Here is a 285734-nt window from a genome sequence, read left to right as displayed (position 1 = left end):
TTCCGTATTCCCAAATCACTGTGTTGGGATTTTTAAATGGTTATGACTCAATAGTACAAGTGCCACTAGTGGCCCGTGGGCTCCCTCTAGTGGGAGGTGAAAGAATCACTGAATGAAATGACCAAATTGTGCAAAATGTTACAGTGGCTTCAACTTGTTTGTAATCCAGTACAGTACATTTTTTTCATTATAGCAGTGTAGTTGTTATATTTAACTTTTTAGGACATTGTATTCAACTTTTTTTTTTCCATTTGAATATAATCTCTTTTATCAAACATTTCTTTAGGTACACTTTTTTTGACTTGTGAAATACATTTTTTTGAATCATGATTTGTGTTATGTTTACGCGCAATGTTAATGTTCGAAATGTGCATGATGATACAGCGGGTTGCAATTATACGCTACTACTACGCTACTGTATTTATTATTGTGTAAGCTTTTGTAACGTTACGCCGTTTGTACTTTCGCACGACCCTGGGAAAAAAGAGAAATAATGATTCAATTTGAATATATTGTACTTTAAAGTTGAATACAACTGAACTGTACTTGTACTAAGGCAATGCTTCTTTCCGAGCGCGAGCGTTGCGGCTTTTGGACGAGCGCCGTCTTCATCTTCATCTCTGGTGTCCTTAGCGACCTCCAAGCTTCTCTGATTGTTTCTCAATCAATGGCGAGCAGACGGATGGAGCGGCCATGACAGCTGCGCGTCCGCTCAATTCTTGTACGCTCGCCAATAGTATCAATGATGGGAGGCTAAGCACCAGAGGTCCTTTGAATGCACGCCAAACTTGTCAATAATGTTTATTTAAGTGCAAGCAAACCTACAGAGCGCACACGCGATCAATGTGCAAAGGGAGCTTAAAAGCTGAATGCTAACGTGATGCGAAACGCTGGAGATGGGCTGGACTAACAACCGCTACTTTAACAAACACGAAGCGGAGCAATCTGTATTTTTCTGGAGAACTTTCCAGGGGGTCCTGTTCAGCTCTGTTTTCACCAAAATTGTCAATCCTTTCCCTAAATCTTGCCCGATAGGAGGAGGCTTCTTGGCGTTGTCCGTGATGAAGCGAGACGACCGCCGGCACCATCAATCACGACGGGCCGCTGACGCGAGGAAGGTCGGTGACATTTCGGACCGGCTGCGATTGATGTGTTTCGGAAGCGGCTTTTGTTGCCACGCGGCCGACCGATCACGCGTCACGGCGGGATGACCGGCTGGGATCTGCGATATCATGCAAGCCCGTCTTTTGGTGTTTTTTTTTGGACTTATTCCTAGGATACTGCAGTGCAGTCAAATGTAAGGAGTCAATGTCGAAATGGTGGAAAGGTTTCCTTACTGCGTGGTTTGAAGTCCAACCATCATCCAGGTTTGATGGTGGCTCGCATTAGCTCTCGTGGTTGGGGTGACTGTCAAATGTCAAACCAGTTCAGTTCCCCCCAAGAGTTTTCTATTTCCCGCCATTCCTCCTGTCAAGGTGACATTTGAAAAGTGCACGCCCCCCCCCCACGCGATGTCAATCTGACCCTCGCTCCATCTGCACTGCGCACCCCTCTCCCGAGGGAGCTGTGTTGTGTGTCGGCTGACCTCTCCGAACCCGAAATCCAAACGCTTTCCTCAGGAATACGGAAGCATGCCAGGGCCGCTTTGAAATGTTTCATGGCTAAAACCAGTCCGTTGAGCAACATTTTGAGAGTTTATATGCTGCCTAAGGTGTCCCAGAAGTCTGCTAATGGAACCGCTGATGACAACATCGAACTTCTCGAGCAGGCATTCTCGCCAAGCCAGGGAAAGTCCAGCTGGAGGTCTGCAATGGAATTTAGCAGCAACAAAAGCTTGATTCAGGGGATGTTTCGGGGTGATGAAGCTTTACCCGGACTCAAAACTTGAGTCCGGGGACTTGGGACGTTGTGTTAAACATAAATAAAGACAGAGTACAATGATTTGCAAATCATGTTCAACCGATATTTAATTGAATACCCTACAAACACATTTAATGTTCAAACTGATAAACTTGACTGTTTCTTTTCGCGAATAATCATGAACTGAGAATGTTATGGCTCCAATATGTTCCCAAAAAGCTGGGACAGGATCATGTTCATCACCTTTTCTTTTACCAACAGTCAATAAACGTTTTGGGAACGGAGGACACAAATTGTTGAAGCTTTGTCGGTGGAATTCTTTCCCATTGTTGCTTGATGTGCAGCTTCAGCTGCTCAACACTCCGGGCTCGCCGTTGTTGTATTTTACGCTTCGCAATTCTCGCCGATTGGCCAGTCATTCCCGGGTCGTTTGCTGGAAAAACAGATGCGGGCACGGTGTCGAGATCATCATTTTATCATCATGTCAGACCGTAAGTGTGACAATCAGCGCTTCGGCGACGCCCCTTGTTAACGGCCAATTCATTTATCACCTTCCCCTCAATGGCGAAAATTGCGCTCTTTGTTTGAAGGTCGCCGATTCCGCGATGGCCGAGGAAATCGATGATGGCAACGGCTCCCCCCCCCTTTTTTTTTTTTTTTTTTTTTTTTTTCTTTCTCCCGTCAGGATGCTGTCAGCGAGCCAGGCTGCTCGACGACATCCATCTGGGGCACGCTGACAAACGCACCATAAACTCCATTGTCAGGTGTCGGCTGGCGCCCCAGCATACATCGGCTTCGATTACTTCAATTACTAAATAGTACAAAGAAAAAAAAAAACACTTCCTTTTATTGATATCGTGACAGGAAGTTAAAAATGATTTTGGCAATTGGGCTAATAGAGGTTAAAAAGTTGCCTGTTTTTAAAAAAATAAAAATAAAAGTTGGAATGTTATGAGTGTTTTTTTATTTTATTTTTGGAGTACTTTTGTTGTTGTCAAGATTTTCATTATATTATGAGAAAATAGACGTTTTTCAACTAGTCGTATGATATTCAAATACATTTCGGAACTCCAACTTCATTCTTCTAATATTCCTTTTATTCAGTAGAAGAGATCTTTATTTGCAAAATAAAAAGTAGACTATTCTTGAAAAATTTGCCTTTTGTTGTTGAAAAAAATCCCCCCCCCCAAAAAAAAAGATGCGTTTAATCGTGCAGGGTTGTCAGATTTTTGTGGTACTTCCCAATCATATAAGGAGCACTTGATTGTTGTTTGTTTACTGTGAGTTTACTTTATTGCAATGAAGACAAACAAGCAATTATTCATCGGTGAATGCGTATTGATTAAGGCTGCACACCATGTCTGGAACAGAGCAATTTGTCTTTATCAATTATTCAAAAGCCTGTGGCCAATGGGATGATGAGACCATATATTTTTGAAGTCATCAGTGTTGGAAAAAATGTACAATAGTGCTCAGAATTTGTTACAATTGGCTGGATGTGGTTAAATGCCGTGATTATTAAAATCGTTTGTTAAATAAAAAATATTTAAGTTTTTTTTTTTTTTTTTTTTTTTCCCCCACAAATGTATTAAAAACGTAATCTTATCATTAATGGGTTGAAAATAAAGTATGAAAATAGTTTATCTTGCAAATAATTGAAAAAAAAACATTCCCAGAGAACTGCTTCTGTTTTAGTTGTTTTATTAGTCATGTCCATTTTTCAAGGCTTTGTGAGAAATAGAACCAAAAACGATCATTTATTCAGTCGCCTTTATTGATTGTTTTTGACCTCATGGACACACGTGTGCAAGACTTCCACGCCGCACTGTTTGGCCTTTGCTCATCATTTGAGTCTGTTGACGATCATCCTCCGTCTCCACCAGACACCGAGTTGTGCACTCCCGAAGGAGACTGTTTATTCCTGTTCTATTTAATTATGTGATGATGAAATTCCCCAAGATGCCTTGAGGACAACTTCCTGAGCAAATTGCAGCGACCCAGCTTCTTGTTCAAGCACTTGTGTCAGCTTGGTATTCCTTGATTGTCATTCATTTTGTGGAAATAAAGCAAAAATAACAGAACACACTGGGATGTTCTTTTATGTGCAATGATGAAGTGAGTCACAGTAAGAAATGCAGGAGTGTGTATGGGGAAATCAAGTCATGAAAGCGCTCGATACGATACAGTACTGCCGCCGTGTGGATCAATGAAGTAACTGCACGAAGAGTGGGAAAATGGGACGATTGAGAGCTGCCTCGAAAATTCGAGATTGACCTCGTAGTGGATTGCGGACCTGACGTCCAGGTTGTGGCTCTGGGTTCCACTTTTGAGCCTTTAAATACAAATGAAAAGCGTTCTGATGACCACTGATGTCATTTCAATTTTAGAAAACAAGGCACTTGAGCGCCTCGCGTTGGCGAGTGGCCGACATCCACGAAACTACACATTGCCTCGCATCTACTTCACTGGACACGCCAGGATGGCCGAATGGCCTAAGACTTTATGTTTGGCACAGGTGACGCGGGTTCAATTCCTCACTTGCTGCTTCATTTACTTTAAACAAATATTGAAGCTTTCAAAATGGGAACAAAGAGGGATTCGAACCAGGTTCGTTCTCAGCCAAAGTCAGCGTCTTAGAGAACTCGACCACAATCGGCTTGTCGAGCTCATATTTGGAGGTTGTATTTATCGGACCAGTCCACCAGTAACGCCACCAAAAATGGTCAACAGAGCTTAAAAAAAAAGGCACTTGAGCGCCTCGCGTTGGGGGGGGCGACACTGGCCGACATTCATGACACTACACATTGGCTCATGTCTCCTTCACTGTACACGTCAGGATGGCCGAATGGTCAAAGAACTTACCTTTGCCAGAGGTGACTCTGGTTCGATTCCTCACTTGCTGCTTCATTTGTTTAAAGAAATGCAAATATTGAACCTTTTGAAATGAGGAATAAAGAGGGATTCGAACCTGGTTCGTTCGAAACCAAAGCCGACGTCGAAGACGACTCGACCAACCGAGCTGAACGACACCAGGATTTTTGTCGTATTTATCCGTCTCCTGCATATTAGCAAAAAATAAATAGGACCAAAAAAATGCTAAAAACATCAGAGAAATTGGTCAAGTGGTGTGAAACCTTGCCTCCGGTTCAGATGACCCGTGTTCGAACCCCACTAACTGCCTCACATAATCAAATACATTTTAAGAATGAATAAGTGGAAGGAAGAAAGGGGGATCGAACACGAGTCAAAGTAAACCAGAGTCAATGTCTTAGACCACTCGACCACTTTCGGCTTGTCAAATTCAAATTTGGAGGTTGTATCGGATCAGGCGACCTCAGTAACGCCACCAAAAATGGTCAACAGAGCTTAAAAAAAAAGGCACTTGAGCGCCTCGCGTTGGGGGGGGCGACACTGGCAGAAATTCACGACACTACACATTGGCTCTTATCTACTTCAACGGACACGCCAGAGTGGCCGAATGGTCTAAGACTTTACCTTTGCCGCAGGTGACCCGGGTTCGTTTCCTCCTTTGCTGATTCATTTGTTTAAAAAAATACAAATATTGAAGCTTCCGAAATGGAGAATAAAGAGGGAGTCGAACTTGGTTCGTTCGAACCCAAAGTCGGCGTCTTAGACTACTCGACCAACCGAGCTGAGCAACATCAAGGTTTTTGTTGTATTTATCCTTCGGCTGCATATCAGTGAAAAATAAATAGGACCAAAAAATTACAAAAAAATCAAATTAAATGGTCAAGCGGTGTAAAACTTTGCCTCCGGTTCAGATGACCCGTGTTCGAACCCCACTAACTGCCTCACATGTTCACATAAATTCGAAGAATGAATAAGTGGAGGGCAGAAAGAGGGATCGAACACGAGTCAAAGTAAACCAGAGTCAATGTCTTAGACCACTCGACCACTTTCGGCTTGTCAAGTTCAAATTTGGAGGTTGTATTTATCGGATCAGGCGACCTCGCGTCGGGGGGGGGGGCGACACTGGCCGACATTCACGAAAGTACACATTGGCTCTTGTCTACCTCACCGGACACGACAGAGTGGCCGAATGGTCTAAGACTTTACCTATGCCACAGGTGACCCGGGTTCGTTTCCTCCTTTGCTGATTCATTTGTTTAAACAAATACAAATATTGAAGCTTTCGAAATGGAGAATAAAGAGGGAGTCGAGCTTGGTTCGTTCGAAGGCAAAGTCGACGTCTTAGACCACTCGACCACTTTCGGCTTGTCAAATTCAAATTTGGAGGTTGTATTTATCGGATCAGACGACCTAAGTAACGCCACCAAAAATGGTCAACAGAGCTTAAAAAAAAAGGCACTTGAGCGCCTCGCGTTTGGGGGGGGGTCGACACTGACCGACAGTACACATTGGCTCTTAACTACTTCATCGGACACGCCAGAGTGGCTGAATGGTCTAAGACTTTACCTTTGGTCCAGGTGACCCGGGTTCGACTCCTCACTTGCAGCTTCATTTCTTTAAAGAAATGCAAATATTGAAGCTTTCCAAATGGATAATAGAGAGGGATTCGAACACGGGTCCTTCCAGACCAAAGTCAACTTCTTAGAGCACTCGACAAACCGAGCTGACAAACATCACGACGTTTGTTCTATTTATGCGTTCCCTGCTAGTAAATACAAAACAAATAGGACCAAAAATTGGCAAAAAAATTCAAATAAGGTAGTCGATTGGTGTAAAACTTTGCCTCCGGTTCAGGCGGTCTCGGGTTCGAGCCTCACTTCTCCAAATCGACACATAAATGCAAATATTGAAGGACAGCAAATGGAGGAGAAAGAAGGAATCGAACCCGAGTCGACCTAAACATTAGGCAACGTCGTAGACCACTCGACCACTCTCGGCTTGTCCAACTCGCATTTGGAGGTTGTATTTATCGGATCAGGCGACATTCTCAAGTTTTGACGTTTGGGCGTCGTGTGCGCATATGTAAGAAATAGGACCAAAAGTACCGGAAACACCACCTGAAGATAGCTCACACGATCACGACGAGAACTTCGGTGCTGGCGGACCGGGATCGAACCGCGCTCAGTCATACATTTAGACTTCCTGACATATTTTCGAAGATTGAACGTCAAAATGCGATTTTTTTTTCTTTCTTTTTGTTAAATAAAGCTTTTTCTTTAAAAAAAAACCCGCACGTGCGATGACGTGGCCAGCTGCAAGCTATTTAAGCTGCGACTAATTGCATGAGCGTTCTTTCTCCAGCGGCTGACAGCATCCCGTCGTCCTCACGCCGCTGCTGCTCTCCACACATTTCCACAAGGTCAGTCTTCAAACTTCTTCTTTTGCCAAATCATTTCAACTTGGTTCGCCAACTTTTCACATGAATTCATGTTATCGGCGTGCCAATCAAACTAGCTAGCATGCGTACGAACGTTTGCTTGAATGAAGTTAAATAACGTCAAGTGCCTGCTAAAATGACACAAACTCATTTATTTGACTTGTATGGCAATAAATAAATGCATGAATGCATTGCACTTGATCATGAAAGTATTGGCTCCAACCCTTTCCAACATCTGGAGAGGAGCGCCGTTTCGTGGGAGGTAGGTTGCCATATTCTCAATTAAACTGAATTATAACAACTGTACCTATAAATGTGTGTGTTCATAATTGTCTAATTTCTGTCCACAGGCTTCCGTCTTAAGCGGCCAAACTGATTCTAAAAGATTTACTTCAAAGAGACTTTCTGTATCTTTCACAGCATGACGTCTTGAGGTTTTTATTGCAGCTCGACTTTGTATACACCTGCTTACCAAATGTCACGTTGTTAATTATGTTACCGTGTCTTTCTTTCTTGTTTAGAGAGCCCTGCTCGCATCACTGGTGAGACACGCACACTCGTACACATAAAAAATATTTCAATTTGTTTCAGCAAATGATGAGCTACCATGTGGCAAAAGCGAACAGATTTATTCCTGTGATGACATCATTACGGAGGGAACATGTCACAAGACCCAAAATGCATTCATCTCCAATGGTGATGGTAAAAGATTGTGCCTTTGCCGCAAACATTCCTTACATCCTGCTTCTGTGTGCAGTTATGACAACCTCCACTTTAAGCGGCGCTGCCTGAGGACTGAGATGCTGGACTTCGAGGCTGCAGCTAGCCCTCCCTGGGTTTGAACACTCTGTAAAACAAAATGGCTGTTATAAACATTTTAGTGTAACATATTTCTTTTCTGTCATTCCCCCAAAGTTGCACAGCGCTGCAATCCGGACCCCCAACGAGGTAAGTTACCTTTCACTACTCTTCGCTCCTGTCCACTAGGTGGCGCAAAAGCATCTTGGCCCTGGAGAACCCAAACCCGGCTTGGACCGACGAGTGAAGCAGATTTCCTGCTTCAAGGTCTGACTTGCTCTGCGTCAAAGACGGACATCATTTTGACTTCATTCAGCGCTGTGTGAGTAACAAGATCGTGTACGAGGCTGACCGTCACCAAATCTGCTGGGTTTGACATGCCGCAAAACAAAATGATTGCCATGAACATTTTTAAACAGGTCTCTTCTTCAGTTCCACCAAAGCTTTAGTCAGTCACTTGCTTACTTACTCTGCATGCAGGGTGGATTCCAGGACAAGTTCCATTTGTGGCAGAGAACCACCTTGGCCACCGCGATCCTGCACCAGCTGGGGAAAAACTATGCAGGTGGTCCTCAATGCTGTTGAAACTTGAAAATAAACTCAATTAGCAGTTTGACTGGTTCAGTTTTCTGTGCCCTCAAATGTGTTCTTGTTCTTCCAAAGACTGAGAAACATGTTCAACTTCCTGTGAGTGCTCCGCGTCGCAGGAAAAACTTGTTTCATCTCAAAACATAAATTAACCACAATGTTTGGTTCACTCACCGATGTCTTTTTGGCTTCTTCAGGGAGGTCACGACACATTGGTCGACGCGCTCGTCTTGGTGGTGATGGTCATCAGCAATGAGGAAACTGTCATTGCGGCTTCAGTCGGCTCAAGTTCAATTTATTTTAATCTGCAAGAGAAATAAATGCAAATTACAACAAGTATTTGTTGATCTCACTCTTTCTTGCCTTGCATGTTGTTATCTCTTACTCAGCTGGATGACCACATCAGAAGATGCTGAAGCCAAACTGTGGAGCAGCCTGAGGAGTTGGACAAGTTTGAGATGTTTGCACTGGTGTCCACACACACTTGACAGTCCACTCTGTGAATACACTGAACAATCATCACAATGTTTTTGCTTCCTGTGAGCGCTTGGACAAAGTCTCAGAGAGAAACAAGTCGCATCCTCTTCATTGCTGGTGGGTTTCATCTCTTGTCAAATGTGCTGTATGGCAAAACTTAACAGATGTCTTTGTTTTAGAAATTCTGGCCTCAGTTTACCATTTTCCTACTGCATGCTCATCTGCGTTAAAGGCAATCTTCTGAAGGAGGATGACTTCCAGCAAGCACTCCTCAGATCCTGCTTTTTGTGTGCAGTCTTGAGTCTCTTGACGTCATGCAGAGCTTCGAGAGGAACAAGATGTACGAGGCTCGCCTGTCGCCACGTCTGCTGGGTTTGACACGCTGCAAAACAAAGATTCCCTTAAACATTTTAACATCTTTCTCTTCTGCAATAGTGAAGAGTGCTCACCTGTTTGTTTTTTTTGTACTCTGCATGCAGGGCGGCTTCCAGAACAAGAGCCATCGTGGAGGAGAAGCACCCTGCCACCCCAAGATCCTGCACCTGCTGGGCAAACAAGAGTTGTACATGAATGTGCAGAAGGTCCTAAATCCTGTTGAGACTTGAAAATAAACTTGATTAGCAGTGTGACTGGTCCATCTTGTTCAGTTTTGTCCTCAAATGTTTGGTCTTCCAGAGACTGAGGAACATGTTCAACTTCCTGTGAGTGCTCAGTGTCTCTTGTTTCATCTCAACAACATAATGACATTGGGTTAATGTTTGACTCTGATGTCTTTTTGGCTTCTTCAGGGAGCTCACGACACAATGGTCGACGCGCTCGTCACACTGACTGTGGTGACGGTCATCAGCAACGAGGAAACGGTCATTCCACCTTTTAGTGAACTCAGGTGCAACATTTTTAATGATCTGCAGGAGAAATTTATGCAAATTTACAATAAGTATTTATTGTTGTTCTTACTCTGCATGTCTTCTTCCTCAGCTGGAAGACTACATCAGAAGGTGCTGAAGCCAAACTGTGGAGCAGCCAGAGAGGTTGGGGACAAGTTTGATGGTTTGCACTGGTGTCCACACTTTACAGTCCACTCTGTGAATACAGGTCACAATGTTGATCAAATGTTTTTCCTTCCTTCATGCTCAGCTTCCTGTGAATGCAGCCATGTGAGCACTTGGACGAAGTCCCAGGCAGCAACAAGTCACATCCTCTTCATTGCTGGTGGGTTTCATCTCTTGTCAAATGTGCTGTACCACAAAACTTAATGTCTTTTAGAAATGCTGGCCTCAGTTTTCCATTTTCCTCCTGCATGTCCATCTGTATTAAAGGTAATCTGAAGGCGGGTAAGGGACACCTGAGATGACTTGCAGCAACCACTCCTTACATCACGTCTTGACAGCCATCCAGAGCAGCGAGAGGAACAAGATGCACGAGGGGTCCTCAACGAGAACAAAGTATGCATGTTCATGATAAATTTAATTCAGCTGCAATGGTATTTTAATAAAATAAGACTTGTTTTGCACAGTAAATTTCAACTGGTCAAAGAAATGTCACCCGTCTTGGAGAACCTGAGTCCAGCATTCCCACACAGCTTGGACTGACTCATTAAGGTTTGACTTGATTTGGTGGTGGGGGAAATGGCATCATGATCAACTGAGATGTAAGCTGCAAACCAACTCTGAAAGTAAGTTTTGAAGATCACTCCTGCTTTTTGGTTTTGACTCTGCATGCAGGCTGGCTTCCGGTCCAGGCCTTCCTCTCTTCCTCAGCTGAAAGACAACATCCAGAAGGTGACAACCGAAGTGGGGGATGAATTTAAGGAGCCAACTTTGGTATGCTCACAATGATCTCCACAAATGTGACTTTTCTCTGCCCAAACGTGTTGTTGTTCTTCCACAGGCTGAGGAACATGTTAAGCTTCCTGCAAGGGCTCAGTCGCAGATAAAACAAGTTGCACATCCTTTCCTTGTAAGTTTCATTGCAAACAATTTTCTACAAAAAAACATGTTGGGTATAAAGGTTTGATTCACGGATGTCTTTGTTTTCCAGGGTCACAACACACCGGTCCACGCTCTCCTCACGATGACTGGTGACGATCGACAGTGATGAGGAAACTGTTGTCTGTGACTGCCTGGTGAAGTGGACCTGTCATCCAACACTGAAGTTGAAGCTTTTAAATGTAAGCTCTTTGCTCTTGACTCCAGTCTTTACTTCTACCAAATTTGTTGTTGTTCTTCCACAGGCTGAGGAACATGTTCAGCTTCCTGCAAGGGCTCAGTCGCAGAAAAAAACAAGTTGCACATCCTTTCCTTGTAAGTTTAATTGCAAACAATTTGCTACAAAAAAATGTTGGGTATAAAGGTTTGATTCACGGATTTCTTTATTTTCCAGGGTCATGACACACCGGTCCACACTCTCATCACGATGATCAGTGACTGCCTGGTGAAGTGGACCTGTCATCCAACACTGAAGTTGATGCTTTTAACGGTAAGCTCTTTGCTCTTGACTCTAGTCTTTACTTCTACCAAATTTGTTGTTGTTGTTCCACAGGTGCTGGGGAACATGGTCAGTGTCCTGCCAATGTAGATGTGCGAGCACTTGGACAGTCCCAGAAAACAAATTTCACACCCTTTTCATCACTGGTGAGTTTCATCTCATGTCTAAAAAACATTTGCAGCACAAGTTGACATTGGACTCTCAGATGACATTTTGTTTTAGGTCCGCACGCTGGTCTACAATCTCTTCCCACTGGCCGACTACTTCACCAGGCAGCGACAAGACAACGATTGTTATCCAACATGTGAGCGTTAAAAAAAAAAAGTTTGCTTTTTACTCTGCAAAAAAAATAAAACTTGTCTGACTTCATTCTTCTAACACAACAAAAAAGTGTGTGTGGGGGGGGTCCCCCCAGGGTATGCAAATTAATTTGCATACGCTTCCTACTTTATATGCAAAAATTGGCAGCCCCTTCATTTGGTACACTTGGGGAAGAGTAAGTTCTACTCGTCCCCAAGTGTACCTAATGAAGTGGCCGCCAATGTGAACATTGGCGGCCCCTTCATTTGGTACACTGGGGAGGAGTAGAACTTACTCTTCCCAAGTGTATCTAATGAAGTGGCCGCCAATGTTCACAAAGTATGAAATGTGCATACTTTATATGCGAACATTGGCGGCCACTTCATTAGGTACACTTGGGACGAGTAGAACTTACTCTTCCCAAGTGTATCTAATGAAAGCTTAAAGCATGAGTGACACTTCGCAGGTACACTTGGGAGAACTTACGCCTCCCAAGTGTACCTAATGAAGTGGCCGACAATGTTCGCATATGAAGTATGCACACTTTATATGCGAACATTGGCGGCCACTTCATTAGGTACACTTGGGAAGAGTAAGTTCTTCTCCCAAGTGTACCTAATGAAGTGGCCGACAATGTTCGCATATGAAGTATGCACACTTTATATGCGAACATTGGCGGCCACTTCATTAGGTACACTTGGGAGAAGAACTTACTCTTCCCAAGTGTACCTAATGAAGTGGCCGACAATGTTCGCATATGAAGTATGCACACTTTATATGCGAACATTGGCGGCCACTTCATTAGGTACACTTGGGAGAAGAACTTACTCTTCCCAAGTGTACCTAATGAAGTGGCCGACAATGTTCGCATATGAAGTGTGCATACTTCATATGCGAACACTGGCGGCCACTTCATTAGGTACACTTGGAAGAACTTACTCTTCCCAAGTGTACCTAATGAAGTGGCCGCCAGTGTTCGCATATAAAGTATGAAATATGCAAATTAATTTTGCATATTTTATATGCAAACATTGCCGGCCACCGGAAGAGTAGAATGTACTCTTCCCAAGTGTACCTGCAAAGTGTCACTCATGTGCTTTCATTATGTACAGCCTGGCATCCAGTGTTTTTGTAAATTTATTTTCATTGAGCTAATGGTTTCAAATTGTGAAAAAAAAAGCTGAACATGATATTGCTCAACTGGAAAAAGTCTTTTATTGCTAAGTTGAAACACAGTGAGCAATAAAACAAACTTTTTGCAGTTCACCCTGATATTGTACAAAAAAAACATTTTTTTTCCTTTACAATCTGAAACCATTATTGCAATGAAATTATATTTGCACAAACACTAGATGGCAGGCTGTACATGAAAGCAGCTCAAGGCAGAGGACGCCATGTTGTGCTCTTGAGGTGTGTGATGTCGCTGATGTGAGCGCACGCACCAACTGCAAAAGCCAAGCTTCATGTACTGCGCACACGCACGCAACGACAACAAGAACATCATTCAATAGTTCTATTCATGTGCTTTTAACAAGTTGCAAAAAAACTCACGTTCAAATAACAGCAACCTAGTTTTTTAATAATTATATTTTTTAAAAATCTAATTTGGTGTTATTTTCCCAACTTTGTCCAAAAAAATAATTAGATGCATTTTGAAATCACTTCGTAAAACAACACCATGTTACTAAAAAAAAAAGTTATTTGGGATGCTCCAATGTAATTTAAAAGCAGATGTTCTTATTGCGTGTCCGTGTTGCGCAGTACAAGAAGCAGAGGTCAAAGCACACAGAGAAAGGGCCGAGTGACTTCAGACACCTCCTCAAGCACACAACATGGCGTCCGCTGCATGAAAACAGTAAACAGACCTGTCCAAAAGCAGGTTGTCCTCGTCATCGTAGCGCAGACCCGTCTACGTGTCCCACAACTTTGCTTCTGTCGGCTGCGTGTCCCCTCAAAACCTCCTCGATCCTGTCAGGAATTTTAAAAAAGCAGTCAGTGACTTTCTTGTGCATGTGCCACTTTACATGTAAAAAAAACTTCACTTTAGGTCAAGATGGCAATGAAAGAGAATCAAAAGCTACTTCTAACATGCAGTACAAAACCAGAAAAAAATGAATCTACAATATAAACATTCCGTTTTATTATAACACCGTGCATTGCTCGTCCAAAAAGGAGTAGGAAGTTAAATTAATTTCGGTCCTACCCCTTCACCATTACCCAAGATACATTTTTTTATCAAGAAGTGTAAATTTCAACTCTCCTGGTCAAAAGATTTAGAACACCCCAATTTAATTGAAGCACAGAAAAAACCAAAAACCTACCTATGACAGCAAGTGTTTTTCGTTGTTATTTTTACATTAGTAAAATAACACCAATTTGTTTTTTTTAAATGTAAAATTATTTTATCACCAAAACAGCGCCGCCTGTTGGATAAACGGGCACGCATTCGGGTTAGCCTCAAGACGATAACTGAAGCTCGCCTCATATAGCAGCTCGCACTTTGCAGCCTCTATAACGTTATTCTGTTATTTATTCTAAACTCAGCGCACAACAATGATAATTACCCTCATTTTAAATTTAAATACAAGACACATCATTAATAGAAATCGCCAGATTAATGCTTACAGTCAATGGAAACCTATTGACAGGGTAGCTAATATTAGCATTGGTCATATATATATATATATTTTTTTTTTTTATTTATTTTTTTTTTACTAATATGTGAAAAATTAGTTTATTCCCGTTTTAGCACGACTTTCTTCTTCTACTGTTTTTTTGAGAGTACAGTAAATGAGTCACTCCATGCATCCATCACATCACACTGCCACTCAGCGGCCACGGCGCGCACAACAGGAACAGCAGCTAAATCGTTGACTGTATAAAAAGACACTTTTTCTCGACTTTGACTTGAAATCAGACTAAACTAACTGTTTTGGGTCAATTATGGTTCGCAAAACAATTTATATTTGCCAAATGCCAGAATAATGAGAGGATATTTTTAGAGAATGATAATAGACATACAGTTATGGCAAAAAGCATTGGCAGGTTTTCAGCCATGAATATATTTATTTTTGTTTGTTTTGAATTTCTAAAATTTTAATCTTTTATTTTGTCAGTAATTATTTTTCTGCTTGTGATTTTAAGTGATATTTAAATTTGAGTTTTGGTAGCTGAATAAATGCGTTTTGAAATGAATGAATAATCGTGTTTTTGTAATCAGGATTTCACCATCAATCAAATATCAAAAAATCAAAATAATCGTGATTATTAATTTTTCCATAAACGCCCAGCCTCGTGTAGCAGGCACATATATACATGTCAGATCATATAGCCAATAGCAGTCACCATCAATAAATATAAAATTTTACAGCTAATCTATATGATCGTTTCGGCAGTGATCGGTCATGGATTATCGATACCGCAATCGGCAACATGAAACCTTGATCGGGGAGCCCAAAATTACACATAGTGTGTGCAACATCAAGACACAATATAAAGCATTGTTGGAATACTAGTGCTATGTAGATATTTTAATAATTTTGTAATTGATTTAATCTTTTCAGCATTATTATTAATTTGTCCAATTGCAGTGCCTTGATTTTAATTAGGTTAGTACAGAATCATTGTACAATTGTACTAATCATTTCTAAAATGGGCTTGAATAATACAGCATAAAGACGGTAAGTACGAAAAACAACGTTATGAATATATGAGGCCACTACTGGTTCTAACAGAGCCACAAATCAAGAAGACTTTAACATTGGCCCCTGTTAATAAAACTGTAGCATTCGTATTGCGTCTCATTAGCTTGTGCAGCAACACTTAATGACCAAATCTCGTCACCGGGGGAACATGCTAAATCGAAGACCATGGTTCGTTTCAAACAGAAATATCCATTTCGAGAAGCTTGCACTGTGCAAATGTGGGAAAAGTGGAGCATGTCTGACCTGTGCACATGTCGCTAAGTTTTCCACAGCTGTCTTGCAGGTAGACGGACATTAGCCAACGTGGAGATCAAACTCTCTCTCTCTCTGTCTGTCTTCGTGGACGCCTCTGGTCATGTAAAAAAATCCATCAAGTTTTACGTAATGCTAACGTAACTAACTTGGGTCTCGTGTTTGGAATACACGAAATAACATTTTAAACAAATAACACGCTAAGCCAAACAGTTTCCGGTTCCGGTCGGTTCAATTCCGGGTCGCGGATGAGTCGCACTAACTTTTTTTCACATCAACTTTATTTAACACTTACAATTTACAAGAAAACCAAATTATATTTACATACAAACATGAATAACATATAACGCTAATGGGGTTGAAATGCAATATGCAATCTCCGTGCATTTGTCCCAAAAGATTTGCTTCAATATAAGCATTTAGTTTTAATTACCTTTCGTTTCAAAGAACGTCTGATTGAAAATAATACAACGCTTGAACTCGTTACTGAATGCAATAAAGTCTGGCTTCCTTCCTACAAATTCAGTTTTATGTAAATGAAATTTAGCCATTATTATCAGCAGATGAATCAAATACGTCATATTCCAATTGCGCACATTGTTTTCAGCAAAACCAAAAAAGTACTCATATACATTCTTCCAAAATAACACAAAGCTTACATCAATGTAACATGCCACGAAAATGCAAAAGGTTGAGATTGAAGAAGACAGAGAACAGAAAACTCCAAGTGACGTCAGCGGCTTCCTACCCGGAAGTTGATTTTGGGGAGTGACGACGTGGAAGAAGGTTTAGCCGTCGCCCCGTCGACATCGCACGTCTGCTGCTCGTCAGCCGAATTTCCGCACGATGATCAAGAAGTTCGACAAGAAGGACGAAGAGTCCGGTGAGTGTTAAACGTCCTCCTTCTTCTCCTTCTTCTTTGGCCTCGTAATGGCGACTGCGATCGGTGAGTTTTAGAACATGGAGGCTCGCTCACACATTGCTAGCTCCAAATGAGCTATCGGGGGGAATTCAATAACACCACATTGCATTATTCGGTGCTTGTTCATGTGGAAATAACGACCATTTATACAGCTAAATGATATTAAGTCATATCATTGGACGCAACGTCGCTTGGTCCTGTCAATGACGACCATAAATTAGTGCGGCCGTTTTCTTTTAGGAAGTGGCTCGAACCCTTTCCAGCATCTGGAGAAGAGCGCAGTTTTGCAGGAGGTACATATTTGTTCATAACTAAACAGAAAGCAATCTAGATATCGATATAGACGTGTGACTGCGTCCTCATTTTTGTCCATGTAGGCTCGCATCTTCAACGAGACGCCCATCAATCCGCGAAGATGCCTGCACATTCTCACCAAGATCATTTACCTGCTCAACCAGGTAGCACAGAATAGCACACTGTCTGGAAAAATGTACAATCTTTGCACCCCGTTCCACTTTGGTGGGTCTTCATTTGTTTTAGGGTGAACATTTTGGGACCACCGAAGCCACAGAGGCGTTCTTTGCCATGACCAGGCTCTTCCAGTCCAATGACGTAAGCACAAAGAATCATTTTTAAAGTCTTAACTTGAAGTTTAAATGTCTTCTCTCTTCTTCTTTTTTTTTTTTTGTCCTATTAGCAAACCCTGAGGAGGATGTGCTACTTGACCATCAAGGAGATGGCCAACATCTCTGAGGACGTCATCATCGTCACCAGCAGGTTCGTCGAGTTGTTCTACTGCATGTGGATGTATGTTGTCTCTGTTAACAATTAACACTTGGTGTCATTGCGCAGTCTGACCAAAGACATGACTGGCAAGGACGACGTGTACAGAGGACCTGCTATCAGAGCACTCTGCAGGATCACTGATGTAAGTGGCATTCTATTCACAGTTTAGCAATCAGACAGAATCTCTAGGACAAGTAGAAATTAACCTAAAATGGCAGAGTTCCTATGTACTTGTTTACTGTTCAGGCATGGCTGCTTGAGACTTTTTTGTGTGTCCTCTCATGATTGGGCCACCAAATGTCACGTCGCTAAGTTAAACAGACCTCTGGGGCTGAATTTTTATGTTGTTTTTTTTTGTTACCGTCTCTCAGACAACCATGCTGCAGGCCATCGAGAGATACATGAAGCAGGCCATCGTCGACAAGGTGCCAAGTGTGTCCAGCTCGGCCCTGGTCTCCTCACTGGTGAGACGCGCTCGGGTTAACACGCAAATGTGCAATGATGCGATTGTGTTTTTAATAGTAATCATTTTGTCTGTTTTAGCACATGGTGAAGATGAGCTACGACGTGGTGAAACGTTGGGTGAACGAAGCCCAGGAGGCGGCTTCAAGTGATAACATCATGGTTCAGGTGAAAACATTTCTAACGTGAGGCGCCACAAGAGGGTCAAAGATTGTGCGCTTCCCCGGTCTACACACTTCCTGTCAGTACCGCTCTTTGCCACTAGACGACAGTGTTAACGTATAATGTTGTTTGTTGTAGTACCACGCTCTGGGCCTCCTGTATCACCTGAGGAAGAACGACCGCCTGGCCGTCACCAAGATGCTCAACAAGTTCACAAAGTCGGGCCTCAAGTCACCGTTTGCCTACTGCATGCTCATCCGCATCGCCAGCAAGCTTCTGGACGAGACAGAAGGAGGGTAAGGACACCTGAGAGGACTCACAAGCTATCTGCTTCCGTTCCTGAGGTACCTTTTTTGTGTGTGTGTGTGTGTGTAGTCATGACAGCCCTTTGTTTGACTTCATCGAGAGCTGCCTGAGGAACAAGAACGAGATGGTGGTGTACGAGGCCGCCTCCGCCATCGTGCACATGCCCAACTGCACGGCCAGGGAGCTGGCCCCCGCCGTCTCCGGTGGGTTTGAGCATGCGGCAAAACAAAACTGCTGACGTTGAGTGATTCGTTAACTTTTTTTATTGTTGTTTTCTCAAGTGCTGCAGCTCTTCTGTAGTTCCCCCAAAGCGGCACTTAGATACGCCGCAGTTCGGACCCTCAACAAGGTACTTGAACCTCTCTCCTTTACACTCACGTTGACATGGTCAAAGACTGAAGTTTTGTGTTGTGCTCCTGTCCACCAGGTGGCGATGAAGCATCCCTCGGCTGTGACGGCCTGCAACCTGGACCTGGAGAACCTCATCACGGACTCCAACAGGAGCATCGCCACGTTGGCCATCACCACGCTGCTAAAGACGGGCAGCGAGAGCAGCGTGGACCGACTCATGAAGCAGATCTCCTCCTTCGTCTCGGAGATCTCCGACGAGTTCAAGGTCAGACTTCTGTTGCAGGGTTCACTTGAAACATTTGAGATGGAGAACAAGACGACCGCCGCTTGACTTGAATGTTGGTTGTTCCAGGTGGTGGTGGTGCAGGCCATCAGTGCTCTGTGTCAGAAGTATCCCAGGAAACACAGCGTTATGATGAACTTCCTCTCCAACATGCTGAGAGATGACGTAAGCTGCCAACAAACCACTGGAAAAGCATCACTTTAACTTTAAAGGAGCACTCATCATCCTCCTCCCTTTTTTTGGGGGGGGGTGGGGGGCATACAGGGTGGCTTCGAGTACAAGCGCGCCATCGTGGACTGCATCATCAGCATCATCGAGGAGAACCCTGAGAGCAAAGAGACGGGCCTGGCGCACCTGTGCGAGTTCATTGAGGACTGCGAGCACACTGTGCTGGCCACCAAGATCCTGCACCTGCTGGGAAAGGAGGGCCCGCGCACCCCGCAGCCGTTCAAGTACATCCGCTTCATCTTCAACAGGGTCGTGCTGGAGAGCGAGGCCGTGCGAGCCGGTGAGCTGCAATTGGCCTTGTGAAACTACCATACTTTCATTTTTAAACCACTTTTTTTGTTTTGTTTTTTATATTTCATCAGCTGCGGTGAGCGCTTTGGCCAAATTCGGAGCTCAGAATGACGACCTCCTGCCAAGTGTCCTGGTTCTCATGCAGAGGTACGTAAAAGTTTTCATTCGAGGGTTTTAAGAGTGTTCGCTCCAGACGCAAAGTAAACCTCGCGCTCCTGCAGGTGCATGATGGACAACGACGACGAGGTGCGTGACCGAGCCACGTTCTACATTAACGTGCTGCAACAGAAGCAGAAGGCGCTCAACGCCGCCTACATCTTCAACGGTGAGATCTTTAAAAGCTATTTTAATGAAAAATTTTTACTGTTTGACATTTTAACATCAATAAATTAGAAAAAAATATTGACTTTGAGATGGATATTTAACAACAAAACTGTCACTCGAAATAATTTGAATAATCGGCTCCATGATTGTCAGTTCCAATGTTCGCTGCCATGTTTTCAGTGTAAATAGTTTGTATCACCAGGCTACGGAAAAGGGGAGGCAGTCAATTTTAAATTAGTTTTTTTTTGGGCTTGGGGGGGGTTGATGTGACACAAAAAAATAAAAAGATTTATCAATTCAATCGATGAATTGCCTAGGCCTACCATTTATCTCATGTTGTTTTGTTCAGGCTTGTCTGTGTCCATCCCCGGTCTGGAGAAGTCGCTGCACCAATACACGCTGGATCCCTCGGAGAAGCCGTTCGACATGAAGACGGTTCCTCTAGCCACCACGCCCATCACAGAACAGAAAATAGGTCAGTCAGTCAGGTCTTGAAATGTTGGATTGATCTTCAAAAGTGTTGCTTCTGTCCAGAAATCGCTCCAGTGGCCACCAGCAAGCTTCCAGAGAAGTTGGCCCCGTCGCGCCAGGACATCTATCAGGGTAAGACCTTCTTCTCCAGGAAGGGTTCGTACAGTTTGTTGACTTTTTGGGGCATCATTGGAACTTTCTTTCCCCTCAGAACAACTGGCAGCCATCCCAGAGTTCCAGGGTCTCGGCCCGCTCTTCAAGTCGGCCGAGCCGGTGCAGCTGACGGAAGCCGAGACGGAATACGTGGTGCGCTGCATCAAACACACCTTCTCCCGGCACATGGTGTTCCAGTTTGACTGCACCAACACGCTCAATGACCAGCTCCTGCAGAAGGTTCCAGACTCCACAGTTAATCACATTACAATTCCATTCCTGCTTACGAAACATGTTCCTCGTCATTCCAGGTTCTTGTGCAAATGGAGCCATCAGAGTCCTACGAGGTGATTCACTACATTCCCGCCGCCAGCCTCCCGTACAGCCAGCCCGGCTCCTGCTACACGCTCGTGCGCCTGCCCGACGACGACCCGACAGCCGGTAAGACGAGCGGCGCGTTCCTATTGGCCGCTCGTGACACTGACTCGTTGAAATAATGAGATTCGTTTGCAGTGTCGTGTACGTTCAGCTGCACAATGAAGTACCTGGTCCGAGACTGCGACCCCAACACGGGAGAGCCCGACGACGACGGTTACGACGACGAGTACGTGGTAAGTAGCAGCGCGGAGGCTACAGCTTTGTTTGTTTCTGCTTTCGTCTCATTACTCCCTTCTTCCTCAGCTGGAGGACCTTGAAGTGACCGTGGCGGACCACATCCAGAAAGTGCTGAAGCCCAACTTCGGAGCAGCCTGGGAAGAAGTGGGAGACAAGTTTGAGAAGGAGGAGACTTTCGCATTGGCGTCCGTACGCACTTTAGACGGTACGCTTGTGGAATGCTCTTCGCAATCGTTGCGGCGGCTTCTTTCATTCAACGTTTTGCTGTTCCTGCAGAGGCAGTGAAGAACATCGTCAGCTTCCTAGGAATGCAGCCGTGCGAGCGCTCGGACAAAGTACCAGAAAACAAGAACTCGCACATCCTCTTCCTCGCTGGTGGGTTTCATCGAAAAACACAATCTCATACAAAGGTTCTAGATTGGCTCAGAATTTTTATTTATTATTTTTTACCTCCCAGGTGTTTTCCGGGGAGGTCACGACACGCTGGTCCGCGCTCGCCTCGCGCTGGCCGACGGCGTCACAATGCAGGTGACGGTCCGCAGCGACGAGGAGACGGTCGTCGACGTCATCCTGGCGTCCGTGGGCTAAAGCGCAACCTTTATCTTTTACTTTTTTGTCGAAATCGAAACACCTACTCTGTAAGAGAAATAAACAGTTACTACAGCAACCTTTTTTTTTTGTACAAAACTATTTATTTGATGGTCTAAGCTCTTTGCTTACTCGGCATGTCAGTCAAGTTCAGAATGAGTGAATGAAGTTAAAGTAAGCGTTGAGGAAGCCCGTGGGGTCTTCCAGCTGCGGGTAATGACCGATATGCTCGTCTAACACACTGACGGTCGACCGCCGCACCAGCTGCCTGCGGGAACACCACAAAGCGCACACCCGTCACCCAAATGCTTAACGCCGTCAGGGAAAGTCGAAACACTCACTGGTAAAGGCGGACAAACTGGGGGTGGGGGTTGACAGGGTCAAGTGGGCCGTAGATCAGGTGCACTGAAAAGGAAGAATGTCAGGAAGGAAAGTGTGCATGGAAAGGATGTGCGTTTCTTACGTGGCACAAAGGTGGACGTGAGCGCGCCGACCCATCTTTCTCTGTGTTTTAACCTCTGGTTGATGTACTGGAGAACACTTTACACATAGACAAGAACGTGTTTAAAAGGTTCTGTACATGGGGCCAATTGACATTGGTGTTACTTTTACAAAATATAAATACAGTGGTACCTGAGCTTACGAGCGGAAAAATTAAATTACCCACGTGTATTTAACCAATGTATGAAAGTCTGCTATTTTTACAAATTAGTGACCAAATAAAAAAATTAAAACTGCTTTGCTCTTTTTGACGATTATTGGCTCAACAAGTCATTTTTGGGGGGTTTTCTGAAAAGGTAATAGTTTTGGAGATGCGAGGATTCCTCCTTAAGGGAGTGCTATAATCCTTATCCTCTGTGGAAAAATGAATTGCAGTTTAGTCAGCAGTTGTTCACTTAATGTATACCATCACACTGCCCCCTGGTGGCCAATGTGTGCACACAAGAAGGAGCTGCATAATGTCCAAGGACACTGAAGCATGAAATCATGTCGCACAAACTGTTTAGTTCTTTACATTCTATTAAGCTATGTGATTACTCTATGTTTGTGTAAACTATAATATGCTCTACAGTGCTACGTTTCATCTGAAAAGCACTTTACAAAAATGTTTTTTGTTTTTTTTTGGGAGGCTGGGACAGATAGATGCCATTTCCATTCATTTCAATGAGGAAAGATGATTGCAGAAACGATTGTTTTGAGTTGCAAGTGTGGTCGAATTTAAGTCATAAGTCAAGGCACCACTGCAGAACACACATACCTGTCCAAAACCAAGTTGCCATCATTGTAGCGCAGACCGGTCCACATGTCCCAGAACTCTGCGTCTGTTGGCTGCGTGTACGGCCCGAAAACCTCCCCGAGACTGTCACGCAAACCAAGACAATACCAGTCAGGAATTTTTTTTTTAATAAAATTGTGTGTGTGACTTTGGATGGAAATGAAAACATTTCACAAACCCTTTCTGGAAGATCATGTAGTTGGTGAGCCGCGTGAGGATGGGAGCCAGCATTGTGGAGTCCTTCAGGAGCTTTTGGGAGACAAAATGGATCTCACTGAGACATCAGAACCTCCGTGGCATCTACAAAAGCTTGTCAAAAGGTGAGGAGGGAGGCCGTGGGGGGACTGACCATCTGCAGCAGGCGAGGGTGGTGGGCCTCAGGGAACAAGCCTGTGGAAAGCATCTCCACAGTGACTCAGAAAATGGAAGAACAGACCACAAGCACACACGTACCTCCATTGGAGAGACACAGGCTGTTGATGGTCAGGTGGCCCGTGCGGTTCTGGTCACTCCTGTCCCGATGAGAAAGCACACTTGCAGTAAAGCATCTAATATTGAGACTGGTGTTGTCACAATACCAAAATTCTGATTTCAAGTCTACCTGTAGAGCAGCTCCAGCGCCACCGTGTCTCCGTAGTCATGTGACAGCAGGTCAATCCGCTGATTGGAGATACCCAAGTGTGCTACCAGCGCCTCCACCACGCTGGCCTGCTCAAAGATGGAGTACCTGTGCGGTCGCTGAGAAAATCCATTTATTAAGTCCAATTTCGACGTAACGGCACACAAATCACTCACCGGCTTGTCGCTGAAGCCAAAGCCCAGGAAGTCCAGCGCTATGACACGGTTGAAGCGCTGGGTGAGCGGCTCCCAAATCTGCGGTGGAGTGGAGAAAGAGCGCACACGCTGAATCTCACAGCAAAATAAATCAATTAATTAAAAATAAAAAAAAATATTTAATATTCCCAAATGAAATGGGCTGTTTTGTCACTGGGACCTTGCTCCAGTCGTAGCTGGAGGTGGGGAAGCCGTGGAGGAGAAGGACGACGTCGGAGCTTCCCAAGGCGCCGTGAGAGTCTGTTCGGAGTCGACACGTTACACACACACGTTACACACACACACACACACACACACACACACCCTGTAGTTCATGACAGGAAAAACAATAGTTCCAGTATAGTGCCAATACTAATTACATAATATATACTGCATAGTATATTCAATGACTATACAGTTTTCTAAAATCCAACTGAGTAGATTCTCAAATCGCAGTGGGCTGCCTCTCCTGGTATGCAAAACAATCCCTGCCGAAGTACAATTCAGTTGTATTGATTTCACTTTAAATACAATACAGATTTGAATTTAAACTTTAAGAACACTTTTTTTAAACATTTATTTGAAATGTAACATTTATGAGCAATACATTTAAATTGAATCAGTATTTAAGTATCTAAGTATCTCCCTATATCTAAGCAGTTTTTGTGCTTCAACTGTGCATAATGTTACTCCAGTCTCTTAATATTTATTGCACTTAAATTAAAAAAAAAAAAAAAATACCTCAATGTTTGAAAGTAGTGTTCAAAGATGAAATAACAATGTATTTACAAGTTAAATACAACTGAACTGTATTGGATTCAAACAAAGTTTAAGCCACTGTGACATTATGCACAGTTTGAACATTTAACACTGCGCTTAAAAATCAAAAAGTTAAAACAAATCTGTACTTAATGATTGGATAAAAATGTATAATAAAAACAAACTAAATAAATGGATGACAACAGTTCGAAAGGATTGAATGCAACTGAACTGTACTGAAATACACTGGTGCAAGTGTACCTAATAGTTTAGATTTCATCTATTCACCTGCTGAGGAACATACGAAATGTGAGAAGTTTTTATTTGCCAGAGAGACCAGCGGAAATATCTGGCACACAAGCTGAGCACCTCTGTAGAAGATCTCGCTGCCCCTGAAGGTGAAGCCTCGGCCGGCATTGTGCCACTTGAGCAGGGCAGGTGACAGCTGCGGCGGCGGGATGTGCAGGTAGACGGCCAGCAGCGGGATGCACATCAAGCCGACGTGGAGCCACCACTCTTTCATCGTGGACCGCTTAACTCATGTCTGGAGACCGAAAAAGATCTATTACTAACACCTTGTCGACTTCCATTTCACACCTGAGTTGGTTACATTGACAACGAATGCTACATTAGCATTAGCTAGCACTAGCGAGCTAGTGTAAAAGCCTTCCACTGGTACAGCTAGTGACACATAACAAAATAGAAGGCCCCCAAAAGCAATATATATGCTTCTAACTTGTGTAAATAACGGCACATATAGAGTTCAAAAGGTTTTAAATACTCACTCAAACGATAATCACGTGAAGACCTTCGGACGGTAGCGTCCATAGCAACAAAGACATGCGTGATTCCAGACGTATCACTCTGAGCGACGTCATAGTTTCACTGTTTTCTGGAAGTTTTGCCATTGAAAACACTTAAATCACATTTTTTATTTGACTAAGCTAGCCATAACGCTATTAATGTTGCCTTTTATTCTGTATTCAGATGGTTACTGTTGTCAGTATTTCTGCAACGAATATGTATCTTCCCACTACACGCGATCTGTGTTGTCCAAAGGTTTAAAGGGCACATGAAGAAGTGATGAGAAAGGCTTTACTGCTGCTTAGTGGCCAAATGGTGCCACTACATGTAAAAGAATTAAATCTACAGTACTTGATTTAAATCTTAAAAATATATTCTTAAAATGATTGAATACATTTATTTTATGCAGCATTATAATAATTATCTTCGTTCACTTTATTATATTTAATTTTATTCATAATGGTTTTTATACTTCTACTGCATATTTTTTTTTGTATGACGCCAAGGAAGAGCATTCCAATACCGTTGTGCAGTACAATGACAATAAAGGCTATTCTATTCTATTAGTATGAGAATTGGAAAAGATTCTTAGTTTTTAGAGTTAACGATGACTGAGCCAGTGTATTGTGCAACGCTCAAAGGTGAGTGACCTTTGTTTTGTTGCTAATCTAATCTTAAAATAAAATAAGTACGATCACATCTTAGACATTTTCGTGATTGTAGTGACGTAACTGAGTGCAACACTTCAAGCATTTGCCTTGAAAGTTTTGGTGGGAAAAAAAGACAAAAACTACTGCAAAATGAATAACAGGGCCGCTGCTTGTAGGCTAAATACATTATTTATTTTTAAAAACCATACACATTACTCGACAAGTTTCAAATGTAAATCCAATCACGATATTCATTTAAAATGCTCAAGATAAACAGACACGAAGTACTTTTATTTCCAAATGTTAAAAGATAAAAAAATAATAATCCATAAAACAAATGGAAAACAACAACATTCATTCCCGTGTTTTCCAGGAAGAAGCTACAGAACAAACTCCTGGTATGGATTCCACTTTTTGTGTGTTTTCAAGGGTCTTCCTAGCTATTTTGTCATATCTGTAAAACCAAACAAGGACAACAGGCCAGCTCCCTTACAATGTTTACTCCACACGTCTCTGGGTGAAGACTGCCAAAGGGGGCTGCAGGAAGAACGTGCAGCCACCAAACCAAAGCGAGAAGAAAGAAAAAAAGAAGAAAAAAAAGAGGCCTGTTCTCTCTCCCTCACACCCTGAGATGAATGTTTCAGAACACACACATTTGAGTGGCCTCTCCGCACTGTCAAATCCTCCAAACTGTCTCGTGAGCACGGTGAAAGCTCAATAAATCAGTTTATCGTCATAAAAATACAAAGGTACATTTGTTGTTTCTGTATCAAAACTCTTGCTCGGAAATAAAGTACCCTGTGCAGATAGATACCAGTGTTTGCCTTGTCTTTATTCTTAAAAAACAAAAAGGGAAAAAAAGAAAAAATATACAGATCCTTTATAGTGTTTCCAGTACGTCAGGTGTCCAAAAATGGTTCTTCTGTGTGTCTATGCGTTGGGAGGGACAGAACATTTTAGAAGTTGCATCTGTGAAGGGGGCTGAGAAACACTAAAAATGTTAAGTACACAAATATAAAGAACTAAAAACGAGGGGGGGTCTATATTTAGCAAGCATCCGCAGGGTTGATCAAGCTTGAACGGTGACTCGAGCCAAGGCACATTCACTGGCTAATTTAGTCTCAATTGAATGCAAGTTGTGTTGTTCCTTTTTGTGCAAATATAAGTGTAAAAGTGTGTCAGCTTGTTCTGAATGTGTGCTAAATATGAGCCCCGTGAACTCCCTTTTTTTTTGTTGTGGTGAGAAGCTTTCAACACGTGGAAATCTTTGAACACAAGGTAACAGATGAAAACGAGGATTTTTTTTTTTCCCCGGAAGCTTTTGTGCACGTGGAAACTATAGAGTAAATATTTATAGCGATGCCCCAAAACACATCATCGGGGGCCAGGCCAGGCGGACCTCCTCTCTATACAAGACTTAGTGTTTATTGGTTTGGCTAGACGTTTCTATGTTTATCTACAAATATATAACAAATAAAACTTGCAGGCAAAAATACGTAAGTTTCAATAGAAACACCTTTTTTTTCCTGAAAATACAGCAGTATCTGAAATAATCTTCTCAGTTGTTTTTTTTTTTTTTTTTTTAAATCTGTCCCGTTTTCTGCATCATACATCAGGAAGCTCTTTTGCCTACAAACAGAAAAAAAGTATCTACAAACTTTGTAAACAGACCTGCTTTCTATCCTCCATGAACATAAATAAGTCAAAATATTAACAGCCAAATGGAGCAGAAATAGTTTTGTTTTTTTGCGAGCGAGGGCCAAAGAGCTAAATATACAACACCATCGAGATTAAAAAGAAGCAAAAAGGTTCTGTCGTCTTCAAGTCGCGAGGACCTCCTCCTCCTCTTACTCGTTGTCGCAATTGAAATAATAATAATAATAAGAAGAATAGAATAAGAAAAACAGGTCACTTTCAATCAAGAGTTTATAATCACGGCTTTGTCCAGCCAGACAAACCAAAGGTGGGGGCGGTGGCAGGGGGTCGGGTGGAGTCTTAACGTGGTTTAAGAAGCAAAGAAGAAGAAGAAAATCAAAGCATCCACACAAGTCGTTTACATTCCTCCCAATGTTCGTCCAGCCCCGCCCAGCACAGCTCCCCAGTTCGCTTCCCCCCCCCCGGTGTAGAAAAGTGGTAAGGTGCCTTTCAGGGAGGTGGGCGTGCTTTGCGATCAAAGGGAGGTCTCCAGGCTGTGTAGGGGGCTGCCCGGCACGGGGGGCTCGCCCGCTTTGGTGGCCTCCGGGAGGAGGTGGTTGCTGCTCTCCACAGCGTTATTGTTCTGGTTCGGGGAGGCGGCGCTGAGGGCGGGGCTGGGGAAAGGCGGGGCGGTGCTGGCTGGCGATGGCGGCGCAGGGGAGGCGTTGCGAGGGCTGGCCGAGTCGCGCTTGGTGGGTGGGTCGTCCTCGGCGTCCGTATCGTCTATGAGGGGAATATGCGGCTCCGAGTCCTCTATCCGAAACTCCGGGTGGGTCATGAAGTTGTGGATGGAGCTCCGCGACTCGGGCTTCTCCAGGCCCTCATAGAGGGAGATGGAGCTGCGGAATGCGTTCACCACACGGATCTGCAGGCAGGGGGAGAAGAATGTCTTTAGACACAGGCGCACCTGGATGCCGTCGGAAGACGAGGTGAGTTTCTAGTGGCCTCAGCACACGAACGCCATCAGTGAAACACGTGCAAGTCGTTCTGACACGTCCTCTACGAGCCTCCAGCAACACTACAATTAAATCATACGCTTTCTGCTTCTTGAATCACAGCATAAACCCAAAATGGTGGCTTTGACGTTGCTGAGGCGTGCGGGTGGCCGTATGTCGGAGCGCTTTCGGACAGGTGAGTTGGTGCACAAAGTGAGCGAGTGTCAAACCCACACGAGTGTCTTGTTGAGTACGTCACCAAACGCTCTGTAGAGGCCCGCTTCTGATTATTCAACAAAATGCAAAAAAAAAAATAATAAATAAATAAATAAAAATAGGAGAACCAAGAGAGAAAGAGTCAAAAGGCCTTAAAAGGTGTTGGGCATGCTTAGAAGAGAGGAGAAAGGCCAGAAAGAGGACAGATATGAATGACAGATGAGAGAAGACGACAGACAAGGCTGAATAGAAGACAGGAGCCAGGAAAGAGAGAAGACAAAAGATAGAGAAGGTGGGGGGTAGAAATAGACAGAAGCCAGAAAAGAGCGAGGACAGGAGACAGACCAGAAGGCAGGAAATTAGAGACAGGAGCGCGAGGGGGGGTGTGCCTTGAGACAGAAGGTCAGTCGTAAGCGTTTTTTTGTGGAGACCAAACAAACGTAAGAAAAAGCTGCCACAGCCAAGCACGTCCACAAGCGGGTCGGGCATCTCAGACGAAAACGAAAACGGCACACAAGAGTCGAGAGTGAGCCCATGCAGAGCGTGTGCTACCTGGTGCTCTAACGGCGGTAAACCTTTGAGTATAGCCCATGACACATTTCACAGAATCTAAAGAAGAACACGGGGCGCGTCAGTGGGATGCGGACCGACACACAACCACTGACACGCACAGACGGAGGACCACCTTTTGACCTGGAATGAAAAGTTATTGAGGTAACATCTGACCAATGCTCTTGCACCTGTAGGAAAAACAGCAGAGAATTTAGGCTCATTTCTTCCGTGAAGGTCTTCTCACGTGGTCCGAACCAAATCCGGAAGATTTGCGAGAGAGATAAGTGCCGATCCGGAACATCCACACCACTGACAAGGAAGCCCGCTTGTCACTTTTGAGGACTTCTTTAAGAGCGTGTCCATGGGCGTATACTCAAAACATTTACCCAGCAAAGGACTACAGCGCTGCGACACAGACCCATGAGAGCGACGGGGGCACAGACTGACTGAGGCAGATGCAGACACCACCTGCTCAATCTGGAAAACATCACTGAAAAATGCACGCAATTCCACATTTCTCTCGTTATTAATCAGTCAAAAACAAACAAACCAACAAAAAACATTCCAAGCAGAAGCGGAACAGAAGACAAAGTAATGACACAGAGAAAAAAAACATCTCCACGTCAGAAGCCACCTGATCACATGGTACATAGATAAGAAGAGCATCATGTGGCATCCAAGCTTGATGGAAGATGTGGGTGCCTTTGTTGTTTGTCAGTTGGAAGAGAGTCAGCAAGAGAGAGAGAGAGAGAGAAAGAGAAAGAGAAAGAGAGAGAGAGAGAGAGAGAGAGAGAGAGAGAGAGCCGAGGAAGTTAGGAGAGGAGACGTCTCATGCATGAGAGGAGAACACGCACTCACACCCCACAGCGTCAGAAGCGGAGTTGGTGGCAGCGGTGGTGGTGGTGTTGTTGTTGGTAGTAGTAGTAGTAGTAGAAGGAGAAGTAGTAGTGGTGGTGGTGGTGGTGGAGGAGGTGGAAAACGCTACATGTGTAGGGCTAGAAACATTGGTTACATCGTGCTGCTGCTGGCTGGAGTTGGAGGCCTGCCGCCTCAGAGCCCCCTGTAAGGAAGTTCCGCTCTGGAACGCACTCACTACATCCATCTGCAAAGAACCACACAGCGTGACAGGAGAAAGCCCAGAGGAGAAAGAGAGAGAGAAAGGTGAAATAATAGCAATAACAATCTTGAGCATAGAAGGAACCACAGTGAAATATCACTTGGAAATTTGAGTTGTTAAAAGAGAGGGAAAAAAGGGGTGATAGTTCTGGGTTGAAAAAGGCACTGATCAGCTGATCATCTTCATACATTTTTGACCAATCGGCTGCTTTTCATCCTCATCCCCTCGTATGAATGCATTACAGTGAACCTCCGCATATTCACGGTTTGGCATTCGCTGAAAAACTCACCTTTTCTACTTTTGTGCTCAGGCTAACAATGTATTTACGTACAATCTTGTGGCATCTTGTTTGGTATCATTTGGACAAAAATAGTGCTTTGCCCGGATCGTGTGGAAAATATAGGTATTTATAAATCATTTGAGAGGTGTTGATTACTCCCAGCTCAGTCCTTATCCCGCGAATAGCAGGGGTCTCACTGTACATTCTTTAAGAGTGCCGCTGCAACAGCAATGGAGAGTTACAAGTTTTTATGGCTTTTGATTCCCTTGTGAGCGGTGTCAGGTGGGCACGTGCTTCGCCCCGCAGCTTTCGGTTCATTACCTGAGTCTGGATGCGGTTGAGGCCGCGGAACCAGAGGATCTGGCCGCGACGGAGCTCGCGCTCGGCGTGGTCGATCTCCTCCATGTCGTCCAGCTCCTCCAGCTCCTCGTCGGGGATCTCCTCCTTCTGCGTGCCGTGGCCCGCCGTCTTCAGGAACTTTAAGCGGCTGGTGGGTATCGAGGAGATGACCTGGAAGTAAAGTGTTAAGTGTAATCAGATTAGTTTTGATCGGAAATAAGGCAAATATTCTCGGTAAAACTGCATTTTTGCAGTGAACTGTCTGACATTGCTGTGCACTTGTAGAACGCTGAGTGCGCACTGAGAGAACTCTCTCAACTCAACTTTATTTATAAAGCACTTTTAAAAACAACCAAAGACGGAAACAAAGTGCTGTACACAGATAAAAACAGGTGCGGCGTCTTACACTGAGTTGAAAGCCAAAGAATAAAAATGGGTTTTAAGACGAGTTTCAAAACCGGACGAACAACTACATGTTAGCAATGATGTAAAACTGTGCATCTGGCAGCTAGTACATGGACAATTCAGCACACTAGTAGGATATCAAACAAATATTCACATGATAAGCACGGAAAGAAATGAGGTGCTTACTGCACTAAGCCTATCCCACCACAGGGGGGTAGCGTTGAGTTGCAAATCTCTGTCTTACCTGGCCCCACAGCAGCGAGCCAAAGCCCAGGAAAGTGCACCAGAGCCACTGGTCGATGGTGAGTGCCACGCAGCTGAACGGCTTCCCTCCAAACTGCACGATGACGATCTGGAAGGACGAGAAGGGGGCCGTTCAGAGGCGAAAATGCGTTGACGGTTCGCATGGAGGTCGAGAATCCGGCGTACCTGGATGATGAAGGTCCCGAAGACGATGCTGCAGAAGATGAGGTTGTTGAAGATGCCCTCGAAGACGTTGCGTTCGCCGTGGATCTTGCGGGCGTTGATCTCGTTGAACAGCTGCATCAGGACGAAGGTGTTGAAGACGATGGTGTAGTGTTCCGACGGCGGTGCTCGGAGGGGCGCCTTCCTCCCGTTGTCGATGTCGAACATCTTCTCTCCTGCGGCGTAGAAAGAATGTCAATGCCGGCAAGGACAAATCAAGCGGATAAACTAGAAGCTTCATCTCTTACCGGCGAAGAGCAGCGTGAAGATGATGACCAGCTGGTACACGCCCTGGCCCAGAATGTTCTTCATCATGGTGCGAGAGATGAGAGGCTTATTGCGGCCATATGGCTTCCTGAGAAGCAGGGCTTCTGTGGGCGGCTCTGTGGCCAGCGCCAGTGAGGCGAAGGTGTCCATGATCAGGTTGACCCACAACATCTGCACCGCCTTCAGTGGAGAGTCCTGCAGGAAGAGAGCCACCACATTTAGTCTCTATACATTGTTTAGATTTTCCATTTACAGTGGTACCTGGACTTAGAAATGTATTTTGTTCTGTGAGAATGCTCTTAACAACTTTCCACATTGAAATCAATTAAAATGCCATTAATCCGTTCCATCCCCCCCAAAAAAAAAACGACATTATTTTTGTGCGTTACAGAAAAAGAGTGAGATCTGGAAACATTTTGCTTATCCAGCTCAGTCAGGCCAAGCCAAACAACGCTACAAACTAAACGGTCTGCGAAGCCGCACAGACCACGGAGGGAACCAAACCACTGTATTTTGCGAGGTTAACTAACCTGTGTGATGCAGGCGCCCGTAAACGCCACGATAACGGCCACCACGTTGACGGTAAGTTGAAATTGCAGGAATTTGGAAATGCTGTCGTACACGTTGCGTCCCCACATGACGGCCTTGACGATGCTGGAGAAGTTGTCATCGGTCAGGATGATGTCCGACGCCTCCTTGGCCACGTCGGTTCCGGCGATACCCTGCAAGAGAGGAAAGGCACGATTCGTCATACACGCCGTTGAGGTTACATTTGTGTAGTGTGTGTGACTCACCATGGCAAAGCCCACGTCGGCTTTCTTCAAGGCGGGACCGTCGTTGGTGCCATCCCCTGTGACGGCGACAACTTGCCTCTGCTCGACCACGGTGCTGTCAATAATACCTAGAGCAGTACAAGATGTGAGCTGAATGCAAAGGCAACAACTTCCCACATTCGTGTTTGACAAAATAAACCTACCTTTGACTAAAGTATGCTTGTCAGTTGGGGAAGAACGAGCCAGCACTCGTAGTTTGGGCCAGATCTTGTCAATGCGCTCTTGCTCGATCTAGAAATAAAACAAGAATCAAGATGAATCACAGAAGAGTATTATTTCTGGAAGCGTCTGAGGGATAGGAGCTCTGCTGCTGCCCGCCTACCTCTCCCTTTTCGTTGCGTATCCGTCGGTTAAACTCTTTGCCCTCCAAGCAGATGAAGTCGTCTCCGGGCTGCAGGATGCCGCACTTGCTGGCGATGGCGCGCGCCGTGTTGATATTGTCGCCCGTCACCATCCGTACCGTGATGCCTGCGCGCTGGCACTTTCTGATGGCGTCCGGGACCTGAAGAAACAATGATGCTCATTCATGAAATACACACTTAGAAACACTGGTCACTAGTCACTAGGTGGGTAGTCATGTGCTGGCTACATTTACTCCATTACATTTATTTATCTGGAACATTTTGGATAAATTGGGCAATGAAAAAAAAAAAAAAACAGCCATGTCTGAGTACTCAAGTACTTATTTGGAGGACTACTTTAGTCATAATATTCCACAGTAACAGTACTCTCACTTATTAGTACAATTATTGGCTACGCTGCCTACCTCGAGCCTCACTGGGTCTTCGATGCCCACCACGCAAATGCAAGTGAGCCCGGTCAGGATGTCGTGTTCGTTGTCCCAGTCGGGCTCGCCGTCCGTCACGGTAAAATCTCGGTACGCAAGGCAGATGGTCCTCAAGCCTTCCGAGGCCATGGGCTCGATCACTTTCTTCACCATGTCGTCACGGTCTCGCGGGCGAAACACCTTTGACTCGCCAGACGCTGTCAGGATTTTATAGCACCTAGGAGCGGAAAACACAGTGATAAGACAGCTAAAAGTAGACAAAAAGCCTCTAAAAGTGAAACATAATAGTGAGGGTAGGCAGAGGAGAAAACAAAAGCGTTTGAATGAGGAGCCGCACAAGCGTGACGTCACACTAAGCCCTCTGTGGGTTAAAAAGAAGCCCGCTTGGTTAAGAGGCTTATGAAGTTGTTACCAGCTCATTTTCTCAGCGCCTGTTTATAAGTCGCAAAGTAAGGGGTTCGGGTGGGATGCACTTGAACGTCTTAGCTGCTATAAGACATTACGTATCTTTCACGGGCATCTAGAGCAAGCAAAGACCTATGGACTAAAACCACTCGAACGTTCTTACTTTTTGAGGAGGATTTCTGAGGCGCCCTTGCTGAACATCCGGAAGCTGCCGTCGGCCATCTTCAGCACCGTGCTCATGGACTTGCGCACGGAGTTGAAAGTGTACACCTTGTGCAGCTTCTCCTCGGGGATCTCGTTGCGAATGGTCTGGTAATCGCGCTTGAGGTCAGTAGAAAATCCCAGCAAGGCACATTCGGTCTTGTTCCCCACTTGCCGAGGCAGGCCCCCTTCTTTCTCTGGAGGCTTCAGGGGAGGAGAAGTGAAGACAGTTTAATTTACTCAAATGAGCACATGTAGCGGCAGTGTCAGCTCTTATGGGATTTTTTTCTGGTACTCACATTTTTTTTTTTTTTAAATCTTTGTAAAGGAGGGATATGCAAAAGTTGCTGACAGAGTGGCTGGCAAATGGGGAAATTCTTCCAAAATGAAATCACATTTAAAAGCGCACCACCCAACACTCCTCTACAAATTCAAGGTAATGTAAAAATATTACTGTAACGGTCTTGAAATGAACGTTTACAACAACCTACAATAGTTAGCGTGTTTGCATTTGATGAAATAAATATTCGAGACTCTTCATTAGCAGAGAACTAGCTGTATATATAACTAGCATGGCTAACAATTTCGTTTATGTTTGACGTTATTCACAAAGCGGAGAAGAGCAGAGAAATAGTTACTCCCTTTCTGAGATATAAAAGTACTTTAACTGTTGTACCATTTAGATTTTTCTTTATACATTTAATTACCATATTTACCTTACAAAGTGATTTACCCAAACTTTTAAAAATAATATATTTTAGAGCTGTAATTGCAATACATTGATACTGTGAAGCCGCAATATTTTTGCTCTCAGTGGTCATACCATCAGTGCTCATCATGAAAATTCAAAAATTCAGTCAAGGTACCACAGTTTAATACAAAAAACAATAACAAGCAGTTCTATTTGCCAAGTATACCATGATCTTGGTCGTGTAGGCGCAGTTGACGGCGATCCCCAGAATCAGGAAATCTAAAATGGAGGCGGGGATGTTCTCCGGGTCCGGCACCTTCTTGTAGTGTTTCTCGGCCACGTATGCCTGCACCACCGTCATGCGGTTCATGGTGAGCGTCCCGGTCTTGTCCGAGCAGATGGCCGTGGCGTTACCCATGGTCTCGCAAGCGTCCAGGTGGCGCACCAGGTTGTTGTCTTTCATCATTTTCTGTCGGAAGGACAGTCAAGAGCTATAGATAACACCTTGTAGGATCCTAGCTTGGCTTCAAGGTATCACTTAGCATGTCTTAACAGCCTGGCCCGCTACTTCTAATAGGCTAAAGCATAAGCCGGCGGCCACCCGGCATGCGGGTGACAAGGTTAAGTGACTTTACCTTGACAGAGTACGCCAGGGAAATGGTGACGGCGAGCGGGAGGCCTTCGGGGACGGCCACCACCAGCACGGTGACGCCGATGATGAAGAATTTGACAAAGAACTGAATGTAGATGGGCGTGCAGGCCTTGACCCAGGGCAGATTTTGGATCCAAAAGGTGTCGACCACAAACAGCACCACCAGGATGATCACCGTGATGGCCGACATCACCAATCCTGCGAGGAAGCAGAGACATGAGGTGAATGTGAATTTGACACAATACAGAGGAGGAGTGTTGTTAAAAACCCTGCCATATTTGAAGTGACTTTAAAGTGTACAGATGCATATATATATATATATAAAAAAACATTTTTAAATAAATAAATAAAATAAAATAAATCTGCCACTCACCTGCTTTGCCGATTTGCACGGCGAGTTTGGTCAGCTTGCCCTGGAGGACAGACTTCTCTTTCTTTGGCAGGTTGGCTTTCTTCTTCTCCTCCGTGTCCGCTCCCTCGTCGCTGTTCAGAGGTTGCATCTCCATGGCGGCGCCGTCCTGTGCTTTTGCTGAAAACAAGAAGACGTAAAATGTCATACAATATGAAGCATAAATGATTGTATTTGTAAGAACGTCATTCCATGTTCACAGTGCCATCTCCCAGCCGCCGCTCCCTTGCAGGCAGAACAGACGGGAATCCCAAAGACACGCGAGCAGATAAAATATGAGGGCTCGTCTCTGCAGAGCCATGATAAAATCATTAGACGTGCCAGACTGAGGATACATCTGCCAAAGCCCTCCAGGACAATTGTCACATCTTTCTTCCCTCAAACTTTGGATGATATAATTAAATGCCTCATGTAATGGGGACAGCCGGGACAAGGCTACGGTATTGTGTGTAGCGGGGCAGGGGTGTTAGCATTGGGATCCTGCAGCTGCCGTGGACTGTGGTTGGTTCTGGATTTACACGGACAGAATAATCTCAGTCTAAAGGATTACGGCTGATTCCTGGCAGACAGAGGGAATCTGTGCACCAGGGACCATCGCCACAGTTGTGGTTACAGACCCCGGCGTCACTGATCACCGTCCCAGCAGGACCACAAGCCTGGGCTCGCCGGTTACCGTGACAAAAACCTCATTGTCGGGCTTGTCAGCCTTCAAATTGGACACGGGACCCACTAGGAAAGGTTCCGTAAAGGACCACTGCAGTAGTGACAGGGCGCGGGCCGCAGGGAGAGGGGCTGGGTAGGAGGAGGTGGGGAGGGGTTTGGTGGAAAGCAGATGTTCTGGCCCCGGAATTGTTGCGTAGCTTTAATCTCCTCATCACTAATCGCTGTAACTGGATTCGGTAGCACCTGCTGCCCAAAGCACAATGTGCCAGGCGAGGAAAGAGGGGGAGACGGGGCAGGACAATGAGGATGCCAGCACAGCTTGTGCTGTGTCAAAGGGGGTCGCAGCGAAATGCAAAATCACTTGCAGAAAAAGAAGCACCCCAGCCAATTAACACACCGCGGTTAAATAGGAGGGAGGACGCCGGCTATTAAATGTGGGCGCTACGTTTGCGAGGCAATTATACATACTTTAATGGGACCACCTACACTTTACCCACTATTGCCACTCGCATCAGCTTTAACGCATCAGCTGCAGCGCACACGCTTCCTGACCCGTTCCACCGCATTCCAACTCCACGAAAATGAACCACACAACACGACCTTTTCCAGAGAGTTTAGCTTCCTATGCCGTCATTAGCAGGCAGGTCAAGGTCAATAATTTGTTTGATTTTGTATTTGCATTTTTGTACTTCTTTGTTTTGGAGAGCAAATTCAAGGGAGACAAATATTATTTCGGAATCTGTGAATGCTAATCAAATAAAGGTCTCCTTAATACAGTCTGAATCATCTTACGGTGCTTTCACACACCCATTCAAGGTCGAATCACACAACTAAAAAGCAGGTGGCCTGTGAGTGTGTGTGTGTGTGTGTGTGTGTGTTCACGTTGGTCAACATAGCAACTCACCTTTCTTCCGATTTTCAATGGAGCCATCCTGCTTCTTGTCTGCAAAAAATATATAATAAAAAACACCATTTAGCTGGTGAGAAAAGTGTTTCAACCTTCCTGAATTGGGATGCAAAAACACATGGCGGTGCAGGGAAATGACCCCAAAATAAAATCAAACCAGGCTAAGAGGACACTCACTTTTCCTCTGTTTCTTCTTCTCCTCTTTTTCCTTCTTTTCGTCGTCGTCGTCGTCGTCCTCGTCCTCGGCGGCACCGAGCAGCGTGAAAATAATTCCAGTTTGAGAATTGACGCCGACTGCCGTGACCACCATTTTCCCCGAGCCCTCCATCACGTGGGTGCCTATTAGCGCGAGGAGCAAAGATGTCACTTAAGTTTCCCCACATAGACAAACCAAAATATGAGATTTATTTGCCAAGTGAGCAGAACACTTCAGATGCTGGGCTAGCAGAAAACGCTAGGCGAGGAAACCAAAGAAATGCTTTTGAAAAATCAAAGCAATATTCTACAAACAGAAGATGGTAGTTATGACAGTGAATTAAAACTATCACAAGACAATCTTCTTTAAAGTACCTCATGAGCACCGGAGAGGTACATGCTGACGTCAAGTACATATACAAGCTGAAAAGTGTCGTTCACGCTGACAGATGCTTTCACCAACATACACATAGCAATCCTCCGAGACCACAGCAACATGGAAGTACAGGCTTTACATTACCTGATAACAGCATCAGATCTCTTGCTTGCGTCTTCTTGACATGGTCCGACTCCCCCGTGAGGGAGCTCTCGTCGATCTTCAAATCGTTGCCTTGGATGAGGAGACCATCGGTGGGCAAAAGGTCCCCTACAAACCACACCAAGTGTTAACACTCAAAAGGGTCACCAGAGGTCTAAGTCAGTCTCAAGTCTCAAGCAAGTTTCAAGCAAGTCCCAAGTTACTGTAGCATAAGTCAAGTGGCTCAATTCGATTTGATTTAAATAAATCTTAAGTTAGTCATAAAATAAGTATTTTTAAGTACACCTCTGGCTGTACTCACACCTTCGCAATCACATCGTTTTCAATCCCAAACCAGTTTCTGTGCTGTCTATTGCTCTATTGTCCTCTCAATTGAATGCATAACCGACATGAAGCTTAGTTAATGTTCGACCTGCCATCGGTGAGCTAAACTGTGAAGTTAAACGAAGCTTACCAGCCCCTGTAGGTTTTATAGTGATGGATGCAAGTTTTAGCCAAATAAGTCCCAAGTACTCGAATTATCGACATACATCATGTGGGGTAAATCAGACTTACCATATTTTATTTGTGCAACGTCACCGACGACTATCTCCGCCACGGGGATCTGGATGACCTGCCCGCCGCGGACCACGGTGAACTTCTGCTCCTGCTCGATGCGGCTCTGGAGGCCTCGGAACTGCTTCTCTTTGCTCCAGTCGTTGAACGCCGTCACCAGCACCACGCAGATGACCGACAGCAGGATGGCGGCGCCCTCGATCCAGCCTGCCTCCGCCTCGTTCTCGTCCTCCGCACCGCCCGCAGCCTTGCCGCAGTCTGTGGAAGAAAAAACAAATAACGGTCAGGTGACTCAACTCTATAAATACATCTGCTGTAAATAAACAATGCAATGCAAACATAAGACGTAGGTTGTCTTTTACAATGATAACAAAACGGGATATTATAATAACCAACCTACCTTCTCTTTCGGCATCTTGAGGTCTATAAAAAGAAAGGCCAAGTGAAACTATGGCTGCCACTTCCAGGATAATCAGCGTGACATCCTGCAGTGCCTCCCACACTAATTGCAAGAACGTTTTGGGCTTTTTGGGCGGTATCAAATTTTGCCCAAACACTGTTTTCCGCTTCTCGATGTCTGCCGGCTGCCCGCTAAGTCCTGGAGAGAGAGAGTGGGGGAGAGAGATGAGACACATTTTAAATAAATGTGTCATGCTTCATCTTTTTTAACACATGGGAAAACAATTATTTGAACTATTCCTTAAGTTTTAACTAGGAGCCATCTCGTCCAACAACAGATGGATGCGGCACTGTGTGGGCTAAAAGTCACGCATATTATCTGCGCGGTGCATCAGCCGCTCTGAAAGGACACACTGGGTGGGTGACAATGGCGGCACACTCAAGAGAATAGACGTCAAATGCAACAAACGTGTGACCGCATGCATTCTCCTGCGCTGCGGGGACCCCCACCGTACCCATTCAACATGCCTACACACATTCAAAAGGGCCTACACACAGTTGGTGATGCACCGCGGTTTTCCAGCTCTATTCATGCTTGCGTGTGTGTGCGTGCGTGTGGGGGTGGACTGGATGGAGCTGCGCTGTGTGAGGCGAGGAGGGGACGGAGCGGAATTCGGAGGAGTGGATGACTGTGCGAAACCGCTACTGACGGGGTGAAGCGAGGGTGCGAAGCACAGCAATGACCGGGCTGGGAAAAGTGGGGTCACTGTTTAAAGAAGTTTCAAATCGCAACATAGAATTCCATTTTTACAACGAAGGGAAGCCTTTTACGTAACCAGAAGTGTCATGGCTCACATAGTTGACTTGGGATCAATACTCTTTTCAATGCACCGGTCACCAGCATGTTATAAGACACTGAAGTTCATATAAGGGTATAAATTGAATCCTCCACAGTAACAGCATACAGTATATCGGGATATAAACTTCAGTGTAAAAATTATAATGGAAGTATTTATGAATGGATTGTATTATCGGCTATACAGATTTGATCAAATCGATCCTAAGGGCTTTCACCAGATACCAAAGAAACCTGACGCTCGTCAAATGATTAGTACAATACATTCACATTTAATCTTCAACAACTGCTTGTTTTTCGGTATTATTCACTCGTTCCCTACACCCGCATCACTGCATTCGGATTGTTACATAATGAACTGAACTGTTACTGTGGTTTAAACTTTGTTTTAATCCAGTTCAGTCCATTTAAGTACGGTTCAGTAAGATTTAACTTTAAAGTACAATGTATTAGCATTCTTTTAGAACTGTCTGTTTTCAAACATTTATTTAGGTTGCATTTTTATTCAACTTGAATGCACAATACACTTTATTCAGCTACTGTTTTCTTATTTTCCTATATTTAAGTGCCGTGTTAATGTTCAATCTGTGAATAATGTTACAGTGGCCTACAGTAATATAAAATATACTTTTTAGGAATAAAAGTAGTTTTTTTTTTTTTTAGGTGGTACTAGAAAACACAAACGGATCCTTTCCTCAAGGTCCGTTAGTGGTAGGGAGCTGCAACAGTGAGTCACCAGCAGCAGCATTGTCGACAAACTGCGGGGTTTACCCGGCAATAATTACCCGTCACTGCTTCCCTCGCCACCTCATACAATCTGGTTTGATTCTTTAAGCCGCTAATGAAAAGATGCTGACAGCTACGGCCCGGTTCAATTTTATGCTACATTTTCCCTCAGCGCTTGGGCACAATAAATAAAAGTGACAGAGCAGTCAGCACCTCATCCCCGCCAACGGAAACTGAAAATAGGCAGGCCTTGCCCGCACTGACCGCGGGGCCGAGTCAAGCGGCTAATCATTAACCGTTTCATTTGTAGCGCTTGTCCCCGGCTGACCCTGCGCCGACCGCCGCTGTCATCCTGGCCGCCGGCGAGGGGGTCAAGGTGAGCCCTGGCCTTGTTGTAATCCAATGAAAAATGGCTGCGGTTTGGCTTTTTTTTTAATGCCTCTTGATTGAAGATTGTGTCAACAGGAGAGCAAACACAGAGATGTCACCCACAAATGACAAACAACCTGCTGAAAATTTTAATTTTCCCGCACTGTTATTGAGTAACAACTTTGGAGTCCCTGAAACAACAACAAATGCTAAGATAAAGGTCTACTACAACTCAATTATTGGAGTCTTTCCTTGCTTTAGCACTGCACCCATTGATTCAGACCACACTATAGCATTTTAGCAGACGTCTTAAAATAACTCGAACAACGTCACACGCTTACGTACACCTCTTAAGGTAATAATGACACATTGTCCTTTCTTGGGACGGGTGTGACGCCATAGCGTTGTCATGAATTTGCTTGTCACGTCAAACTGTGATTTGTTTGTGTTCCACTTCTAATCAGGAACAACTCAGGAATTCTGGGAAGACTGATTGAATGCAGAGAGACAGGCTTGACCAAGTTACACACACACAAAACTGGAAATAGGAATTTAAAAGTGTGCAAAAATGAAGTTTGGGAAGGAACCCCTTTGCCTCGCCAACAGAAGGTTTGAGCATGCAGCTCAACACACTGACCCACAAGAGTCCAAATGTGCTGACCGTGGCAAAGAGCAACACCCAACACAATGAGGCCGATTTGTGAACAGCATTCCAACGACGGAAGCCTTCTCCACACTTACATGGCCTGCGGGGGCTAGGGAGCCAAAACCTCAATATTTGGCTTCACTGATGTAGAAATCAAATTGTAAAAGGGGGAAACAAATAAGTGAGTGCTGTCAATAATATCGACGTGGAGAGAGGGCTTGTGAGTTTAATGAGCCTCATTACGCTGAGGATTCAGGGGCTCCCATTCGGGACTCGTAGTATAAACACTATGCTTTGATGGACTGACTGATGGCTACTGTTCCACGCTATGGCTGCTGGTTGACATCTGAGGACATGTGAAGTGGCGTCCTCGCACTTAGGCTCGCCGTGTGTCGACCTAGAGAGGTGACATTCAAAGCGGAGAGAGGAAGTGCTGAAAGGATGGCACGGTATGTGTTAAAACACCACACAGTCCGACGGGACTAAAAATAGACAGTCGAATTGACGGTCTTAACAGCTCGGGCCGTATACCCCCCCCCACCCCCACCCCTGCGGTGACGCATCACTTCGCTCAAAAATCTGCACTATCCAAGTCTATCCAAGGATAAACCTGAGTTATATTGATGAGAGAACACACAGGAAAACAAAAACAAACATCTCTCGTCACTGTGGGTGGAAATACAGGAGCGGTACATGCTCTGCAGTGACAGGCAAAGTTGAGTAAAACTTCACTGGGTGAGGAAAATTAGCTTGGAAATGTGGAGGATTAGGGAAGGATTGGTTAAAGAGGGTTTTAGACGTAACCGTCCAACTAATTAGAAATCCCTTTTCAATTGTCAAGCCCCTGTAATCCCACGCCAATGACGAATGAGCTCTTTGCCACTGTTAAATATCAAAGCGTGCGCCTCGTCGTCATCGTAGTCAGCCGCGCTCTCCCGGATATCGCCCGCCTCGCCTGGTGTCACTGGCGTGACAAAGTGTGACAGGACTCTTTAAGGCTCCCCGCCGTGACCCGGTCACATACGTGTTAGAACAATTGGCACCTCAACAGAAGGATTCTCAGCTATTCGCCGCCATGGCTGCCACGACAGCGCACTGGCAGGAGGGCGAGAGATGGCACGGCGCAACCCGTACAATCATCACGTCGTTAAGGTAATAATTCTGGCAGCAACCGCACATGATTCGTGCTTCCATTCAGCGGGGTATTTACGGCATTCCCTCTGGTAAGATGAAGCCCATGGAATTTTTTTTCTCCCTCTCTCTCTCCTCTCTTTGAGACTCTGCGCAGAGAGGACTGTTGCTGCGACAGTGAGTATGCGGTGCCGTTTTAATCTGGGATCAAACTGAAAATCCTCTCCCATAAGAGTTCAGTCAAGGTCATACTGGCGATTAGGCAGACTGTCCATAGAGAAATGCTGAAACAGAGTAGTGACAATAAAAGAGGGGAGGAAGAAAGGTCTGTGTTGTCAACCAGGGAAGCTCCAATGTCGTCAAACAACACGGTGACGACAGACTAATTCGAGATCGCTTTGGAGATGAACTCACTCCTTCCACAACACGTTTGGGCCATTACTTGGCGGGCCTGAAAGCCTCCTGTTTTGCTGGCCCACATTTGCGACATTAACGTGGCGCACATGTGCGATATTAACCTGGCGCAGGTCGCCCGGGCGGACAGCTGCTCTGTCCACAGCAGAGACGCAGAGGTGAAACAGGAGAGAGGGGACACGGCCGGGCCCTGAAATAGAGCCGGGGTGGCCCGGGTCAGAGCTCGCCCGTCCGGCCACCTGTCTCGCATAAAGTTTTCCAAGGAAGTGATGTCAAGTTGTCCAACGACATGTGCAACACATCTTATGGCACGCCTTCGAAGGTATGCGCCCGCCACATCTTGCCTTCAACAGCAAAACAGCCAAGATAAAAGTGAGGTGAAGGGTTACATTACCGTCCACAGGCGAGGTTTTTAAGCGGTCGCAGAGGCCGTGAACGTCCCCGTAAGATTCCCCAATTTTGTTCAGGCCCTCGGCGCCTCGCAGTTCCATGAGGGAGCGCAGTTCTTTGAGCGTGCAGCCAAAGTCGGCATCGTGGTTGGCCTCCACGATGGAGTTCTTCACACCGCTGTATGAGTTGTTCGCCATTGTCTCGCTATCTCCCACTAAAGTAAACCTCGGAGTTAACCGTGGGGGTGAAAAAAAACAAATCCCCCCCCCTTCTAATAAAAAAAAAAAAAAAAAAAAAGTGTCCCAGAAAAGCTTAAATCCTCACGAGCGCTCGCACGACGGTCGCTCCCATAAAAAAGGCGACAGGGCCGTCAGAGGCAGCTGCAGTCGTGCGGCAGCAGGTCGCGAGGCAGCGCTTCTACAAAGCCAGCCATGGCCCTCGGAGAGCCGAGTCTTCCTGGCCTCTCACGGCGACGGAGGGGAACCCGCAGAGCCAGAGATCAGCATGCAGTCAGATCTGAAAAGACCAGAGCAAAACACACCGTCAAGGAGCCATTCGGTGTTACGGTTGCAAAAGCACAGACATTTTCAAGGGTGGAAATTATTAATGAACCAGGAATTCACTATTTAAGTGGGTAAATTGTATTCTACCATAATCCTCACTAAAACAACCAGATTACAAGTACAGTGGTACCCTGACTTGTGAGTGCACACACAACTTTTTTAAAAACATACTGTAATGAAATAATTAAATAGAATGTAAAGCATTAAACAGGTTTTGCTACATTTTTAAAAAAAAATTTTTTTTTACTTCAATGCAAATGGACATTGTGTTGTTCCTTCTTGTGTGCACGCCTTGGCCTTCTGGAGCAGTAAAATACAGACGTGTGTTATACATGGAGACAGTCACTCCTTCATAAGACGCAGTGACAGTCATTTTTCGCAGAGGATAAAGAATATAGTAGATTCCTAAGAGTATTGTCATATTGTCTGTCTACAAGTGTTGCTCCACTATGTGTGCCATTGCTTAAAGAGCTATAACACCACGACACCTATGCTATTCGCCGATTAGCCCGCCTACGGCATTTGACATTGTTTCTTAGCATTAGGCTAAAAAGACTTTACAAAGGCAAAGCGAATTGGTTGTTTTAAACACACTGCCAACATCCAGCACTCACATCTAAAATTTTTGCTCGCAGGGCCAAAGCAAAAAAAAAAAAGTCTGAACGACAGCTCGTATCATGAAAAAGGAAGTTGGATAACTCGTATCTCAAGACACCATTGTACTGTAATGGGCAAGGAGAGCTATTTTTTTGCACTGATGTTTGCTAATGACAAAAAAAAAATTATATTAATGCTTAAAATGATAGCTTTCCATGAAATGACCCTCAATTCCCATGGAAAGCTTCCAATTTGGAATATTGCCATGGAAAATTTACAGGAAGTGTTCCGCCCTTATAAAAACACCATTCAGTGTCGGTGCATTCGCTATTACTGTGACCGAGCGTTCAGTCCTTCATCCAGACGTCGAGTCATGTTTTGTACGTCGGCAGCCCACCGCACAGGCCGCTCTCTGTGAGCAAGATTCCCTCCTGTGCCGTGGCGCTGGCGGCGACCTGGGACGGACTGAATGATTACTCCAGGAAAAGCCTGGCGTTCAATCTAATTAAGACTATCTGCGGCATCGGGGAGCTCCGTGGTGGCGCTCCCTGGCAATATGAGTGACGCAACGAGCCGAGGTTACTCAAAGAATGTATGGATTCCGTAGCAGCTAAGACATCTACACTATGCTCATCTAATAAAAATATGCATGCAGTCGGGGCTCCTCTAATCGCTGAAATAGGTGGCGAGATAACAAAGCAACAGGTCGCGGTTTATCTCCGGCTCCAAATATGTCACATGGGACCGCGATGAAGCACAACAGATAACAGCGGCTGCGTTAGCATTAGGTTGTTCCGTCCAGATTCTTGGAAAATATTCTGTCACACATTGAGATTCTACTTGGGGCCATCTGTTGCGAAGGAGAAAAAAAAAAAAAACGGCAGGCATTTGTTTTTGTTTTTCTGACAGACTGTAAAGTATATATAGTAATATAATACATTTTAATTACATCCGTTTATATATCTATTGATTACTTCCTACTTTGTTCAATGACGTTAACTCGATAGCAGCAAAAACAAAGGCGACAGAGTGGGGGTAATTGTCATCAATGCCTCCTGGCCCACAGCCTAGGCTGACTGCCAACTGAACACAGGTTTGTCACCATCAAGAAGAACGCGGCGCACTATTAATGGTCCATGGCGGTGATGTTATGCAACACGGGATGGTTGGAGAGATACGTGTGCAGCGCAGCCCCAAGCGCCGTTCGGGATGCTGGGGGCTGGCCGCGCAGCGCAAACGAGCCAAACAGGAGCAATTTGAAGTTTTGGTATCTTGCTCAAGGACGCTTGGAAATACTCCCGCTTGACACCGATGATGTGTTAGTATCCAATTCCAGCTAAGAAATTTAGAGTTGCGCCTTCAGTGTCGTACCATGTTTTGCAGCGTAATTAAGAACAAGAAGAAGAGGCAGAGACAGTCCCCAACTAAGCTGAAGTAACAATTCGCACAGGGCGGAGAAAATATATGCCCGTGAGTATTGTTGTATGCTCTGTTTGTATGGGTTGCTGCTCCATGGGTGTTAAGTAGCAGTTTTTTAAAGGTTTACAATTACCGTAACATCCATGCTAATTTAGTTGGCCAGTCTATAGCAGATCACAATAAACTAGTGGACTTTCGTTGAAGGAAATTATATAGTTTGGTTGAACATTTTGGTGACTTAATATATAGTTTAGTCTTTTTTTTTTAATGTGTCAGTTTTTCAGTAAATTTAAATTAGGAATGAGAAATAAAAGGAAAGAACAAGATGCATATTTCTTTGCAATTATAATCCTATTCAAATCCAAGTTGTACAGTCGAAGAAAGCGGACGCAACTGTCGTTCGCGCCACCTCGGCCGTCGCGAGCGACGCAGTCATTTAGCACGAGCGACAGTTAGGGGTTGCGAAATAGGTCGCAACGGTGGAAAATCGTCAAGATTGCCCGGCAGCTGGGATGGGTTGGTTGGGTGACAGCGGCCGGGGTTAACCCTTCGCATGCCGCGGCCAAGATGTCTGCGATTACACCCATCTGGAATAAACGGAGACAATTTAGCGGGAACGGCGGCCGGCGTCTCACGACGAGGATCCCCTCTGGTAGTTCGTAAGCCAACCGCACCGCGCAAGTAAAGGACACCAATTCTAGGGATCCCTCCGCAATGGAGCCGCCAAGCACGAGGGGTGGTATTTTTAGCTTTTCCCCGGGCTGCCCCTCCCCCCTGCCGCTAGCCTGCCACCGAACTGGGTCAGGCCATGTAAATGCGGAGGGTACAAAGCAGCGATGCCAGGCTCGCCTCTCTCACGGCTGATAGCTACTTAAGCGGCCCTTCGATGCTGTCGGGATGCCGAACGTTGCACGGGGGTACCGTCAGAGATGTCGGCAAGTATACGCGCGGTCTCCATCTTCCAGCCTCGACACTGGAGACGCTGACACAAATATAGACGAGCTATCGCCTTTCCAAAGGCCATCATCACACATGAGCATTTCTTCAGTTACACTTCGAAAGCTAAGGCAAGGTTGTTCAAAGATAAAAATTATACAAAAAGGCTTTGTATTCCTTTGTATGCTGTCCTGAAAGACAATTTTGTTAGGGGTTGTACGAACCTTTCCACACTCGCTATCCCTGTCTGAATGTCTTGAAGGCATGCACACTATGTATATTAAGTGTGAAAATGTTGCACCGCTATAATGCTATGCGGCGGCAGCTGCAGACACGATGCGTCTTTCATCAACGCTGCCTTTGAAGATGAGACGCGCGCTGTGCGCTTTGTAACGCGCCGCTCTGCGGCCACCGAGGCCCTGCCCGCCCGCCCGCCTTTCCATTCGCTGCCGCGATCTGACCTCGTCTTCCGCGGCTTTTCCGCTACAGGGACGCAGGGTGGTCAACAATGTGACACGAGTGAACGCTAAAAGGCAACTGGACTCTTCTTGTTTATTGAATTTATTGTATTTTTTCTGATTTTCTGAAAAAGAAAATGACTGAGGCAATATTAGGCTAGCGATAACCACTTTGCATTCTGTGGCATATAAACAGCCTGCTGTGTCTTTCAATGTGCACGGCACACATGTAGGAAAAGGTGCTCAGAGACAACATGAAATGTTATTTTTGGAGAGCGGAGCTGCTCGGAAGTGTCATATGAGGGGGCTGCGAGTGGGGCTTCACCACCATGACCTCGCACTGAATACTATGGTACAAAGAGAACAGAGCGTCTTTCGACATCGGCGGGGAAATTACCACAAATGTGCCACGCTGCCCCCCCCATACAAAATGTGACAAGTCTAGATTACAAATGTAAGCAGGGAATGTGATTCCAACACGGCCGAGGAGCGGCGAATGACACGACGAGCGCTCTCCACAACAAGTCTAACCACGACTGAATCACGTCTATGTCGGAACGGGCCGCGCTGTCGACAGTCAGCTGATACGAAGACTACGCAGTGATGGAATATGGAAGGATATTATCCCCCCCATCCCCCTTTACTCAATCTTGGAGTGACTGTAACGGTCCAAATGCCTCAGGCAGAGTGACACAATGTGGTTACTGTTGGTTTACATAAATCATTAAACACATCAAGGATGACACTGAAAGGATCTCAAATGGAGTCAATTGTGGAGTAATGTTAGGACAATACAAAGGACCGATAGTATTACAACTTCATTCGCGTGTTTTGGCTACTTTTCTCTTGTAATATTACCACTTTCTTCACGGTATATGACGACATATTTCTGGCACAAAATTATTAACTTCTTTCTCGTACTACAATTGAATCTCGTGTCACATTTCATGTACCAACTTGTATTTTATTTACGTAAAATAACACTATTTCTTATACTATTTTGACTTTAGTCACATAATATTGGAACTTATTTGTCATACTATGAATTGATAGCATATTTCAACGTGATTGCGCAATATGTCGACTTTTCTCTTTTAGTATTACAACTTTATTCATGTAATATGATTTACTTCAAGCACAATTACTATGTTCTCGTAAAATCACAAATTATTTCCACGTCACAACTTTTTTCTCCAATGTAACGTTTGACAAACCTAATATTACAGCTTCTTTCTCATACTAAAGTTTACGTATTATTATGCATATTTTGTAAGTTTACAACTGGTCACATATTTTCAATGTATTTGTCGTACAACGAATTGATGGCATATTACTACTTTATTTTCGGACAATGACAAAATCTCATGTAATATCTTCAAATGCACGTAATATTACAACTTATTTACCATACTACGAATTGATGGCATAATATACTTTTTTTTTGCGTAAAATGGAAAATTTTCTCTTGTAATCAAATATTACTCAATAAAACAACTGACTTATTCTCATAAAATCACGATGCATTTCTTGTCATAATTACTTTTTTCTTAAAATATTGTAACTATTTTGTCGTAGTTTTCTTTCTGAAAGTTCCAGAAATATTGTAATTGTGAACAGTGATCAGTGTGAACACGCTTGTCCAGCAAAGTGCTTGGCTGTCACTACATGACGTAATGTCCAAAGATAACTGGAGCAGTGGCGCACCTTGCATCAGCGGCTCGCAGGGCCAATTAACTTTGAGGCTTATCGTGCATTTATTGCACGACGAAGAATGCAACTGCGCTGGGCTGCAGTCGCGGGAGCTGGAGCATCAGTGGCGGAGTCCTGCGTCGTTTAATTGGATAAGCAGTGATCCCTTCATCCCCACACCAAATAGGGGCTCAGTGGCTGCAGCCCACAGGAATCTGGAGGCTTGCAAGTAACGTGGAAGTAGGGGTGTTTTTTTTTTTTATTCACTCTTGAGTTTTCACTACGAACATTCATTAACACAATAACATAAAATTGGGAACAAAGACCTTTTTTTCTGACGCCCATGATTCACTAATGTGGCAGTGTAGTGCCAACTACTGGCGAGGAGGACTTACTCATGCCAAATTTTTACCCCCATTAAGTATCGCTGGGTGGTATCGGCAGCCTTAACGAGTACCCGATACCTTGAAATAAGGCCAGTATCGTACCGATACTCATCCAATTCTGGATGCAAAAAGCACCCATCAAGGTCAGTGGAAGAAGGTGTGTAATGAGGCTGCAGTATAGCTGTCGGTGGGGAGTGGGAGTTGGGTGGGGGTGGGGGGGTTGTTTTAGGAATAGGGAGGGTGGGCTTTGTAATTCCATGTTTAGTAATGCGATTCAACTGTCATATCAGGTTTGACACTGCAGGTGGTCGGTTAGGTGGTCTCCTTGGAGAGATCAGGTCTGGTTAATAAATAGGTAATAATGTCACCCGAGAAAAGCAGGAGCAATAGTTGTTTAAAATGCAGCCAACTTTTCCCACGTAGCGTCATTTGACGTGCAAATTGACGCATCCTTGCATGCGACTCCCATCACGTCACAAAGTCCCCCGATTTTTGATCTTTCAATCAATATTTTAATAGCCCACAGCGTTTCACGCAAGCGCACACTGTTAGCTTCCTAGCTCTCAGTCGTTAGCAGCCTTTTCTGAATGCAAAGAACCCACAATCGCTACTTTTCCAAACATTTGACAGCTCCTTAAACTTAACCACAGGCGGAGAAGACCCCGAGAGAAAACGACGAAAGAGCGACGGAGATTTTTGCAGCATCCCGTCAGAGAAGCCACCCGGGGCTCCTGCAGGCGAGCCGCCCCAATGTCAGTGCCTCTATCCCGGGTTAGCCGCGTTAGCTCGCCGTTGGAGCTAGCGACCGCGGCGGCTCGCGCTGCCCGCAAAGCGGGGGCACTACGCCGCTTCACTGCCACCCGAAGCGGCGCCGGAGGCCAGCCCGAGGGGGCCGTGAGCGTGCTGCATTTCATCGCGATAGGAAAAGGTAAGGACAGCCGAAAAATACTTACTCCGTTCTCCAAAGAGCACCCTGAGTCCCTGCGTCCCTCTCTCACTCCCCCTCAGTCTCAGCTACTCGGAGGCTCGCTCCCTGGACTGAGGGGCAAGCCCCGCCTCCCGTGACGTCACTGCCTTAACCAAAGAGTGTGTGCATCGTAGAGAGCCGCCAAGATGGTTCCCCGCCTTTGGCAACTAGTGAACGCCGAATTGAAAATAATGTCTTCACAGCCCAGCAGCCATTTTTGTTGTAACCAACCAATTAGAGGACACAGAAATGCTGACGTCTTCGAGGCCTGTGAGGACTTTAAAAAAAAAAAACAATTTCTGATTGATTGAGATGACAGCACATAGAGGCTGATTGGATCCCCACCCCCAAAATATATTCTAAAATCTAGGTCTACATATACCGGAAAGAGAAAAGCTACGGTACAAATTTGAGAATGTAGGTTGTAAATATAGCTCAGTGTTTTAATATAGATCCCAGCATATTATTCATATTAGGTGCACTAGGAACGAAAACAGACGTCACGCGCACATTCAGGACATGCATATCGTGTTCAGGTTTGCGTAAACCGCGTGTTGACAAAAGCAGAAGTGCTTGTGGATCCTATCTTGCTTCCCCGTGTTGCCTTTTTCCACAACTCCGCCGGGGGCATGTGATGCACGTCAAAAGGGGCGGGCCCTGCTCCGCTGGTGTGGATTCCTATTGGCTCAGCCCGGATATCAGGCGCCAATGGAAACGGTTACGTCATACCCCCCTTCCCTTTCTCGTGCTCCCTCATTACTCTCTCGTCTCTGTATAATAACGGGATTATTCAAAGAGTTCACACCAGCCTATGATGCAGCATACGCAAAGCACTCACCCTCACCTCAGTGCTGCATCGGTTTGTTTCTCTCTCTCTCGACACTCAGCACTGGGTGACTCCACCTAGGCCACTCTTATAGCTCGCCCCCCCCCCCCCCCCCAACCCGCCACTAATCTAACCTGACGTCATTGTTTCCATGACGTACAGTTTCTTTTCTCCTCTTCTTTGGCCTCAATGCCTGTCGTCTTTTTTGTGTTAAGGTGTGGATTGGAGAATGACTGCCTGGGAATGTGGCATCCCATTAGATCCATTTGCAGGGAGATGAACCCCATAATTGTCTGTGCAGTAAAGATATGTGCAAACTTTAAAGGTGAGGCGCATGCATAAAAAGGAGCAAATGAACGCTTAAAAACAGTCATTAGCGGTGGTAGATGATAAACAGAGAGGGGTCAAACCTCAGTGTGTAATACACTTGCTGCCTCAACATAATGGGACTTATCAGTAACGCCTCACAGTGCATTCAGCACACATGGCAGCTCGGCAAACAGGGTGAAAGTTCAACCGTGCACAAACGACCCGGTGTTGATGTACAAGTTTGAAACTTTATTTCTTTTTTGGGGGGGGAAGTTTTGAGTCAGGTGGAGGAGGATTTGGAGAGAAATTAAAGGAAGCTCACAAGCGGGGGTGAAGGAGTTTAGATTGTTGCAAGTTTGTATGTGAAATTGTGACATGTTAGCTACAAACATGGGCCAGTGAAAACAGAAAATCTATGTACAGTACAACTGCAATTAAAGTGAATTCAGAAATTTGGTTATAAATACATGATACATGTTTGAAGATAATTGCTGAAAACGTGCAAAGACTGACCACTATCTAGTACTTAATTGTGGAGATAAAGCCTTAGACTTGAAAGCCAGCGTGTGGACCGGGGCTTCGGGCTGACATGGCTGCTTTAGAGCGCCTCGTTGTCAGCTTGAGTGCATGGAATGCCTCTTTTTGTCGCGGCGTGAAAAAGCCCCATGATGAGCCGGTGGGATATATTCCAGCCACAGGGGCCTTTACGTGGATATATTTTCATGGCTCTAACATATTTAGGCATGAGAACGACGCTCGATGAAGTAGCAATTCTTTTTCCAGGTCATAGTAGTGGTATTTGATTGACAGTTGCGGGGCCCCAGCACCTGACAGTGGAGAGAACGGCTTGATTTTTCACCATTTGCAAGCCTCATTTTATATTCTTGGCCTTTTTTTCAATCATTCAAATTTGCCAGGGTTGTTGCTCTCTGTGGCGTGTCCAATTTACAAGACATTTATTTTTACTTTAAAGAGACTTTAAAGGCTTGTTTTGTGAGGATTCAATAGTCAGTGTGGTTTTAGTGCAGTGCATCACAGTCCAATGTTCCACTAGTTTGAATGAAACCCAACACACTCGTGTCGAAATGATGCAGATGGGCCTAAATTGCATGTGTCACACTTGTGAGGCAGCAGAACTTGCCATGAAACCACCAAGTCTCGACTTCAAATCTATTACACGCTTAACACCCGCTGCAGGCTGACCACACAAATATATCTGCGGTTTTGATTTATTTCCTGTCACTGATGTGAATGAAAATATGATTAAGATAAGAAAAAAAATCCTTGTCTTGTGTGTTAACTTAGTTATCCGGTGGAAACATGCCACATGCTCTGTAGCATCTCGTGAACTTCAGTAAATATCAAGTGTCATTAGTCGTTACCATAGTTGACTATATATGACTCACTGGAGGTGTCATGGCGCACCCAAAAAGAGAACTACTTGACATTGAACGCTTTCACAGATTAAAAAAATTAAATTGTGGTGGAAAAAAGTGGTTTTCAGGATGAACCAAATTAGCTATGGTTGTGTACGTGCGTGTGTGTGTGTGTGTGCGCTCATCCCAACATAGAACTTTAATTGCCGGGGAAGAACTTCCACGCATGAGACAAGCCAGCTTGACTAATAATTAAAGGTTGAACAGCAAGTGCCACAACGACAGCATGTCTGCTGTAGTTTATTTTTTATTTTTTTTATTGTACTATTTTGTTTTTATTTGAATGTATTTTAGTAGAATAAAAACGTTTTTCTTTCTGAAAATATACTATCAAAAATGTCACCAATATTGTACTATTTTATATTTATTTCAATTGAAATTATTTTCATACAAAATACAGTTTACTGTTGTGTTTCAAAACACTAATATAAAAGTGACTTTGCATGCTTAACACAAACAGCTTAAAATACAAAAAAGAATTTTAGAATATGTAATTGGTTTGACAAATGTGTCAGCCACACAATCTTATGATTTTTCACACACATAGTACAACAGTACTAATTATTACTCTAGGATTGTAATTATTATTTGGATTGATACATTAAAACATATGGGGGCTGAAACCTGTGTCTTGAGGGATGCCATTTTATTTATTTCCTTTATAATATAAAATTGGTAAGACAAATCTGTCTGCAACATTTTTTTATAATTTTTAATAATTCGGAAAAGACGTTAGGGGGCTTCCAGTGTATGCCGCAATAACTAGCAAAACAGCGGGTAGATGATATGATGGTTTGAACCCGAAGTTGCTCAAGAAATCATATCTTTATATAATTTTTCATTTCATGAGTTCCCAATGACTTATGACACAGTACTTTCTGGTAAGAACACACAATGACGTGAACACCTCCATCCGTCGCTGTGATCTTATCACATGTTTAAATAGCTGGCCGCATTCAAGTATTTTGTCTTTTCACACTGGGAACAATGTCTCATTCAGACAGGATGGAAAAAGTGCATGACACAGCACAGCTCATCAGGGGGGAGGAGAATTTCTTTTTTTTTTTTTTTGTAAATTGACATTTTTACATGCTGACTGAAAGACGTTGTTCCCCTTTAGGTCAAAGTGAGCGGAAAATAACGATGTTGCTGTTGTTACGCAAGTGCTGTATGAATATGGTTTCCTCGAGGTCATCTGATCTTTCTACACGACACCGTTGCTCCAACGGACGTCGCTTTTTCCACTGGCTCAGCACATTGGGCGAAGGGTGGAAGGGAGAGAGGGGAAGGCTTTTGTGGGCTTCCTCCTTTTCAAGAGGGAGGAGAGAAGTGTCACATACTTTTGAAACACACTTGATGTGTGAGTAAAGTTCAGAAAACATGTCATCTAGGGCCTTTTTTATTGATCGTATTCCGGCTACAGCTTGTTTTAAATGGCCAAAGTGTAACAGGTCACGCAGGCAAACGTCATTAAGTCTGTGAAAATTACTGGCATCACTTTTTCCCCAAACACATCTACTGATGGAGTATTCAATTAAATGATTAGCAAAAGTGTGGTTTGTAAAAACAGCTGTCAGATAATAATGAATGCATGATACAGGTGTGTGAAGGGAGCGCTTGTGAGCACGTCGCACAAAGCCGCGCTTGTGTCGTTGGTTCGATCGCGAACGGCCCATGTTTGTGTTTCCAACCGCCGCAGGAATTTACTGCAGGCACTCGCGAGGGCCGCCGCCGCTGGCCGAGCGTCCGACGGGACAAACGCCAGAGTTGTCGGGAGCGAGGGAGAAAAAATATAAATGGAGAAAGGAGCGGAAAAGGAGTGATTGTGAAAGGCGCGTGGACTGGAAATTGGCATGGCATCGCATAAAATGAAATTATTGACCAAAAGCATATTCCTCCGACACCGTAGGTGGCGCTATGCCCCCTTTCACAAGCTGTTTATTGCCACTCAGTTTAAGTTTACTGTCCAACTAAACATAAAACAAAGACAAATACACATGTATTCAAAACAACCACAAAGCAAACAAGTAATTTTAGCTTAATGCTAACAAACAATGCAAATCGTGTTGCGGTGTTGTAACCCTTCAAGTGAAGGACATTTGAACACAAATGGAGGAGTAACACACGTAGAAAGATAACAATACTCACAGCCATATATTCTTTATCCTCTGTGAAGAATGACTAATATTACTGCAGCTTACTGAGGAGTGACCGTCTCCATGTATATCCGTGTCTGTATTACACTGCCCTTAGGTTTAATTCTTTACATTCGATTTAATTATGTAATTACTGTATGTTTTTCTAAAATGCAGGATCTTAGGTGGGCTAGTTATAGAGGGCTAGTTTTCTTATTATAAAACACATAAAAAAAATGTTTGGTGTTTTTTTTTGGGGGGCGGGGGGGGGCTGGAAGGGATTTATGGCATTTCCATTAATTGCGGTTGAGAAAGCAATACGTGCCAATTATCAGTTTTAACCAATTTTGACGAAAAACGTGAGACTGTAAGTCTTAATGGTAACATGCAATATCTCAACCAATCTTTTCTGCATGTGTGTTAGCCCGACGATGTGAAATTCAATTTGATATAATTTAGTTGCAGTTTTCTAACCCACTAATTTGATTTTGTCCAGCGCCATGCAGCCTAACAGAAGCCAGTGCAACAACCTGGCCAAGTTTCCACTCACAGACAATAAGTCACCACAAATGCAAACTGTCAGGAGAAAGCGACCCACCCAGCCTAATAAGTGCATGTGTGAGTGAGAGACTATGTAGGGTGTATAAATGTCTGTGTTTGGGCGGCACAGAAGTACCATAGAAGGGTGTTGGCTCGGTTTGGTTGCGGACATGTTTTCCACCTTCTGTTTTCCGTCAATAGCCTGTGCATTTACAGCACGGCGGGCTGCAGTGAACGTTCAACAGGGTGGCAAGAATCCGGGGCACATAAATAGACTTGATACCCCAAAACACAGCTGAGAAACCACCTAAGATCCTGCATTTACACTCGAGCAGCAGTGAAAACGGAAAACGTAAAAAAACCCGCACAAGACCAAAATATCAAGTGCTGCATCAGGATAGTAAGGTGTTTGGAGCACGAACAACTGAGACCAGAAAGGAACACTTGCCTCTGGCTCATGGGATAGATGGCAAAGACGGGGCAGATCCAATGGGAACTCGGCGCCCTTTCCACCCCATTTCTTCACTTTCGCATACGGGGGGTTCCCCCTGGGAGGCGACGAGGGCACTGAAAGGAAGAGCGAGGCAGGGCATATGTTGCTTGGGTGGAAGTAGGGGTAATGGGGGGATAGAACAGAGGGCACACATTCAAACACACACCCTCCTCCTTGAGGTAATAACCTCAAGAGTGTACTCACAAATTTCAGTGAAATTAGTCTTTTGGTCACTTAGTGGACAGAAAAGTGGATTGGGAAACGTACATTTCAGGTAAAGCAATACTAATGATAATAATAGTAATAACATAATGGTTATGGTAGAGGTCAGGAATAAGTGAGCAGCAGCAGATGCAGTCCATCAAGAATCATTTGAGATTCGTTTCTAAATACATTGCTAAAAACGTGCAAAGACTGAGAACTATGTAGTACTCAATTGTGGCGATATAGCGTTAAACTGTTTTCATCATGGACCGGGGCCTCGGGCTGCCACGGCCACTTTAGAGCGCCTCGTCAGCCCTGAGTGCATGCATGTCACGCAGAGAAAAGGAGGAAGGTGGGATATTTATTTTTATTTATTACATTTTTTTTTAAATCCGACCTGGTAGCCACGAGTGAACAGGTGCGGCTCCCTGGCGTGGCTGCTTTAGAGCGCCTCGTTGTCACGCCATGGAAAAGTGGGATATATTCTAGCCACTGTAGACTTAACGCAGATATATTTATATGGCTCAAATATGTCGTTATGGGTTGTCATAAGACAGATGCTACACGGTGGTATTTGATTGACAGCTGACAGTTGAGCGGGCGGGATTTCAGCACATTCCGTGAATTTAGTGAACGTGCCCCTAGCATGTGAGAACGGCTGGATTTTTATACACGCTGCAATTTTTTAAATCATTCACATTCAGCTGGGTTGTTAACAACACTCTTCTCTGTGGAGTGTCACCTTTCAAAGACAAATATATTTTCACTTTTCAGGGACTTTAAGTCCAATAAAAGACATGTACATGTGAGCTAAAAACATCAGGAACAACCCCGTCATTACACAATGTTCCGTCACCACTACCACCGACACACCCCTAAACCGGATTTAGAGAGGAGAGGGGGGAGACGAGAGGGGGAATCCGTCATGATCCCAGCGTAGCAGATGGATATGTCAGATATGCCTGCATGGGTTTATGGAGATGCTTATGGAGACGCTTAGCGGTAATGTAATGACCTCTGCGTGTATGTGTGTGTGCGTGTGTCAATTACCCACTTGGTCTGTCGGGGGGGACGCGCTCAAGGAGCTGCAGCAAAAACTGGATGCCAGGCTTCTTCTAACGGCGTTCTAAATGAAAGAATTGGGAATCAATCATGCTAGAGGGGAAAAAAAATACACGATGTAATTAATTAGTCAGTCAGTCAGGGGTTTGGTGAAACCCACGAGGGGCCACGCTAAATCTTAATTCGTCATCTTAGACATTTTGGACAGTAGCTTCCAATGTGGTGGAAACAGTTTGAGCAAGTTTCTGTTCCCAGAACACCAAACAAGGTCCTGTTGGTGTCATGGCCAAGGGTCCCAATACTTTTGTCCATATAGTGTAAAAGAGAAAGTGGGAAGTTCCTTATAACACGCTCATAAACACATGAGCCCTTCTTGACTTTTAACATGCAAAAACAAAAAGCAGGCAATGTTCCTCCACCGTCATCTATTTTCTCCTGAGATGATTTATGGAAACTTTCCGTCCATTTACTGTGTCAAATGAAGTGCACTTTTCCGAGGTTTACGGGTCATGTGACACATCTGCCCAAGTCCTCAGAGGGCAGACCGTGTGATTCTCATCCGTAGCCCACTTTAACGGCTACCCTACTTTCGACCTAGCCCAGTTCCACAACCACCCAGCGGAGTCCAAATAAGTCATGGCAAGTGTGAGCTCGTCGCCCTAAAACTCAGCTGTGGCAGCACCTGAACTGGAGTAGAGGGTTTACAACCTATCAATCTGGCAAGTTTATCCTCGGTGACACGTGTCTCACTTGGACGGCATGATAAACATGTCGGAGGTCTTGGTCTTCAATGTCTGGTTGGCCAAGATTGGCAATGTGCTCCAGGCCGAATCTTCAGGTTTACTTCCCAGTGTCAAACAGTTGAGTGTCAAACACAAAAGGGAGGGTGCGAGCGGATGAATATACTCCCCAGAGCAGGAGCATCTTGCTAAAAAAGGGAAAAAGAACAGAGGGGAGTACTGCACATAAGTCTGCAAGTCATCATGAAGGTTGTTATCTGGATTTTCATGTTGGATGTGCTGCAAGAAGCCAAACAGCCAGTTCAAGGCTTTGTTTTGTAAGGTCGTAAATTACTATAAGATCACAAAGTTAGAATAGCAAATTTTTTTCCACCCTCCTGTTGAGTCATCCCCAATTTTCCTTGTTTATGTAGGTCACAACCTTGCGACGCTCCAGGGTGCTGGAGCCAGAGTCCAGCCGGCGCGTCGTTCGGTGGCATTGTACCGGCAACATCCATTATGGATGAAGGCCACCAATAATGGATGAGACCGATGAGTAACCTGAGGATGCGGTGCGACATGGAGACTGCTCACGGGCTCCTTTTCCTCCTCCTCCTCCTGTTGTCAAGCCTTTCTCGGAGAACACGACGCCGGCCTGGACACAAACATGGAGGCGATCTAATAAAGCTACACAGGAGTGTCAACAAGCTGGTACATTGGGGTAACGGAAGGGCAGGCTCGGGTTTTACAACCTCGTGTCAAGTCGCATCACTGTTCATGCTAATGTTGTTCTGTAGTCTCATTAGCTAGAATCAACAGTTCCCAATTGATACATCAGATTGCACTATTAATCTTATCATACAGCCATGGATACAAATCCTCAGCTCAGGATGAGTTCTTGATGTTTTTTTTACAATTTCCACAAAACAGATCAAACTCGAGATCAAGGATAGAAAAACAAGGATTTCGTTACATTGCAGCATGATCATAGCATGGACTATCCAAACCGAAAGCCCCGATGTCATCCCCTATCTCACTCACAACCATGGATACTGATCTCAATCAAAGACTTAGATCCATGGGATGAGCCACTTTGGACTTTTCCACAAAAAGAGATCAAAATCGAGATCAAAGACAGAAAAGAAAGGACGTCACGCCATCGTTGTAAGATCATAGCATGGACTCAGCATCCAATCAGATGGCTCTGATGTCATCCCCTTCTGCCAGCCATGGAAACAAAAAGTCTTGGAATTTTGGACGTCAAAGCCAGACCAAGGACAGAAAAGAAGCAGTGTCCAGTTAAATCCAGTTATATCTGGCTTCTCACAGCCCTTATGATATCTGGGGATCGCTAAACGTTGTCAAGAGTTAGTTTATTGCTTTCTGAGATCAGAAATTTACAGTCCAGTTTCAATTCAACTTTAAAGGACGAGCAACTTCTTGTTTTGATTAAAGTGTGAGCATTGACGTGCCGGCATGAATCAGGCCGATTATCCAACAAGCGGCCATTAACTGTCCGTGATGAGATTTTTAAAATCAGCTGGGTGGCCACAATGGGAGCCCTGTGTCCGGTCCAAACAGCTGCCATCGCCAAAACCCCCCGACGTGCACACACACACAACAGTTGTCTGAAATCCAATAGCGACAAGGCCCACCTTACAGTAGCAATCAATGACCAGCACTTTTGACAGGTGACACTGCGGTCTGCTGAGGAGCGGGTGACAGATGGGGAACAGGGAGGCCTCTGTGTGCGTTTGTGTGGGTGGCGGCACTATCGAGTCTCATCCTCCGTCACGCTGACAACGGCACGCTTAGTCACACACCTGATGGACTGTGAGAATATGTGTTTATCACCATACAGGCAAGTTCGGCTGGGAATCCCCACCTCCCCAGCCCACCCCAATTCACTGAATCAAAGGCCCCCTCACTTCAATGCAGTGCCACGAGTGGTCAAAGAGCTGGGGAACCTTTAGGTGTTGGAGTCGAAAGGATTTGTGGCGCACTTTGCGTGATTACGCAGACAAATCTGCCAGAAAATGGATAGTAACCACACAAAGGGGTGAATCAGTCAAGTGTGGGTACAAAATGAGGAAAATGGGTGTAAAATGAGATGGCTGCTTTTACCTTAAAACTCTTCAAGTGAAATGTGCTTCTCACAGACACATAAAGCTCTAAAAACATGCAGTTTCTCCTCGATTCTTTTACAGGTTTTTTTGTGTGTCCTCGCGACATTCAAGAAAAAAAAAAAAAACAGGCCTTTTGTCCAAGGCTGACTGTGACAGCGATAATGCTGCAACATCTCACTCTCGTCCATTTGACACCTCGCTTTTGCACATTCTGTGTCGCTTCAGGAGAACGTTGCCGAGCCTTGGAAGCACGAGCAGAGCCACTCGCCTTCGTGATGAGATTAGAGAAGAATAATGTTGCTTACTGATGACGAGATATACACACACTCCAACTTTTGTCAACATATTCCAAGGTCACGTCATATAACTATTCCATTCGATCATCACAGATTGAGAATCTTCAGGCGGGAGGATACAGTCAAGTGAAAAATGTTTCCATCAAACAGGGCAGACGGGACCACGGCAAGGTTCCGCTGATTGGATCTATGATTGCTGACAGTGATTGATGACTCATCGTTTGCGAAATGAATTGTCCGTAGGCGTGGATGGGACAACGTGGCCGGAATAACACTTATTAATGCTGGAATATCATTATTATACATTTTCAAATTTACTGTTTTACCAAAAAGAAAAAAAATAATTCTTGATTAAGATGTCAAATTCTGGTTATTTATTTCTTGAGGACAGAAAAATGTTTTAGTGGAGCAATGGTTGATTTCCGACTGAAAAATCCACGTGAAAATTGGGTATAAAAAGGTGACTTCCGTTTGAAATCTGTCAGTTCTGTTCAAAATGGCAAATCGTTGACCGTTGGCACTAAAGCAGTCCATTTGAGTCCTCTTTACGAAAGGTGGTTTCTAAGGACTTATAAAACCTAATCTCCTAGGTGGCGGTAAAAATAGGTACCCTACTGTTTGTCTGTATGTGCCTTAGTCATCGATTTCTTTCAACCCATGTATTATTCTGCGTGACGGCCTGGAACTTGTCCGACTCATTTCATCACCACCAGATTGAAAGTTTTGACAAACTAGTGCCTGTGAAACATCAAATAACCCAGAAAAACACAGTGGGGGCGGCAAACGCAATTAAACGCAACGACACGATGACACTGCTCGCACCCGCAAGAGGAGATTTTGACCAAATCCGGCAGTTAATTTTCAATATCTAATAGTACACATATCCCCACGGGCTTTGGCGACATGGTAATCCAGCCTGATGTGATTGGCGAATATCTCAAATCAGTGACCTATTTTATTTCCAGGAGGTTAACGCGGCTGACGTGCCAGCGTGTGGCTTAGCTGATCGTATCAAACCTAGAACGGGATGCTCTCTTGTGCCGCAAAAATGACATTTGTGCGCCCCGTCTTGGTATTTAGAATGTGTTGTGTACATGCCAGTTCCAAGAAGGAGACTGTCGTGCATTTGTTGTCCGCCATGGCAACAAAACAGCAAGTGTCGGGGATGATGCGAATCAAAGGCATCAGCATCATTCAGCATCATCATCATCAGCATCATTCACTATTTCTAGTTTACACAGACACACCTGGTTATACTGTATGTGTCGTCAAGAACGTGTCACATGGCAGAAAGGAGATACAGGGGAAGACTTGAACGTACCCTGGAGCACAAAAAAACACTATAAATAACTGGGAGACACATGCCCGCGCCTCATTAGCATTCCAGCACACATCGGCCCTCACTGGAGAGAGGAATTATTAGGGATCCGGCCTCCGTCCTTGTCGAGAACCTTATTGATTTTAAGCCGAGGTGTTTGTGGTCAGAGTTCAGCACGGGCAATATCGGAGAGAGTTTGTGAAAGATTGGAGTGACAAAAAAATGCAACATAATGATTTTCTGTTTGCGCAAGTAGCAACCTGGGGTGGTAATTTAATCAAGTGCAGATGGGTCGGCGTGTATTGGGTCTATTAGCGTGGCCTTTATTTTCCATATCTCCACACTAATTAATCTGAGAGACTGTTTTGGTGCTGCTGTTTTTGTTAGCAAATGGGATCAAGTTAACACATTCAGCGCCAGCCGTTTCAGGGCAGTTTGACTGATTTTTCAAGATCCACAGAATGTTGTGTTCTGTCACAAAATAAGCACTGAACCTACCAAAAGAAAGAGCAGATCTTTCGCCAGGAAAAAAAAAAGTTTATTCTAGCTTTTTTTTTTAGTACTTTTGCCTGTAAAATATAGTTGTGATTACTGGAAAATGTAAATAGACTGAAATCGCGACAAGGCAACATTACTACTACAAGCACGGTAATCATAATTCTTTATAGGTAGCACACATGATTACAGTGAGATTATGCAACCCGATCCGCTCGCAACCCATGAATTCCATCTCGCATCGCCGCTGAAGTGCGCATTCCTGTCCTATGAGGGGTGAGCGCACAGGAGGCCTGCAGGGGTCTGTCCTAAGCTGACCCGGGCGCAGTGATAACATCATTCCTGACCAGCCTGCCGTTTCCAAGGCGATGAGCAGCTAGCTCGCGTTGCCTCTCGGAAGGCTTCACATGATGCGTCTGTAAGGGGCGGCTTATTCATGTAGAACAATGAATGGTGAGCGAGTTAACATTGTGTCTTGAATACTGTATACATTTGTGTGTGTGTGTGTGTGTGTGTGTGTGTTTGTAAGTGAGCATCTAATTGGGCTGCGACGCGATCTGAAGCAACAGAAGCCAGGACATTCATAGAGCCTCGGGGGCTGGACAGAATAAGAACACACACAGCACATTAACACACTGAGCAGATAATGCCTACCCAGCCCCCGTACGACTTTTTTTCCCATACCAATTTCCACAAAAAAAAAAAAGATTTTGCATGCGTGTGTTTGCATATGAGGTATCCAGTAGGTCTACTAGTTATCCAATGGTGCATTTGCATCTTTAAGATGCATTTAATTGGACAGAGGAGGTCACAGATGTCGTTTACCGCTCTTCTAGTGGTTATTGATCGATGATTAACTTGCACTGGATGGCTAAAAATGGAGCGAGGGTGATGATAATGAAACACAAAATGCATACAGAGGGAATAAATAAGTGGCTTAATGAAGTTACACAGTCACTAATGTTATTTTCTGACGGCTGATTGGTGGAAATGAGATTATGCAAATGGAAGCATGACTTGGGACCAGGAATATCAGCATGCAGGAAGGTTACTGTTTATATTTTTGTGTTTATTTAGTGTTGTAACAGTGTGCATATTTGGCTTCATTAGAATGCAATGACCGCAAATTGTTTGCCAAAAGAAAAACACGCCAGCATGACTTCCTTGAGGCGGTATTGCGGCTAAAGAACAACAAACTAAGAGAAACAACGACCCCGTTTCAGCAACACCTGTTTTAGCAAGGTGAAATACGAAATCCTCACAATTCAGCACCGTGTAGTTTTCAGATGTTGCACGTTTTCAGCAATTATCTTCTGTCATGCATAATGTATTTAAAACAAAATTCTGAATTCACTTTCAATACATGTTGAGTAAAAGAAGAACAGAATACATCCCATTTCAAAGCAGAACTGCCTAACATCTATTTAATATGATGCATCAGAAGTTCAATATAAAATTTAGAAACTTTTTGGGGGTTAAATGGGGAAGTCTCAAAGGCACCTTATAGTGATATTGACTAAATGCTCATTTTGTGGTGTTGTATTGGTTGTGGTATGTCAATAATAAGCACCTCAAGCCGCATAATTAAATGTATGATTTAGAGCATGCTATTAGTGTCTTCCATGGCGAATGAAGGAGAAGAAAATAACTTTTTCACATGCCGTAACTACACTACATTGAAAATGACGAGGCAAACTATGTCCTCTAAAAACAAATGGGTGAACAAAAAGCAGCTATTAGTGACAGAAGGACATTTCCTCCCTATTTCTTGTGTAATTGCAATTTCAAACCTTTTGACACATTCTGCAGCTCTCTCTGCATCTCGCTGCGACAGAGATTACATTTGTCCTTGGAGAGAGGAACCCGCGCACACACACTCTGTCTGTGTGTGTGTGTGTGTGTGTATGTATGTATATATATATCTATATATATATAGATATATATATAAAAATCGGGGTGGCCGACTTTCAGTTTTATGGTGTGGCAGCAATACGTTTCCGTATATATTCATTAAATATACAAAAGCCACAATTCACCTGTGTTGTAGTGTTGTATATACTCTGGACTTCTCCGGTTGTATTTTTGCAGGTGGGCTGCTGAGTAGTTTGTGTAATCACAGCGGAAAGAGCTTGTTCATCTGCGTCAGTCTCAAAACGAGGATGTGACGACTGGACTGCAAACACACACACACTCACGCGCGCACGCACACACACATTGCACGTTGGGCGAGCGCCACGAGGCCCTGCTGGGACCGACCAGTTTCTAAGTAAACAGATGTGTTCTCAGTGCAACTGTGACGATTGAACGTGTCGCTGGCAGAGCCAAAATGTGCGAAGGAAAAGTGAGAAAAGGAGAGAGAGGATGTCATAAAAGACATACACGCTCATATACAGTAAAAACACACGCTGGACTTGCGTGATGTCAATGCACTTGCGCAACTTCGGAGATGGAAACCTTTGGGGCAACTTTGTTTATTCCATACGAGATGATTACACTGGAGCTAGAATGCTACTTAATAATGAATGTAAATGAGACTCTGTGGGAGTCATCCATGTTAATTAGTGAGATTTTAATGCTTTTGAGGTGCTGGCTGCTAAGCTTTGTAAGTTTAGTAGTTGAAAATGAACACACCACAATTAAACGGAAGAAAAATAAGTTTAAGGAGTTTTTGGCATAGAAATTGTTGGCATAAATTGATAATTTTGCAGTGGCCTCTTATTTTTTTGTGGGTCAAACTGACCCCTTTTTAAGTTTAAAACGTATATATATATATATATATATATATTAAAAAAAAAACATTTTAATGCAAAAAAGACAAATTTAGCATAAAACATATTCTGTTGACCTTACTTTCATCCTTTTTTTTAAATTTCTATAGTATTTTTCAAATTATTTTTGAATTTATAAACACCTTCCAATACATGGTATCTTAGATACGGTATATTGAACCAGCAGCAACACAAGGTGGAAATTGTCTAATTTGTACAATTTCTCTCTTTACAAATATTATCAACTAATTTCTACTATAATTGTCATACAGTTGTCATGTCATACACATATTCACCTCACATTAACACAAACACTGTTTCATAACAGTAGGGTGGCAAGACTTATCGATGGCGAGAAATGTCATCTTGTAACTGGGATTGTAGTTTATTCTCTTGCTTGGTTACATGATTGACAGCCCATTGTCTTATGATGACACGGCAACGCTTTAATTAATTCCGAACACACTGCTTGGTCTCTTGGCGAGCCCCAAACAATTAAAAGGTGCGAAATCGACATTTTCAAGACCTTTGCAACTTCATTAAGTATGTTTATTAGCATCTGAAAGGAGGGAATAGAAGTGGGAATAATCTAATTTTATCCTTGATTTTTCAAAACACAGTACATAAACACCTTAGTTTCCATTGAGGCACCGTGTTGTTGGGGGACGACAACGGCAAAGCTGATTCCGTCGTAGGGACTACTTCCTCTCCACGAGCTTTTGCGCTTCCTGTTGTGTTTCCATGGCGCTGCATACAAAAGAGGACAAGCGACTCTCCTGCAGGAAGCCATAAATAATTGATTGGCATGTGGCTTAATCTGGCCATTCAACAGCGGGCTATAAATAACTCAGGACGCTAATTATGCTATATGTCGACGCAAACGTGGTCAGGCAGGACTACTGTGCAATCCAACTTGCGATTTGTGGCTTGGTTTGTAAAGAGGAAGTCAATAACTGAAACGCTCTGACACTCACACATACTGAACTGCATTTAAGTCGTTAGTCTGAGAGCAGTTCAGTGGTGTGTGAGAGCATTTCAGTAGTGTGTGTGTTTTTGTAAAGTGTGCGTGAGAGAAGTTCAGTTGTGTGTGAGCGGCAAAACATTTCAGTAATGTGTGAGACGGTTTCAGTAGTGTGTGAGCGCAAATAAATTGGTAATGTTTGTGAGAGCATTTCAGTTGTGTATATCAGCGTATTGCAGCCATGTATGTGAGAGAGAATCCTGAAATATGTCCCTGATGGCCCCTCACAGCGAAGCTGATTGAAGAAGAACAAAGTTGACGGTCGAGTGGAAGGAGAGGCACTTAAGAGGCAAAGCAGTAACGACCTCGCTGTCTTTGCCTATAAGCTCGTTCCATCAAATGCCAACGACACGAAGTGGTGATAATGCTCAGGAAACAGTCACGTGGGTACGTGGGGGGCCAGTCAACTGGTTTCTAGGCTTTTAGAGTGCAGATGACATACAGTTCAAGGTTAGCGGCTACCTCCTGGGGCCAAAGTGGTCGTCCCTCTATTATCATGCGTCTCTTACAATTCTGCAAGGTTTTTGATACCGCTTGTGCTGTCCAACTAACCAGGGCTTGACATTAACACCTGACATTTCAGCAGTGGCGGGCGTTGACCAAAGTACAGTATTTAGATCTGAATTTATTTAGGTTGGGAATAATATTACATACAGTATAAATTTGTCGCATTTTAAAATGATGAGTGGCTAGTAACTCTGGGATACCAGTAGCCACAGTGGCTGGTGACCCAAAACGTTAATGTCAAGCCCTGCAACTAAGCCTAGCATACAACACAACTCCTAAGACCACAACCAAAACAGCAAATAAAAGCTCTTCTGGCAGAACCTTTCCAAGAGATACCCTCCCACTGAGGGCTGACAGGTTAACACGTTGCATTAAATCCTGGCATGGTTAACGGAGTCACCGAGGATCCAGAGTAGACCCGACACAAAACCACTGATCGAGTCGTACAATGACAGAATTTAAAACCACCTTCGGTCTTCTCCTTCACAGATGTGGGCAGCGGTGGGATGCGATGCCAGACAAAGCAGAGCCCACACGAGGAGGGCACCCTGCCAAGCACTCAGTGTCCACTTCGGTCCACTGGAGTGCGTTGAGATTGTGAAATCAGCACTTAGCCCATACAAGAGCCTGACTGTAGCCTATATGATGGAAACCATAACGCTACGGCGGCATACCCACAACAACAGCAACATGCTGGCATTTCCCGGAATGAGTATTTTTTACACAATAGCATACAGTATGTGGACTATTTTTAGCCCATTATGCTAAATGTGTAGCGCAACATACTTTAATCCTCATCCAATGGCTTTATCACACGGAATACGTTTCTGTACCAAACACAGCAACTTCTGCCAGTTGGGCCCATAAAAGTCATTTCTACAAGGCTTCTAAAAAGGTTTTTGATGTTTATCAAACCCACTACAAACGGGAGAAGGTAAAAAATAACCAGCGAAGATGGGAGGCGCACAGGGGGTAGAGCTATTCCCTTTTCCTAGGGTCATTGCCAAATACGGTCACGGCGCTGGCTCCCCCGCGGCTCGTTTTGCGGTGCCGGTGCCATCGGTCGCTTGGGTCGAGGTGCATTACAAAACAGTCCATAGTAGAGAAAGAGGGTTTTTTTTTTTTTTTTTTTTTTGGAAGGGCTCACAAATGCTCCTTCCCAGGATAGGCGGTAGGTTCGGAGGGCCTGAGAGGGAAGCCGAAAGATGTTTTTCTTTCCAATATGTATTTTACATATACAGAGCATTCAACCTGAGAGATTCAGCCTTGTGGGGGTGGCTGGCATACAGTTTATATAAAATTAGGGTTCACCAATTCTGCCTAGCAACAAGTGACTACAATTGCGTGACATGACCATGAAGAATCCGATCAATTCCATCCTTCCATCCGAAACCCCAGAACTGTGAGACAGACATAACCACTGTGCCGCCCGGAGCGATTCTAGAGCTGATGTTGTACATCAGTTTTAACAATAAATCTGTGTATTGCATGTACTCAATATATGCATCCTGTAATAAAAAGCACGACATGCAGTATTGTTGGTCGGTAGCCAAGTGGATGCTTCATGAAATTTACCACACAGAGGGGAGCACTCGCCCCTCGTGACAATTGCGTTCCTTCAAGACTCACGACATTAAGTGCCAGTGTGTGCGTGCGAGCATGTGTCTCTCTCTCTCTGTGTGTGTGTGTGTGTGTGTGTGTGTGTGTGAGTGACGTAACATAAGCCATGCCCTGATTCTGCACAGCTGGGCTTCTCAGTATTCCAGATTACAATAACGTCACCGCCTCACCCTCGCCCCCTCCTCATCCCGCCCAGTTGCAGAGTACGCTCCACTGAACTCACATTCACTTGCAACACACACACACGTTGTATACACACTCACACACCAAGTCCAATGATGTCACTGAACTCGCACTTGCCGTTATCGCGTTTGCCCTGGCGCATGTCGCTTCCACGCTGCATATTTACCCCTCGTTTTTATTTTATTCATTTTACAACGTTCTGCATTCCTTCCTTCACAGAGCTCGTACATGGATGCCCGGCAAAATATAGCACACACCGACGGCCAGATGCCAAGCCTTTATTTAGATCCAAACGCACTCTTACAAAAGAAACTACAGCAATTTGCAATGAGGAGTGTTTCAAAATAAGCCTTTTGTTGGCTGGGCTGTGTACCATGCCAGGGAATGAGATGACAGTGGAATGCGGGGGGGTTGTAGAGAGGCATTTGGCAAATGTGTGTGCTTGTGTGTCTGTATGAATCAAATGTGTACTTTAGTGTGAACCTGGATCAGTTTTGTACCGTAATTATTCTTCACTTCAACACATGCGCACTCAGCAAATACTATAGGTGTATTAATAAGTCAGCTTTTTGTTCCATGGTTGCAAAACGTTGCATTCTGCTGCTCCAATCATCCCCTACTTAGTTGATAGTGTTTCCACGCTACATTTTATGTTGAATTAAGAGCAAGAAGAAGAGGCAAAGAAGAACCCCATCTAAGCTCCAGTATTAGCCGTGGTTCCCGCAGAGCATCGAGAATATATACCTGAGTATTGTCGTATGCTTTGTTTGTATGTGTTGCTGCTCCATGTGTTAACGTAAAAGTTGTTTGAAGGTTTGTAATAATTGTTACATCTATGCTAATTTATGATAGCCCGTGTATAGCGTTTCGCATTATATGTAACCATTAAGCTAATGGATTTTCAGTTGACGAAATTATATGGTTTGGTTGAACAAAACGTTTCTTTTAATAAGCTTGACTGTGTTTTAAGTGTGTGGGAGTGGTAGAACCGCTTTAAAAAAATGTTTATATGATCACGCTATATAACTTATTATCTCCCATCGTAGGCGGGTCTGGAATGAATCCCCCACGATAAACGGGGGTTCACTGTATTATTCACACACTTGCCCATAAATAAAGAGCAGGCCTACGATGTGTTGGGACGTTGACATCACTACCTGTCCCTGTGTCACGGCTCGCCACGCTGACCGTGCACGTGTTAGTTTGTTGCCACCGGGACGTCTCGCTGTCGGGGTGAGGGTGACAAGCCTGTGAAGCATCTAAATTAAGCTGCGAGTGACTCGACTCGAGCAACGTGGGCCATTGACGTCAGCTATACACCAATACACAGAGTAACTACCTGGATCAAAGCTCCACTGAGGTAAGTAGAGATGAAAATGAGCTCACTGTGTTTAGGTCTCAGGCGGAGATGAAGCTCCTACGCCTCCTCCTCCTCTTCCTCCCCATGGTGTCAGGAGTCAACAGGCAACAGGAGCACGAGAGGGGGATACGACACGGCTGCTTAACTGGGTCAGCCGGGGACATACTGCAGCAGTCCACGCCGATTGAGGTTAACCTCTGGCTGCTACAAAATCGGAGGGGCTGGGGGATTTAAAAAAAAAACTTGACCGGATCGAGTTTTCCCGCAGCAGAGGGGAAAATATTTGCTTGTTGGAGATTTATTTTGTTGTATTTGGTCGTAAAAGTGGGGCTTTGACTCTGCAGCATTGGTCTGTGTTTATTCTCAGACTCATTTTGTGAGCAACCAATAAGGATGGACATTCTGCAATAAAAAGAAAAAGATTGAGAATTTTTTACTTTTTTAACATGGATATTTAGAAAGTGAGTACATCTCTCTGATGAAACAAACCAAGACAAAATGGAGAACAGCAAGTCTGAAGCTATAAGCTACAGCTATTTACGAAAAAACTAAACAAAAGTTTTAATTTTGGACGTCAGGAATCTATTTGTCTTACCTAACAATCAATCAAACAAACAAACAAAAAACGGCAAACGTGATTTTAGGTTGTGTCGACGGCAAAAAATATTTGATATGCAAGCCTCGGAGAATCTCACTCCATTCACTTTCTACTTGTCCAGGTTGTACGAATATACTGCACAACAATTATTATGACTTGTTTAGTCCCAAATTGTTTCGCCCTGTTTTGATTTCTAACTAGTCAGCCCTAAATGACTTAACCTTACCAGTACTTGCTCACATCAACAGTTTCCTGAACAACGCTCAATCGCGGTCCAACTCGATGACGCTGCGCTGCCACCTTTGGCCGTCCGAATCGTCAACATGGAGCGAGCAGGTTTCGAAATATACCGCGTTGTCGGTCTCCCTGCGTCCCGCTAAAAGACTTAATGGTGTCATTTGGCCTGCTAATGCCTGTTTATTGCAAGGAAGCAAACAATTTGCTAAGTGGAATATATGATGAGTGGAGGAGAATCGAGATAGAGGAAACCGACTACTGTACGTCGCTTGCCTGGCCCCATTCCAGGAATTATATAACAATAAAGAGGCCGTGTATTGATTGGACAGGGGAAGCCGGGAAATTCTCCTGCAGTTTTTCTGGAGCCTTAATGAAGGAACCCGAAAGAGGGCGTTTTAACACATTTCCTGTTTGAGTGCGCGACTGCAACAAATAAGCTCGAAGTGTACAGCAAAACAGGGTTTTGAGGATTAAAAACACGGTGGCCACTCGCGATTGGAAGCGTGACACATCTAAAAATACAATTCTGAATCAACTATAGGATCCTTTTAATGACTTGTAAAGCACTTCATGACCTCGCCCCTACCTATATTTCTCAGCTACTTGTCCCTCATTCCACCACACGACATCTTCGATCTAATAATCTTGGCCTTAAATCAAAAGGTGAACGTGCATTTGCATTTTTTGCGTCAACTCGATGGAACAAACTTCTACAATCTGTTAGATCTGCCGAATCCTTGGACTGTTTCAGACAATGCCTAAAAACTTAATTTATATGGTCAAGCCTTTTCTTAGACCTTCCCTTTTGTTTTCATGCCATGTCCTTATTGTTTTGATCATTTTACTCCAGTTTGATTTTCCCTTGGTGTCATGTCTGCATTCTTGTGTGCGTTGTCTCCATGCTTGCTTTTCTTTTTTCTTTTTTTACATGTCCCAACTTTGCATGTATGTATTTGTGAAGCACTTTGTAACTGCGTGTTTTAAAAAGTGCTATATAAATAAAAGCTTATTTACTTACTGACTTACTAGATTCAGGAAGAGAGCAGCATTAGCAAAACAAACTCAGAAGTCACAGTAGCACTGCTGTCAGTGTCAGTGATGCTTTTCATCACGAAAAGGATTGAAGCAATCGAAATGTTAAATTGTCATTAAATGTTATGATGTTCTTATCAATTATAATAAGAGCATTGACATGATTCACTTATTAGATGATAATCCTCAAGGAGGATTTTTAAGGACTTTATCTAGCTCAGGAAGCTCAGATAGAAAAAAAGATGCTATCATGTTTGCATTTCTTTGGAGTGGGGCCCACATTAGTGTGAATTTGGCTCTCTCACCATTCCCGCAATTACTCTTTTCCTTCCTTTGGCGTTAATTGTTTTTTTGCCCTGCCGTATCAGAGCCACTGCCAACCGAATCCCCGGTTCTTTCTCTTCCGGGGCGTTAAGTCCACTGGGATCAAGCACTGAGACATCACACAATGATAAAGGAATTTCGAGACTAAAAGCAGGTGAGAATTTTTTGGATTCGCCTTCGAAGGGTATGGTAGACACATACACACACTTTTTGTCTTTTCAGGTCAGCTCTGTGGAGAGCACTCTAGCGTAATGAGCTGCTCCACTTTCACGACAGATTTATATATAAAAAAAAAAAAAAAAAAAAAAAAAAAAGCACTACGCTACGCCGTTCCTTGTTGCAGCCATCTTAGCCGCCACCACGTCATACGCAGTCAACCGATCGGGGCGAGGCCGGCGAGGAGGGGAGGTGGGTGGGGGGGTGCAGTGGAAAAAAAAATACCATCAATATTGCAGCCGCAAAGCTGGTGAAAGGCAACACCGAGCGGCCGACTAATTCCATCATGTCATCGGGAGAGCAGATCGGATGCCTCCGCCTGACATGCCAACATTGTTACCTGAACAAACCATGATGCAAAGGCGCCTTCATTATTCATGTGCGGCTTCTTTGAAGGAAAAGTCGAACGAGCGACTTTTCCGGCATCCGGTTGTTGGCAACAAGTAGGTCAGACCCTGAAAGTAAACACGAGCACCTCCTTGGAAGGGAACAGGTGAGTTTTTAATCAATAAAGACGGATTGTAGTCATTTCTAAAATGGCCTCCAACTAGTCAACATGCATAAATAATGCTACAAAGTTTCATGACAGCGAAATGCGGGGAAAACAAGAGTAAGCAACAGGACAAGCACTCTGAGAATAAAGAGAGATGCAATTTAATAAAAACTTGCACTGTTTCTAACAAGTATCTACCTATTTCTTCTTAGGCGAGGTCATGTCTGCACACATATAAACAGGCAGTTATCTGCCTCATGTAACTAGCGCCCACCCAACCACAGACATTTTGCTTTGTCTCACACCGACGTTATAATACAATATCAGAGAGAGACAGGAACAAGGTTGACTTTTTTTATCCTCGTACTAAAACAAAGGATTTATTTAACCTTTATTTCATAAAACTTCCAGAACGGAGACTGCGGGTGGTGGTATGCAGTTTGAGCAGCACGCGAAGGGTGGGCTCTTGCCAAAGAGTGCTATATAAATAAACATGGATAGGTGATTTTGTCTGCGTGAGTGAAGAGAGGGCCAATTAACCAGGGGGTAGGTACATTATAGATATAACTAACACAGAATTCATTTTAAATGAATTAAATTTTAAAGCAATTAGCTTCCCCTGTGCTAATTCGTCCACTCCCAACAATGATGGTAATTTGAGCACAGTAGGCTCACAAACACTAACAAACACACACTGAGCTTTGGCAACTGCCTCTCATCTGATTTGTCGGTTTCAGAACGTTGTCACCGCTGCCGCATGTTTGTGTGTTTCTTTGTGCGGTCCGACCGAGGTCAGGGTCAATGCGCTTTTTAATCTGCGCTGTTTTCCAAGTCAATCCGAGGACTTTGACGTGTAACTTCTTCTATTATTCACAAGTAGGAAGACCTTCAAGTGTGTGTGTGTGTGTGTGTGTGTGTGTGTAGGCTAGAAGGCAGCGTGCCTCTGCAGCTTTGTTCATAATTCTCCTGCATGTTACTCGCTGTTATCATGTGCACCCCTGTTGCATAATCGCGTGCCGGTTGCACAACCTCCCCTGAATTTGGGGATATTCGAACGGCCCGCTTTCATAAGCAGGCAGCTAAGCCTTTACGGAGAGAACAATTTGTTTTTGGGGTATCCTCTCTGTGAAAGCAAAATGGCCGAATGTGTGTGTGTTACTATCGGGCCCGGCGCCAAGACAGGGTGAGTGGCCTTGGTGCTATCAGTGGAGCGCAGCTTGTTTACCCTAATGAACACAACACGGCCAATTGCATACTGATGCCACGGCGAGGACAATGCCAGCGCACCTCATTGGGGCGCAGTCAACAATTCGGGTGCGCAATGACTGGACCTTTTGATTTCTTTGTGTCGGGAATCGTTTAAATAGGTAAAGACTTTGGTTTATTGTCTGTATTCATGCAGCCAGAAGACTTGTGCTAATACTGCAGGGGCAAGTGCAGCGAGCGCTCAAATCCAGTAGCTAAAGCTTTAAATCCGTCCAAACGTTTTTTTTTTTACTCATTTTGGACCAATAGGAAAATAGTTAATATGAGAGAAGGGGGGGAAACAAAGTCCCCTCCATCCAATCGTAGAGCCTCTTAGTTGTTTACTCAAATCTCTGAAATCCCCCTGTGAGCGTTTATTCAGCCAATGTGAGCGTCTGCGGCGATGCGGCAGCACCATGTCGTGCCTGTGCCCATTACATCATGGCGAGTGGCAAGAAGGCAACCCCCCCCCCCGCTTAAACACACACTCTCTCAGTCAGTCACATGATCTCGCTGTGACAGCTCAGAAGCACCTCCACCTCATGAGAGATTTTATGGCGAGGAGTCGACTCCCAACCCACGTTGGCATCCCGTGACTTCCTCAGAATGTCATATTCAATAGCTCCCATTCTGACATTTTTACATGTATTTGTTTCCTGCAACAGTCCGCCCTCCATGCCAAAGCTGCTTTGAGCTCTTTGCGCTGACATCACCCTGGTTGTTGTCAGTAGGCATGGGCCAGACCATTAGGTGAGTAACTGGGGGGAGATTACATGAAAATCAAAATACTTTTGTATCCACTTACTTTAGCATAGGAGAGACACTGTCACTAACATCAGGTTTACCTGATATACTGTATACCTATTAAAAATAAATAAATAAATAAAAGTACAACAGTAGTGGAAATTACGATGAGATACTGAGTGAATCGAGAGCATTCTCTATTCCGGCTCCAGTGCTCTGGAATGCCTGACCCACAGAAATTAGGGCGGCGACCTTTGTCGAAATTGTTTAATCTCGATTTACACTCTCATATTTTGGTTAAACCACACCTAGTATGCAACTAGTTTCTCGCTCTGCCTCACCCCACTTCACTCACAACTGGATTTTGGTCTGTTTTACTGCCACAAACAAAAAAAGAGTCAATAGTAACTTTTGCCGTACCGTTACACGCCTACTGTGCATGACATGGGGCGATAAATATGGTGGGCTTAGGGTTATCCTTGAAAATTCATATGATTTCACTTACTGTAAAACAAGAATACATCAACAACTTGTTGCACAAACCATATACCCCTTATGGCTATAACAATAATCCATTATTGACTGAAAAATCTGGATCTGCACCAAAATTGAATGTGTTAGTCTATTGTTCATGTCAGATCCCTCAACAAGGAATTTTTCTAATTTCTCGGAAGGCTGTCTCTCTTTAATCTCCATTTTATGGTGGAAGAGAAATTGAAATGTCAGGCTTTATGCCATGATGAGACAATCGCCGTCACACACTCATGATGGCAGAAGTTTTCAAACATCACACCCGCGTGGTCAGGATGTCAGCGTGACCTGGCGGACCGCCGTTTGAAGCCTTGCGACGTGACATAACAGACAATGTTCACTGATGTCTCGCCCTGTCACAATATGCTATTAAATATAGTCTTTATGTCCGTGTAGATTTTCAGTCATTCAGGTGATGGTTATCCGCAAAGGTTGAATCGAAGCAACTGTTTTTTTCTTGTTTTCCGAAAATGTCCAAAAATGACATGGGGAATTATCCTATTAGGCTAATGAAACATTATGTGCTATCCAGTGCATTTTGGTGTGTTTCCATTGGCAAAAAATGTGTCTAGTCAAACCATTTACATGGAGAAAAAGCTGACATTTCTTTCAATAAAAATACTTCGTTCTCATAATATTCTGACTTGTTCTTAGAAATAATCAAATTTTTATTCTTGTAATATTATGACTTTTTCTGGAAAGAATACACTTTTTTTCTTGAAATATTCTACAATAATTCTTTTTTTTCTTGCAATATTACAACTTAAGACTTTTTTAAAACACCTGTTCACCAAATGGCACTACTTTTTTCCCATCCAAAGCATGCAGCAAAATGTAACGTTCGTTCCTGTTTTCTCCAATATCATGGATCATTATCCTGTCACTTTTTGTCATCTTGAGCAGTAAAGTATGATTCAGTTTGTTTCACAGTTTTCCATTGTTACAGGTTATGTAACCTTTTCTGGTATCCTTCCGTTAGTGAGACACGGTATCTTAAAGGTGGAACTCAACACACTGCAGTCGTGACTTGGATCGAACCATTTATACCACCGCAGTAAAAACTTCCACAACGGACGCCACAGAAGCCAGTACGGGCAGTAATGCAGAAGCATGCGTCATTGTGTGGGCCCACTCTCGACGCTAACTACTTGAAAATACTTCATAAAAATTCGCGTGCGCCGGCTACTTGACCATTCAGCCCAAGGACGAGGCCCCGGAGCGAAACAAGGTGCAAGTTTCACACAAACACTCGCACGCCTACGCAAATGTTTTCTTTCCTTCTGTGTGAAACAAAACAATGATTTTCGCATACATTACATGGAAGAAAGTATTGGGACGCCTACAGGGAGTGCAGTTAACAGCTTGCACTCCTACAGGAAGACTTTTGAGAAGGACTTTTAACCCCTCCTCCATATCTTCTTGAAGGACTTTCCAGCTTGCTGACGTAATGTTACATTAACAGATCATGTGCTTGGCATTCCTGTAAGGATGATATCGCAATAGCCGGGAAGTACCCCCACCTTTCAGGGTGGGTGGAAGTCCCCCTTTTAAGTACCCCCCCCCCACACACACACACACACAGCTGCTCAACTACTATTGGTGAAAAATACCCCCGCACATCCACACGCTGAAGATGCCACACTGATCCTGATGACAAGTGTCTCCATGGCGATAAAGGCTCACAGGTTGTCAGGGGGGTCAGAGGTGGGATCTTCAGGGAGGGGGGACGATGTGCCCTTGCACGGGGACACGGAGGGTTGGATTTGGGTGGTTTTTCCACACAGGGAGAGGTCGGAGGGGGGATAGTCCCTAGGAAATGGAGAAGGGCAGCTGCACCGTGAGAAAAAAAACCCACTCACTTTCCCCCGACACTAAAATTAAATCGGAAATTAAATAGGAACACATTAATTGTACCATTTCTGAGCCACTTATCCTCACAAGGGTCGCGGGAGTGCTGGAGTCTATCCCAGCTATCACCGGGCAGGAGGCGGGGTACACCCTGAACTGGTTGCCAGCCAATCGCAGGGCACACCTAAACAAACAACCATTCGGACTCACATTCACACCTAGGGGCAATTTAGAGACTTCAATTAACCTACCATTAGAATCTCATATTTTATAACAGGTTCAGCCCCACTTCTCCTATTTTGTGAGGAGTGTGAAGGTGAAATGGAAACATCTAAAAGGAGGAAGTGAGAAAATGTGCCCATGTGCTAGGGGGTATTTTTGTACGTGAGAGGTTGAATAGAGGGGAAATCCTCAGAGTCCAAATGCCAATCTTTTTATGTCTTCCAACCCGGTAACCCCCTCCTCCTCACGTCCCCCAGAACTGAGGCTATTTTGAGCGTGCGGCGGTGACCCCTGGCTGAGCCAAAGAGCGTGTTGGAGACTTTCATCTCCTTTTGGACGTAACTGTGGTACATTTTAATGTGAATATATCATTCATATGAATACACAAAAGTAATGGTAAAGTTGGCAGCCGGGCATTTCTGTTCAAATGTTTTAAAAGGAGATGTGGTGGCAGTCAGTGTTCAGAGGTGTGAATGACTGCCGAGGTGTAAAGGCAAAGGTTCATGTTTTAAAATGGTTGCTGGTATTTATGGGAAACCGCCTAGTAGTAAACGACAGTGTGGGACTTTGGTATGTATGTTTTTTATGTAGGTTTTTTTTTTTTTCTTTCTGTTGAGTCTCTATGCATTTAAGGTGTTTTGAGTAATCTTATTTTATTGATTGATTATTTGTTTCTTTTTTCTGTTGACTGTCTATAACATTTCAATTTGTATTTTGGATTCATGACTTATTTTCATTTAATTTATTTTAACTATTAGTATTGTTATTATTGTTTTAAATATTTATTATATTTTTTATATTGTATTTATTATTTTGTCTATTTTATTTTAATATTTTTTTGTACTTTTTTTGTTGTGTGTCTGTATGCATATTACATGTTAATTTAATGGAATTGTTGTTGATTGTTTTTTTTTAATATTGATTAAAATTTTATTTTATTTATTTCATTGTTTTATTTATATATGTATTATTTATTTTAATTATTTTAATTTAAATGTAATTTATTATTTTATTTGTATTCTTTCTAATATGTGTCAATGACAACCACAATCATAACTTTACTTTTTATAGATTTTTTTTTCTTTTTGTTGAGTGTTCATGGCTATGTTTAATGATATTACATTTTTTATTGATTTGTTTTTTCTGTTGTGGGCCATACTAATTACATTGCGTTAATGCCTAGCACGTGTTTAATTTAATTCATTTTCCCTGACTGGTGTGCGAAAGATAACCAGCGCGCTCTGAAAGCAAGCTTGGACAAATGGGCTCTCTGCGCATATTTCAATAAATATGAGACTGAATAAATGCCCACACGCTGGAGCACACTCAAATGGGTCAGGAAATTAATAAGCAGCAATGCATAAGAAGCCTTTGTGTGTTTGTGTGTGTGTGGGTGGGTGTGTGTGCAGTGGAGCTCTTCACATTCTAATTGGAAAGGGATGAATGAGGCCTGAGCGTGGTTCCACTCCACAGCAGAGTCACCAAAAGGCAATTTGGCGCTCTAATTTACAGCCTTCAATGGGCCCTTGAAGGAGGTTCTCACCTACTGTAAGATTTGACTGCTAAGGCATGCGGAACAGGAAGTGGGATCCTCCGTTTGGCCACATTGAGTGTGTGTGTGTGTGCGCGTGTGTATCGCAGTGTGTTTGCCTAATGAGTCGTGATCCCCAAAACTAATGGCTCGTCTGGTCTAGCACGGCTATTGGAGTTCAAGCAGAGGGGTTAACGTCCATCCATCACTACCCAGTCTAAAACTCCATTCGAATCTCCTTACGCCTGCGAGTAGGTTACACCTAAACAGTTGCGGCACGGCGCGGCTCCGGGGGCCCGCATGCCGGCTGCTAAGAGACTGAGTCACAACACAACACACGACGACGCGGCAGTTTTACAAAGACGGGCGGACATGTTCGGGACAAACGCATTGATGTCAGGGCCCATCTGCCCACGGTTCACTTTTAGTTTGTCTCCGCTTGATGTCACGATGATGTTCAATGAAGGAAGATTATAAAGGTCATCGGCGTAATATTATTTAAGAAATACAACTTTTCATCATGAAACCACGACTTTATTCTCTTAATATTACTGCAGTTTACCGAGTCACTTCTAGCAGTTGTGAGACTCTTCTTATTGTGTGTGTATGACTGTATTATGCTGCCCTCCAGTATCAAACTTGCACACACCAGAAAGAGCTGCAATTAATTAATCATGATGACAAACTAGTTTCATTCTTTACATTTTTTTTTCTTATTTCTCCTTTACATCTTTACATTATTGCTGTTTTTTTTAATTAAATACAATGTTATAGAGTTTTAGTTTCCTTATTAGAAAACACATTACTACAAAATATTTGTTGGATTTTTGAGCAAGGCTGTAATGTATTAATGACATTTCCATTCATTTCAATGGGGAAAGATGATTTGAGAATTAAACTTGTATCTCAAGGTGCCACTGTATTGCATGCTTATGGCCACTTGCAATTGGGTTTCATGTGAGGTCTTACAAACAAACACACACACACACACACACACACACACACACACACACGCATGCATGCACACAGACACACACACTGGATCTTTTCTTGCTCCCCGGCATCTCTCGTTCCTGCCGTCATTCAAACAAGACTGTGAGGGCTGAAATTATGGGAAGGAAACCGTTTATTTATAGCCGGCTCAGGATCAACGGCAGAACAACTAGTCGAGTACCATTGGGGGGGAGGGGTTTCCGGTTGGCGAGGGGTGGGTGTGGTTATATTTAACCGCACTGCAATGTGAACACGTGTCATGCGACGTTGCCATGGTTTCCCCTCGGAGACGGGGCGGCCGCTCGCTTATCAGCGCGGCGCACAGGCAGACGAGGTGGGGATGGACGCTTCAACTGGAAGAAAATGCAAAGATGGTCCTGGTGGTCGCAAAAAACATCCCACTCTGAACTTTAGCTGTAACTTCATTCACCCCAGACCAGGTCCTGAACGCAGCACCCTGCTTGGGCGTACTGATATTAGCATTAGCTGATTAAATTAATAAGGTCCTTGACATGTGTTGCTGGGTTGTACATGGGGCGTCATTCTTCAACTGAGTTTGGGTCCTCTCCTACTGGCTGTCTGGGCCCTGGAGTGAGGGCATTATTAATCTCATTAGCAGCATTGTGTAGACCCCGAAAGGATGTGTCAATGGGCGCGCTAAGAAAGGAGGCTAATTTGAGGACGACAAAAGGCGTGATAGTTCATTTGTAAGTAGATAGAATATTTCTGGAGATCTGTTCCATCCTCCCCTAAATCAAATTTGTGTAACGTGTCTTTTTAACATGCAAACAAACAAAAATAGCACACTATAATATTGTACTTTATAAAAACATAAAGTAAGGACATAATTAATCTAAATGTCAAGAATTCAACAATTTTTGCTTCAATTTAATGGACATTGTGCTGCTCCTATTCTGTGGGCATCTGGGGGTAGTATAATACAGATACACATGTAGACGGTGGAGAAAGTCACAACTCCGCAGTAACCTACAGTAATATTAATCATTCTTCGCAGAGGAGTCTTGTTATATATTCTGTGTAAATGTATTGAATTTGAGTGTAGATGGTTGTCTTCATGTTCTCTTGACTGTTGACCAGTCCAGTCAGTTACCCGCTCTATAGAAGAAAATGGTTGGGTTGACTCATGCTGAGGTTTTACTGTGTCAGCTTAGTTAGTTATTATTATTATAGATGGTATGGTAGTAAAGGAAAGCAACTCAAATAATTATAATGTGCGTCTCCAGTAAAATTGCACACGTCAGCAGAAGCCGCCTTGGGCTAAATTGGTCTGACGAACAGTTTAATATACCGCACCCCCACCATGTCACTCACACTCAGGTTTAATGGTCCCCCTCGGAAGGTGTCAAGGCTCCCGTCAGACGCGCGACGCGGACGCCGCCGTGACACATCCTCCAACGCTCGCTGTGTTATCTTCCGGTCCAGCCGGATTGAGTCGAAACGCGCAGTAAAGAATAAGTAGAGAGAGACGAGGGGGGGGAAATAACCTCCTCACTCCCATTCCTCAAATCGCATCGATTAGCCAAAGCACCTTAAGCTAACAGCTTTCATTAGCAAGACACCACAGAGGATGAGAAGTGGCACTGATGCTGCAGCTGCAACATGTCAAGTGGGCCATGCGCAGTATTTACACCACTATATATACTGCATATGGGGCATTATGTGCACTCATATAGTGCCTTGGCGATGTATTCAATAACACCATAAAGATATAGTAAATGCATGTAAGCAACTTATGTAACATGCAGCAGCCAAAAGCGGCTCTATTGGAAGCAAACACTGTACTGTATATAATATGAACGATAACTATAATGTGTTTCTGACTTTGGGTCAAAGAGTGATTCAGACCTATTTCCTGATGTCAAGAGGGTAAAATATGAAAACTGGGAAAATAAAAGTCATTCCAAAAATAGCCACCACTTCTTCTTATGCATGCATGTGCACCTAAACCCCCCAACCCCCTCCCCGAGAGACAAAACGTGCATCAAGGGCGCGTTATTAGCGCGCACGTGAGTACCGTGTGACGTTTGCACAAAAATAGATTACAAGTCTCCTCCGGCAGGCCGTTTGGCTCATCAAAGTGAATCTATTCTCTGTAAATGCTGATCCAGAAATACAACAGAGACGCAATAAATGAGGTGAATTTACAAAAAATAAAAAAGCTACTTAGAGTGACAGCCCCCGCTAGGAAGTTCTATTTCAGGACTGGCTTGGATTCATGGGAAGCATTCAGTTGAGTTCAGGATGCGGGAGACTGACAATACAAATGTGTGTAAAGTGAGTCCATTGGAATATGCAGCAACTGGACATAACATTAGGTACACCTGCACACACCAATATAAGAGCTGGATGCAAAAAAAAATGCCTTTACAGTGACCCTCAAAAGCAAGAAGAGATTCTTGTGAAAAAACTTGTTAATGTCAGAGGGTTAATTGTGTTGATGAGGCTGACATTTGCAGTCAAGAGACAAGGGTGTGACACAGGTGTGTGTGTGAAAAAATATTTAATGACTTTGGTGCAGCGGAAGCAAAGGACCTGAGACAAGTCGTGGTGACTTCGGCGCTTGCTAATACAATAATATAATAAAGACAACAAATATGAAGTCTGGCTGCTATGATGACTCCAATGGCGTAAATATTCCCATAAACTAACATCAAATTTCGAGAAAGCCAAAAATGCCAGGAAAACCCTCCGAGAACAACTGAAATTTATGTGGGGTTAATAAGAGGCACTTGAAGTGGTAGGTGAGTGCTGACTCTCAATTTAACATGAGTTTGAATGTGATTAGGGAATTCTGGACACAGTCACATCCCCAGTTCTAAGACGGTGTGCACACTTTTGCAACCGCATTATCTCAGTTTATCTTTATTGCCTCGATCGAAAAGACTTCTGGGTTATTTTTTTTCTTCAGTTAGACAGTTTATACTGTAAATCATATTTGATTTATCTTGGTCTCATTTTTTTTTAGATCATGCAATCGTGGCATTTGAACAGGGGTGTGTAGACTTGTTGTACTCACTGTAATGGCCTTCATTTATTGCAAGGGTTCAATGTATATTATGCAAACATGCTTAAGCTCCAGGGTTTATTTGAATTAGAAATAAAGCTGGATGAACACAACCTAGAGATCGTAATCATAACGCTAATGTTGCTAATTTTATCGATAGCTTTGCGCTGATACAATCATGTAGTGTGCCACGCTACAGATGCGGCATAATCTCGCAATATGTTAATGGTGCTGCATGCATGCACGTTTGCAATCAATTACCTACGCAGTGTGGCGTGTGCGTATTTTTGCATAGCCCAGCCCACACACGTGTGCGCACACATAGACACACACAAAGAAGCGTACATTTATTTTCCCACGAGCCTTCAAATTGATTTATCCATTTGATGTTCACTGAGGTGTGAACTAAGCCCTACACACAGCTCTGGGCAAAACACAAATGTGCATATGCACACACCTCAACCACAACAATTTAATGCCCTAATAGCCTCCAATTAAGATAGTTAGGTTAAGTAACAAACGCTACGTTAGCTGACAAATGTTTGTATCACATGTCCTGACGTTAACTTTCTGGTTTATGATTATGATATTTGTTTGCGGCGGTGCGAAGTGAGCGTGATTAAACGCGACAGGGCGCAACCCACGAGGCGGGACCCAGCACCACGCGCACGAGGGGTACGGGGCGCACACACACTTCCCTTCACGGGCCAGCTCACTAATGTGTTGGGACGTGAAGCCCGCTCTGCCCGCCCCTACTCATCTGTCTGATAGGAAACGGCAACAGACCCACACCCCTTCATTTGCTGCAGTATGGCAAGAATACGTCTTGATGCTATTAAAAGTACAATATTTCTTAATAGTCATATTTTTGCACATAGAGATGGAATAGCCTTTTAGATAACTCTCTACGATTTAACAATTGTCACTGCATTAAAAGTAAAAAACGTTCTGCACCGCTACATTGATAAACGTAATAGGTTCAATGTGCTCCCTCTTGTGTGTTCCAGTTAAGAAGTGAGCAGCAGCATTTAGAACCAACTGGACATGTTTGAGGGATGACTGACTGACTCCAAAGTAAAATACATTACATTAAAGGTTCGATTTCACAATCACTGCTACGTGATTGTGTTGATAAACAGAAAAGCTCCAATGTGCTCCCTCGTACTTAGTTCTAGTTCAGAGGCAGGCAGCAGCATTTTGAACCAACTGAACTTTGAGAGAGAACTGGTTGACTCCAAAGTAAAGTGCATTTAAACATTATGACTTCACAATTTTCGTGCCATTAAAAGTCCAATATCTCGGAACTCCTTCATATTTGGGCTGTGAAATTTACTTGCTCAACCATCTGGATGAGCAACACTATTAGTCCTTTGTTTTGCAATGGAATCGGTTGTGAAATTATTCTTTTACATGCTGTTTGAACTACATTTTATTTATAGAAGACTTTAAAAACAACCGCAGCAGATGCAAAGTGCTGTACATGAATAAAAATCGAACATAAGACAACTGACCATATTGTGATTTAGAAAAGAGCAAAAATAGGAGTTCCGGCTTTTACGTGCCCCGGTTAAAAGATGAACAGTAGCATTTTGAACAACTGGAGACGTTTGAGGGAGAACTGGCTGATTCCAAAGTAATTACACCACATTAAACATTACCGTTTTACAATTTGTGTGCCATTAAAAGTACAATATATGTGTTTGGGCTGTGAAATGCAACAGCTCAACTGTCTGGATAAGCAGGTCATTTTCTCCTTAAATGTGTTGGAATCCATCGCGGAATATTCTATTATCCAATGTTTACATGTTATGATTTACTGTTCTTGAAGAAAAAAAACGCTTGAAATTTTCACTTAAGGCTGATGGCTGATTGAGGTGAAGAATTAGCCCCCAAAATATGGCTAATAGAGTATATGGTGCTTAAATCCAAACATTTTAGAGTTTATTTCTCACCAGCATGCGTCAAATTCACAATCATTTACCACCATGCATTTCTACTTTTGGATCATTGATCAATCAAAGATGAAAAGTGGTAGCTTGATTGTTTTTCAGGTTCTGTCCTCGTGGGACCCCTCGGGGTGCTGTCAGGAACCATGTGGATTGTCTTCAGAGTCTAACAATTGACGAACATCATGGCGGTGGCTCCTTTTTTAAAAAATGTAATCTGTCACGGATTAGCGGGCGCCCGAGCTCGAGATTTGACCCAGCAATATAATCCTTTGTGTTGATCTAACGTAATCTGATTTCTCTCAATTACTTTGTCTCCAAAATACACGGAGGCAGCCGCTAAAGTGAACAATGGAGCCGGGGTGCTGCTTGAGTCGTCCTTGGTATCAGTGGAGTCAAATTTAACGCAAGATGAGCTTCTTCAATGCGTCGCTAATCCAATATTTCCCCACCTTCTTTCTGCACAATCTAATGAAATCAAATATGAGAGCTGTATAAAACAATTCTGCCTTTGCGATGATAATAACGCTCTGTTTCGATTAGCTCAGTCAGAGAGAAGTAAAAAATAAATAAATAAACAATTGAGATAATGTGGGTACACAGGTGTGCTTATAACTGAGGCTGTGTCTGTGTTCAGAATTAACCGCTAACATTCAACCTCATGTTAAATGGGAGTCGTATACTGCCTGCCACCATTTAAAGTGCCTCTGATTAACCCCAAATAAATGTCAGCTGTTTGAGAATGCTTTTCGTACTATTTCTTCCATTCTTGCAAAAGCCTGAAGATTTTGTGCTTACACTGACTGCTATTTGGAACCATTTTGTTTCTGAATTGTACACATTATAGGTCACAATGTTGAATTGCTTCATCTTGGGCTCATATTGTGTGTAGGCTTTTTATAACCACTGTACCCTATTACACGCTGTTTGAACTCAATCTTTGTTTATAGAGCACTAGAATATTTTACTTTTATTTTATGAAAACGTACAGCAATGACAATCGTATAGAATGTAAAGAAATTAAACAAGTAGGTCAGCAGTGCTCGAAATACTTTTACGCACGTATTACATCACCACGGCCGCTCCTCCCCTCCCCTCGTAACAGCTAATCTTTTAGCAGTGCTGGAATCATCTGACCTAAAAATGACATCAATGGAGGATTTTATCATTTTCAGACAAGAGCAGGAGATCAAACCAGAAGACAGACTAAGTCAAGCCAAGGTCCAGATAGCGTTTTTATGGCCTTTGATTACACTGGGCAGACAGGCCTCGCTATCGATCTGATCTTTCAAACTCATTCGAGGCCAAAGAGGAGTCTATAACGGTGCCCCGCTAATGCAATATGGGACGCACGGCCCCTCGTTTGTCATAGTAACCTGACATGGAGGAGTTAAATATAGCCGCTTCCGGTTTAGCGGAGGAAGGGATTTCAGCTTCTATTTTTAGCGTGACGTCCTTTGCGTCAAAGCAGACGGGCACGCGTGAAATCAATGTTGACCAGGAAATAAATAATAATTGTGGCTGGAGGACAGCAGGTGATAAATTAGCTCAGAGCTATCAGCTTGTTGCAGAAATATTGCATGTTACCTAATAAGACTTATCTAATTTCTGACTAGCATAGCAAATATTTGTTTGGTTCAGGACAAGACAGTATTTCAGGAGAATTTCTGCATCAGTGTGAGGAAATAGAGTATCCCACTTCTATTTCAAATCATCTTTCCCCATTGAAATCAATGGAAATGCCATTGACCCTTTCCAGCCTCCCAAATAAAAATGTACAGCAATGACAATCATATAGAATGTAAAGAAATTAAACAGTTTATGCGTCATGGTTAATTCATTGCAGCTCCTCCTGGTGTGCGCAACTTGGCCACCTGGGGGCAGTATAATGCAGACGCAGGGAAGTTTCATGAAGGATTCAGTAAGATAAAGGATATATACTTGAGTATTGTTATATTGTCTGTCTAAATGTGTTGCTGCACTGTTTGTGTTCCAATTTGCATCGCTAAAATTGTTATAACACCACCACAAAGATGCAATTCGTTAGCCCGTCGAACGGCGTTTCCCATTATGTTTTAGCATTAAGCTAACAGACTTGGCTGGTTGTTTTACATACACAATATGTAATTCTCTTAATTTGATATTTAATTTTCAGTCAACTTCAACTGGGAGTGGCATTAAAGAGCTTGAAGCGTCTTTTTTTAGGTACCGCAGTATTTCACTTCAACGCTACAGAGCTCACACTGGGGCTCAGGTGTTTTTGGGACGTGCCGTGTCCAAATAACTGGATGTCACACACACAAACAAGCAAAGTACACAAGAGCAACGCACACACGAGCAAAGCTGACACTTTCTTTTTCCCTCCTCTTCTGGCCTTCGATGCCAAATTAAGTACAGGATAGGTCTGTGTGTGTGTGTGTGTGTGTGTGTGTGTGTGTGTGTGTGTGTGTGTGTGTGTGTGCACACGCATGCGTGCGTCGACAGATGATACGCTTAAAGCCGACACCGCCCACACACTCCCGGTGACAGTGGGTTTCATCACAAGGCTACAGACTTTTGTCATCTAAACAATCCAGTTTGTCAAGTTCATATTTAATGGATATCTATCATATACTGCGGTTGTTCACAAATCTTTTAAACTTAAAAAAAAATAAAAAGTTTACACATTTAGTATTATTGTAAGCCGCTCTAACATTATGTGCAGTGTGAAGGATAACGCTGGATGATTTTTTTTTTTTCCAAGAAAATTTTTTACAACAGCCAAGCGTCTCAACGGTGAGGCGTAAACACGAGGACGGCAGAACCAAGCTGTGACAGGTGCTTTTGTCAATACAGCGTCACCAACCCCTCCCCCTATCTCCCATCCGCCAGAGAAAACAAACGACCGGTACGTCGGATCTTCTCCCCGATAATGAGCTGGCGCCTCCACGACCACGACGACTGATCCAGAGCCAATTTACAATGTTATCCCCTCTTGTGTTGTCAGACGTGTACGACTAAATATTATCCCTAGAAGACATAAGAAAGAAAGTTGCACCGTCTAGACAGTAAACCATAATTCCGCACAATTGCTACCAGGAAGATGGTAGGACCACAGGAAAATATTATAGTAGATGACCAAGGTAGATCTATTTCAGGATTGGTAATCTGCGCGCGGTGGGGGTATCTTTACATGTCACCATGGCGCTGCCCGGCTACAAAGCGAAATAGATGGAAGAAATCAATAGACAGCGGGGCCTTTCCTAGCATGATGTCACTTCACAGACCGCCAGGGTGTAGATCATGCAGTGACCTCAACCAGGTGCATTTGGAAATAAAATAAGACTCCAACCCTAGTGAGGATAAGCGGTACAGAAAATAAATAAACAAACAAATTGGATGGATGGTTGGACGGATGGATAGACGGACGGATGGAGCGACATGTACGATACTGCAGCATTTGAGTCTGTGTCTGTGCTTCGAGGTTGAAGGATGGCGAGTGTGTTGAGGTCAACGTGACGGATGAATCGAGCGTGGCGTGACACTCAAGACTGAAGGCTAAGAATAAGAAGTGGAGCAATCCCCATGGCGGGCGTAAAATAGAGCAAATGACCACAAATGCTGGCGTCGTCATGGCTACTACTTTCTCTTCCTCAAGAGCCTTTCTACTGCTATACAGTACACTGCACTAGCTAATCAGGTTAGTCTGTTGCAGATACAGAACATGACATATGGTACATTAGGGATGCACTGATACTGATGCTGTATGTCTGTACTCTTAGTTAAAAAAAAATGCTTTGTACTACGTCAAAGATACCACTTTATTTTTATCAATATTTTTAAAATTCAGCCAGTTTCGCTCAGCAACCTGAAATCTGGTAGGCACGTCGTTCATGAGTAGACTCTTAAAAAAAGTCTCAAAAAGCCATCCCTAAAAAGACAGGAAGTCTGCCATTTTGGTTTGAAGCAATTCAACATTGTGATTGTAGGTGATTTTGGTGGTGGCAGGCTTAACCTCCTGACTTTTCTTTTGAAAATTCAGCCCCCTAAGGCAGTTTCATTTCCTAATATGGTAGGAATGTCTATCATGAGTAGACCCACAAAAAGGTCTCAATAAGCTATGCCTGAAAACACACAGGAAATCTGCCACTTTAGTTTGAAGATGCCATTTTAGGCCTTTTTTATCCCCACCCTGGACACAGCTGTATTGATTGAGAAATTGATTTTTTTCAAGCCAGTATGGCCACCGCCGAGCAGCATCAAGTGATGCTTTAAACGGATCTCAAAGACCGCTCGCATGTTCCCCCGGCTTGATGTACACACGGTCGTTTTGTAAGGGCCGAATGTGGGCCAGTAAATCAAGCCTGTTGCACTTATTCACGCAGCAATCACGACCGGCATTCAGCGAGTGAATGAAAGCCATCTTCCTAATAAAGACAGAGCAGCGTATTATTCCTCACTCTCTGGAGGGCACGCCGCATCTCCCGCTTGATGAAAAGAACGCAGCTACCTCGGCAAATAAAGTGAGGTTTTTTTTCCCCACTGCTGCCGTCACTCGATTATGTGCTACCTTTTCAAAAGGCCTTTGTGAAGGCTGCTCGCTAATGCAGCATACGACACTAAGGTTCATTTTGTGTGTGTGTGTTTTTTTTAATTATTATTTTTTTTTTTTGAAAGATAACATCGGGTGATGATCCTTCAACTATGGGCAGAGCAGCCGTGACCTCCCCAAGGGCATGTTGGAAATTCATAAGTGTGCGTGGTGAAGGACGTGACACACTGGACAAACATGACTCAATACAGTCGGTGGTGTGAAGCATGGTCCATTTGTATTGACACGTCTTGTCAACACTCTCTTGTGCTTGCCCACAGACGAACCCTTATTGTGATCTTTAATTTTCTGCCCACTAAAAAGCACATTATAAGCGCTTAAAAAAACAGCACATTTGAGCGCACTGCATCTTTTATAAACTCTTTTCATTTCCTGTTTTTTGCTGTCTTCCGCTATCATGGAAAATAAAGGAGTAGGTGTCACTTTGATGACATAATCTCTGACGTGGCTTGCCTAAAGTTGGCGAAGCGAGCGAAAACGGCCGTGCTGCGGGATTGATCGTGGGAATAAGTGGACTGTTTCCATGGCAACCGCCGCAGGACCGGTGCGGCCGGCAAGGGATTGATCGACGGCCACGCACGCCCCGAATGTGGAAAAGTGTAATTTAAGGAGCGATATTTGTGCGCCTCCTTCTGACTTTGTAGTAAACAGTAATTGATTGGTGATTATACACTGGAATTGTTTTCTGTCATCAGCCGATCAATTAATTAGATGACTAAAAGCCCCCGGGGGACGGCTTGTTGGGCACAGCGCGTTTCATTTCGAGAGTGGAACGCCTCCGCCACTTAGTGTCCTCGGTTTTTTGGAGGGACTGTCAGACACCAGCTGATCACCACAAGGGTGCCTCTACTTTCTGAATAAAAACATAAGACACCGCAGTAAAAAAAAAAAATATATATATATATATATATATATATATTATTATTATTATTATCTCTAAAGGCAAACATTTTCTCCACATGAAGACATGTTTACAATCTGTCAAAGCAACCAGTGACTATCAGACCATTTTACCTTTCGGGATATTTAAATGCAATTTATTTGCATTTATTTTTTTGTGCTTCACCACTTACACGGGGATCAAGAAGAAAAGTGAAAGGTGGTTGTGTGAAACTGACTGTATGCATTTCCCACTCAAGAACTATTAAAATTTTGAAAAACTTACATCTACCATAAAAGAAAATATCACCCACAGCACTATTCTTGCAATTAATCCAGAGCTGATCCCACCAAACATTACCCCACACTGTTTATAAAATAAAAATATTATAATCCAGTCCCTCGATGTCACCTGGGCGAGTTACTAATTTGCACCAATTAGGAAACGTCCTTATTAAAGTTTGCACAAATGCTGCACAAAAGTGTACAGGTTTAACACTCACGCAACCTTTGGAAGATCACAAGCCTTCTGACTTTTAACGCCCAAGAATTTTATTCCCACCCCCAAAGACAGGAGCTAGTCGACTATTGGTCACTTTGGACGAAGGTCACCCTTGCCTGGAGCCAACCTGCCCCGAGATAGGAAGGGATAAGTTCTCTCTTTCGCCGTCCCTCCAGTGTCAGAGCTTCATGCCCTTGTTCGCCTCATCGACGAGTGATAAACTTTCAGTCAGGGCGCGCGCCAGGGGGAACGACATCCCCGATAGCTAAATCAGCGTCAGCCGCACCATCTCTCTCCAAATGTCACAATCGAGGTTAGCATCCTGGGGACAATGAGCGGCATTGGGTTTCGCAGGGAGACTTAGCGGCACCCAAACTTAGCACTGACTCCCTAAGGATGCCGGTATGTTTGTGTGTGCGGATATACGCGGTAGAATTTGCTTCTTGACAACAGGATGTTATGCAATTTATGGAACTCGGAGGTTGGCGGTGGTACAAGGTACATGCGACAGGAGTTTGACAATGACTTCTGAACAACTGGAGGTTCATATTTTGGTCCACCAAGCCGATAGGGGGCAGCATAACGCATATGAACGCTAACTTCCCTTCGCGTGAACGAACCAGTGGAATTAGGTTGCATCACTCACCCAGCTGTGATGTACTCCATTGGCTCTCTGCCGCCCTCCTGTGGAGCAAAGTGCAGTAGGATCAGCAACAACAAGTGCTGATGAGTCCGCTTCATGCGCATCAGTCACTACCGTGGACAGCAATTAAATTTTTCCTTCTGTTTGATAATGTCAAAGTAGCGCATCAGCCACTGCAGTAAAAATCTATTCAAAAGTTGTTTTCTTCCATATGACGACTTCAAAGTTGTGCATCAGTCACTACAGTGGACGACTGTGTCATCTCATATACAGTGTGCTTGGTGTGAAGGACTTTCTTTGCATTTACAACAGCTGACCAGTGGGAGGCAGTGTATGGGATGAGGCACATGGGTCCACTGTAGTGACTGATGCGCAAATCATCATCAGTACTGAGCTGTATATTAGTCAAAGCCAATCTGACAATGCTAACCTTGTTTATTTTACCATTAACAAAATAATGTGGCGCTAAGCCAAACAGAATGTGTCACGATCCCATATGGTCAGCGCTTCTATTGACACACATCAATACTCTATTTAATACCTCTCACAAAGTCGGCTAATGCTGGATCTCAATATCGTTTTATTTTCACATTTCCTCTCTTTGAAAATTTGCTGCCTCACTTGATTGCAAATGTTCCGTCCCGTGTCACCACCTTTGCACAGTATGAACGCATTGAGGGGGGTGCAGAGTACAAATAGCACAAATGCACAAGGACATACTCTGAGCAACTTGCATTTATTGTCACGTCTTAAGTGTTAATTTTAGCAGCACTGGCACATAAATCAGTAAGGATAGTACATACATTCATCACTCAGATACAGTTCCCTTTCAAATCTATACCCTGTTACACGAAGCTAGTTGCCAGTGGGACTAAAATAGTGATTGCCTCATGTACAGTGCGGCCAGGAAGTAATATTTTAGTCGAATTTTCAAATAAGTGGAAGTGATTGGAGAGGAATGTTATAGGGAGTGACACCGGGCACAAACATGAGGATGAAGCAAGCGCGCAATACAAGAAATCCTGACAATGATTCTCTATTTCCTGGATGGTGGGGACGATTTGTATAAGGGAGGCTAAAATTAACCCCAGTGTGTGTATAGAGTGTTTGCTATGCTGAATCTAATCATAGTCAATCTCTCCTATGATTCTAAATCACAACATTTGAGCACCCTTATTAAAATCCCCCTGCCCGGACACACACACACACACACACACACACACACGTCCCAGTGCTCATCACACACACAAACACGCACACTCCTCTGCAGGGCATTTCACCGCACACTCCTAAACGAGAAGAGACAGTCCCCCGTGTTGGGACCGGAGCCTGAGACAGAATGAAGCAACTCTTCGTTCACCTTTGCAATGCTTATGCCATCACTCGTGCAATTATGTGCATTATAATTGCAGTCATCTATACAACACACACTTTTCCTGTAGTGGAGTGGGCGTTGATTGGGAGCACCACCATGTGGTGGTGGGTTACGCCGCCTCCACTGCACTCCACACAGTCAACAAAATGATTTTGTCATGCAGGGTAAATACACAGCCTCCCATACCCATTTATCCCAAATACACACACACACACACACACACACACACACACACACGCATCCCCGCAGAGAGAGCGCTACCAGGCAACACCATGCAAACACAAAACGCGCATGACTCACCTTGTGTCGATGTGCTGCATTTCTGCTTCTGTAAATTGAAGAATGCAGTAGAATACATGTACTGATGCGTAATGAATGAATAACAGTCACATCAGTTTCTGTAAGAATAATATTTTTCGGAATACATACAGTCAGGGCATAGGATTATATTTGTAATGCAAAGCTTGGTGATGCTTCATGTAAAATGTTTGAGAATCACTGCTATAAATGAATCTAAAATATTTATTATTATGATAGTTTTGTATTGTAAAATAATATATTTTTTATATATTTTGTGGTTCTTAATATTTAAATAATATTTATTAGTAAAGTTTTTCCCCTCAAAAGTACATTTCATATTATTGTAAACCACTGTAATGTTATGCACAGTTTGAACATTAAAACTGCTTAAAAATAGGACAATAAAAAAACTGTGCTTCAATAATTATTCAATTTCAACATATTGCTCATGAAAGTTGAATAATAATTGTATCCAAATAAAGGTTTCAAAACAATCAGTTCTTAAGGATAAATGCAATGCATTGAACACAACGTTAAATACAACCGAACTGAGCTAAGGCAGTGATTCTTTCACATACCACTAGAGGGAGCATGCATAACACTTATGGTACTTCTACCACACTTTGAGAATCACTGGTCTATATTGTTTTACATTATATAAAAATACTATTTTTACCATTTTTTATTTTATTCAACCACACAATGAAAATTATATATATATTTTTTGAAATAACGTATTTATTGTCTTATACATGCTGTACATAAAAATATGATTAAGAAAGTGCTCGGTGACTTTTCAAACACTATTAATTTATAAAACAATATACTTCTGTTATGACTAGTGTAGAACTTAAATTTTTTTAATTTTATGAAGTAATCCCTCCGCCCCAAAAAACGTCTGTAAATGGAAGTTTGTCATTTGAGAGGAAGTACTTAGTGGATGTAAACACAAATGATCACTTGTTTAATGACCTTTTGTGCCAATATGGGCAAATTAATGAGCTGTGACATTCAATTATACACCAGCGCCTCTAATCAATGCAGCACTTTGGGGAGACGGAAAGCTTGAGAAGGACTTGCTTGTTTAGGAGTGTCTCTTTGGCACGGGGAGCCATATCATTTGGATAATCATGAATACCAGATACAGTTGTCAGGGGAAACTGACGAGGGAGAGAAGCGAGAGAATGCTGCAGTGATGAGCAAAGACGCATTCCGCAGCACAAGTGCGAGAACTACTTTTTGAATGGAGTTACGACAATATGTTTGGAGATGCAAGTTAAATTGAATTCTGTAGGAAAAACAATATTTCGCTAGCTGAATACCATAAGTGCCCAAGTCATTTTTAACATACTGTTACAATATCAATAAATTAAAAAAAATACAAAGTGCTTGCTTAAATTTTCTTTTTCTTTTTTATGTCTCACCAAAGGTTGAATCGAGGCAACTGGGGTATTCTTGTTTGTTGAATTTGTTGTGTTCGTTCTTGTTTTCTGAGAATGTTCAAAAATGACTGAGGCAATTATGTTGTTATGCATTCAAATGGCATTTTTAAGATCAAATTGTTCAAAGATACTTGGATGTTTTTGAGTGACAAAATCAACTTGCAACCTGAGGGCAGAACAAATTAAGTTGTAAATGTAACACTTAGCTATTTTTAGATTTATACAATTAGAATAATTTCAAATTTACAATTTGCATAAATTAGAAATTGTAATTAATTTGTTGCTCACTGTTGTCAACGTTTGGCACAAAGCGATCTCCCAGACGGGGCACACCCAAGCAAATGTCTATAACCAACTGTCATGTCACAAAAATATAACAATTGTCTTGAATCTTAAAGTGACTGTTATTTTTTGCTATTACATATTTCTCCTTTTCAGGGGCGCCACACCGTCACGTTGTTTTGCCGTCCCTCGGATGCCCTCCTCTCCCATCTGTGTCATCGCCCGCCCACGCCGCCTCAACCTGCCTCCCTCAGACAGCTCATTCCCTCGGCCTCAGCCAGCCCTCACAGGCTCAATAAAAAACATTCCCGCAAACTGGGCGGTTAAGAGGTAAGATGGACCCCCCCTTCAGCATGGTGCCTGGGGCTCACTTTTTCACCTCAAGGTGCCCAGCAAGTGTGGTGATTTTAATTTTTAGTGCTGTCAATTTGCCATTTTTCCCCCATCTCCAGGCGACAAGACAGTGAGTCATGCTCGACGACCGAGAATTCAAAAATCTATTTTCTCCTTTTTTACCTCTCTCTCTCTCTCTCTCTCGCTTCTAGGGCCTGGCGAGGCGGCATCGGGATAATCGATTGCCACCGCCTTTGTCCTCCAGGCGAGTGTCGTCCCTAGTTTAGAGTACGTGGACACACATTAATTCAGTTTGTATGTATGGAGGAACAAATTTGTGTTTTTAAAAATCCACAATGTCTCTAAAAATGTATCAATAAACTCCTTGTGAGGTCACTGTCATCCTCTTTAGGTGTAAAGTGGTATTCTAAGTTTAATTTATAAGAAATACAAAAAAAGCACTCTATAATATTGTACTTTATAAAGACATACAGTCTTGGAGATGGTTGTAAGCCGCAGTAATATTAGTCGTTCTTGGCACGGGATAAAAAATATATGCCTGTGAGTATTGTTATAACAAAAACAAAATGTTTATATTATTATAATTATTCGTTATATTTTCTGCCAACATGTGTTGCTCCACCGTTTCAAATATCCATTGCTTGAAGGATTATAAGACCGCCACGCCGATGCTATTCATTAGCGCGTGTATGCCATTTTGCTTAGTTTGGTAGCATTAAGCTAAACGGACGTAGTTGGTTTAAATACACAATGTTTTAGTTTGATGGTAAACTTCCACGGGGAGTGACAATAAACAGCTGTAAGCCTCTTGGCAAGACAGCGTGTGACTTGTACTGCAGTGGGCGACAAATAGCTGACAGGCCCCATGTCTGGTGGCAGGTGTTGCTCGGCTGTTGTGGTGGGGAGTCGATTGGCGGTGGTGGGGTTCAGGTTTATATTGCCCTCTGCTCACTCTGCGTGCAATCGATCGTCTTCAATCTTATTTAGCCGCCGCCAAAACTCACAGCCCTGCATCGACTCGAGAATATTACACCTCGCGTTTACCACGGCCGGCGGCTGGCAGGCGGTGTCTTCATCACAACTTGGTCACTCATTTATTTTTCTTTGAGAGGTTTCAGAGCATTTGAGGCCAAATGTCTACAAGAAGTAGACATGTCTACAAGAAGAAGAAAAAAAGGGGCTGGGGGAAATCACATTTATGTGCGACAGCTGAGTGCCCTGAAGCTTTATTTTATTATTATTATTATTTTTTTTTTATTAAGAAGTTCAAAAAACAATTTGTTCATTTTTATTATACGGAAGCAAAATGGAATGGCTGGCCTGAAGGGTTTGAATCAAAGCATGAAAATGTGACATTTACTGCTGCTTGACATATTTCACAGAGCCAATTAGAATGGGAAATATTCCTGCTATGTTTCATAATGCAGCTAAAAATAATGTAGACATATCCCTGGTCAGGTTTTGCTTGGTTTGTGAGCTTTTGTAAAGCTTTCCTTAAGGTTCCTTAAGGTTAAAATATATTTTTATATTTTTGGATATGGTTACAGATATGAATGGCGACGTCTCAGCTTCTCACTAGGATGCCTTAATATTAGTCATTCTTCACAGAGGATAAAGAACATATGCTTGGGAGTATTGTTACATGATCTGTCTACATGTGTTGCTCCACTGTTTGTGTTCAAATATCCGTTTGATAGTTTGTCTATGACATTTTCCTTTTTGTTTTAGCATTAAGTTTTCCTTGACTTTCAGAATGCATTTTTTTTATATTTTTGGATATAGCCACCACATTAAGAAATTAGTTCCGAGAATACATAAAAAATGTGGCCTTTTATTTCTATTATTCATTTAATTGAATTGGTATAGTAAATTCTAAAAGAATATATATTTAATACATAATAATCAGTGATTGATTTGTAAGTTTGGCTTTAAATAAATAATTTTACTTGAATTATAAATGTAAACACTTAATTACAAACTTTAAATAATTTAATGAGTATGATAAAAAATATTTAATGTAGAAAAATATTTATTACCATTTCTTTTATATTTATTTCTATTTTCAACGGTATTTTCTAAGGTGATATCGAATTGCACTGCATCACTTACGCGACTCCCTCATGTCGCTCTCAAAATATTAGAGCGCTCTTAGTATAAAGCAGTACACTTCTACAGTACCCCACAATAATAAAACATGGTGTTAAATAAAAACCGTAATGACAAGTGATCGTGCGGGTGTACCTAATGTTATGTCCAGCAAGTTTACAGTCGCCCTGGTGGAAGGGTTTTGGACCCGGGTCTATTTTTAGCACAATGGCGGCGTTGTTGCTGTCCTGCGGTGACGCAGTGTGGCTACTCCGGGTTCTTTTTTTTCTTTTTTTTGAAGAGGCCTCAGATGGCATCTTTGCCTTATTAGAGGCCGAGAGGGCGCAAGGTTGAGGTCAAAGGTCAGGGGGATTTACACAGCTATCATAATGCAGTGTACGCACCTGAGCCATACTGGGGAGGAGCACTCGAGATGGCCGTTCACTTTTTCTGGCACGGCCTAGGCGCTGTTGGCGAGGCGTTCAGGTAACGGCCATCTGCTGTTTACTCGCCGCCGCCCTCGACGATGTCTGACAATGACACAGCTGTCCGCTCCGCTGCACCCACACACACATAAAAAACACAAATACTCATGTGGGCACCTTTTTGCTGCATACAAACAGGAAACAGCAGCAAGGACCGTATCGCTGCAGTGCACAAAATGGGGACGGAGGAGGGTGAAGGGTCACAAAACATAATTAGCTTTGTTTGACTCATTCGGGACAAGGAGAAGAATGGGATGTTACCTCTCGGGGAGTTGACCCCTGCAGTCATAACGGCTCATTAGTCAAGAAGGGTCTGAGGGACGCTTACGCCGCATCTATTTCTGTCCTCGTTCCCCGTTTTGGCCCTCTGTGGGGACAGGCATAGGACATCATGGCATGGCAGGCACATAGGTGCGCACGTCTACTTTAACTGTGTCAAGGACATAAGAGTTGCAGTGCAGTTCCGTGAGCTGGAATTAGAAGAGGGACGGCTGCCATGGTAACCATGCCACTAATTGATGTGCACTGCATGGCGAGAGAGTATAGTTAGAAACACAGCAACCGTGACACCTGGGCCTGGACCAATCCCAAACTGATGGATGGTGTGGCAGCTTTGTGGGAGCGTTCATTAATCCTCCACTGGTGGTCCTGTCCAAGTGTCTAAACACACATACACAGTAAAACTGTGTGTATGTGTGTGAGGCTTCAGGTGTAATTGCTGGCCGTCACTCTTGACAGCTGCACCACAACTCAAGGCCAGCAACCAGCAGTGACGTCACTCTAATTAGAGGTCAACAGATTGACAATTACACAGAGCTTCTAAAGAGGCGTTAGGTCCACAAATCCTCCAAATTGCAATTATATGGAATGCTGTTTCACAAAACCCCTGGAATTACATTTGAGAGCCTCGTGCGAGGTTGTGCTTTTGAAATACTACTGCCATCGTGTGGCACTTCAAGAGTACTGCAGAGGCCTAATGCTAAAATACATACCACAAGTATGCTAACCCCCCAAAAATGGGGCATGTCAAATACATTAATAATAAACTACAAAAAAAAATTTGACATTTACAAATGACTTAATTTTGGTATCGTATTTTGTTGATGGCTGACAGACGAGCCAAATCAAACTTAAAATACAGGTATTAAGACAAATATGATTGTCCTGCCCTGGGAGGATTACAATACTTTTACAACCAAGGCTGCTAACCACAAAACATACATCACTTGGATGTATTTTTTTAAATTTTCATCTGGTATTTCTCATCATTTTTGTTTCATTTTTTGTACCAACTTCAGTCCTTCAAAGGAGACTTTTCTGTCTGTTATCCACGTATATAAACATGTTGCTAGACTAGCTGAAGTATAACGAATACCTTTATACCTTATTCTCCTTTGAGGGTTTGAGTCGAAAACTACTGTTTAAAACTGCACATGTACCGTAATTTCTCATGCATAATGTGCATACCCCCCCCCCCCCCCAAAGAATTGTCAAAAATCAATAGTGCGCATTATACTTGGGTATAGGGGCAAATTGGGAAAAGGCTTATGAATGTATGCAGTCATCTAGTGGTTATGAAAAAGCTTTACACTTTCATTCCAAAATGCCACCGCCACCTACTGGTTATAAAAAATAAAAGTGTAGCCTACACTTTCATTCCAATATATGGGGTTCATATGACTACACATGTCGTTGTGCTCACAGGTTTACATATCCTGGCAGAATTTGTGAAATATATGTATATACATTTTTTTTTTTTTTAAATGACTGATGGCTGAAGAACAACCATCATTAATTTCTTGATTGTTATGTTTTGTGAAACGACAATGCTTTTCTGAAATGCTTGACAGTTTACTTTCGCCTGGTCCATGTTTTCTTGAAAAAATTGGACCCATCTTACAATTCTGCCTGGGTAATCAAACATGAGCACAACTGTGTGTTTTGCAATTTAGTAAATAAAAGTAGGGCTGTGAATTTCAAAAAAAATAAAAATAAAAAAATAGGACTTGTTCAAATAAAGTGCCTACCTTCAGAATAATTCTTTGAAAAATAGTTCTTTGGGGGAAAAAAACTAACAAAATACTTCATGGTTTGATCATATGATTAGAAGCAAAATCATGCATTGTAAAATGCATTATACATGGGTAGAAGGGTTTTCCAGAATTTTGGTCAACTTTCGGGTTGCGTATGGGTGCACACTATACACGAGAAATTAAATTATGGTAATTTGTTGGGAGGCCGGTATTTATTTTAGTCTCTGCTGTCTGGATAAGGTCAGCAATGCAAATGAATCTTTAGAAGAGGTTTATATATTAAAAAAAAAAAAAAAAAAAAAAAAAAAAGTGAATGCTCATTTAATGTAAAGTGATTTTCACATTTGCTGGAATGTCTTAAATTAGACTAGCACTTACCAGACTAATTGGCTGCTGGAATTGTATTTTGTGTTAGTATCTTGAAAGTTATTCCTAATTATGATAGACATTTTATTTGGACCATTTATTTGCAAAAACCTTGAATTGTTTCTTCACTAATGTTTTAATACTTTAACAAAAAGTACCCAGAGATTGTCGGTCCTTACCTCAACACTGGGCTGCTGCCTGTTGAACATTTCAGTTTTACAGCATTTTGTAACAACACAACCAAAGTTCCAGTTTACATCAGACACTTTTATTTGTACAAACTGCACACATGATGAAATTCCAATTATAACATTGATCCACGCCACGTGTATTTACAGTATAAACGCGATCCGACAGTGATCCGCGGCTCAGAAAATGTCTTCACATGCAATAAAGTCACCTTTCAGGCGGTCCTGGGTCTCCCCGCAGCAGAGCCTGTAGTCCCCGGTGGGCAGGCAGGCAAGCAGGGGCTGACCTGCAAAACGCTCACACAGTGACAGAGGTTGCATGGCACCATTTGAAGGACAAAGCAGTGCAACAATACCTGCCCGGGGTTGCTTGTTACCTGACTTTTCAAGCAGTGGCCGCACCGCCAGCTCAGGTGCGTTTTGCTCCGCACGCTCGTCGAGGAGGGCGAAGAGCACTCCCTACTGGGCGCCACTGCGAGACAGATACAGCCCATGAATGGTGCGGCAACGACACAATTGACACAAGCAGCACCGCTTTTGTCCCATTCGGACACGAAACCGAAAAAGAAGTGGGGGGTGGGGGGAAAAAAAGGTGTAAATATGCGCTATTCACACCTTTTCCAACACGAAGGGGAAAAGTTGCTGCTTCGTCATTTCGTCCTCGGTGTTACCAACACAGGCCAAACATTTCCTCAAAGTCCCTCTGTTGGAAGGCAAGACAATTCTCATAATAATCAGAATCCAGCGCTGTGTACACGCGGCCGGGTGAGAGGCATTCGCCATAAAGAAGAGACGAAGTACCGAGCGAGGCGGGTGCTTCGTTCTCTCGGTTATTGCGACTCGACGCCATGTTGTCTTCATGCTCTCGAATCAAGTACTGCGTCGTGTTCTCCGGCGCCATTGCTCCGGGGTGAAGTCGCCTCGCGAAGGCCGCGGCTCGTCGCTCCTCTCTCGGCTCCACGTTGGTCAACTTCGCTGCCCGTCGACGGTCCCTTCCGTGGAGCTTCCTGGTACTCGTAGACTTGACACCGGCGGCGGAGCGTCGACACTGTCCGAAGGCCTCGTCCTCCTCGGCGGCCACGCGGAGCTGCGTCCAACGTAGCTTGTTTGCGGGCTTCAAGTTTAAACGGACGGCGTCCATGTGTTTCGAAGTAGTCATATCCATGGTTTCAATACACATTTCAAGATTTTGCGAATTTAAAAAAAAAAACCAAAAGTTAAAACGTGAGCTTCTCCTAAAAAAAAAACTCGAGGTTTTAACTGGGTGGACTTACACGACGTGTTGTACGTAACTGAGACGTTGTCCTTTTTATTCAAAGCACTTACCCATAATGCATTGCTATTGGCGCCTTTATGACGTTGCTGCCACCTCGTGGAGCGGAGGAAGGAACCCCTACCTTTAATACAGTGATTCAAAGAAACTCAAGTTGACATGTAACTGTTTTCTTTTTTCAAGAAATGCAATAAATAATAAATGATTAAGGACTATTCTTGTTTCTCATCACACTTAAAGAGGAAATGAGTCAATATCACCCTAAGGTGCCTTTGAGACTGGAACTTCACTCACTTTCAGCCTACATTGAAGTCCAAATGCTGGTAGTAATGCCATTGACTCGTTTTATCAAATAACAATAAAACAATACAATACAAACAATAAAAACGCGTGTAAAAAATGATTTAGTATCATTTAACCACTTATTAGACATTAGTTAGCAGAGTAGTGTGTGGGGCATGCCAAAATCACACCCATCCAATGAAAAAAAAAATCATATAAAATGAAAAACACTTTTTTTAAGAGACTTACCATTGTACTGGTTTGTATTCAAAATGTTTGGCCATTTATAATAAGATTACAGTTTCATTATTCTGTGACATTTTCATAAAGAGTGGTTCTGAGCACAGTTTGACCATTGAAATTAATATTACAGTCTGATTATTCTGTTACATACAGACTTCAAAACCACACCAAATAATGTCAGAATTTAAATAAGAAGTAGTTACTTTGCCTTTCCTATTCCTTCGAAGGTTAATGAAGCTGATTTTAAAATATAGAATCAGAATTATCCATCTTATTTATAGTGGCAAAAATATTTTATTCATAAATTCCGTTTTCTGAAAACCACCCGAATCTTTGCAGCACCTACATTTAATATTATATAAAACTGACTGTCAGCTTGCAAAAAGCCTGATACTTGTTGTTATGAGTGATCACTTGCTTTTAGTGTTGTTGTTGTTTTCTTATTATTGTGTGTTATTGTTCAGTAATTTGTGTGTGTGTGTGTGTGTGTGTGTAAAATTCCTATATTGCGTATGTATGACGTTATTTTGATTTATCTTAAAAGAGGTTTAAAAAAAAAAAAAAAAAAGGGAGCGCTGCACCACCTGATGGCAGTGTCTGCACAGAAAAGGGGCCCACCTCTCAAGGGGCGAATGTGTGTGACACGAGAGGGCAATACGCAGCTTGTGCTGGCCATGCAAATGCTCTGCAAAAAAAAAAAAAAAAAAGGCCCACTTTTGCATTTTATGGAGTCCTCTGTGGATGTGCATGTGCTGCTTTTGTTCTCCTTAAGCGCTTTTTTTAAGGCAGCTGTATGAGGAAGTTAAAGTGTAACACATGGCGTTAAAAAGCCTTTTGGTGATGTGTCTCGGGAGATTATTTAAAGCCACGTGTAAGCCAATTTCGGTGTAAATAAATATGATTAATAGAGGTTGCCTGCGTTTTAATTAAAAAGCTACACTGCGATCAATAGACATCTATTGATGTTCCTTAATGGAGCGAGGCAATTGTTTTGCTGCGGGTGATGCGGCACTAGGAGGAAACCAGCAAAGTGCTCTTTTGCTTCAAGAACACTGGCGTTTTTTTTATGTGTAAACATGTGCTTTGAGTGCGACCGGCTTGATCATGATGGAAGCTGGGCACAGTTCAAGTTTCCTCTGCAGTGCGGCGGTGAGGGTGAGGAAGGAGGGAGGGAGGGAAGGAAGGAGGGAAATGGCACCAGGCCCAAGGACATCATCCCAAAAAGACATCAAATGCAAGTGCGCAGCGTCCTGAATTGATGCGCGTGTGTCCCGAGATAAGAGGCTGTGAGCGTCCATGGCCCATACACAAGATCTTGTCATGTGACCTTTGACCTGGAGGGAGCTTCCTGCATGACGTCGCTGCTGTGCGTGCAAATCCATCCGTGACAACTTTGACTGTTGGAATTCATCAAGTTTGAGAGCTAACAAGCGGAAGCAAAGTTTCTCGTTTTCGAGCATTTTGACTCATCTTCCAAGACCCGAAGAATATTGTAGTCTTGGACCTTCCAAAAGAAAGCGTAGAAAAAAAAGTTTGTTTCTAGATTTTTCTGTTCTTTAGTAATTGATTGCTTTCGCCAAAATCACAGGTTTCTGATCCAGAAGCAGAGAAAATGAGCTTTTTTTTTTCTGAAACGAAACACACTGCTAGACAGTTTATAGGGTCTTTACAGTAACGACTGTTGGACAGCGGTTATATTCTTAATATATTGTAAACCTTTATACATTATTAAGGACTAGTACTGCAATTAGTTTGTCATCGTCCTTAAAGAGGAAATTAGTTCATATCAGGATAAGGTGCCTTTGAGACTTCCGCAATTTCACCCCCCAAAAAGTTGAGGTTTGCCGGCTTTCCATGTCCTTTCTCTGCTACGTGTGACAGCCCCATGAATTCTGCCGAGCAACACGTGCGGCAAGAGCAGTCAGACGCCGCGCACATTTGTTTTAAAATGAATCATGTTGCTTAAAAATAGACAAATTTGCCAGCCTTGCACCAGAATGCATTCTGGGGCTTCATATATTGGAGGATCAAGGTGGTTGTGTGTGTGAGACGCACAGTCCTGATTCAGCAAATGTGAAAAGCACATGAAACATCCGCAGGGCTGACTCGGATTGTAATTGTACATTCTGTTCCAGCGTTTTGAGTGGGTGCAATTCCGCTACCTGTGTGTGCGCGCGCGTGTTGTGTGTGTGTGTGTAGAGACAAATCTCATTGTGCCGTGACCCTGACTCCGGTGGGAAGTGTCTAATGAGCTCTATAAATATCCTGGAGGAGACCTGCTGCTTGTTGAAGGCAAGGCTACAACCCGTGCACACATGGATGCACTTTTCTCAGAGAAGACTGGTGAAGGGGAGAGAGGACTACACTGCAAACATTTCAATTCAATGTTGTCAAACCTTGTCGCCATGCTCTGCCCACACACTACGACAAAAACAATCTTTTCACAATTTAGCTTTGTCCATCTGTCTTGGATACAAAGTCCAAATTTGGGAGAAATCGGACAAAATCTCGAGAGGAAGCCTGTCTTTGAGTTATTCTTGGAGGTGACCAAGATGTCCCTAAAATCACAGCTTCAAAACAATATGCCGGACTTCCTGCATCGTTTCGGGCATGGCTTCTTGAGACTTTTTTTTTTTTTTTGTAGCTCTTACTCATGAGAAACACTCCTACCAAATTTCATGTTGCTAAGTGAACGTGGCTACGGGGGCTGAAGTTTCAAATAATTCAGGGCCAATTTTTAAGTCACATTCACGACCGCCAAAGTGAGCATACCAGGAAGCTTCAAACCAGAATGGCAGACTTCCTGTGGCTTTTAGGGCATTGGTTCTTGAGACTTTTCTGTGGGTCTACTCATGATAGACAAGCCTACTAAATTTCCTGCTTCTAAGGGAAACCAGCTTCGGGGGCGGAATAAATCATAATAAAACATTTCATACTGAGCCCTTTTTTGAGGTAACGTGTCTCTTGTCTGGTCAATTCCTTGTCTGTGCATTGCATGAATGTGTTGATGAATCAATTAGTTCCACGTCAGTGAGGTCAAATGCATCCAGACCTTCGTTTTTGTATTTACATGCCAATTACATAGCGAGGGTCCTTTCCCAGAACATAGAACAAGGGACCCGTTCAGCTTTGGAGCCAGGTGACATTGCATCTGACTTTCCATGGTGAGTGTGTGTCAAGCCGGTATGGAAGGCAAGCGGGGGATCTAATTTTCCCCTCTAAAGAACTGGGAGACTTTTTATTCCAGGTGAAAACTGTTGACAGTCCCTCCTCCTTCCCCCTAGTTCCTCTCAGGACTCGTGTCCCCATTTGACTCCTTCATCCTAGCTGGTACAAATATGTCGAGAAGTTAAACAAAGGATGTAGGAAACTACGATCAAGGCTGGTGCTTTTTAAAGGAACCTACTCGGGTCATCTCTCCATGCTAAACTCCTTTTTTGGAAAGCATCCAAGTGGCATTCCGGCGCCTCCTCGAGCCCCCCCCCCCCCATTTCTCCTCCTACTGTTGGCTGTGTGGTAAATTATGAATTTGTTGGATGGGGGAAGGGAGGGTGAAATGATGGCACGGTCACCCGGATACAAGCCTTCTCTCTGTCTTTCACTCAAGTCAAAAAAAAAAAAAGATGACTTTTCATATGGGAGCATGTGATCTAATTTTGTTTGCTTTAGTTGCAAGAAACAATGTTGCATTTGGAATTTTGAAATTATAGTGATTCAATTTAGACGAGATAAGTTAATATGAGATAATGACTATCCAAAAGGATTGGCAGCCGAGTTGTTTTTGAGGAGGAAATGTTCAAAAGATTTAGATGTAATCTTTAACAACTGTTTGTTTTTAAAGATTTATTGAGATGTCATTTTATTTTACTTTTATGTACGCTGTGCTACTGCAAGATGGTGGTACTGTCCGAGAGATACTATTCAAGGCTTCCAAAATACAGAGGCAGCGAGTCCCACACAAGTTTGAAGGTTACCAACTTTTTATGGCAACGTTTCTCCGGTGCCAAAATCGAAAAACCTTAACTAGACTTGCCAAACAGCAATTCTCATTTGAATACCATTTGACTACAAATCCTCCCACAGTCAACACTCCTTTATCTGCCACGAGTGTTGCCATGTCCATGGGTTTCTCCGTTTAAATTCATTCCCAAGCTTGAGACATGAATCACTTTTAACAAAAGATAGTTGCTCAACAGGGTTCAAACATGTGACCAAATACCACACACATGCTGCAGCGTGATGGCAGCGCGGATGCTAGGCCGCCAACAGGAAATGGATGAAAGTGGCGCCTTTGTGCTCGTGCCTTTGCTTCCTGTGTCATAAGATGAGCCATATTCATTGAATCTACATGCTGGCTCTGGAAAGCGGGCAGCTTCTTAATTTAACAAACAAATAGCATCTGTGTCGTGGCGTTAAAACCCTTCGACCGATCGACATTTCAATACAAATCGGACAGCAACACATGTAGACAGATAACATATCGCCCAACGTGAGACATTTTTATTATTTTAAAAGAAAACTATTAAATTGTCATAAACATGAACTGACAGAGTAACATATGCGACAAGAAGCAGTCACAGACTGGGATCAGCTACAAAATGAAACTTTATTCTATATACAAAGCGGAAAATCACATCTTATTTTCCTTCAAATCTAAACAGTCCTCTCAGTAACAAATAAGATGGAATGAATACATATTAGAAGAAAAAAAAACTGCTTCATTAACCAATGCAGCAAGTCACATGATGCCACTAGGTTTCAGGTACTTTTACATTTTGTCCGCTTTAGTAAGTTAACACAGATCACATCATCAGGCTGATAAACAGCACCCAGAAACCTTCAAAGGATGCTTGAATTCATTCACATCGAATAAAAAAAGGCACTCAACCTTCCTCTTGACCAAGATATGATAAAGGAAAACTTACTGTTTGAGAGTATGGCACAATCTTGTACAAAAACAAACAACAAATCAGCAGTTCTATCAAGTGCACTCTTCTATCTGCATGCTACTCTGACACCTTTATTTGGCTCTTGTGCACAAAATCCCATTTGTATTTAAAAAAAAAAAAAAAATGCAGTAGTGAAAAATAAAAGTGCATTAAATGAATGTGTAATTTATACATGAAACAGAAACGAACACTGCTTGTGGTTAAAAGTCTTCGCCGTGTGCGCGGAAGTGGTGCGTCGTCATGGACCCTGAGCAAGAACGACAGCACATTTCCCCATTTTTCTTTTGATTGTCTAATGGTCCCGCATAAAGCCAATAAATATGGCACCTGGGCAAAACCAAACAATAATTGCAGGGAAAAAACAGTTTTCTATAGGGCTTGTTACACAGCGTACATGTAGACAAACAATTCATTCAATATTCTACGAGTACATGCAATTGTCCATGTACAAGTACACTCTTCGTCCTCACTAGTAAGACAATTAAGCACATTAGTAAGTAGAACAACTCTCTTACTTGTAGCTTTTTTTCCACTATTGTGTGACATTTCTGCACACTAGTAGAGTGACCAGCGTGCGGTAGTAAAACAACATGTGATTAGTGCACTAGTTGACAACTGCTTGCTACGAGTACGAGAGTGACATTACAAAATCTGGTGGACAGATAGTTTTGGACAAAGACCTTTCTTTCCATTTGACTCACATTACGCACATTTGCCGATGTGTCCAACTGCCGCAGCGTAGCGCCAACTAGTGGCAAGGAGGACTTCATGCCAGATATTTTTTTTTGCCTAATATATGTACCCAACACCTTCAAATTAGGCCGGTAATGGCCCGAAAAAAATGTCACTAGTGGAAGTGGAAAAAAGTCACTGTAAAGATGTGAAGAAATGTCACACAGGAGTAAAAAAGGGTCCCGAGTAAGGGATATTCATTCTACGAGTGTACTGAACTGTCTTACATGGGCGTACTAGTAATTAATTTGATCATGTTCATCGGTTGCACATTATTGAAAAGTGTTAAACTAACATACAGTATATAATTTATTTTCGAGGAAAACAGGGGAAATTTACGTCCGTTTACCACATTTTAATTGTGTGTTTGTGTCAACCAAAAATGAAGTACTTTTTTTCAGTGTAGGCTATTGAATAAATGCTCAAACGTCTGTCGATAGGCCACCTCGCTGCCAGGCAGGGAAAATCCTTCCATGCGGTTCAAGTTTTCACGCCACCCACACGCCTCACCCCAACAGTCATCCGGGGTGTTCGCGATTCCCGAAGCGCCTCCTCCTCCTCGCCTTCTGCCGGAGAATCAGGAATTCGATAAAGGCCGTGTCGAACCCGTATGTCAGGAAGATCCATTAACGACACACCCACCTCTCGCTGGTCCCAAGGAAGCAGCGTGAACATTTGACGTAGGGAGCGGAGCCACTTAACTGCAGCGTCCCAGATTCACGCGCAGGGTGCCGCTCTTGTGCAGCTCCCACAGCTGCACGAACTCCTCGGGCATGGCATGGAACCAGCGGAAGGGCGGCATGTTGTCGTAGTAGTGGTGGCTGATGGGCCGCTCGGCCAGGTCCGAGGAGAAGGGCCAAAAGCCGTAGACGCTTACCTCGTCGCACACGCCCAGCGCCAGGCTGACTATGAAGAGGCCCGTGGAGAGGCGGCGGGCGTGGACGCCGCGCGCCCTCCAGAACTGGCCCACGCTGCGCAGGAAGACGGGGTTGGCAAAGAGCATGGTGAGGTTGGACGAGGAGTCGGCCAGCGCGTAGGAGGCACGCAGGGATGGGTCGGTGCCGGGACGCATGGAGAACGCGGGCATGTACAAGAAGCTGGAGCCGTATGTCTTCATGCTGTCCACGAAGGGCTTTCGGGACCACAGCAGGTTCTGGAATCTGAGAGGACACTTCATTAGGTACACTTGCGCAACCTGCTGTCATGACATTCTGGAACGAAACTTAAATTTTGAATGGCACAAAATAATATTTAGCCACTCAGAAGCCTGCACCCAAAACTAGCATGGCATGTTACGGTACTTAAAACCGTTTCAGCAATGGCTATATACACAAACAACATAATACCAACAGGCATATATTCTTCTATCCTCTGCAAAAGTCAAAATCAAATTCTTGCAGTTTACCGAATCACTTCGTTGTGAAATTCTTCTGCGTGTATTTTGTCCATCTGTATTATACTGCCACTGGTGGCCATGGGGCACACACCAGAAGGAGAACAATATCAATAGGCATTGAAGCATGAAATCATGATGCACAAACTGTTTAATTCTTTACATTCTATTATGTTATCACTGTTGATTTTATAAGGTTCAATACTGTAGACAGCAATTTTTCCCAATTAAAAAAGAACAGTGTACTACATAAGAACTGACGTGCGCTCACCTCTTCTCAATGATGCTGGGGTTGGCTGTCACCAGGTGTGTTTTGGTGCCAACGTCTTCCACGTATTCCCTGGACAGCGGCGGGAGGTTACACCTGCATAAAAAAAAGTTAAAATGCACTTCCTGACGTTGCGTGACATTATTGGAGGCTGAACAAGTGCCACGACTGGTTTGGGTGAGTCACGCAAATAAGCGCCAAGTCGTCAAACATGCACAACTTGTTGGAGGGGCGGTTTTTGCTGGCTCGAATTGAGTCATGCATGGTTCTATTCTAACCATTCGCACGCGTGCGGATGCATCTGGCATGTACGACTCAACGCGACTTCCTTGGTATGTTTCAGCCAGGTGAATCTGCTCTGGCGTTTTGATTAAAATTTGACTTAAAATCACTTAACAGGCATGTTATGTGAATCCACGACGAGTGTAGCTACACATACTGTACAAATTGTAATGAGATTCGATCAGTGGTTTTAATTAATGATGCAATTTTTTTGTACGGCTACGTAAAGTAACCCCTGTGAGCTTCGGCTCATTCAAATAAGCGCTGCAGCGAGTCAAACCGGACTTTCTCTACTGTCAAGGTCTCACGCGAAGCAAACGGCTCGGAAGGCGGTTAGCGGCGAAGGTCACCTCATGACAAAATTGGCCTGGTCGATGTCGCGGCCGCACTGGCTGTGCCTGAGGATACCGCCGTTGCCCACCACAGCGCACTTCTTGAGGGGGAGCGGCAGACGGTCGGCCTGGAAGAGAGTTATTGAAAAAATAAATAAATGCAAATACGTTTGAGAAATACTTCAAATAACAGCGATGAAGACCACCAGGAAGACCTCCATATACACATGAAGATCCTGCTATTATATTAGATGGCTTTTGGATGGTTATTTGATGGCTATACTTGAAACTAGCAACTCATTAATTGTTGCAGTATGATCAGAATGTTTATTTTCTTTCATTTATGGAGTATTTTAGGCAAATTAAACACATTTTTTTTCTGCAAATAGTCCTACACGGCATTCTAGAAGATTCAAGGCAAAGGAATGATGGCAAGAAGGAGCATCTTCATCTCGCTGCCTCCAGTATAAATCCCTCTGGAAAAAAATGCACTCTCCTCATCTGGTTTCAATCAGGAAATGTTATTAATATGGAGGAGACAGGGGAGGTTCTGGTGTTGGACAATTATCAGCTACTTTTAGTTGCTGACTTATTTTCGTCAATTGTCCTCTTGTTCTTTTCACGCACAAGCACACACACACACACACACACACACGTCCTTCTTGTAGTGCAATGATGACGTATGTATGTGTTCATTTTCTTTGAACGTTTATGACGCAACATCATCAAAAAGCAGTCATGCGTCAGTCTCTTAAATGGGACATTTTTTTAAATCCTGTTTTCAATACAATATTAAAAAGACAGACCTCCGCCAAAATAACACCAAGCCTCACGACGAGCTTAACATCATAGCATAACATAAACAAATCAGGAAATTATAGCTGTTCTATTGCATTTTTGTTTTAAAAGGTGTAAAATTGAACAATATTAAGTCAATAATGTTCCAGTCCTGTAGGTGGCAGCAATGCATTTTACAGTGGTGGAAATTCCTGCATATGCTCCAAAATGTACTGGTTTACTTCATGTACTATACTTTAACTTTTTTTTTTTTTTTTTTTTTTACTCGAGTGAAGTGAATTTCATTTTTAGCAGTTAAAGTAGTGTAATGCCCTCTCATGTGGGCAAGGAGAGCCACAGTCACAAATGTACTACAGTACCTCGAATACACAAGTACAAAATGAGCACACTCGCAAGGAGCTGCTGGAGGCCACTACTCACACGCAGATGCCCACACGCAAACAAACCAACTCCATCTCCTGATGTTCCTCACTAGGCCACGCCCCTTAAAGGCACACACGAAAATACTACCATACATAGCGTAATTACACTTGATAAAAGCATTTTCTTTTATTGTGATTTTAGACAACACAGTGCTAATTTTGGAATTTCATTTCATTTCAATGGGGATAACAGGTTATATATATATTAAGGTGATATAAGGATCCAGTTACATGAATACCGTACATTCGCTGTGTGAACCAACCAGTCCAGTTGCTTACATTCCCTTGCTAATAACCACATGCAATAAGTGTGTGTGTGTGTGTGTGTGCAACCCAATGTGACAAAACAGGCTTGTAAATGATGCGCTAAAAATAGACACACGTCGGCGAATCACGCTGAAAAGCAGAAAAAAAGCGCAAGGGAGAACCGAGAGTTATGCAAATGAGGTATTCACGGCCCTGGTGAAATGTGACATCCCTCAAAGAAGTAACTCATTTTTGAAAGTTATTTTTATGAAGCGAAAAGCTACAATACTGTATGCCTTGTAATTGACACTCCAACACAACAGCGGGTTGTGCAATTTAATTAGCAAAGAATTTCTGACTTTACCTGTCCTTTTACATTCCAAACCGAACGCAGAGTACATATTGGTGGTGATGCCCAGTAGTCACAATCTCAGCTCGCTACTTTTGATGCTAAACCCGCTTCCAGTTGTGCTGTTAAACATTTTTATCTGTGAAACACAGCAGTATCAAGTAGGACTTGGTACAAAACATAAGGAACTGACATTTTGGGGTGATCTGTTCTGAGTTCTGTGCTCTAGTTAAGCCTCTTGTCATAAGACTAATACTTTTTGGGACAAAAACAAAAAGTAACTGCGTATTATTGTTTTTGTACAATGTATTATATGAGCATGTCAACACTTAGCATGTCAAATGCGGGGAATTAAGAAACCACATCCAGAAGCGTTTTCACAGCCTTTGCCATGGAAAAGTGAAGCGCTGTGAAATTTATGGAAATTAGCGCAGTTTGAACTTAAAACACTGCTATTTTTTGTATAATTTCCTCCTAAAACCCTTCAAAAGCTCCAAGCATTACCTCGTGGCCACTCTGCCTCTATTATGCGTATCTCTATTCACCTCCCCCTTCATGAATGAGCATGCACAGCTCACGCCTGCAAATTAGGGTCAGATATTCATCTCATCCCCCCTTTTCCCCTTAAGCAGGATATTAATGCGGTGCGCCAAGGCCTCGGTGATCATCTGGATTATTGGAGCGAGCCCAAAACACCTCTGTTGTGGAACAAATGAGTGTTATTTGGTTACAAAAAAACAAAAAAAAAAACAACAACAACAACCCTTGGGACCTTTTCTCCAATCGTGTATGAAAACACAATGGAGGGTAAATAGAGGGAAGAGCTTGTGTTTCTACTGTATTTCCTGTGTGAGTGAAAGTAAAAGCTCGTTGATGTGCGCATCTCATATTATCGGCTGCAATCTACCCGTGCCCCCCCCCACACACACACATTAGCCAAGTCATAAACCCACAGCGGCATCATATTGTGCTGACTGCGGAGAGAGAAAAAAAAAAAAAAGAAACCTCAAGCTAGTCTTTGCTCACCTGCACCAACAGCGAGTGGGTCTCATTGTTGACCGTGTGCGAGTGGTACAACTCGCCGTCGTACCACAGCACCTTGCCCACTGGCGCATTCTCCTTGGTCAGTGCGAACAGACGCTGGGGGTCGCAGCAGTCGCTCAGCAGCTTCCTGGGAAGAGCAAATGATCTTTCCATCAAACCGAAGCGTTTGTGTCATATTAAAGCTGTGCTAAATGTCGTATTCACAGAAATAAAAAGGCACATTTAAAAAAACAAAAAAAAAAAAAAAAAAAAAAAAACAGAACAACATCATATGATATTTAGGTAAGGTAAGCTCAGTAAGCTACCCAGCTAACAACTCACTCGAAATGTAGTTTTTTTTTAGCTTGCCAGTCTCGAATTTAGTAGGTTTTTATGCAAACATTAAGGGTTTGGTAAGCTTATGAAGGGAATATAGAATACTTTATATTCTAATATGTAACTCTAACTAGTTTGGAAGAGAATGTGTATTGGAGTATAGGAGTATATTGCAGGAAGGCCCCCATCGGGGGGTATGTGGCCCCCATCAGCGGGTATTTGGAGACAGATGGCAAAGAAGAAAGGAACTGCGGGGAGCCACTATAAACATTGAATGCAGGCGACGTCTGGACCCAGATCAGATAGTCATCATTTGGCCGAACAACGATGACGTCAGATTACGGACCAATCAGACGACAGCGATTCCACACCGGCCTGTTTGAAACATTGTATAAGTCTGGGGGAGAGTCAGATAGTTTTGTTCGACCACGGTATCTGCTAAGGATAAGATAGGGTAGTTACGAACCCAGAGCTCTGCAAAATGTATAGACTCCTCTGTCAGGAATAAATTGGTTGTTTTTTATACATTGTTGTGAACGAAGTTCTTTCACGAAAACGAGCACGCTTGGAACCACGGAAGTTAGGAGATTTTAAAACACAGGTTCCTACACTTACTAGCTAACAACTCACTCAACATTTATTTTTTTTAGCTTGTCGATCTGAAATTTACTAGGTTTTTGTACAAAATGTAAGGGTTAGGTAAGCTAGATAAGTTAACAATGCACGCAATGTTTATTTTTTTTTTTTATCTTGCCTGTCTCAAAGGTTTTTGTACAAAAAGCGTTTGGCCACCTAGGTAAGCTGACCAGCTAACAACTCATTCTACATTTCTTTTTTTTAGCTTGCCGGTCTCGAATTTAGTAGGTTTTTGTACAAAAAGCAAAGGTTAGGAATGATAGGTAAGCTAACCAGCTAAAAACTCAATTGACATTTATTTTTGTAGCTTGCCAGTCTTGAAATTAATGAGCTTTTATACAAAAAGTCATTTGTTGTTATTAATAGTATTTCAGGGGGGTTTGTGGAGGGGTGGATGCATTTTTGTAATTATTTTCATTTTATTTTTTGCTTGGCGCTCTGTCCCCACATTAACCCTGTAGGCATAAAACTTGAGTAGGTTTTTGAACAAAACAAGTTATGTACTTGATTTGGTAGAAATGCAAATTTATTAATTTATGCAGTTTATTTTATTGGTGGATATCTGCATTCTAGAATTTAGTTGTATTTTACACTGCTAGTAATATAACAAGTACATAATGTTAGTGAGTGAGTTCTTGAACTTCATGTATTTGGGGGAGGGGGGGGGGGGGTAATTGTCATCCCTTGATTTCAGTCTCTCATCATGGGAATTCGAAGGATTTTGGACAATAAGAAAATTGTAATTAGTCAAAATCTGATGTGTTTCTGAGGTTTAATTGGGAAAACATGCAGACTCATGTTTTTTTGTTGTTGACACTTTTGCTCACATCGCCAGAATTTTCTTCTGTTGCTTGGCCTTGGTGCAGGTATGCTTGATTGTTCTCCCTTGCCATAATAGGTACATCTATTTGTACAGTATTGCTGAGGTTTGACACTCCGCTCTATTATTGTCATGATCATAATCGGATTTGCCACTGTTAATTATCTGGACTGGAGTGATGGAATTTATCGACGCAATTAGAGTGAAAGTACCACAGAGGGATTGTGTGTGTGTGTGTGTGTGTGTGTGTGTATGTGTACCTGTAAAGGTCGATTCCAGTCTGGTTCCTCTTCCACGCGTGGCCCTGCTGCCTCAGCACCTCTTCCACGATGTCCTCGTCCCGTGGCACCCGGTACACAGGGAACACGTAGAACCAGCACAGCACCAGCACGCACACGGCGGCCCACGCCGACAGCTTGGCCCGGTAGCACCGCATCAACATCCTCCCTCACCTTCACCTCTCCTCGCCGACTGCCTGTCGCCCTTAAAAGAGAGGAGCGCCGAAGCGGAGCAGCCGCCTCATGCCGCACACGCGCGACGCGGAGTGTGGCTGCCAGGGGGGGCCGGGCAAGGTCAGGTAGGGTATACCGCTCGTCTCACCGGACCGGTTTTGATTTATGGCGGTTCGGCTTAAATGGTGAAGCGCGTCATTTTCGAGGCGTATGCGGGCTTCGCCTTCACCATCGTCGCAGCAGACAAGCCCGTCTGCCGTCTCTCCCTCGCCGGGTGTCCCGCAACATCCCCGCCCGCAAACGAGGTGCTCCTTCCCGGCGTGGCTCCCTCACTCGTTTCGCCGCCTCTCCTGGGGCCTCCGCGGGGGCAACTGGACTGTAGCGCTCCCCCCCCCCCCCCCCTTTCTTTTTTTGTCCTCCTGTCTACACCCCCTCCTCGGGAACAAAAGCGGTTCTCTCGCCAATGGAGGGGTGCCAAACTCACCAGAAACCGTGAGGGAAAGAACGGAAATGTAACCTTCAGAGTAAAAAAAAAAATTAAAATTAAAATAATAGCCCAAAACGTCCATTTCTTCGCTCTAACTAGCTAGCAAGGTAAAATGACTAGCTAACAACAAGCTACTTTTTAGCTAGCTTCAGCTCGAATTTTTTGTTGATTTTTTTTTGTTTGTACAAAAATCAATTTGTTGCTGTGTGTATAATTACAGGAGGGTAATTAAGGAAAGTTATAGCCCCCAAAATAAATAAATAAAGACATTTTTTAAACTAGGTAAGTTTACTTATGTTGTCACGAATTTATAGGCCGAACTTGTCCAAAAATTGTTGTCTCTTCGGACAAAAGTTAAATACATGTATTTATTTATAGAAATATGATATGATATATGTTAACGCTAAACATCGAATATTGGCATCTTGTGTTAAACAAAAGACATCATAGAGGCTTAAAGTTGTCCTCGTCCCATTCCGCCATTTACCTGTGCTGGCAGGAAATGTTTTCACCTGCTTTGTCAGAAGTTGGTTGAACATATATGGGATAAAGATGAGCGGTGTAAAAAAAAAAATAATAATAAATTTTTTTTAAAAAAAAGTAAACATGGTATTTGAACCGAAGAGCACAAAGGACGTTTTATTGTGAATTTTCCGGTTTAACTTCCAGTTTTGTCATCGTTAATGTGACTCACGCATTGGGAGATAGTTAAAAACATTTTCTGCCGCCATCTTTTGGTCAGTTTGGGTACGACACGTTAACGCCTCTTTCGAGCTTTTCTGGATGGACAACTTGGTTTCCCTTCATTCTTATCGGTGATGTTTATTTGTTACATTGTCAATTAATCCATTTTCAAAACCAAACTCAGCATTTATTCATTCCTTTGACACATTTGGGTGTTTTTAATGGCGTTAAGTTCGATTTGTGACCAGTGTTTGCCATTAAAACACACAAGGCATAAAAACAATGGCACACAATGACAAGAAAGTTGTGACATCATCTGCTCTTTCTGAGTGTGTGCGTATGCGGAGTTGGGTTGCATCAGGAATAGCGCGCCCACCTGCTTAGGATCACTGAAGAGCAATGACAGAACACTCAGGATGGAGGGATAGACAGATAGCTAGATCATCCTTCCCGTATTTGCTGATCTTCTACTCTTTGTTCTGCCCTTATTTTCATAAACAAGAGCCAAAAATGTGTCAACTGGGTGTTCTGCAGTAGCCGAGGCTCATCATGACTTATTCTTACACTTTATTCCCCCTCTGGTGGCCGTGTCAGGGAAGGTCAGATGTCACTCCTGGGCCGGTGCCAGCACATTCTTGGTGGACCAGACGCTGGATCTCGCCGTCCGCTAGACTGGTATAAAGCCACCGATTGTCCGAGGCGGTCCATTGTTGCGGACTGTTCGACTCCAAGAGCACTCCAAAGGCACTCCAGGTAAGGTAAGTGCTCTTGCTTTTCATCTTGTTGGAATTTTGTGTGAGTAATGCTGTATTTTAGGGATGCCTACTGAGGATCACATAGAGAAAAAAATGGAAGGAAGCGTGGGGCCACGGCAAGTTTTGTTTCTGAAACATGCTAAAAAAAGAAATCCATATGCTGTTGGTCAAGCAGTTGAAGATATTCAAAGAAAATCTAAATCTCAGTTTGGCTGGAATGAACTTTTTAAAAGTAGTGTTTCATAATAACCAATGCCATAATCCCCATTTATTTCTGCTTGTGCACTTTCCACTGTACATCTTTCATATCAACCGAATCATGGTTGCCTCATCCATGATGTGTCACGCCACGTCTCGCTGTTTGTTGCAGATGCAGAGCAGAACGACAGCGATGAACGCCAAGTGGGATAAGGTGAGTATTCACACACCGCTAATCCTCCATGTTGGGGAAAGGGGACATGCCGTCCTTGCTGCAAGTGTACACCTAATAACCGGCTCGAGCTTATCTGTCCCCCCCCCTCCCTCCACAACCCCCATCCCCGTTGTTATCAGCATCCACGTGAGCGTTCATCCTATTAATATAACTTTTATCTTTTCACATGCCCATCAACTCACAGTTGAGCGTGTGTGGTTTGGCCATATATGACATGCACTGTTGTTGGAAATGATGATTAGCTACAAAGGGAAGTAAAAAGTGACAGAAAGTGGCTAAAGGTTGTGATGATTTGGTCTAGTCCATCGATGTGTTGAGCCATAAATACTTAGAATTTAGGGATTTTTTTATCATGCATTTTTGTCAGAAGTGCTTTTTGAAGTCTACGAATGTGAACATTTTGCATTTTTGACACAGAAGTAACTTAATACCTTTCAATTAATTGGATTTATTGTAAGTATTACTTTTATTTTGTTTTATTTTGCTGAATTTTGTGTATTTTTGATCTGAGAGAGGCGCAGAAATAATGACATGGTACCTTTTTTTTTTTTTTTTTTTTTTTTTTTTCTTTCTTCTTCAAAATGGTCTTGCTTTCCAGTCAGGACCCATGGGAAAAAAGCCCTAATCATAATTTAAATTTGTATTTATTTCGGCGTTTTGTGTATTTTAGGAATTTTTAAAAATTAATTAAATATTTTATTTTTTATCTTTTGTAAAAAGACTCCTTTTAACCATGGTTTATTTTTTTTAATGTTATTTTTAGACTTTTGTGTATTTTTCCTCGGTAAGACTATCTATTTTTATCATAATGTTTTGCAATATATTAATATTATTATTTATAATTAATTAGTTTTTATTTGTTTTATTTATTTTTATTTTATTTATCTTATTACTTATTTCCCATCCATCCATCCATTTTCTGAGCCGCTTCTCCTAGCAAGGGTCGCGGGCGTGCTGGAGCCTATTCCAGCTATCATCGGGCAGGAGGCGGGGTACACCCTGAACTGGTTGCCAGCCAATCGCAGCGCACATACAAACAAACAACCATTCGCAATTTTAGAGTCGTCAATTAACCAACCAGGCATGTTTTTGGGATGTGGGAGGAAACCGGAGTGCCCGGAGAAAACCCACGCAGACATGAGAAGCACATTTATTTAAATAATTTTTTTTTTTTGTAGCATCTTTGGCAGAACTGGCCTCTTGCCAAGTTATTTAAAATACATTTAAGGTAAAAATTATTATTATTTTTTTTACACTGACAAAATAACTTTTCTACAGCCGAAGTCAAAGATCACGGCTTCCCGCAAGCTCTCCTTAAAGGTGAGTCACTCTTGACACGAAAGCATCGGGACGTCATCCCTTTTGATTGACATTCCCTTTCGTCCAATCAGATGCTCCTGCTGACGAGAGCCTGCGAGGATCTGGAGAACGAGAGGCAGGAGAGGGAGGAGGAGAAAGTGCGCTACCTGGAGGAGAAGCTGCCTGCTCTGCAGCTGTCTGGGTTGTCGCTGGACGAGCTGCAGGTACGTCAAAGGGCAATAAAAGACCCAGAACCGTCTTGAAATATTTTTGCCTCCTCAGAACCTGTGCAAGCAGCTGCACACGAAAATCGACGTGGTGGACGAGGAGAGATACGACTGTGAATCCAAAGTCAACAAGCACAACATCGACGTGAGTTTCTCACTATCTTTCTACATTCAATCCGATTGCTGATTCCCTACTCCCTAATCACTGCATACAGTATAGTTTTATATAGTGGATTTAGAATAAATGATGCTCATACATAATGGAAAATGCCACAGATGGGCGAACAAAAATAGCATTGATATCGCAGTAGTTATAAACATTGAAAGAACTTTGGAACACTAATGGTTGCAACACATGTAGACAGACAATATAACAACACTCAGAGGCATATATTCTTTATCCTTTGCAGAAAACTACTCATATTATTGTAGCTTGGTTGCAGCGGTCTTCTGTAGTCTAGTATGTCCATCCATGCATCCATTTCCTGAACCGCTTATCCTCACTCGGGTCACGGGTGTGCTGGCGCCTAACCCAGCTGGGCGAGAGGCAGGGTACACCCTGAACTCCAGGGTGCATGTGTAGTATGTCTGTATGTATTATATTGCCCCCTAATGGCCAAGGCGTGCACACCAGACACACGATGCCCATTGAATTAGTTATTAATCATGATGCACAAACTGTTTAATTCTGTTAATTCAATTTAATTGTGGTATGACTGTATGTTTTTACTAAGGGAAACCCGATAGAGTTCTGTTTTTCTTATTAAAAAACACATTACAAACATTTTTGCTGGTGTTTTTTTTTTTGGGGGGGGGGGGGGGGGCTGGAACAAATTAATGGCATTTCCATTCATTTCAATGGGGAAAGATGATTTGAGATTGTACCATGGCATCACTGTCGAGTGACTTTGGAGTGATTTGTAACACAGCTTAAGCCTGTAAGTGTTGGATTTCCTGTTTTGTAGATCCGTGAGCTGAAGCTGAAGGTGCAGGACCTGGGGGGCAAATTCAAAAAGCCCGCCCTGAGGAAGGTGAGGGTGTCCGCGGACGAGATGATGAGAGCCCTCCTGGGCTCCAAGCACAAGGGTTCCATGGACCTCCGTGCCAACCTCAAGTCCGTCAAGAAGGAGGACGTCAAACAGGACAAGGTACTCCCCTCCATACACTCCCACAATCCCTTGCGGCCTCACATGGCAGATCTCCCTCTTTTTCCTTCCCAGGTGCTCACGAGCGAGGTGGGCGACTGGCGTAAGAACGTGGAGGCTATGTCGGGCATGGAGGGCCGCAAGAAGATGTTCGACACAGGCGGCGCCGCGCAGTGAGGATGATTCCAAAGACGGGGTCCTGACTTGGAAAATGTAGGAATTAGCCTTCATGTTTGACGGACACTTTTCAAATCACTTCAACTTAGCACAGGATCCCTTTTGTACTGCTTCTTATACATTGCGTCTAAGGGGAAATAAATAACAGATTTTTCCTCATTTGAACCGGAGTTTATCATGTTTTATGTACACCCTTGTAAGAGGATGACACACATTTACATCGTAACCAATTTTTTCCATAAATTAAAAGTGTTCCAAGATTTGTTTTGGTCAAAATACCAATTCCGATATGCCTGTATGACTTTGCGTTACCATGACAACGAGTGGCAGCGCTAAGGGGTGGCTAGGGGCTACAAGTATTAGTAGTAGTATATTATTCGTTTTAGGGGTTGGAATTGATAAGTATTTTGTCATTCTGATTCCATTATCGATACTGCTTACCAACCTGCAAGCTTGATCATTCTGGTTCAGGTCCAATTTTAGATATTGTCTTGATTGAGGTAAAACAAACAAACAAAAATCTTACGAACCATTTTTTTAGCATCCAAACTCAATGGTGCAAAATGAGTAGCCCTCCACAGCGGGATGTGAAGATGCCAGTACAGCTTTGCGTTAAAATGACCACCAGGGAGATCATAAAAATGCCGCACTATTAGGCCAAATTGCAACTTTCTAAGCTGTGAGGCCCCAGACACAGATGGTGAGCGCCTGGGCTGCATATTTTTAACAACTTACCCTCTACATCACTTTGTCTTTGGGAAGGCACAATACATTACACACATTTGCTTGTCTGCACGCTCAATGGGTCGGCTGGCTTTCGTCCATTCAGCCTTTGTCATCCGAAGCATGGCGGCGACACCAGCAATAGCCTTTGGATATCCGCTTACACACACACACACACACACACACACACACACACACACACACACGTATGAAGCATCCCAGCTCATAACTCATACAAGGATGGATGAGGACGCTCGCATCCGTCTGCAGCCAAGCTCCTGTCTGCCCTTGTGTGACCCCTTGCTAAGCTGATAATGACAGCCTCTTCTAAAAATAGGTGCAACCTTCACATAGAACAAATGCTGCAGATGTGCAAAACACAAATGTTGCCACGCTGGAGGCTCATCCAGAGATGCCACATGCGAGTGAGCCCTTTCTCAAAGCCACTAGATGGTAGCAGGCCTCCATACGACTTTATGTGTCACAAACATAGACAGAAATAAAAAAAGAGAGTTTTCTGTAGCTTTAAAATCAATTATGTTCTCATATTAATGCATCTCATGGCACCCCGGGGGGACTGAGAAGTAACCTCCAAAGAAAACCCAGATGACCATCTTTCATCATCAACATCCACAACAAGTCATTTATTCACCGCGGCACGGGGCTGACGACACTGGACTCGGGGTGGCGGGCAGCTGGTGATTAGACCCCCATGACTGGATGCCTGGGGCTCCATTTACGCATGGGATAATGTTGTGTATGCTACCGCCATGTGCTCTGTCAAAATATACTTGGACTCTTAGGCATCATGCTAATTTATTTCCACGATGGTACCGAAGCCCATTTCTGGTGCTAATTTTCCATCGGTCATGGGCTTTCAATAGCCGATGAGGATTCATAAATCACAAGAACGCATGTCAATGAGGCGACTTGAAAGAATGAATCCAAAGTCTATTGACCTTTTTGAATGTGACCACAGTAACCTGGTAACTTGTGTTGTTGTGTCTGCCAAATCCCGAGTAAGGATTTTTATAAAGCCCAACGTGTCAAGCCTGTGATGGCATCCGTAACAGGAGGCCATGATGAATGGTCGCTTGCTCGTGGTCTGACCTTGTGGAGCTGATATATTATTTACAGCGACTCATCAAACTTTGCTGCAATGCCCCCGCCCAAATACAATGACGAAAATCCCAATTCTTCACAATTTAGCATTGTCCGTCTGTCTTGTTGGCATAGGATCTGTAGTAGTAGATCGTTTTTGAAGGACACCTCCATAGGACGCCGCTTCAATGCAAAATGGCAGACTTTCCATGTGTTTTCAGGAATGGGTTGTTGAGAATTTTTTTATGGGTCCACTTATGATAGACGTGTATACCAAATTTCATGTTGCTCAGTGAAACTGGCTTCGTGGGCTGAATTTTCAAAGAATTACGGAGAGAATGCCCGCCACTGCCATAATTTTATGTGGGTCTACTCATGATACACATGCCTACCAAATTACTTGTGGCTAAGTGAAACCTCCTACGGGGGCTGAATTTTCAAAAACAGACAGACGATTTATTTAGCCTATAAAGAAATGAAGCAAATTCAAGCAGGCCCTGTAATAAAAACATTTGATGGCTAAATTAAAATAAAGACATCCATCTCTGTTTGTCTATTAAGAAGTATTCAGGACAGCATGTCATAAATGTCCGCTCCTTAGAAAAAGATGGCAGACTCTCCGTTACTTCATTACACTCCAGATGGAATAAAGTGGAAAAATTACATTTTGGATTATGATGGTAAAAGGAACACTAAATTCTGGATTATTTAGTCCATGTTATCCACGCATTAGGCTTTGTATTGCGTGTAAAAAAAAAAAAAAGTGCAAGGATGCATTGCAATCCAAGGGGATTAACCCTCAAGCCTTGTTCGATTTTACTACCATGTCAGCTTGTTCGTGGCCATGAATGAATGATGCATGGTCGAAAAGAAACAAAACAAAGTGTTACAAGTGTAGAATCTACTCGTAGAATGAAACCCATTTTACTCAAATTGTATGATTCAAAGGCACGGTGGACGACTGGTTCGAGCGTCTGCCTCACACTTCTGAGGACCGGGATTCAATCCCCGGCCTCGCCTGTGTGGAATTTGTATGTTCTCCCCGTGCCTGGGTGGGTTTTCTCCGGGCATTCCGGTTTCCTCCCACATCCCAAAAAACATGTATGGTAGTTTAATTGAAGACTCTAAATTGCCCGTCGGTGTGAATGTGAGTGCGGATGGTTGTTTGTTTGTATGTGCCCTGCGATTGGCTGGCAACCAGTTCAGGGTGTACACCGCCTCCTGCCCAATGATAGCTGGGATAGGCTCCAGCACTGTCGCGACCCTTGTGAGGGTAAGCGGCTCAGAAAATGGATGAATGATTCAATCCAGTAAATACCAAGGGATTCAATAATTTTGTTTTCATGGGTTTCAATTGGCCAAAGTGACCACAATGGCGCTATAAGGTCAAATCTGATGGAACCAATATATCATTAATTTATATTTAAGGAGCTGAAATGACTAAATTAGACATAGTGATATGCAGGCTCCCTCAAGTAGTGTGTGAAAGAATCACGACCTAAGTACATTTCAGTTGTCTGTAATTTTTTAGTACATTTTGCATGTAATCTTTGCAAAATGTTGTTTTTTGCTTTTATTTTGGGTCCAATTTATAATTTTTTAAAAATATGTAATACACTTTAATTGAATCATGTTTTTCCCTATATTTAAGAGTAGTGTTAATGTTCAAACTGCATAACATTACAGTGGCTTAGAGTAATACTGAATATCATTTGGGGGAATAAATCCTTCACTACGCCAGTCATGATGACTTGGCTAAGTATGTACAGGTATTGTTTTTTTTTTTTTTTTTTTAAGGGTTGATCAGTCAATCTTTTACATGATCCAGGGTTTGTATTACATGTAAAAGAAGTATACCAGGGGATAAATACAGCGTATGATTGTTATTAAAATGCATTCAAGCAGGTCATTCAAATGTAGCTTACAGAAATGGGTCAAAATGGTGATTCCCCCGCTCTTCCCCTGCACGCCTACGTCGTGACGTCATTGGTAGCCCATGACCACACCCCCTCACTCCACTGATGCCGACACTCCCACCCGCCCCCCACCTTCCTTGCACATTAGAGAAAGAGCGAGACGACACAAACCCAGCGTCAGTCTCCCGGATCTGCCCCCCCTCCGTCGACGCAGCGCAGCCGAAAGAGAGCGCCGGTGCCGCGGCGACACCACCCCCGCCGCCAGTGATGGAGAGCCTGCTTGATAACCCCATGAAAGCCGTGCTGTACCTCAAGGAGCTCACCACCATCGTGCAGAACCAGCAGAGCCTCATCCAGACGCAGCGGCAGCGCATCGACGAGCTGGAGCGCAAGGTGGAGGACCTGATCGGCGAGAACCGACAGCTGCGGGACCCCCATCAGTACGTGCAGCATCAGCACCACCACCACCCGCCGCCCCAGCCCCAGCCACAGCCCCAGCCGCCGGCTCCCCAGGCGCACGCCCACACTCATCAGCACCACAACAAGGCAACGAGCGGCCAGCATCAGCGTCAGCATCACCACCATCATCATCATCAGCAGCAGCATCAGCAGCAGCGGCGTTCATCCTCCCCTCCTCCTCCTCCGACTCCAGCCGCTACACCCGCGCCGGCACCGCACCACCACCCGCAACATCTGCAGCTGGTGCCCGCCACCTCGCCGGAGTCCTCCCAAGCCGGGCAGGCCAGCCCTGAGATTTCCGAGGAGGGCAAGAGGAGCCCCTGCTGCAAGTCGCTGGTCCCGCAGACCCCCACCGCCACGCTGTGCCGCTCGGTGGGACTGGCCAGGAAGGCTGAGTGAGTAGAATGCAAAAATCTATCGATTGTCTGCCCGGCATGCTCAATTAGATCAATTAACACTGAAAGGTTGCATCAGGAATGGGAAGTGGCAACAATTTCAAATAACCTTTGCACCTTGAGATCTCACACTTTACATTATACATGAAAATAACATATACACATGACAAGTTAAGCCTTAATTCCCAAGTTCCCACCTGTACGATCCCATGAGTCAGTCGTAGTTCCCTAACTTTATCAATGAATCCTTAATGGGTATTGATTTTACGGACCATGGCTGGAATTGTTTATTTAGTGCAGCTACTTGAGTGAATTCTAAACACCTTTCAGACATTATGGTCCATTTTTGTCAGTTTATCATACATATGGTTGCTGTCGGGACGAAACCCCATATTTCCAAATATGGTTAATTTCATATTTTGTTTCAGAAATCACTACTATTGGTCTATCCCCAAGTTGCGTGTTATTTTTAGGCACTAGTAACAAATTGAAATAGTTAGGTTAGATACATTTGAGTACCATTTTTTGGGGGGGTCAAAAATAGATAGCTGTAATGCTTTGGTGCAGAAGGAACCGTCAGGTAAGTTGCATATAGATTCATTTCTGCCTATTACGCTGCTTAGTCAGCTCATCGTTTTGTTTTTTTCATCACTCGAAATAAATTCTCAATTTTCTTAGCGTGTGAAATCAGCAATTGAACGTGATGTTGGGAGTGGTGTCGTGTTGACGTTATTGTGCAACTGTACGGATGAACACGAGTATGGCGTCAAATCCACGTCACAGCCCGCTTGCCCGCCGCCGCCGCAGGCTCAAGGTCACCGGCTCGGCCGCTGAGCTCCATCTGCTCCCATCGGCTGCATTTGTTTGATAATCCCGATTGATATACTGAGACGTGATTTGGCAAAGGTATACTGTCATAAAACAGGAGGGAAATGAAGGAAACGTTTTAAGATGAGACATGGATGAGAGTTGACAGGCGAGAAAATTGTGGTTGAACTTTGGATGGCATCACATAAGTGAGCGCCAATGGGAGCCTCGATGACATTTGACGGGTGGCAAAGGATGTAAACAAGAAGGTTACCCTGGCAACCAGATGACTGAGGGGTTCCATTTGGGATAATTTGACTCAGATGTGTCATGGAGATCCAACCTGGGAGGAGGGGATTGGATTTTTTGATGGACGCCTCAGCCTGACATCAATCCAGGATGGTGCGGGATAGGCTCATCACCAGATTGTTTTCCCCCCTTGCTGATTTGCTTGATTAAAAAAAAGGAAAGGGGAGGTAATCTATTTGCCAGGCGATAAATGAAAAATGAAATGCTCTCTCACGTCACGCTTCTTCTGCCTCTCACACTTTGATGAAGGCAGATCAACGCATTCACTTGCATGACGCATGAAACTCAAAATGCTCATATCTGAGATCGTCTTTCCCCATTAAAAATGAATGGAAAAGCCATTTATCCATTCCAGTCTCCCCAAAAACCCCAACAAAAAATGTTGCAAGGAAAATTGCACTTGGCGGCACGGTGGACGACTGGCTCACACATCTGCCTCACAGTACTGTGGACCGGGGTTCAAATCCAGGCCCCGCCTGTGTGGAGTTTGCATGTTCTCCCCGTGCCTCGTGGGTTTTCTCCGGACCCTCCGATTTCCTCGCACGTCCCAAAAACATGCAGGGTAGGTTGATTGGAAACTCTAAATCGCCCTGAGGTGTGAATGTGTGCACGAATGGTTGTTTGTTTATAGGTGCCCTGCGATTGGCTGGCGACCAGTTCAGGGTGCGCCCCGCCTCTCGCCCGAAGATAGCTGTGATGGGCTCCAGCGCGCATCCGACCCTTGTGAGGATAAAGCGGTACAGAAAATGGATGGATGGATGGAAAATTGCACTCTTTAATATTGTACTTTATAAAAACTTAACATAATTAAATAGAATGTAAAGCATTAATAACTAATTCACTGTGGGTCCTTTTGACATGCACAACTTAGCCAACGGGGGCAGTGAAATACAGTCATGCAGACACAAATGAAAAGGAGTTTCATAACCACTGTGACTCATTAAGATGCAGTAATATTAATCATTTTTTTTGCAGAGGATAACATATGCCTGTGAATGTTGATATATTGTCTGTCTACACGTGTTGATGAACCTTTTGTGTTGAAATATCTGCTGCAGAAAGCGCCACAAAGATGCTATTCGTGAGCCCCGTCTGTGGCGTTTCACATTACGTGTCCGCATTAAGATAGCGGACATATGTGGTTGTTAAATACACGCCGTTTAACTTTCTTTGTTTTCTTAGTGTGACAGTCAACTTCAACTTCAACTCCCAAAAGAGGCAGTAGAGGTGGCGTTTATGTCTTCTGGCCTCAGGTGGTTCTCCACCACACACTCCGGTGAATTAACCCCTCGCTCTAACAACGCCAAATCCTCGCAAATGCACACACGCCTCCTGCCAGCCTACATGTTCCCTCCATGCCCTCCGTTTCCTTGCTAGCCTGTCGTCTCACAGGCTTCTGCCCCTTGCCGGTCTCCTCACGTACCAAAGGGGAAAACATGCGGCTGGCAATTAGAGGGGGCGAAAACAACGGCACGTCGTGCTGACTGAGTTGCCCCGCTGAGCGTCTGCTGCTGGATGCTGCCATCTCACCTTGTTCCCAGACGCTTTGCCCGCAGCAGTGCTCAGTTGAGATCAAGACCAGTCAGTCTGTGCGTAGTCGAGTTATTTGGTACTGAGTATTCTGGTACCACTCTGAAAAGAAAAAACAAAAACAAAAAAATAATGAAATTAAATCCGTAATCTTATGAGATTATATTTTCTCAAAATGTTTTTTTTCAAGGACGAAAGTCTGATATTTTTGGCAAATGTGTATTTATATATTCTATGTCTGAGAATTTTAAAAATAGATATATTTTCAGGAAAAAGTCTTCTTTTTGAGAAAAAAAAACTAACTTGTATTTGATCGTACAAATACTCGCCTTCTGAGGGCTAATGGTCACAATTGCACGCTAGGTTAAACACCCAAAATTTCGAATCACCACCATTGATCCTCCAACAATGGCATAAAATGAGGATGCAATAAATGTATTTGTTCATTTGATTTGTTTGTGACTTGGATGTCTTAATGCCTCAAAGGAATGAAGGCAACTTGTGTGCAAAAATCAATAGCTTTCTGCTTTTTCCCCGTAAAACATGAGCGCGGGGAACCGAGCTAGATTGCCGGCTGATAGATGAAAAGGGGTCAGGGATGCGTGCGGCATGCTCAAATCTATACTCTCCATCTCTGCCTCCTCAGCACTAATACTCCAAGAGTCAAATGTTCATTTCTGCAAAGCTCTGCTTTTATCTGGGCGTCCCCTCCCATCGGCGGGAATGGGAATCACGTCCGCCTGTTGGTCATGACAGGGTGACTTGCCACTGCTGCCGCCGCTGGACTCTAAATCACACAATATCACATTTGGATGCTTTTAAATTGCTTTATTTCTCACCAATGTGGATGAAGCTGCCAGTAAAGACAAATGTAGGATGGCGTGACTCTCAATGGTCACCGAATTCACGAAACGGGACTTCTACGGAACAATATTTGAATTGGATGGAAAAAAACGTTCTCCCCATCTGTTGTGGAGATTTCACTCCCTGGAAGCTTAACGCTGAAAATCCCTGAGACAATTCAGTTGTTTTCCATCAAATTCATTGAGGCAAAACATGCAATCGCCATTCCTCAACTGCTGTGTTGAAGTAGAGCGGCGGAGACAACTGCTGGCAAGTCATCCTCATCCTCAGAAAAGGACTTTGGCTCAGGAAACATCACAATGCTCCAGAAAGATACACTTGGACTTCCATTTCTCTCAATGGCAATGGAAATGCTTTTAGATACAGGTTTTTACCAAGCTGTGCAGGTCCAGTTTGGAACAGTTTGCAATTTTTGGAGTCCATTGTGAGGTTCACCAAAACAACCAAGTCCTAATGCCGATACAGTTCGGCTTCATTGTTTTGTTACACAATCCCATTGTTAACTGATCGATACTTTATCACTTTTTGGCCCCTTTTATCTACAGTGCTACAATACCCAAAGGGTGGACTTTTAGTTTCGTGCACTTTAGAACAGTATGCAGTTACAGTGATGCCTTGATATATTCTTTATCCTCTGTGAAAAGCGACTCATATTTTTTTTCAGGTATGTCCCTTGCAGAAGTTGTGAAACTCTTCTTCGTTTATGTCTGTATGACTGTGATGTACTGCCCTCCATTGGCCAGGTCATGTACAACAGAAGGAGCCACAATGAATTCATCATAATGCACAAAATGTTGAGTTATTTACATTCTTTTTAATTATCTTATTACTTTTAAGTGCAATATTATATAGTGCTGTTTACCTTATTACAAAACGTACTGCTCTGATTCATTGGCCATTGCTCTTTCGCCAACATGCACACATTGTTTGTGAGCTACTGGCTTGAGGAAACATCAGGTATGGTCCCTGCCGCCTACCTCGGGCCTCTGGGCACTATGGAAAAAAAAAAAAGGGAACAGGCACAGCGCATACAATCGACTTCTTATGCATTGGAAAAACTAAGTGAGGAGGCAAAACTAAGTGAGGAGGCAACTAATTAGCTCGCTGGACTGATCTTTCATTCTCCTTATGACCTTTTGCCTTGGCTGCAGTATTTAGGCTGTGTTAGCCATCCTTTAATATCAACAAACAGATAAATAATAACCAAGCGGGGGAGAATTGCACTCCCCAAACTTCACAGCAAGAAATCAGTGCCAGTCTGCGGACGCCAAATGAACTCCAAAAAGTAGTCCCGTCCGTTCCCAGAGCGCTCCAATCTTAGCCTTTCTTTAAAATGTAAGTACTGCTCCTCTTAGGGCTAAAAAAAAAAAAAAAAAAAAAAAAAAAAATGTCTTTCAAGTTTTTATTTTCCTGTGAGAGGCCCAGCACATTTGATGCTTGTTTGATGTTGAGGATGATGACGTTTTCTGCTGATTTCTTAAACTTGATGAAAAATGAGAAATAATTAAGATGACATTTTTTAAATATGTTTTTGTTATGTAATATCAATATTGTAGGTCTACGGGCGTTGTTCTATTTATCAAAGGGTGAATAGTGCGTTGATGGATTGGTAATGCGTTGTCTGTCTGGAAGTAGGGCGAGCAGTATTTTCAGGTATTTACGCTTAGCAAAGCACTTATAAGCCGTGCAACTCGCGTAGTTTATCGTAGTTGTGATTTAGTTCAAGAGTCTGAAATATATTTTGACCTTTTATATCCGTGTTATTGAAGAGTTTGTTGCTATTTACAGGGTAGGCTAGCTGCTAATGCTAATCGATATGTAGCATAAATGGTATCACATCATTATAAATTGTGCCGGAAACTACATATATATATATTGTTTTTTTGTTTTGTTATTCAGGACACAGAATTGTTCGACGCTCTACTGATGAATCTTGATATTAAGGTGACTTGTGCGTCGATATATTGGTAATGTCTGCTTTGTTAACCGGAAGTGGGAAGCACGCACCAGTAAACAAACGGGTGACGTCAAGAGCATCACTTTCAAGTACTTCTTCGTGTAGCTCTTATAAATCCTGTAACATGTATTGTTTGTCGTTGTTGTGGTTTCATATTAAGTTATGGTTAATGCTTATGGTTAATATGAAGTGTTACTGAAGAATTCATCACTATTTTACCAAGTAGGTTAGCTGCTAAAAGATGCTAATAATGGTATTGCTAATTAAAACACACCAGTAAAAATAGCAAGCCATATGCTTAGAGTTTTAAGGACCACCCCACCTTTTTTTAAAATGTATTTTATGATTAAACATTTTTTATAAGCTTAATAAGGCAACTTAAGTACAAAAAGTGTGAGTCAAACCTGAGCTTCAGCATTTTTGTACAGTGCACTTTGTGTTTTGGAGCTCAAAAGGTGTACCGAATGAAGTGTCTCGTGTGTAGTATGGATGTGATGACCTTGTACCCTTGTCTTTTTCTTTTTTTCGATCAATAAATAAATAAATAAATAAATAAATTCTTGTGCTTTTGAGTTTGGTCTTGCGCTTTGTCCATCAAGCTAAGTCTCTTGGGAGCATGTGCTGACGTAAACCTTTCAAGTAGTCTTTTTTAAGACGTGTTTTTAAATGTGTGTGCGTGTGTGTGTGTGTTGGCTTTTAGGATGGCTTTGGAAAGTTGGCGCGGTCGCCTGACAAACACAGTTGCCCCAGCGTCAAGTATTTCTCTCCCTTTCTGCCAAAAGTGCAAGTGAATTGTTTTGGCGCGTCCTCATTGATTAAGCAGCGCTTTTTTGCCATATTGCCATGAGCTGAATTGTCGTCTGATAAATGAAGCAAGCTGAAATGACGTGTAATAACTGCTAATTGCCTTTCAGCAGTCGGGCTGACACAAACATGGCAACCTAAATGTTATTCTCATCATGCTTCTGTTCTGTGTGTGTCGTGTCACCGTTTAGGAGTGTCGTGGTGCTTTTGCAGTGAGCGAAGAAAACGGTGGCCATTGACACAGCGACAAGAAACACGTTAGTTACGAGAGGTTAAAGCGATGCACAGTGGTAGCGTGGGGTGCAGATTAGACCCCCCGCGTCCTCCCACCTCCTCCTCTGCAAACATGACTCGGCTTAGAGATTTTGGTGCCCAGGCGGTATTAGCCAGTTTGGGCCGGCTTGGGAAACGAGGAGGACCAAGGAAGCGAGGTCGCGCGAGTTCAATTTAATCTTGGGAAGGCTGTATTGATCAAGGGTGTGGGTGTGTGTGTGGGTGTGTGTGTGGGTGTGGGTGTGGGTGTGTGTATTTATTGTATATATATATGTGAGTGGAAGTAGCCACAAATGTGTCTTCACATAGATGAAGACGTTAAAGGAAATATGTCGAATATGCTATATTTATGCACCTCGAGAGGCGACTACAGTACACGCTTGAAACAAATGTTCCCAAAAGAAATAATGGAAATATCATTCATTACAGTTCAGGCAATGATGCTTCAAGTAACATTAAAGAAGTATAAAGAAAGTCTCGGGCTTCAACGATTAACTATTGAATAATTAGTTGGTTTTTTTTGTTTGTTGGGAAAAATAATAGCAAACCTGTCCTGATGCACACATGAATCGAATAACTAAAATAATTTGATAACAAAAACGTTTCAGCAAAATCTCTGCCGAGAAGCTTGGCAGGGATCATTTGTCCACATGGACGAATGTTACTGGACTACGCTCTTGTTTTCCGACACCCATGTCACTCAACGGGCCAGGACAAGCCATGCACAGTCAATAATAATACCTGCACCTGACATGCACGTTTTGTTGTTAGAGAATGCAAAATCTATTTTTGTCCGATTAATTGATGGGCTAATCGGCAGAATACTCAATTCCAAAAATATTTGATAGCTGCAGTCCTAAAAGAGACTCTGAAATAACACTAAATACAACTAAAATAAGGTTAAATAACAAACCTTTTGAAGACAATTAGGGAAAATTAAGGTTTTCGTCTCCAAGTGGCGTTTTAAAGGTATTAGTGGAATTAATTTAGTGTTGTGTCATGTAAAATAAGTGTGTTTTTCATTAGCGTCGTTTTGATTACATTAATTTGTTCATGTAATTGTAATTGTAATATTTCGTGAGCCTAATCGCATCATTGCCTCAGTCATTTTTGAACAGGTTTGAAAAAACACAACAAATTCAACAAACAAGATGAGCCCAGCAGCGGGAGGATTGTTATTTTTTTCTCTTGTCGTGTGGTGTAAATGTAAGTTGAGACTTGACAGACGTGAAAAGCGGTAGACGACTAAGATGAATCAGAAGGAGAGTGCTATATAGGTAACACAGAGTTCATTCTATTTCTGTCCCGTTTTGAGACGATTTGCCCTAATGTGGCGAAATGAACGGCCGCTACTGTTTTTGTGTCATCCCCCCCCCGCGCGGCCTGGCGACTGAGTTGCTTATTACGGCCAAAATTGTACACAAATCCAAATGTTAGTTGTGTATGTCGAGACGACTGGTGACATTGTCAAGCTCAGTGCAGCTGTTTTAAGGTGCTATTTGCTAACTGAGAATCTGTACAAGCCAAAGCAAACATTTAACCTTAAAAAATAAGACACAGCCCAAAATAGCACATTAATCTCCTGATCGAAAAAAACTGTGCGCGAGACTGAAACTGCTTGTAAGGTAAAGGATGTAGCTGCTGTTCCTCTACTGCCAGCCATCTTCATTCATCATCCCCAGCTTTTGAGGGGACAAAATGTCCCAGAAGCTCATTCTTTTTTCGTGTGCGTCTGTGTACGTGTGTTTCTGTAAAACGCAGAAAGTCTTTTGTGTCGATCTCCATGGCGACACCGTCCCCTCTGCCTCGTCTGAGTCCTTGTTTCTGCTCTTCTTTATTTACCCAGCAATCAAACGGTGCTCCATCAGTTCTGCTGCCCAGCCCCGGAGGCCCCCGAGGGGGAGACGTCGTCCGCCTGTGTCCCCAGGTAAGACTCTTGTGTGGCACATGAATCACGCTTGAAAAATGAACCGTCTTAGCTGTACTAGCAGCTAGTTACTGTGCTTTGAAAACGACACAACTACCCCAGTAGTCTGTTGAAGTGGTTTGTAACAGGTTGAAGAATGTTTGGGTTCTGGCTAGAATTGTAATTCCATTTTCATGTTTTACGGCGCTCAGATACGATTTTGCATTCTCAAGCCGAGACTTAATGATAATTCGCTACTTTGAGCTGTCCAGATGGCTTTCCAGCGAGCGTGCTAATCTAAAAATTAGGCAGTTTCCCATTGACGCACGACCCATTCCGGAGTATCATCTGGTTTTCAATTTTGTAAGTCCTGCTTTTTTCTTGAGTGATTCATCTGTCCAAAGAGCATCGATAGCAATTAAGCCCTCTGCACCAAAACGCTCCGTTTTTTGCTCTTTTTATCTGGTTTGTCAGAGCCAGCAGACTAATGGTGACGAATCGCATTGGGAGCCTGCCTCCACAATTGAAGAACTCAGAACCCATGTGACTGATTTCACAATTCTAACCACTTCAGAACATCCAGGCACCAGCTAACTTGCAAACCACCTCAAAGCAGGACTCTCCTGGGGCACAGAAGTCCTTATGTGTTTTTGTTTTCTGATCACGTCTTCCCCCCCCCCCCCCCACTCTCTTCCAAATGCTTTTTTATTGTTAATTTTCGCCTTGTTGTCCGTGATTTCACGCGGCATCACATTTCCCAACCCTCCCACATACACACACGCGCGCACAAAGCGCCGCACCTCATCTCGTCCATGACCGTCCATGCTCACACCATGCGGGCTTTTGTCTGTCCACTGTGGTCACATTGAGTGTCAGATTTGTTGTTGTATTTTTTATAATTATTATTATTTATTTTTTTAAAAAACACCAAAATTGTAATTGTGCAATGGTGGGAGTGACCATTGTTGTGTGTGCTGTGCTGGTGGGGGGGGGGGGGGGGGGGGTCTTTCATGCTGGAAAGTGGTTAACACATGTACTGCATCTGTGTTCATGTGGAGGCACAGAAAACAACTGATGTTGCATGCTTCTTGCTTGGCAGCAATTAGAACGTAGCTCCTTGTCCTACGTGTGTGTGCGTCAGTGTATGTGTGTGACCTGCAAAAACCATCAGGCTTACTTTACATACCAGAAAGACACAGTCGACACCTTTGCGTTTGTGTGCAACCTGTCAAAATTGGGTAATTTATTCACTTAAAATGCTTTTTGTCATTGTTTTCAACACTCCCAGATATATCACGTATTCATATGTTGATGATTCAGCAGCACCAGAGGGCTTGCAAGGTGATTTATTTATATTCAGCGTGACCTATTCTCGCTAATAGTCGGCTTTAGAGTTGGGTTTCTTTTTAATGACATGCTTGTCTAATTAGGAAACTGGCAGTGAGTTGAAAGCACCAATGCGATGAAAGCTTAAGAGCGCAGGAGAGTCGTGCGACTGGGAAGTGCAAGACCTTCATAGAATGCCCAATAATCCATATTGACAAAAGCATTTGGATGCAGTCGTGGGACCCATGGAGTGAGTGGTCTTTGTTTTCCTTCAGCCAATCAAGAGTGGGTATGAGGTCATTTTTCACTTGTCAGCTGTTATAAAATGGCCTCAGGAAGCCGCATTGGCCTGAAGTCAGATTGAAATCATCAACACGGAGTCACTTTTAATGAATCCACTCCTGAGCAACCAGAGGTTTGCTTGACCAACCTGCGCAAGAGCAGGAACTAGACATTTCATAGGCGACATAAAGTTGCTCATCGCATCTGAGGCTTTCTCTTCCCCCTCCATTCCACAGCTTATCTCCACCTTGTGAAGTGAGCCCAAAGATGAGGAGGAGGAGGATGATGGTGGGTTTATTACAGAGGAGATTTCATAAAAGCGCAACATTTTTGATGACTTTGCTGCAGCATCTCCCGCGTGCGTGCGGGCTTGCATCCCCCCCCCGCCTCCGAATCAGCAGTTTTAACCTTTTTGCTGCCTCCGTTTTCAGCTCGGTCACAGCTTTCAAGCAATTTTCATACTTTGGGGGATTACAAAGCAATAACCTATTGATTTATGACACATTATCACCAAAATTCTAATCAGTATATGTTTTTTAGGTATCATTTGTGCTATAGCGCAAAGAAAAACAATATAGTGATTTTGTGCAGCATGTGACACGAGTGGCAGTATATCTGCACTTTTTCAACCAAGTTTACAACGTTAGGGAAAGTGTTGTACTGTTGCAAATCAAAGATTCCATTGATTTTGAACTATATCTGACACAAGGTGACCATTGTAGTTGAAGTCAAAAGCTACAATTGGGACATTTTCAACAGATTTTCATACTTTTAGGGATTATTTTACCATAGCTGAACAAGAACTGTATCGATTTTGAAATCTATCTGATGCAAGATAACCACTGTAGCCAAGGTCAAAACAATAAGTTCTTTTGTGAACTCTTTAGTTTTCCAATCAATTTTCACGTTAAAGAAATAAATACTATTCCAAAGCATGATTCCATTGATTTTCAACAGCATTCGACCTGTGTAGTTGAGGTCAAAAGTGCAATTTACAACCAATCTTCACAATATCAAGGATGAAATCCTATTGATTTTGTCCAATATGCATTTTCCTCACCTGCGCTAATCAGATCCATTCAATTTCCCCCCCAGCACTGTTGAATATTACACACAATAATGCGTTAGCTCCAATCTAATAGCTTCGCAAAAATGCTTTAATAAAGCCAATTGCAGCTCAGGGGCTATTACTTGTGATGCTGTGCTGGAGAATAAACACATCATTCCTGTTTACACTCTTCTGGGATGATACTTTGCAACAGTTGCGGAGTAGCCCCAGAGCCAATGTCATTACATGCCGTCTTATTCATCGCGCAGTGGCAATCAGAACAACCGTGCAGGTCCGTCGATACCTCAGCGATGCTGCTGCGGTACAATGTCCCGAGAGGGAAGGTGTTTGTGTATGCAAGGGAAAGGAAAGCAACTCCCAAAAAAAAAAAAAGGTTTTGTTTGTCTAAATTGCCTGCAGAGCCACAATTACGCCGCTCTTAGGGTGATAATTAGGCGACGGCCATAACTTTGAGCCCCTTTGTCTCCTAAAATATAGCTTCTGGAGGTCTCAGCGACCCTAACGTTGCTCGTTACTCTGTGCGTGGCACGTGGCGGCCTCGAGCTGTAAAACATGAAAATATAGAGGCACTGAGAACTTTTTAATGAAGTACAAATCATCCATACAGTCTCTTTATGCCCCCTGTTTGGCTTTGCAAGCGGAATTTTGGCACAAAAAAAAAAATCATTCTTCTTCTTTGTTTAACTTTATAATTCCTGACATTGCCCTTTTTAGCCTCAAAGCTCATGTAGGCTTTTTGAAACTACAGCTGGGCCTGACATCAGCACGGCGGGCCAGAGGACAGAAAGTGCTGACAAGGCACTACTCGGCTGTCATGAGTCAGGAAGCAGCGCGAGGGCGAGTGCGCAGTTTAGATCACAGAAATAAAGGGAAATAGGGTTGCAATGATTAATCAAGTCATTCGATTACAAAAGATCGAAGCAAAATCTCTGCCTTGAATCTTCGCAGGGACCATTTTTCCTCACAGAGTAATGCTACTGCAGTTGCACGCAATAAGTAGAAATAAATTGCCGCGATGGCTGTGAGCAAGGAAGAAAGAGTCCATAAAAGGCAGAGAATGTCCAAAGTTTGGGATCATAATCAAGTGCAACCACAACAGCATGTCTACAAATGCCAACCCGCTGGTGCACTTTCAATCGCTTTATTGAACAAACTGTAAGAAAAACAAACCCGAAACGGGCTGCCGATGACCAAAACTCACGCTGAGTCACTCGACACGCGGAATGGTTAATAGGTTAGCCAGGCAAAAGCCAGCCTGCTCTACACGCTCATTCACTGACGCCCACGTCACTCACCTGCCAGGCCCCGCCTTTCAAAGTCATACACACTCAAAAGTCACACATAATACAGTAGAACATGAAGATGGTGACCCCAAGTGGGCAAAAATAATACCTGCTTCTCACATGCATGTTATTGTGTTTAGTAATCCGATGACTTAAATAAACGATATAATCGGTAAAACACTCGATTAGAAAAATATTTGTTAGCTGCAGCTCTAGTTATTAATGATGTGAACCTAGGGACAAAATATTAGGAACAGCCTTGCAGTGTGATGCAAAATTCTCTGTTTGCATATTATTCCAAAAATAAAATTAGAGCCAAAAGGATATTTAAAAAAAAAGCAGTGAACATCTTTTATTTATTTATTTATTATTATTTATTTTTTTTACCGTGTCATGTTTTTGACACTGACTAACCCAAACCGTCAAGCAGTTTTTCCTGCGCTGAGTCATGCTTGCAGCAGCATCGTGTCACTCCAGGTGTCGCCCCGGCTTTTGCTCATCCTGTCAGGATAAATTATATGTTAAAAACGGCAGGAAAGAAGACCCGCTCGGGGAGGGAAAATGCAAAAGGAATGCAAATAAATATTAATAGGACGAACACTAGCACAGTGGGGGGGCTGCTTCATTGTTTGTCGTCGCTGTCCCCATGCAGGCATTGTTGAGGCACATTTGAGTCGGGAGCTTTAACTGGCAAAACGGGATTACTGAGCTCCAAGATGGTGACAACGGCGTACACAGGTGCGCAAACAAAACAACCGTGAGATTTCTGGTGTCGAATAAATCTTATTTCTGCCAGCTGATGCACGTGCACAGCTGCGTTTTGTTTTCGTCAACAAGAGGGAGGAATATGTACACGCTGTACACCTGCCCGCGTATGGATTATGTACTTCCTCAGTCTTGCTAAAATAGTCACAATGCTTTAGATTAACTATAAAAACACTGATTCCCTTTATTTATTTATTTATTTATTTTTTAACGCCTGCTCTGCTAAGGAGTGTTATTTATGAGGCCCTTTCGGTTAACGTTTATAATGATGACTTTTGGCATTCGCTTTAAGGGAACGCGGGGTGCCACTGTTCAAAAACAAGAGAGGTTGACAACAGGTTGGGTGACTCATCACTCATCGATGGAATAAATGCAGAATTATTGTCTCTGGAAAAATGTCAATGCACACTTTCTCTGTCTGCCTATTTCTCCTTAGGCGAGGTCTAATATACACATATGAACAGGCAGTTGTCATCTGCCTTATGCAACTGGCGCCGTCCCAACCACAAACATCTTGCTTCTCACAGCAAAGTGGCAATACATTATCAGAGCGAGAGATAAACAAGGGCTACTTTCTGATCCTCATACGAAAAGAAAAGATTATATGATTACATAGAAAATGCCTCATTATGACCTGTGAATAAAGAGAATGTATCTTTTATGCTGAACTGACAAGAGCAAAATTGCAAAGGAGACTGCAGAGTAAAGTGCGCAGAATGTCACTTTTGCATTTTGCTTTTGCACTTTTGCGCATCATGTTCATATCGAGAATGTTTCTCTTGTCCTTGTTTCCCTCCCTGGCAAATGTGACAACAGATGCGACACGATAGCGACAAAGCCGTCGTGCCGTAAACGTGGCGATTGTTAGGCAGTTATGCGCACAAACGCAGGGCTATCTGCCATGAAAGCCTCTATTTGCAAAGCGGCATCCTTCGAATGAAGATGAAGGATGTGATTCAACCTATACGTGACCATCTCTGAGCGTATGAGCAAAGCTTCCACTCTGCATGATTCATTCTCAGTGAGGGGCAAGAGATACTGTACATAAGAGGGGGATGGTAGGAGAGATGTAGTCAAAGTGACAAGACACCGGCTTCAAAATAGACCATATTTCTGTTTGTACAAAATACCGAATTCACGTCTTGGAATAAAGGGCAGAGTGCTCCTATTGCAAGTCAGGCACAAGGAGGCCAAGCGCGCTCATCCGTCTTCACCGCTGAGGGCTCGTCTCCACCCTCGTCGGCCCACTCTGACACACGCAGGCGCTAAATCTTCCTACCTAGCGGCGGACGTTAAGGACGGACGACGGGCGGCTTGACGGCGCTCGGGAAGAGAATATGGCGCGAGTAAAGCTATACTTTGTGTTGACTCGCCAGCTGAGGCGCATAAATATGCACACATGCTGCGCATCTTGCCGCGGCCACGTTCAATTTCCATGCTCAATGATTCATGAGCCCCTTTCACGCTGGCCTCTCTGAGTGTCTTTTTTTTCTTATTTAGATACTTTATTGCTCCTGTGATGGAAATTGGGTTGTCACAGCAGCAATATTCACGATATATACACTAATATTGGAGCAACCAACCAAGTGGAAAAAACAAATACAAGAGTAGGGAGGAATTTAAGGAAGTTTAACTCCAATTGAAGCGGGAAGAAAAAGAGGCAGAGAGGTGTGTTGTATAATAGTCAAGTCATCTGTTGCAGGTGGGTCTGGGACGCATCCGCCGTGATGAACTGGGGTTCAGTGTACATCACATAATGCGACCAAAAAAAATAAATCACAGGTTTGACCATTGGTCTTGCACCATAACAAGCCACACAGGAAATGTCAGGGCAAATGTTTGAAAAGAGGGCAAGTAGACAGCAGCCTACTCTTTTAAAAGACAGCTTCAGACCCCACCGTGTCTATTTTTTGCTCACCTGCAGCTAAGTGAAGAAGCAACTTTATTTCACTATCCATTATTCATCCCACGTACGTCTATTTTGGAAGTCGCGGATCCTGCTAAAGCCCATTACAGATACTTTTCTCAGCGAGCTAAAGCTCTGCCATGACTGATGACACTGAGCACGGGAAAGGCAGATGGGTTCTTGCCAGACGGGCAAATGTAAACTCATATTTACAAGGTGTCATCCAAAAGCTCAGCGTTGGGCGTCGAGCGTGTTGCCACCAGGTTGCCATCTTGTGTTGCGATGTGCCAGCAGGCCGGCAGCACTTGGAACAATCGTGGGAGTCGTGTTCTGACAACTCCACTTCGTCAAAATAGCGGAATTTCAGCGTGAATTTCCCTTTTTCGGGGGAATATATTTGGGAGCCAAATCCGAGAAGTAGGTCAGGCTGGAAGCACTGAAAGAAAAGACCATTGGATAGGTGCACACAATACAGCAAATCGTACATACATTGAAGTGTTTAAAAAGCCATATTGTTTAGGATCAATGCGCTCCAGTGCTATGAGTAGTGTTAGCTTTTGCTTCTGCTGATTTTTTACAAGACTTACGTAAATGGGTAAAGCAATTTCCTTATTGGGTGCAGATCAAAATGGGGTTTGTCTTGCCTCGGTGGAGTTCTGCGCTCTGCTGAGTGTCAATCTAGTTGAAATTTAATACAATAAAGTCACTGAAGTCCTTCTTTCCCTCAACACAATGGAATCATTTTATCCCTATAATCAGTTTTAATTTAGTACAATCCGATTATGGTCCTTGAGCAAAATGTTCCACTTGAAACCCACTTCTTCCACACACACACAAATGCACATGCATTCCAAAAGGAAAACACACACTTACACTAGCTGAGCATGACTGTCCTGATTTGTAATTCTGTGTGTGTCACAACTGCCTGTCAGTTTCACATCTCTTTTTCCCGAAGATGTTGCCGCTCTATTTCTTTTCCATCCAACTTTTGTGCACCAACCCTGTGGGTTTTTTTCAGCTGTGTCCTCTCCTCCACGTTGTCTTTGTCTGTCAAGTGCATAGACGACAAGCGAGGCACAGTCAAAGTAGTCAAAAGGCGGGGTCCCCGTCTCTTGCCACTTGCATCCCCGGAGAGAGAGGGAGCGAAAGAGAGAGAGAGAGAGAGAGAGAGCGAAGAGGTCATGGAGGATGCGGCAAGCCACCTCACTCTGCGTTTTCTCCTCCTTTCTGCAGCGATGACCTTTTTCTGGACCAGTCAGTGGGGGAGGAAGGGAAGGGAGGAGAGGGCGAGCTGCAGAGTGAGGCCCCGTCACAACCGCAGCCCCAACAAGAGACGCCACTGCCGCCGCAGCCCGAGTACGAGCCCCCCCAGGCGCAACCGCAGCCCGCGCCTGAAACAGAACCAGAATCTGAACCCCGGACAGAAGCCGAGCCCGAACCTCAAGTTGATGACCTGGGCGAGGAGGACGTGCAGGAAGCTGTGGAGGACGAAGGGACGGATGAGGAGGAAGCAAAGGGAAGACAGGATGTAGAGAATGCTCAGGAAGCGGCCAAAGTTGAAGAAATAGAACAAGAAGAAGCACAGGAGAAGGAGGAGGAGGAGGAGGAGGAGGAGGAGGAGGAAGAAGGTGAAGGAGCAAAAGGAACCAGCACGGCGAGGAGAGCCAGCCTCCACCACACGGCGTCACCCCTGAGGGTGCAACGCAACGGGGCCTGCTCGCACTCGACCACCTCCGACTATGAGCTCTCGCTTGACCTCAAAAACAAGCAGGTAGGGGTGTGTTTGGGATGGGGCTATACCTTGGCGTGTGTGTGGAACCTTGAGGTTTTTCTGTTGTTCTCTATTGGCGCCAGTGGACTGGCCAAACTCTATCTGCTTCAACATCATCATCATCATTATCATCATCACCACCATGGATCCCCATCACGCTTTTGTCTTTTTTACCACTATGTTCAAGGCTTTAATGTATATTTCTTTCAAAGGATGGAAATTCATAGTATGTTATCCTCTCTCTGCTGCTTAGTGATTCTCAGTGGAGCTTCCGCAGAGAATAAAAGTATGTGACTGTCCCACATCTTGTACTGTACTGATGAATGTCTATGGAAATATTAAGAAATCTGCACACATGCATTCCCCTCACGCCGTCCCTGTCTTGTCTTTCTGTCCACACTGTCCCATCGGGAAACTCATACGATAGTCCATCTCCATTTCCCAGAACCATCATTTGCCATTTATTGTTATATGTCAAGATCTCCATGCAGGTAAGGAAGCAGAATTCGTACCACTTGGACACAACAGAACACTGATACAAATGTATTTTCAGAGACTGTTGTAGTCGAAGTCTTACACCGTTGTCAGGTCAACAAAGCCGTAGATTGCTTCCATTGATTTTCTGTCCGTAGAGAGAAGCGTGCGTGGGATGGACGCATCCTCCGATTAATGTGGGACTAATTGGAAGTGCAGAGGGATACGTTGATTACGGTGGGGCAACCTCACGCATGATTGACTATCAATTTGTGTGCAGTTTGCTTAAACACGTGGAAAATAATGTTTTACCCATGTGAACCTGACCATGGTGGAGGTAATTCTGCAAAGAAACATGCGTTTGATTGAAAACTGCCACGAAAACACAAAAGTAAGAGGCAATAAATATCCAACAGGGTCACAGGTTGGGAGTCTTTGGAAGGCATCCTTTCTTGGCAAATGCACAGCTTGACAGGTTGATGTTAAAAAATATCTCCCATTTTTAACCATGACTCTGTTTTCTGAGGTAGTCACAGACCCTTTGAGTGATGGAGATTCGGCAAAGATACATCAGCAAAACAATGACGTCAGCTCCTTAATTATCGTCTCGGCTTGGCATGGGAGCGTTATGTTGCGTCGCGTCACTCTTCTTGCCGTTGCATAATCAGCTCGTTAATCATGCAGATGTTTCTCCGCTTTGAGACATTTGCATGAGTACGAGCGGAGCTAATGACCCCTTGATTCTGCTCCCGGATGTGCGCTCGGCTCGGCAGTCCATCTTGTGTGTGTCGTGACGCCCAGTACTTGTGTACATATGTTTTAGGGTGTTTTGTAATACTACTTGACCTCCAGTTGTATTCAAACCACTTTTAAGAAGTAGCTTATTCATCAAGACCATCCATCACTACCTGGCGCCCAGATAAGTCAGAGCGAGTTGGGAAGCACAAAAAGGACTCAAGCTTTAAATGGTCCATAATCATTGTGAACTTCCTCCAACCTTGCTTTTCTTGCAATTATCTTCTACCCGAGGAGCTTTGAAGTCTCTTTAAAATATTCACATGTCCCTTTCATCCTCCCGTATACGTATCCTTTGAAAATGCAATGTTTACTTTCCCCTATAGCTTAGTTTACTGTGGAGAATGCGCTGCTTCAATCTGCCCTTCAAAATCTATTGAGTGAGTCCGGCCGGTGGCGACACGGATCTGCGGATTAATCTCTCTTCATCAGCGCTTAGTGGAGTGATCAGGAGTGACTGCCCGCTACTGAAGAGGAGGGGCGTCTTTCCCATCATGTCTTTCCATGTCTTCTGCACTGTTCACCTGTCATTTTGTCGTCTTTGTCTGCAAGAATAGTCTTAATTTACCGAGCGTAAATGCCAGGCTACTTTTAATCCTCTTTCCTACCTTCCCGGTGGCTGTAATTCCGAGTGTGTCAGACAGGCACAAGGAGAGCAGTGCGTCCTCAAATGCTTTCTTCAAAATCCGTGACCCAGCTTACGCAAAGGCCAAAATAGGCATAAAAACCTGCACCATTTAATCAAACGACTTATATTTTACAATTAGTGTCAAGGGCACCACTCCAAAGTTTATTTGGATATAAGGGACACTTTTACAAACAGCTCATAAAACGTTCGGGATGTTGTGTTTTGATGCCTCATCACATCATTCAGCCGAACGTATCATTGCCGTTACAGACATTCAGTTCCTCGTTGAATGAATTAAAAGGAGAACAGCAAATGAGAGTCAATCTTTTACGCAATAAGCGTTAATATCTCCCTAATGACACGTTATTTCTGTTAGTACACTACTTCATGTTTAGGACGTGAACACAGTTATCTATGCACGCCGAAACCTCCTCCACTTGTAGCTTTAATGAGGTACAGAGCAGCAACAGAAGTAGAATCGTCCATTAAGTCTGAATGAGGGAAGGGTTGGGGGTTTCAAAAGATGTGCGGCTCACAATGTGACTTCCCGAGATAAGAGCTCGCACTTGGGTGTTTGCAGAGATATACCGGCCCCGATTGTTCCGGGCAAGCGCAGGGGTTTCATCAAGTGTTTGAGCGTCAGCCCGACGACGACGGCGGCTACGTGGCATCTATCGGTTTCCCACAGAGTTTCAGCCGTCTTTCACAGGCGGGATCAACGGCGTGTTCGCTTTCAGACAATTTAAAGGACCTCTCTGTGGAGTTTGGCGGAAATTATAAGTTGTGCTTGTTGAGAAAATGAGCGTTTTGTCGAATTGCTTTGAGTCGGTCGCACGTTTGTTCTTGAGGTAAAAAAAGACTTTGGTGCAGATCCATACAACTCTGTTGTTTCATGACCTTTCTGTTTCTCCATTCATATTCGCATCCACAGAGTGCCCTTCCTTTTTATTGCTCTGCTCCATTCATTCTGACGCTCTTCAGTCTTGCTATCCATCTTCAATGCATCACCAAAACTCGATAGCATCAGCTCTGTTAGCAATGATGTTCATTGTCACTCTCCCCATTTGGCCTCAGTTAAAGGACATCATTAACACTTGGAGCGTACCATGGATTGTCTTCTTGTGTTTGTACACTTGACAAGCTCGATAACATACGTGTCCTATGTTCCCCAGTCATCAATTTATCTCATCTCTATCCTTCTTTCCAGATCGAAATGTTAGAGCACAAATACGGCGGCCACCTCATTTCCCGCCGCGCCGCCTGCAAGATCCAGACCGCATTCCGCCAGTACCAGCTCAGCAAGAACTTTGAGAAGATCCGCAACTCCCTGCTGGAGAGTCGCCTGCCGCGCCGCATCTCCCTGCGCAAAGTGCGCATGCAGAACACCGAGGGCTTCTCAGCTGAACGGGCCCTGGCAGAAGGCTGCAACTTGGCAGGTATACCTCTGGTGAGGTCACCATCGCTGCCCGCCACAGTGGGCGGCAGCCTGACCGACCTGGAGGACTCCTTCACCGAGCAAGTCCAGTCCCTGGCAAAGTCCATAGATGATGCGCTCAGCAACTGGAGCCTGAAGACCATGTGCTCGCTGCAAGAAGGCGGTGCGTTTCAGTTCAATGCAGCAGCAGCTGGAGGAGAGGGAGGTGGCGTCGGAGAGTCGGCAATTCATCAAGCCCCGTTGGACCCCAGCGACCTGTCCAAAAGCGCCAGCAAGCTCATGATGGCCTTCCGGGACGTGACGGTCCAGATCGACAGTCAGAACTTCCGTGTTTCGTCTTCCGTCATGGAGTCAGTCACGCTAGGCAGCTGCAGCCAGCAAGAGGAAGTCGCGTCCATAGCAATGAACGCCGCTCCTCAGTCCATCCCGCCTGAAAAAACACCTGCTCCCCCATCAGCTGAGCCATTAGATCCCCCTCCACCCCCTCAAGAACACCCACCTCCCCCAGAAATAGACTTATATGATCAGGACATGGAGTTCCCCGCTCCCCCGCCCAGTGAGGAAGAGCTCAGCGGGGAGGACCTGCCACCCTTGACCCCCCTGGACAAAATGGCTCCCCAGCTGGAAACAGTGGCGGTGGGGCCGCCTCCGCCGGAGCCCCCTAAGCCTACCCCGCCTGTGTCCGAGCCGCTGGAGGTCAAACGGAGCTGCTCAGAGACTGCCGACAACAGCTCGGAACAGATGAGCAGCAGCAGTGCATCCACAGAGGCCCGATCCACGTCGGAGGCGTCTTCCAAGGAGGCGCTTCAGGCCATGATCCTCAGCTTGCCGCGCTACCATTGCGAGAACCCCGCCAGCTGCAAATCACCCACTCTGTCCACCGACGTCATGCGGAAACGCCTCTACCGCATCGGCCTGAACCTATTCAATGTGTGAGTAACCACCACCGTACTCAACCTGAAACTGAAATATATATCTGTTTGTTCTGTATGATCTGCTCCTTACTTTGTCAAACAAGGATCATTACTTTATTTGAACTCCGCGGATGACGACACAACGTGAAAAAGATGTGAGATAGAGAGGGGTAATGTCAACCACGGTTGAGATTGCTTGAGATATCGGGGTCTGAAGATGCAACTGTACTTTTTACTTTTACTTAAGTACAGGACTTTACTCAGTACTTCTCGTGTTTTTTTGTTTGGTTTTTTTCTGTACCTTTGGCACATGATTGTTACTGTGAGAGCTTCCCTCTTCGAAAAGAACTCAAGCCTTTGCACGGATGGGAATGAGCCGCCGGATTAGGGTCATGCAATCTTTCTTCGAAGTCTCTCAGAGTGTCTGCTGTCCATTTCATTTCACATCTGCGACTTGGGGGAAAAAAAGGCAGCAGGCTGTCGGACATCAGGATGCGTGACAGAAGAGAGCGAGGTGGTTCTCTCATGCCGTGATCGACCTGAGAGACGGGGTGTTGCCATGGTGACAAGAGTGCACGGGGGGCTGAGCGGCGGAGGCGCCCGCATGAAACGTGTCACGCTCCGTTAGTTTGGATGCAGTAAAGTTTGTTGGGCAACATGTCACTGCACTGCACTGGCCACTTTATTAGGTACACCTTACAATTCTGCCCTCGCAAAGCACATCTTATATTTGGATTCTCTTATTAAGATGAAGTGACAGTAAACAATCTTTTTCCTTTTTAAGGTCTTCTCTGTTCGCAAAAATATACCAAAAAAATTGCTTTGAGCATGTGTATATATGTAAATATCATCGCTGTAAATCACATAAATTAGTCGGTTCGCTGCAATTATGCTGAATATTATTTATATATTTATTTATTAATAAGATGCTGTAAACCAATGCCAATTTAAATTTGACTTTAAAAAAGTGTCTCAATTTTAACAACAAGACCAATAATGAACATTATTTAGCTTTACTCTATATTATTCTATTTGTAAAGGCAGAGTGTGACCCCATTACAATGTCTGGGTGTAGTCAATTCAAGTCAGATTAAATACGTGATCGTCGTCGTACAATCTCGGGACGCGTACTTAGAGACTCCTTTGGCAGCACGTGGCTCATCAACTCGGGCTCCGAATGTCGCTAATGTCTCCATCCTGGGCTGTTGTGTTGTCACGACAACACGTCTGTCAAAGCTCCTTGTCGAGAATGGATCCTCCGGGAGAGACGACAAGATTTCGCGGCGATATTGCCCCAATTAAGGCTCCTCACACAAATCTGAAAGAGGCAATAAAAGTGAGACCGTAAATCCGATTAACTTGTGTTTCGCGAGCGTGACGCTGGGAACAAGATGGGGGTGGATGCGGAAGGACTGTCGTAAATAGCAAGGGGTTTATGCACTTTAGAATATTAACGTTTAAAGTTCAAGTCATGGGGGTTGGGACCAAGCCATGCCGCAAATAGTGAAAAACTGTGAGTAATTGGTCCACCCCCACCCTCCCAAGAAAAACAGAATTGTAAGAGTTGCCTATCATTGCTGTCGGACAGAATCCTCGGATCTACAAACTCACTACTTGCCATCTTGCTTTGAGTTACCAAACACTGCATTGTTCAAGTTGGTATACCTTCTATTGCTATCAGCTTGACCTAGCAGCCGAACAGGACAGGTTGACAAAAAAAAAAAAAAATACTTCCTTGACACCAATTACTGCTTTCTGATTAGCTAGGGCTTTGACACCATCTTGTGGGCCATTACAGAAAAAGTACAAAAACTGTATATTTAACTTTACTCTTTAATTTTAATGTGGCAATTTTGACTGGTGCAGAGCCATTTAACAGATTGTATCAAGGGGTAAACCTGTTTGATTGGCAGCTGGCTCTTGTACCCTTGATCTGTTGGATGCATTTTAAAAAGGTCACAAAGAAGTGTACACGTGTGATGTGTAATGATGAATAATGCGCTGTGTGTTTAAGGGGAATAAGGTGACGCAGTTTCTGTTTGCAGTCTAGAGATAAGCACACTTTTAATCAATTGCCTGTGAGGGAGGAGAGCGCCGGGACAGTAAAAACAAGCTGCGACCCTATTAGTTCCACCACACTCCGATCTAATAACGGCAAAGGGGGTATCCATCTTCAACAGGCCCGCATGCTTCGGGATAACCTCCTCTCTCTTTTGACGACTCAGGCCAATAAAAGCTAGTCAGTGGTCGTCAATCAATACTCATATGTATGCATACCAACTGTTAGCATGTTAGCCATTGATCAATTCTCACTGGAGATAGTACCAGCCGATAGGTCAAGATGTAAAACCTTTATGAAGAGCCCTTAATACTTGCTACTCCTAGGTTAATAGCTTTTGAAATGTTAGCATTCAAACTGCTAGCAGATTAGCATTTCATCACTTGTCATTCAAATACGCGTTTGTCATTAGTGATGGTCTACTGTCGTTGATCACATTGTTCAGCTGACTCAGTACATTTGCGCTTTCTATAGTCTGCTTACTGTTTTTTACCCACTGATAGAATGTTAACATTTCATCAATTCTCATTAAAAAGTATCAAAAGAGAGTGCAAGGTATTAAAATCCTTACGTGGACATACTGACAATGACTGTGGGGAGTCGACAGATTGTCAAGGACGACGAAGAGGCAGGTAGTAGGAGGCTGACGCCAGGGTAACACATTGTGCTTCACGTGGGACATTTACTGTTCTAAAGGAACAGTAGTAATTGCCCACCCCCCACCCCACCCCATTCAGAAGCTGTGTTGATTCAACATCTGAGTGGGCAAGGATAAAGTCAAGAAAAATATCATGATGAATCACCACCAGATAAACGATATTAACACGTAAAGTACTGTGCAGAGGGCCACTGCGGGCTTTCTTTTGATACAGTACAACAGTAAATGCGCTATTTCCTCAAATAGTGGCTGGGGGAGTTCTTTTACTTAACTGTAGCGAGTGCCAAGATGCTTAACAGAGAGAAAGCCTTCATTTCTACATACTCACTCAAAGATAGTTAGTTCAGTGGTGCCTTGAGATACGAATTTCAGTTTGTTCCGTGACCACACTCGTCACTCAAAACATTCATATCTCAAATCATCTTTCCCCATTGAAATGAATTGAAATGCCATTAATCCGTTCCAGGCTCCCAAAAAAATCCAACAACAAACATTCTACAGCGTGTTTCAGGTATAAAGTGTTCTGTAAGTAATGTTGTACTTTTTAAAAACATACAGTAATAACATACTTAAATAGAATGTACAGACTTAAACAGAAATGTATCAGGATTACTTAATTGCGTTTCCCTGTGGTGTGTGCGACTCGGCTATCGGGGGGGGGGGGGGGGAATAATAGTCATGCAGACACAAACAAGGAAGAGTTTCTCCTACTATTTCTACTGTAAGTTACTCAACAAGCTGCAGTAATAATGGTAATTTTTTTGCAGAGGACAAAGAATATACTGCTGTGAGTATTTCTATATTGTCTCTCTACATGTGCTAATGTCCACGTTTGTGTTCACAAACCTTGTCTGCACCAACATCATGTCCCCCCGAATAATTACGATCGCCGACATCCAGATGGTGAGTGGGTGAAAGCATGTTTACTCACGAAACCCAACACAGTGGCCCTCGTCACGCTCTTTGCTTCTGAGGGTTTGGATGTTCACACGGGAATAGGAAAGGATTATGTTAAAAAAAAAGTCCTAAAACTCTACTAGTAGCTTTCAAATTTTGGTTGAATGGAGTCTTACTGAGGCAAAAGTGATGCCAAGAAAGCTGGAAAACAGTCTAATCGACCCTCTAAAGTAGCAAAATGAGCTAACCTGAATATTCCAAACAACTCACGGCGTGATGCAGCCATCACAATATTGATCATCACTTTGACAGGATTGTCTCACCCCCCATTCTGCGCCACTTATCCCCTATTCGTCTCGAATTTTCCACCCCCGTCCATTTACCATCGCAAATGATAATCAGTGTGTGGGACCGGCATGCGTGTTGGGAAAACATCAAGTAATCTGCCAAATTCGCTCGGCGGCACGTCAGTCGACAGGAGAGTGGGCGAGCAGATGCTTTCCGAGCCGGGACCAACGTCTCGCTCACGCTGCCATTTGTTCACATCTGCTATGTCTGGCCCACTCACAGCCCCCCCCTACTGATCATCTAGCTTCACCTAGCTAAACCCATTAGCCGGGACAGGCGGGGTGTTACGTAAAAGGAGAACACAGAGGCAGGGCGACGGCATTCATGCGCCAGCCTCCCTGGAGCTTTTCTGCTTCGCATGATCTAATAGCTTTATAAATACAGCGGACACTGGGAATTTTAGCAATTTGACCTAAATTCTCATAAATAACATAACCTGAAAGTCAAATAAGAATCCGAAATCTTATTTGTCACTCCTGTGGCTGGTTGCTAATGCTAATCACCACCTTGCACGATAGAAATAACAGAAAAATGTAAATAGTGAAGACTAGAAATCCAATCTCAGCTCAGTCACACTTGCTGCAATTGACCTTTTTCTTACGATTAACAGGTTCATACTGTATAATTCATGCAATCGCTCCTCTAGCCAGTTATGCATGCAAACAGCCACTTTGCACAATAGAAATAAACAGAATGCATTGCATTTCTAATTTCCTATTGTAGTAACATCTAAAAAAATGAGCAAATAAGAATTGAACATAATATTTTAAAAACAAACTGTTCTTAAAGATTTGATGCAAATGTATTGCACTGTACTGTAAGTGTGACTTGTAGAAACAGTTATACTGCCATGTATATCTTCTTTTACTGAAAATCTATTCCGTCGTAATAAATATGATTGTGCACCATGCTAAGAAACATCTTCATCTCCTCCTTCTCCACCAGGAATCCTGACAAGGGCCTCCAGTTCCTGATCTCGCGAGGCTTCATCCCGGACACGCCCATCGGCGTGGCCCACTTCCTGCTGCAGAGGAAGGGGCTGAGTCGGCAGATGATCGGCGAGTTCCTCGGCAACAGCAAGAAGCCCTTCAACAGGGACGTCCTCGAGTGAGTGGACGCCTCGTATGAGCTTGTCTCGCCTCGGGGGATGTAAATCTCACACAAGCAAGCATTTGCATTCAAATGACCAGTTTGTATTTGTGTTGCTCCCGCATTTCCATACCGCGTTAATGGCCGCTGTGACATGGCGAGACATCAGTTCATTTGGAGATCAGATTTTGAGATCAGAGGAAGTAGGACAGAAGAGGCTCCAACTTCACAGTCTTGTTCATCAGAATGGCAAGGTCACAGATAATGTTTTAATGTGAGTGTAGGTGTACCTAATGTTGTGTCCGGTTGCGAGTAGGTTTGCCCTCCAACGTGTCCCCTGCGGCGCGCTGGCCATTGTTCATTCTGCGTACGTTTCCTTAAGCATAAACTACGCACATTAAAACGTCGCAAAGTCAATTAAGCCAAATTGTGGTCATAGATTTGGCCCGCAGAACTCGTTCCATTGATGAATGTTAAGCAGTAAGATTCTTGTCTGGTTCCAGCCCTGCGGTCGTCTACTCATTCTCTGCTCAAAATATGCTTCCATCTGGCGCTGTGTTGCTTTTTATGCGTTGGTGTGCCGCCTGCCTGATTGCCAGCTTCGTAAAAACGTGCGTTTTTAAGGCCCGACAGCTGCGCCCTGCCAGGTTGTGTATGAACCGACATGTTCGCGGGATGTATGTGTATGCGTATATATGTGTGTGTGTGTGTGTGTGTGTGTGTGTGTGGGAGGGGGCTGCAGCTGTAGAGCATCCCGTCTGATGTTACGTAAAGGAGGAGTGACGGCCCGGGAGGAAGTGACAGGAGGTGGCGCCGTCACGTCCGTCAAGTCAAATCAGGCATTAAAAAGCCCCACGACATTAGCCACACATTGAGTTGATATATATATTATTTAATATATTACAATATTTTAAACACATTGAAGGAGGGTATATTGCAGTTTCCACACCACTGCAAACGACAACCACTATTATAAACATTATTTTTTAATCACAAAATCTCTGGCTTAGTTTCTCAAAGATGAGCATTATTGTCAGAAAAACAAATGTGTAGTCAAAGGGCCATGAAACATAATGGCCAGAGAAGATTTCATATTTAAAGGTTTAAAAAAAACAACAAAAAAACATCTGAAAATATTTAAAATAGGTCAGAATTTTTTTTATTTTTTTGTAGTCAACTATACTGTGATGAAAGTTGAGTCAAAGTCAATTAATAGATGACATCATGGCTATTCTCTTAGCACAGTACACCGTCTTTTGTCGACGAGTCAATTAATTGGTTCAACTGCTAATGTGCACATATAAGTACAACAAACTAAACATGAAATAAAATGGATACAAATCTATAAAATTCATTTCAAATACATATGTAAGCGACGCACGAATAAAGCACAAGTAAAAAATAATGAGTTCCTAAGTCAATTAAAACTTACTTCCAAGCCTCATTTCACCTCAACCAATTTGTATCCAGCTTCCTCTGAACTCATGTCACTAACTTTTTTCTATTTTTTTTTTTTTAATTAAGGTAATTAAGATTTAGTTGTCAGGTGCGAGGAGGATTTTCCGCTCGGGGAGATTTCCACATTGCGTTGCCAGCTGCATCTTTATCCTCCTGCATCCGTCTGAGTGTGCGGTGTGTTGAATTAGAGAGAGCTCTTATCTGCAGTCTGCATCCCCGGGCTCATCGATCCCGTCACGCTCATGCACGCTTATTACGTTCCGCTCACTCCGCGCCTCCTCTCGCCCGACTCTACCTCAACAGCTGCGTGGTGGACGAGATGGATTTCTCGGGCATGGAGCTGGACGACGCGCTGAGGAAATTCCAGGCCCACATTCGTGTCCAGGGAGAGGCCCAGAAGGTGGAACGTCTCATCGAGGCTTTCAGGTAATTGGAAAGTGATTTTCACATTTCTTCCCACTATTCTGTTGCTAGGATATGAATGATTTTTGTCTTTCTCTTGCTTGTTCTGTTGGCGAGCTCCCTGGTTGTTTTAATGTCAAAACATCAGACAACAACATAAAGTGTTGGACAAATAAGTAAATAAAGGAAGGACTGTGTGGGATGACCGGAACGGAAGATGAATGAATGAATGAACGAGTAAGGGCTGTGTGAGTTTGGTCGAAGACACAGAGGAGGCGCTTCAGGAGTTTCTTTTTAAAGAAGTATATTTTCATTCGAAAATAATATTTATTTGTCATTATTTCATTTGTATTATTTTATTATTCATTGTGGTTTTTTTTTTGTTACAGCTGCAGTATTTTTTATTTTTTAAAGTGCTCTCGAAATCAATTTGGGTAATCAAGCAAGTAACCAGAATTGTAGTTTTTTTTAAATCACCAACAATAAACAAATAGAAATAAATATAAAGTACGATATAATGAGGAAAAAAACATTTCACACCTTCAGCACACTTCTCTTCTGGTTTAAAAATATTATAAAACAATATTTAACAGTAGGCGGCACGGTGGACGACTGGTTAGCACATCTGCTTCACAGTTCTGAGGACCGTAGTTCAATCCCCGGCCCCGCCTGTGTGGAGTTTGCATGTTCTCCCCGTGCCTGCGTGGTTTTTCTCCGGGTACTCGGGTTTCCGCCGACATCCCAAAAACATGCATGGTAGATTAATTGAAGACTCTAAATTGCCCATAGGTGGGAATTTGAGTTTGAACGGTTGTTTGTTTATATGTGCCCTGCGATTGGCTGGCGACCAGTTCAGGGTGTACCCCGCCTCCTGCCCGATGATAGCTGGGATAGGCTCCAGCACTCCCGCGACCCTTGTGAGGAGAAGCGGCTCAGAAAATGGATGGATGGATGGATGGATATTTAACAGTTTTATATGGATCCAAATATGGGGTTCTGACCTTTACAGGTTTCATATGTGCTTATTATTCTCTAATAAATTTGTAAAAAATGACCAAGAATTAGTTTTTTCATTTCGGCACAGGGCATTATTTTTCGAATTGTAAGTTGTTGTTTTTTTTTTTTTTTTAAAAACGTATTACATTTTGAAATTTGGCTGTAGAGTCAGAAAAAAAACTCTAATAGAGTAGCAAATGTGTGTTGGTTCTTTCCTTTGGCCTCCCTCACAGTTGCAAATAAACACGAGTTGACGCTGTCTGGCATCTCTGGGATGAAGCGCCACCTGTCACATTTGCCTGAGGTGCACGACAAGGAGGTAAACAAAAAGTGGGTAGAGACCTTGGCACCGGCAATGCCCGGGCATCTGCGTGTTGGAGCAGAGGCGTGAGAGCGGAACAAACCTGAGGGGGGTGGGAAGGAATGAAAAGGGCAGGAAAAACAAAAGAGGGTGGAGGATTTATAAATAACCAGCGTTGCGTAACGTCCACTGGCACTTCGTGCCCCTACATAAATAGACTTTTTTGCTACATAAAAAAATGGAAAGAAAAAACTGCTTGCCTCGCTCATGTGTATATTTGCCAAATACCACTATGAACATTGAAGTCCCACAGAGACTTCACTCAGCTCAGCTGGCCTGTAAAATGGCGCCACAACCTCAGTGTGCAAACGATGACTGCTCAAATTAACTATCACACCACATGCCCTTTTATTTATTTCTTTATTTATTTTTTAACTTGGTGTCTGGTTTGTCATACACCATTGTACTGTTTTATTATTTATTCTCCAGCCGAGGAGTGTTCATACTTTATGCATTTCGTTGAAATAATCCCTCTCCACAGGGTGCGCACACACACACACACACACACAGTCTTTTAGACCGGGGCCTTCCTTATGACACACTATTGGCCGTCTATATTTGGTGGTGCGGTGGAATGTTGTTGTGCTCCAGTGCGATGCGCATTTATGCTCTCAGAGTGTGCACGTACTGTACATAAAGTTTCTGCATGTTTAACTACAGCCGAGAAACCAGTGGACCGCTGTGTGATGCATGATGCGTTCAGTGGGTTTTAAAGCCACAGGGAGAGATATTTTAGCATCACACAAAGTCAAATTAAAGCTATAAATCCATACTAGCTTTCATCTGGTTCCATAATATTCTAATACAGTACATCTTTAATGCTGTGAGACGAGTCCTTTTTTCTTATTGCAGTACAATTTCAGAGCAAGTCGAGCATTCGCACTAATCGTGTAGTGCGCTAATTGTGTCAATTCCACGTGATGGATTCCCACTAATGCTACTGTGAATTCAAAAAGTATTGGAATGTGTTATTGTTTTCGTTCTTGTGTTTTTCACTGAATCTTCCCGCGACACCTCAACATATTCAGCGTGTTTGTGCAAATATAGTTACATACATACAAATATTGGGGGATCTAAAATAATGAGCTTTTTCAACCCCCCCTTCAGGTCTTCAGCTATGGCATATTTTGAGATTCTATGATTCTACTGATTATCCCATTGATTAATCGAGAAACAACAACATGTGCAGGTGAAGTGCAGGTATTAATGTTGTCGGTTTGGGGTCGCCATCCTCACGTTTCACACGATAATATCTGGAAATGTTGTGTGTGTATGGCTTTGAAAGGCAGGGCTGGGCTGGTGCGTTATGTGGGCGTCAGGGAATGACAGTGCGGAGTTGGCTGATGTCAGCTCAATTTAGCGGCCAGCTGTTATTCAATTCATCGTTTCAAGTAATGCTCCAATCAGATTGCTTTTTTTATGTCTGAGGATTTGATATCAACCCATATTTGTCCACATTCTCCCGCTGTCTGGAAACTACTACGATTTGCTGTCGTGTGTTAACCCAAACATATTTGTGGCTCCCTGCAGCCAGCGCTACTGCATGTGCAACCCGGACGTGGTGCAGCAGTTCCACAACCCGGACACCATCTTCATCCTGGCGTTCGCCATCATCCTGCTCAACACCGACATGTACAGTCCCAACATCAAGCCCGACCGCAAGATGCTGCTGGAGGACTTCATACGCAACCTCCGAGGTACTCAATGAAAACGGCGATCAATCGGGCATTGATGCGCACCAACTTTAGTAAATTCATCCAGACGGCGCGCAATTAGATCAAGCCGGAAAATCAATCCCCGAGATCTTGCGCAAATGAAAATATGTCACGCCATCCCTGCTGGTCTATTTGTCTTTTGTAGTGTTTTGTGCCATCTCTCCATCCACTCGCCTTGTTTGTAATCTCATTTTGGGGATTGAGCCACCCCCTCCACCCCTCGGTTGATTAATTGTCTCAGGAAGCAGACATATGAAAGCAATCAACCGAGCCTTTAACGAATCGAATACGCTTTTTAAAACTTGATTCAGAGGCGCTCCGGGAGTATTACATCTGTCAGCTTGATAACGTGCCGAGGCCGTAGCCGACTACGGCCTTGGCACGTGCTGAGTTCAGGTGTAATGCCTTCTCTCGGCTATTAACCTCCAGTCCCGTGACCCCATGTCAACGTTAAATGGAGACAGCAGAAGACAGCAGAGGTTGATTAAAGGACAGGTAAGGAGGAGGAAGAGAAGTTATGTTATAAAAGATGCTAGATGAAATAGCGTCAATTTTTCCATGTTGAAGTTGTGGTATTTGAATGGCAGTCGACAGTTGAGGGGAGCGTGGTTTCGCCCGCGTTCTGCGGAAACGCCCACAGCATAATAGCAGCGGTAGTTGCCGCTCAGTTTACCTCCGATCTGGTAAAGTACAAGGAATAATTGTTTTTCATTGGTTTAGGGTTGACGGTAAGTGCACATGCGTGTTTTTGGGTCTGTTTGTGAGTCTTTTTTTCCATGTAGCATTGTAATGTATCGTTATGTGTCAACATCCCCCCGGCCCCCCTCCAACGCTGTCTCAGGCGTTGACGACGGGGCGGACATCCCCCGTGACATGGTGGTGGGCATCTACGAGAGAATACAGATGAGGGAACTGCGTTCCAACGAGGACCACGTCACCTACGTCTCCAAGGTGGAGCAGTCCATCGTGGGCATGAAAACGGTGAGGAGACAAAGTTTTCCACCAATCATCCCCCTCTATGCGTCAATTCTTGGACAACACCCATCGGACGGCGCTGTAGTCAGTGGAGTCCTGGATGACAATTTATCACAAGCGCTGACACTCACGCACTCTCCATGCCAAGTCAGTCATTATTCAAGGCCTTATCACGATCACCTAGCCTAAGTAGCGTTAGCGGAGCACATTTGTTTTCCATTAGGTGGCAACGAGCGCCTCGGCTCGTTACGCCAGCGCCGTCTGTCATTAAGCGCTTCTCGGCCATTTTAGGTGAAAAGTCTCAAACGCTTTCGGAATCGGAATGGCTGCGCTTGTGTGTGTACTGCTTTTGTGTCCAAGCACATAAGAACAAAGAGTGTTTGGCTCTGTAAAAGAACCTGCTTCATGAGGATTTCTTGTTGAGTGTTCTTGGTATTTAGTGTGTCCTCACTGCGCCGAGATCTTCTTTTATCCGGGAGCGAAACAATTCTCCGTACACTCTTGGCTAGCATGCTGAGAGTTTTCAAAATCCAACTACAAACCAACATTGGGAACCTTACTCTCCCGTTATTCACATTCAACAAAGACTCTGAGGAAAAGTTACTATCACTCATCTCCTGTCGACTTTCTCCATGACATTGAGACTCTGATTCCTGCCATCTTCCTCGCCCCCCACCCCTTTAGTGTTTCTGCCTCCCCACCCCTACCCCGTGACTGTCAGTGATGGATGGGTAGCCATCGGATGACAGAGGGAGCATAGTCAGAGCCCCAAATGATGGATCGTTGAGATAGGAAGTGACTCCTGCCCACAAGGAGCTGTCAGCCCCACAAAAGGAAGAAGAGAAGAAAGTTTATTCTGAAAGAGCAGATTGCGGCGTGACTGCACTGTGCATTGTTGTTATTATCAATTCAAGTTAAGACCATTCGGGTAAGGAAAAACTCATTTGGGAGGAAAAAAGAGAAAACTCATGCAAAGAAATACTTTAAAAAGTGTGTTTAATAAGTTTAAATGTGTTTAAAGTGTGCAGAAGGCAAACAACTTTTTGGATGATGTGGATTTTCACCGATTGCTGATGGATTTCGAATGTGTCCCTCACAACAAACGGGGGTTTCACCGTAATGGAAGAATGGTGGGCAGGAATATTTTAAGACTTGATTAATTTAAGCAGAGTCTTTGCCGCAGCTCAAATATTTGACATAAAACATTTATCTATTAGGACAAAGTGGCGGCGGTGATATGAGTTCATAACGCTGACGGGACACGACGAAGGTTTCACGCTAATGATGTCGTTACACGCCTTTTCTGACGCGAGCTGAAATGAAAAAGGGGCCGAGCGGGAACGATACCTGCGGTGACGAGTAGAAGGTTGAGCAAATTATCCGCAGGGGTGCCAGCGGAAAATGAAAAGCGATAATGCCGGGGCGCAACCCATGTATATTCTGATCTGATCACAAATGAGTGCTGGCTGTGCTTGTGACAGTCCTTCTACTTCTTCCATTTGATCTGAGAATATGATTGGACCACTCTGCGGAGGCAATTTTGTGCAGCCAGGCTTCTATTGTGATAAACCTTTGCGTGACCCTTTTAATCGAGCCCTGTGACAGGACCCACACGCGGCTCACAATCCACATGATCGGATTAGAGCAGGAAGAGGAAGCGAGCAAGAAGATGCCCGCTCCCAACATCTTTATTTATCTGTCAAATATCGTTTGAACTGTGCAATTCGTCGGTATGAAACTTTCACTTAAAATGGCTGCCCTGAGCCGCACTATGACAAAGTAGAACCATGTGGAAAAATATCAATACAATTATAATTTGATATAGTACACTTTTGAGTAAGCCGGTAACACTTTAGAGTTGAAAGTTTTGGATTTCCATGAACGATACTGTGTGAAAGGAACTCAGTACATCTTATTTATATCATAATTCTCACACAGAGGACTCACAAAGTGCTTTACATTGTAGAAACACAAAATAAAACCGGTCACAAACATGATAGAAATGAGCCAATTTCATTTTCCCATCAAATTTAGGTCTCCACATTGGTGTGCAGGGATTGATTAGTGTGGCCTGAATGTGTCTGCAGGTGCTGTCGGTGCCTCACAGACGACTGGTGTGCTGTAGTCGCCTCTTCGAGGTGACGGACGTCAACAAGGCCCAGAAGCAGGCGGCGCACCAGCGGGAAGTGTTCCTTTTCAACGATCTCATTGTGGTAACTTGAAAAATACGCCTGGCTTCCACTCGGGCAGGAGATATCGCGTGACACGTGACAGTTTAAACCACCGTGTGTGCGCGTTAAAGCTTCTTCTACTGTTGTGACAACTCCTTTAATTCAGACGTCGCTGCGTGCTTCTTGTAATAAAGTAGAGCAGAAAATATCTGTCTCCCCTCACTCTCACTGCAGAGCAGCTGGAAGGTGCAGCGGCGAAAAAGGGTTTGAGTCGGGCCACGGCGCAAATCAAAGACTTCATGTCGGGCATAATTATTATTCTCATTAGGAGTCACGTCGCGGGTTATCGTTTCAAAGTCGTTCAGCAGCCATCAATATGCAAAATGCTGCTCTCACACAAAGGGTAGTGCCAAAGTAGTGTCCTCTTAATTGGTGGCTGCAGGAAAAAAGGTTAAAAGGCACATTTTGGGTGGAATTCTTTATCGTTTTCATGAAAGGTTTTTCATGAAAGAACGTTTACTGCTCGTGTGGGCGAATAGTTACCGCAAGGTCACAATGGTTGCATTTTATAAGGGGGAAAAATGTTATTGCTTATATCGGTGGTTATGTTCTTCATTTTGGATGCCCTTTAAGACAAAAAATACAGTAGCTTCGTTCTTGTAATCAATGTTGTTTTTTGTGACCATCCGTAGATACTGAAGCTTTGTCCAAAGAAGAAGAGTTCGGCGGCTTACACGTTCTGCAAAGCCCTGGGCCTGCTCGGCATGCAGTTCCACTTGTTTGAGAACGAATGTGAGTCACCGTGTCTGTGTTTTGGACCACATTTCACTGGAATTTTCTTTGTGTTTGACCATTCCTGCCCCCCCCTGCATCAGACTACCCTCACGGCATTACCATCCTGTCGCCGTTCGGCTCCGACAAGAAGCAGGTGCTCAACTTCTGCGCCCAAAGCGCCGAGGAGCTGCTCAAGTTCGTGGAAGACCTGAAGGAGTCCATCGCTGAGGTGTCGGAGATGGAGCAGATACGTATCGAGTGTAAGATTTTTATTTTTTTTTACCAGGACTTTAAAGGGGACATATTTGACGCAGTCGTCATGGTAACAAACGGCATACTCAGCCCTCTCGCCGCAGTCCAGAGAGCCTCAAAACAGGTTAAGTCCCGAGGGGCTAATGTGCTATAATTCTTTATCATTGGGGTATTTTGACGAACACGTCACAGACAAGTTACCAAGACACCTAGAAGCAAAAAATGCTAAATATGTTTCCTTTAAAGTACAAATTGTAGTATTTTAAAGTCTCAACTAGTCGTTGTGGCAAAATGGAAGACAAAACAACAATACATAGTGACTATGATTGGCGGCGACATGCAATTAGCATCAGCCGTGGCGTTTAATTAGCGCGATGAAGAGCCGAGCCATGAGCGGACGGCGCGGGAGGCGATGAGCGCAGTGCACGTCGGCCCGTGTGATGACGTGATGATGATGATGATGATGCGTGTCTTATGCTCTCGCTCTCTCTGCAGGGGAGCTGGAGAAGCAGCAGGGCGCCAAGACGCACCCGATCAACAACGGCACGCAAGTGGAGCTGCGGGGAAAACTCGGCGGCACGTCAGGTAGGTAACATGAGGCTCAAATACACGAGTGCTTCCCAACCATTAGTGTGGCACGAGAGATCGCCAGGTGTGAGGCGTGAAACTATCCGATTTTACTTAATCTGCCTGAAAAATAATTTTTTTTTCAAGGTACAGTGATACCTTGACGTACGAATGACCCGAAAAAATTCGTTTTTCCAGATGTGAGCCAACGCTCGGCCGAGGCACCACTGTATCTCTATTCTATCTATGCCAGCGACGTATTGTGATAAGCGGAACATACGCTCTGCCACTAGTTGGCAGAAAGTACACGTAACCTGTTTCTCCACCTGTTCCCATTTATACAATAGAATACTAGCTCACTAAAGGTTGAGAAACACTCAACGACGCAACATATCAGGAGTATTAATCTAACAACGTGGCTACAGGAAACCAGGAGGTGGAGGACAGAAGTGGACACAATGCCGTCGAGGTAAGTGCTTAACGACAAGGCCGCGTCCACTATGACAGGTAAGTGCACAAGCTAGCGTAGTGAGGAGTAAACAGGATGAGTAAAAATATATCTTCAAGGCATCGAGTAAGAGTGGCGCCCATGAAAAAAACACAACAAACGCATTTGCAGCCCCTTTTTTCACCATCCAAATACCCAGACGAGCATCTCGTGCAAACACAAGTGAGCCATCTCAACTACATTACCCAGGAGGCTTTGCAGCTACAAGATGACCTTTTCCTGTCCTGCTTCGCTGCGGCAGTGTGCCCCCCGTAGGCTGAGGACACACACGCAGCCTCAAGTTGACATTGAATGTAACTCAGCTCTGTCTTCCTGGTGGCTTAATTAGATATTGAGCTTTTTAAAAAATTTTTTTTATTGATTTAGATTGATTTAAACCCTGTTATTTCAATTACCTGACATGTGAGATTTAAAATGGTTCTTATTGTGCAAGATTGTCCTCTCGTCCTTCCACACGGGCTGCAGTAAATGTCCGCAGCTTGTGCGACTGAAACGGTAGCTGTCAAAGTGCATTCTTCCGGGAGAGAAGAGGAAGGGGAGTGGTTGGGGCGGGGGGTCGGTCGCCGCAGTGCAGAGTGTAGCTCTTCTGTCTCCATCTCTCCATCCGTCCGCAATCGGAGGAAGTTGTCGTGCAAAGTCACAAAACAGCTGCCCGGTGATGACGATGCGATGCGATGAGACGGAGAATTAGCTCGCGTTTCAACACAAAGTGGCGGAAAAAGAGTTTTGTGAAGGAGTCCGTTCAACGCAACTTGTTGTAGGAGAGTAATAGCAGCTGTCCACCTGCGTTTGAATCCAAACAAACCTGTCAAAATAGACTTTGTTAACTCTAATATAATAGAAGACCTGAGCACCAACAAGTATGTTGAGGGTTATTACCCGGAAGGATCAAGAAGTACAGAAAGCTGACGAGGTTCCACCATAAGCATGTGAGATCATTCCAAATCAAGAAGATTCTTGACCTGCCCTAAAAAAAATGGAGGATCAGCGAAAGGTAACCTGGCTGCAGATCCAATCTTGTACCTACCACCGGCATATTGTATGCGATATCATTCAAAAATCACGAGAGGGATTTGCCAGGAAGATGATCGAAATGCTGTCAAGGAAAACTACTGCACCTCAAACATCTTGGATCAGATGCTCCAAGATTGGTAGAACACCAACAAGGAACATCTACTCAAAGACTGGATATCTACAGGGTTCTTGTTCCGGAGACAGTTCTAAGGAGTAGGGGTTCAACCAATTAGTCGACTAATTGACAAGTATTAACGCGCTTGAAGTCAACTAATCGCTAATATGCAGTAGAGAAGCTTAGAGGAGAATTGAATCACAGCAGTGTGACTTGTGCATCGTGCCTTGTTGCTTGTTGGACGTCTTGTGTGCTTCCCCTCCTCTTCTACCAACCGTACATGTTCTGGTTCCCCCTACCCAATCCCTTCCCCCAAGTATCCTCGTGTCCGCTGTCCACCCCATAGCGCCACACAGTGGTTTGGAAGGGCGATACAGGTGCGCTCAGTGTCCCCTTTGGAACCACCGGGCTCACTCCCTCCCCCCTCACGCACAACTCCCATCACTGTTCCTAGCATCCTCGGAGGACCACGCAAAGCCCCTCCCACGTGTGTGCGTGTGTGTGTTAAGACTTCACCACCACCTTCCCCCCCCCCCCCCCCACCCCCTAAAAAGATGAATAAAGAGGGCTTGACGGATCGTAGCGGAGGAACCAGCTTGATAACATTTGATGCTGTTCTCTTGGCTGTTTTCTAAACTAGGTGTCAATTCACAACAGGCTTCAGACGTACCAGCTCAGCAGCAGTCCCGAGAGCGCGGGCCTTCCTAACCACGGGAGGGAGCTGCTCTTCCACCCGGGGGTTGCGGCCTCGCCGCCTCAACACCCGAGCACCCCGGCCCGCCGGCCACACCCCCAGTCCGCCGCCAGCGTGGCCGACCTGCGGCCCGAGGCGCTCATCCAGTGTCAGCAGATCGTCAAGGTCATCATGCTGGACAACGGCGGCCACGCCCGCATGGAGGCCTTCCTCAGCCACGCGCCCGCCCACCCCCACCCGCACCCTTACCCCCACTACCACCCGCATCACTACTACCAGCATTACCAACTGAGCCAGTCGGCCACGTCCACGCCGCTGCGCTCGCCCGACGCCTCGCAATGCAGCGGCGGAGACGGCCACCAACCCCCTCTGCCCCCGCCGCCGCCGCCGTACAACCACCCGCACCAGTACATCCCCCCAGATCCCCGCCTCAGTCTACATCGGACCCCTAGTGGTTCTCGGAGCATGGTGTAAATATAATCCATTTAATTAACCCCACTTCCTCTATTTAAAAGTACGCAATGTACATACAGATGAAAGATATCATCAGATGAATTTAAAAAAAAAAAAGTAATTATATTGAGGTAAATATGTTGAGATTTGACAAAGAAGAACCAAGCAATGTCATGCATAGATAGCATTTGACTTGCTTTTCAAAAGCAATTTAACACCATCAAAGGACTTTTTGCCGGTTTTAACTCAAGCTAAAATTGTGGATGGACAAAGAGTGGAAATATTCTCCCTCACCTCGTGCCAAAAAATAAGTGACATTAGTAATGCGGAAAAGAAGGACTTCCAAACACAATTCACGATGAATGGATGGAACCTTTGCTCCCACGCTGGTGTTTTTTTTTTTTTTTGTCTTCTTCTCCAGGAAGTGGACTGCTTATATTCAACACAGACTTTAAAACAGAGACGCACTGTGGCCGCCATGTTTCGCTTCGGGACAAAGACGCTTCTTCGCTTTTTCAGGGAATCTCGAATTTCCTCGTTTATTTTTTTAAGCCTTTGTGCGCGTTTGCCACCCACTTTCCGTGTGTTTTCTCTTCTCGTATCTCCTGCTTATCTTTATAGCCTTACATTTATCCCCCAAAAGCAAGAAAAACAATGAATAAACAACAGCTTGTAGAGCCAGCAAATGCTGATAATAATAACTGGAGGCATTATCTGATCTACGTATTTTCCTCAAACGTGGATTGTAAATATCACATCCTAAAGATGTCGGAAAGGATAAGCAGCCTCTTGATAATCACATGACCTTCATTCTGAAATGGGTCACCCGATGTCCCGGTCCTCATCTTTTATGCATTCAAAAAAAACAAACAAAAAAAAAAAAATGCCCCAAGTGAGCTTTGGCTTCCAGACCCGACCAGCCAGCTGAGAGCCACTGGTCAGATTTGATAATAATGTAAATGTGTCTTCAAATGAAAAATTAGCAAGTCACGCTTAATGTATCTTGATTATTTCTGAAATAATGCAGCTATTAATGGGTTTTCAAGACATTTTAACATGACAACACGTGAAAGAATACGTTTTAAAAAAAAAGAAAACCCCGAAAAATAGCTTCTGTTTTTTTATACTTATCGCCCCCATAAACATACAGGTATGAAGTCTTTTTTTTTTTTTTTTAATTGTTAGTTATCCTCACAGTAAGTTTTGGTGCATGATTGAATTAAAATTGAGCACACGAATGGGATCAGAAGGGGCACATTTTTGTCATATAAAGAAAAAAAAAAAATACACGATATATGAAATTAAATCCAGTGGAGCTGGACAGTGTAATAAGCAAAGTTAGTCTCTTTATTCCTCCTCCTTCACCGTTTCATTTTCTTGGGAGATGCTTTATACGTGTGTGCGTGTCGGGGACGTTACCATGGCAACCAATGTAGCATTTAGGGAGTCCCGCGAGTGGCTGACTTTCACCTACGACAGGACACTGACCAAAGGGCTCTCCCATATATACAAGTGCACTGCTTCATGAATGACATGATGACAACCTATTACGGAATTTACATTTAGTTTAAAAAAAAAAAGAAAAAATACAAGTTCAAAGATAAGGGAGTGTGAGAGAAATGAGCTATCACTTCCCGCGGTTGATTTCCTCTCTGTCTTTGCAGTATATCAACATGCTATTAAATATCATTCAAGTCCATCTGTGTGTCTTATGATTGATTCTTGGAGATTTATTTACGCACAATATAAAGAATTATTGACATATTTGTTCATCTAATTACGTGCACTTTACACAGGAGCTCGATCACAATGCATTCATGTTGAAGTATTTTTTTTAACATAAACGGCAACGTTGAACATTTGAATGTCATGAGACATTTAATTAGGTACAGGTGCACCATCTAACCACTTTTGTCGTTTTATAGCTACATTATTTTCTTTGTTGATTACAGTGTAATATTTAGTATATTAGAATATGCAGCGACATCTCATTTTATGGCCTGTATATATTATTTTTAAAATTATATGGATATTTTCATTTATTTATTTTTTTTACCACATTTTTGAACATAATCGAAAAACACAATTTACATGTCTAACAGTTAGATCTATTGTAAAATGTGTTGTGCGTCGCTTGTCCATTTATGTCATCAATAATGCAAAGTATGACCTATACGTTATAATACACAAACGTATTGCATGCCCATATGATGGCCTACAATTGGAGTTATTGAGAAAATGTCCATTTTTTTAAGATGTAAAATGTCCTAGTAAAATATAGCAAAGTTCTACATTCAAGTGTCAAATGTGACTAAATCTAGCATGACAGTGTGATTATTATTTTAGGGAACATAGAAGGGGGGCTAAACGAGGGCTTCACCGACATTCCCTGTGTGCGTAAAAACATCGTGACCCGATGGCTTGTCCTCCTGCTGCGATGTTGTCATCCTCTTCCAGCGCTGAAGGTCACAAAAGAGCAATATTTATTGTTTCTGTTAACTCCTTGCGTCATTTCCAAGCAGGGCGAGAGAGAGAGGGAGGGGGAGGGTGATGCTGTACCTCCTTGATGCTTCCCGGCGTCGTGCACAGCATGTAGACGACGTAGCCAGGGATGAGCACCATGGAGGACAAGGCCATGGTCCAGCCGATGGTTTGGCCCCACACAGGGTACACGTACTGGCCCAGAGTCAGGGGCGTCATCTCCACAGCACTGAAGGTAAACACACCCTGAAATAGAAGATATTTTAATTACTTGGGTTGGGGGGGAATATGTATTCTTGTCACTTTGTCAACTTAATAATGTTATGACAGTACATTAATATTATTTCAGAATCAGAATCAGAATCATCTTTATTTGCCAAGTATGTCCAAAACACACAAGGAATTTGTCTCCGGTAGTTGGAGCCGCTCTAGTACAACAAACAGTCAATTTACAGAACACTTTGGGGACATAAAGACATTGACAAAAAACAATTGTGCAAAAAGATGCAGAGTCCTCTAGCACTTAGAGCAGTTCGAACGACTAATATTGCAATTCTGTTTTGTTTTTGACATTAAACGGAATACAAATTCCCATACAGAAGTCTGAGGCGTCCATTTTATCCATCACAGCCTGGCAGCTAGGCTAGGTTATGCTAGGCTAGGATAATAAGCCCATTTTGTTTTTCCAATTATTAACTTTATTTTGGCTTTTAATTTAATAGGCTACTCGCAAAAGCTTTCCTATCATTTAGGCCATAATTATTTGTTGTTTTTTACCATGACAGGACCAGACAGACATATTGATTGACGCCAATTTAATTGAGTAACAACATGAGAGTGACAGATTGGTGTCACTGAGGTTCAGTCAATAAAATAATTTCCTGTCGGCTTACCAAGCAGATGAGCGGCGTGAAAAACTTCCAACAGAGCTTCCACCAAACGCAGGGTCGGTAGCCAATCATGTCCTCGATGTCCTTGTAGAATCTCTCAGCTCCTGCATCATCAAATTGATATCAGGGCAAAAAGACGAGACCTTTTAACTGGCCAGGATGCTTTCCTACCGTAAAGCCAGGCGATGGAGACCTGTCTCGAAGAAGACGAGGTAGAGGAGGCACATTCCGCTGGCCGAGTAGTAGTCAAACAGCTTGAACACGTAGAGGCCGCCCTGGAAGACGCGCGTGGATAATGTGGCTTGGACCGGGATCGTTTTCTCATGTGGTGTACCTGTGTGATGTTGGAGAACCCGATGATGAAGGACACGAGGCAGACGACCAGGATGAACACCTTCTTCCTCTTCCTCAGCAACAAGGGATACTCGTCCATCAGAGCTGTGACGAAGCCTTCCACCGTGCAGAACTGATTGGATGCGACAAGAAGGCTCATTGTGTGTCTTTTTGTTTGCATAGTGTATTGTGTGTACCTGACTGTCCAAGCCCAGCATCATTAGCATGGAGAAGAAGAGGATGGCCCACAAAGACGACATGGGCAGCTGTGTGACCGCCTGAGGATACGCCAAAAACGCCAGGCCAGGACCTGGATTTTCGTAAATATTCAACTATTGCCATACAGTACCCAACAAGTCCAATATATAAATCGAATACCCGAAGCGGCTAGCTCCTGAACAGGTTTCTTGGTGATGTACGACATGAAGCCCACAATGGAGAAGATGACGAAGCCGGCGAACATGCTGGTGCAGGAGTTGATGCAACACACGATGATGGAGTCCCTTAAATGAACGACAAAACAATAGTCAGCGTGAAACTAAATGGCCAACGTTGTATAATGCTGTGATGGGGCAGTACTTGTAGACGTCGTTATGATAGCTGTTGTAGCTGCCCAGTGCGATGAGCGAGCCCAGGCCCAGGCCGTAGGAGAAGAAGATTTGAGTGGCTGCGTCCAGCCACACCTAAGACATGTACATTGAAAACATAAAGAAATATTGTTCTATTTTTAACCGAAAAACAATCACCAATTTTTCCATTGGGCAGTAGCAATACGTCTTAGCTTTTCAGGTAAGAAGAAACGACAAATTTGATTGTGGGGTGTTCATGAGCACTTAGGCCGTTTTACCTCTGAGCGGATGAGCTTATTGAAGTCTGGTGTGATGTAGAAACGGATGCCGTCGATGGCTCCCGGGAGTGTGACCCCTCGAAAGAACAGGATGAAGAGCATAAAGTAGGGATAGGTCGCTGAAAAATACACCACCTGAGATTGAGGAAAGGGTTAGAGAAATTTGTGCAACTTTTAGCTAAGTCTGAAATCTCTATCTCCCAATCTCTCTCCGTCATTTGCTTCTAATTAACACCATTTTATCCACCTTGTGCTTGGTGGTAAAAGACATTTGAGTTATCTCTTATCTTTTTGTCAAAGTCAAGCCTCTGTAAAAAGCCCAGACGGTTTATTTTTATTTGCACTTGCCAATCAATTTGGAGGATTATGCAAGAGAAGTCTGACCTTCCCCGTCCACTCCACTCCCTTCCAGATTGAGAAATAGACGAGGACCCAGGCGAGCGCCAGGGTGCCCACCAGGGGCCAACGAAGCTCCCCTGGCTCCTCCAAACCACCGGAGAGCTGGTGCATGTTACGCCTGCAAACACACACAGAAGTGATGTTAGAGTCACTCACAGAATTTAGTTTGCTGTCCTGTGTGTAGGATACCAATGCGGAATGGGGGTGTGGGGGGGGGGGGGGGGTGTTTGAAGTCAAGCCATGAATGAATCAGAAGCGCAACACCGCCTTTGTTTAAGGGACTGTGACCCGAGTTTGACGTTTAACGCATAAGACCAACTGCCCACACCCAACCAATTGTTGCCGTCCGAGACCCTGACGTCGACAGGCTTCTAATTATATGAATCTGCAAATTCGCAGTGGCGACTTTGTCAAAATCTGTCTCAAAGGGACAGACCATTAGGCCTATGATGGGGAAGGCATGAGACTCACTCCCAGAACTCTGTGACAGCGCTGGTCAGGTTGGTGGTGTCGTTCAGGCTATAGTTGCAGAAACACTTGTCGGTGTTCCAGGGATTGTCGCAATTTTGCCAGGGCAGCTCCTGCGCGCACAAACACAGACGAAATTATGACTCTGGAGAAAGAAAGCCCTGTCGGAGGTCTTGTTTCGAACATACCGAACCGAAAGAGTTGAACAAGTAGTAGAGGGCCCAGGCTATGATGATGATGTAGTAGATGTTGAGCCAGAAGGACAGCACCACTGCGGCCAAACCGACACCTACGGACACAACAGACACAAATAGCATGGTTGCCATCTCCCAAGTGCAGTGCTACCGTGATCTTTGTCACTTCACTCGACCTATCAGAATTCTGCTTGCTCATATCTCAAAATTTTGGCTCGCAACACAAAGCTAAGAATCGACCGAGCGACGGTTCGTAACTCGAAAGACTCTTAAGTTGAGGCTCTCGTAAATAAAGGTTCCACTGTATCTAATGTGTCACTGGAATGTTCAGTTCAGCGTCTTTACCCTTCATCATCGGCATGAGCTTCCACACCCCGAGACCTCCCACTGAGGTGAACTGTCCCAGAGACGTCTCCAGTAAGAACAGCGGTATCCCACAAAACACCAGAGTCAAGAAGTATGGGATCAGGAATGCCCCTATATGGGAATAAAGTCAGTAAGTTGTATGAAATTGGGGTCCAAATATGTAAGAATTTACCTCCACCATTTTTGCCGCACAAATACGGGAATCTCCAGACGTTACCCAAGCCGATGGCGTACCCAACACACGACAGCAGGAAGTCAAACTTGCCCTTCCAGCTGCCTCGGTCAGGGGGTTCCTCTTTTTGCTTCTGTTGGTCTGCAGGGGGCACCGCAAGCTCCATTTCCTCGAAGGGAACCGTTTGCTTGATATCACTCAGGGAGTTTAAGTCCACCGTACTCTGTCCGGTCTTGCCCATGGTCGGTACCGCCACTGAGAGAGTGGATTCTTTGGGGCACTCAAGGCTGAAACGATTACAAAGTCCTGCTTGCGGAGATCTTCTCACACTGGGTTTTGGTTCTTTGGTCGACGGATTCAAATGTGCAGAAAAGCTGTGAAGACGCGACGAGCAAAGGTTACAATTTCTACCTAGGGCAGGTAATGTATGCACGACTATTTATTTTACTGTGTACGTTGGTGTACTGAAACAATTTGCCTAGATCCACAAAAAGATAGCGGACAAGGTATCTTCTCCTCTAGTTGTGTGGCAATTACCAATCGTTATAATGCGCATTACCGCCACCTAGAGGACTAGACTGTCCTCTAGGTGGCATCTAGTCCATCATCATCATAGCCTGGGCCCTTCTAATTGCCCAAATGAAGTGGGGTTTTTTTTTGCCATTAGCCCTATTTTCTGTATAGATAATACATTAATATAAATACTAACTACATAATACAAACCATGATCACTGCATTAATAACCCAACTGCAAAATCCCATATTACATGTCTGGATGACATCATAGATCAGGAAGTTGACACATGGAGAGGAAAGCTTTTGCAGGCGATTGATTGGCCTAGAAAATGTTCACACCGCCACTTTTCATTTGATCACCACACCAAATGTTCAATTTATTCCAGTGTCCAATAACATGGATGCAATATTTCTAGGAACGTGCTGATTGATGCTCCTGAAAAGACATTGTGCAGTGATGCAGATGAGCCGCGCTTGAAATTTAGATGACATTTTAATGGAAAAAAGTAAAATCAGTATGGATCAAAGGAACTGCATTCGTAGAAAAAATTAAAAAAAGATTAGTATTATTATTGCACTTCATTAACATCAAGCTTTTGTCTTTTTCAGTCATGCAATGACGAGAGGAGGAACAGCCTACCTACAAGATGTCCACCTCATCAACTTCCCTGCCACAACTTGATCCAAAAGGTAAAGAAAAAAAAACCAAAACATCAATTTGCTTGCTGCCTCCTCAGGCCCACGGGAGGCTCTCCGCTTCCTGAGAAGACCTCTCCGACGTTCCCCGCTCACTCTTTCTGCTGTGTGGCCGCATTGGTGGTTGTCCTTGTTAGCCGCGGCTATCGAGTGGCTGCTAATAAAGTTCGACCTGTGTGCCTGCTTTGATTACAGCTCAGTGTACGGACCCCCTGAGGTCATATGGGATATGCCGATCACACACAGTGGTAGCACATTGTGTGTTTCACACTTGCCAACATGCTTGCCATGGTGTCCCCCCCTGATAGAAAAGGCCCTCATCTGGGGACGAGTTTGGTAAAATGACAGAGTTAGACCACAAAGTGAACACATACTGTATCTGGCCAATCGTGTTCGGACGCACATCCTAATTTAGAGGGTTTCAAGTCCGCTCCCAAACATGGTCTACAAATGCCATGGACCATCTGTCTGTTTTAATCAAAGCTTGGCCAGCCCCTGGTCTAGACTCCCTTAGTTCCCTCCCGATCTTAATTCTGGACAATTCCATGGGACCCGTTTGGAAAAGAGCCATTTTGATGGAAACACCATTAAATGCAATTCGTTTGAAGAGATTTGGAAGTATGCCATGATATCCCGAAGGCCTTGGAGGCAGCATTGTTGAGTTAATCAAGACTGCACCCAAGTTGCGTATTTTTAAGAATGCATCTGTTTTCCTTTTTTTCATGTTGCCCGATTACAACAACGTACTTGGCAATCCCCTTCGTACTAAGAATAAATATAAATGCGCCTTTCAAAAGCACCTCCGGGCTGCATGTGGAAATCGTATCTGTTTTATTATGCGCCTACTGCTGCAACTCAGGATCTACGGTGGTGCTTTGTGATACAAGTTTATTTTGTTCCGTGACCACAACAACACGACTTGTTGTCATGGTTTTTTTTTTTTTAATAAGAAAAGCACCACCCTATAATATTGTACTTTCTAAAAACATAATGGATTGACATAATTAGTTAGAATGTAAAGTATTAAACAGTTTTTGCTGCAATTCAATGGACATTGCACTGTTCCTTCTGGTGTGCGCACCAGACATAAAGACACGCAAGAAGTAGAGATTCACAACTGGCTCAGTGAGCCGCAGTCATATTTGTCATTTTTTGGAAAGGATACAACTTATATGCCTGTGAGTATTCGATTGATTTTTACGTGTTGCTCCGCTGTTTGTGTTCAAATATCTTTCGCTTACAAGGTTATAAGGTTTGGTTACAAGTCCAAATAAAAATAAAAAAACTAAAACGTCCAAACAACGGCCCATATCTGGAAAAACATGTAAGTCAGGTGACTTGTATCTCAAGGCGCCACGGTATTTATATTAGCGCAGTTCTGTGTTCACTGGCCGTCATTTATCCTCGATGTCAAGGAAAAAGCCAGGAAGTCTGACAGCCCGAGTTAGTTATCCCGCGGTGCCAAATGTTCCTCTCCTGAATGTTAGCACAAGACAATTGGATCACTGTGATTGGGGCAGTGATTCATGACATCACATGAGTGTAGACCACAATCGTCACTTTGACTTCAACTTTCATTTATGTTGTCGGGGAGTGAGGCCTCCGGAACATAATCGCCCCCGTTATCTTTGCCAGAGACGCTCGGGGGAAGCAAAATATAGGGGAGGCCCCATTAAGCGCCCTCAATGGGATTTCATGATGTCATTTTCAAACCACATTTACACATCAATGCTACGGTGCATTGTAAGAGGGCTCATTCGTCTTCTGTTATGGACAATGGCGATGAGACGTTTACCCCTGCTTTATGTTTGTGAAATTGAGGGGAAATGCGGTGTGTGTGCGTGTGTTAATATAGTTGCAATGAGTTTAGAATATTTGCAGAGAAATTCATTGTATATATTTCTTCCTGTTGTGTTGCTGCAGGGTCAATATGTACTGTATGTGGAGGCCTTTGCATATTCAACATAATTAGAAAAATAAGAAAAGACAAAAATAGGATGCATCCAAAATAATTATTATATATGAACTATTTAATGTACCATGTATGGGGAGGTCTTTGCACATTCAAAAATAAATAAAAACATATAAAATAAAAATAATAAAAGAGCAAAATGAGCTGTATTCAAAAGGATAATTGAATTATATAAAAAGGTAATGTAGGGTGTTTGTCGAGGTGTTTGTGCATTAAAAAGTTATTTAATAGATAAGTCCTATCATAAATAAAAATGTAAGTAAAATGTTTTAAAATCAATAAAAAATATGAGATAGAAAGGTTACGCCCGCCTCTCGCCCGAAGATAGCTGGGCTAGGCTCAAGCACGCCCGTGGCCCAAGTGAGGATAAGCGGAACAGAAAATGGATGGATGGATAAAATAAATGATCATTTTACATCAAATTTAAGTTCATCCAAAAAAATATTGCAACGTTTTATTGAGGAGTCTGAGGACAAGTGCTGTTTAATAATAAATGTTTGTTCTCATCTAGGGCCAAAAGTATTGGGATGCATCAATATTGAGCTGACACCTCCTTTGCAGCTATAATCAGTAAGTAAAGCTCAGATGCCTCCGTTCCCAGGAACTTCTTCTCTTTTCCATTTTCTTATACCTGCTGCGTTATCGTTCTCTCTAACCCATCTGTTTATGCCAAGTCCCTAATGAATAAGCACAAATGCCGCAGAGGTGCCGTTGCTACGGAAACCCAATCAAAGCAATCCAAACCGCGGGCAAGTAATCAGACGCGGCAAGCGGCAACGTCATGATCATGCTTTTTTATTTGAATATTTAAGAAAGTTTATACAATTGACCGTACAGTACACACGCGCGCACTGTGCGTCATGCAACCGAGCGTTTGTACAAGCAGACAATGAGGGTTAATTGTCCTCCATCATTTGTGGGACAACCAGACAAACGGAATCGCGCGCTCATCGAATGCCACGTCACATCACACACACATGACCGATTTTGGCATCACACGCACACACACACGCACATACACTCACACTCTGTACAAAAGAATGTGGTGCACTGGTGAGATTTGTCATAGTTGAAGTGTGTGTGTGTGACTTGCGGACTTCTGAAATGTATAAATGTTCGAAACCTTATATATGTTTATCATATAGCGTACAGGTACAACAGACTGGCTTACATACTGTACGTACAGTACCACAGGGTAAGATTACAGTCAAACCCCATTCAAATGTTCATTTTGGGGCATTCGTCGGCTGGGTAGCACATCTGCCTCACAGTTCTGCGGACCGGGGTTCAAATCCCGGCCCCGCCTGTTTGGAATTTGCATGTTCTCCCCGTGCCTGCGTGGGTTTTCTCCAGGGCACTCCGGTTCGGTTTCCTCCACACAGGCGGGGCCAGGATTTGAACCCCGGTACGCAGAACTGTGAGGCGGATGTCCTAAACAGTCGCTCACCGTGCCGCCTGCGAAAATTCCCAAATGTCAAATTTTAAGGACAGTGACATGTCCTAAAAATGTTCAATGGCAGACCTTTAAATGTTGACTATACTTGGTACATGAGTTGGGGTATGTAAATGGTACTTACAAAAAAAAAAACTGAATCGGTCTACTCATAGGTCCCTGAATACCTACACAAACTGTAAACATTCCCAATGATGTCATTAGTCAATTAAACGGCGCTGGCTTCCCCCATCGCCATCTTCTCATCGCCTCCTCTCGCCGTCCTCGCTCGGGCAGGCCCGCGGACGACGCGGCCGCACAGCGTCAGGGTGGGATTGTGAGGCCGAGCCTGACGCAGCTCGCTGGACGGCGTGGTCATGTTCTGGGGACTCTGATTGGACGAGACGAGTTGACGTGAGAAGACAAGGTTAAGACGATGTGGTGTCTTTTTTCAGTTGTCTTGTAATGTGTCATGACCCCAATAGATACAGACCTCGTGTCAACGCTCTTGTTTAGGGAGCGTATCGTGGGCATTTTTGTCTCGCCACGTCAGTTTGTAACACCAGTATAAAGAGGTGTCGGACTAGCCGAATCATGAAGTTTGAAAACCTCTGTTCTAGAAGAACAGAGCGAGACTCAGCCTCAAGCTGACCTTTCGCTGGGTTTCGCTTGTCTGACTCACTCACCCTGCACAACGTGATGAGGATGAACGCCGGGATGCAGATGAGCGGCGTGAGGATGAGCAGCGAGCCCACGGCCAATCCCCACGTGCCCATTTGGTAGTCGTACACCATGAGCGACTGTCTTTTGCCCAGGTCATACAGCATGGTGACCTGTCGCCGTCGACGGGAAGTCAATCAGTCAGTCGGTCGGCTGCCACGCCGACAACAGGAAGTGACGGAGGAAGACGGGCTCACCACGCAGAGCAGCGGCGTGACCAGCAACCAGCAGTACTTGAGCACGGGGAACGGCCGGTACCCGATCATGTCCTCGATGTTGTCCAAGAAACGATCGGCGCCTGCGAGTGCAAATCATTTGGTACGAGTCGCTCTGTGTTAAACGTGAACGCGGCCACCTACCATACACCCAGCCTATGACGATGCTCTCAAAGCAGGCGATGATGAGCAAACTGGTCCCGCTCGGCCCGAAGTTGTCAATCAGGTGGAAGAGCAAGATTCCTCCCTTTAAAAAAAAAAAATGTTTTTAAAAAGCATATATATTTGTAATTATCATCATAAAAAAAAGAGGAATAGAAAATGAAATATATGAGGCTCTAATTGTATTTAAAAATGTAAAACAAATACGATAGCCCACTATTCCTCCCTAAAAATGCATTTATATACAGTCGATATAAAAAGTCTTCACACCCCTGTTTAAATGCCGGGTTTTTGAATCATGTTTTTCACACCCGCCTATATCTGGGGGTGTGGCTCTGTTAATGGGAGTCAACACACACCTGCCAGCATTTAAAATACCTCTAATTAACCCCAAATAATGTTCAGCTGTTCAAGTAGGCTGTCTACAAAATCACAATTTGAACAGGGCTCAATTGCAATCTCTAAAACAATTATGCAAATGTGAATTAAAAAGAATGCAAACATTCATATGGAAATATAAATATAAACTATTCCTCCCATATATAAAATTCCAAAATAAAAATAGTTGAAATACGAATTGTAAATATATATACTCTCATTAAATATTTATCATGTATATAATTTGTAATGAATAAATATATATTTTATTGTACATCCATGAAAATAACTTTTATCCCAAAAAATAATGGCCAATTTCACTGTGAGTTATCTTCCTTCTCTCTCTCTCTGTACCTCCGTGACGAGGGGCAGGCCCAGCAGGAAGCAGACCACCGCAATCACCAGAACCAGGATCTCCCGAGCGCAGGGCCTCCTCAGATGCCGCGGGAACAGGTCACTGATGGCCGTTGCTAGGCTCTCCACGCACACAAACTGTGGAGAAACGCAAAGGAGCGTTTTTGTTCAATTTCAAAAAGAAGATTGTGTGTGATGTGATCATGACGTGCCTGCGTGTCCAAACCCAGGAGGAGCATCATGAGGAAGAAGAGCACGGTCCAAAAAGGGGCGCCGGGTAGCATTGAAAGTGCTTTGGGGTAGGCGATGAAGGCTAAACCTGGACCTGGGGGCAGCATGGAAAGAACACGTTCAAAGCCAGTGGTGGGAAATAACAAAGTACATATACCTTATGACTGTACTTCATTAGATTTTTTTTTTTTTTTTTTACCCTGCGACCCTACTGAGGATAAGCGGTACAGAAAATGGATGGATGGACTTTTTACTTCTACTCCTTTCTAGTGCAATGGGGGTTAATAAAAAAAAAAAAAAGGGAAACTATTTTGTGGCAAGTTATAAAAACGGATGTTGTGTATAGTAATTGACAGTAAAAATATATATTTTTCAAAAGAGTTGAATCAGTACTTCTACTTTCATCAGTAAGTATCTGTACTTAATCAATTATTCTACCGATTATTCTATTGATTAATCGAGTCATGCACGTGCATGTGATGTGCAGGGATTATTATTGTCCACTTGGGGTCGCCATCCTCTTGTTCCACACTGTAACATCTTTGACTTTGAATGTTTTGGGCTTTAAAAGGCGGCGCTCGGCCCGGCTAACCGTTAACCAGTCTGCTCGTTAAATTCCTCGGCGTCAGTTGTTGTTGTTTCTATGAGTTATTCGATGAATCGTTTCAGCCCTTATTGCCATCTCCGCAGAACACAAACAGGTCGCCGAGCGTGAATGAGGACCCAGACGTGGACCCACCGCTCGTAACGACGTCCTCCACCGCCACGTCCAAGTGAAACGCCATGAAGCCCAGCACAGAGAACACCACGAAGCCGGCGAAGATGCTGGTGGCGCTGTTAAGAAGGCACAGCGCCACGCAGTCCCTTTTTTGGACAGAAACAGGTCAGTAATCACATAACACGAGGAGGCTCTGGTGGTATTGGTGATACTGGTGGTTCATTTGTACCTGTAGCAATTGTTGTTGTACTTGTTGTAGCTTCCTAGAGAGGTCAGGACTCCCTGGCATATGGCGTAGGAGAAGAACACCTGAGTCCCCGCGTCAAACCAAACCTAGACAGGGCGACACTTTATGATAAATAAATACAAATAATGACTTTGAGAATCACTGTCCGAGACAGATGAGTGACACTGATACGCAATTACGAAGCATTTTTTCACGTAGACGGAGTTGGCCATGAAAATTCGATTATGTTTACATAAAATACAGTGCTATTTGTCTTTATTAAAAACACCAATTAAAAAAAAAACAAAAAGAGCGCTATTTCGGAGGGGAGGGGAGGTGGTGGCTTGACTCGATTAATGGCACTTTAATTAATTTCAACGGAGAAATTGATTTGGGTACTCAAATGAATTGAATGATGAGCTTGTCATGCAATGAATTGAACTAGTAAGTCAAGGTCCCACTGCAGTCTGCCCACTTTCATATCTGTGACTTTAAGTGTGTGGCTTTTAAAAGGCGGGGCCTGGTCTGGTGAGTGACGTGGGTGTCAGAGAATCAAAGTCGAGTTGGCTGTTGTGAGCTCATTTTATAGCAGCTGGCTCCTTGTCTGTGTGTTGTTGAGTTGTGACCACTGAAGAATATTTATTGCATAAACCTTGGACATTCTGTCTTTTGCGCAGCAGAAATTCAAGTCTGGGTAAATTTGCCGATTCAATTCACCATCATTTTGCGATGAATATTGTCTGAGGTCTGCGCTCACTGACAACCCGACGAGCATGTTCCCAGTCCGCCTGCATCCTGGCGTCTCTTGCGCGAGTGCTTTCCCCCACGACAACACATGGTTGCTATTAGCTACAGGCACCCATAAAAAGAATCCAATTTACATGCTGACACATGGCCGCCTTGCTCGCACACAGGACTGTTATATCCTGCGTGGTTGATTGATTTATTTATTTATTATTATTATTATTATTTTTTTTTTATGTCATCCTCCCCAGCGCCCGATTATTTACTCTGGACAAAGGAGACACGTTCATTTGTGGAGAAACAGAACCCGGCCAGATGTTTGATGCTCACATGTCAAATCTCTTGAGAAATCGCATTGCATAAGCTTCCATTTGAACAATTTACAAGTGTTAATTCCACAGCTCTGTGCAACATCAGCTTTGATAAATCGAGTGTCTACAGATAGCCGGAGGAAGTCTGACCCCCACGGGGCGATAACCTCCGACTCCTGACGCCTGAACCCCTGAGACAGCGAGACTTCACTTTAATATACTGCAACACATGATCCCATTGTGTTCAAGCATGCCAACCATCCAGCGCGGCGCAGCGCAGCGCAGAATTCCCCCTCCGGGATGAGACATGCATCTTTGTCCTGACGACATCCATGCATGTGCACTTTCAGCCCATAAAGCCAGTGAAACACTTTTAAAACTGGAGGGGGGTGCTGCTTAAAGGTGCCTGGCAGATCTCTGCTCACTTTCTCTCTCTCTGTTTGTTTTTCTTGTTAAGGACGGAAAGCACGGGAGCGGAAACGAGGCTGTAGGAAGAAACGGATAAGGGCTACATCATGTGCTGGATGCTTTAAGGGGCCCCAATTTCATGCTTAAAGGAAGAGACAAGCTGAACACGTAGTTTGATACGTGCAACGGGGTAGACGCACAGAGCCCTGGAAGGTAAAAACCTAGTTTCATTAATTCACATCGATTATTGTACTAAAATATATCGTACAAATGATTTTTAAAACAATACAAATATATTTTAACTTCAAATAACTGCAGATATATTTCGTAAAACATATAGAAATAGGAGGCATAATAATAATAACGTACAAAATAATGAATGTATTTGAAAAAATGATGAATAAACCCGCCTGAATGAGTTAAAAACAACCGAAAGAGCACATTTATGTATGTTGAAAATGATTTCTATTGGGAAAAAAATATTATATATTGTATATTAATGATATAATAATTAAACATTGCAATTGTATAATAATACTGCAAATATATCATCATATTTAAAAAAATATATATTTTCACAAGAATATTACAAACCTTGTCATATGTATAGATTTCTAAAACACGTATAAATGTGTAACATGGCAGAACCTTGACGGAGTCAAAAACATAAAAGCGACACAAAGGGCACATTTGAAACGCTGAAAAGGATTAGGCACGCACAACAACACTTTACGCATTTGTTCTCACATGACACAGCTGTAAACGACACAAAAGTCCATTTAAAGAGGGTTATTCTGTTCTATCACATATTATTCCATGCATTTTATCATTTCAACTTTTTGTGTTCTTCTTACGTCCGGCCTGCCCAGCTGGCCAAAGTCGGGCAAGAGGTAGAATTTCAGGCCCTCGCCAGCACCGGGCAGCGACACCCCGCGGAGGAAAAGGACGATGAGCATCAGGTACGGGAAGGTCGCCGTAAAGTACACCACCTGCAAAATAATGTGGAAAACATTCAGACTTTCTTTCTGTGACATTTTTAGCAGGGTTACATACAAAAACAACAAATGATTGCCAGGAAATAAAGGCAATTCCAGGTTCCCAGAGATTCTTGGAGATGACACTAAAATGTCAGCTTCAAACCAAAATGGTTGACTTACTGTGCGTTTTCAAGCATGGCTTCTTGAGACTTTTTTGTATGTCTTCTCGTGATAGACAAGCCTACCAAATTTTCAGTTGTTAAGCGGAGCTGGCTTTGGGGGCTGAAATTGAACAAGATAATTGCGTGCTCGGGCCATAGGTCACAAATATGCACACGCACCTTGCCTGTGGATTTAATCCCCTTCCAAATGCAGAAGTAGCATACGACCCAGGCCAGCAGCAGGCACAGTGCCAGATCCCAGTGCACCTTGCCAAGAGACATGGACTCGGACATCCTCAACACGCGATTGCTGCGCAGAAAGAGATCGGGAACGCGACCGTCAATCAATCAGTGGGACATTCTGGACACTGAAAAGCAGCGATAAACAGAGCCCGGGTGCAGAACATGCCGACAAAATGAGCAAAACATGTGCAGCGCAGCGCAGCATTATCGCTGTAGAAGAACAAGCACATGTTTTAAATCCATCGGTATATAGCAGCTGGATCACATCAGAATATTTTAAACTGAGTGCAGTTGTGCAATCTTCATCCTTGTTTACATTTAATTCGGTGTGATAAGTGACTACATGTGGCTTGTGAGGAATGCATTGTAACACTTTGCTGTCGACAGCCGCTTTTGTTTGCCTTGTGCTGTCGACGAAATTGTGTCTCTGTGTCTGTAAAAGTGTGCGTGGTTGTCATTCTTTTTTGTTTCTTTTTTCCCCTCACGTCCAGAATTCCTCCTCGGCGGACTTGACCATCAGGAATGATCCATTCAGCGATCTGCAGAGATGGGGCGAAGCAAGTCAGTTGCGGCTGCGAATCAACAATGACTACAAATGTACCGCAATGTATGCCAGCGTGATATCTTCTTGATGGTTCTCATGCGTTCTAAGCAATCCTAATTACCGGGAAAAACCCCTAATCCTACCCTAGCCCCTAACCCTGGACTACTACCAAAATACCTTCCTCTTCTTTGGTGCTAATTCAAATAAGAATGATTTGAATACCTTTCCCTTGAGTTTTTGCTTATCTTGGAATTCTCTTAGCAGAAGACAGAGAAATTGGACCTGAGCTCTCGCTCGTCAAGTTGGAGGCGAGCAAGATGAGGAGGAGGAAGGGGGTTCCCCAGGTGTCCCAAGCAACTCACGTGTCGGTGAAGTTTTCAAAGTAGTCGTAGGTGCTGATGTTGTTGAGGAAGGACCAGTTGCCGTCCGGTTGGAACAGATGCGGGTTGGCGTAGGGGCTCACGCGGTCGTAACAATTATCTGCGAGATGAGACCAAAGATGATGAAAGCGCACCGGGGCGTCTTACGGGAAGATTAAGGGAGTGTTCTGTGGCGGAGAGCCGACCCGGCTTGATCGAAGCCAGATGCGCCTCGCCTCTCACCGGTGTTCCACCAGTTTTCGCACGTGGACCACGGCAGCGGGTTCTGGAAGGAGTTGAACAGGTAGAAGAGGACCCAGGCCAGCACCACGATGTAGTAGATGTTCAGGTAGGTGACTATGATGAGCGAGGCAACCCCCACGCCTAAGGACATACACATCGATGAGACCCCCTGCTGTAAACGTGGTATGCAAAGTTTGAGAACTACTCATTTCAGATAACGGTGTCATAATAAACCATATGCAATACATGTAAACACAGTGCATGTCCTGACCACGAGGGGCAGTCATTGCAGGTTGAACCCCGAAGACAAAAGAAGGAGAAAGCAGAAAAAAAATAAATGAATAAAAACATTGCCACGAGGCCCCTTTGTGGCGTTGAGCAACACAAACGCAATCTGATTGGATGTTTCTTTTGGTGATGAGGCAATTTTGCGACATCATTTCAAGAAAAATGCAACATTTCAGATCATGTAAAATGTTTGGCACATTTTGTTGATGAAAACATTGGTGCATTTGTACTTCACATGACCTTTTCTTGTGAACAAACACACTATTAATTTCTGTTTGTCACAAGGTCCGCAAATGTTTACTGCTACAGCTACACATCGCTATTCTTCATTTATTCAACAAATCCGAGCCTTGTTCGACTCTCCTTCTTTTTTTACTCACCCCGAAACATAGGGCAAATCGCCCTCCAGGCGGTGACGGTGCTCTGGCTGGTGTACTGACCCAGCGCCGTCTCCAGGAAGAAGATGGGGATCCCGCCGAAGGCCAGGAACAGGAAGTACGGGATGAGGAAGACACCTGGGCGGCGTGGCGTGAGGGGAAAGACAGAAGAGGGCAGGTTTGCAAGATATTCAACAGAATGCAGTGGGGCCTTGAGATACGAGTGACGTTTTTCTCCCGAGATATTAGCCATCATTCGGCCGATTTCTGCTTTGACTTGCGAGCACACATTTGAAATACAAGCGTGGCAGTGAACTAAACTCACTTCACAACAAGCAAATTGGCATAGACACACAGGCACTCACTAGGACAATACGCAGGGATATATTCTTTATCCTCTGCGAAGAACGACTAATATTCCTGCAGCTTACTGCGGAGTTTTGACCAGGTCCATGTATATCTGTATTATACTGCCCGCATAGTCACGGAGCAAATTCAAATTCGCTATATTCCCTACTTGTGAAGCGATAGTTTTTTTTGTTTTTTTTTTTGCCCTCGCGTGTGGGAAACGAGAGCAACAGTTGCTAAAACTGCTTTTTAGCGGTTTATTGAAAGCCGGGGGAGGAGTAAAACATGGCCAGACCCTCCCATGCTACACACCATGCCCCGCCTCTTAAAGGCACATGCATGTACACAGACACAACAATGCGTACAGTGCTTTCGATACATTTTGTTCTTGCAATTTTTGTATCTGTTTAAATGTGTTTAATAAGTGTGATGATTAAGTTCAAATGTGTTGAAGTTGAATAAGTTTAAATGTGTTTAAAGTATGTGGGTGGGGTAAAACTACAGTATATATATAAACATTTGTATACAGTCTCTCTAGAAGACGGATTTGGACCAGTATGAGGAGAGAAAAGGTTTGCATTTTTTGGGGGACAGAGTCAAACTACAATTGTGTTGGGCCAACATCTTGAAGCCATTTTGGAGAACAATCAAGATCAGCATTCCCAAACTCCCATGCACACACGCACATTAACATGTTGCTCACCACCGCCGTTCTTGTAGCACAAATAAGGGAATCGCCACACGTTTCCGAGGCCGATGACCTCTCCAGTCATGGAAAGCAAAAACTCCCACTTATTGGCCCACTTCCCCCTGATCGGACCCCCTTCATTGGCGTCCACTTTGTTTGGATCAGACTGTCGAGTGGAACTCCCTCCGGTTGTTTCTTCAGTCATGGTGTCTCAAGTCTGTTGCATGCATATAAATAAACATTATCGAGCCAATACTAATATTTTCACACACGGTGTTGTCATTTCATCTCATTTACAGAGCTAATATTGGTTTTTGAATCACCACATATTGCTGATCAATTAAAAAAAACAATGACCAACCCCAAAAATGCAATTAACTGTTAATTAAAACAACCAAACAACTTGTTCTAGTGCCTAGAAATGAAATGAGGTATGGAACTCACCAGTGGGCTTTGCGGTGGACCCTGTGTGGAAGACTCCACAAATGAAGGAGTGGGCAGGAGTTAAGAGGGGGAAATGTCTTGTTCTGAAATGGGGTGTGTCCTTGAAGGATGCATTATTTGGGGGCGAAAAAAAAGGAGGAGGACTCAAGAAAGTGAACACATGCCAAACATGAGGATGAATTAGAGCGGTTGTAATGCGTGGATGGGTTTATTGTGCATCATCAAGAGACGATAAGCGGAAGGTAATTCAGTCCAGCACTTCTTATCTTATTTTGAACATTTGATTATATTATTTGCTGTTTTACTTGACACTGGGAACTGGCAAGGTAGACTTTCCTGACGTTTCTTGTATACCTAGAAGAACAAAATCAGGGCAAAATGCTAATACAATGCGAATGGTGCGTCTTAATGTGAGCCGTGCAGGTGAAAATCGGGGCGAAATATATGAACATTACCGAGACGTGATTGGCACGTGACCATGTGACGTTTCCCGCTGTGACAGCCCAACCAGGAAATGAAAGTGAACGTCGAAAACGGAAGATTTGGTGCTTAATTCCATATTTTTCTTTTTATTATTTTATGGCAGCGGGCGCCTGGCACACGCTTACGCCGTGAGAGTCGCGACGTTCCGCGGCGAGCGGCGTCATGTTCGGACGCAGCTTCCAGGATGAATCGCCTGGATAGACGCCAGTGTGACTAAATCAAATCACCTCCAGGCTCCCCCAGCCCCCCCCCCATCATCCTCGCCTGGTGGTGGTCGTCGATGTGTTGCTTCGGCATCCATTGTTTGACTTTAGCGCGATGCTAGCCACTAGAAGCGCCGAGGATGAGTCCCCGGAGGTGGAGGAGATGGACACCCTGGAGCCCAACTGGTGCTGGTTCTACCTGGCAGAGTGCGGGGTGTGGCACATGTTTGAGGTACTCTTTTGTTTTGTGTTGGACTTGAAAGCACACGTGACATTGCTTGTTTTTCTCACTGTGAGGATGCATGGACATACGGGTACTTTGTGACGTAAGCGCGCAAGCTCCCTATTGGGAAATATTGCTGCTTATCGATAATTACTTTCCATCCAGGTTTCGATGTCATCTCTGAGGTTGTTCTCTTGAAATTATTTTACTAATTTAGTCTTCATCCAATCTAGGCATTTTTTTAAAGCAGAGAAGCTAACTTCCGCTATATTATTTTTATGTTCATATTTCACAAAAAAGTCCCCAAAAAAAAAAAAAAAGAAATTTAACTTTGTCTGTCCAAGCATAAATTGAGTGAAAGGCATCTGCGACTGTGTCGTTCTTGACCACATCCGAGGGCATTGCATTATGTGCAACAATTCATCGATTAATGGATCCAGTAATTGATTATCAAATTAATCGACAGCTATTTTGGTAATCGATCAATCGGTTGGAGACCTTGTTTAACGTAAAATTGTCTAGATCATCAGAATTTCAGCCTCTCAGCAGTAAGCAGACTGATTCTCTTTGTTTTTAATCAAAATAAAACATTTACAAGCATCTGTTTTTACTTTTGGGGGGGGGGAGTGTTTTGCATATTTTATCACATGTTATAGAACAAACTAGTAACTGAATCGTAATCATGATTGAATAAGAATGTCAATTTGAAATAATGTCCTGTTTTTGAATGAAGTGATGTAAAGTTAAAAAATCCAATTTGTCCATTAATCTAAAAAAATAATTGAGGAATGATTGTTCATTGCAGCCCTAAATATGATACAGCAATGATGGGAAATGTTTTATGACATTTTTGTAATATGTACTGTAAGTTCTTGTCTGCTATTAAATATACGGAAGTAGGAACACATATCTTCTGATGTTTACACCACGGAGATCCCTTTTGTTTTTTGTTTCAAATAGTCCTCACCCGTGTCATGGGATCCTCAAATGCGTAATGTAAGACTAATATGAGCCATCTCACGGCAGATCGACCCGAGCGCCGCCTGCTCCGTGACCAGCGCTCAGATCGAGCAGTGCTACAACCGGAACCAGCGAGGCGTCATGGAGTTCTACACGGCCAAGTACACGTACCGGCTGGACTTCTCGGGTACATCGTCCGCGGCGAGATACGTCACGTTAGCTCGGGTGTCGCTCATGTTTGTTCGCGTCTTTGCCAGTCATGCGGCAGGTCAACCTGACGACGGGGAAGCAGCGGCCGATCAAGCGCTCCCTCCACTCGGCGACCGGTTTCAGGTGGGAGTGGGAAACTTACATCATGTGATGGCATCATCTCGTCTGGTCTTTGACCTTCGCTTCCCCTTCAGGTTCATTTGCGACAACCTGGCCTTGCCTGTGCCGTGCCACTGGGAGAGGATCAACACGGATGAGCCCTATCAGGTACAAAAAAAAAAAAGGGTTTAGTCGCTACGATCTTCTGTGTTCATTATTAAATCGAAGTGGAGTGTTGGTGGCCAAGCCGCACACACCTGAAGGAACAGCACAATGTCAATGGCTATTGAAGCATGAATTCAAGAGGCACAAACTGTTGAATCTTTTTTACTTTCTATTGAATTAATGGCATATCATATCATATATTCATTTCAAATGGGGAAGATGATTTGAGATGCAGGTGTTTTGAGTTATGAATGTGGCCTCGGAACAAATTCAACTTGTAAGTCAAGGCACCACTGTCTAGTTATTATCTGTTATTCATCCTCCCCTGCGAATTACATCTTTTTCACGTGACAGCTGGTCCAGCTGGGCCGAGACACCTACGAGTTTAAAGAAGTGGCCCGGCTTTATGAAAGGACCATGGATCGACCCATCAAGTCCATCCAGAGGATCCAGAACTTGGACTTGTGGGAGTTCTTCTGCAGGTTGGTGGACTCGCAGGGAATTCCGCCTCAAAAGTGCCGAGTGCCGCTTTTGTTTTCACGGTGTTGTGTGTGGCGCAGTCGTAAAGGCCGCAAGATGTGCTCCAGAATGTGGAAATCAACAAACAGGCGTAAAGCTTTCTTTGAGTTAAAAAGTTATATATTTTTGACAGAAAAAAGTTGTAATTTTACCCAGATAAAGTAGTATTTTTCCGAGAATAATCATATATTTTATGAGAAAGTCATGTTAATTAAAGTGGATTCCATGAAGATTACATAGAAAGTTGAAGTTTCCACTATAGTCTTGTACGATTACAAATTTTATTTCTCTAAAATACATTTTATTCTAAAAAAATAAATATAAATAAGCCAGCACTTTATTCATGAAAACATACATCCTTATTCTTTTAAATATATAAATTCTTTCTTCAAAATATGCCACTTTTTATTGAAAAATGCCACTTTTTCCTGAAATGATACTACTTTGCTTGAAAATATCAACATTTCTCAAGTATACTATTTTCCCAGAATATTTTCTTGAAAATACATCTTTTCCCCTTTCAATTCAATCCCATTTCAGTGTGGCCCAAATACTCCTTTGTAACTTTCAAATGTGTTTGCGTGTGTCCCCTTTCCAAAGGAAGAAAACCCAGCTGAGAAAGTTGAAGCGCACTCTGGACATTGAGGAGCGGATGCTTTTCCATGGCACGGGACACAACAACATCCAGGCCATATGCATGTTCAACTTTGACTGGCGGCTCACGGGAAGCAACGGCGACGTCTACGGCAAAGGTATGAAAACGCCCCTGCTCGGCTTGATCATTTATTTGCTACTTAGGTGCGTTTTCCTGCTTCTCAGGGAGCTACTTCGCCCGCGACGCCAAGTACTCCAGTAAGTTCTGCCACAACACGGGCAAGCACAACAGCAACCTGCAGCGGCACGGGCTGGCGCCGCCCATCTTCGCCAGCGAGCCGTCGTACAAGAGCATGTTCCTGGCGCGGGTGCTGGTGGGCGAGTACACGCTGGGCCACCCGCTGTACTGCCGCCCGCCATCCAAAGACACCAGCCTCACCAACTTCTTCGACAGCTGCGTGGACGACACGGCCAACCCTAAAATCTACGTCATCTTCGACAGCAACCAGATCTACCCTGAGTACCTGATCGAGTTTTACTGAGATTGTGCGCGCTCCCTTTCCCAGCGGTTCAAGCAATGTCAAGGTGATCTTTGTGCCTAAGTCGAGCATGAATAATCTCAAGTGCCTTTGAAGAGGACAATGACAACTCTGTGAGCTTTTTTCCCCCCACCGCGCGTACACATGGGACATTGACACGAAATAAGTCTACAAAAGAAAAACAACAATGACACTTGAGACTTTGTCATAAATCTTGGTGGCTGTTTTGTGCATATATATCGACGCAGAACATCCTCATGGTCTCCACATGTGGAGCACTGTCACGAAAAGTAGACCGCAACACAGAATGTCGCTTTGCTATGTGTGCATAACAAATCTTCAGATGTTACATTTCTTTGTGCGTGTGTGTGTGTGTGTGTGTCCAGTGCTGGTTCTCGTGTGGTGAGGAATAAGAAGTGACTGAATTCGCCACAAGGTGGTGCAATAGTACACGTATGGTTTCAGAGAAACTTTGTCAATTTGCGTTAAGAAGTCTGTAATTTGCACATCGTGTGACTAATAAACGTCTTTTGATATAGAACACCTTAGAGGGATGATAAAATAATACGTAGTTTTATTTTGCTTGTAATTATCAGATAAAATTAATAAAGGCAGTATATCAGGGAATAGCTAACTAGCAATGCTAAACAAATATCCGGGTATTCTGCGGTCGAATTATGACGTAAATACCCGGATGTCAGAGAACGCTAGTTAGCTGGTTACTGGCTAGCTTTCCAACCCGGAAAACGTTTGAATTTGACAGTACCCCGCCCTCAAATATTGCTCTTTTGGCTTCGAGATTGCCAAGTGCTGTCATTTACATTCTTACGCGTCAGTTCTTTCGGATTTTGGTGTTGAGAAACGACAGTTTGCCCAAGTCTGTATCAGCAATGAAGCCGAACCCACACACACACACACACAATTAGCCAATGTAGGGAAGATGGCGGAGCTATGAGACAATTTTACGACACATATAATTCCTTTAATATGGCACATAAAGCTTCTTTCCTCTCTTCTCGGTGACAGGTGAGACTTTTGAATGTTTATTTTGTTTTTAATTATTTATTTATTTTATACACCTGTGACTCGTCAAATCGACTTGTTCTAATTCACGTTTGTCCAAGAGAGGTCGCCGTTGCTATACAAACGTGAGCCATAGGAGTCACTCTATCTTTGTTGTGCTTTTTTTCCTTGTGATTTTTGTTGCACAGTTTCATTCAAAGACACACGCACTCATAGAGCCACACAATCACACACACTTTCAATCAAGGAATACACAGTTACACACAGACAGAAAATCACATACAAATGCACACCTACACTCATGGTATACATAGAAACAGAAAAATACATACAAATACACATACTCATGGAGTACAAACAAACACACACAGACCGAAATATTTACAATCACACGCACACACAGATACACTTTACTTCAATACACACAGTAACACAAACACACACGCATGCCTTCACTCATTGAATACATAGAAACACACACTCATTCAGTACACATACAAAATACACACACACCTCATGGAATACACAGATACACGTACACAGAAACACACGTACTAGCGAAGATACATACACCACTCTTGGAATACATTGAAACACTGAAATACACACACTCATGAAATGCAGTCACACATAGAAATTCCCACACAGAGACACACGAGAAAGTAATCATAATAATTTCTCGTTGATTGCATTGCTTGAGATCAAACTAATCATCATTTTGTTGATATATTCTCTTCAAATATACAATTAACATGACGTGATGTGTCTGTCAGGTACCGCACGGTGAGCATGAAAACTGCTTATTTGGCATCCATACTGTGTCTACGTTGTCATGCCGTAGCCACCAAAAATGATTTATCAGCCTTCAAAGTGCTTTACAGAAAGATCAATGTTCGTGACCATATGTTCCTCTGCTAGTCCACTGAGTGATGGAGAGGAGCAGGAAGGAAATCTTTCATCTGCCGCGCTTCCTTCCTTGTGTGTATCGCGTGGGCCAATAAAGCAGGCAAGTGCTGCTGCTGCTGCTGCTGCCTGCTGGGAATGCAAGCCACATGTGAGTCGAACCTTCTGAAGTTCACATTTATGGGTTTACTGGCAGCCGGGTGGAGTTACAGTCCACGCCAAAGCCACCGAAAACACATTTTTACAAATAAAACATCATCCATGCTCAAAGTGCAAGAATCACAACACGATTCACAGCAAATAGTTGGCAAACATTTTTATTTTGGACAAAAGGTTCAGTTTTCTTACAAAACACAATACATGTTTTTGAATTTAAACTGCACGACCATGAAAGACATCTCATGTAATGTTTGGTTTCTGCTATTAATGCATTTGGTGATATTTTTTCTTAATGTAGGATTTTCAGATGGCTGACAGCCTGCTACATGATAACAATGTTGGGAGCTGCAAGTTCTATGTTGTTTTAAAAAGGTGAGTGGAAGCTTTTACTGTACTTATCAGGGGCCATTTCACTTTTTATCGTGTATTAAATGTATGGGAAAAAAACTAAATTAGTGCCATACTGAATAGATTGTTTGTTTCTTTTATAAAAAAAAATGTGAAGAAAAAAAATTCAAAATTTTGAATGATGTCATATTTTACGAGATTCAAAAGTCAAGAAAAAATAAATCATAACATTATCAGAATAAAGTTTTTCCAGATTATTTCAAGGAATAAGGTAGGAATATTATGAGAATAGTCATTTTTTCTGAGACAAAAGTTTTATTCATTTATTTTTTTAAGTTGGAATATCAGATTGAAAAAAAGCAATTTTTACAAGTGAATTTCAAATATATATTTTTTTTAAATTCTCAAACACATCCGACTTTATTCTTGCAAGATTATGATTTTTTTCTTGAAAAATTGCTATTTTTTGTATAAATACAACTTTATTCTCGCAGAATATTTTTTTTTTCTCGAAACATTGCTACTTTTCTCAAATAAATGTGATTTAATTTGATAAGATTACAAATGATTTTTTTTCTTTCATTGTGGCCCTAATACTACTTTGTAAATTCGCTACAGTCCAGCTCCTATGCGAGATGGCGCTTCCGTGTGACATCATAGCAGGGCGACACAATGTAAGCCGCCAATCAAATCATTGGTTTTCACAAATCAACAAAACAGTATTAATAAATTAACACATGATCACACAACAAATAACACATGTAAAAAGAGTTCTTTACCAGGCATATTTACCTGTGTTTTTTTTTTTTTTTTTTTTTTTGTGGGCACGAAAGGCGTACAAGTTTTGGCACCACGTTTGCTTTCATTTTTTTCAGTCACAATGACTTATCTTCAGTGACGAGGGCATTCATCTGCACTGTACCTCCACAGTTTGTAAAAGGAGCACTGTTACAGGGCAAAAGCCATGTTGTAGTCATGTAGTGCATTCAATTCTGTTGAAATTTTTTTTGTTTCGGGATGAAAGAGCCGGCGGAGCTGCCTCACAGTTCATTCCGGCACCTCACTGTGGCCCCCGCCCGCTTATTTAAGTAGAAAGTTGGTCCATCCTCGTGGCGAGCCCCTGCCTCTCCATGATGTTCCACAGCTTGCGCAGGTTGGAGCGCGTGATGGCGTCGTCGGGTTTGAGGCGCAGCGCCCGCAAGTACTTGGCCTCGGCCTCGGCCAGCTTTCCGTTCAGGTGGAGGATGGCGCCGAGGTTCATGAGAGCCGCCGGGTACTGGAGGAGGAAGCAGACAGTCAGAAAGTTAGCGGGGCAGTATCTACAGCCACAATCAGCTTGTATAGAGCAGGGGTTCTGAAGCTTTTTTTTGTCCTGGGACGTCTTACAAGGGAGCAGTTTTTCCAAGGAGCGCCTCGTAATCCCAAAGCCAATTACACAAAGCTACCATGTAATTGTGACTTTCGGCTTCTCCATGTGTACCCCAAAATGCAATATGAATTAAAAAGTTGCCAATTTTTCATGTAAAAACAAGGAATAAATAAAAAGTCATAATGTAACAATAAAAAAAAAACATTTTGAGAAAAAAAAGTTGCAGTGTTATAAAAGTAAAGCTGTATTTTTGCAAAAATAAATTTGTAATCTTTATAAAGTATCTGCTGGATAAAAAGTCCTAAAATCCTACAAGAATAAAGTTGTATTTTTCGGGGATAAAGTCATATTATGATATTTAAGTTTAACAATTGAATATCAAAATTTGTTAGCCTAATAGCATAATTGCCCACATCATTTTAGAACGTTTTTGGAAAACGAAAAAAAACTAAACTTATTCAAGAAACAAGAAGAGTCCAGTTGCCTCAGTTCATCTTTTGCTGATTGACACAACCTGGATGACTGAGAATCTACACAATTCTTAGCAAGCACATTTCTATATTTTCATTGATATTGTGGCATTGACATGACATGGGCAATTATGCTATTAGCCTCACGAAACCCAAGTTAATTTCCGTAATATTATGCATTTTGTTCTGGAGAAGATGCCTTTATTCGATTAAAAAAAATGTGCTAGCTTCAAGTTTTTTTTCCCCAAAAGTTAAACTGACTTAGACTAACAGCGTGCACATCTATATGCTATATTGTTAGCCTAAGAGCATAGTTGCCTTAGTCATATTTTAACTTTTTGGGAAAACAATAAAAAACAAAAATCTTTAGCAAGCACATTGGTATTTTGTATTGATATGGTAACAGTAAGTTAATAATGACTTTAGCAATTATGCTATTCAGCTAACGGTATCAATACAAAATACTATTGTGTCGTGCTTGCTGCTATTGCTTGCGGACGCCCTGGCGTCCACGGTCTCCAGTTTGCAAACCACTGGTGTAGAGTTACATCGTGCGACAGCACCGGTGGCGACCTTGACTGGCTGTGTGGGAACGGTTTTATGTGTCCACCATCAAAGCCGCGGAGCAAGACAGCGCCAGTCTTCTCACTCGCCCCACAACTTTATGTATCAAGCTGTCGCTGCGCCAACCATACGAAATGTTTTTCAGATTTTTGTATGACACGACACTTGCCAGACTAATGTCTACACCATGATGTCATCTTTGATCCAGCTGCCATCTTGTGTTATCTTGAAACAACTACTTTCACCTTTGACTCTGCGGCAGCGTGTAGATCATATGCAAATTGTGACTGCTTTAGTTGTCTATCGTTCATTCAGCGTTTCCCATGGAATGACAGCCATGACCATCGTCACACAGTATAAGCAGCACCTAATCTTTCATCAGCTGTGATATGTTGTATAAAGTTGACGTTGTAGACGGTGAGGTTTGCCAACAAGACAAGGAAAAGTGCAAAAGTTTTTATCCTGAAACAAGAAAACCTCTGAGACCATAAATATAAGGTTAATTATTTTAGCTATTTTAGCTTTCCAACTGGGGTGGCAGTATATTCTCCTCATCTTTCCATGGCTTTCGGGCCGTCACCAGAAAGAAAAATGACGCGAAGAAAGCGGCTTCTCTGTCTTGTGTATAAAAAAATGAAAAGAAATACACATGGGTTCCTGCAAACTCTAAATTACCCTATCCAGGATAAAACCACACACTCCTTCCTTTTGAAGTGACTGATTCATACTGCACAGGGGCAGGATGGAATAGTTTTTTTGATGGACTGGTGTCGTAAACCTGGTACTTACGTCTGGTCGCAGGGAGGCTGCACGTTGGTATTGTTTCTCTGCCGCCTCGTTCAAACTAGCCTGTCTGAAAAGATCACCACGAAGTGTCAGTACAACATTAAAAACACCCTGGATTGTTTTCAAAGCGAACCTGAGCATGTGCGCCGCACTGAAGACCACATCGAACTCTGTGCCTTCTAACTCGGCGGCCCTCTCCGCCATCTCCGCCGCCTCGACGAGTCGCGACTGCTCCAGCAGGAACTGACCTACACAGAGATCGGCGAGATTCAATAATTGGGAGTGAGGGAACAATGGGAGGTGAACGGAGCTGGTGAAAAAGACGAGCGTCACGGGAAATGAACAGGAAGGCGGCGAGTGAGCGACCAATATGGTCTAGAGATACTCTGTATGTTTTCCTAACCAGCCACCTGGCACGCCAACCACAACTTCCTCTCCCAGCGTCTCGAGATGATGAGATGTGATGTGCGTGACGCTTCTCGGGCCACGTTTAGTCTGTTCTGCAAACAATTGCAGGAAGCACTTGCTTGTCCTAAGCAGCTCCCTATTAAAATGGCAGGCAGATATCAGACGCACGTTCTGAGCTCACCCCATGAACCCCGGACACACTCGAGCAGCCAGATGTGAGATAACGCGCCAAATAAATAGCATGTATTACAAGAGTCTGCAAGATAATGCAGAAGGGAAGGGGAAGCGGCACTGTCCAAAGACAGCAGTGCTCCACGTTACCAGGTGCCAAAGCAAGCCAAGGGAGAGGAAAGATGGAAGATATGAAGGACACAATGACCGGTTTACTTCACAGCAGGACAGGGTTCAAGTTACTTAGGAGCCAATAAATCCCCGCCAAGCTTACCTGAGCCCTCATAAAGCGAGTTCATCATTCACCCATGCAACCCCACCTGTCAGCAACTTTGCAGTTCCCCTTAAACAAGTCAGCCCAACAAGGGATCCCACCCCATTGTGTCAACAACTTGAAAAACGGACACCCCTTTGTGAACAACTTGGTCGAACAGCACATTGCACTCCGTTGACAGCTTAGCCGGCCGGACCAAGGATCGCTCGCACCACCACAACTACCATTGACAACTTCATCAAAGAATCGATACGACAGCACTGTTAACAATGCAGTCACGCAACAGATTCTCCGGGACCACACGCTTCCTTTCAAGAACTTCATCGCATCCCTCATCAACAACTTCACCAACCAGATCGCACCCTTGTCAATAACAACTTGCCACACAACGGATTGCAACCTACTCACACGCCCCCGTTGATAACTTTGCCCAAAAGTCATCGCACCCCCTGTCAACATCTTTACCAGACGACACACTGATACCCCGTAATGCTCCCCGGGCGCTTCAGCTGCCCCCTGCTCCAGTGTGTTCCACTAACATGTGTATGTGTTCACTGTGATGGGTTAAATGCAGAGAACAAATTTCGTGTGCATGCATGCATGTTCATGACATCTTCTTCTTAAACAACTTTGTTAAACAACAAAACGCACCCCTTCCGTCAACAGCTTAACCAAACAAGGGATCGCACCTTACCACCCCCAAACCCACCATCGACAACTTCGCCAAGCAACCAATCGCACCGCTACGTCTACCAGTTGCCCGAACAACAAATCACTTCCTACCAGCAACCCCCCATTCACAACTTCCCTTAACAAACAGTTGTCCCCCCGACCCCATTTTGTACATCCGGCTATTTTTTGTTGAGCCCCCCATAATTACAAGTGTTATCAGGTTACCCAGGCGCCACATGGAGTCCACCCTGGTTTAGAACTTCAGCTGGTAGCAGTCTGGATACGAGGCTGACGCTGCAAGGCTTGAATTGCAGATAAAAGCGTCTAAAGATCCCTGTGTAATCGGCCAAAGACTCAAGGACTGTCCATGAATGCAAAGCCCAGACGAGGACAGCGCCGCTCTTTGGGCTTTCAAGTTCTATAGGAGTTTTTTTTTGTCTTACCATAGTGCATGTAGCAGTTTCCTTTCATGGGGTCCAGCTCAATGGCTCTCAGGTAGTACTTTTCTGCTTCAGTCTTCTGCCCCTGCAAGAAAATGGAGGGAAAACATATACGTTCACGACCAAGTTTGCATGGGCTTCCTTTCATTGAAGTTCTTGACATGTATGTAGAAATCTTCTGGGTGAACTATAGTACTAGACTCCAGTTTGACCTTTCCTCCATGTGTCTGACTCCTTTCGGGCAACGACATAAGTCTGTCCACTGCTCCATTGTCCAGAGTCCGGGTGAGCTACGGTTCCTGTCGAGGTACGCGGCCTCAGGGAGGGCGGTCCACCAACACTGGACCTCCAACACTTTAGGTGTACAGTTGTACTGAGAAAGAGCCCATTAAGTTTTTGGCCCTGTGTCTTTATTCAAAGAAGGAAAGAGGTCAAATATCCTTCAAGGGTTTATAGAGGGCAACTCCCATAGTCAAACTGGACTCAGCTGTGAACACATCTGTTGTCACATCAGTGAGTTTTTTCCTCTAGCAGAAGGACAGGATGTTGTTTCTGCAGCTGCTGCAGCGCAGGAAAACATTTGGGCATCAGTGTGTGTGTGTGTGTGTGAGACTCACACATGTGTTTACACGCACTAAATCTAATAAACTGAAAATGGACCTGTCCTCGTCCCCACGCCTGTGACCTTCAGACACCTCCACATTGTATTTTTAAAGACTCTCTGGCAGCAGTCCTGGACCTTCCAGTTTCATCTAAAAGACTGCCTGGGCGTTGTCTCGCACGATTCTTTTACAGTGTTCCATTGCTGTTCCATGCAGCTCCACTTAGACCTGGAGCCTGTGTGTGTACGTACCATGATTGACAGCAGTTTTCCATAAGTGAGGTGGGCCGGGATATGGTCTGGCTTGACCCTGAGGGACTCCTTGTACCAGTGACCTGCCTCCTCCAGCTTGTTCAACCTCATGTAGGCCTCCCCTGGGAACGGGAAACAGGGAACAGGGGTCAGGGTTTAATTGGTAAAGTAAAGTTCCTGGTGTTGCCTGGGGGGAAAATAACTAACAAGTTACTCAAGGGCAAACTATGTACAGTATCTTATAACATCCGTAATGCTGGGAGACAATAGTTAAGCAGGAAGACACATGCATTTGGCTGTTGCAGTGACATGACATCAACATGACATCAGCCCACGCCTCCCCCACCTGACTAAACACCCTTCTTAGCCTCAATGAGAGCTCAAGCGGACCATCTCAACTCTAAGCTTCCATTAATGTCATTAGTGTTACAATAACAAGGCGTTGGAAGTGATTTATTCCCTGGATTATCTTCAATCCTCTCCAGTAGATGTGCACATTTAGGAGCTACACTGCTCCGCTGTTGGCTTTGGCAGCACTTCAACATTTGTTGAATTCACTTTAAAGCCCCTCTCATGTGGATCATCTAACACGAAGTTTCATCAACACATCTCCAGCCAAAGTCAGTACCAGATGACATTGTTTGCATTGAATGCCATCATTGGGCCGTTTTATAAAGTAAGTGTCACCGGATTTATGATCCCAGAGTTTATTGTTAGTGTAATACAAAACATAAATTGGCGTACCTATCATGTTAAAAAGGCTGTGCGGTGCAAAATGTCTGGGCATCCTCTGCACCGCCCGCTTGTAAATAGAGAGGGCCTCCTGTAGAATGGCAAAAAAATAAACACATTTTGTTTTAATCAACATTAAAAAAAAGGTTTAACTGGTAGAGATTAAACATTTTCAACCATTATACCTCCTGTTGACCCTGCTCATGCAGCAGTTTTCCAAGGTTATACAGGCAGCTGGTGACAGAGCTCTTATGGGTGTGGGGATCCTTCAGATTCTCGTCGGGAATGTTGGCGCATGTCACAAAGGTGCGCTTGGCCTCTTCCAGGTTGCCCTGGTTCATCAGGATAATTCCCATATTCAGGTAGGCGGCTGCAGCACAGAAATGAGGAAGGATGAGGCTGTTATTTGTCTTGGTTCAACTGTTGATTAATCCTCTGGATATTCTTTAATTAGCTCTTTATGTATTTTGGGATTCAGTTGAAACAGCCTGATATCCGAAATGTGGCACGTCCGACGCCTCGAAAATTAAGTGTGACCCTTTGTCTGGGTCTAATTACTCACAAGACTGCAGAATGTTAGAATGTGTGAACAACCACTGCAGTAATTGTCTATAAAGTACACAACAAGGTATCCTTACATGCTAGCGTTGGCCGACTCCCAATAGCCAGTTTGTAGTAATGAAGCGCCTCTGAAAATCTCTCGTTCTCCTGCAGCAACAAACCCCTGGAAGACATCAAGAGGGGCAAACGCACACATCTTTTTGACCACTGGGAATTTGAAGAAAATAATTCGGCATCTTCACTTTCACAGGTGTGGAAGTTAATTTGTGGTATTTCTAAAGACGTAATGAAGTCAAGTTGCAGCAGAAGCTACAAAGAGCCACCAACACTATGTTCTCATTGCGCTTGTTTCTTTTCTACCTTCTATTTTTATTTCCTGCCTGTCATTCCTTTGTGTTCAGCACAACTCCCATCAGGGTGACAGGAGTGGGAGAGTGGGTGACGTCTTTAACACTCACAGGTTATACAGCATGTCAGCCATGTTCCCCCTGTTGTGCAGAGCATTCCTGTATGCTTTCTCCGCCTCCGCCATCTTGCCCTGGCTCTTCAGAACGTTTCCTAAGTTGCCCCAGGCTGTAGGAGACATTGACACTGTCAGGCTGGATAAAGTCTTGTTAAGAGGAAGCCTAAGACCTATAAAAAAAAATGTAAAAAAAAGAGAGAGAGATAATCCACATTACCCCTCTTACCTTTTGCAGGGTTCACACTGATTCCCGACTTGTACAGATTCTCCTCATTGCTCCAGTCCCTATTTCTTTGAATCGTTCTTAGTCCGTTTAGCAGTACGAGCCCCAAACATAGACTCAACAGCAAGGCTTTGCAGCCTCTTTTTCTCAGTCTGATGTACAAGGTTCTTGCGCCAGTGGCCACAAGTAAACAGAACCCAATGCTAGGAATGTAGAGTACCCTCTCAGCAATGACAAAACCGACATAAAAGAAGAGGTTGGATGCTGGAATGAAAGGTAATGATAGTAAGGCCAGTGAGAATATCACAAGGTTTTCTGTGGGTGGTAGGGACATCCGAGCAGGGTCATCGTGAAGTCCGACTGACCCATTCAGTGTGATTTTTGGTGACCCCATGTCTGTGTTGTGGTTCGTATCAGTAGCGTGGTAACCATTCCCATTGGTGACCGATTTCCCATTTGTGACTTTCCCATCTGGGTCCTTTCCTTTTGAGGTGGGGCCGTGAAACCCAAACCAAGCTAGAAGAATGACTCCTCCGTAAAAGGCAAGCGTGTGAAGGTTCCGCCAGTCGGCCAAGGACTTCACCAAGGGCACTGCGTCCATGGACCAGTCGAAACTCAGCTTGTCGGGGTAGAGCAGCAGCCAGGCGTTGGCGGCGGGCAGGTGGAGGAAGGTCAGCGTCCGGGTGAGGAGATGCGGCGAGTCGGCTGCCGGGTTGTCTGAGTTGGAGAAGTTGGGAGGCTTGTTACCCATCCAGTAGATGCGACCTGACAGCAGAATGATGCCCCAGGTAGCCAGAGCAGTGAGACTCAGCAAAAGCTTCGGGTTCTTCTTCTGAAACAGAGCAAAAATAACAAGATTCCAATGGAGTTCAATGAGAAGGCCCATGGTCTAATAAATTTGGCTTGAATTACAGGACATTCTTGATCTACCTTTTAATTAAAAAGTTGCAACCCCCCAAAATAAATCCAAGGTCTTTTCTTTAAATTGGTTCTGACAGGTTCATACCAAAAAAATGGATGTCTACTATTCTTCCATATATTGGTGCCTTGGTATAGATTTCGTTGGGCTTTCCCAGTTGGCTATCAGGGTTGCCTCGAGTGTGACTGCTAATCAGCTTAGAACTCATTGTGTTGGTATGCAGATACTGTTTACATCTCATAAGAGCCTTAATTCTGCAGCCAGGAGGTTGACAGTCACGCAACACTTTAAAACTTGATCTTTTAATTGTTCTCCTTTCATGAGTTCTTCACTGGGTTTTAATGTCTCTTTGATATGCTAATGTTGGATGTCTTGGAGGTGAAGGTCAAGCAGAGTTTCCCTGGTGGACTTAATGCGACGTAAAGTGACTGATGATCACTGAAACGTTGTTCACTGCCTCTTTTGTGAGCTCATTTCTTATCTCCCAGCTCGTCCTTGGCATGAACTACATTTGAACCCATTTCAGGACCGTATGAGTTCACGCGAACATACCGTAAAGCATTCTAATGGCCGTGACAGAACATTCGCGGTGGTCTGTGTTTCATCAACAATTTCCATGATTAAAACTAACAACAATCAATGGTGTCATGAATGGGAGAAACGTCTCCTTGTGTGTTCGCTAAAAGGGGACTATGATGGAAATCTTATTGTCCATAACAAAACTGCACATTAGGATTATGGTAAGAGGTTTAGTGCGGCCTTGCAGGCCCTACTGGCTCCAGCTCGGCTGTTGATTTCACCAGATGAGAAGTGGAAAAAACATGAGGGGGTCAACAGGGGCAGGCAACCCCCAACCACCCCCTTGGGACGCTTGGGTTGCTCTTAAAAAAGCCCGTTGACTGAGGTTTTTGGAGTCCTTTGACAGGTGCTACATGAATGGAGAGACGTGAGTCATTACACGAATGCGAAAGTAGTTTCAGCATTGGTGGTATTAAAGCAGATGAGCTTTATTTTAGCCTTGAGTGCTTTGTGTGTCCCCCAAATTGTTCCTAAATTGGTGTCTTGATGCATCAGCTGCTTTCGGGCGTGACCGTGAATCCTCGCACTAATCAGTTTTTAAGTGCTTCCAGTGAATCAAATGAGCAGCCTGCAGGTGTAAGACGCTTGTTGAAGCAGTTTCTTTTTTCTTTTTCTGTTTCTTGGCAAGGTAGCAAAACACTAACATGATTTATCCGTTTTCTCTAAAATATTCTTTGGTATTGATAATTACCTTTAATGGCTTTTGGTTTACGTGGTAATTTAGAATCGCAAAACAGAGCAAAAAGAAAAAAGAAAGAAAGAAACTCAGTCAAATGTAATAGATTATTCTCATTGTGTATAGTTAGCAAATGGAAACATACCAAGGTCCGACAAACAACGGTATTAAGTCAGTCCCCTGCGTCATGGCGCCCACTGTCCAAATTATTAGGTACTCCAAGCTATGAGTACAATAAGAAAACGCCTTAAATCCACCCGTAATGAGGATTATCATATAAATTGTTTTTCTCAATCTCCTTGAGAGTGTTGATATTTTTTGTTCCTTCACATTTCCGTCTCCGTTAAAATAGACTGTTACTAAAGTAAACACACAATTTGACTGCAAGTTGCCCCCTGGAGGTGGTTAACCACAATAGATGATGCAGATAATTATTATCCTTTACGTCAGACTCGGAGTTTGGAATGATCTTGATTCACGTTAGGTTTTATTTGGAACACTGTGTTGTCAATTTCTATAGCGTTCTCTCCCATACTGCCACATCGACTTTTTACGCTTCCTCGTTAACCGTTCCCTAATTCTCCCCCTTTGCCTTTTTCATCTCATGAATCCGTGTTGATGCAGCGGCGTGCCGAGAGTATCAAACGTGTCCAGAGCAGCAGCAGGGGAACGCGGCTGGCTTCATAACGCTCAAAAGCTGCTGCACAGCAGGGGTGCAGAGGGGAAAAGTCCTACAGACTTTTTTGATTACAGTTACGTCCAATTTAAAAAGTGCCAGTGACTCCTTCCAACTGACTGAGTGATCATGTGTGGCATTTGAACCGTGTCCCGTAAAAATCAACAATACTTTGTAACGCCAAAATATTGATGAAGCAATCCAAAGAGATTGACACCTTGAGCGGCATCCACGAGGACAGCTGATCACTGGTGCTCGCTGAGCATTTCAAGTGTTGTCCCTTGATGATGGTCGCATGGATTGCTTTTCAATCGAGTTTAAGAATGCTTAGTCCAAGACGTTAATACAAGAACCAAAGTTAAGGAGCGCAACATTTAGGAGTTACAATTCTAGGTTTGTAGTAGTTAGTCAGGCAAAAAGCATTTTGTTCACAGACACCCTAATCTGTGACTTTCGGTTGACGTTTACAGTATTAGCATCTTCATTTCTTTGGTTAACTAACAGCATCAACTTAATGCGAGAGATACGTAGCAAAATATGACACAGAAAGCAATTTTAGACACTGGAAAATATCAAATGAGATGGTGTCGTTGGAAGGAGTTTTTTTTTCTTCTTCCTGGGTAGACTGCGGCGCAAACACCACACCCTCCTTTGTCTCCATCTCCCGCTCTGCGCTCTCTGCCCGTCCTACCTTTCCCCATTTTAAATCTCATCTCAGCCTGATTTGGGAGTAAATGGAACGAGCGATGGAACGCCGGCCGAAGCACGTCTGTTAGCTGATTTGCATTTCCTCGATTCCGCAGTAAAGCAGCGGTCGGAGCGCTTTACAATTGATTACGAAGAAGACAATGCTGCGCTTTTAGCCTTTAAACTGAAGACTATAGCTTAAGTGAAACAAATGTGGTACATTCCCAAGACTGGGAACAGATAGTGAGGGAAATGAGAGCATAGTTTCCCTCTCCTGCATCCCTCATCTCTTTGTGTTCCCAAGTGTCTCTGGCTCATTATCGAGGAAACAATTGCCCCCGCGGCCGAGCACGCAGAGTAACAACCTCCCTGCCAAGATAACCGCAACTGGGCCCGTACGGGAGGGCACCGGCGCAGTGATAAATGAGCCAGATGTGGTGGCAGGAGGGGCGGCGGTTGGCACCAGGAACCCCCGCTCCCTCCCGCCTGGTAGCCGGTGACGTGCCTGCACTCAAAGATTGGTCACGACAGCCTCTAACAATCACAGAGGGTGATGAAATCTTCCAGACCGCACTGTAAGCGCTCGGAACAATGGAGGAAAAAGTGCAAAGCTTCCAGGTTTTATTTCCCAAACTATTCCACTGTTTTTCTTCCTGGTGCAATGCAACAATCGAGCCTCCTGCGGCTTAGCTTCTACCTGGGTATCAACTCCATTTTTAATACTTTGGAAACACGTGCTATGCATGTGTTCCCACCATTCAAGCCATCTAACAAAAGTTGAAGGTTATCAGTCAGAACCGATTATAGATGATTGTGTAGTAGTTGCAGAGACAGTCATTTTTGGATGCCTCCACCAGACTAAAGTAGTCAAAAAGCTGTCTGTCCTTGCCCAACAAACCCAAGGAGAGTTTTTATGATGCCTGTATTGCACTTTACAAGTGCCGTCATGCTGGCAAGGGAGCAGTTTCTCCAATCAAACACCAGTAATCATAGTATCAAGGTTATTCCGAGGAAGAAAGCTGCGGGGTTTATTCTGTTGAGCACATATGATGGTTGCATAAAAATGAATACGTTTTCCCCACAAATGCACTCCTGTTAAAGATCGTATTCTTGATCAAGCTTTTATTTGGGCCTCCGTGTTTACCGCTTCAATTGCAAGCCGGCTGCAATGTTTTGCATAGAAGTGGAAAATGACTGTTTTGCTCCTTAGCCCATGATGAATGAGCACAGCTTCATTTCCATGCGCCGCGCCGCTGAGTGAGGTTTGCACGGACGAACAGCTTTCCTAATTGCACCTCCTAATGAAAAGCAAACGACGCGTGTCACCTGCCATTTCCGGACGAGCAAGGCAATTTTAAGTACACAACCATTAACTGCAAAAGGGACAGAACAGCTTTACCTTTCCAAGCGGGAGCAGAAGTGCCTGGCGGAATGTGAGTCGATGGAAGACAAAGAGGTCGTAGACGGCCGACACTGCTAGCACCGTCACCCCCTGCTCCTTCCAAAGCATGCTGGCTGCCGCGCTCCCCAGGCTGCCCACCATCCAGGTCCAGCAGCGCACCACCGAGCCACCTCCGCCACAGCATCGCGTCGCTCGAAGACGGCAGTGTCTCACGTAACAGAGAAGAGACAATAAGAAGAAGAAAGCGGCGCCGACGTCCGCCCTCCCGACTACGCCGGCCACCGCCTCGGTGTGCACCGGGTGAGAGGCGAAGAGGAGGCCGGCCAGCAGACTCCACAGTCCGTCACCTAACAGCGGGCGACTGAAGGCGGCGAAGGCGGCCGTCACCAGCCCGTGCAGCGCTACGTTGAGCAGGTGGTAGCCAAAGGGCCGCAGGCCGTGCAGGGCGTAGTTGAGGCGGAAGGTGAGGGTGCAGAGCGGGCGGAAGGACTTGTGGCTGCCGCTGTGGGTGAGCAGGGTGCCCCAGAAGTCGTCGTACACGATGTTGGTCCACGGTGTCACTGGGAGAAGGTCCTGGTTGGTCTTGATGGCTCGGCTGGGAAAGACCAAGGAAAATATTACTCTCAGAGGAACAACCTTGAAGGATACTTCGCATCTGGATACATTGGCTTCGGAAACCGCTTTCTCAGTACACGCCGTAATGTAGAGACTGTATTTATTCCCATGTGACTGTCATGCCATAGTGTCTGCGCACAACCACTGCGGATTCATGCATTCAGATAATTAGATGTGTGGCAACATCAGCACTTTTCACACAAACCGGTATGGCTCGTGACTCTTGGGTGTTAAACTGGCTCTGTTACATGTCTGATACCACATTGGAAGCCAGAAAAGTTGGGCCACTGAGCCTTAGATGGCCAGTGGGAAATGTGCTAGTGTTTTGTAGAGTACACACTGGCATTCATTTGGAGAATATCCAAAATTTGCCAGATTTGTTATATTTTATTTTTTTAACGGATGCCGCAGTTGAGCAACTTACGTACATCCTCGACAGCTACAACCATACATTTTTCATTGTGCCGAATAATTCCTCTTAAAAACCTTGTCTTACAATGTATTGCCACTACCCAACATAAAATGGGGTCTCACTTCAGGAACTATCATTTCTGCTATACTAATATACAAATTTAAATAGCAGCATAGCACATTATACAGTATGTACAGGGGGCTTGCACAAGCCCCTGAGGCCAGCTGACGATTCTCCTCGTTAGTGTGAACACGGGCAGCTAGAAAGAGGATTCTATTGTAGAATGTATTAATGTATTATTGAAACAAATATTTAGTCCAAACAGATAGAGCTCACATAATAACAATTGAAAAGGATGTAGCGGAGACGAGGGTTGCTGAGCGGACGCTATTCCTTGAGAAAGTAGCACATGCACACAAAGGAAAGGAAATAGGAGGCGGTGAAATGAGAGCAAAAGAGGAAGAATGCTTGCTTTGAAAGTCCCTTCAATAGAGATTTTTGTCAAATAAGGAGGCGAGTGTTTGCTTTTCAGGCTCTCTAAATATTATTAAAAAAAAATTCAAAGCGGAAGGCGGGTGCATTGTCATTAGAAGAACTTCAGCTGAGGAAAAAATGAAACTGCTCGAGATGGAATGTTTAAAAAAAAACAACACACTATCGCGATTGGGAATGCCACATTTTGTATTATTTTGAATAACCAAGACTTAATTCTACAAAGTTGCTCCCGGATACCAACTTCCTCCTTGAAACCACCAAATTATTATCTAAAATATATATTCATGAAAATAAAATTCGGCTTTTTGGTAATCCATTTTCCCACCAAATTGTACTCATTAATAAGCTGCCTGCACTTGGTTAAAGCGGTGTATTTAAATATATATATATATATATATATATATATATATATATATAGACTACACTTACATTACAAGCAGTCTTTTTAATAAAACGGATGGAAAATGGTCTTATGTGGCGCCTGCCTCATGGGGGATGTTGATGATCATTAGCACACTTTCTGTCTTTGTGCATGCACGCTGCACAGCGTAGGAAAGACGGGAGGGTGGTGGGGGTTCAGCCAAGGTCTTCCTTTGTCTAGAGATTGTACCTGTTTAGCCCGCTGAGCCTAAAAAAGCGAGCGTGAGTGCTGCCAGGAGAGTTGAAGACTATTTTAAATGTCGACTGAATATAATTGTTTCCCTGATGAGCTGGTAAAGCTGTCTTCGAGTGAGCAACGGGAAAGAAAATTCCCACCATTTCCCAACATTGTTTTCCAACAAAGAAAGTGTGTTTATTCTGGAAGCCTGCGTGCGGCCATCGTGGAGTTCACGCTTATCGGCCATGACATCATCCACTTTGCACAGTTCCTTATTGTGCTCCCATTTTGAAAACGAAGGTTCCCTGTTTTTCAGTCAATACAGTGTGGTAATAAATAATGACAATATTCAAATCAGTGCCAGCCAATCATCAAAGCGATGAAAAGAACGCTGCGAGGCACGTATGCGCTTTGAGAAAGCCACAGTAATCAGCAAGGTGTCTGTTTTTGTGTTTGTGAGCGTGACGGCTTCATTGAGAACATGGAGTGGTCTCCCATAGTGACAGAAGAAGTGGGGGAGTGGGACTTTTGTACCACCGTATTTGGGGCACGCCGGCGGGAGTCGCTATTCACAATCCTGAAAGTACAGGGCGGCTTTCCAGGTTTCCTTTTTTTTTCTTTTGTGGCATCGTGTATTTATTTATTTCTTTATTTTGGGCCAACTTGTACGAAAAGATTGGATTTCTTTCACCATTTGAGTGCCAGTTTTCATGATGCAAATGAAACAACCAAACAACAACGCCCCCCTCCCAAGAAGGATCTCTCCACCAGTCATTTGTTTCCATGTGCATACAGATGCACCCACGCATTGTTTCTTTCAGCAAGAAAGGTCACCCATTTTGCGACACTCTTTCAAATTTCCGGCCTAATGTTACCCGCGTTCTTCATTTAACAATGTCGAAAACACCATTGTATTGTACAGTCTAATTAAAAGCGTGTCCATTAAGCTGCACTATGATTGAAATAGGTGGTCCGTCTGCAGCACGAGCACCGGCCGACCACCAATAACTAGCAACAGCAGCAGCACAAACAGCCATCAGATAATGTAATCGCCACTGGCTGAGTTACAATTGCACTTTTGTTGTGTACAGTGCATAATTGGACTCCCCGGCGGCAGATAAATTAGCCTGTGGTCGTCACAAAGGCCATACTGTTCTTGGAAGACGTCGTCTTCTCTCTTGTATTTTGAGAAGCTTGTGCGTTTTATTCCCCTGACGGCCACTCGTTCCTTTTAACATCCCTTAACAAATCTTCTCTGCTGTAACCGCCATTCATCATCCTCCTCCCGTCTCTCGTCTTACCTCCGGATTCCCATCCACAACGGTAGGCTCCTTTTGGTACGACAGACTCCCTCGTCTGGCCCCGCTCCATGAAGCCTCCTCCTCAATATGTGTGCTCATTCGGTAAAAACCCCAAAGAGTTCGAAGTTCGCAAATGCGGTGGAAGACCTAGCAGCAATTTGGTCCAATTTACCAGTTGTCAAAACAAGGTGCATTCAAAGTAGAGATGTGAGAGAGAGAGTGAGGTAGCAGAAGCGCTAGAGGTATGAAGAAGTTCGGTGTCTGCAATGAATTGTAATAAATCCAAATGAACGGCCCTTAATTTGAAGAATTTTTCTCAACTGGTAAGCAATCATCTATTGTTTTCTGGTCTTTCTGGTCAGTGAGGAAAGACAGCGTACGAGTGGGTGATCATCACTGTTGATTCCCGGCTGAAAGGTTGAGAAAGTGATCATTGAGTTTCTAAGACACGTAGTATGGTCTGGGGTCAAACACTAATCTGATTAAAGGTAGGGTGTGTGAGTAATCCATACCAGAGTGATTGTGTTGTGAGGTAGAACATTTTCACCCGATCGAACCTGATGAATATTTCCTCCTCTTTTATCAACTCTTTGTATCTGGGCTGTTTGCATGTCAGACATCAGGAAGTGCGCGTGCAGGGTGTGTTCAAACATCTGAAAAGAGCGGCACCACTGGCAGAACAATGCTGCCAAACAGAAGTGGCACCGTGTCGCTTTCCCACACTTTCCCACGTTGGAATATGGGAAGAAGGACACGGCCAAAAATGGCCAGATAGCATTTTTGCCAGTGGCGATGGTACAGCTTCCTGATTTGATGAGAACATTGTTGAGTGTGTGCTTGAATCTATTATGAGCGCAATTATCCCGAGGTCCATTCCCTCATTTATCTTTCAGTAAATTGATTCAAGTCTCGCTGCATTCTCGGGAGTGATCGATTGGCCGCGCTAAACGGACGGTGAAGCTGAAAAGCCACTGCTGCCGCGTCAGCAAAAGTAAAGGCAAAAGGAAGAAGGGGGTCCCACTGCAACTTTCCTTGAGTGATGATGTCAATAAAAGGCTGTGATGAATCTTTAGACTCAAGCAGGGAGGTTTTATGGGAAATCAATGGCTAATAAAACCGAAAGCAAGCAGGTGCCAGTACTGGCTCGGAATTTAACACCACTCACATGGCCCAAAAGCCTGACAATTGATTTCAAAAGTCTTTGGATCATTGTTCGTGAGGAACAAGTTAAACTGTTGATTCATTCCAAAGACCACCAGGAACTTTCCCTTGTGTACATGAAGGTCCCTGGTACAGCTATTTAAAAAAGTCTCACGCAATAAATGTGCCATTTACCTTTAGTGCGCCACATTTCGTCGGCTTTCTCCATGGGTAAACTGATTTAAATGTGATTTTTATGGCATTATTAAGGCAGCCGACTTCAGTTCTTTCAATTACAGCAGTAGGACGGCAGCAGGAAAGCCCCTTCGGCATGTTTGCAGGAAAACCAAATGATCAGCCAATCAGTCTGTCCAGAGTCTGCACGGTTAATTACAGCATCGGACTTTGCACGACTAATTAGGGCGGTCTCTCCCTGCCGCGGCCGCCTGCTTCCATGGTGATAAATGTGTTGCTTGATTCAAGATTGGACCAGTGTTGCGTTGCGACTTGGCGAAACAACTGACGAACTGCAGCTGTGCACATGCTGGGGTTATGATTTATGACTCCAGGTACAGCAGTGTTTTTATTTTTTTACAGTCATTTAACTAGTCTTACCATGAATATTCAATATGTAGCAGCACTCCCGAATTAAAGTTGTTAGCGCCACTAATATAAAATGAAGAACATAACCGAGTGGAGCCGAACAGCCAATAACAATCTGCTGAATGTCTAGAATCGATTTTCTTCCTCAGATGCCTATGTGCCACGTCAATGGCACGAAAAGGAGTAGACTCAACAAAAAAATGTGTCTGTGGAGCCTTGCCTGAAAACGCAGAGAAAGTCTGATATTCTATGGTCATTTAGGCCATTTCCAGAGGTCTTTGGAAAACAGACTGTGCCAAAAGATGGTGCCAAATTTAGACCACAAATACTGGAGATATTATGGATTCTGGAGGTGCACTTATGTGACTCTTCAAATGCCCATTCAGACCCCCAACCACGTTTCTTCCTTTGTCTGAGGAACCTTTAATTACTGATGACAAATTGCGCTGCCGCGGGATGATGCACTGGATTTGGTTCTGCCAAAGGAGCAGCTGGAGAAGCGGAGCCTCATCCTGTCTTTCCTCAAAAGGAGCCTCAAAGCTCCACCTTGAACTCATCTGTAATCCACTCTCAAATTGAAAACCCAGCATGCTCGATAGTAGCAAAGTTTTGCGCGAGTTCCCCCTCCCCCAAAAATAACCCCTGGGGTAGGTTCTTTTTCTGCTTTCACCATGTTGTCCGAGCTGCACTAACATGCCGTGCAGCACTGTATCCAATCCGCTGTCGGCCCGCCTTTCTTTCTGCGTGACCAGTTGTCACATTCCAGCATTAGCAAGTGGGAAACGGGAGCTAAAGAGGGGTACCGTGGGGGTTAGGGTTCGTGCCATTTATCTACGATCTTTTCAAATCGGGAACTGTGATCTGTTGAACACGACTGGTACAAGGAAGCCATTTGTCTGACCACTGCTCCTCAAAGTGTGAATCCCACCCATTTGACCTTTAACCAAAGCACAACATATCCAAGCAATAGAACGCCAGCTATTCCAAACTCGAAATTATGAGATCGGCATCACCGAATGGCAATAAAACACAGGTTTTCTCATCCGGGTTTGTCCAACTGTGAACACAGTCCCTAAATGTACATCCCAAACTCCTTTGCGCACCACATATGGCGTCATAAAAGTCCATTTATATTCCATCATAAGCTTCTGTCGCTGCCGTGTGGTCCCCGCAGCCCTCGTGGGGGCTATGTACGCTGCACGCGCGCCAAAGAGAATCCCGCAAGAGGGACACGCAGACATGATGTCATGGATGTGAGTGGAACTGTCATTTTCTTTTTGTTTCCCCGACATGTGCAAGATTATCAGGATTAAATGCACGAGACAAACCACTCACGACAAGCGGCCATCTTTCGTGTGTCTTTGTTCGACAGGCTTCTGAAGAACTTTTAGTGAGAGGATGTGCATCAAAGTTGTTGTCAGTTACATGTGTATTTAATTGGGTGGGTGTAAGAAATGGAATTAATTGGATAACACTCCAAAAGCAAAGATGTGCAAAGTTGAATGCTTGATTACTTTCTCGAGCTCACATTTTTAGCCGCTGAAATATTGACAAGGGCTCCCTTCTGGTGTGTTTCTTATCTGTGTGAAAAGTATGACAAACCAGATTTGATTTATTTTTTCATCTTGGCATCCACAATTCAGTGACCTCCAGCGTGGTGCGATGGATTAAAAGTAATACACGAAAGGCTCAAGATAAAAAATGGGGTGCTGGATGTGCCGAAAATCCATTAAAAACAAATTACTTTCTTGTCACAGTCCATCATGGAAGCACTAGTAACCCTTGCCTACTGCCTCTCCTATCGCCGCCATCCATAAATATTTTTTTGTCGGACTGGCCACCTTCATCCGTTGTCGATGTCCCATTTATCAGGGCTGCTTTCTCAAATGGGCCGCCACCACTGCAATGTTTACTTGCTAGGCGGCGCACCTGATGTCCACTCGGGTTCCCGCAGAGCCGCATCCCATTGCGAGACTATCCATGCAGAAATTCTCCCATTGAAATTCCTTGGCCGACGCCGTAACTCTCCACGGGTAATAACACAACATTTAATGATATCACGCTACAGCGACGCTGGAGGCAAACAAATACCTCCTGCGTCTCAATACCACAGACTATAAAAGCACCACGGGGGGCTGTCACCCGATCTCCTTTCGACCCTCAGTCACTCACGTCGACTCTCGGTCCATCCCTGTGTGGTTTTTATGAGGTGTGAAGCACCAAATCACTTCCACACATGCACAGACTGGGGAGTCGATTTGCCCTGCTTCTAAAAGCTGTGGATTAATTTTACAGTTAGTTGGACTAACCATGCATGAAACAGACTCAGCAGCCAAGAGTCTCCACATTTATGAGGCATACCTTCACCTCATCATCGTTCCTTCGTGGAGTTGAAAAGCGGGGTGTGGCTTAAGAAGATTGGGAAAGCCTGTTCTAAATTGTCAAATATATTAGTGGTATGCAAAACGGGCTATTTTTCAGATGATGTCTTTTTTTTGGAGGGGATTGTAGAGTTGGGGATAGGGGTGCGCCAACTCTTGTCGGGTTGTAGAAGAGGGTGAGTGGCTATTTCGTCGAGCATCCTTTTTTTGCATACCCATCCATACATGTTTGAGCCACAAAAATATACCCGATTAAAACCTCTGGTGGCTGGAATATATCCCAACGCGTCATCACAGGGCTTTCCCACTCCGCGACGAGAGGTGCTAGCCACCAGCTAGCTCACGGGCTAACAGTATTGGGCCTAGTAATAATTACTAAACAAGTCGCGATTGCACCGAATAGCCACTGATACGAATGAAGGCGCTCAAGTCAGTGGCTGAAATGCGACGTTGGGCACCATTTTGGCCACAGTTTAAAATCAGGAAAACGGAAATGGTAAAAAAACAGTTTGACGCTAGAGCTCCACAATTGAGTACTACATAGTCCGTGGTCTTTGCACGTTTTCAGCAATTATCTTAAAACCTATGTATTAATTCGCTCTATAGGGTCTTAGGCCAACTGATTTAGACCATTTCTTTCTCCAACACCCAACAACGACCATTATAACACCAAGAAACCCTGATGGGACAAGCCGAAAGTCGCAACAACCACCTTCGAATTGTGAGGAACTGATCAAAGTCACAGTTGGACCCATTTTCGGGGGTAAAAAAAACAGAACACTGACTTGATGTTTCCGCTCTTGACAGCAAGAAAATGGACAATCGCTGAAACGTGATAGTGGACGGCTATCGATTACAAAAAGATTGAGAAGGCTAGCTAATGGGCAGTCATGCACATCCACAGCCAACCTGATCGTGTTGGGTTTTGGATTACGCCAGTGGGTCGTTTTTAGAAGTGCGCCTCGACGAAGTGCAAATCTAACGCCACAAACAGGAACTCTGTTTGCGAGGATGTTGTTTTTGACGAATCCGCCCCTGAATCCAAACGGGCAGGCTGCGAAAACAAAACATTGCTGATGAATAAAAACACATGTTCAAGCTTACACGGCAATATGACATAAGGGTGACACATTGCCAATAGTCAGGGGGGTTTCACCGTCACCCCATTCGTTAAGCATTTTGCCTGTTTCTGCTTAAAACCCAATCATTTTTTTAACTTTTCATCGACACTTTTTAAAGACTGGATGTCTTGAGACAATGTTATTCATTTCCAAGGAAAATCTTTCCTGGCAGGCCGACACGTTGTCACCCCCCCCCCCCCCCCCCCCCCCAAGCTGCATAATAATGCCGCACACACAACCATTTGCTCACATGCCTCTTTGGCCTACATCTCACACCAATATTTATAGACTCCAAGCACATAGTGTAACTGAAACAGCCGCAACGCAACGAGGGTTCTTTGAGGTAATTTTTCTAGCAGATTTCGACAATTACAACCCCATGCACTACAAGTCAGCGGCGCCATTGGGCAAATCATCTCGTTACTACTGTTTCGCTGCCGTCAAGGAGGGTGAGTGTTTATGACATATCTCACTACCATTTTCAGTTTGGGATGTTTAAACTGGACTCGCTCGTAACGACGCCAGCAGAACGTGATACGTGAAATATTTCCCTAGAAAGAAGTGTCTGACGTTGAAATAGGAACATTACATTACTCGTCTTCATGCCAGAATCTACTGGAAAAAAAGAGGAAGCATGTTTTTCATATAACAATGTCATTTACATGCGGTCGCTTGATGCTCTTCTCGTGAATTCTTTCCTCGTTTGAAGGCGGTTCCGCGGATGAGTCATGTGCGGCGTGGCATCGACTCAATTCATTTGCGTTTCAACTCAAAGCGGTACGGTTTTGAACCGGGATCAAGGCTCATCAAGCATTTTTGAGCGACATTATCATACTGATGCACTTATTGGCAAAGATTAAAAACAGGATTGGGGTCACACAAGCCTCGGGATAAAATATTCCCAATATTGAAAGCCACTTAAGACACTTCATCATGTCGCCACCTCCATCTTTAGTTGAATAATGTGCCAAGTATTCATTACTTAAGTCCATTTGTCAAAAATGACTGCATCGTTTGTTAAGCAGACACAAATCTTGATAAGTATTCAAAGAAGTAAATGTGTTTTCCACAAGCAGTCAATCGTAAGGCTGGTATAAACATAGACGTCAATTGGAACAGTCATCTGCAGCAGAAAAATAAACTTCTAACCGCAAGTAATTTTCCCACCAGAAATACAAAAATCAGTAGTGGTAACAGTTTTTCTGGTTCTTTAACATTGTTTCATGGGAATTCCACAACACAAATACAGACCTCCCCCGTAATGAATAGCAAATAGATGCCTCTCCCATCTGCAGTTAAGCAAATAACCCCACTCACTATTTGTCCTCCCAAAAATGGGAATCACTGTACCTAGGTTTGACAAGCAGCTTTTTTTTTTAAATAAATAAATCATTGGTATCCGCATTCGCCATGCCCAGGAAAAGCACTTGATCTGATTGCAAAAGCAGAGAGCCACCAGAGCATCCCCGCAAGTTGGATCTCGCGCGTCACACGGAAAGGTTATCCGGCCTCGCCATTTCGTCTGGGATTCTTCGAAGTCCGTGTGACGTGAAGTAGCGAGAATTTGATTAGAAGGGGGGTAAAAGGTCAGATTAGCTTTTGGAAGATCATACGACGGTCATTTGGAAAGGCAAACGAGGATGAAAAGGGAAATTAGTCGAGGAGTCTCCTCCAAACAAGCGGAGCAGAGTGATTAGTGGTTCTCCGCTCTCGCTGGAAACCGCTCTTAACTCTTCCGACCCCCCGGGGAAGCCGTCCCCAGCACGCGACTCTTGACCCTGACCCGTTTGATGAAGAGCCAGGGAGGGTCACGCGTCTCATTGCGATTCACCCGAAGCCCCTTTGTTTGTCCCCCGCCGCCACCTTCCTCCAGTGTAAATTACGACAGAGACTGTGATTGATGTGCGGCGAAGGTGGACACTGAACTTTGGAGCGTGGGCCCGGACACGCGCGGCGGCGGCACTGCGGGTAATCCGTCACCGAAAGGCTCCCTGACAAGCGCCGCCGTGTCACGCACCCACGTACGCACGAGCATGATGGATGAGCGACCGCTGCCCTGGGACACGACAAAAAGGGAAAATGGATGTATTATTATCAGGAATTTGGTCGCATGTCAATCACAGGGTGATTGTTGATGGCGTATTGAACGGGAATCGATCGGCTGTGTGAACCACTACACTCCAGTGGACGTAAAAACATCCATTTTCTTGTCTCGTTCAGGGTCACGGATGAGCTCGAGCCTCACCCAGTTGAATTACTGCAAAAACACATATGGCGCACCCTGGACTGGTCATCAGTCAATCATAGGATGATTGATTCATTGATTGAGCCACAGAGTCGGCTACGTGAATCACTCTACTCCAATGGAACTAAAAACACCCATCCATTTTCTACCACTTATCCCGTTCAAGATCAGTTTGAGCTGGAACCTAACAGAGTTGATTTGAGGACAAAAGGTGGACGACACCCTGGATTGTCCCCCAGTCAAGAATGTTTTCCCCGGATATTGTCCTTTTTGTGTAACTTGAGTGTACCATCCGCTGCGGTTCGGTAATGTGATTTGTGACCTTTAAAGAGTGCCCGTAGACGATTGCCAGGCAGAAAGCACCTGTTCACTGTTTGCTCTCGCATAAATAATCTAACGCATTGCTTACATGTTATGATTTATGATTTATTATGATTTATTGGAAGTGGAAATGTTGCGCCGGTGAAGGCACCACACGAGGTTTTCGATTAGGTGTCTGGAAACTCTACCGATTTTAGATGATAGCAGATAATAAGACTCAATTGTATTTACTGCTTATCCTTATTATGGTCGCTGGTGAGTTGGAGCCTATCCCAGTTGACTTTGGGCGATCGGCCTGATAGAAACACATGCAAATATATATGTATACAAAATCACATTAGAGTATCGATATCTGCTGTGGCCATATTAATACTGTACATAATGGTGCAGGTTGGGAAACCAGCGCTGATTGATAACAACAGCACATGCAAAACAAGGGCCGTCGTCATGGTAACCTAACCAGTGTAACCAGGGTGATGGCACCCGGGAGGCCGAGGAGGAGGAGGAGGCATCATCTGCGGGCGACCCCCTTACCTGTCATCGTAGCAGAAGTCCGCGTCCAGCGTGTTCACGTACACCCCCACGGCCACGGCGGTGCACAGCAGCTCCGTGATCATCTCTCCAAGCCGGAGCGGAGTTTGCAGGCGGGGGGGATGACTTCGCGATGAGGAGGACGAGAAGTGGATGACAGGGAAGTCTTCCGTTGTTCAGCCGCTCGGCAGCGCGGCTCCCCGGCGCACCGAAACCGCGTCGCGGCGGGCCATGATGCTCCCCCGCCGGGCCGAGACGCTCACAAGCGGCTCGCCAACGTTGTCAGGGGGCGTCGAAGGGCGACGACGTTCGCGTGTGTGGCAGTGATGCGCATCAGTGGTCGATGAGCACCGGAAAGCAGCGAGAGCCAGGCGCATGTGGTTTTGAAGGGAGCAGGCTACGCATGCGCACAGGCTGCTGCACGGAATGCGATCGGAGGCATACAAAAGGTGCTTTTATCCTTTACTACTGCCGAATTTGCAACAGCTAGTAAAAGAAGCAACTATAATTTATGCGTAAAATGGTTTCATGAGAACACGTTTGATTTGGTATGACAAATAAACAAGTGCATTCATTGATTATTAAAGAAACCAAGGGCAATAATGGAATGCAAAATGTATAAAATATGCATCATCACACTGCACTGAACATGTGTTAGCATAAAACCGTCAGGCTACAGCTACAAAGCAAAAAATATAGCAGGAAAAGCCTACTAGAACATCTGAAATTGATTTTGGGTAAATCAGAGGCAGTTTAAATAGTGGCAGGTGTGTGCTGTCTCCCATTTAACATGAGTTTGAAGAGGTTTGTAAATTCGGAACATAGTCTCATCCAGTTATAAGAGGGTGTGCACACTTGTGCAACTACATTATTTCAGTTTGTATATTTAAAAAAAATGTAATTGTACGGGTTGTAGGCCACATTCATGGTGGACAAACGTTTTGAAATGATTCTCTTTTTGTTCATATCAGATAACACCTGCTGTTTAAACAGGGGTGTGTAGACTTTTCATGTCCACTGGTTATAGGTTTCAATTCATCCGAATTTAGGAATCATAAATTACGGGCCACAATATTAGGTACACCTACGCAGTGTGACCTAATGACAGCTGCATGAAAAATCTTGCATTTATAGAGCTAAGAATGTTGTTTTGAGGTACTAATTCAACAGTATGCTTATCATCGCGGTTGGCGACCTGATTTTTCGTTCGAGGGGTCCGCACACACATCAGCAGCCTCCCAAAGCAGGTCATCATTGTGTTGATTCATCATCCTTACATAAATGATCAAAACAGACAACGGGTGAATGTAACTAGCCACCGATGCATCTTGTCTTATATTTGTCGAGGGTGCGTACGGACGCCAGGTTGGAGCCGCCGACCACCAGATGGAACAAAGCTTGTCCCACCGTCGGGGGTTTGGAAGAAGAGCCCAGCAGGGAGAGCAACACAGATGGCGAAGGATGCACGGGGGGGCAAAACATCGGATACGGAGGTTAGTGACATCTTTGGAAGTCTGGCTTGGGAGCAACTAATTAGGAAGACCATGTTTTGGTCGCTGTTGCTTCGTTTGGAACGCCACAGAGCCAAGAATGTATGTAGAAATGATGGCTGATGAAAAATGGCAGCAAAAACAAGTGATGCGTTTATATTTGTGTTCAATACATGCTGTAGATTCTTCCAGTATCATATCATACTCATAAAAAAAAAAATAATGCTGATTATTATTATAAATGACAGACTTTTTTGACATAAAGGTCACCAATAAAATCAAGTTTTGTATTTATTTTTTTTCTCTTAAGTGGTGAAGCTTTCATTTTTCAGATAAGTAACCATTCTTGGTGCTCGATAAATCCGTTTACACAAAATATGTGTATAAGAAAATATATTTAAAAAATGAGTCAAACAAAAAGCACTGTGATGGACAATACAGATGAAAATGTTTTTTTTCTTTTTTTAAATGGCACATCGAAATAAACATTCACTTCAATTCAATAATCCGTCAAAATTCTCGTTTCCCATATCTAATTTAAGCGATACGTGGGAAAAAGTGATCAAACCTTTGCCACGTTTCCGTTGATATTTCCATTGATACGCTGCCGCCACTAAGGCGACATTTCCTCCGCACTGTAGACCAAACATAGTGAGTAATTTCCCCCCGTGCTATTTACTCCGGAACCACTGCTTCTTCACCCCTGCAGATAAACATCACGCAGGAAACGGATAATCACAGCTGCAGGGCCGAGCCTCGCTCTCCACTGATGGTAATAATATTAACTGTGATGTAAAATCACCCTGATGTGCACGACAACAAGCCTTTTTGTTTTGAATGAATTCAATCATATTTATTGGCTGTCATTTCCAAACGTTTCTGACAAAGTTTCCCGGCTACAAGTGTGAAAATTCACTTGGAATAGTGCGAAGCGGCAATCCCACGACAGCGCAGCGAGACGTTCGTGGTCACCCCGAACGCTGCAGCTCCACACGACTTCTGATTCCATTCATAATTCATGCGTCTGCGCTGCTACAATATTCATTTCCGAGCATGTAAGATTTATTGAGGGAGCGAGCAAAACAGCTGTTCAGATTAAAGAGAGGTCAAGGCCTCTTCCTCCGACACTGGGGAGCTTCGCGATGGTCTTTCCAGACCTGCGTGGCGATCCAGGTTTTGCCAAAAACACCCCCGAAGGGCCCGGCTGCCCGAGCGCCTCTGAAAAACGAGCGTTTTCGAGACACGCTCCAACGTCAAGATGAAAAGAAAAAGAAAAAAAAAAACTGACATAGCTCAATCAAACTGGACTGGTGCTTTTTCCAGGTGTTTTCAAGCACGTGTTGCATGACCTCTGGAGCGACGCTCTTAATAGGAAAAAAAAGAAATCTCACTTTATTCCAAAAGTATATCAGTTCTTCAGTGCGACGACGGCGTAACATCTCGGCGACAGAAGCGGGTCAAAGAGCTGCACCAAAGTGGCAAAAGATCCCTTGTCCTGCAGAAAATGGAAGAATTAAGATTTATATTCGTCGACTGGAATCCAACCGTTTACTGCCACTGACGAATATGTTCGTCAATTACTTTTTCAGCTATTTCAATTCAAGGAGTGAATGCAAACAGCATGTAGAAAAGCCACTGACGTGCGTTTCATAATTGTGTATCTGTAAAGAAATTATTAATTTGCCATCTAAAGCTCTTTCTCAGTATTGTTGTTTGAAAGTTTGAGGTGTCACAAAATCAAAAATAATAATAATAATAATATGAGCGTCAAAGTCACTATTTTGCTTGACTCGCTTCTTTTCACAAAAGGTTGTGTTGGTGTTTTCTGGTGAAACCAACCCATGTTCTACCGCTGACTACTCAAGAGCACGAAGAGCTAGAAACTTTTTTTCTTCTGGTGAAAGAAGAGCGTCTACTCTTTCTTTTGGTCGGTTTGGTGCTTGTATTGTCACAGAACTCAACACTTTGTGTGCGTCTTGAAAAATCTGTCAAAATGCTCTGTAACGGCTGGCAATATGGGGAACTCTGCTTTGCAGTGAATGAGTGAAGAGGTGTGTCTCAATACTTTTGTCCATATGCTGTACTGTATGGAGCAGGGACAGGGAACCCTTTTTCTAACAGGAAAGCTCAGTTGTTTGATGTTTTATTAAGCTCTCTTTGAATCTCTGCTTTTGATTAGTCACCTTTTGGGGGGCATCAAAATGCTAGAAAACGGTAATAATGTTTGGATTTTAGGGCTCCTGAACCAATCAGTAGTGCCTATGGAAAGTTCTTAAAAATAATAATAAAAATCATCATAATAATCCACCTGTTTCATCGATTGACACAACATGAAAAAGCCTCAAGGACCCGTGCCCAAAATCGAACAGGAAGTTGACCATTTGGATTTGAAAGCAGCCATGTCCGGCGAATTCCAGCAGGACTTGTAACCATGCGTGTTCTGTGATGATATCACAACTTTTAATGGTCAGCATACATGGTAGGACTCATCACCGCATGGATCAAACACCACCCTTTGAGGCTTCAAGCTGCTACTGATTTCACCAGCCACACTTTACTGTGAGATTCTAATTACCTGCTCTTTCAGGTAGCAGAGGCGGTCCAGGAGAATGAGGCCTTCAATGCAAGGAGCCAGGGTCACCTTCAACTACACATGAACGAGAGTCAGGTTTTGAATTCCTCGCCATTTACACGCTACAGTCGCCCCCAAAAGCCATTTCACTGTTCAGCGTAACATCATTTCTGCCTCATGCCCCAGCCGACCGCAATGAGCTCATTTAACGGCGGGCAATTTATTGGGTTTTACGAGAAGGGATGAAAATGTTGGTTTTCGACGCGGGCGGCTGTGTAAATTGCTCACCAGATTAAAAGCGCGGATCTCGGGCTGGCGCGACACATGGGCGTCGTGGTACCGCTGAATGTCCCCATCGGAAAGCTGGAAGGGAAATGTATCATCTAAGACTGTCTCACCAGTTGGGGTGTGGTTACCAAGGCCACCACATAACAAATGGAACCTTTTATGAATCCAAATGTCAATGTGAAATATTGTGGTTCTGACCTGTGAATCATCCAGATCCAGTTTGCAAAGAGCCCGTCGAACGTAATCCACGAAGGATTTCGCCTTGGAGTAGACGTTCCCCACTCGCTTTTCACTGATAGGGAAAATGAGGAAGAATCAACCAATTAGTCAACCACTGTATTTACACCAAGCAAGACAATAATGTCAAAACAATTATGTACAGTCGTGCCGAGTTGTTCGCAGAGGATAAAGAATATCTGCCTGTTGTTTTATTATTATTTATAAGTATTGTTATATTTTCCGTCGATGCGTTGCTCCATGTGTGTTCAAATACCTGTTGCTGAAAGAGAACACAAATGCTCTTCGCAAGCATTGCATTTCCCGTTATCTGAACTCATTAAGCTAGCAAAGTTACAGTCTATGGTTGTTATAAATACGCGCTGTATAGTTCTCTTTGTTTTATGTTTAGTTTGACAGCAAACTTCAACTGCTCACACTCGAACCCAACGGTGCCAGAAGTAAATCTACTTCCTGTTACCTTTTATAGGTGCCATAGTGGTCCCGGAGAATAACATGCAGGACCGCCCGATAGAACAGCGAATCCATCTGAATCTTGTGTGAAACAAAAACAAAAAGCAGATGATGCCGGCAGATGAGCGGTTTTGCATTCAGCTTCCCTCCACGGCGTGGTTGCAGTCATATTTATAAACATTCCATATTAATGGCACCCGGCGTCAAGTATCGGCTTCGGCCCGGAGCCGCGATCGCCACTTCCCCCAAACAAACGCTCTCGAAACAATGGAGACCGTGATGTGATTGATTTTTGTTTGACTATTGACAAACAAACACTGGCGTACTCACCCCGTGGCCCACCGCAACTCTTTCCAGCGCCTGTTGTTGTCGGAAAGGAAGGAAGCACACGGTGAAACACGGGCCCCACGCCGTCACGTACGTGACTCGCGGAACTCACCAAGCACGCGGACATCCTGGCGTTTCTGCCGCAGAACCACGAGTGGCGGCGGAGGTGCTGACTCAGAGGGAACCCGAACGCACCACGCGAACAATCTGGAGGGCCGGTAGAGTTTTTTGATCAGGGGATCGTAAAACACTGTGATTCGTTCGGCCTCAAGTCAAGAACCAGGAGTTACTGCCGAGCTCATTAATGGAAGTGCTTTAATGTTGCCTGTCAATTAATGTCGAACTTTTAGTCTTTTCTGTCAATAGATTGCGTTCCTACCCTGTGCGTCGGGCTCAAACTCCTCCGACAGCTTGTTGTAGCAGCATCCCACGCTGCAGACGGCGAGCAGCTCCGCTTTTGCCGCAAACATTCTGAGCGTGCTGGGCGCCAGGTCGCCGCACGTGTGCAGGCCCACCAGGACCGCATCCTGGCGTCGGGAGGAAAGGTTTTAACCAAAGTTTAGCGATGATAGAAAATCCATATGTGGGATTAGCTCACCTCCAGCTCATCGATGAGCTCCCTCAGCTCCGTTTCGGCGGTAACGTAAGACGTGAGCGGTGAAAAGACGGCACTGGTTGCGCCGTTTCTGCTCAGGGCTTTCCTCTCGAGGTTCTCCCTCTTCCTCCTCTGCCTCTCCTCATCAGTCAGTGAGCTGGGGGAAGTTCTCCCAGACTGCATCACCTCCAACGACATGGCACTTAAGAAGAACTCCTCTATGGGTTTCGAGTCTGGTGTCTGCAGCTTATCCTTCTGGGACTCATCTTCCTCATCTTTTATTTCTGTGACCACCTGGTGCTCTACCTCTCCTTTTGCAGCCTTCCTGTGTTTCTGGTACACCTTAGAGAACTTCTTCACTTTGCGGTTCCTCTCCTGCGCCCCGTGGGTGTTGGTGCTGGACGAGTCGATGCCGAAGACGCGGAGGCCGTGCTGCAGGGACAGGAAGGAGCTCAGGTAGCCCTTCCCCGAACCCACGTCTATCACCTGCCGGAACCAAACGACGCTTATCAGACGCAATATAAACCATTAGAGGGCTCAAAAACAAAACTTTCCTGTTTGACTCCACAGCGCTTGGCCAAACAGTCCACCACCTCCGCCATGGACTGCACCTCATGCGACTTCTTCGTGTTCATGAACTCATCCGGCTCCAATTCGATGCCTAAAAGAGGGTAACGTGGCGAGCATTCAATTAATAGTATCCAAATAAACATCACCTTCATACCCGTCTCAGCACCTAATTCCGATGGCTTTCGTCTGAGGGCCTCCAGAAGCTCATCCCGGCTTGTGCAGACCCCCAGCCCGGGAAGCGAGTGGGCCTTGGCTGCACGCAACAGTTCGTGAGCATCAAGCAGCCGGTTTGTGTCTTGGCAAAACCCAAATGTGGTCCTCCGTTGCTCTATTTATAGACAAAAGGGTAAGAAAAGGCTCCAATGACATATAATTAGTTGCGCAGAATTTTAAGTTCTTTTTTTTCCCCATCGTAAATAATATACAATCTCAATGTAAATATTTCCAGAAGCAAAATCAAATCTCCACCTATGGATCCACTTTGGTTTTGGAGCTGTGGCGCCCCCTGGTGGCCGCTCGCGCCGATTGCAGTCAGCACCTCCTCGGGCGACACGGCCACGAAACGACTCCACACGTCGTGCGTGTAAAACTCCACAGTGTGCGCGTTTGCGATGCTCAGAGTGGCAGCGAGAAAACGCGTGAGTTCATCGATGCGTTGCCGAAGCTCCGCGAGGCCCACCGAGGAGGGAATCATGGTGCCTCTTCGGAAAGTCAAATCTCCGAACCTTTATGCTACCTTTCCTTAACCTTTGTTGGAATACGTCACCGGGCCAACGAGAGATTAAACGATTCCTTTCGATTGTGAAAAACGATGAAATTGAAGCGCTCTGTGGCAATTCATGTTAGCCGACTACTTCCGAAATACTCTAGGCATTAGTAGTTAATAAAAGATCATCGGCGTTCCTCTCGTGGGAAAACGTTGTGCTTAGAGTGTTAACGTGTACGCTTTAGCCATAGATAAATTACAATATCACTTTCTGTTGTCAATGTATTGTAGTTATGTTTATTGTTTCAAATTCTAGAGTGGATAAAAATGAAAGATCGAGTGGTCTGAACGTTATTAGTTATGTCTTACCGTATTACGTAATCACCCCGCGACTGTTGGTAAAATACACGCAGTCGGAACACATGTAAACATCTCACCATCCCAGACACGGAATTAAGTCCAAATGGCCCCGACAGATCACAAAATGAAGAAAAGTAACGTTCCACAGAAACAGGGAAACTGGAGGAAGCGACCAGAACAAAATGCCGGTGTCAAAAAGAAGAAATGGGTTCCGGAAAACACGTTTTTCCAAGGAAGTGTTAAAGAAGGCAAGCTTCGGCTTTGCATTTTGCTCGTAGTATTTTGTGTGTTGCATGTTTTGGAGTTGACTCCCTTTGTTATATTCCATTTGAATCTCTTGTTTTGTAATTTACTACACGGAATTATTTACCAAATTAACCTTCCAGACAATTATAGTAGGGAAAATGAAAAATCTGATCCATTAGTAGCTTGAAATTATGTCAATAACAATGTGTACACTATTATGTGACACTCAACATGCTTTTATCTCCATGTTCCAGGTCAAGGTTTTGCTTTTAAACGTAAGGAGAAAGTCAAGCATGAGTACAACAAGCTTGTGCGAAAGGAAAAGAAGAAACAAAACATGCAGACGTCCTCGTCATCGCTGTACCGCGAGACGTACCCGGAGCACCTCAAACATTTGTACGTGGCCGAGGCGGAGAAGCTCAAGAATGAGTCGTGGGCAAACAGAGTGAACCGAGCTAAACTGAGAATGAAAGGACAAGACCGGGAGGAAGACAGGGCGATGGAGGAGAACGCGAGCTCCGATCCAGAAGGTAGTGGCGCGCCTGAGGCAGAAGATATTGAGGAGTCAGCATCAGTAGCAGAAAGGTATGGGCTACATCGCCACACAAAGTCCACTTGTCAATTGCTATTGTAAATACATTTCTCTCCAATATTCCCTTCTAGTCTTCCACTAAGTAACCGCATGAAGAAAAAACTGGAGAAGTCGTCGTCCTTCCAGCGGTCACAGGAGGAGTACGAGAGAGTCCAAGCAAAGCGGAGGAAAAAGAAAGAGGTCATCATCATCTTTACACTGTTGGAGCGGAAATGTTTGTTCTTCAAATTCTGATCCCCGTTTCACGCTTTCCAGGAGTTCCTGAAGCGCAAGCAGCAGCGAGCGGAGGCCATCCGAAAGTACAAAGAGAAGAAGACGGAGACGTTTCAGATGCTGTGCAAAAAGACAAAGAAGGGGCAGCCCAACCTCAATCTTCAAATGGACTACTTGCTTCGGAAGATCCAGAAAAACTCGGAAACAACTCCCAAAAACTGAACATACTCAGATTTTGCTCCAGAAAGTGAATATGTTTGTGCATTTCTACCACAAGATGGCATTGTACGATAAGTGGACAATAGGTTCATGTATTATTTAATGCTTTTTTTTTAGTTAATAAATGTGAAAATGCTGCCTATTTTAAGCCTTTTCAAGCCCTTCTTGTTGTTAATCAGGAATTCATTTAATTTGAGATTGTTGTCATGGCAACAAGAGCACGTCGCACGCAAGATTACGCTCCCTCTCCGCGCGGCGCCCCGGGTCTGCTTCCGCCTGACATCACATGGTCGCAGGATGACTGAGTAACTTTCAGCGGCGAGCCTTTCTGTTGCGATTTTGTTGTTCTCTTTTTTGCGGCTTTATTCACGGTAAGAAGTTGTCGTGTTATTTGTATCATCCATAGTTTGCAGCGTTTTAAAGCTGCAGAAGGGGAATGTTATAGTGTCTTCTTTCGTTTCCAAAAAAAGAAAAAAAAGGGTTTCAAGCAGTTACGTGGTGTGTGAAAACATGATTAGTAGTTTTGCAGGCAGTATAGGTATTAAGCACTGGGACAAAGCTCGCTGGTGGTGTTGCCGAAGGGTGCATTTGAACTTGGCCTCTTTTATTGCTGTTTTTTTCTTTTCCTCTGTCGTCATGACAACCCAAAGGGCTCAGAGCGCTTAACGCCACCCTTTCATCTTGAATCCCCGCTGACCTAAATGCCCCTTCGAGGTTTTGGCCGCTGAAGGCGACCGGGGCAAATCAACATGGAGCGCAAGGAGGAGAGCAGACGGGCCGGCGGTCGCCGCAGCTCGGGCTGGGGTCGCATCGCCCTGCTGGACGAGACCGAGGAGTTCTTCCAGACGTGCGACGTGGAAGGCCGGGGCTTCATCACGCGCACCGACATGAGGGTGAGAGTCGGCGGGGATGGTTGGACGTGTTTGAAGGCGTCTGAAGTTGTCGTGTCGTGATGTTAGAGGCTCCACAGGGAGCTGCCGCTGTCGGCAGAGGAGCTGGAGGACGTCTTTGACTCTCTGGACACGGAGCGTGCCGGTTACCTCACGCTTGAGGCCTTCTCTTCTGGATTCAGTACGTCTCCAACAAGAATGTTTCCCATAGAGTAGAACTGTTTTTTGCTACTTCCTGTGTAGGCGTTTTGATTTGTAGATCTGGATTTTTATTATTATTTTTTTATGATAAGATACAGCCTCATTACAAAAACAATCAATGTTAGCATCACGGTATTAAATATCTAATTTTTTAGTCACCAATTCCACACAATTATACTACGTTAGATTAAAGTGCTTTTTTGTTTTGTTTTGTTTCACGAATAAAAGTCAATGTTTTTAATATTAAGATAGTTGCCATCAAATATTAAAAAATATATACACAGTATAGTATATAAACAGTTGTTATAAATAATATTTTGTAGATCCCAAATCTCAAAGAAAATAGCAAATTTGAAGTCAATTTGGCAAAAAATAAAATGTATGTGTGTGTGTGTTTATTTTATTTTGCCCATGCATTTGGAACTAAACGCGTGTATGACTCCGACCGGCCCGGTATCAGGTCAGTTCCTTCACGGCCGGAGAATCTCTGTGACGGACGAGCCGGCCCAGTCGCAGGCTCGGGGCTTCAGGACCAAGGAGGCCTTCTACCAGAGCCAATGGGAAGCCAAGCTGTCCGGGGGCGAGGACGAGGAAGAGGGACACTTCTGTATGCTGCTCGACAGCCTGGGAGCCGGCAACGTTTTCGAGGAGTGAGCGGCATTTTCGAAAGCCGAAGAGCCGACTTGCGAACTGAAGACGACCCCGCTCACGCTTGCTTCTCCCTCCAGCCCGGACGAGGTGCGCAGCCTGTGGGCGCGGCTCAGGCGAGATGAGCCTCACCTTCTGTCCAACTTTGAGGAGTTCCTGGCCAGGGTCACGCATCAGATCAAGGAGGCCCGCCAGGAGAAGAGGGACATGGAGAGCGCCCTCCAGAGGTCAGAGGATGCAAAGAAATCATTCAAGCCGATATTGGTAGGGTTTCAAGACAGGGATAGGGTTTGAAGTTAGGGTTACTGTACTTATCATACAGTATGTACAACCGTGATCCCCTTCCCTATCAAACACTGTGTGACATAAAAGCACGTTTAACTGTAATTCCAACATGGCGCAATCTACTAATAAGACTTTATCCATGTCTCATCTTAGCCTTGAGCCCGTGTGAAAACGTCCATGTTGTGTTCAACACAGAAGCACGCTAGTCATGTACAACATAATTGGGGTCACGTTCCCATGGCACCGCATGGTACAGTGCGCCTGCGAATTAGCTTTTTAGCTCCTAATTTTCAGAGGGGAAGGCAAGTACCACTCAAGGCTTCAGTTTTTTTCAAAAGAATACTGGTGTGTGCAAAAGTTGGCACCGCACAACAAATGGTGTTCCGCTCCGGGCTATCCTGCAATGTTTTCGTTCTCAATGGGCGTTCTCCCCCGCAGGAAGGCGGCGACGCACGACGACGAGATCCGCCACCTGTACGAGGAGATGGAGGCGCAGATCAAGACGGAGAAGGACCGGCTGCTGCTGAAGGTACCTCACGTTAATCTCCTCCACCCGCTCTCTCGTCAACTTTGACCCCGGGCCCCGCAGGACTCGGAACATCTCCAGTCGAAAAGCCAGGACTTGGAAGAGCAGCTGTCGTCCAAGGAGAGGGAGCTGGAGCTGCTCTTCCAGAAGCAGAATAGGGTGATTCGGTTAATTCAAGATCATCGTCACGTGGCTTCTTATTTTGAAAAACGTTCTTGGCGTGTCTGAAGTTGGAGCTGGAGTGCCGCGAGCTGAGCAGCGAGAAGCAGGAGAGCCACGTGGAGAACGTCAAGCTCAAGGTGACCAACGACGAGCTGGCGCGGGCGCTGGAGAGCACCAGCCAGGGGCTGCTGGTGGCCCAGGACCAGCTGGCCGTGCTGCAGGAGCAGGCTGCGCGCCTGCACCAGGAGAAGGAGATGTGGGTGCCCGAAACGCGCACGCCATGTTTGACGATTTGCCTCAAATACGTTTTCAGCTAAAGCTAGGGTTTGAGTTCCAAAGTATGGTTTCACTCATGGGTTTCAAGCCAGGGTTAGTGTTTTCAATTAGCGGTTCAAATTTGGATTAGTGCTTCAATTGAATTTACTGCCGCAAAATCTTTAAAAATATATATATTTTGCTTAAAAAAAAAAGACTTTTTCTGACCTAACATTTTTTTTTAATTTAAAAAAATGATAATAATTCTCACAATATAGAAGTCTAATATTGTTTTGTCTTCATATTTTTTAGCGGCTTGCCTCAGAGGAATCGTGTCACCATCCAACCGTTAAGAACCACTTGCGTTACCAAACAGTTCTTTGCCCGACAGCCCTCACATGTACTTTCCTCCGTCATAACGATGTCAGGTTCATGTCAATTATCATTCTTTTGTTCCTCCAGGGAAATGTACAGAGTGACTGAAGGACTGCAAAGAGAGAAGCAAAGCCTCATGAAACAGCTCGATCTCCTCCGGTACATCGAAACAACACTTTTCATTTCTATTCTAATTTCCAATGCATCTGCATGTCTTCCCCCCCCCCCCCCCAGAGAGATGAACAAACACCTAAAGGACGAGCGTGACATCTGCTCTGGTGTGGTAAGTCTTTTTGTATTATTTGCAAACAAATACACAAACGTGTTTCTAACACATTCTTTTCTTCTTCTTCTTCTTCCAAAAAAAAAAAAAAAAAGCAGCCAAGAACATCTCTGAGGAAGAAGCAGAAGCAGCGGGCAGGCCTGGCCAGCATGTTGGACGACAGCAGCCAGCCTGCCAAAAGGTGACTCCTCCATCATTACTATGTGCCATAAAAGAGGAAAAACAGAGGATATCTGCCATTTTTTCATTCCATAATCCACTCATTTAACATTTGAGGACATCCTCTGTTTCTCCCGTTTCCAAAGATCTCCTGTGGTGCAGGATGGCTCCTACCAGTCTCTGGAGGCCTTGCCTATAGAGCACCTTCAAATCGTGTTTGTTGCTTCCTCCTCCTGTAGTGAGGACGACGCCGTCGCCGTCAATTCCGTGAGGAAGAGCGGCGGATTGGCCAACGGCTACGGCGTTCCCGCCGCTCCCAAAGCGCACAACGTCAGGGCCAAGGGCAAGAAGGCCATGGCCAGGTCCTCCAGTTTCAGGAGGACCGGGAGAGAGCGGGCCAAGAGGCCGGAGACCGAGGCCGACGTCGAGGACGAGGTGCCGGACTCGCCCCGGGGCGGGTGGCCCCTCCGCCGGGTCATCTCCATCGAAGAGGACCACCTGCCTCACCTCCTCCAAGGGGGGCCGCAACTCCTCCAGCACCAACTCAGCGAGGAGGAAGACGGAAAGGTGGCGCATAGCGATTTGGAATGCGGCGTGGTCCCCAGGAAACCGGGACAGTTTTCCCGGGCGAAGACGACCCCCACGTCGCCGCGGGGGCAGCCTGTCGGGAAGGAGACCCAACACGTATGTGACATCATGGCTTATGGAAACCAACTTTGTCCCCTCGCATTTCTATATTGATTCATTTTCTCTCATTTAAGGTGGCAGAAGCGCCCGCGTTAGGCCCCAGTCGTCTCTTTAAGGTGGTCTTGGTGGGCAACTCCAGCGTGGGCAAGACGTCGCTTCTACACTCCTTTTGCGAGGGACATTTCCACCCATCCATCACGGCGACTGTGGGTCAGTAACTTTTTTTTTTTGGAATTTTTTTTTTTTAACTAAGATAAATCACATGAAAAGGCTTGTAAAGTCACTGAAGATTATGTCAAAGGAGATTACTTTCTCGCTTTCATCTCTCCCAATCCTTCTCCTTTTTCTTTTTTTCCAAAACTGTGGTGTGTGCGCGCTCCTCGGCGTGTAGTATTGTAATTACACATAGAAGTAAAATAGGTTAAATAGAAGCATTTCCTCGAGAAAATTCCATTTGAACTTAAAAAAGGAAAGATCTGAATGGGAAAAAAAGTGCAATTGTCCTCCATTTCTCAATGAATAATGCAAAAATAAATACAAATAAAATGCGATATAATTTGTAGATTTCCCTCCATTTCTTATTCAATTCTTCTTGAAATTAAATGTTGAATAAAACGTTTTTTAAATGAAATGTTGCTTCACATTTTTTCACAATTTCTCATTCAGTTAAAACAATACTTGTTTGTATTGTCCTAAATTTCTCAGTGACTCGTGGAAAAATAAAATAAGAATTCAATAAAATACATATTTTTTTCTTCCCCATGAATATTAGAGAAGATAAAATAGATAGATTTTTTGACATAATCATTTTTGAATGAAATATCAATATGAATCTATTTTGGATGAAATGTTTTACATTTGTATCATTCCCATTTGCATTTTCTCAGTGACTAATACATCACACTTGACTCTTCATCAGGGATCGACTTCAGCGTGAAGACGCTAACCTTGAACAGTATGCAGATCGCGATGCAGCTTTGGGACACGGCGGGTCAAGAGAGGTGAGCAGCCATCATTTATTTTCCGCGCCCGTTTAATCTCCCGTCGCGCCCTCTTGAATTTGCGAGCTCAGCGTATATCTGGAGTTAAATCAACGAGGCGGCTTTTCGGAATCGACAGCGCTCTGGCGGCGGCCCCGCGTCCTATTAGCCGAGGGTTAAGGACGTTCACGGGGTTGTTGGCACAGGTATCGCAGCATCACCAAGCAGTTCTTTCGCAAGGCCGACGGCGTGGTGGTGATGTACGACGTCACGCTGGAGGAGAGCTTCAAGGCCGTGCGACCCTGGCTCGCCAACGTCAAGGTGACAGGAACTCCCCTCCTCTTAACTTCAAGTCCTTTCAGACACATCAGCCCTCTCTTTTGTCAGGACGCTGCAGGAGAAGGCGTCCAAATCCTCGTGCTGGGCAACAAAATGGACATGGATGCAGATAGAGAGGTGTCCTTCAAAGAGGCAGAACAATTGGCTCAAGTATGGAGAACTCACCGATTCCACAGCGATCCTTCCTTCCCAGTTATTCATGAAAACGGGCAAATTGCATACAAGAAATACAAGCCCTTGTCGTAATAGTTCAAAAAAAGAAAGTACAAATCCGCTGCATGCTGGGTCATGCAAATGGCGCGAACATAATGTCATGTAATTAGGCTCCTCTCGACAGTTATTCATGACAACCACCATCTTACACAAAAAGAAATGAAGAGTGACGAGAAATAGTCACCCCCCCCCCCCCAAAAAAAAAAAAAAAAAACGTTTTCATGTCTTGCGTTTCCTGCGCAGGAAAGCAAGGTGATGTTCTACGAGGTCAGCGCCTACACAGGCAAGAACGTGACCGAGTCCCTCACCCACCTGGCCCGGTAGGAGAACATCACTTGTATGAGCGCAGCACATAGCAATACCCTCAATGCACGGGATGTTAAAAGTCTACACACCCCCTGTTCACATGCCAGGAAATAAGAAAATGAGACCAAAGTGAATCAGTTTCCAAAAAATGTCACCATTACATGTCACCTAGAAGTGTGCACACCCTATTATTAACCAATCACATTTAAGATCATGTTCAATGGGAGTCAGCACACAGCTGCCACTATTTGAAATGCCACTGACTAACCTCAAATACATCCCAGCTGTTCTTGTAGGCTTTTCCTGATACTGTTTTTCTTTGTTTCTCTCTCACTATCGCAGAAGCCTGATGGTTTAGTACTAACGCCGAATGCTATTTTGAACTATTGACAATCGGAAAATGTGTTCTGGTCCGATGAAACAGGTTGAACTTTTTGGTGACAATTCCAAAAGGTATGTTTTGTTCAAACACAATGCTGCTCATCACCAAAAGAACAAGTGGTGTGACAGCATCATGTCTCGGGGCGGTTTTTCATCAACTGGAACTGGGGCCTAAGACAAGGTGGAGGGAATTATGAACAGTTTGAAATATCAGTCAGTATTAGCACAAAACCTGCAGGCTTCTGCCAGAAAGCAACAACAACAACAACAACAACAACAAAAAGTCAGGAAAAGCCTACTTCAGTGGCTGAAAGTGTTGAAATCATTTACCTTTCACAAAAACCTGGCATTTCAACAGGGGTGTGTAGACTTTTTCTATCCACTGTATGCGCTTCCTCAGGGTGTTGATGGAGCAAGAAGACCGAGTGAGAGACACCACAGTCATCCTCAGCGCTCAGCCCTTGAAGAAGAAAGCCTGCTGCAAGTGAACGCGCCTCGGCGGAGGTCTTCTTTTGTACAATGCGTCAAGCAAGGCTCTTAATATGTTCTGTTGTTACCATTACTAGATATTAATAGGAACGCATCATCGTTGGGGAAATCACGCTCCTCGTAGCATTAGCTTTATCTGCCCTATTTGTAACGTAATCACCTCGAAGAATGAATAAAATATTTGCAACTCAGTTTGAAATGAAAATGGGGAAAAGTTGACGTCGTTTCAGCTTTTAATTCATCGGCTCTCTTCCATGTTTACATTAGTGCTCGGTTTCACGGCGCTCTTAACTCAGCAAAAGCTCTCTCATGCTAAACAATACAGTAAAAACGGGACAATCTGCCCCGCGACATAACAGGAGAGTGCGTTGAGGTTGGTACATTCTTCGACATGTCCGTCATTTTGGTGTTATTGCTGATACTGATGACATCACTGTTAAGCGAGCTGGGATGGCGTCGTGTGAGGTGCGGTGGTTTTTGGGCGCCTAGCGCATCTTATAGTCGTGGGAGACGGCGGCGTCGCATAGCTGGCCTTTGAAGTCCAGCTCCAGCGCGAACTCCAGATCACGCTGCAGTTAAAGAACAGGAAATCAATCGGGAAGCAGATTTATTTTAGTTTTTTTGTTTTTTTAACTCTCCTGTTACATTTGTTTCTTTGGCACACCTGAAAATGTTCATTTTATCCCTTTTTGTCACGTTTGTGGGTCAAAATGACACGTAGTACATGTCGTGGCTTAACAAGTGTAATCAACTATACATATAATGATTGAAATGTTTTAAAAAAATGGTTTTTTCATCTCTTTGGATCATGGGTCAGATTGACCCAGGAACACGATTGCTGTTCCTGAGAAATGAACGTAACACGAGGTTTGAATGAAGGCGCATTTGTCTTTCTTACCTCGTTCTTGTCGTTGGGCCTGACGGCGATGCTGCCGAATATCTCCTCGCCTTTCTTCACGGTCAGGTAGTCCTCCAAATAGAAGACGGTCTGCTTCCAGTGCGTGCTCGCCGCATCCGGCGCTGCGGAAGGAGCCAAACGGGAAGTTGACGCGGGCGAAAGGAATCGCTCCAGACGGGCAGACAAGACGGCATCGCTCCAGATGCCGCCGTCGTCGTCCTCGGTCTCGGGCCCCGCCGACGGCGCAAACCAAACACAGAAGATCCTCTACGCGGCGTTATGCGACTTAAGCTTCCATAATACCGTGGGCTTCCCGCATGCCACGTTGGCAAAAAAAAAAACGGCACGATGACGAGTCCACAATATTAGTTATGTAAATATATACATAACATGAGGTGCACCTGCTCATGAGATCAGGTATTGTGTGACGCATTCACAAAGGACGGAAGAATGGACCCATTTTGCAAAACTGACATTTGCTTAGGAAGATTATTATTATTATTTTTTTTTTCTTTCTTGAATTTCCCCAGGTTGCTGCTCTGGCTTCTCACCTCAGCTAAAATAGATTTATTAATTATGACGGAGACGCTATGGTAAAAAAAAAAAAAAAAGAGAGAAAGTAACAGAGTATATATTGCCATAATTAAAAAAAACAGTGGGTGAGTTTTAAAAAAAAGTGTATATATTCAAGAAATAATTTTTTTTTATTTTATTGTATTGCATTTTTATTCATTTATAACATACTATTAGAATGCAGTATGTGTACAAAATCCTACAATTCTTCAAATTAAATGTATTTTCTTTGAACCTGAAAATGTGACTGCCAATTTTATGTAGCAGCAAGAAAGTGATTGGTCAAATTCTTTTTAGTTGCAAAAAAAAAAAAAACATTTACAATGCAATTTTTGTACAAAAATCCTCGCAATCTTAAAACATTTTTTGGGGGGGGAAGTTGAAAATCTTCAAATCGATTTTGTGTCCGGCGGGCCTCACCGGTGGAGAAGCCCGTCTTCTTGTGACACTTGCTGAACTCGACGCTGAAGTAGGTGACCAGCGCGTGCACGTAGTCGTTGCGCTGGACCCGCAGGCAGAACGCCGACGTGAAGGTCAGGTCGTCCGGCTTCACCGTGTAGATGTCCACTTCCTGTGCGTAGGTGGCGGAGGAGCAACAAAAACAAGTACGCCTTTCTCTCATTTCTTTGCAGCACGTCAAGTTCACACTCCCACACGCACACACACACACAGACACGTATATGTTTATCTGCCATGATTAACGTTCACTGTGTACGTGTGTGTGTGTGTGTGTGTGTGCGCGCGCGCGCGCCCACAGGTTGAATCACTCCAAACGAGCGAGAGCTCACACTACACATGCTGTTCGTGTGGGTGGGTGTGTTGTTGTGTGTTTGTTGTCGGTGGATATGCCACATGATTCACGTCATGCGCAGACCGCCGTCGCTATGGCTGCGAAATACGGACTCTCGCAGGCCACAGTACACAATGACGCTCACTTCTGGTTGTTGCCGTTTCGAGAAATAGCGACAGATTGGCCATTTCGCAGCAAAAATGGTTCTTTTTTTTTTTGGGGGGGGGGAACCCAACTTTCAGAGTTGATCCAATGTTGTGGCCAGTGAGGCTGATGTGTTCGCGTGAGCACGTGTGTTCCACAAAAGTGGTGGGGAAAAAAAATGACATGATGAAATATCACAACCACAAAATATTTCTCCACATTTTGTCCGAATTATAAAACAACAAGTGAGTGAATCATTTGTTTTAACTTTGGATTTTAAAAAATCCATGAATTCACCATACATTCTTATCGTCATTTACGTGAACTATTTTAGTATCGAAATACTTGTTCAACGTATTTCTTTTTTTACATAAAACAATTACATTTAAAAGTTTTGTCTAGAATTCTGTGCGCTGAATGTATCATGTCTTAAATTAAAAATATGCAATGTAAACGTGTATTGACTCAAAACTAAATGAAAAATATTTCAAATCCAATTTTGCTTGAATGTATTTGGATTGCGGAGTGCAAAGGAGGCTTTTTTGGATATCGCCGACCAGACTTCCCTCATCAATGTGAACGCTTCAAACCTGAAGTGATATTTCAGTTCAACTCCATGGCAATATTACTGTAAGCGTGACAGTGAACCTTGCATGTGCGAAGCTCCTGGAAAAACACAACTCGAGGAACCGACTTGTTTCTTTGGGACAAAACAAGTCAAATCATAGCGCTATCGTCACGGACGATTGTGACAGTTACTTCAATGAAAATGTGTCTGTTGCGCCGAGGTAAGAAAAGACCAATTAACACAGCTCAAATGTGAGTCGAAATACAACATTAGGTAGATGTTCACGGTCCAATGAATTTGAATCCAAATTGTGCAATTACAATACTAATGTTCATATTTGATTGACAGTGTCATATGTGTATTCATTTTGTCAACAAATGACCTTATTTTGGTTTTACATCAGTGTTTTAATGGAGTGGTACTGAGAGCTCTTTCGAATATTTGGACTTTCTCATGGAGGTGAATGAGGTAACAAGCCATCCCTTTTCTACACCACTTTGTCCTCGTTAGGGTTTCTGGTAAGTCGGAGCCTACGCCAGCTGAGTCTGAGCAAGAAGCGGGGCACACCGCGGACTGATTGGAAGCCAATTTCTCCCTGTGCCTGCGTGGGTTTTCCTCCGGGCACTCACCGGAGTGACATGCAAGGTGGGTTCATCGACAACTCTGAATTGCCCGTAGGTGTGAATGCGAGTGCCAACGGTTGTTTGTTTGTATGCGCCCTGCGATTGGCTGGCAACCAGTTGAGGGTGTACCCCGCCTCCTGCCCGATGACAGCTGGGATGGGCGAGTGAGGAGAAGCGGCTCAGCAAATGGATGGATTTCACACACCAAAAAAAATCTTCCTCGAACCAAAACCTGCTTACTTTGCAATGTTCCTACATCGTGACGTTGCTGTAGTTACATTATATTACATTATTGCTAAACAAGGAATATTAAGACTTTCAATCGTTTAGAACATTTCAACGCATTTGACCCCTTCCAGCCCCCCAGAAATCTCCACATTTGTCGTCGCCAAAATGTGCAGCTGACCTTTAGCAGAAAGGCGTTGGTGACCACCTGCTTGGGGTCCACCACGTCCACCAGAGGCTCCTTGATGGCCACGTTGCGAATGCAGCTCATGTCGAAGCCGTACACGTTCTCCCACCCTACACACGCGCACACACACACGCACGCACGCACGCACGCACGCACACGTGTAGTAAGTTACCATTGTGTGTTAAAAAGCTCCACAAATTGACTCACAGTGGATCTTGAAGTCCTTGTACTGCCTGTCTTCTATGGCCACCACATAGAGGGACGCTCGGTCAGGGAACATCAGGCCTCCCGGTTTCTGAGCGCAGGAAAAGCGTCAGCACCCACACGCCCTCAAAGGTCGTAGGTCACCACCAAGCACCAACCCGCTTCTCCTCCAGCGTACCGTACCAGCCACTTGTCCCTGGCGAAGATGACGGTGTTGAGCATGGACTCGTAGAAGAGGCAGTAGCCCATCCACTCGGAGATGATGATGTCCACCTCGTCCACGGGAAGCTCCACCTCCTCCGCCTTGCCCTGGAAGATGGTGATGACTGCAAGCGAACGCACACACGCACAGAATCAAGGACGACTCAAAAATATGGCTTGGCGTTTGACAGTCATGATGTGAATATGCTCATTTCCGTGCTTTGTGCTTACCGTTGTGCAGGTGATTGGACTTGATGATCTTCCCGGAATATTCCGATATGCTGGAACATTCGATCTGTGGGCGGCAAAAGCGCAGTTCTCACGCGACGTCTCGGTCGACGCCGCCGCCGACGAATCGATCAAGTCGGCGTACTCGTATTACTAGGCGGGCTTTTTCCCCCCCTCACCCCGTAGACGTGTTTGGCGCCGGCGTTCGCTGCGAACATGGACAGGATGCCCGTCCCGCTCCCGACGTCCAGCACCACCTTGTCCTTGAACACGTGCTTGTTGTGGTACATGGCGTTACGGTACGTGAGCGTGCGCACCTCGTCCTTCAGCATCTCCTGGCGGGGGAGCGGAATCGGTTCATACCCGCACTGAAGAAGACGAACGGCGAATATGGGCCAATGGTCTCGGCGCCGGTGTCTTGAAATAGACGAGAGCGTATCGCAACTCCTGCGGGAGTCGCCCGATATCCCATTTTGTGCTGCGCGCTTTGTGCGAGAGCGAAAGCTCGACTAAATTTAGAATCTCTCGGGTGAAAAACTGTCCCCAATTTCTTTCCACTCTGCCACCTTTCAGCAGGCAAAGTCATCCCTTAAATAACCGTAAAAGAGGTTCTTTTCGCCAGCACGCTGAGGACGGTCGCTAATGCAAAGGTCATCTCTTTTGCCAAACTTATTTTCGTATGTTCAAGAAGCGAGACAAGCCTCCCTTGGCTGGAATTGGAGCTGAGCACTCCAACATGAGAAATGTGGATTAATATGCAGGATGCATATTACTGTATACGAGTAGATGTGGGCAGAAGAGTCAATGTAATAGTCTTTGCCGTTTTTTTTTTTTTTAATTAAAATGGAATCACAATTATATGTTGTAGTTGTTTGACACAAAATATTGTAACATTTTAGAGGTATATAAATATTTTTCGTAATTTTATTTAAAACGTTAAGAACAATTTGAATGGTCAAAGTCTTTTTTTAAATCGAAAAATAAAAGGATTTTTTTTCTTTACGAAATCAATCATTCAGCTGTTTTAGTAAAAACATTTAAAATAAAAAAAAACAGCAGTAGTACTTCACTTAATTCAACGGAAATTATATCAGCTATTGTGGAGATGCGTTAAATAACAAGATAAGGAGATGAGAACCAGTCATGTCATTTTCCTCTCCACATACAAACTGTTTTCACATTACACAGCCAACCGCTCCCTTTGAAGCCAACAGCTGCCTTTGACTCTTTCGTTGCCTGGCCCCGCCTTGAAGGTACGCGCCCCTGGTGAATATCTCGATCTTGAAATCCCGCTGAACGTATTAGTGCTCACACAAAGTGAAACATATGACCATAATGCGGAAATGTCAACGTTATACCTCATGGATGCCAAAGTGGGCGTAGGAGTCAAAGTAGTAGTCCTGCGACGTCATCTCCTCGGGGCTGAGGAATTTGGCGCCCTCGCCTCGAGCGGGACCGGCGCCCTGGAAGGCGGCGGCGGCGACGCGAGGCGTGCGGGAGGCGCGGGGCACGTGCTGGTGCTGGTGCTGGTGCTGGGGGGCGACAGGCACTGGTTTGGCCACACGGGATGGCTGGGTGGACTGGGAGAAGTGGGAGGTGACGGCATGGTGTCGCTGGGGAATACAAAAAACGAGAAAGAAACTTCCAAATTTGAAAACGTCAAACGCTAAAATAGATATTTGCAAAATATAAACTACACATAAATAACCACATTTCAAATATATCCCTGAATTCGGAAGCATTCTGTGACTTTGGTGTTCAGAGAGAGGTGTTCCTAATGTTTAGTCCGCTCCCGTTCAAATGAATGGGAGCAGCGAAATATTAGGACGCCCGCTCGTCCTGACGAGCGCTGCAGCGCCTTGTTGGGAACAGGAGCACTTTCGATGTTCCAATATGATCGAATAAAATGGGCAACGTCACGTCAGCACCAGGGACAGCGAACTCGCAGCTTTCTTCCACGACGACGTGACATTTGCACCCGAAGCCCTATCCTTGATGCAACGGTGACTATCGCGGCATAAACTGTCGCGGGCGTGAGATCACGCGTGGATCTCGTGCAGGACGCCCAAGCCGAGCCGTGGTCCTGTACTCACCTCGCAGCCGTCCGCCTCCGCCATCTTCCGCCGTAGCAGCAAACAACGCGACGAGTGAGCGAGTCCCATGAGAGCCGGCGAGACTTGCGCACGAGATTTGATCGACCCCACCGGCCACTCGGTTGGAGATGCGTGGAAATGTCACGCGCCTCCTTTTAAGAATCACACAGAAAAGAAACGGCCAAAAAAAAGTTGCACGAAAGGTGCATTAATACATCTTCTCGCTAAATGCGCGTGCACGCCTGCAGGAGGTTCCGGGTTCGATCCCCTCCACCTTGTGCACGCGTGCATCTTAAGAGACCACGCGCGCATTCGCGTGCGTGACGGTCGAGGCACCTCCGAAGTTTTGCACGCACAAATTCTCTCTCTCTCTCTCTCTCTCTCTCTCTCTCTCTCTCTCTCGCTCTCTCTCTCGCTCTCTCTCTCTCTCTCTCTCACATAGCTGAGGGGGCGTTCGAGTCTGCGGGGAAAATGAACACCTAGCGGCCATTTTATTAGGTACACCTGCAATACCAAAGACATAAAATCTAGATTAATAATATTGAAACATGCAAAAACAAACCCCACTCAATTAATGCCATTATTTATTCCTAGTTAATTGTTTGAATATTTAAATGTAAATTATTTTTACATTGTTAGAAAATGCAATTGAATTTAGACAATGTCCAAAATCCTCCTAAATGAATGTCATTATTTTTTATTTAAATTAGAATTAAATATATTTAAATAAAATGTATATTTTTTATTTGAATGTACAAAATCCTATTAAAATGAATGCCATTATTTTGTCGTTGTCCTTTTTATATGAATGTAACTTTTATTAAATTAAATAAGACATCTAGACAAATGATGTTTCTTGGATTTAAATGACAATTCAATTCACATTTCAAATGATATTTAAATGCATTTTTTAAAATATATATTTTTTTTTAAATCAAAATTTACAAAATGCTATGAAATGATCACCATGCAACAAAAGAAAAGCACCCCCTGTAGATGTGATGAATTGCGGTTGCAGTGAGGTATTGTAAGAAACATGGCCAATGCATTGCCCTTTATTAGTATGCATACATATGTCATATGTCTGATATTTTATTACGCCTTACATCCAGAAGCATCCACTCACACAGCAAGAAATAAAGTGCACCTCACTTGCTTCCTTAAAAACAGCATGGAGGTGCGTATCATTCGAATTGTGCCAGTCCGTGTACGACTTCTTCATTATTCTTCATCAGTCGTGAGAAATAAAAGGCCATTGTTAAATTCAATTATATGAATGAGGTTTGCTGCAATTGTGCTGCATTGATTCCTTTGTACGCGCATGCTGAGCCTAATGACGGCCAAAAGGGAAGCTGTGCAAAACAGAACAATATTTCACAATGAATGTATTTTTCATCCTTCCATCGTTTGCTAGTCATTCATGACTTTCATTTTCTCCCACTTTTCGCCCACCCAGCTGGCGTCCAAACAAGCAGATGTCAAAACTTGGCTGCCGTATTGTGAATTTGAATGACATTTGTGTGTGTGTGTGTGTGTGTATTTCTATTTTTTTATTTATTTTTATTCCCCCCCCCCCCCCCTCATACCAGTAGGCCTCAAGGCATGACAGCAGAATGAGCAAATAAATGAGCTGGCATCTCCCCCACCCCCCACCCTCCCCACCTCTCCCCACCACCAAGTGTGCAAGTTTGAGGGACATAACCAGTGTAGGGAAAATCACTGCTGTGCAATGCTCAAGCTTGAAGTCTTTCCTTCCCTTTTATCGCTCTTGTATCGCGGCCCTCTTGCTGGGGAAATGCTAAAGGCTCCATCTGCGGTTTCCTTGTCACCGAGGCTGTGTTGTTCAGTGGAATTCAGTCTGTCAAGCAGCTTTGTTTCTTTCTCTCACCCCATGTTGACCCTTCCCACAAGTTCATAATGCGAGGCGTTCAGCGGCTGTCAGAAATATGTTATTATCCACATCAACAATATATATATATTTTTTTTACATCCCACAGCGGAAGTATTAATATAAATACTCTAGTCTACTAAAAAAATACTCGTGTTCGTACGTGTTTCATTATCCAAATACAGTCGGGTTAATTGATATGTACGGTAGTGGCTGTTGAGGTGTAGGAAAAACGAGCTGCACTCAAAGGTATCGCGAGCCTCCCTCGGACAGCCTGTCAGCAACAAGCCCGATTCCACTTGATTGCAGCGGTGCTTTCCATCGCTCACATTTGCTCATAATATCGACAGAAAAGGGACTTTTCCCCCCCATTGACGTTGTCCCGGTGAGTACGTTGTCATATACGCCACGAAACGTCGTTTTGTTGCGCGAACAGTCGGGGTTTTTCCCCCTTGAACTTTTGTGCTGCGCATCAGTGACGCAGGTGGTCAGGATGTTGTCGTTTGGGAGCTTCGCTAACGCCAACTGCGGAGGCGGAGGAAAAACATTCGCCTGTGATCAGTATGTCAACAAATTCGACGTGTTCTATTCCAATTTTGTATCCGTTGGCACACGCGGCGGCGTTTCAAGTACGGACTTTGTTGATATGATGAAAACGGTGCGCTACGGCCTGCATACAAGTTTACGTTAGTTATGCCAAGGTGCATTACGTCAATTTCGCATGTTACGTTTACGTTACGTATTTATGTCTACGTAAGGTGCTATTTTACGTCAAAATACAGTTTGAATTATGTTGCTGTTTGTTAATTTATTATCTTAATAAGCGTTGGCAAAATACGTCCTTTTGTTGTCGTACTTTTCCTGAGCGTATGGTTTACGTCAAAGTGGTTGTGTACTTCATTTTATAAGTTTATTGTTCACAAGTACGTCATTTATTAGCGTACTCACTGTAATAAGTTTACGTTGATTTACTAGCTAATCAGTGTTCACAAAGTATATATAATTGCGTTAATTACGCAAATTTTATAGCTTACCTCACTGAACCAGTTTACGGCAATTTACTAGCGTGTTTTTTTTTTAAAAACTTTTTTTAAATTTCAATCACAGTATTACAAAACCGTACATTATTTTCCATATCACAGCTGTAAATGGCATTTATCACAATGCTCATAAAAAAATTTAACACAGTACTATAATTATACATAAGAAATACAAATATAAATGCAAAATAAAAACAGAAACATGAGAGGGATAAAAGCTGAAAGGATGGGGGGGGGGGGGGGGGGGGAACTATTAAATTTGTCTGAAGTGGAAGTTGTTTTAACAATGTCTCTCTAGAATGTGAGTGTTTTTTTTTATGGCCTTTCAATTTTTCTTGATTAGCTAAATAGTGTTCACAAAGTACTAGAAAAGAAACTTTTTTTTTTTTTTTTTTTGGCCTTCTTGTATTCTTTCAGCAGCACTAAACTGGACGAAGGAGGAAGATGTCGTCCGCTTACAAAGACGGCGAGGAGGACTGGCTGACCGTGTGTCTCAAGTACCTGCTGTTTGTCTTCAACTCGCTCTTTTGGGTACGTCAGAAGAGATTCATTCGCCCACGAAAATCCGCCGCGAATGACGCTCATATTTAGAAATGCTTTCGTGCTCCCTGCAAAGTGCTGGGAGAGCCGTGTAGGAGTTTATGGACTCGGCGCGTAATGACGTAATAAATTGCTTTCAGAGCTTGACAGGTTTTGGCAACTTTACATTCTCACGGTTACGTTGAAACATTTTTTTTTGCAAAGTTTAACGCACACTTTGAGTGAAGTTCAAGAAGCTTGAGGTCTCTGCAGGAATTTCCTCCAGAGGAACACATTTGGAAACCGCCCTTTTATTGTTAAGCAGGAAGTGGCCGTTACGCCCTGGCCCCGGCCTGACGTCTCGATCGGTAATAACTGCACTTGACTTTCAGGTGGGTGGTGCCGCCGTCCTGGGCGTGGGCGTGTGGACGCTGGTGGAGAAGAGCGAGTTCTTGAGCCTGCTGGCGTCCAGCACGTTCGCCGTCGCCGCCTACATCCTCATCCTGGCCGGCGGCCTGGTGGTCGTCACGGGCTTCCTGGGCTGCTGCGCCGTCATCCGCGAGCAGAGGAGCTGTCTCTCCGCTGTGAGTGCGGAGGGTTATGGGAAGCCCCTCCGGCGCCGCAAGTGACGTAGAAATGGGACTGATTCGTTGATGGTTAATCAGTTGGTTGCGTTGAGTCGTAAACTTCCTTTTCATACAACGAATGACCTTTCACGATGAGGGAGCCACACACGTTCAACACCAATTGATGAACTAGTTTGCCACAGAACTAAGGTTGTGTCTGCAATTACAGGACAGCAGATTTATTCATTATTATTTTTTAGGAATGGAGCATTCGAGAGGTAGTTTGCGTTTTTAAAAGTCCATTGTTGATTGAAATTCATTTTCTTTTTCTGTCGCATGACATTCCTCAACAAATGGAAAGAAATTCAGTCAGTGAGTTGATTTTTACAGGGGTGTATTCGATGGCTAGGATAATAAATAATAATAGTATAATCATATTTCAGTGACGTTTTCACTTCAACTAATTAAGCACCCATTCGCAGATCGGTGCCTCGGCAGCAGAACTGTTAAGTTTGGCATTTTCTTTGCGGTAACCATCAATCTGCTCTTTACTAGGTGCCCAATGTACTGCCTGAGCCGGTCAAGTCATCCTCTTTTCTTGGCATTTACGCTGTATGAAAACCATCATGTGAGCGACTGAGGCTGTCGTGTTTGCGACGGGAGCTATTTTGTCCTCGCAGCTTATTCGGAGAAAGTGACAAATGGCGGCGCCGTCCTCATTATTTGAACCTTGGCGACTGCGGGACTATTTATAGGCTCCTATCTCTCTACTGTGGATGGATGGATGCGGTAAAGAGGTGCTCGCGTCGAGTATGTTTCAGGCTTTTACGGCCTTGTGTTGCGTTCGATCGCATTGACGTGCTATTTAAAGGCCGCCTTTTTACGCGTGTAGTATGTGCAGAATGGACGGGAGTCAAAAGTGTGCGCGCGTGTGGGCGGGAAGCACGGAAAGACGAGCGCGTGTAACCAATACAGATGCACAGCAGGCTGCGCAAGTCACGGCGGCGTTTTCCATGCCGTCCACGCTGTACGAATACAAACTCCCCGCTCCCCCGCAGTGGTTTATTTGACTCCATATTTTAGCATCCCCTTGTTTCCCACCAAACGCGGAATGCTGCCCACGCTCTGATTTGAACGCGCGAGAGTCTGCAAACGAGTGGGCGCTTTGTTCACTTGGCAGCTTGCATAACGACGCTCGGGATTTTGAGGTCTTTACTCAATTCAATTAGGAGTCATTAGCGCTTGTTTGCCTTCAGCGCCTGCGAGCTCGGATCACTTTTTGAATTTATGCTTTGTTTGCGTCGGGGCGATGTTTCGTATTTTTCAAGCAAATCGTGACGCATAATGGAGAGATTTTCTCCCCGGGAGAAAATCGCATTCCGCCCCGCCTGTCAAAACATCTTCCCGGATGTGTCGTCCCGCGCTGCGCCATTGACGAGAGACCGATGCCACGTGTCCGGCAGTCGCTGGAAGTTTTTTTTTCTTATTGGAAGACACTTCCCTATAGGGAACTAACCATCTTTCCCCCTTTTCACAGTATTTCTTCTGCCTGCTGTTGATCTTCCTCATTGAACTGGTGGCTGGAGTTCTGGCTTATGTCTATTACCAGAGGGTAACTTGCGAGTAATACGGGCTTTATTATCGGTGTCAAGGAAGACTTTGACGCATTCTGATCTTCGTTTCCAGCTGAGCGAGGAGTTGAAGCAGCATCTCAAACAGACCATGACGGACAACTACGCCCAGCCGGGGAAGGAGGCCATCACCTTAGCGGTGGACAAACTGCAACAGGATGTATGTTTTATTTCGATCGGTCGCGTCCGTAGTTTTTCTTGGAGCAGCCCTATGTCCATTAAATGGAAGCAAAAAAATGTGACAAAAATGGTTTCATTTCATTATATTCGGTTTCATGATGTCATTGCTGCATGTCTTGACAAAGTACACTCACATCAAGTGCTTTTTTTTTTTTTTTTTTTTTTTTCTTTCTTTTCTTTTCTCTTCTCCCCCCCTCATTAAACAACATTGTTTTAGGAGACGGGAAAGAAGTAAATGCATTTTCTTTCATTTGAATGGAGAAAGTGTTTTGAAAACGCGTGTCAAGGCAGCGATGACTCCGCCATTTTGTCCTCCGCAGTTCAAGTGCTGCGGCAGCGACAGCTACCAAGACTGGACGAGCAGCGCGTACATCGCGTCCGAAGCGCGCCGACGGCCGGCTGGTGCCCGACAGCTGCTGTAAGTCGGTCACGCCCGACTGCGGCGTCCGGGACCACCCGTCCAACATCTACAAGGTGGAGGTGAGCGGGGCCCCGAATCGGAGCCGAGACGGTGAGCGCCCGGCCCGTGACTCTTAATTCTTAATGGCCGGTCGCCGTCCGCAGGGGGGCTGCATCACCAAGCTGGAGCAGTTCCTGGCGGACCACCTGCTGGTCATCGGGGCCGTGGGCATCGGAGTGGCCTGTCTGCAGGTACGTGGAGGAAAACATTTAGCTCGGTATTCCGTTCTCGGAATGTCCATTTCAATGTAATACTGATGCTATTTCATCGCAGTAAGAAAGGAATGAAACCTGAGCAAAATGGTAGTAAATCCATTTCGACCTCGCCCGCTCCTTTTCATTGATTTGTCACGCGATGCATTTTCGGTCTCCACACGACCTCGTAATGACTCGAAAAGAAACCGGAGCCCGAGCAACAACTCGCATCGATTCTTTTGCCTTGTACCGACAAGTCTGCTCAAGACCGCTTCTTCATTTTTGAAGAATGAATAATAGTGTAACGAGAGTACGTCCGAGGTAAGTGTGAAGTTACTACTACTTGTTCGGAACGAAATGACTCTTATCTTGTCTTATTGCCAAACCAAATCTGTGATGTTGAATGTATACATAAAATATTCTTGTCTGCCTCCACGTATTTGTCCGAATGTTGATCCACATGCTTACGTTTAACACATAAATCGAGGTTTTTAACTCCCTAGTTGTAGAGTTTGTACTTAGTTTGGCGTGACGCACTAACCCACGTGTGTGTGTGTGTGTGTGTGTGTGTATTTATTTGTGTGTAGCTGGCCGGGGCAATCTTGACTGCCTACTTTATCTATCTTCTCTATAAAGAAGAGGAGGAGGACTTGGCTACGTTGTGATTGTCGTTAGCGCCGCACTTCGGCTCCTTGCGTTGCTCTGCAGGTGTGAGCGCAGTGTAGCTACGTGCGTGTCATGTGGTGCATGCAGCCGCCTGCCTCAAATGTTGCTTGTCGCGGCGGCTGAACATCTTCTCGTCGACGGCGCGTGTCTTCCGTCCATGGACGCACCGGGTCGCGGTCACACTTTCATCTTCTGTGCTTTTTGTCTGGAGATTGTGACGAGTCAACGGAGCGCGTTCGTCAAGTCTGTCAGCCGCTTCAGTCAGTAACACGTCCCGCTCTGCCGCTGCTTCTTCTGTGGTCGTGTGTGAATGGATTTCATCTTCACGTATGATTCCTCCGGTCTCATCCCAGCCGCATCCCCTTCGCTTCCGTGGCCGCTCGACCGCTAACGTTGACCGCCGGCTTATTATCCCCGTCGACCGGCCGCATGCGTTTGTTCCCGGCTCGTCTTCCGCTTCAACCCCCGCACGAGAGCCCCGGCGACGGCGTCCTCGTCATCTGCCGTTGACCCGACACTTCCTGTTTTCAGATCTGTGGGATGGTGCTCACCTGCTGCTTGTACAGGAGGATCAAGATGGAGCCTTACTGACGCGCTCCACGTCACCTGCGCTCCACATTCTGGCTTTTTTTCTTTTTCCTTTATGTGTTTGGTGAACAATGGAGGCCTCCGGGAGCATGTCTTGCCTTTAAGCTTCATTATGAGACAAACTGAAGGGGCTATACTCACTTCACGCTTCAATGGCGGTAAAATGTTGTCTGCCAGCGTTGGTGCTCGTCAATTATGAATGTGTCTGAAATATACAAAAATGGCGCAGACACCGTACACATTGCATAACGTGCCTGGTAACATAACCGAAAGGTGAGCTTTGAGTGTAATGGCGCATGTATATATGGGAAGAAAGCAGAATAGCCTTCGTACCTTGAATTCCTCGTATTTTCCTGCGACTGGCCACAATATTAGGCGCGCTGCCGTATAAAAAAGGAGCCAAAATATGAGCAACATCTCTTTTTATTATGCAGGAGAAAATACAACCGCATTCATCCATCTGACATTGTCAATCAAAACTGATTATTATTGAATCCTCTTTGATGTACTGTATATGTTTTGCATGTTCGTGCAGGTTTACCTCATGAAGTGTCCAGTGAGTTTTTTTATTTTATAATTATATATATATTTTTAAGGGTAACTTCCACTCCTTTTTAAAAATGAACCATGACTGGTGCTAATGAAAGGCATTCACATGCGCCAAATATTCTCTGTACCATTCCACCAAATTAAAAACAAAACGGAAATCCAGTTGACAAGTGTTGTTCGAGCCACTAGAGGGAGACAAAGCTCACATTTGCGATTGCGTTCCACTGCACTCTTGCTTGGCCTCGAGCGTTGTGCATTGTGTCACATTCGATTCCTGTTCAAGATGAGCCCCTTTTGTCAAGTCTGAGCTTGCCTTCTGTTTTATTATCATGTAATTATAATCCAAACTAAGGGCTCCCCGATCATTTCTCTAAACCTTGCGGCATTCAAACCACATTTAGTCCCTCGTAAAGCGCTTGTGAGGTTGTTGGGGTCATGCTGCTCGCGTCCTGTTGTCACCGCTCGGCTATTCCAGTTTCCCCTCCCTTGGCTCCGGAGGTCCTGCGTCGTAGCTCGGATTGCGTCATCACAGTCGCCCGTTTAAAGGGCAAAAAAAGTGCCTCGCAAGGGTCTTGAGTCACGGGCAACATTTTGTCGCCGGGTTGCCAGTTTCCTCCTGGGAACGGCTCGCGAAGGTGTCGATCGAAAAATGGTTTCAAACATCGTAGGAACTTGATTTCGAGGATTTCCCCAGATGCATTTGTCCACAAAACATGAAACAAGCTCACGGATTTGAAGTGTCAAAGTCTGTTTGCCTTGTAAACATGTTGTGAATCACTTGGTTTTCCTGTGTCCGTTCAACTATTGTCCGACATCTGCGCGCGCGGGCGTCCGAGGTTGGTTTGGCCACGGTTGATTAGCCGTGCCTGAAACCGCGCAACGTGATGTCAACACTTCACGGGGATTTGGAAGTGAGTAAGCCGTTATAGTGTCGGCTATTTGTCACGTGGAAGCAAGGAGGAAAGGGGGGGCGGGGTGGGGGGCGTCATGTTCTAAAAGGAGTTTTTCCTATTTAGAACATTAACTTGGGGGTGTGTTGCTCGCTGCCATGTTTTGTCTCGCAGGCACCTCAAAGCAGACAATTTTTAATAGTTTGTGTGGAAATAGTCGGCTCTCCTGAGTGCTCGCCTATGCATCAAGTGTGAAATTAAACGGCAAAAGAAATCTACAGTGAGTGAATCTGTTTCTCCCCCCCCCCCCCCCAATAAAAAATAAGCAAGCTAATTTATTGGTTAAATTAATAGAATTCGATAAAGTAGACGCACTAAGCGTTGGCCCGGCAGCAGAAGGGCCGAGGTGGGCAGCGGCTGTAAAGTGTGGCGTAATTCTCGATCCTGGAGGTATTTTGACGAGATCCTGCCATAGACATGATTCAAACACTTGAGAACTGTAAATTGTGAATAAAAATGCCTCGCGGCACATTTCCGCGCTCTAGGATTTCGATTCGACTGGCGCATGGCACCGGCGTGCCCGAAGAAAGTGCCCGTGACGAGTGGAAGCAGTCGGAATTTCTTCGTCGTCTTGAGGAAAGAAGGCCTCATTAAGTGGCGCACTCGAGGTCACAAGTGTCAAAAGCGAGGGTCGCCTGAGAGCCACTCCGTGGAGGCGCAAGATGCCGTTCGTCTTGGCTTCTCACCGAATCCACTTACGTGTAGCCGGTTTTTATGTCCGCCATTAAATCCCTGCCAAACCGCGCACATAACGTATAGGGTTTAAGTTGAAACGGGACCAACGAGTGCCCGCCGGTGTCCCACGCGGTCGGGGACGTTGCGGTTCGCCAGGTATGCCGTGGGAGGGGGTCTGAAAGTCTGAAAGTGTTTCAAGACAACCACGATGACGGGGCCACCGATTGATACCAAACAGATGACGCGGCGCTCAGAAGAAGAAGCTGTGACGGTTGAGCGGGCAGCTGACGCGCCGGTAGCCACCTCCCCGGCAACACAATGACAAATGTCTTCTTATCAAAGCACATCGACACCGGGATCGGCTTTTGCCCGGCGCTAATGCTGCATACGATCAACTTGGCTCTCGCCGAGACAGCGTGATGGACGTCGCGTTGCCTTTTATGCGGGGGCCGAGACGCGGAATGTCACGCTTGGGGGTCGTTAGCCGTGAAATGTAGGCAGGTATGGAAACGATATTTCCCTCCGTCTTGCGGTTGGGAGCTTGTCAACTTTGATGCGCTGCGTGCATTTGTTAAAGCGGCCCTTTAGGTGGGGGTCGCGGGGAGGAATCAAAGAAAAGCAGGGGCGAGATGGCACGAAAGGAAGTTCTTCTGCTCCCCAGCTGAGATTGGCAGCATTGGGATGACCTTGCCTCGAACTTGAAGTCGGTGTGCGACCGTGTCGAACGAAACGGGAAAGGGCTGGTTTGGGTTCGATGCCGTAAATAAAAGGATGCGCTGACGAGGCAGTGTAATAAGGCGAAAATGAAACTTTTTTTTTTTTCCTCCCCTTCTCGATCAGCGCATTGCAGCTATTCATTTTCAACAAAACAAGCTGACTCAAATGTGTCCCGCCTTAACTGTTTTCCCTCGTCGTCGTCTAAAAACACATGTCGACTTCAAATCTTGAGGCGACGCAACGCCACACGGCTCCCGCAGAGTGAGGGAAGAGGTGGAGTTGCACAACACTCACACTTTAAATTGGTTCATCGTCATATGTCAAAATAACAGACGACATGGGGACAAACCAATTTGATTGATCTGTGAAGAAATACAAAACTGACCTTATTCAGTGAGGGTATGGAAATTAATAGTTCATTGCAACAGACGCGAGCGATACTGGACATGCACGTCTTACTGAATGCTGTTTTTTCAGCCCCCCTGATTGCCATTCCCCCCCCCCCCCCCCCCCCCATGAAACATGACTTTCTCTTCGGGGTCAACATCTGTCATTGTTCAAGATTCCAGCATTCCTTCCCTGAAGCGAAAGCTTTGATACGTCCCCGATCGCGGCGCCGTGTAAAACAAGCCCGTGGTCGCACGTCCTCGTGCGGCGACATCCCCGCATGAGAACGGGTGTGTTTATAGAAAGGGAATATTTTAGTTGACACTTTTACAGCACCTTCATGGTGTTATCAAAGCGTATCTAAGAATTTATGAAGCTTTAATGTAGCTTTGTATATAATATAAACATAGTATTATGTGTCGCGGCGCAGTGTGTGCGTGCACAAAGCGGCCTTTTCGGCATGGATGCGTGGCAGGGCCGTAAGGTGCGCAGCTGTGGGAGCTTTTCCACGCTGCTTCCATCTGGAGCCCCTTTTCCACACTGGCGATCTCTCAAAGTGTGTACGGATAATTCGGGATTCGTCCAGTAAACATGAGGTCTCGTTGAGCGCTGCGCGCCACATGCGCCTCGTCGTCGCCAGGTCAGATCGCGGGGGCGATGAATGTCGGGATTGGAAAACCTTGTTAGACTTGCGTGTCCTTTTTGAAATGTTGCAACATACGCGAGTCGAAAAAGCAAATAACAGAACACAACGTGGCTGGAGATGATTTGCAAAGGATCCGTCCGTGCCTGGCACACGATCGCGGAGAATCTCCTCACACGTTCGGGATGACTTCTGGCGTCGACGTTTGCGTTGCGAGCTACGTATGTTTGCGGATGTCAGCGCTTGTTGACGTCTCTTTTACGACTTGTCACTGAGCGCTGTGAGAAAACACTGCCAGAAACACAAGAGAGGTATTTAAAAAAAAAAAAAAATATATATATATATATATCACGGTTTGGTACATCAATTCATGGTAAATATTTGATACCATATAACAGCTTAAACCTTATTCGGGAAGTGCAGAATTTGCGGTTATTTTTTTTTTTTTTTTTTTTTTAGGAAATAGAGGCTGCAGACAGTTTTTGAGTTATTATGCAATAAAAACACAGATGGCATTTGTTATGGCGTCGGCTCCTGAAGAGTGCAGTCAAGTTCAAATGTAATGTTTGAAATAAAAGGTGTGTCAGAAATGTTCCAGGACTGGTGTCACAAAAGATCCTTTTCAACAGTGAAGTGGGAACCAGACGAGATCCAGCCTGAGTCGCGGAAGGACGACTCGTGTCTGCTCACGATGCCGTGAGCATCTGACAGTTCCTGGTCGAGAGAAACCTCGCCGCGCTGGCGCAAAGTCCCTCCTCACCCAAACTGGCTCCTCGTGATTGAAATGGTCCATCAAGCGGGCCCGTTTTCCAGTCGGGGACAGCGTCGAGATTGCCATGACGTCAGAATTGTGGAGGATCCCGGAAGAATGAAGGTGTGGTGGAGAATCTTGACACCAGTCCCGGAACTTTTCTGTCACACCTTGTACAGTAATCCCCTGATTTTAATAAGGACAGAGTCCTGCCGCAAATTAATTGAAAAAAAACCAACTTATTTATAATTGCTTGCATGTATGCTTTAAACCATAGGTATACCACAAGCTCTGATCTCAAAACACTGAAATATTATTTCAAACTCATCTTGTGCACATATACACGTACACGTGGCGAAGACTGTCCGTAACCTCCACTAACAACCCAGGCTAAACTTTTCTCAAACTGCTAACAGAAAGTCGGAAGCATACGGTTGTCTCAAATGAATGAAATTTCAGTGTGTGCACATTTTCGGGTTCACTTGTGAAAATCACTGAAATAAGCTTCCAAGCTTCAAATCTGGGTCACCCAGTGCCCAAATGCTATCATGAGAGCAATTGTGTCCCTAATTCTGTGGCATTATCTTTTCCAAAATGAAAGCCAGACTCCCTCCCGGTCAGGAAGCCGAGACCTCCAATCCTCCACGATCCACTAGATGGCCTCGGTTGTCCAAATGTTTCCCTTGGCGTCTGACAAGAAAGACTTCTCCTCTCAGCTGGCCTGTGATTGTGCGCCGCGCCCGTCAACATTTTCAGGCAGCTCTCCGCAAATAACCGCACGTTTGTTTTAGCTGCGCGAAGGTGTTTCCTCGTATCGTGACAGCCCCTGGCCCTCCATTGTTGTCCAGATGACGCCGAGCGTCGTCTCGTGACTCGCGCCGAAGCAGACGCGAGGGGGCAAGTCCGTTCCGTGAAGCACTAAAACAATCACCATGGAGACCGTGGAGGATTCCAGCATGCGTTTGCGTGTCTCTCTCGCTCATCCACGCCTCCATTTGGCGAGCGAGAGATGGTCCGCGTTCCGTCTCTGGCCAACTGCTGTCGTGCGATGACAGGCGGAGGTGTGAGGCGTAGACACGAAAGCGAGCCGATGATTGATGGCGGCCTCGCATCAGAACGAACGTTCGTGTGATTCGCAAACCGCCGCACTAATTCTGTTTCACGTCCGCGCTCGCTCATGATGCAACACGCTGCTTTTTGACAATTCCTCCTGCGCAAAACCTTTTCATTCAAAGCACGTGGCCGCCTGCGCCACCGCTAATTGTTCCTCCCTCGCAAGTTCAGAGCTATTTTCCGTCCTCTTTACCTGCTGGCAGGAAGAGGAGAGAGAGAGAGAGGAGATAAGAATGAGAGCATATGTGAGATTTTATTAGCGAGGGGAGTCAGGAGGAGAAGGAAGTGAGGCGCGAATGGCTTTTAGATGAGGAGGCCACTTGCGTTCTTTCCCCCTCCAAGAAGTTGTGTGGCGTCCAAGGTGAGCGGGGGGGAAAGTACAGTAGTTTGAGCCTCTTATAATTCTCTGGGTCACCGGTTATTATGTAAGGGCTGTAATAAAAATCAAAACGAGGTTCCTTTCGAAATGAATGAGTTTTCGAGACGCAAGCTGTCGTTCGGCCAATGTTTTACTTTGAACTTGCAAGCAACGAGCAACAGTTGGGCACAAAGTCTCCCCCCCCCAAAAAAAAAAAAAATCCCCTCCCAAAAACTTCCGAGTTGTTTATTGCCTTTCCCGGTTGAAGTTTACTGTCAAACTACACTTAAAACAAAAAAAGGATTAGCCACGGTTCATTTAAGACAACCACCCAACTCTGCCTTCCGCGAGCTTAATGCTAACGCACGATGTAAAACGTAATAGTTGGGCTAAGGAATTGCATCGATAAGCGTGGTGCTATAACCCTTGAATCGACTGATGTTTGAACACAGACCATGGAGCAACACACGCAGACAGACACTAACAATCCTCTCAGGCATATGTTCTTTATGCTCTGCGGAAAACGAGTAACATTGTTGTAGCTTACTGGGTCACAGTAGTTGTGAAACTCTTCTTCGTGTATGTCTTCAATGACTGCGTTATTTTGCTCCCCGGGTGGCCAAGTCCGAAACACAAGTGCTCTTTTCCTCCTTAAAAAACACGTGACAAACATTTTTGGTTGGGTTCTTTGGGGAAGCCGGAACGCATTGATGGCATTTCCCTTCATTTCAATGGGGAAAGTTGATTTGCGACCCAGGGGGTTTGACTTAAGAGCGTGGTCCCGGAATGAATTCAAGTCGTGTCTCGAGGAACCACTGTAAAGTGTCAACAAGAATGAAAACTTCATACATTCGTGTTCGAGTTTGGGTTTCAGTGTGTGATGTCTTTTTAATGGCAGAACTTCTGACACAGATCTTTGAATTCAATGATATTATATTAGCTAATGTGTTGTCATGGCCTTACTCTTGATTGAATGTAAATTCGAGGACAATAATCTGATGCCAACATGTCACTCATCTCGCTGGTGAAGACTTGCGCTCCTCCCCCCCCCCCCTTCCTCGCCCTTTGGTCATGTGTCCATCATCCCCGGCGAGCGGCCGCCGCCCCGCCGGGCCTCGTCAAATGCCCGCCCGCCGCCGTTCGCGGCCGTTTTACGCGGAAGGACCGAGTCGTAGCGGGAGTTCGGGGTCGGGGTCGTGAAATTGATCGGCTTCTCAAAAGTCCCCCTGAACTTTGTCACACTGTCACAATAACCTTCAACTCTACTGCGGCGCCACCGGAACCGTCACGGGGAGCAGCCGCTCTGGCGTGGCGTTTTCATCTTATTCCGCCTCCTATTGTCCGCCTCCTCCCATTGTTCTCCCCCAAAGTCATTTCATCGATTTATCTCAGCGACATTTCCTGCTTTCTTGCATATTCTTTGTCTTGCTACTTCTCCTCCTCCTTCCCTCTTCAATTCCCTTCCGGTTGCTTTATCAGCATCGATCATTGTAATTAATTTCCACACTGTCTCTTCTCCGTAGTCGTACACGACCGCGATGTTGTTAAAAATGAGAAGAAAGCGCAATGAGGGGAGGGGAGCCTCACCTTTCGAGCCCACACATCCACCACGGAGTTCTAAAGTCAAAACAAAGCCCATTTTATAGCCAACAAAGACATCATTTTCATCCTCAAAATGCGATAATGCTCTCGCCTATTTGAATTGAACTGAACCGTTGCATCTAAAATACTTTCTTGATGCCACTAGCTCAGTTCACAAACATCGAATTTACATAGCAGTAGCCAAAGTGGATCCGGTCTCCACTAACATTGAACATTCGATGACAAAATGCTCATGTGAAATGATTAAACCAGACCACCTTTCACTTTTAGTCTTTAATCGTCTCATCTTTGAAATCAATGGGAAGTGGAAGTACGTCTTCTCAAAAAAGTGTTGTGAACAACCCTGCCAAATTTGAATGATGAAAAGACGGTCAAGTAAAAATGAGGCAGTATAATTGTGGAAAAATCAAGCCGCTCTAAAAGCTGGACGCACACTCCGCCCCACTCACTACTGACAACGAGGCGCTCCGAAGCGGCCACGCCAGCAGACGATGCGAAAGAAAGATGCATTTTTGAGGTGCGGGCATCGCGAGCTCACTGCTGGGAGGGGTGACTCATGCCGGGGTTTGACTTAGAAATCACAAAATTCACTTTGCGGGGTCTTTACATTTTTCTGTTGTGTCTTTACCCCGGTGGTGAAGCTGATCAATTCCGCTTGATCGAAAGATGCGATAGATTTGTCAAGAGAAGCCATTGAGACCCCACCAAAAGTGAGCACGTTCCAAATAAAACGGTGGCGTGTGTGCGCGTGTGTGTGTGTGTGTCCGTCCGTCCGTCCACATAAAAATCTCTGCAGTGGACTTTAAATCCAAGAAAAATATGATGCATTTCAATACCTCGCTTGGCCTCTCTCGCTCGCTCTCTCTCTCTCTCTCCGTCTCGCTCCTCGTCATTCTGCCTTTTTCGTCTTTGTGCACTCTGACAGGGCCCTTCCTCCCCTTAATAGCGGTGGCAGCCTGAGCCACACTCCATAATGCTGCTGATATTTTTCCCGCCGGAGGCCCCCACTGTTGCTGCCGTACCCCTCACAAAACAAATACAAAATGTACAGACAACAGCACTCCTCGCTTCTTTTTTTTTTTTTTTTTTTTTTTTTTCTTTTTCTGGTCTTCCGTACTTGAGTTTCCTCTGCCAAGCTTCTCCTCGTTCCCCCCCCGTGAGCGCGTCGACAAGACGGGTTTGTTTTGGAGAGCCGCAGCTTTCACAAATCTGTGCCCAGACGCTCTGGGGTGACTTTTATGAGGCGCGGATTGAAGTAAAACATTTTTGACAAGGATGTGCCAATTATATGAAGTCCACCTCAGAGTCATTATTTTTCAACGAAGGGGGCGCAAACCCAGAGTTTTTGGAGAAGAAAAAAAACGTCATTACCTGAATGTTAATGAATGCGCGTATCGACGCTGCTACTGCAATCGCACATTAACAATCGCAACGAAAACCGGTTATCAATAACGGAGCCAAATGAGAATGGATCCGAGGCGACCGGTGTTCTCCGAGGCCCCTCGCTCTTTGCGCGGAGGCTGCCGATCGATCGCGGCCGAGCCGGTGCAGTCAAGCCTCCGTACCGTTTCCTGTTAACTACCAACTCCGCTTTCCGCACCGGACAAATGAAGGCGTTCCACAATAGCGGTGTTGTTAATGCCTTCAGTGCGCCGTGATGAGACGACATCTGCTGATAAGCTGATGCTGATATCGTGGCTTTCTACCAATTGCAGTTGGGTCTGAAACCTATCCCCCATGATAAACGAGGGGTCAATGTACACACATTAAAGTACACTATTTTCAAGTTGAGTTGTTGTCGTGCTTCTCGTTGAGTAGAGTCTTGGCTCGGCAGTCTCACATATTCATCACTGTGACGGCAATTAAATTCCCCGCTCGGCTTCCCCTGCGAACAGTTCCATTGTGAGTGGAAACCCTTAGGGAGGAGGTAATTAGATTGACAATGTCAATTGTTTCTCAACAAACACACAGTGTGACATTTGAAGCTAATTGTTTGAGAGGAGGGCGACTTTCTATTCGCCAAAAAGCACGTCAGACGCGTCGGAAATATGGTTGCGGTGCGGTTTTGCTGGGTTCGTACAGTATATACTCGATACTAGTGTGGCCTGAAAAGTGCAACCGATGTGGTGATCTTATTTGTATTGCGTGTGGAAATCAAGCACATGTCACGTTACTCACCCGAGAGGGAAAGGGGGAGCAATAAAATCTTGCCTCTGGGCCATTGCAGCAAAACAATACCTGCCCAACATCCTGTATACGATATCATGCTGTGGCAACGTGGAAGTGCTTACAAGCAGTTCAACTCTGTGGCCAAGTTATTAAGAGGAGGCGATGTCAATTTTGATGAAAGCCAAGCTCGCGCAAGATTTAGGATTGTTCAGTTTACGCCAGAGTCGGTGGTAGGCCGCGCGACTATCGGTCCTCCGTCACGGCCGACAGGTGCGACCGTATCACGGAGCGTGGCCGCTAATGGGACCGCCGAGACGCCGGGCCGTGCGCCGCATCAATCAGTCGCGCTCGACAAATGGCCTTCCTCACTCACTCAACACAAAGCAGATGCCGTGCTGTGATCCGCCAGCGTGCGCGTATAAATAATGCCGAGCGCATGCTAATGATGTCGTTCTGCCGGTCGGGGAACACAAATCCCGCCCATCGTGGCCGCAAATGTGCACGAAGGCGCAAGACGTTTTCAGCTTCTCTTAGCCAAAATGAAACTCCCGAGGCTTTAAACTGTAGCCGTGACCTGCCATTCAAGTATTTTTGGTGGACGCTTAGCTTTTGAGGGTGACCATGGCCATTATTTGTTCAGATGGTCTCGAGGCTCCCCCCCCCCCAAAAAAAATGACACAACTCCCTTGATTTCTCTAGGGCTCTTTTAGAATGTGACTTTTTAACTTCTTTGCTGCATCGACACGCGACATCGATCCATGCCCATGTCCTCAGTGTGTCAGAGAACCAGAAGTGAGCACTATGCTTGTGGCGGCGTCGTCCATCTTGTTCTGAAAGGTGCTGAGACGGAGAGGAGACGCGCCCAACTGTGTCTGATAGATGGCGGAACAGTGGCGGCGCTAGTCTGTAATAGTTTGGCCAAGTTTCAAGGTGTGAGGCAGTCACGTTGGAGCACTGTGATCCTACTGTTCCAATGCTACATTTTGTATGGGAATTAGATTTAGACGGGCCTTTTGTCTTTTTGTATGCTACCATCTTTCTCTCTCAGAGAAGCAGCGCTCGGCAGCGGGTCCCCTCCCCGTGTGGGCTGTAATCACCCCACGCATGGAGTAATTAGGGCCACTGTAGGGTAATTACCAGCGCTCGAGTTGTTTAATTACGGCCTTTCCCTGAGCTGTCTGATGCCTGTCGCTTGTTGACAACGAGACATTTTGCTTTCTTGACTGCAGCGGCGACAGGAGCGTTGAATAAATCTGTGTGAAACGGAGGCATCACGGGGCGTCCCACTCGACGCTACAAGGAAGAAGGTACGAGATACGTACCGTTGTTCGACGATACGTAAGGGGAGGCTTAAGTCTGAGAACTAGTACAAGGAGTTCTTGTTTAAAGAATCACACGGGCCTCCTCCCAGTCGACCATGACAGCCCGTTGGTCCGTGTGCAGCCATCATGGACTGCTACAGTAAATGACCTGTAGACTTAAGTATTTGTGGGCTTTAGGGGCACGAGGTCAAACCCCAAACGAGGTGAAAGGAATTCACCCTGGCCGCCTGAAATCCCCACAAACTGGAAAGATGACTTTGCTTACGCGGCAGTCTCAGACCAGTACCAAAATAGTGCGGGTGAGAAGTTTTTATTCCTAAACCTGGCTAGACGTAGATGAATGACAACCAGCTAATTTTGTAACTCACAGCAAAGAAGACTTTTAACAGAACAAAAACGGTTATTGCCTCGCCAAATAAATATACATTTCATCACAATGCCGTCAGCAGCCGTTCTCTAAATATGAACCCCTTTTCCCCCTTTCAACCTAAAGATGGCGGATAGGCTCCATTTGATGGGGCGCCTTTTCCAGCGTGCTTCCATTCCAGTGAGTTGTACACAAGCCGTGTTTGTGCTTCCCGTGTAGCAGAGACGCCCATAACGCATGACGGAAGATCAAGATGTCAAATATTTCTTGACAGACGTGGGACACTTTGACCCGTGGAAGCCTGATCCCACGCTCCCATATCTGGAATACGACGTTTAATGGCACGCTTTTCTTAGGGATGTTCATTGACACAATGTTTTCACTCAACACGCCAGCTTCATAGACCATAAAACCATAGACGTGCGTTTCATGTGTGACTCATGAAACAGATGTGTGTGGTGCCCACATGATTCAGGCACCCCATCTATCATTGTTTAAGATGTTTGGCATGCTAGACAGATGTTAGAGCAATATAGTGGAAGTCCGTTGGGGGGACCGCTGATAGATGGACCAGCTGCTTGACAGAGCGCAACAATGGAACCAACCACCTCTCGACTGCTGCATTTAATGGTTAAAAAACACACCCCTCTTGATAGCTCACTGAGCTTTCATGCAATTCGGGAAAGCAAACATCAACACTCTTGTGACTGTCACTCAGTGGGTCCGTCGTGTGTAGCATGGAAATGGTTGTCGGGAAGATCTATTTTCAGACCACCTCCCTAGAGGTTGCTATGCAGGATCAGTAGGGGGCCATTAAAGCCACTTTTCCATCAAGTGGTACAGTGCAGGTGGGTTATTTTTGTACCTTCCAATCATTTAGACAATTCAGACACAAAAACCGTGCCAAACTACGGCTAGTTTGACTGTTTTTATTAGTTTTACATAGCCAAATATACAGCAACATTGGAGTTCAAAATGCTTGTGGAGGTTTTCCAAAATATTGATATAATTCATGCATTGCAGTCTGCAATTGACTGAAAATTCAGTGCATAATTCATTGCATTTAATTAGCAACTGGTATTAATACTGTCTTCCAGAAATAACTACACTGTATTTATAACACCTGTTTTTTTTTTTTTTGTCCCTTGCATATGGTCACCTGGCAGATTATCTCTGTTGGAAAAAAAACACATTGCTGTCTCCAGGGAAAGGGAAAATCAACAAATATGGCACTCTTGAAGCTTCTTTCAAAGCTTTTCAAAGGATAAAAAGAGGAATTTCACATCAGTGACCTTGTGCATTCGTCTGTCTCCAATTAGACAGGGAAAACAACAAATTGAAGCGTAGCTGCAGTAGCAGCCTCTATTTTTGATCCCAGTAGACAACGGTGTGAAGAAACCTTCGGCGAGATGTGTTATCGTCACAATTGAGCGCGGCCCGCCCGGCCTCCTCCACCTGGCTGACCTTGTCATTAGGCTCTCCGTCTTATCAGACGAGGCAGTGATGTCGGCACTCCTCCGCTCTCGGCACAACAGAATCACACTCTCCCGGAGCTGAGAAATAATTAAAGCGGAGGCCCTGTGATTTAGCAGGGGACCACAAATCGATAAGGCTAGGTTTGTGCAGGAGGAAAAAAAGAAACAACCTCTTCATGGATCTGATGCGATTCCAGTGTCACTGGAGGGGTCCAAGCATTGTAGTTGGCTGCCAAAGTTTTAGTTTTAATTGGTTCCCTTGTGCTGATCATTGGACTGTTCTCCCTCGGACTGAAGCAGCAGCGCAGTGCTCGCGCCTTGCTGCCTATTAGAGCTGACAGTTAAGCATCCACCACTTAGTGTCCAATTTCTCATCCTCCGTTCTCGGCGAAAACTTGGAGGCGAGTGAGTCCGCTTTATTTCCCCCTTGTTATTTTTGCTTTGTTGTCCTTTTCTTTAGGCTCCACGGACATAAGTGGAATAGCATTAACCTCGTCCTCTCGTGTCTGTCAATCAACACAGTGCCTGTCCTTTGTGCGTTGCTTGGGTTTTGCCAAGCGCCTTCTTCAGAGATGAAAAAGCCACCTGACCTCTTTAAGCCCTGTGATCGCTCTACCATTTGTGCCCTTCCCCATGGTCTAAGATTTGCCCCCACATTTCATGGCTTCACACACACTCACTGAGATCAAACCCCCAGAGTTGCGATCCCCTGCTGGGAGTCACTCTGAAAGTGCTAATGACCCTGTTGGTCCAAGGGGTAACCGGCTCATCTTTTGACTCTGTTCTGGCTTTAAAGTGATTGCTTTGCCACCTGTGCGCTTCTCCTGCGACCTCAAGTGCCTTAAGGGGCGCAAAGGACTGAACTTTTACTGTAGGCCACTGTCTTTCGTGGGAGAAAAGCGCTGGTCTGTTTTTTGGGGTGGCAGACAGAGCAAACACCTGCTGACCTGCAGAAAACACAGGTGCGGACATGTCGGTGAACACAATGTATCTGTATTAGAAGCCAGTAGGCATACAGTGTTGGTTTATTTCAAATACCTGAAGATTTAGATCATGGGTAAGACTCTGGGTTGGGCCAATTCGGTCTTTAGTCACATTAAGATATCACATTTTCCCAGTAAACTCTCATCGCTGCTGTGAATTTGAGCATTGAGGGAATAGAAATTATACCCCCATGGTAAGATTAAAACTTTAAAATATTACCAGTGGAGCATGAGAAACTAATAATATTATTATCCCAGGCAGCAGGTGGTCTTGGATTCATGGGCCATGGTTCTATGTTGGGCCAAACTGGACTTTTCTAGTCTCCTAATCGCACTGGCTATATGAGAACTTGTAAAGAAAGACACCCACGAACGCCAGGCCCACATTTAGTTCTCGGGATTAATTACTTTTTTATGTGTTTTTGTTTTGGTTACAAAAGAATTAACCAAAGAAACATATTGTGCGAGCCAAAAGGACACTTTACAGGCATGAATATAATCTGTTTGATTGACCTGTGAAGACAAAACAGTTGTTGGCATCCGGCTGCATTGTTGACATCTGGCAGCGCTTCAAAAACACAAACCATCCATACGGAATCTGAAAGCAGAGCCGTAGAGGCGTATCTGGTGTTTCGCAGTGCTGTGTCTTTCCTTGATGTCAGCAGTTCGGATCGCACCGGGATCATGTGCACAACGATGACGCCCTCCTGGTCCCCGACCAACTCCGTATTATCCACCAGACATGAATTTGCCGCTGCCCCCTCCTGCGTTTGGGCCTCGCCTTACCCCGATGGCCGCAAAGCAATTAGTAGTCAGATAATTTCACTGACGTCCAATGCTAACTACACATTGTTAGCTGTAGTTTGGGTTTGGCACAAGGGCACTTAAAGTTTTATACAGTTGCAAGCTCTGGGAATCTGGCACAAGTTTGTGTGTTAGGCCAATTAGTGGTTAAGGCTGATTAGTTAGTAGACTTACGTCCTTATCTCTAACAGAATAATTACTTTTCAAAAAAGATTAAGTAGACTATAGTAGTCACTTGCCGTGTTGTCCTTGCACGATTGCATAGATGTTTTATTTTTGATCATAGGTGGGCTTAAAAAGCCAGGCCTTTTCTTGTTTTATGGCTCTCATCATAGTGAAAACCTTTACAAGGTGGTTGAGATGAACTCTCAGTGAGCATGAAGGTTTCATTTCCACCGCAGATTGCAATGGGAAACGTCAAATGCAGCGATCGGAATACTTTCTGGCAGATGCCCCGTCCCGCTGCAAGTAAGTCCAAGCCCACTTTGGGAGGGTTCGTTTCTGCTCTACTACCTGTAGGAAAACCTGCTCGTTGTACTCCCGAGTCTCCAGTCTGATTAGTCAAGGGTTAGGGCTGAGCCTTCCAGAGCTATGCGGTTTTCAATTTAAAAGCCCTGACATGCATCCAAATACTCTTGTGGGCGCCACACTCTGAGAAATCCGCAATGAAGACACAGGGGATGTGCAGTTGTGGATTCCATGGGGCTGATGTGTTTCACCACTCACAGTCGGGGATGAGCTACGGGGAATGTAAACACTCGCACTCATTGGATCTCAAACAGTTTACACTGCTTCCTTCGTGTCAAGTTCACTATTCTCAAGTAGATATTGCTTTGACACAGTGACGCATTTCAGCTTGATGAACCTGTATCATTGCCCTAGACCCCGTGTTACCTATCAATTATATTTAACGACCGGCGTGTGGTATTAGCGCATGCCGTAATATTCTGACGTCGTTATTTGGCTGCTCAATGTCAACGCCGCGAATCATCTGTTTTGTTTTACACTCGACGGAACAAAAGGATGTCACCACACGTTCAAGTCTGCGGTGTGTTTTCATGATGCGGTCGGCCGACTTGAGGAACGAGCAAGCTTTGCCATTACAGAGAAGGTCGCTTCCAGACAGGGAGTCTAATACTCACATGCGACCCAAAGAAAGCGTCCTCCAGTTGGTTGACATCGACTGTGCGCTGGATTTTGTTGGGAAAAACCCAATTTCGTGCTTGAAGTGTTTGGTTGTATGTGTGTGGAGGTCCTTGTAGCGGTGTCGTAGCCATGCATAATATCTAAAACCTCCTGCGGGATCCCGACCGAGTCTTAAACGGGCATGTCAAACTAAGAGGTATCCGAACAGATCTAATGGACCCGCAGCAGCAGCGTCAGCCTGTAGGCGAGGCTGACTAGTCCAGGTCACCGCAAGGTCATGTTTATTCAATGCGACTCGGAGTGTGCCGAGAACCACGTGGTGCCTCCCTGAGCCCTTTCCCCAGTACCGGTGTTTGGGCACTGACTGACCGTAAGACGGGCTCAGGCCACATCTGGATGCAATTTCAGTTGAAATTCTTATAAACGTTCAGAGTAGCTGGAACCCAAAAATGTAGGAAGGATTACATTTTATAATAGGATGACTCTATGTTCTATTCATCTGGAGTGCACCATGGCGTCTGCCCGCCTTATGCTACTGGTTGCACTGCGGCCCGTCAAATCTGTTAATGTAGAAAAATGTGACATGTTTATATGACTATTTGTAGCCTGGTGGGATTAGGCGAAAGGAGCACAGTTTTGCATTTAAGGCCTTCCAAATCAGGCGTCACTTTTCATTACATCCAAGAAAGATTTTGGACTATGTGCCAATGGTTACCGCGAGTTCGGGAAGACCGCATCCAGGACGGCCAAAGCATGGGACCAGATTTTATAGCCCACAAGTCAAAGAACTCTATGTGGTCCCGACTTGGCTACAACAAAAGCAGTGTGTTGTCAACGGTAAAGGCCAAAGGCAACCGCCACTATTAGCGTCACATTCTGTTAATTCACCGTGATGTATTGCATGCAGTTCCTCATTGTTTTGCAGCAGTTGCAAATAATAGTATTCAATTTAGTCTATGAAAGGAAACAGGCATAATCCCTTGCAAATGCTTTTAGTGTTGAAATATGAGGACAATCTGGTTTACGCGACTCATATAATGTTTGTTGCCGATTATTTGTAATGTATTCTTGTATAGGGAAGCCTTCTAATCCCGTTAAGATGGTTTGGCTCGGGTCACATTGCAACCGCTTGACAATGGATTTGGAGAGTTTGTTCTCACACAGTTTGATACCAGTTCAGATGTATTTGGCATTTAACTTTATTTGCGCTCCCATTTGGTCAAAGTAACACTGATGCCAAAATACTCTCGCAATCTTGAACAGAAACCCCCTTCATCCGTGGGGTCAGGCGGCACTGTTGGTTGAGCATAATTGATAGTGAAAGCTGCTCATTTACATTGATGGGCTGTCTACTCATAGAGTTGAAGAACATGAAAATTGAATTTACGGTGAAGAGCCTGTTAAAATAGTAATGAATCTCTTTTGACACCTTCTGGAAGGACTTTTGTTTCTTGGTGTACAAATGGCTCGCTTTCGTTTTCGGTCTCAGGATGTGGTCAGGCGTGTGAATGCGCGTTCCCTCTACATTCGCCCTCGGTCATGCGAAGTGTTTGATTCAGGGCAGGCAGTGGTGTAAACCCATTGGGATTCTCAAGGTATCGCGTTCGCTTTCCTGGACCCCCGTGTGAGCCGCAAAGACAGCGGAAAAATCAAAAGCAGCTGGGAGGCGTCGCAAACTGTTTACTGATATTTATCTGCGTGTCACGCTGATTACATGAGGACTGTCGAGCTGCGGTGAGCTGCTGATGGATAGTGAGTCAGTGAGCATCTGACAGTAAACATTGATGAAACAAACGTTCTAGGGCCGTACAAGAGGATTAGGAGAAGCTTTCTGAAATATGAGCAAGAGGGAGTTGCAAGTGAGCAATACATGGAATTTTGTTTGTGGGACTCAAAGGATTTAGTTCTTCCAGCGGAAATCGGTCTGTGGTCTACGGCGTCTCCACTGCTTTATTGTGTGTGTTCAAATGAAGTTTTAAATGCTGTGAGCCCTACCAACAAGTTTGGATTGTGCTGATATCCCTTCAAAGTATCACTCTCACAAGCATGTACCATCCCTTGAATGATTCCTCCATACGTCGTCCCCACAGTAACCACATGGATCAACAGGCCCCTTCGGTCTCACCTCCTCATCGGATCATGAGCCGCGAGGTCAGGGGCTCGGGATTAGCACCCCCCCTTTTTGTGTCGTTTCCCCATTTGAGCCTTACGGGCCCTGTCAGATGCACAGACGTCGGCGGTCTGAGACCCTCTTCCTGACCTGTCCGTCAGCTCCCGCAGGAATTCCGCTAACGAGGCGCTATAGGGAACAGATGCAAAGAGGGCAGCGTGGGCAAAAACAGCCTACCACACTCACTTAATGATCCCACACAATCACACACACACGGTTATGTCACCCAGACTGACGAGAAGACTGACTCGTGTGCCTTTATGCATTGATACAACTGGTGACAAATTGAATGTATTCTTATTGTCTGGTGTGTAGCCAAACCACAACAACTAGTGACAAATTGAATGTATTCTTATTGTCTGGTGTGTAGCCAAACCCCATTATGCATCCTCTCAAAACCACAAGACGTTGCCCTAATAACTTTCATTTCTGTGCATAGCGAACAGTTGCCCTGGGCACCTGGAATTGAATTTCAGGAAGGGCCGTGCCTTCCAGAGTGCTCTATCATCCCTTTTCCCGAGATGCAAGCCGGTTCATTATTACAATATGAAAGTAATATCCGATGCGGTGTGTTCGCATGCCAAAAGTATTGCCCAGAAAGAGGTCTTGAATCACAGATGGTTGCTGCTTATCCACCATCGCACGTGTCGTCTGCGTGCCCTTAGGGAACTGGACTCATTTTGATCCTATAGGGTTCAAGACCTTTACCTCGATCTCGGCTCATATTTGTGCTGCACCGTAAACCCACCGGTGTATACTCCAGTGCCTACTTGATTAGGACAGGATTAAAGGGTCAGTCCATAAAAACAAACGAGAGACTGCCGAGAGCAAACGAGAATACGAGGGATGGTATAAGGGCCAAGAACTCGCTGGCCATTAGGGGTCTTTGGAGATGTAAAATGTAGTTAAGTTCGTTGAGCCGCATTTCATCTTCCAGTCGTATTGTTGATGCGTATTTATTTTTATTAAGAATGACTGCAGTGATATAAAATTTGCTTTCCCATTTCATTACCATACTTGAAGAGAATGTGGGAGCTCGTTTTCATCATATCTGCTCCAGATGTGTGTCAGCTTGTTTGATCAGGTAACCATATGCTCCGTCTGTCCGTCTTTCCGTTCCTCTTTTTGTTTCGCGGCTCATAAAAATGCACCCTCCCCCGGTTCACCGTACGCCTCGACATCACCTCCAGCGCGGAAATCCACATGAAGCCCGCTTGCCTGTTTGTCCGAGAGGGAACGATGATCCGGAAAATGGAAATGAGCGCATACCAGCTGTTAGTGGCGATCAGCTTGCGCTTACCTCAGTCCTGTATCGGAGCACAGATCAAATACAAAACAGAAAGCCTGCAAGAGCTTCATCTGGACGCTGCCTTGCGTTCATGCAATCCTGACTGGCTTTTGGCACAACGTCAGCAGTGGCCTCCCTTTCATGTACATATTCAGATTTATGACATTCTAGCACATGATAAAATTGGATTTATAGACTCTGGCAGGTACATGTAGTGAGAACAGACAGGGGTTGAGTTCGGGTTAAAAATATTTGCTCTATTTCCTTCAGTGGGCACAGCGGGGGCGTAGCCACAATATGCCAACACACGAATGTTGTCTCGTCTGGTTTATCTAGAATTTAAAAGGCAAAAGTACTGATACAGCCAGAACAGTCACCTCAAAAAGGGGTCTAGGGGACTTAGAATATCTTGTGAACAAAAATGAGTCTCATATAAGTTGTCAATAGTGAATGGTTTACATGTGAACTTTCTTTAACCTTGAATAGTGTTGGCGCCTTCTCAAGCCTGCCCGGTCAGCACGAATGAATTCCGTCTTCGTTTTGGAAAGTCTTTACATATTTTTCAAAAAGCCCCTGTATATTGATTTGACCTGTACGTCTTAAGGGTTGGCATCGATCAACTCATAATTCAAAGCGACACTTTAGCAGATGGAATTATACAGCATAAGGCTTAAGAATTTGAGCCTTGGAAGTGAGAAGGTTGAATAGCCATAAATGTCGCGGGAGGCTGACCTCGGAGGCCGGAGGTGACTCTAAAACTATAATCTCCACAGTAAGTCGCTGTAAAGGTGTGCTCCTTGACTGAATTATTGGAAATGTACTGCAAGGAAATTAGGGGATCAGCATGGAGGGTTAGGGCTATCATTGAAGAGAATTGGCCATTGATTTTCTTGAAGTTGCGTTGCCACTTTTATGAGTTAATTCATTATACTGTATATTGCTTAGTGCCGTTTGTGCTTTCTCCATTTCTCATCAAATCTACCTTCCATTTTGCTAGCATTGGTACCATCCAGCACTTTCAGACCCAAAAAGACACCAGAAGCTTTAGAATATAAATAAGACTCTCCTGTTGGAGATTGTTGCACAATTAGGTTCTACACTTTTAAAGGCTTGACATACAGTACATTCATGTAAGTATTCAGACACTATTTTGTGTCTGTGGTCTTGGCAACCTCTGCGTCAGGTTGCATGTTTTTGTCCATTGTGAAACCTTGTAACATGAACGTGAATGACGGAATGGTGAACTAGGAAGGCTACTCTTGACTCCAAACCAGATGATCCACCATGTCCATGTCGTAGACTGTGTATATTACCACTTTGACATGTCTTCATTCAGCGTTGGATGGATCATTATCAAAGACGTGCTTGTAAGGTAAAGATGTGTCATCTGTACTTTTGTCTGTCTTTTCAAGCACTATCAGTTTCACAGCTGGATCACTGCGTGTTCAACGCTTGAAGGGGCAGTCGCAGGTCATTCGGGAGTAAAATAGAAATTTTACGATCTAAGGTTTCACCTGGGATTAGATGATCAGAGGATTTGTGCACTTTACCTCTTACCTCGGTAACCTATAGCAAAGTGTTCCCTCGGTGTACTTCAAGTAGCATTAATTGGGCTCCAGAAAGAATGATTAAATGCCTCTTCCTGACCTTTGGGCAGCTCTGTTTTACTTATGCAGCAAAACGTATAAGCCATAATGTCAAACACGGGTCTCGTGCATCTTCTGGTAAAGATAAACTGTCCACTCACAAACCCGCTGACCCCGCCGCAAATTCAGGTGGTGGTGCCAGTATTGAGGAAGCCTCAGTGGCTGGTATTGAGAGGAAAGCGAAGCAAACAGAAAAGCGCTGGGCTGGGAATCGATTGCTGGGCGGACAGAAGGCCGATGCAATCAAGGCAGCCAAGTGAAGCAGACTAAAAAAAGCTGCTGAGGCAGCAGAAAGTGTGTCATTTGGAACCCAACGCCTTCGCCCAAACACCCGCCTGCAAAAAAGCAACAAAGCTCCAGGAATCCTCCCAAAGTTTATCTCTGGCAAGCACATGCGCTGTCTTCTTAGACGCTCTTAGCCTGTGCCCAGCCTGTACTTATTAATAGGAACCCCTGAGACAGAGATGGATGGGGTCCATTTCAATTTCAATGCAGTTTTGTTTCAGGGCAAAAGGACTTCAGCAGGAAGGGAAGTAATGTCTCCATTATGTTGCTCCTGAGGGAGAATAACCCTGAGGTTGTTTGCACTTTGAAGCCATTGCAGTTTGTGAGCATTGGCCTATTTACGTTTGAGGGACTCCCAGCTGCACCTTAAACCGTGTTACATTGATGCGAGCGTTTCTCTTTTGGAACGCCAGTGAAGCAATGGGGATGATCATCATGCGTCTCCTTGAAACTCCAATTTTTTTTCTGCAAAGCTTTCTCTTTCGGGTGGTCCACTTGGGTTGGGTGAAGTCACAAGTTTAATTCATGTACAATGAAAGCACGGGCGGCGTGGTTCTTGTAGACAGTAGTAGTTGCTGTAAAATGAAAGACGAAACATGCCAACCAAACTGAACAAGCAAAAAAGTGCCAATAGAGGCTCCCCTGGTTTAAATAATACTGCTCTTGTTTTCTTTGTGAGATCTGTGCTGGCCATGCTGTTTTCCTGTTAAATTTCAAATCCGCTGGCTCCATTGTGTACACAACCTCATCTGGGAGCACAGTTGGAGGTTTTTGTGAGCAGTGTGCGCCACTGAGATTCCGTGTGACCTTCACAATTTGCATATGCGGGGAATACTGTAGAGGTGCTGTCGGACCAAGCCTGACCCTCCATAGGAAGCCCCATTCTTGTTTTGACATTTTCTAAGGAAAATATTTTCAGCCAGATGGATGACCAGTCGTGATACCAAAAAAAATAAAAAAATAAATGGTCTCATTTTAACTGAGTACCTCACACTTGGCAAACTTTTCAAGAGGGAAATTTGCCACTTTGGCCCGCGACGACTGCTCTCAGGACATCCAGTGACAGTGCGTTTAGTACCAACACACAAGAACAGCACGCAGAGTTGGATTTTAGTTTGGGGAAAATATGACATCTCGCCTCAGAGCTGCAAAAATATACAGTTCGCATGCACCTACACTCCCACAAGACAGACATACTTCATGTGGTGCCAGCTTAAACAAATCCTAACTGTGTGTTTCATTTCCCTTCACGAATGCCTTTTGATGGGATGCCACTTTGCTACGCAGGGGAAATTAAAGCAACGAGGTAGGAGCTTAAGGTTTATCCGATTTCAGCTTCAGAATGCTCACTTTTAGGACCAATCAGAAATCATAACGACAGATTGTATTATTTAGGCGTTGGTTGGCTGCCCCAGCCTTCATTCCATCACCATGGGGTAAGCCCGCTTGTCTGCCCATTCTGAGCCCGACCCTGTTTGATCAGCACTCTTGATTTGCACCGCCTCATTCTCAATCATCGTTTCTGGCTTTGATACGTCTGCCTGATGTTGCCCCTCAGACACACAGGTGTTTCTCATCAGGAGTTTACCGCTCACCTAAACCTTTCCATACGTGTAGGTGCCCTTTTTTTCCCCCCCAGCTCAGGTTTCACCTTATTGGTGCTGATGAACCTTTGACAGAAAGCTCCTCTCCTTCTAACCTGGAAAAAAATATTAGCGTAAAAAAGGAGACAACACCATTCAGTTGGCTTCAGACAAATGTTAATGGTCTGCACATTACAATCTCAAGTGTTGTTATGCTGAGCAGACACATGCAAATTTGGTGATTGTGCAAATGGTTAGCCGACACTCACAGTATTAGCACGCTTGCCAGTATGACAAAGCCTGGCTGGACTCTGTTTTAACAGCCCTTGGCCCCCACCGTTAGGAAAAGCGTCCTGTCCTTTTCATTGGTGCACCTGGAGCGGTTTTATTTGGCACTGCTGGAAATGTTCTTGCTGCAACGTAAAGGGGACATTTGTGGAGCACTGGTGGAATGAGTCTCCTGGCCAAACGCTGTTCTGAGCAATGCCAGAGCACTTCCATTACGACCCTCAACAGAGACTTTTCTATGGCTCCATATGGTTACGTTACATTGTTAGGTTGGGCTTTTCCAAGCACAATGGACAATGTAAAGCTGCAGGCCATCCTTGAGATTTGAGCTGCGTCTTTTGTGACGCTGAGGTGTATTCAGGATGTCTCGTCTTGACACATTCACCTCTCAAGTGTAGCCTGTTTTCTTGCCCGGCAGTGTTTTTTTTTGTTTTTTTGTGGTGGGTTATTTTCTCTAACTGCTGTTTCCTCTCCTACCATGAGTGTTACGCGATTAACTGTACAAAATATGTCCTGGAATATCGCAACGAAGCATTTGTGCACGCATGTTGGGCACCCACATGCCCTGAAACATGCACACATCTGGTTTCAGTTTCAAACGCCTCTCCTTACATGTACAGTATATGTTCCGAGTTTATCCTCACACGACACGCACAATAGTCTTTTTATTCCGTCTAAAATCTGCTCCCACTCCACTACGACCACCAGCGGCAATTAGCCCGATGAATTGCAACATCTCATCAGGATAAATAACCGTACTTAATGAGTTAGGGATGAAAAGATTATGCATTCAGCGTGACCTGGCCTGGCCCACTCTAAGCATTTTAGTTGCTCCATATGGAAGACTTGACAGGAAGTAAAAAGTCCTGAGCGGCCGTGACGTTTCACAAAAGGCAATTGCCATCAATCACACCGGATTCTTTGTCACGGTGGCCTGGAATTGATTCCTGTACTTGGGAGTGCTTTGACATAGACATAGAATCCTCCCCTGGCCCACGAGCAGGGACTTACAAGATGAAAGATCCCATTGGATCATAATCGGGGCCATGTTCCCAACTGTAATGCAGGGTCATTGTCTGTCATTACGCCCTTGAAGAGCCGATGAACTGCTGCTCCGACACGGACCATTTCGTGGCATTAGAATTTCGCTCATAGCTTCCATCTGGAGACGTTGTCGAGCAGCCTGCTGAGGATTAAATTTTGATATTGATGAAAGGGCACGGACATACATGCTTCTTTCATTTTCTCCCATTAGTGCACTCAAAAGGAGTGTATGTGCACACATCATGATCACCTGTTTCCAAGTTTCTTCCTTTGAGTGTTATAGTTCCAGTCCAGGGAACTCGCCGATCCTTCTTCCCCCCCACTTCCTTGCCACGTAGCATTCCACAGCACCTCCTAGGTGCTGGCTAATTAGCTACCTGACCTTTGGGGCCATGGGTCGCTGGTTCACCCACCCTCAGGGGAGCCGGTGATATTTTAAGGAGTTTTTATTTTGGATACTTAAAGCAGAGAACCCCAAGGCCCCCGCAGACCTTCATAAAAGCACCACCGGGTTATCTAATGACAAGTGATTGTTATCAAGATGGATATTCTCAAAGACTTTTCTGATGCTCGTCTCCCCCAAAAGTGCTCTGAAGAACTTATATTTATGAAAAGTCCTTCAAAAACGTTCCGAGGTTTCAATTTGTCCACTTTGGTAAATTGCATCAGATTGCTCTTGGACTGCGGGCGACCCCAGGGGACCAAAGAGATAATAGCTTATCACAGCCCACTGGTTTCCTAGTAACTTTTTTGGATGAAGCCCCTGTAGCAGTGCGTCCCTCGATACATTTACAGATAATGGAGCTTTACTGGGCCACCTCTGTGAGCTCCAATCGGCCTCAGAGGTGGCCCTGGAATGGCCTTGGTGTTTTTAACCACTGATCTTGACCACTGGCCTAAATTATATGTAATTACGTGTAACATCTAATTATAATGCTATTCTGACAGATAAATTATAGCTTTCAGAAGAAACATAGCTCACAAGCCTCTTTATCGACTGCTACCTGTACCTGAAACGCGTATATCATCCACATTCCACCAAGTTTCCAGCCAGGTGGGATATATTGCAGCACATATAGGAGGTCTCGGAAGAAGTGCACTCTTCGCCCCTGTGTTGTTTGAACACGCAGACGACCCGCCGCGTTGTTAAACCTTAACTCGGGTGCAGGACGTGAACGCGCGCCATATGATTTACACTTTACCTCCGGCCTGGGGCATGCGGCCAAGGCAGCCGTGGCTTGTGCAACCAAGATAATGCAGACATTTGTCAACCCTTGAATCAGGTAGGAAATGCGCACTCAGGAATGGGGGGAGAGGTAGCCTAATTTATGGGATCCTTGATGGCGCCCTTGTGTACTGGCAGATAAATCTTAATGGACGTTGATATGTTGTATGAAGGCCTAGTCACGATGGTCCCCTTTGGAATTGAAAACTCTGATCAGGGTTCCATATTCAGTTCAATAGGGTATTGATTTTTGGTACTCTTTCCAACTTTTGACAAAACTGTTGTTCTACCCGCCTGGACTTCCATTTTGCTGTCGTACTGTCAAATCTGTTACTTACAGTAAACGTACATAAAATGTGCAGTCCAAAATCGGTTCATCTCATTTTTTGTAAGCCGGCAACAACGAACAAGAGCTTTTCACTTTCTCCAGCCGCTGCGGGGATTGAACTGATGACCCTCCAGCCACATGCTTGAATCTTTAACCTATAGGCCATCAGTTCAACATGTTATCACCCCAGATGTTATTTATAACCATCCTACGCCAACGTGAATGGCAACTTTCTTGAAAATGTATGTTGTCTTTCACAATATTTTGGCGGAGGCCATTGGTCAGGCACAATCGCTTCTCCCATGCTGTATTCCGCCAACCCGGGGGTTTGCCTCCCGCTGTTCCTAAATCCATGTGTTAAGCATTGGTGCTTTGCACAGTGAGCAGGGCCAGCGGGAGGTTTACAGAGCGCATGACGCATCAGGAGGGCCACACAGACAGTAATTCGCTCACTCCAATCCTGACTGATAGGTCCACTTTATTTCCACGGCCACTGAGTGCTCAAGTCCCGTTGAGGGACACATAAGTATCTGCATGATGGATAGAGACTTGAGTCACAACGGCACCACTTTGAGGGCGAACAAAAAAGTTTTTAACAGTGCTATCTGGCCAGTATGCGAGCATTTTACAGTGTGGAGTTGAAACTGATGCAATGCAGTGAATTGAAAGCAAAGCGGGTTTTGCAGGGTGATTAGTTTCCTCCCTGTCTGTTCTTCGCTCTGTTCGGAGCCAGGCCACTTGGGAAGTTTGGAACGTGTGAAAGTAAGTGGAAGGTGCTAAGTTGTCAAGCAGCCACCAGGCAGCGGAGTGGATGTAATGAGCTCTGTGTGTGTATGTGGGCCCCTTTTTACCGTGTTTGTGGGGTTCGACAGTGGCGAAAACATTTCTGCAAAACCCTGGAAGCAAAGAATTGCTGTTTCAGGGTTAAAATAGTTGTACTGCTGGGGTTAGAGTTAGGTTAAGATTTTGCAATCGGCTATGAAGGGCTAACTGTAGTTGTACAGGTTTGTTTTTGTGTTTTTTTTTTTCCAAGGTCCTTGAATGGAGGTCACCGCTTGTGTTTGAAAACGTATCGATTCATACGTGGCGGTCGGATTTGTAGCGGTCAACCCTTGATGGATGCCGATGTTTGGCTCCAAAACATGTCAGCCCGCCTGATGGATGCTCAGCTTTGGGAGCATGTCAGTATTGACGACAGGGATTGAAAGATCCCGTGCTCAAACATGTCCGCGTATTGATTAGTGGATACAGATGAAGTGTGAGGGTCAGACTGGGCCCTCGGGGGACCGCGGATGTGTGGGAATGAATGTCAACCAAGGTTGCATGGACTCATGCATTTGTGTGTGCTGTCTTGCCCCTTGCATAGAATCATTCATGCTAGAAATGCTTTTCAAATGTCTCAACTCATCGTCTCTGGCTTTCCTTATGAAGGCCTGTGCTCATTAACCAATAAAAACCAGCACCAATGTGAAGGTTTGTGGACACCTCCTAATCTCGCCAGCTGATTCATCAGCACTGCACTCCCACCTTCTGTTGGTTGACACTTTAATCAGCCCATTTTTTCACAGCTGTGGGCCATGGAAAAACACCTAAAACAACAACTTTGGGCTATCTTTGTCGGTGCTTTTAAAGCGCTGTTGTATAAGGGAACACCTGCATTTACCTCTCGCTATCTCGGCCTGCAAATATTCACGGTCTCGATTTCCCCTTGATATTTATTCTGTCATTACTAATATCCTCGACGCTAATGTCACCGGTTTTCTGTGAGATTTGTCGCCGTGCTGCAATTAATCTTATCTCGGCAATCGTCCAGGCCGTGCCGCCCCGCGGGCGCGAGTCATTTGATCCCGGTGAGCTCACAGTCTGGCCTGTCGTCACCAGAGAGGAAAGGTTAATAGACTTTCCAGTGAATACAGTTCCTCTTTGGCTCAGCCCTATAGACATACAGCGTGCTGCAACCGTTTGGACAATATTGTGACAGCCGGTGTTTGTTACAGTAGCTGCTCTGGTCAACATGTAGGATACTTGATCCTTAGCTTTCATTAATCACTGTGAATGATGGTTTGATGAAAATGGCCATAAACCTGCATTGTGTCATCTTTTACTGCATCTTCAGACTTCCTAAAATAATACTGTGTATGTATACCTCATCCTCACGCCTCTGCGAGAAGGAAAAGCAGCCATAGATCGCATCTTCATGACTGTCCAACAGTAACTTAAAACAAGGAGCAATTTCCTGAGGCTCAATTAGCAGAAAATTGGTGCTGTCTGTCAAGAGTGCTTCCTTTGAGTGGGAGGAAAGTGCACTGGGGGGACCTTTTCTAGGCGAAAGTAAGAGGATTGTCTCATGAATAAGACTGACTGATACGACAACGCCAATGAAACCTGAGGTGAACATAAGGCAACCATTTAAAATGATATTTATTTCTATTTGGAGATAAAAGGACGCCTCTTTTGTCAGCATTATTAGCCCGTTTAATAGCCCTTGTCAGTTGTCAGCACCATCTCGACACACGCCTCACACTGCACTTAACATTAAGCCAGAAGGTGCGTATCTACTGGTATTATCATAAACCTTGAGATTGTCTCCTAAAAGTGTTTATTCTGTACTCCCTCAGTCGACTTACTTTTGAGTGGCATTTTCAGTGTTGCAGAACGTAGGTGTGATGAGCGTCCTCGCAGAATAGTTGATAAAAGCCCTTGGCTTCGACGCTACAGTTTTATTTTGATAGACTTCCCTGCATAAAGGTTGGCGGCAAAGACAGGGATATCTTCTTCTACGACAAGGAATTTGGTTCAAGGGGTTTAATGGAACAATAACTATGATTTGCTTTACAATACTGCACACAATGTATCTTCATTTATATAGCAGTCCACACAATAAGACCATCATTTTTCCTCCAAACGCACAGATGGCTTGAATATCATCATTAAAAAAAGCTTAGTCGTGGTGTATTTACCATGAGAAACTGAGATTGTGGGAAAACGATAGCCAGGTGTTCATCCCAACATTTACAACTCAGCCTTGGTACCACTCTATTTTCCATCGTCATTTTATGAAGTCCACTGTGACTAGTATCGACAATGTGACCATGAAGCTGCTGATCTTTAATTGAACCGTAATGGAGAATAGACACGAGTTGTAATGGGTGTAGGTTTTTGGACGAGGTCCAGTGTTTCCAGAAATGGCGCTCTGCACGTTGCGCCCTGTGATAGATTTCGCCTCTGAGGGCTTGACTATTGACGGTGGCGGTGATGGAGTCGGGCCCGGGCCGGGGGGAAGTGGGTCAATGTTAGTTCTGGTTTGGCATCGACTTGCCATGGGCGTTAATGAAAGCGGCATGGTCGATTCCGTGACTGAACCAATCAACCCCGCTGAAACTGTCGAGCAACACTTTTTGTTCTTGCTCTTGAGTTGTGATATTTTGAATGAACAGCTATCCTGCTGAAGAATCAAAGTCTTGCTTTAGTCATGAGCTCCTCTCAAATTGAATAAATGATAGGCTGTCATTTTAATGACTTTCTGCGGATCAAATAATCATCAAGGCCTTTCCAGGAACATCTAATCTTGTTCTCCTGGCATCAAAACTACAGCAGCAACCAGAATATTCATTATTTTACTCAAAATCATTCCTTTTGTAGCGACATATTGTGCCGGTCTGTTGTTCCTTGCTGATAAGATTCAGTTCTCTATCAGCCCATCCATCTAATTGTCTGTCTACCTGTCAGCCTACATCCATTACCACTCCGCTCTATTGTTATTCATTCCAGGCAGGACAAACATGACACGCTGACCTCCAGGCCATTAGAAACCTTTCAAGCTAAGAAAACGGAGGGGAAATGTACGGCGACCCTTTTTACCTGCAGCTCCGCGGGTCATTGGACGCAACGTGTCATCGTGGTGTTTTGAAAAGACCGTATGGTGCTTCCCTCTTGCCAGTAGCCTCAACTTCAACTGGAGCTTCCAAGGAGAATAGCCAGATAACGCCCCCAAGTGAAACCAGTGGAAACTTCCTTCTAACATCACTGAGCACGAGGGCCCAGCTTATCCTCCACTTGGAGGTTAATGTATAATCACACGCCAGTTTTCTGCAAGACACGGGAGGAGCTTGACCTGGATTTTTGTAAAGCTCCAGCTCTGGGCATCTCGTCAAGTCTATTGAGTTTTATCATACTTTTTTTTAAGTAGGATTGGCGAGCTTCTTAAAAAGCTCTCCCCAAAAGGTGTCTTGATTTCTGGGAAGGTAATTTAATGGCTGCTTTCTTACAGATAGGTATCAGACAGTACCTCATTATCAAGGCTAGGGGGTGGGAGGTATTAAGCTCCTGAGCATATCCGTTCTGTGCGCAATAGGGTGAGAATGTCGGCAGGTCTGGAGCGCTCCTTGCACCGAATATCACATTGCTCTGTGGCTGCTGCCATCATATCAAAGAACAAAGGTGTGTTTATGTCCACCTGACTGATTTAGTTTTTTATTCATGTCCCACCTCACTTTGCGGCTCCTTCACCTCATTCTCCTTCCTAGACCCCTTTGGTTTACTTTGGCATTTGTCTTCCACCTTATTGCACAAGGCTCTCGCAAGTTGGGGGCCCCCCTTCAAAATGTGCCTCGTATTCTCCCAAATGAGTTCTTCTTTCTTCCCCCCGAGCCATTAAAACAGTGGGAAGGGTTAATTGCTTGAAAGGCCCGCAGTCTTATTTCATCTGATTCCAGGAGGACCCACATTTATTACTGAACCAGGCTGATGCAAATAAACGGCATGCCCTTGATGTTTTGTACACAGGACAAAATGGTACACCGTATTCAAGAATGCGCTGCGGTTTCCACCAGTTAGAACCCTCCGCATGAGTGACAGGAGCATGTGCAGAAACCTGCACTAATCCCAAATGACCAAACCGCCCACAGTATTGTCACCCCATGAAGGCTATTAGCGCCATAGCTGGGGCTCAGCTCCGGGTCGATTGTGGCTTTACTTAGCAGAAACATGAACAGGAGGTGGAGAAGGTTTGTGGGAGCTCGGAGGTCCAAAACAGAGGTGGCTTACCAAGGAAGTCTTTGTGAAAGAGCTACATAAATACGTTTACTCTTTTAGGAACAGGTTCTCAAAATGGCGAGGAGTATCACTCGTCGTCAGCGGAACATTAAAAGCTGCACTCCAGATAACAAATTAATTCAGATGTTGTTTAATTAGGAACAGAAAAATGTACTAAGGCTTTCGATGAAAACCACTAGTGACCGTCAAACTGTATCTCTCAAGTCAAACGTGAAGCAAGCCTGCGTCAATGTGCAGCAGCTGCGTCTGGAACAACGGGAGGCAGCACGATATCCCGCCTGCTGGAGTCTTATCAGATGGACGCCAACTTGCCTCCGCTGTCACGTTTAATCATTCAAATGATCTTCAAAGTCTTTACTTGGAATTATTTCCCCCCCGCCCCTCCCTCCCATCTGTCTTCGGGATAGCACACATGCTAGCACTTTTTTGTCAGGGTGTTGTGTGTTTAGTGGAGCTCAGTAACGAAAAGACTTTTTTGATCATATAGCGTCCTTTCTCAGCGAGTCATAGCTGTGGTTCATTTGTGTATCCATTTCCATGTGGGTTTCATTCATCAATAGCAAAACACATCACGCGTAAGTGGCGTCAGGCAGGCGAGCACGGTCAAACAAATGACCCTACGAGAGCCGTCGCCTGCGCTCCCACTGATTGAGCGTGAGAGGTGGCGTGTGGCATTCTTTATACAAGCCATGTTTAGGCGGAGGTGGCATATTGAAACACATTATGGATAAGCGGGATGGAAGGCGGGGTGGGGGGGCGGTGGTGTCGCTAAATGCATTAAAGAGTCGGCGAGGACGCAGGAGTGCAGCGTTTCTAAACACATTATGGCGGGAGGGATGATGGCGGGCTTTAACGGTGTTGATGGGGAGTGGAGAGAGAGTCGGCACCGGGGTCAAGAGAGTTTCTGTTTAATTTCAGTGAGGTGTGTGCGCTTTGTCTGCTCTGTGAGTGCTGACAGAGTTTTGACATGAGCTCAGCCTGCATACACAAGCTTACCACGGGGTTACGTCTCAATGGTACACATACTGTACATGCACATAGGCAAGAACTTTTAGATTTTTATTTGAGGTCTCCAATAAAAGCCGCTCATTGGTGGACTGTGAGCCTGCCAATAAAGACCGCCTTGAAAGATTAAGCTCAAACCGAGCAAAACACTTCAACACTTGTTCGCCGCTACTTCATCCTGGCACTGAGTCCAGCCCAATTAACCTTACAAGCAGAGACTTTTTCAAGCTTCCATCTCTGAGGCAGCAGGGGTACTTCCTCTTCCCAACTGAATTCCTTTTTGCCTGACAACAGAACACCTTGAAAAAAAAAAGTCTCGAGAGAAGGACTCCTTGCAGTCCTGTGGCCGTACTCTGGTCGAATCTTCTCAATTAAACATCTTGACTTTGCATGGCTAATTAAGTCTTCATCCTTGACTATCTGTCTGACTTCTCCGGCAAGCGCCTTACCCGGCCGGGTCTTAGATCCCCATGGGGACCACTGGCCAGACGGATTGTTGTCCAGCTGGAATAGGATTAGCAGCGCGCCAGGGGCCCATGGCCCTCAGCCCCTGATCCTTTGTTTGAGTCTGAAGTGTTGAGTTGGATGGGGCCAAGCGCAGAGGATTGAGGTAATCCCCCACCTCTTCGGGAGGATGGAACCCACCCACCCCCATACCCCAACCAAGAGTAAACCACAGAATGCTGCAGACCACCAACCACCATCAGAGCCACTGTTTACTCATCACACCACAGCAGGTACAGGGCTGAAGAGGGGGACCCCCTGCCCCCGACATGGGGCAGTGTGTGTTTTCCGACGGATAATTTCCACTCACCCTAATCAAAACATGTTGGCCCAGGTCAAGCTTAAATGACAGGAGGGTTTTACTACAGCTTGCAACAACCAGCCAGACCACTGGCTTCTTGTTTGTTTCACCCAGCACTGTTAATTCATGTAAACAGTCAATTTTAACGATGAGTAGACAAGATGATCCCTGTATTTCAAAGATGAATTGCGAAATTCAGTTAAAAGCTGATAGTCTGTGTTGGTCGGTTATAAAAGAGCATGTAGACCTTGTTGTGTGTCTACTGTAGATGGCAGATGAATTGAAACAAAGGCATTCTTTCAAAGGACACGTCGTGTTTTGTCACGTCGTCATTTTTGCCCCGACAAATTGTTGTTTCAGGTAATCCTCCGTACAGAAGAGGAAAGACGTGTCGATCACAAATAGCTGAGCCGCCGAGGCAGAACTTGTCAAGTTTGCAATGTCCGACCACAAAAGAACACGCTTTGCGGTTTGTTTTAAGAGGCTCCACCCTTTTTAAAGGATTAGGGAAGCAAAAACAGCACAATTCTACCGACTCCTAAGGTAGTTCATGCAAGATTTCTGCGCATTACAGCTTCATGAGTTGTGTGTTGTTTTTTGGACAAGCATTTCCTCTACTAATATTTGGGTTTTAAAATTGCACTGTCAGGCTTTTATGGTGTGACCCGACCTCTCCCACGGTGCACCTGTGTATCCGCCTCGAGCCAATGGCAACGGGCTGCCTCTCTTTCATCGTCGTGTGACAGAAGTGCACCAGATTAGAGCAGAATCCTGCCAAACACAACTAGGCTGAGCCCAGGGATAATCCAGAGCCCAAACATCAGAAGGGGAGCGGGCGGACAGCGCTTCATCTAGGGATGCGTCACTACTGTCCCACCTCGGTGACACAGGAAAAACCCGATGCGATGCTTGAGGTGACAGGGAACAACAGTGCCGTTAGCTCGGAAAAACCTGGGGATGTTATCGGAGCCAACAACAGGCTCTCCATTATGCTTCACTTATTTCACTTCCATCCAGAAAGAAAACGCTCACCATTGTGATACTTTTGATGTATGCCAAAAATCACGGTTCGTACGTTGGTTGCTACCTGTCCCTTACCTAAAATATTCAATGTGGGAATCCTGAATGTTCTGGCTTAGTTCATATCCAGCAAGTGGCCTACACGCCTTGGCGGCACTGTACTGTATTCAGAGTGCGTCACATCATGAGCTTGAGTACGTGTGCAGCAAGGTTTTCCCGGGTTCTCACCAGCAGGACCAGAGGCTATTCATTTATCATCATCTTTTTTTTTTTTTTTTTTTTTTTTTTTTTTTATAAAAGCTGCACGTCTTGCATCAACTCCTTCAGATTCCAACATTGACGGGCCGAAGAAAAGGAGCCTCCAACTGGTTAGGAATGAGACTGATCCTTTGCCAAGCAGCCTTAGCATGGGGGAACATTGTTGTTGATGAGAGGGAACATTCATATTGGAGAGAATGCTTTCTTGCGAGAAATGAAGATAAAACCACCTGTTGAAAGCACACGGAATATACTATTTATATAAAAATTATACTCCTGGCCACAGCGCACTTTCTTCTACTTTACAAGACTGTAAAGAGCAATAGAGTGTTTCATACGCCGTCGTGGCATCGGGTCACCGAACGCACGAATGGTTTCAAAATGAGTGTAACTGCAGTAGCCATGAGAACGATGGCGTCTGTGTTTGGATTTAAGTTTTACTGTGCAATTCTTAAGTCTGCCAGCAAGCCCAGTGGCAAGGAGGTGCCATTTACGACGTGTTCTGCGTCTTAAGCCACGGCTACCCCTTTCTCCTCGGGTAAAAGTAGGGCATAAAAGCAAGCACGCTACAGTTTCCATACGCAGTTGACTTCTAATTTGGTGCCTGGTTAATTTGCAAGAGACCTCTGAAAGTGAGCCCAGTTCAGGTTACAAGGGCACCCGCAAAATTGTTCTGGTTTGAGTATTAACAGTAACAGAATTAAAACAGCTTGCTACTGTTTATTGTACTGTGTAGTCTACAACCTATTGTACACATAATGAAAAACGCATGCACTGCGTTCTGTGTAACTTGTGTGCAATTCTCTGTCAGTTTTTTCCAATACGTTAACCTGGATTTTAAATGTTAAGTAGGTACAATCCATTACATGATGTCAAATTATTTGCCAAAAACATCGTTTGATCAGTCGAAATCTAAACTAAGTATGCATTCAAGCTCAAACTATGTCATAAAGGTTTGTGAAGGAAGCTTAATAGCATTCCTTCTGGATCCCAGGGAAGAAACTGTCAAAAATTCGGTATTTGGGTTGGCCTGAGACAAATGTTAAAGCCTTGGCAGAGGTCTGCACTCTGTTGGATGATCTTGCAACCTAACGTGTTGCTTGAGTTCCAAAACTCCCCCATGGTCCTAAACTCTTTTTTTTTTTTTTTTTTTGTTTACCGCGTGAAGAAGACTTGATGGCGTTCCTCGCCAACCAAGTGTGAAAGATAATTGGCCACCTCGCAGGTTTTAATGGAGCCGCTCTGATGGAGTCATTTGCTCACACCACTTTGCATTTCATCGCTCCCCGTCTGTCAATTATACTTGATTTACAAGGCGTCCCAGGGACAGCCAATGTGAAGCATCAATTTGTGCCGCGGCTGATTGCGCCGGAGTGAGGGGAGATGGCGGGATATATCATTCATTAACACAGCAGAATGTCCTTCAATTATCCCGCGTCAAATTGAAGAGTGAGTCATCCGGATCATTAGTCATATCAGGAGCCACCTCGCTCAGGTGTAAGTGTCAGAGTCGTGCATTGCGACATGGAGTTTTCGACTATTTTCCTTTTTACAGGCGGGAGTCATCGCTCATGAAGTTTGTGTTGACACAGATGGTTTGCATCCACCTTTGGGCCCCGCGTGAAGGCTTTAACAGACTGGAAAAGGAGAGCATGTGACTGTTCTTTTCTCTCTCTTTCGATTACACGACTCGGGGTCTTAAAATTGACAGACAAAAGCCAGGCAAAGACGATAACATGTTAATGAGCACCCCGAGGATAACAAACAGAAGGGGGTAATCACACTGTTAAAAATGAACACGATGACAACGTTGAGCGCTATCTTTTTAAGGAGAGGAGGTGACAAACGGGCCGATGCAACTGAGTGTCTGCAGCTGCAAATCACGACGAGAATCCAAAGAGGCTTCCTCGCCAAAACGCATCCATAATCGAATCTTTGCAAGTCGTAGCTGCGACATGGCGGGGATGGATGTCAATGCCTTTAAGGTGGATTCATCTTTTATCGTTTGCAGCTGACCGGTATTGCTTGTATTTTGTATTGCAATGCAATACCGACGCATGCGGCGCTCACTTCCTCGGGTGGAGCAATTTAATCCGACGCATTGGCCCGCACACTCGAGGCACTCGGTCGGCCGTGATGAGAAACGATTGGCTTTCCATACGTCCGCGTTATCAGCTTTCTAAAGCGAATGGCCCTTGTGCAGGCGTCGGTCTTAGGAGACCTCCACAGACTGGACAGGGGGCGACCATCGAAAACTGAAACTGATGTGCATCGTCTCAGCGGTGCAGCACACCTTCGGTGTACTTCGGACACAGCAGGTGGAATCCTCGAGCGCGCACGTGGCGACGGACGCAGATAAAAAGTACATTTCCTGCAAGGGGAAAATGGAAGAAGATTCACATGGCAAGAGCATCCACAGGATTAGTTCCATTGCTTCTGCACCACCCCGTCAAATGCTCGCCATTCAAACACTTGAGCACTTTTATTTTTAAAGCTCTTTCGGGACCTCTCAGAGGTCCTTTTCACTCTGACGCTGGGTGGGTGGAGACGGGAGGCAATGGGTGAGGCCCATAAGCTCTTCAATTTGACTCTGAAGAGGGAATAATGAGCTTCTCCGCTGTTGTCTCGGCCTCTCGAAACCTCCATTCGCAACCACAATGCTCTGCATTGACACATACGTTGGTTTTTAAATGACTCTTGGATTAGTCTGCACCCCTGTTCTGTGAACGTTCCAATTGGTCCTTTCCGCATCAGCGGATGAGCCTCCTTTTCACTCGGACAACTTGGGAGTCTTTTATCTCATAGTTTGAAGTTGCTCGGTCACTCATCGTGTTTGCTTTTTAGTTGTGCTCATTAAAATATCGTCAGGAAAAATGGGGGGAGGTTACCTACCACCTGGAAAAATAGGCTTTTTATTGAACTGTATTTGACAATGTGAAATCTATCTCGTTGATGAAGCAACGTAGGTCAAGACAATTGCTTAAATTCTTTTTCCTAGTCACTGGTTGCCAGGCAGGAGTTCAAAGGGCTCTAGCACATCTGTCCCAAAGACCAATGGAAAAAAAATTGGCTCAATGAAAAATACTAGACACGGTTATTTAAATACAGTATATTAATTTCTGTATTGAATCAGTACTCTGTATGTCATATATTTGTCAGTTATTATGTATGCATGTGTGTAATTGAGTCCTTCACCTCCACCAACATCAGAAACAAAAGTCTCAGCTGTAAGTCATCCAGCTTCATGAATCGGTGTGTGTGTGTGTGTGTTTTTTTTTTATAAACCGTCAAATTTCTTTCACATCCTGTAAACACTTCCCGATCACCACCGTCATCACGGACACGTGCGCATGAGCCACAGTTCGACAGGGGGCGTCCAGCCCCAGATGACGGATGGAAATGCGGTGAATAAATTCCCCACAACAACTTTCTCATCCTCGTCCCTTTAGTCGCTGCTCCGGATGTTTCACTGGACCAGCAATGTGCTTCCACTTTGATTTAGCATTCTAGTAGTGTTCCTTAGTGTATGTGGGAACGGGATGTGCGAAAAGCAGCGGTAAAGGAGATTATCGTGTGCATGACGGGGTTGTGTGACCTCAATTGTAAACTCGGCGGCTGACCTCTGAACTCTCCGGAAGCGATGAACCTTCCATTTCCCTCCGTTAGTTCTTATGGCGTACTGAAGAAATGTTATCAGAGGGCTCAGAGCCATATTTTTCCAGAAATTGTTTTGGTAACCTTGATATATATTTTTTTTTGCCTCTGCCATTATTGATTTTCCCCAAGCATCTGATTGGCTAAAATAGCCTTGCATTCAGGGGTTTTATCAGTACCACCTGTTGCTTTGGCGTACACTTTGTAGCCTTCAAATACACATTTCTTTAAATATTTTGGTACAAAGGCAAATGGCTTTATTGTTTCTGCATGCTTTTAGCCATTTAAAGACTACGTTCAAGCTGTGTCTGCAAGCGGAACTCTGCCCTCGACTTAAAATGAGGAATACATTATCAACCTGGAGTGAAGCTTTCAAATGCTTCCACACTGAAAATGTGTGGGTGTAACAGGTTGAGACATTTACTTTTTCAGAGTTATCATGATAATTGTTTGGCCAGATGTTCCTTCCCCGTGTCTACAAGTGCAGGTAAATGTTTGATGAGCGCATGCGGCCGGTTCAGCCGCTGATGTATTAGGTGATACGCCGCCCCCGGCAGACGCATGCATACGTGCGGGGGAAAAAAAGTCCAGACTTGCACAATTATCTCCCGTCCTCCCTTGTCAGTCACAGCCGCTCATTTTGTTTTCCCATTCCGCCCCGTCGCTTGTTGTCGATGGCGTAATTGGAGCCGGATACTTCCCGGTGCGCGTACCGGTGTCCGAGCCCATCGCTCGGGTCGTTTCCGCACCTCCTGACACAGACAGTTGCCTCGTGGCCTGAGTTGATCATAAATTCCACTGGTCTTCCTCTGGTCCTCCACCCAACTTTCCTGCTGTCTGTCCACCTTTGTCCTGGATGTGTCATTTGCTGAGTAAGAGGCTGCCATGTGACCCGCTGTCACCCGAATTGGGAAGTTTGTCGAGGGCGAGTGAGCAGGATGTGGCATAAAGGAAGCGGAGGACTGTTCGTACCTTGAACTGGATGAGGCGTTACGTCGGGTGTGATGTAAGATGGGTGGGTTTCCGGCTGAATAGGTGGAAGGACAGCACGGGCGGCACGTTTCCGATACTTTCATGTAGTGTCTTGTTACCGTAATAGTTTTTTCTGAGGCGACACCAAATGAAGACATATTGAGCGCATACAGATTTTGACACTCCTAATCCCACCCTGTCCACCGCATCCTCATAAACAGGGTGTCTGGTGTCCTCTCCTATTTTTACCAGCGGGCGCTGAAAGCCTCTGGCCCTCGTCAATGGCCATCTCATTCCCCTCCGCCAGCGTCACGTCACCATTTATTAAGTCGTCATTACTCAGGCCCGCCTCAGGGTGTCTCAAATGGACGGGCGAGGATAGGTCGGCCTGTTGCCGCGCTTGCTAAAGGGCAAGCCCACTAAAGGCGTGTTGCGGCAGATCGATGCAGGTAGCCGGGCAGCCATTAGCCGGGCTAATGCAGACAGATAGGAGGGAGGCAGAGGTCGATGCACGAAGAGGACACTTTTATGTGTCTGTCTGCACATCTCCTTGTTTTGGGTAAACAGCCAAAAAGGCTCTTTGGGCTGAAAGGGTGATGAGATATGAGGGGGCGCGACCATGCTGGTGGAAACCAACATTACAAAGGAAAATGCTGAAAGACTTTGACAGCCTTAACTAAAGCAGTTCGCATTTCTTACCAAATATCCGAGTTGGTGTTTTTTTTTATTTTTTAAACTTCATCTTGAAGGAGCTTTGCACATGTTGCATCAGTCTTCACTTGGTACATTGAGTTTAAACAGCAATGGTACTGGTGGTAACGTGTTACTTTATTGATCCTGTAGGAAATTCAAGTCGGAAACTCTTCAGCTATTTTGGGCAGGACACTAAATGTTCGATTTCAGCAGTGGGCGGTGCCAGAACATGATGGTACCCTTATCAGGGGACTCGGTCCTCCAGTGCTGTTTTCTTTAGATTTTCTCGAGGTGTGCCAGTTGACACATCAGCACCCGTGTTTATCAAAGCTTTTATCACCTCAACACTGCAAGCCAACCGTCCACCCCCACCGCACGGGGAGGTGCCCACACACACAAGCATACCAACCACCTGCAGGGAGATTGGTGGGTTTTGATTTCGCTGACCTCCTGCACTCATGTGAATGACTTTCCCAGAGACCGTACCGGAACCAGACTCAGCGGGTTGACGGCCAACTTGTGCTCACAAACCAGTGGAAAATATAATCATCACATTTGAAGAAACTGCTCATGTCAAGCCATTAAATTCGTATGCGGAGTACTTTTATATTGAAGAACAATTTTTCACAA

General features: G+C 44.4%; 15 protein-coding genes and 3 long non-coding RNA genes across 29 annotated transcripts; 10 read left to right on the top strand and 8 right to left on the bottom strand.

Annotated features, from left to right (window-relative positions):
• The first annotated feature begins 10751 nt into the window (after positions 1–10751).
• LOC133397022 (uncharacterized) lies at positions 10752–11505 on the top strand. Its single transcript, XR_009767523.1, has 5 exons — positions 10752–10854; positions 10922–10990; positions 11072–11201; positions 11265–11334; positions 11414–11505. It is a non-coding gene; the product is annotated as an uncharacterized LOC133397022 (long non-coding RNA).
• A 71-nt stretch (positions 11506–11576) lies between these two features.
• Positions 11577–11887, top strand: LOC133397023 (uncharacterized). Its single transcript, XR_009767524.1, has 2 exons — positions 11577–11664; positions 11741–11887. It is a non-coding gene; the product is annotated as an uncharacterized LOC133397023 (long non-coding RNA).
• A 4645-nt stretch (positions 11888–16532) lies between these two features.
• On the top strand, positions 16533–21800 carry copg2 (COPI coat complex subunit gamma 2). Its single transcript, XM_061667408.1, has 24 exons — positions 16533–16657; positions 16937–16989; positions 17074–17154; positions 17237–17308; positions 17394–17473; positions 17549–17624; positions 17854–17946; positions 18026–18112; positions 18245–18402; positions 18482–18615; positions 18694–18761; positions 18840–19028; positions 19116–19211; positions 19311–19554; positions 19637–19712; positions 19787–19890; positions 20239–20364; positions 20424–20492; positions 20572–20753; positions 20825–20954; positions 21027–21124; positions 21195–21333; positions 21405–21503; positions 21586–21800. Exons 1-24 carry the CDS (start codon positions 16621–16623, stop codon positions 21714–21716), a joined length of 2622 nt encoding a protein of 873 aa, XP_061523392.1. The 5' UTR covers positions 16533–16620; the 3' UTR covers positions 21717–21800.
• mest (mesoderm specific transcript) lies at positions 18247–25409 on the bottom strand. Of its 2 annotated transcripts, none has more exons than XM_061667409.1 (13): positions 25350–25409; positions 24934–25108; positions 23987–24066; positions 23788–23865; positions 23594–23730; positions 23446–23504; positions 23342–23382; positions 23171–23241; positions 22975–23076; positions 22180–22256; positions 22058–22121; positions 21849–21984; positions 18247–21764 (listed from the first exon to the last, which is right to left on the bottom strand). In XM_061667409.1, the coding sequence occupies exons 2-12, from the start codon at positions 25085–25087 to the stop codon at positions 21867–21869; spliced, it is 981 nt and encodes a 326-aa protein (XP_061523393.1). In that variant the 5' UTR covers positions 25088–25108; positions 25350–25409; the 3' UTR covers positions 18247–21764; positions 21849–21866. The 2 variants fall into 2 exon arrangements, with proteins under 2 accessions (XP_061523393.1, XP_061523394.1); XM_061667410.1 differs by having other exon boundaries at positions 22058–22074.
• A 779-nt stretch (positions 25410–26188) lies between these two features.
• atp2b1a (ATPase plasma membrane Ca2+ transporting 1a) lies at positions 26189–47945 on the bottom strand. Of its 2 annotated transcripts, XM_061668381.1 has the most exons (22): positions 47796–47945; positions 44061–44572; positions 39526–39723; positions 39126–39383; positions 38553–38678; positions 38015–38176; positions 37835–37873; positions 36232–36387; positions 35842–36056; positions 35433–35675; positions 34478–34719; positions 33889–34126; positions 33445–33624; positions 33266–33353; positions 33084–33190; positions 32820–33011; positions 32271–32484; positions 31987–32198; positions 31802–31909; positions 31135–31323; positions 30429–30518; positions 26189–28578 (listed from the first exon to the last, which is right to left on the bottom strand). In XM_061668381.1, the coding sequence occupies exons 2-22, from the start codon at positions 44251–44253 to the stop codon at positions 28189–28191; spliced, it is 3840 nt and encodes a 1279-aa protein (XP_061524365.1). In that variant the 5' UTR covers positions 44254–44572; positions 47796–47945; the 3' UTR covers positions 26189–28188. The 2 variants fall into 2 exon arrangements, with proteins under 2 accessions (XP_061524365.1, XP_061524364.1); XM_061668380.1 differs by lacking the exon at positions 30429–30518 and having other exon boundaries at positions 47796–47943.
• A 59439-nt stretch (positions 47946–107384) lies between these two features.
• Positions 107385–116343, bottom strand: st8sia1 (ST8 alpha-N-acetyl-neuraminide alpha-2,8-sialyltransferase 1). Of its 2 annotated transcripts, none has more exons than XM_061667340.1 (6): positions 115644–116343; positions 113595–113739; positions 110772–110881; positions 110143–110235; positions 109121–109638; positions 107385–109041 (listed from the first exon to the last, which is right to left on the bottom strand). In XM_061667340.1, the coding sequence occupies exons 1-5, from the start codon at positions 115823–115825 to the stop codon at positions 109176–109178; spliced, it is 993 nt and encodes a 330-aa protein (XP_061523324.1). In that variant the 5' UTR covers positions 115826–116343; the 3' UTR covers positions 107385–109041; positions 109121–109175. The 2 variants fall into 2 exon arrangements, with proteins under 2 accessions (XP_061523324.1, XP_061523323.1); XM_061667339.1 differs by having other exon boundaries at positions 107385–109044; positions 115644–116342.
• On the top strand, positions 115632–121207 carry LOC133396987 (troponin I, slow skeletal muscle-like). Of its 2 annotated transcripts, none has more exons than XM_061667343.1 (8): positions 115632–115960; positions 117601–117759; positions 118132–118173; positions 119473–119514; positions 119586–119717; positions 119776–119865; positions 120686–120868; positions 120941–121207. In XM_061667343.1, exons 3-8 carry the CDS (start codon positions 118132–118134, stop codon positions 121040–121042), a joined length of 591 nt encoding a protein of 196 aa, XP_061523327.1. In that variant the 5' UTR covers positions 115632–115960; positions 117601–117759; the 3' UTR covers positions 121043–121207. The 2 variants fall into 2 exon arrangements, with proteins under 2 accessions (XP_061523327.1, XP_061523325.1); XM_061667341.1 differs by having other exon boundaries at positions 115633–115960; positions 117601–117764.
• Positions 121208–124942: 3735 nt separating this feature from the next.
• iqsec3a (IQ motif and Sec7 domain ArfGEF 3a) lies at positions 124943–165933 on the top strand. 4 transcript variants are annotated; one of them, XM_061667319.1, is made up of 14 exons: positions 124943–125636; positions 134027–134107; positions 141951–142488; positions 145593–146752; positions 151642–151803; positions 153547–153669; positions 156533–156699; positions 157559–157698; positions 159780–159905; positions 160556–160655; positions 160739–160897; positions 161385–161474; positions 161882–161925; positions 163734–165933. In XM_061667319.1, the coding sequence occupies exons 1-14, from the start codon at positions 125050–125052 to the stop codon at positions 164259–164261; spliced, it is 4005 nt and encodes a 1334-aa protein (XP_061523303.1). In that variant the 5' UTR covers positions 124943–125049; the 3' UTR covers positions 164262–165933. The 4 variants fall into 4 exon arrangements, with proteins under 4 accessions (XP_061523303.1, XP_061523304.1, XP_061523305.1 ...); XM_061667320.1 differs by having other exon boundaries at positions 163751–163886; XM_061667321.1 differs by lacking the exon at positions 124943–125636 and adding an exon at positions 130561–130799.
• Positions 165863–171731, bottom strand: LOC133396977 (sodium- and chloride-dependent GABA transporter 1-like). The gene is given in 16 exon segments (XM_061667323.1): positions 165863–166699; positions 166800–166967; positions 167615–167715; positions 167783–167804; positions 167806–167886; positions 167946–168077; positions 168142–168254; positions 168323–168447; positions 168524–168627; positions 168792–168926; positions 169176–169308; positions 169662–169771; positions 169847–169947; positions 170198–170329; positions 170391–170764; positions 171547–171731. Coding segments are annotated over 16 exon segments (2001 nt in total). The 5' UTR covers positions 171621–171731; the 3' UTR covers positions 165863–166603.
• LOC133396980 (uncharacterized) lies at positions 166796–174146 on the top strand. Its single transcript, XR_009767514.1, has 3 exons — positions 166796–166956; positions 171516–171596; positions 174086–174146. It is a non-coding gene; the product is annotated as an uncharacterized LOC133396980 (long non-coding RNA).
• A 207-nt stretch (positions 174147–174353) lies between these two features.
• LOC133396978 (sodium- and chloride-dependent betaine transporter-like) lies at positions 174354–185061 on the bottom strand. The gene is made up of 16 exons (XM_061667324.1): positions 184146–185061; positions 183717–183918; positions 182669–182803; positions 182001–182141; positions 181761–181878; positions 181340–181393; positions 180792–180921; positions 180328–180462; positions 178014–178117; positions 177806–177930; positions 177048–177160; positions 176836–176973; positions 176086–176188; positions 175924–176024; positions 175693–175839; positions 174354–175397 (listed from the first exon to the last, which is right to left on the bottom strand). Exons 2-16 carry the CDS (start codon positions 183904–183906, stop codon positions 175236–175238), a joined length of 1896 nt encoding a protein of 631 aa, XP_061523308.1. The 5' UTR covers positions 183907–183918; positions 184146–185061; the 3' UTR covers positions 174354–175235.
• On the top strand, positions 184378–190155 carry LOC133396979 (protein mono-ADP-ribosyltransferase PARP11-like). Of its 2 annotated transcripts, XM_061667327.1 has the most exons (8): positions 184378–185063; positions 186081–186201; positions 186272–186347; positions 186419–186491; positions 186843–186970; positions 187608–187759; positions 187827–188186; positions 190082–190155. In XM_061667327.1, exons 1-7 carry the CDS (start codon positions 184947–184949, stop codon positions 188141–188143), a joined length of 984 nt encoding a protein of 327 aa, XP_061523311.1. In that variant the 5' UTR covers positions 184378–184946; the 3' UTR covers positions 188144–188186; positions 190082–190155. The 2 variants fall into 2 exon arrangements, with proteins under 2 accessions (XP_061523311.1, XP_061523310.1); XM_061667326.1 differs by lacking the exon at positions 190082–190155 and having other exon boundaries at positions 187827–188681.
• A 223-nt stretch (positions 190156–190378) lies between these two features.
• On the bottom strand, positions 190379–215624 carry tmtc2a (transmembrane O-mannosyltransferase targeting cadherins 2a). Its single transcript, XM_061667746.1, has 12 exons — positions 215265–215624; positions 203496–204093; positions 198563–199391; positions 198332–198446; positions 197951–198036; positions 197498–197682; positions 197325–197403; positions 196581–196702; positions 195731–195812; positions 193896–194010; positions 193766–193829; positions 190379–191849 (listed from the first exon to the last, which is right to left on the bottom strand). The coding sequence occupies exons 1-12, from the start codon at positions 215345–215347 to the stop codon at positions 191658–191660; spliced, it is 2550 nt and encodes an 849-aa protein (XP_061523730.1). The 5' UTR covers positions 215348–215624; the 3' UTR covers positions 190379–191657.
• Positions 215625–217031: 1407 nt separating this feature from the next.
• mettl25 (methyltransferase like 25) lies at positions 217032–222734 on the bottom strand. Its single transcript, XM_061667748.1, has 12 exons — positions 222262–222734; positions 221960–222121; positions 221769–221884; positions 221227–221709; positions 221008–221155; positions 220741–220835; positions 220632–220661; positions 220309–220382; positions 219810–219903; positions 219612–219686; positions 219327–219398; positions 217032–218246 (listed from the first exon to the last, which is right to left on the bottom strand). The coding sequence occupies exons 1-12, from the start codon at positions 222485–222487 to the stop codon at positions 218160–218162; spliced, it is 1662 nt and encodes a 553-aa protein (XP_061523732.1). The 5' UTR covers positions 222488–222734; the 3' UTR covers positions 217032–218159.
• ccdc59 (coiled-coil domain containing 59) lies at positions 222349–224263 on the top strand. Its single transcript, XM_061667747.1, has 4 exons — positions 222349–223107; positions 223360–223690; positions 223769–223877; positions 223953–224263. Exons 1-4 carry the CDS (start codon positions 222963–222965, stop codon positions 224130–224132), a joined length of 765 nt encoding a protein of 254 aa, XP_061523731.1. The 5' UTR covers positions 222349–222962; the 3' UTR covers positions 224133–224263.
• A 233-nt stretch (positions 224264–224496) lies between these two features.
• On the top strand, positions 224497–232731 carry cracr2ab (calcium release activated channel regulator 2Ab). Of its 4 annotated transcripts, none has more exons than XM_061668125.1 (17): positions 224497–225022; positions 225089–225200; positions 225681–225870; positions 225949–226095; positions 226592–226682; positions 226743–226838; positions 226910–227097; positions 227559–227630; positions 227706–227754; positions 227853–227935; positions 228060–228597; positions 228675–228810; positions 229520–229601; positions 229787–229901; positions 229968–230069; positions 230376–230452; positions 231220–232731. In XM_061668125.1, the coding sequence occupies exons 1-17, from the start codon at positions 224879–224881 to the stop codon at positions 231305–231307; spliced, it is 2310 nt and encodes a 769-aa protein (XP_061524109.1). In that variant the 5' UTR covers positions 224497–224878; the 3' UTR covers positions 231308–232731. The 4 variants fall into 4 exon arrangements, with proteins under 4 accessions (XP_061524109.1, XP_061524112.1, XP_061524111.1 ...); XM_061668128.1 differs by having other exon boundaries at positions 227850–227935; positions 228153–228597; XM_061668127.1 differs by having other exon boundaries at positions 227559–227754; positions 228153–228597.
• On the bottom strand, positions 231534–238356 carry prmt8b (protein arginine methyltransferase 8b). Its single transcript, XM_061668129.1, has 10 exons — positions 238043–238356; positions 237308–237562; positions 236129–236284; positions 235953–236016; positions 235704–235846; positions 235524–235611; positions 235311–235426; positions 233200–233350; positions 232207–232328; positions 231534–231877 (listed from the first exon to the last, which is right to left on the bottom strand). The coding sequence occupies exons 1-10, from the start codon at positions 238109–238111 to the stop codon at positions 231794–231796; spliced, it is 1248 nt and encodes a 415-aa protein (XP_061524113.1). The 5' UTR covers positions 238112–238356; the 3' UTR covers positions 231534–231793.
• Positions 238357–240189: 1833 nt separating this feature from the next.
• On the top strand, positions 240190–246485 carry tspan11 (tetraspanin 11). The gene is given in 9 exon segments (XM_061667338.1): positions 240190–240315; positions 241388–241501; positions 241882–242073; positions 243593–243667; positions 243742–243846; positions 244187–244246; positions 244248–244346; positions 244431–244517; positions 245718–246485. Coding segments are annotated over 8 exon segments (765 nt in total). The 5' UTR covers positions 240190–240315; positions 241388–241414; the 3' UTR covers positions 245778–246485.
• The last annotated feature ends 39249 nt before the right edge of the window (positions 246486–285734 follow it).

This window comes from Phycodurus eques, chromosome 22 (genome assembly GCF_024500275.1).
Source record: "Phycodurus eques isolate BA_2022a chromosome 22, UOR_Pequ_1.1, whole genome shotgun sequence".
NCBI lineage: Eukaryota > Metazoa > Chordata > Actinopteri > Syngnathiformes > Syngnathidae > Phycodurus > Phycodurus eques.
This window is presented reverse-complemented; position numbering and strand designations above follow the sequence as displayed.

Coding starts and splice junctions, on each gene's coding strand:
- copg2 (XM_061667408.1), top strand. CDS start 16,621: ATGATCAAGAAGTTCGACAAGAAGGACGAAGAGTCCG. Junction 20,365..20,423: donor CATCACAGAACAGAAAATAG/GTCAGTCAGTCA, acceptor GCTTCTGTCCAG/AAATCGCTCCAGTGGCCACC. Junction 21,125..21,194: donor GTTACGACGACGAGTACGTG/GTAAGTAGCAGC, acceptor CTTCTTCCTCAG/CTGGAGGACCTTGAAGTGAC.
- mest (XM_061667409.1), bottom strand. CDS start 25,087: ATGAAAGAGTGGTGGCTCCACGTCGGCTTGATGTGCATCCCGCTGCTG. Junction 23,077..23,170: donor TACATGATCTTCCAGAAAGG/GTTTGTGAAATG, acceptor TTTGCGTGACAG/TCTCGGGGAGGTTTTCGGGC. Junction 22,257..22,974: donor GGCAACTTGGTTTTGGACAG/GTATGTGTGTTC, acceptor CTATGTGTAAAG/TGTTCTCCAGTACATCAACC.
- atp2b1a (XM_061668381.1), bottom strand. CDS start 44,253: ATGGCGAACAACTCATACAGCGGTGTGAAGAACTCCATCGTGGAGGCC. Junction 35,676..35,841: donor CCCTGGCGTACTCTGTCAAG/GTAAAGTCACTT, acceptor TCCTTCCGACAG/AAAATGATGAAAGACAACAA. Junction 33,354..33,444: donor TACGCAACGAAAAGGGAGAG/GTAGGCGGGCAG, acceptor TTTTATTTCTAG/ATCGAGCAAGAGCGCATTGA.
- st8sia1 (XM_061667340.1), bottom strand. CDS start 115,825: ATGTTGATGCGGTGCTACCGGGCCAAGCTGTCGGCGTGGGCCGCCGTG. Junction 110,236..110,771: donor CAGGCCAATTTTGTCATGAG/GTGACCTTCGCC, acceptor TTTTTTATGCAG/GTGTAACCTCCCGCCGCTGT. Junction 109,639..110,142: donor CCCAGCATCATTGAGAAGAG/GTGAGCGCACGT, acceptor GTGTCCTCTCAG/ATTCCAGAACCTGCTGTGGT.
- LOC133396987 (XM_061667343.1), top strand. CDS start 118,132: ATGCAGAGCAGAACGACAGCGATGAACGCCAAGTGGGATAAG. Junction 118,174..119,472: donor TGAACGCCAAGTGGGATAAG/GTGAGTATTCAC, acceptor ACTTTTCTACAG/CCGAAGTCAAAGATCACGGC. Junction 119,718..119,775: donor TGTCGCTGGACGAGCTGCAG/GTACGTCAAAGG, acceptor TTGCCTCCTCAG/AACCTGTGCAAGCAGCTGCA.
- iqsec3a (XM_061667319.1), top strand. CDS start 125,050: ATGGAGAGCCTGCTTGATAACCCCATGAAAGCCGTGCTGTACCTCAAG. Junction 153,670..156,532: donor CGTCTCATCGAGGCTTTCAG/GTAATTGGAAAG, acceptor GGCTCCCTGCAG/CCAGCGCTACTGCATGTGCA. Junction 161,926..163,733: donor GTGGACACAATGCCGTCGAG/GTAAGTGCTTAA, acceptor TTTCTAAACTAG/GTGTCAATTCACAACAGGCT.
- LOC133396978 (XM_061667324.1), bottom strand. CDS start 183,906: ATGACTGAAGAAACAACCGGAGGGAGTTCCACTCGACAGTCTGATCCA. Junction 180,922..181,339: donor GCCGAGGAGGAATTCTGGAC/GTGAGGGGAAAA, acceptor CTTTCTGCGCAG/CAATCGCGTGTTGAGGATGT. Junction 175,840..175,923: donor TCACGCCGCTGCTCTGCGTG/GTGAGCCCGTCT, acceptor CGACGGCGACAG/GTCACCATGCTGTATGACCT.
- LOC133396979 (XM_061667327.1), top strand. CDS start 184,947: ATGCTAGCCACTAGAAGCGCCGAGGATGAGTCCCCGGAGGTGGAGGAG. Junction 185,064..186,080: donor GGGTGTGGCACATGTTTGAG/GTACTCTTTTGT, acceptor ATCTCACGGCAG/ATCGACCCGAGCGCCGCCTG. Junction 187,760..187,826: donor CGGCGACGTCTACGGCAAAG/GTATGAAAACGC, acceptor CCTGCTTCTCAG/GGAGCTACTTCGCCCGCGAC.
- tmtc2a (XM_061667746.1), bottom strand. CDS start 215,347: ATGATCACGGAGCTGCTGTGCACCGCCGTGGCCGTGGGGGTGTACGTG. Junction 204,094..215,264: donor GACTTCTGCTACGATGACAG/GTAAGGGGGTCG, acceptor GGTCTTTCCCAG/CCGAGCCATCAAGACCAACC. Junction 198,037..198,331: donor GCTGACATGCTGTATAACCT/GTGAGTGTTAAA, acceptor GATGTCTTCCAG/GGGTTTGTTGCTGCAGGAGA.
- mettl25 (XM_061667748.1), bottom strand. CDS start 222,487: ATGATTCCCTCCTCGGTGGGCCTCGCGGAGCTTCGGCAACGCATCGAT. Junction 221,156..221,226: donor AGCTCATCGATGAGCTGGAG/GTGAGCTAATCC, acceptor TCCCGACGCCAG/GATGCGGTCCTGGTGGGCCT. Junction 220,383..220,631: donor GAGTTGCGGTGGGCCACGGG/GTGAGTACGCCA, acceptor GTTTCACACAAG/ATTCAGATGGATTCGCTGTT.
- ccdc59 (XM_061667747.1), top strand. CDS start 222,963: ATGGCCCCGACAGATCACAAAATGAAGAAAAGTAACGTTCCACAGAAA. Junction 223,108..223,359: donor CCAAGGAAGTGTTAAAGAAG/GCAAGCTTCGGC, acceptor TCCATGTTCCAG/GTCAAGGTTTTGCTTTTAAA. Junction 223,691..223,768: donor TCAGCATCAGTAGCAGAAAG/GTATGGGCTACA, acceptor ATTCCCTTCTAG/TCTTCCACTAAGTAACCGCA.
- cracr2ab (XM_061668125.1), top strand. CDS start 224,879: ATGGAGCGCAAGGAGGAGAGCAGACGGGCCGGCGGTCGCCGCAGCTCG. Junction 225,201..225,680: donor GGCCTTCTCTTCTGGATTCA/GTACGTCTCCAA, acceptor GCCCGGTATCAG/GTCAGTTCCTTCACGGCCGG. Junction 230,453..231,219: donor TCCCTCACCCACCTGGCCCG/GTAGGAGAACAT, acceptor GCGCTTCCTCAG/GGTGTTGATGGAGCAAGAAG.
- prmt8b (XM_061668129.1), bottom strand. CDS start 238,111: ATGGGACTCGCTCACTCGTCGCGTTGTTTGCTGCTACGGCGGAAGATG. Junction 235,427..235,523: donor CAAGGACTTCAAGATCCACT/GTGAGTCAATTT, acceptor GCGCGTGTGTAG/GGTGGGAGAACGTGTACGGC. Junction 233,351..235,310: donor CCAACGCCTTTCTGCTAAAG/GTCAGCTGCACA, acceptor ACCTACGCACAG/GAAGTGGACATCTACACGGT.